The sequence below is a fragment of the Ceratotherium simum genome, chromosome 13, assembly GCF_057802395.1.
Source record: "Ceratotherium simum simum isolate JZ-2026a chromosome 13, ASM5780239v1, whole genome shotgun sequence".
Classification (NCBI taxonomy): Eukaryota; Metazoa; Chordata; class Mammalia; order Perissodactyla; family Rhinocerotidae; genus Ceratotherium; species Ceratotherium simum.
This window is the reverse complement of record NC_141912.1, coordinates 7940793-8229150: the sequence shown is the minus strand read 5'-3', so window position 1 is coordinate 8229150 and position 288358 is coordinate 7940793. Positions and strand designations below refer to the sequence as shown.

Sequence of the window (288358 nt, the reverse complement as noted above, 5' to 3'; positions counted from 1 at the left end):
CTATTCCTAAAGATGGCTCCACTGCCCAGTCACTGGGTACAGCCAGCGACAGTGTCATATAGAAGTTTGAGTATGAAATTAAGTATGAAGACATTAGAATTATAGTTGATTATAAGCTACGTAAAATCCTTTTCAAGGTAGGTAGAGCAAAATCAATGTAATACATTAAGCTGGCGGAATCACACCTGGGGTGCTAGGCTCAGTTCCAGACACCATTCATTAGCATAGAAATAGGGAAAATGAATATGGCCAGAGACAAGCGACAAGTGTGAGGGAGTTAGAACTCTATACCAGAGAAATATTTCCCACGTATAGCTTTCTACAGTTTGCAGAGTGAAACTGTATACACTACGTCATTTAATCCCTATTTAAAATTGCAAACCCCCAATTTGGTATTCCCATCCCTACTTGTCTGCTTTGTTTTCCTTCACAGTACTTTCACCAACCAACATTCTCTAGGGTTTATTTGTTTTCTGCCCCCACCCCCACAGAATCTTTGCTCCAAGAGGCTAGGGGGTCCTGTCTGTTGTGTTCATTATTGTATTCCCAGCCTAGTGGGCACTCAATAAATTTTTATTGAATAAATGAATTCTAAAAATATTTCCCATGAAATTGGTGTTTTATTTAATCTTATGATAAATAGGTTCTCAGAGTAAGGAGACATGTCCATTTTCAGACAACTAGCAAATACAAGAGCTGGGACTCATCCAGGAGCATCCAGCCTTGCTGCTACTTCACAGCCGTGCTTCCTCTACACAGATGAAGTACTGCTAAGAAGACAAAGGTATTTTATCCTAAAAATAAGAACACTTTGTTAAGCACAACGGTAATCTTCAAATACAGAGTTGTCATCTAGAAGAGGGCCTATATTCCTTCTGTATGACTCCACAGGGCCTCATTGGAAATGACAGGTGGAAATTAAATGGAGGAACACTTAAGTTTAGTTAGGAAAATCGTGGTGACCCTGAGCTCACTTGCCCCATCCCAACTTGAATAGCCTGCCTGGAATGACCTGGGTGAGCTGAAGCTGTTCAGAAAGAGGCTCTGTGTTCACTTTTGGAGGATGTGGTAGAGAGGATTTACACATTGGACAGATCAGTTGGGAGGACAACTTTTAAAGGCCTTTTCCAAGTCTGAAATCTATTATTCTTGTTATGCAGGGTTTCCTGAACAGGGTGGCACAGTGTAAAAAATAGACAGAAGATCACAAAATATAAGTTGAAATGCCTTAGAGCCCAATTTTAGGTCACGTAAAGCATCTGTGATACCAGATAATGTGTAATGAAGATTCTGTGTGTCCACTTCATACAAAAGAGGAGAAGTAGGAACAGGATACAGACCTGTCCAGACTGTAACTTGAGAGTATTTTCTGATAACAAACATCTCATCAGGAAAGCCAATAACGATACCTATATCACGTCCATGATTCACTGTCTTTACTTGAAGCCCATATTGTGTATAAAGCACTAGCATTCATATGTCACACTTGTTGGTGCAAAGTTCCTTGTCCCTGGTCTCCAATAGAGCCAAGTCATGCATGCTTTGTTCTTACTCCACTTCAGACTTTCCACAAAACTCAATCTTTAATCAGGATTTTTCTTCCTCCCACCAAAGAAAATGCCTGAAAACTCTCTTAGGGAGAGGAGTAAACCAAAATTCCTACCTCAATTTTGACAACAGTCCCATTATTATATGTGCTACAGTTGTGGAAAAGCAATGTTGATTTTTTTCTTGAAATATCCAATACCCCAAAGAGTATTATAGAAAAAATTAGTTAGATATGATGCTTCTTAGTTATAAGGAAAACCAGGAGGGAAAAATATACGAGGATGGACTACAGAACTTATTTACATAGTATCCTGGAACATGAGCTCTACTGAAGGACTAATCTTTAATAGAAACTTCTTATTTTCTTAAGAAATTTTTTTTAATGACTTTTAAACTACCTGGTTTAAAGCATGTGGTATGTATCATCCCCTTTTACACAGAGTCCTCTTGAACTGAGTAGTTTTAAGAGCTTTGATGGGAGATTTTTTCATCTTAAATTTCAATACTGAATAACTGAATAAGTGTATTCAGGGTCTTTTTGTGCCAGGAAATAAGCTATGTGCTAAAGAATGAGAAATGAAAATAACCCAGGCCCTGCCCTCAGGAGCTCATTGTTTAGTGGGAGAGACAGAAACACAAATGGATAAATTCAATATAATGTCCTGAGTGCTGTGGGATAGAATATGGATTGTCTGCAATTAATTACAGAGCCGAGTCAGGGGAGATTGAAGGATTAGTCAGAGTTCTATAGATGAATACGGTTTGTAAGTGACATTCCAGGAAAAAGGAAGAGAAATACAAGGAACAGAGGGAGGGAATTATCTGGTTAGTTTAGGGAATCACACACAGTACAGTAAGAGGGTCTCACCTTGGACTTAAGATGGCATCAACCAAGGTGGGACGGTACAGATCCCTGAGAGCCACCATAAGGGAATAACCCATCATAATGGAAAAGTTGAGGAGGCCCAGAAATCTAGTTCAAAGACAATGAATTGGCTCATCTTCAGAGGGACAGGAGGCATTCTGAGAGGCACACAGCCACTCAGATTTTCCACTGGCCAACCCATGTAATCATGTCTGAGGTATATGCAGGGTGGACACAGTGGAAGAAGAATTAAAAGCTAAAAGGAACATTTCTCCACATCTCTGTGGGTCACTGGGCACCAGAGGCACCATTGGTGACCATAGGGGTGACAACCACAGTCAAAGCACTAGGAGGAGGCAGCAGTGACTAAGGCTGTGGTGATGTCGACAACAGAGCTTCTACTTTAGATACCAATATCCTTTCAAGACACGGCAGAGAACTTTAGAACATGGGGAAAAGGAAGCCCAATTTCCTTTGTAAAATCCAAAGATGAAGCCCCTATGACAGGAAACCAGCTCTCAGAGCACACATGAGACACCACTGGGGCTCTCCCGGGACCATGTGGGAGGAGCTTCTGCAGGGAAGATGAGGACGGAGTCAGAATGTTTTTAGTGACTGCTTTTGTCCTCCTATTTGCAAAATGCCTTTTCAAGACTTAAAATGTATGAGGTCTGGAATGGCAGTAGAAGAAATTGGAGAATGCGATATTTGAGGATACTTATGAGTTTTTATCAACACAATATCCATTTCCCCTTTTTAATAGCATCTCAATTTCTTTTTGAAAAATTCCTTTTTCCCCATTGTGTGGCATCATAATGGGACAGTAAATTCAGATGCTTGCCTCTCACTGTCGTTTGGGCAAATCCTTCCTCTCATACACTTCATACTGGGGGATGGCTAGACAGTAGATACTCTTTTTTAATGTTGACTCTTCAGAGAGTAAGGGCAAAAGGCAAATGAAACGGAAGTCACAGGGTACCCCTGGAGGCACCCACTGCAAGCTCAAGTTCTAGCTATAAGCCCAGCTCTATGGTTTCAGCTTCCTAACCCTCTGGAGTTGCCTTGCCCTTTCCATTGTCAGTCCTGTTTCTCCAGCTTCCCCATTATTATTGTAATCTTCTGACATCCTTCCAATATATGGCCTTTGCTTAAATTCCCCAGGGCCAAGTTCTGCTTTGTGCCCACAACAAATTCTATATGATGCAGTCTTAAACATCATGTTTGCCCTTGAGGGTAGTTTTTCCTATATAAAAATGATGGAAAACGGGAGCTCAATGGGAACATACACCCTATCTGAGAAGACCTTATGTACAATAGGTTGGTAGACAATGGGAAACCTCGTCACTGTGGCCAGATAAATTCCAAGCTCCTTGTCCTGGTGCAGCATCTCAGTAGACTGTGGCACTAAGCATGATGGGCAGGTGGGGAAGATAAGAAGCCAAGCTGAATGGAGATCTGCATTTTAGAGGAGCAGGTGGTCAAGAGAACGATAACTGAAAAGTCCACTGGTATGTGTAGGTCCAACATCTGAGGCCTGATATGTAGTTTTATTCCTAATTCTGTAAACGATCAATGTAAAACATCTAATCAGCAATTCAGCACAAAGCAGGTGAAAATTCAGCCAAGAAGCTACACAGGTGTGAGAGTAATTAGTCCATAGGTGGTAAGACCCAGTTTGGGGGGAGGAGAACCCTGGAGGAAGAGACTGTTAAGAACTATGCAGGATTCTAGGACCCAGCTTAAGCACGCTAGGATCCATCCCTACACCCTGTAGGTACCAGGCACAGAAACTGGGCAGATTAAGGAAGAGGGAGCGAGTAGAAGGTCAGTTTGATGAACATGGGAACTGGATAAAGTAGGGAGTTTTGTGATCTGGGAGCTGCTTGGGCACCAGAGGTACAGACGGGCTGTGGGCTCTGGGCTCTGGGCTCTCCATATGGCAGCAGAGGAGACTTGGGGGATCGAGAGCACAGCGATGTCAGAGTCCACCAGTGGGGCTAGACTTCTGGATTCTAACTATAGGGAACATGATGTACATCCAAACCCAGATGGATGAAGAAGGCTTTCACATATTCCCACCAGATTGGTTCTGGCCTGAAGCCCCAGGTGGAGGCCAGCAGTGGAATACCTTTGAGAAAGTGAGAACAAACGGAGAAACAAAGCCATGGGAGGCATCTAGGCTCTTCATGGATTGCCCTCAACCTACCATTATTACCTATTTCTTTCTACATCCATATCCTATCTCACTCTTTGACCAAACCAGACTATTAATATTCTGCAAGCACCCTCTCGTTTCCTAACCCCTCTTCCATGTTCTTTTTCTATTTCTACCTAGGCCCACAATATCAGCTTGACAAATCTTTCCAGTTCTACAAGGTTGATCTCAAATTCCATGTTTTCATGAAATCTTGAATAGAAATTTAATTCTCCCTTCTCTGAGTAATCTTATAATTTTATCTGTGTCTCTCTGTTCTCACTTAATATTCTGCTTTATAATAGAGTTATTTTCATATGCCAAATTGAGAGTTTACATGAAGCTGACCCAAAACTTACTAGAAACATTGACAACACATCTGTATCCTACCACGTGATCACATCCTTCCCATCAGTGTGGATTGTTTGTTCTGCAGGGACTTAGAGACTAATGGGGTGACTTTGGACCCAGCTCACAATGTGAGCCAAGTCCATGTGAATCAATTCAGCATTCATTCTATTGCTATTTCTTTAATCCTCATCTCTAGCAGGTTTTCTTTGTTTAGGGAGTAGGGGGAGTTTCTCTGACTTTTTGGCCCTTACCCCTTCTTCTTGATCAGTATGCTGCATGACCATCCCTTCTAATAGGTGTTGGATTTGCCTTGCTGCCCCCCACAGTTCCCTCCCTTTCTTCACATTAACCTGCAATCTCTGGGTAATGGTGCAGTCACCAGCAGCATTAAAGCTCTCCAGTCTCTGCATCACTCCTCTCTTCTTGTCATGCTCCCAATGGGACTTCGCTGAGTCAGCCAAGTAGGAGCTCAGAGGTGAGGCTGTTTCTGCACAAGCAAAACCGAAAGGGAGAACTGTTCCATCAGACAGATCAGGCCCTCAATCTTCATGTCTAAGGAAAAGTCAATTAAGTGGGCCAGAATTGTAGCCTGCTTACAATTGAAACGCCCAAGCCTGTTGGACTACTGAAGAACTCTTTTATCTATGTATGAAGCCATTAGCACAAACCCACTTGGTTAACACTGTTTACTCATACTACATGCCAAGGTTAGGGAGGTACCTCAAATCAAAAAGAGCAGACTACTGACTTTATATATTTAAAATCTTAGGGAAAATATAGACAACGTTTTCATATAACCAGACATCAAACATCTGAAATAGAAATCTTTGTGCACGGGTACCTAGCTATACATAATAATGTTAATGATATAAAATGACTACTGGGTTATAGAAGTGGCTAGAGACAGAGGGGAGATGGTCTTGGAATATTAAGTAAAGGAGGTATGTTTTAAGTAAGTTTGAAAATTAAGCATCCTAGCATTTTAGAATCAGAAAAACTCCAAACTCTTAATTTTATACAATAAAAAACTGAGGCATAGAATGAATAGTTGTGGGTCACCCAGCAAATGGCAGAGCAAGGACTTGAACTAGAGTCTTACAATACTAAGATAGGTGTACTTTTACATGCAACCCATTGAAAAAGAGCTCAGAGGCAGAAACAACGGAATTCCTACTGGAATTATACAAGGTGCAATTCACTGATTAGGCTACTTGCCCACAGCCAAAATCAGGCTGCAGCAATGATTAATTAGATAATTCAGAACCAAAATTTTTCACCTCTTGCAGAGATTTTATCAGTGCAAATGGTATATTGCTCATCTGAAGTGACCAAATTTACTGGATGATTGAGCAAAGAGAGAAGCCATAAATAGATGTGCTTCTTTAGCAAAGCAGCCCAGTTGTAACTGAAGGTGGGGACAATTAAAAAGAAGAGAATCAACTGATAGAAGCCCCTATAATTTCCACCATTTTAGCACCCATTTCACTATGCTGTATTAGCCTATGTACTTGTCTGTATTCACCATTAGACTATAAGCTCCATGAGAGCAAGGAAGAGGTCTACTGTGTTTGTTACAGTTTGCATGGCCACTATAAACATTGGTTGAATGAATCCAATGAACTAAATGAACTAGGCTTGGCATTTGAGATGAGAATCTGGGAGTGAATATAGAGATGGCTCTGTATACATAGAGAACCACGTATTAGGTAGATGGAAAGAGGAGGTGCTGAAAGCTACCTCCCCACTGTAATTAATCCAGAGATGTGATATGAGCAGTTAAAGAATAATAAGGTAGATCAAGGGGTGTGTAAAGCAAAGAAATGATCAGTTAGGCTCAGAAAAAGACTTCTCTGTGGATCCTGTGCATGGGGCTAAAGCTAACCAAGGCAAAGGCTGGCCTTAACGATCATCAGGAAGTTGGGTCCTAAGGCTAAGCTCTACTTGGCAGAGTATTGGCTGGAGCAACTGTAACCAGTGTGGTCCAAACTGCGAGTACAAATGGTCATTAAGGATAAGTCCCAAGTGTCAAGCCTAAGATTTAAGTATGAGACTATAAGATAAGAAGCAAATCCCCACCTGAAAGAAAAAAGTGAACTTGGATCTATACATTGTACCACATACAAAATTAACTCAAAAAAAAAATCATAGACCTAAATGTAAAATCTAAAACTTCTAGAAGAAAACATACGAGAAAATCTCTGTGACCCTGACTTAGGCAAAAATTTTTAGACATGATACCAAATGCACAGTCCATAAAAGAACAAATTATTAAATTAGACTTTGTTAAAATTAAAAACATCTGCTCATCAAAAGACACTGTTAAAAGAATAAAAAGACAAGCCATAGACTAGATGAAAATCTTTGCAAAGCATATATCTTACAAAAGATTTGTTTCCAGGATATATAAAGAACTCTCAAAACTCAACAAGAAGAAAACAACTCAATTTAAAAAATGGGCAAAAGATTTTAACAGACACCCTACCAAAGAAAATATATAGCTGGCAAATGAGCACATGAAAAGATGCCAACATCATTAGTTATTAGGTAAATACAAATTAAAACCACAATAAGATACTACTATACACCTATTAGAAAAGCTAAAATTAAAAATATTGATCAGCAAGTATTGGTGAGAAGATAAAAGCACTGGGACTCTCATACTCTGCTGGTGGAGATGTAAAATGGCACACCAACTTTGGAAAACTGTTTGGCAGCTTCTCAAAAAGTTAAACGTACACCTACCATATGACCCAGACATTCCAGGCCTAGGCATTTACCAGAGAGAAAAGGAAATATACATCTATACAAAGATTTATAGAAGAATGTTCATAGCAGTTTTATTTTTAATAGCCAAAAACTGGAAACAATCTAAATTTCCATCAACAAGGAAAGTGATAAATTGCTCTATGTTCATACAATACAATACTACTCTGCAATAGAAAGGAATGCACTACTGAAAAAAGCACCAACATGGATGAATCTCAAAATAATTATGCTGAGAAGCCAGATAAAACAGAATACATTCTGTATGATTCCATTTATATAAAACTCTAAAAAATGCAAACTAATCTACAGTGACAAAAAGTGGTCGGTGGTTTGGTGGATTGGGAATATGGGGAGGAGAGGGGGAGAAATTAAAAAGGGACACGAGGAAACTTTTGGGGCTGACGGAAAAGCTGGACCGTGAAGAAGCTGAAAGGAAAAGAATGGATTCATTTGAAATATGGTGTTGAGGGGAGCTCTACAGATACCCAGGACCGCCAGAAAAGCGAACAAGTGGGTCCCAGAGCAAATTAAGCCTGAACTATCTTTGGAGGCAAAAATGAGAAAACTAGGAAGCCTTACCTGGGCACATCATGAGAAGGCAGGATTCTCTGGAAAAGACAATAATGCTGGGAAACGTAGAAGACAGCAGGAAAAGAGGAAGACCAAATATGAGATAGATTGACTCTGTAAAGGAAGCCATAGGCATGAGTCTACAGGGACTGAGTGGGGCTATTGAGGACAGGACATTGTGGACATCACTCATTCATAGGGTCGCCACGGGTCAGAGCCTACTTGGCAGTGCATAACGACAACTGATTTTGGTGTTGGTTTCACGGTGTAGATGTATATATGTCAGAACTCATCACATTATACACTTTAACTATGTGTAGTTTATTATTATGTCCATTATATCTCAATAAAGCTGTTATTTAAAAAAAAAAAAAAAAGGTAGGACCAGGACCAGGGCTCCAGAGCCCAAAATCTGAAAAAAGTGTCAAAATAGAAGGCAAAAATGTTGAGATGGAGGGTTCAGAACATGAGCTATAAGACAAGGGTGTTAGCAATGGTTTTTACTGTGTGCTTAGTTGGTGGATGGGCAGCCTGGCTTGTTAGCCAGGTCAGGACAGACAGAAAAGACAGAAGGACAGAAAAGAGTAGACTGTTGCCAAGCTTGTGGCCTAGGGATCAGGGAAACATGAAGGAGAGTTGGAAAAGAATATTAAATTTACATAAGGGAATATTTAGTTTTATTATATTACGTTTATATATTTGTTATATTAGTATTTAGATTTAGATCAAAATAAAGTTCTTAAGTCCATGCCAAATACCAAAAATATACTGCAAAGCATGAGAGATCCACGTTAGAAGTTAATTTTCTATAATGTGTATGTCAGGTGGTGGTTGATTTCAGTACGAAATGTAGTGTTAGCTAAATTCTGTAGACTGTGTTTAGAGGGAGAAAATAAAATTGCTACAAATTCTTAACTGAGTTATTGAAGAGAGGAGAGAAGAGAAATCAACAAAGAGACAAGAGATGTTCCAAACAGGCAACAAACTGCAGATAGAAGCTGGGGAGGGGGAGAGAGAGGCCACCAAGGAGAGAATATATTTAGGCCACTTAAACAAATTTCGTAAAGATGAGAGCAAAGAAGCCAAAAAACTTGACAAAGAACAGGTTTTTGATCAGCTTAGCAAGTGTAGTTTCCATGGAGAGGTGAGGACAAAATAAATATAATCTAAATGACTATTCTACCTAGAGGACACTTCAGAAGCACTCATGAACAGACAGTGTGGTCTCCAAGTTCCCCATCCCAGTCTTTCATTCAACAATATCGATGGAGCAGCTACACTGATTGTGTCAGTAAGTGCTAAGCTTCAGGGACCCTGTGGACCAAAAATGGACCCAGGCCTTGGTCTCATAACACTAACAGCCTAGTGAGGAGGATAAGTAAATGACTGCATATATAATCATAAACTGTGGCAACTACTACAGAGGAATGTCACCTGGAGAATCGTGGATATCAGTAAACTCTGTCAGTCAGTAGTAGAATATGGTAAAGAGGTGATTGAAGCATGGACAGCATCACCTAGGAAGAGAGCAGGGTGAAGACATCAGAGATCCTGGGACAGAGCTTTGAGGACTCCAACATTTGATGTCCAGCTTGAGGAAGGTAAGGTGCCAGGAGAGTGAAGAGCAGGTAGAAGTCAATACTGTTGAATGTTGCTCAGAGGTTAAATAAGAGGAGAGCTAAAATATTAGCTGACTTAGCTACATGGGAGTCACTAATGAAATCACCACAAGCTGTTTTGGTGGAATAGCTGAGGGTGAAAACCAGACAGCAGGCGAATGAGCTGGAAGTGAGAGGCGAGGAAATGAAGACAGCAAGAACAGCCAGTTCATCCCAGAAGTTGTATTGTGAAGAAGAGAGAGAGAGAGCAGAAATTAGAGGGAGGTATAGGGTTGAGAAAGGTGTTTTGGCTTTGTCGTCGTTTGTTTTATTTTGTTTTGAATGAAGAGTTATGTCAGATTTTAAATTTAGGAGGTAAGAATCAAAATTGAGAAGAGAATCAACAAACTTATTCTAAAGTTTATATGAAGAGGCAAAAGGTCCAGAATTGCCAACCCAATAAATTTGGAGGACTGATACTCCCAGACTTTATGGCTTACTATAAAGCTACAGTAATCAACTGGGTGATATTGGTGAAGGAACAGACACATAGATCAATGGAACAGAATAGACAGCCTAGAAATAGAACCACAAAAATGCAGTCAATTGATCTTAGACAAAGGAACAAAGCAATACAATGAAGCAAAGAAAGTCTTTTCAACAAATAGTGCTGGAACAACTGGACTTCCCCATTCAAAAAAATGAATCTAGACATACACCTTACATCCTTCCAAAAAATTAAATCAAAATGAATCATAGACCTAAATGTAAAACACAAACTATAAAACTCCCAGAAGAAAACACAGGAGAAAAGCTAGATGACCTTGGGTATGGCAATGACTTTTTAGATACAACACCAAAGGCATGATCCATGAAAGAAAAAATTGATAAGCTGGACTTCATTAAAATTAAAAACTTCTGCTCTACAAAAGACACCATCAAGAGTATGAGAAGATAAGCCACAAACTGGGAGAAAATATTTGCAAAAAAATACCCAGTAAAGGACTGTCATCCAAAATATACAAAGAACTCTTAAAACCCAATGATAAGAAAATGAACAACCCAATTAAAAAGAGGAGAAAGACCTTAATAGACACCTCAGCAAAGAAGATATACATAGGGCAAATAAGCATATGAAAAGATACTAAACATCATATATCATTAGGGAATTACAAATTAAAACAACAATGAGATACTACTACACATCTATTAGACTGGCAAAAATCCAGAACATCGGCAACATCAAATGCTGGTGAGGCTGTGGAGCAAAAGGAACTCTCATTCATTGCTAGTGGGAATGAAAAACAGTACAGCCACTTTGGAAGGCAGTTTGGCAATTTCTTACAAAACTAAACATACTCTTACCTCCAATCCAGCAATTATGCTCCTTGGTATTCACCTAAAGGAGATAAAAACCTATGTCCACACAAAAACCTGCATATGGACATTTAGAGCAGCTTTATTCATAATTGCCCAAACTTGAAAGCAACCAAGATGACCTTCAGTAGGTAAATGGATAAATAAACTGTGGCCATGCAAACAATGGAATATTATTCAGCACTAAAAAGAGATGAGCTATCAAGCCATGAAAAGACATGGAGGAATCTTAAACGCATATTGCTAAGTGAAAGAAGCCAATCTGAAAAGTCTACATACCGCATGATTCCAATTATATGACATTCTGGAAATGGCAAAACTATGGAGACAGTAAAAGGATCAATGGTTGCCCAGGGTTGGGGAGGAGGGAGGGATGAATAGGCTGAATACAGAGGACCTTTAAGGCAGTGAAACTGTTCTATATGATACTATAATGGTGGATACACGTCATTATACATTTGCCAAAACCCATAGAATGTACAACACCAAGAGTGAAACCAAATTTAAACTGTAGGCTTTGGGTGATTATGATGTGTCAGTGTAAGTTCATCAGTTGTAACAAATGTACCACTCTGGTGGGGGATGTCAATAGTTGGGGGAGGTTGTGTATGTTTGGGGTCAGGGGTGGATGGGAAATCTCCACACATTCTGTTCAATTTTGCTATGAACCTAAAAGTGCTCTGAAAATAAAGTCTATTTACAAAAAAAATTCAGAGGAGACATTGAATACAAAATAGAGAAAAGGGGTACTATCAAGTTCCCAGAAGGTGGGAGGGAACAGAATCCAAAGCACTTGTGAAGAAACTGGATTTGAAGAAAGGATAAAATTTCTATTTTAACAAGCAAGAAGGAAGATGTTATCAATAAAGATGTAGGTAGATTCACATGTTTGCGAGTGGGAAGTTGGCAAAATGTTCCTGGGTGAAATTGCAAGAAGTCTCTCTCATAATAGAGCCCTAAAGATAAGCTCACTGGCCTTCAATATTTAAGAGAAAAGACCACCCATGGGGTGTATGGAAACATCAATATCTGCTCTCTAGGGCCATACGAATGAAGTTCCAAACTAAATATAATATAAATTACTATGCTAACTAGAGACTTCATCTTTTCTAGGTAGTAAGTGAGACAAACGGGCAGGCCTCAAGAGTATGATTTTGTAAAATAGGGCATTTATGGCATCAGTAATTGGAAGTTATTGAAGGCTTGTGAAAAGGAAGTAAAGGTGGTTAAGTGGTTTAAGTCGGGGGTGAGGGGTATGCATGTGTGTATGTGTATTGCAACAAATAAATCTAAATAGCCTTTGCTGGCAAAAAAAAAAAAAAAAAAGGTATTTTAATTATCAGACATTACAGAGCTATCACTTTTACAACTACCACTTCAGAACACAAGAGTCAAACCCCCTTGATGGCATGTGAGATGCCAAGAGTGAGGGCTTCGCTCTTTTGGATCATGAGAGGACTATTTGATGCATTGTGCATTCCGTGGGCAGTCTTTAAACTGCTGCCTTTTTCCAAGGCTCATGTGCTCTCCTTAATACACACTCACATGCACATATAATCCAAAGATTAGCCACCTTTCTGCATAAATGAGTAGAAACTATTTAATAAATCTTTTACTTCCTTTTCTCCAGTCTCCAATAACCTACTATAATTATTTCTTAAATGGGCCAACTTTCCTCTTTACCATCTGCCTACTGAATATACATTTGAGGAAACCCATTTGCTCATTGAATTATTTTTATCCTCTTGGAGTTCAGCATTTCTTCTTCTAAGTGTTCCAGTAAATGTTTCTGATCTTTTTGTCACTTCTGATCTGTTTCATTTTCCTGAACTCTGGACTCACGTCTCTTTGAGGTGCTCTGATCTTCAGATTCTGAGATGCTCTGCAGACTGAAGGGTCAACATGAGAAAATATAATACATTGCAAGGCTGTTCTCTAAGAGAGTGATAAACTGAGTCCTTTCCAGTAGATATCATCCTTTTCCAAAAATACAGATTCTGAATCCTGAATGCACTTAAGAGTAAATAGTGGAATTGTTAAAAACGGCAATTCCTAGCCCCCATCCACAGAACTCATATGTACATCTAGAGAGGAACTGCTTTTTAACAAGTAGTCTAGGAGATTCTGATGCAAGTTGTTTATGGGCCACACTCAGAGAAATTCCTCAAAATAAATGCAAATGTTTGGCTGGCATTGCAGGAATCCCCAGGTTTCTACTTCAGAAAATTAGAAATAAGGTTCAAGAGAGCTTCAAGATTGGTATATTCTGCAGTTCCACAATGGCTTCAAGGACCTAGGTTTCTTCCATCTTTCCACTCTGCCGCGCTTGGCTGGCTGGCTTTGTCCTGAGCTGGCTCCCCTCACAGTTGCCAGATGGCTACACAGTGCCAGATATCACATCTCCCATCCAGAAATGACAACTCCAGAAGAAGCTATGTTTCCCTTTTGCTTCTTCTAAAAAGGCAAGGCATCCTTTTCCAGACACACAGACAGTAGATCAGTAGATCCACCCTCACTCATGTCACTGGCCTGAGCTGGGCCCGACACCCATCTCTAAGCCAATAGATGGCATGACAAATGGGACCACTCTGACTGCCTAAGACTGGTCAGGAGCTAGTCACATGGCGGGGCAGTGAACAACTAACTCAAATGGACAGGAAATGGGCTGGCCCCGTCGCTTAACGGTTAAGTGCATGCACTCCGCGACTGGCGGCCAGGATCCTGACCCGGGCGCACACTGACGCACCGCTTCTCCGGCCATGCTGAGGCGGTGTCCCACATACAGCAACTAGAAGGATGTGCAACTATGACATACAACTATCTATTGGAGCTCTGGGGAGAAAGAGGAGGGGGATTGGCAACAGACGTTAGCTCAGAGCCGGTCCTCCTCAGCAAAAAGAGGAGGATTGGCATGGATGTTAGCTCAGGGCTGATCTTCCTCACACAAAAAATAAAAAATAAAAAATGGACAGGAAGAAAGTTGAGAAGGTAGCCCTCAATGCTCACGAAATATTTTATTTATTTTCTATATAATTCCTCCAGAGTAGACCACTGTGGCTTCAATGATAGTAGAAGCCACTCTGAAGATGTAATGAAAGAACTATTTAACCTCTTGATTAGGGTATTACCATTGTCCAAAGGGCTCCTACTAAGTCCCAGCAGGCACTCCAGATGAAAATTATCTCCAGTGGATACTAGTGACAACTGAGTACTCAAGTTCGGCTGGTATAAAACGACATCACCACGTTAAATTTAATCCACAGAACTCCTTTAAACGCACGTTTCAGCCGTACAATCTCTAAACCAAGGAGAAAAGACTAAAAAGGAAACAGTTGACAGCTAGTTGTCACTGAAACTAAAAAAAAGCAAAAAAAACAAATACACGTGCAATGTCTCAGGAAAGATAAACATTCTAATTGTTTTTGAGGAAATGCTCGCGGACGGCCTGGGCGGTGGGGGGGGGTGGGGGGGCGTCCCGGACAACACGACCCCCCTCACCCACCTGCGCTCTGGGGAGCGGCCCGAAGACCACGGGCGAGGAGGACAGACGAGCAGGCTCTCCGGCATGGACCAGTGAGATCTTCCGTCTGATTCGCTCCATCGATGACCATCAATGACCCGGAGCATCACTGACGCTAGAGGAATGGAACCCAGCCGAGCAGGTCCAGGTTCAGGTGAGCGACCCGGGAGCACAGTGGCCGTGGCCATCACGCCCATCATTCCGCACTGCAGCACAGCCACCTTATTGGCCTGTCCATTAAGGTCAAGCTTCTGGCTCCCTTCCCCAGCGTTTCAAGATGGACGCGCGCACCACGCAGGCGTCCCATGCCTCGGAGCAGGCGGGGTCCGCGCAGCCCTGGAGACCACCCCTGCCGGACGTTGTGGAACAGTGCCTGTAGGCCGGCTGCTGAGCCCGGCTTTTGGCCCCCAGCCCGCCTACCCGTGTCCCGGCCCCAGCTGCTCCCAACGCCCCTTTGCGTTGTTTTCTTGAATCACTGACAATGAGAAACTAACAGTTTACATTTTATAATAAACCTTTCATTTAAATTCAAAAAGAAAAAGGAAGTCAAAATTTTATTACACTCTTTCCTGAATGTTTAAACTAGCCCTGTGAAAAAGAAATATAATAACCAAATTTCTTTTGGGACCCACAAATGGAACTTTTGGTGTTATAAAGATGAAGATGTATACAGTCATGTATAGCTTAATGATGTTTCAGTCAACAACCGAAATATGGGACAGCATATTTGACCGTGGTCCCATAAGATTAGTCCCATATGGCCTAGGTGTATAGTAGGCTATACCATCTAGGTTTGTGTAAGCACACTCTGATGTTCACACAAGGACGAAATAGCCTAACAACGCATTTCTTAGAACGTATCCTCATCGTTAAGCAACGCAGGACTGTACTATACTTAGTTTAAGATAAACCAAGTGACAAATAATCTCACACCAAAATTCATGAATGATCACCTGGGCCAGTCAAGAGTACAAGAGCTTTCTCATTTTGTTATGGAAGCACCCTCAGAACTGCTTGGTGTCAGTAACAGCAAGACAGGCCAGTAGGGTGACCAACTTGTCCCAGTTTGCCTAGGCCTGGCCCTGTTTTAAAGTCCCAAGGCCCAGGGCAAACGGGGACAGCAAGGCCAGACCATGCCCGTTAAAGTCAGAGAAATGCAAGGAAATTGAAACTGAAGAGCAGACACAAGACTCCAAGACAGACAAATGACTTTGACGCTGAAAGAAATTGACAGATAATTTACAAAACTTCTATAGATAATATGTGGGACAATTGCAATAAATGGAACAAATGCAAAAAGACTCAGAGACCAACAAAAGTACTATTTTTCTATCAAGGGAAATTATGTATTTCAGAAACCACGCTGGCTGGTAATTTTAACTTTATTCAAGTCCATTTAATTAAATTCAATAAATAATTTTAGGGGCACCTAATTTGTGTAAAACACTGTCTAACAGATGATCAGTCTTTGAAGCTAGTGATCATATACAAAAATAAACGTTATTAAAAACAAGTATGAGCTGCAACATGAATTAACCTTGAAGACATTGTGCTAAATGAAATAAGCCAGTCACAAAAGGACAAATACTATATGATTCTTCTTATATGAAGTTCCTAGAGTGGTCAAATTCATAGAGACTAAGAAGAATGGTGGTTGTAGAGGGTCGGGGGAGAGACGAATGGAGAGTCAGTGTTTAATAAGTACAGAGTTTCAGTTGGGGAAGATGAAAAAGTTCTGGAGATCATGATGGTGATGATTGCACAACATTGTGAATATACTCAATGCCTCAGAACTGTACACTTAAAAATGACTAAAATGGTAAATTTTCGGTTATGTATAACAATAAAAAACAAATATGAGTTCACTAAGATAAAGTCATGCCAAATAATCTTATTTTCTTTTTGATTGAGTTGGTGGACTGGGGATCAGAGGGAATTTCATAGACATTTATCTTGAATGCAGCAAAGCAGTTGGCAGTCTGTCCTTGTAGACAAGAAAGGAAGACTTGGTGATAGCACATCTTGGTGGATCAAAGCTAGTTAAACAGGTACAGGAAGGTCACTGTTCAGTCAGTTTGTTGTTTCTCAACCCTGGCTGCACATTAGAATCACTGAGTGATTTAAATTTTTTAAAAAATTGCCCAGACCCCAACTCATACCTAAAAATAAATCGCCAGGGGAGGGGTACAGGTCAGGGATTTTTAGAAAGTTTCTAGCTAATTTTCATGTGCAGCTAGGGACCACTGTTTAACAGGGGTCAATTTCAGAGAAGGTATTTGTGGCATGCCTCAAATGTTCTCTGCCTTGGAAGGTGGCATAGAAAATGTGAAATGAGTAAGGTTTAAAATTAATCAGACCTGGGTTGGAATTCTAGCTTCTCCATTTCCCCTGTACTAGCTCTAAAACCTTGGGCAAAGCACATGACATCTCTGAGCTTTAGCTTAGTTATATGGAAATAGGATTAACTCTACTTACCTTGTAGGTGAGTGTAAAAAAGAGAGGTCAGTGTAGACTGCAGTTATCACAGAGGGATTCTGGGAGGTAGGGATTGCAAAGGGCCTTGAATAAGTGGGTAAGATTCGAATAGGAGCGAATTTGGGAAGGTGACTTACTGGCAGGGGGCCCAGCTTCAGTACAACATGGAGGTGACAAGGAGCATGCCATGGTGTGGGTGGTATTACAAGGGATCGCAATGCCTTTCGGTACATCTTCAGGGCAGATTATGGAAAGCCATGAATGGCAGTGTGGAGAATTTAAAGGTGCCTTTAGCTTCCCTGTTTAAAATATTCCTGGACAAGCTAAAGGTAGAACCTAGAAAACCAACTAGAAGAGAATTACAGTTAATTCAATTTAACAAATTAGCACCTCCTCAGTTCCAACCACTTTGCTGGAAGCTGTAGCAAATATAACAAACAGTAAAACCTAGGAATACTCTGACAATATCAATGAACATTTTCTAGACAAATAAATGGGGAAAAATGAATCAATGAGTAAGAAATATTTAGGCAAGAGGAGAGAAGGTAGTCACAAAAAAAAGAACCATATTGGGGCAAAAGTTTCGAGAAGAAATAGATGGCTATTTATTTAATTATTAGTTAGATCTGAGCTAATGATGTGGGCAATATGTTCTTCTATAGTTAAAATGAAATAATATCTCTTAATGAAATAAAAGAACCATCTTAAAATTGGCCAAAATAATGCTCTGCTAAATATTTGACCTCTCTAAATTTCTAGATTCTGTTATATTGTCCAGATCATTACATTTAAAAAAAAATACTCACAATAAGCCTTATAAATTGAAGAAAAGTTAAATAAATACAAAGATCCTAGATATACTTTCTGGAAAAAAAAGGCAACAAATATTTTCTCATCATGATATGAATAATATGGACATTGTCAGTAAAATCAAGTGGTTTCTAGTCAAACGAGAAAGGAAAAAAGGAAAGGAAAATAAGAGGGGTAAGAGAGAAGAGGGGGTGGGCAGGGAGAGATTGATTCATTCATTCAATGTAAATAAGTTTTACTGAAACTAATAAAATCTGTAAAGTCATTTAAGCATGAGAAGGGAAGTTGAGAGTACATCCATTTAGATACAAAATCATGACTCATACCGTGCTGTCTTTTCTCAAGACCACAAGTAAGCCAAAACATTTTCGAAATTACATTTTCCACATCACCTGAGCTGAGATACTCAGCTAATAGTGAAATATTATAAATTTGACTTTCAAAGGGGGTGTTTCAACCTGCATTTTCCAGTGTGAAAAATTAAGCCAATCCTTCTGAATTGATTAACTGCAGAAAACAAATCTGTGGGGGAAAAGGATTTTCTGACTCTCTAGGCTACTCTTCAGGGGAATGTATTTTTGATGTTCTTCTGGAAAGCGATGATGCAAGGTTGTCATTAAAGAAATCAGATATCACATTTAGTTACATATGACAGTTGCCAGACTGTAACCCAGTTTTAATTGGGGCATCAGTGTTGCTCCTTTGTGGCTGTTCTAGAGGTGGGCGTGTGTGGCTTTTTGTTTATTTGTTTCATATTTGTTAGCTGGAGTAACAACACCGTGAACTGTGAGTGTCCCACACAAGACCCGGCATAAAGTGGACATGAAACAAATATTTGTTGAAGAAAAGGAAGGGGAGGAAGATACAGAGTAAAATTAAGGAAAGCATGACCACTTCGTTTATATTTTTATTGAGTTCCTCTGGATATTCACCGCATAGCTATCCCGTGACTATCTAGGCTAAGGGGCGCCTGGAATCTTGTTTTTATCCGTCAACATTTTAAACAAATGTCTGCAAACAGCATATCAAGGAATAAAAGAAACAGGTGAATGCCCTTATGAGAGATGAAAATGTGGATTATTTCCCAAGAAGCAAGACTGTTTAATGTGCTTTTAACAGAAGCAGAGAGTAAACAGACTCCGTAGCCCTTGCCCCGCCCATATGCAGGTTCTAGCCCGTGGACCACACAGACCTGAAGCCAGGAAGCAGTCCTTCCATGTGAAATGGAAAGACTTACCGTTTGGCTCTTTCTCCCTTCCCCACCCGTTACCCTTTTCCATTTCTTCCACCAGGCGTGGACATTATTTTAATCACTTTCAAAGAGGTTTTCAGCAAGAGAACTTTGAGGGAGAGGAGGGGACAATGCAATAATTGTTCTTAGACAAAGGCAGAGAAGGAAGAGGAACAGAGCAAACGGAACAACAGCCTCATTTGTAATGCAGGGCCCGCCGTCCCCAGATGTTACCAAAGCATCAGGATCTCTCCCTGCAAGAAAAATTGGATTAGTCACCGTCTTGTCTCCTAATGGACACACTCTGTGATCTTTAGAGCTTCATTTACTGGGTTAATAGTGCTTTGCCTGAGTTCCTTTGCTAGGGAAAGAAAAAAGACTGCAAGAAGAAATATTCTGGGTGCCGTCCGCAACCACTGACACGAGTAATATGGTATTCATCACAGACAGACCTCGTATCTCATTACTGCTGAAGAGTTGCCCTGGAGGCATCTGAGCTTGGCCAGGCCGGGCCTCTCATGTGGAACCGTTCAGGTATATTGTGAAATGATTTAATGCGATAATAATGTCCACTTTGCGAGATAGATTATGTTTTTCATAGTGGCTGATGGTTAATGAATGATACATTAGCAAACATCACTAAAACATTATTGGGAAATGCAGATGAAGAGAGGAAGTTCTTTTTCCTGCTTCTTGGCTTTCTCCCCACGCGGTCCTACAGCCACCCTTCCCCCACTTCAATGCATAAAGATGGAAAGCAGAAGAACTTCCAAGAATCAGAAAACTTAATTTACTTAAAAGACAAAAAATCCCAGCTGTGTGTCCCTGCCTCTCAGCCTCTCCTTACCAGAAGGGGGGATGAATACTAAAAACCTTCCAACATGAGCTGAAATATCTCTTCTTAAATCAAATGAGAATCAATGAAAGTGCGAACCTGAACAAATACATTATATGTTGACCCAGTTTATTAGATGAAGCCGTTTACCCTGATTTGATTTATCTGGCAATACACAGCTCAGCTGTGAAATGAGATAAGCTGAGCCCATTCACCTTATTTACTATATTATCGCCGCTCTTGCTAGCACTGCCATGGTTAAGGGTCTGTCAGCATTTCCATTACAAATCCCTATTTTCGGCAGCTGCAAGGATTCACTCCCAGCTGCTGTGTGGCTGGCAGACCCTAACCCGGAGCACAGCCTCTAAAAAGACGGATGTAATTCCATTTTATTATTCACAATCTCTGTTGCTGAGTAACCAGGAGGAATGTGAATGTCCCCATGTCCATGAGGCTTGTTCTCACCTGGTGAAGAGGTCAGGCACACTCCCATTTATATTTTATTTGCCTTCTTCTCTCGTTGACCTTTCCTAGATAGATATTTCCAAAATGTTCTCTTTTCATTTGCATTCATTTTGGAATGCAAAAGCCTGCAGATTTCCCAGCATCCCTCTCCACCATCAGCAGGTCTTCATCCAGAAGGCAATGAGGGGCTGAGATAATAGAAGACAGATGCACTGTAGGATTAACGGGTGGACCTGCCCAGGAGGCAGGAGGATAGACCCTGTTATTTTGAATTTTTCAATAAACATCTACAATCCAGATGCCCAGATTCAATGAAGTTATACACAGAGAGAAAGAGAAGTGGGGTGGGGGGATTTCTATGATTAAAGTTTTGTTTAAAGAGGTAATAAAAAAGTATTCTTATTATCTTGCAATCTCATTCCTCCTTCAGCTCCACAGAGCATGCAAACCCATGAAACCACGTATGGATAAGAAGCTTCTATGTGATCCTTCTTGAGACATCTCCAGACTTGTGGAGTGTGGCACAATAATGTACAGCAGAAATCAGGCGGGTAGAAAGTCCAAGGGAACTGGCATTTGGCATGAGAGCCATCCCCTACTTCCCTAGTGAGATCCCAGTGGTCTCAGGTCTGAATCACCATGGCCACTGGGCTGAGAGAATACTGAACATGAAGCCACAGGGGACTTCTGCGTAACGTGGCAGGCTGGCCCCCTGGGTCATCCCTGTTCCGTCCTTAAATGCCACTAAACTAAGAGAAATGGAATAAGCTAGGCATAAGCCCATAGGGACAAAGAAAACAGGAGAGGGTGCAGCACAGATGAGCAAGTTTAATCAACTTTTTGGAAGCTGGAAAGAGAATCGAAGGCTGGTAACTGTCAACTCTCGTGTTACCTTGACCTGCTCTCCTGAAGCCACTTAGGCTATAAGCAGCTGTGTCTATATTTTTTCTCTCTCCTCGTAATCCTAATGACTAGCACAGTAGTTGCCCATAGAAAGCACTCCAAAAGGTTCTGCATGATAGAATAAATGAATGAAGGAGCAAAAAGAAAACACAGAATAAGGAATGAATGAGGCTGAGAAGCTTGATACTCACAAATTGTGTAAATCCAAAGAGAACTTTCCTGTGGAAATTTATGCTTGTCCAGCCTTGAAGATCACATACGATGGCACTTAGAGTGAAAAAAAAAATTATTTCGTTGACTCTGTGGTTAAGAAATGCCCCTTGTGAACTCTTTTACACTATTGGCAGGGGTGTAAATTGGTATAGCCATGATGGAAAGCAGTATAGAGGTTCCTCAAAAAATTAAAAATAGAACTACTACATGGTCCAGCAATCTCATGTCTGGTGTACATCCAAAGGAAATGAAATCACTATCCCAAAGAGATATCTGCACTGTCATGTTTGTTGCAGCATTATTCAATGTAGCAAAGATATGGAAACAACATAAGTGTCCATCGATGGATGAATGGTATAAAAAATGTAGTATATATATACCATGCAATACTATTCAGCCTTTAAAAAGAAGGAAATCCTGCCATTTGTGACAACATGGATGAATCTGAAGGACATTATGCTAAGTGAAATAAGCCGGAAAGAGAAAGACAAATACTGTATCAACTTGCTTATACATGGAATCTAAAAAAAAAAAGTCAAACCCATAGAAGCAGAAAATAGAATGGTGGTTACCAGGGGCTGGGGGAGGGGGAACAAATGGAGAGTTGTTGGTCAAAGGGTACAAACTTTCAGTTATCAGATGAAGAAGTTCTGGAGACCTAATGTACAGCATGGTTACTGTGATGGTTAATTTTATGTGTCAACTTGATGGGGCTAAGGGATGCCCAGATAGCTAGTAAAACACTGTTTCTGGGTGTGTCTGTGGGAGTGTTTCTGGAAGAGATTAGCATTTGATTCAGTAGATCGAATAGAGTGATCTGCCCTCACCAATATGGGTCAGCATCACCCAATCCTTTGGGAGCCCAATTGGAACAAAAAGGCTAAGGAAGGGCAAATTCAGTCTCCCTTTTCTTGAGCTGGCACTTCTGCCCTTGGAGCTCCTGGTTCTCTGGCCTTCAGACTCCAGGACTTAAACCAACTGCTCCCCTAGTCTTAGGCCTTCAGACTTGGCCTGAATTACACCATTCGTTTTCCTTGTTCTCCGGCTTGCTGATGGCAGACTGTGGGACTTCTCGGCCTTCATAATCGTGTGAGCCAATTCCTATGATAAATCTCCATAGAGAGAGAGAGAGAGAAGGAAGGCAATTCACAGGTAGGTGAAAAGGAGCAACTGTTTGGAAAACAAGTGTTTGGCCACACAGAAACAGAAGAACACAGAGGGGACCCCAACAAACAAGCTTTTTTAGGTTCCTCCCATCTACCACCTAGTTCATGCTATGCTAAGGTGATAGCTTGCTTCCTACGACAGGTTTTTAATCTGAATTCTTTTAGGCAGTTAAGGAGGGTAACAAGAAAAACTTTGAGTCTTTTGTTTCTTATAAGTGTTGACACAGATAATCAATAATCAATCTGTAAATCAAAATTGGGGGGAGTTTATTATATGGGCCAATCTGAGGATGATAGCCTGGGGGAAGTGACCTCCTCCAGGGAGGAAGCACTCTGGAGAAGCAAAGTATACAGCATGATTATATACTATTTTGGAACAAGGAATATACATCAAATATGACAGGAATACCCTTTTTTTCTCCTTTTACTACAGTCATAAGACATTTTGCTACATACATACATACATTTGCTACATACAGCAGGTCAGTGGTCACAAGATCACAGCAGGTCAATTTGACCCTAGTTTCTGGGAAGAAATGTTTATCTTTAAAGAAATGCTGATATGGGAGGGAGGCATACATCCCTATCTGTAAAGGCAGCATTCTTTGCTTTGGGATGTTGTAAATGTTTAAAGCAGATGTACAATACATGCTTGATAGGACATTCTGGAAAAACAAGGTCAGGCCGAATTAGTTTTAAACCAAATGGCTTCCTCATATACCTCAATATATGTTAACTTTTCTTATTGCTTTTCATTTATTCCATCAAAAGTAATCAGCCTAAAATAATCCTCATGTTAAAGAGACATATTTTGGGGTGGCAAATTTTGTTGTCCTAGTACACTCTATGATGTTCGCACAACAACAAAGTCGTCTGACGACACATTTCTTAGAATGTATCCCCACTCTTAAGTGACATGTGACTATATATACAATTTTTTATTTGTCAACCAAGTTATATCTCAACAAAGCTGGAAAAAAAAAGAAATGCCCCTATACACTCAGTATCCTTCCTCAATGGCAAATCATAACAGCACTCCATCATTGCTCAAGAAACAGACAAGAAGCAGCGATAAATACTCAATGATTCCTTGACTGGTAGTAGTTTGGAAACTGGTATTTAAATCTATTTTAAAGGTAAACTCCATAATATGCAGGAGATATATTTTATATCCCCTGTGATTGTACCTGACAATAAGTCCCAAAGTATTAATGAGAACACGTCACCAATTTGGGGACAGATGATTTCTTTAGGACGTTATGGGATTCAGAGGTTAATATCACTCAATGTTCGGATTTCAATGGGACACTGATGGTTTACCAGTTTTCCAGCAATACACTCAAGTCCAACGGACTTCCTTCTCCTCTGGGGTAGGAGGTGGCATTGAATTTCACTATTCTTCTGCTCAAATCATAAAGTTCAAGACCTTGATATTTTAAACCACATCACAGTTTTCAGCTGAGACCTGGAACTAGTTTTGAAGACTCTATGTGAAAAGCTGGCTGTGGGCCAGAGTTATTCATATGTGTAGAGATAGTTCTGGAAGACCTAGCTGTCTGAGAGCCGATGGTCTATCAAATTGTATCAAAGCCAGATAGATGTGCTTCATTCAGAATTTCTTCTGTATTACTTGATCATACAGGAAAGGAACTGTGGGAAAACCTCTGACCTTATAAACAATGTATATATATATTTCTGTCATGACAATACTCAAATCTACTCTTGAGATGACATCTGGGAGCAAAATGCTGTTAGGCATCATCTCAATTTAAAGCTTAACCATTAGAATACCTGATTAAATTAGAACTGAGAAAGAATAGCACTTGTCTTCTAGGAGACATTGGGATTCCAACACTGTGCTTAACCATCTCTGGCTAATAACACTTTGTTATTCAAATTTCTTCAAGTATCATCTTTAAAAAATACATTCTTCTAACACCAAACCAAGCTATGTTTCTACTTGGGGATTTTTCCACCTTCAATTTACAACAGATATAAATGACCCAAGTTTATTTTTCACATCTGTTCTGCATTCAGAAATCTGCCATAGTATTTGGAAGCATGGAAATTCAGTTTGGATTGTTTACACCGGCTGCCCACCAGGCTATAAGACAAATTCAGCTGGGCCCTACTATGTAGCTCTTGAGAAAGCAATGACACGCTGCTGAAAGGACCTGGGAGCCCTGGTTACCACCCCTGTATAGTTCACAGAATCCTCTGACCAGGACAGCCTGGGCAACTACTTCCTTGTATTTTTTCATTTATTACAGTACCACCATCTTCCTCAGTTTTGAATTACCTCTGTCTACCACCAAGTAATGTTCTAGTACAGGAGAAAGTGGGAAAAGCCCCTCACATGAAGGTTATTTCTCTCCGGAAGTCCAAAGATTTGGGTACGTTTTTAGGAAGCATGAAATATTTTGAAACAGTGAGCACATGGGTTTTGAAGCCAGATACATCTGGATTTCAAATCTGGCTCTGAGCTTGAACAAGCTACCTAACCCTCTGAACCATGAGGATATTATCTACTTCATAGGTTTGAGGTAGTAAATTCAATATTTAACATCATTGCCTGAATATAAGAAATCAATGAACATAAGATACATCCCAGTTTTACCAAAAAAATTTAGAGAAAAGAAAAGTAGTTTCATGATACATGTATTGAAATTAATGTTAGTGTGGTTTTGCAAGGGGGGGCATGACTTGTTGACCTTAATGTGTTTGTATGGCATACAGAAATCCAATTGGAAATCAGGTTATTCTTTGTTCTGATCTCCATGTTTTTATCTCTTCTTACAGATGTGGCATTTGCTACAGCCGCCAACGTCTATCCACTAATGGTTTTCTCTGAGTTCCTTAGTAATGGAAACCCTGGTTTTTAGCCAGGCATGCATTCACCAGATTGAAGATTTGCTCCCTTGTAGTTCTTCTGCCAAAGACAAAAGTGGCAGTATGTGTAAGAGCTTCTAGGAAGCCCCTTAAAAGATAACTGGTTCATGTCCTCTGCTGCTTTTATCCTTCTTCCTTATCCTTCCTGGTGGATGAAATGCTGGAGCTCAGCTGGACATTGGCTGGAGTTTGGGAAGCCTTCCTATATCAGGGGACATCAGACCAAGGACAGTGGATCAATGAGAGCCAGCAAGCTGGATCCCTGACTATTATGGAGCTACCATGCCAGGTGTACTTCCACCCCAGAGATCTTTCTATGGAGAGAAAAACTAAACAACTATCTTGAATAAAACACCGTCATTTTGGGTTTTCTGTCTCATGGAACGGAACCAAATCCTACTTGATACATGGCCTTTTCCAGTTCCCTTCTGGGGACGGTGTTTGGAACATCTAGAAGGTTTCAACACATCTTTTTCTTTTCCATTTTCTTGGTTGGTGGCAAGACCAAAATACCACTCTACAGTCCATTTGCCATGTTTCTTTATATAGTCTATAACATTGAAGTTCGAACTTGAGTAATTCCCTAGTTGCTTCTGAATCTTAAGTTACAGTAATAAAATTGATTAAAATATTATGAGAATAACTCAAACTCCATCTCTTTTTACAAAACTTCTCTCGTTATTTTGTCTTCAGTGCTCAGCACTCTCTGTAATGTGAGTCACCAAACACAGGAGAATTTTGAGATACTTTCCTTGGAAGGAGTACTGGAGGAAATATATCTTTTATGCCAAAAGAAAAACTACAAATAAAGGGTTGAGTACAGTGTCTAGCTTATAGACAGCTCTTAATGGAAAGCAGTAGTGGCTACTGATAATAACAACCAACCAGGACCCTGGAAACCTTTCCCACCACAAAGTGAGCTTGAACTCAGCTAAGGGTCCTGGACGTCCAGCCATCATTCCCATACGAGAAAAGTAGTCTCACAAGTTTGTGACCACAAAATAATCCTTTGTCCCAGAGGTCTCTAGTTGTTGTATGAGGAGTTTCCTCTTTATTATTGCTCTTATTATTACGATTTCTCAAAAGACTCAAGATCACACAGAAAGGTGCTAATTGTAGCACTTTTCATGGGCTGCTGTACACACACAAACATACCCACCCTGGAGCAGCTGGAAAGCAACTGAGCTTCTACCAACACAGGGAGTCCACCCAGTTTGTCTTCATGACCAAAGTACATGTCCCTATTGTCCTGACTATATTATTCCCCACTGCAGCAGCAAATACAAAAGTGTCATCTAAAGAGCCTCAAGACATCAACTGGTGTGCACTGCAGGGAGCTGATGCAGAGACCCCATCTCAGATGCATCTCTACTCCAGATGCTCAAACACTTGAACACCTGTCAAGTTGGCCAGTTGTGTGAAATCAGCATGCTTTTGCAATGATGAGAAAATGGCATAATAAATGTATGGGGAACCCACTCTCTGTGCACTTGTATCATGTATCCATCCCCAGGAACCTTCTTTCAGCTGTGAGAAAGAGGAAGGCCAGCCCAGAGTCTTGGCTCGATCTTTACTTAGCTAGGTAGCTTTTCTCAGCCTCAGTTTCCTGACAATAAGTGGAGAGATAGGATGTTATGAGGATCAAAAGAAATAGTGTATGGGAAAGTGCTTGAAGCGTTCTGAACATCCATCCATACAACAGCTTGGGTCGGAAGTGGAGGTGACAGTAGTAGTTTCTAAGAAGCTGCACTATATTCTGTCTAATTCTTCATAGTCATTATGCTCAGGCTAAGGAAGAGAACAGTCCAAGCTCCCCTATTTGAAATCAGTTGTTCATTGAAAATTTGTCAGTTTTGCCACAGTGCCTTCTACATTGCTGGTCACAGTTCCTGATACAATGTCTGTCTATACACTGTAAATGAATGAATGAATGCCTATGAAAAGCCTGCCAGTTTTCTTGACCGCTTTCAAGATGACTTAAGCCAATGTGACTTGGGATTCCATAAGGTATACAAAAGAATCTCCATCACTCTGTTTTTGTGACAAACTGATAAATGATTTTATCTACCACAGAAGTAAGATTTTGATAGTCAGCAGACTGAATAAGCACACGAACATGATGCTGTAGATCCACATGAGTCTTCCAAGTATTCTTTCCTAAAGTAAAAAGACAGCCACTAAGTCTTTGACTCCTCCCATGAAGAAATGGGCGTATGCCTCCTCCCCTTGAATCTGGGCAGGCTCTGTGATAGTTTTGCACAAGTCTTAAGAAACTGGAGCTTCCACTCCTCTCTTTTGGAACACTGTCTCTGAGTGCCCTGAGCTGCCGTGTAAGAAGTCCCAGGACCAGCCACACTGCTGGACAGGACACAGCAGACATTCTGTTCAATAGTCTTGATTCAAGACTTGGAAGCAACCTAAGTGCCCATCAAGGGACGAATGGATAAAGATGTGGTATATACACATGATGGAATACTACTCAGCCATAAGAAATGATGCAATTCAGCCATTTGTGACAACATGGATGGACATTGAGGGTATTATGCTAAGTGAAATAAGTCAGAGGGAGAAGGTCAAATACCATATGATCTCACTCATAAGTAGAAGATAAAAACAACAAAAAACAAACACCTGGATTGGTGGTTACCAGAGGGGAAGGGGGGAGGGAAGAGGGCGAAAGGGGTGACTACGCACATGTGTGTGGCGAGGGATGGTAATTAGTCTTTGGGTGGTGAACATGATGTAATCTATGCAGGAATAGAAGTATAATGATGTACACCTGAAATTTATCTAATGTTATAAAACCAATGTTACCTCAATAAAAAAAAATAGTCTTGGTTCAGTTGAATCTTCCAACCATCCCTACTATATTAGTTTCCTATGGCTGCTGTACCAAACTTGGTGGCTTAAAGCAACACATTTATTTTCTTATAGTTCTGGAAGTCAGAAGTCCAAAATCAATTTCATGAGACTGAAATCAAGGTGTTGGCAGGGCCTCGCTCCCCCCGGAGCCTCTAGAGGAGGATTTGTTTCCTTGCCTTTTCCAGCTTTTAGAGCCACATGCTATGTATTTCTTAATTCATGGTCCCCTTCCTCCCCCTTCAAAACCAGCAATATAGGATCTTGCTTCATTCGTCACATACTCTTCTATAGTCCAATCTCCCTGCCTCTTATAAGGACACTTCTGATTATATTTAGGGGCCACATATCATCCAGGACAACTGCCCCATCTGATGATTCTTGATTTAATCACATCTGCAAAGGGCCCTTTACCATATAAGGTGACATTCACAGGTCCCAGGGATTAGGACCTGGATATCTTTGGGGGCCATTATTCAGCCCACTACACTGAACAAAGCACCAGACCTGTGAATAAAGTGTCTTGGATCTTCCAGACCAGCCCATCTGGCAACTGAATACATCATCAAGGAACCACAGTTGATGCCATGTGGGACAGAAGAATCATCTGACTGAACCCTGCCAGGATTTCTGACCCACAAAATCATGAAATATAATAAAATGGTTGTTGTTTCAAGCAACTAAAGTTTTAGGGTAATTTGTTACATACCAACAGGTAAACCAGAACAAGCATTGATGGATTTGGGTTGATCTATTCCACTGTCTGCCCGCAGGCTCATCATGTGGCAGAAGCACATATCGTTGAGATAGCTGTCAGGGTCAAGAATGCTTTGAGGATGACTCCAGTTTCCTCCATCATCGTTTGAGATGAGGCAAGTAAAGGGAAATGGTGCTCCAACTCTAAAGGAACTGGTTCTGAGCAGATGAAAAGCCATCTTGAGCATCTTTCCCCATTTCCTCTTCAGACTCTCTTTTCATCTTCTTCTTTTCTCCATCTTTCTTCCCAAATTCTGAAGTAGAGACATGCTTTGAGAGTAAAGTAGCAATCATCAGTCTGAGGAGAAGCATTTTCATTTCCTTTTTTCCTCACTTTAATCTCTGCCCTCATGAGCAGTAACAAGTTTATCAAATACCCGTCTGAGAACCGCCGCCGTACAGCTGTCCTTGCCACTCCAGACTCCGGTGCGTCCCTGTTCTTCTGACCTGAAGAAGCCTGTTAGGGTGTTTTTAATATTCTAGGAGATGAGTTGTCCTGATAGCCTTTGCACTTAGTCTCTCTCAGTGGAAACAAGACATGCTTTCTAATTTTCTTGTTTGGAAGACCAAAATCCTTGATGCTGGCTCCTAAACATGCTGTGTTAATAAATAGTCCTCAACAGTTGAAAGCAGACAAAAGTCTGTTTGAAATTACAAAAGACTTTACAGATGAATTACTGAGTGTGTTTATTCGAGTGTGACTCAGGACATTTTGTTCCTTGTAAGCCACTTCACTTCTTCAGGAGCACAGATCATGCATTTACTTAGAGAGACACTCATGTCCCCAGTGACTGTGGGTGAAGAGGGGACATCAAACAGAAACAGGATGTCATCACAGCCTAACCCAGGCCACCCTAGAAGTCCTGATATCTGCAGCTCTTTGTCCTGGAGCTCAATGTTAATCCCCCTTCCCCACTTCAGATATGTAGCTGACAGAGTTTAAGGTAATCCACCAAAGCATTTGCATTTCATTAGGTAATTTCTGAAAACTCCCTCAAGAAAGTGACTACAATTTGCTAGCGAATCTGGTGGAGAGGCATAGGCATAAAAAAGTACAGTTTGGGGGCCGGCCCCGTGGCTTAGCAGTTAAGTGTGCACGCTCCGCTACTGGCGGCCCAGGTTCGGATCCCGGGCTTGCACCGACCCACCGCTTCTCAGGCCATGCTGAGGCGCCATCCCACATACAGCAACTAGCAGGGTGTGCAACTGTAACATACAACTATCTACTGGGGCTTTGGGGAGAAAAAGGGAAAAAAAGGGATGAAGATTGGCAATAGATGTTAGCTCAGGGCCGGTCTTCCTCAGCGGAAAGAGGAGGATTGGCACGGATGTTAGCTCAGGGCTGATCTTCCTTACAAAAAAAAAAAAAGTACTGTTTGCTGAATGAATAAATGAATGAATGAATGGGGACCCTCATACTCAGCAGGCTAGCCTTACACAATGTCTTACTATATGTCTATAGTCTTAAATCCACCTACTGACTTTCAAGGTGAAAGATTGGAATCAGACCCGAAAAATCATTTTGAATAGTAATGTTTAGCCATCTCTTTTCCCTTCTCAAGTAATATTTGTTGAGGTCATAAGGATATTGAGAGTAAGGGATGATTCTCCTTTTACCTACTTTAAGCATTACTCAATTCTGTTTAATGCAAATATTTTGAACACATAATATGTGCCAGTCACAGTGCTAGAGCTGGGGGTATGGTGTGAGCAAGGCTAGGATGACCAACCATGGGTTTGCCCAGGGCTGAGGGGTTCCAAGGACACAGGACTTGGAGTTGTAAAACCAGGAAAGTCCTGGATCAACCCAAACAAGGGGGTGACCACTTTGCCATTCTAGAGTTATGGGTAAAAAATGGAAAGCTGACAGTAAACAAGGAATTACACCTGTGAGACATGTTGTGAAAGGAGGGGACAAATGTGCTCTAGTTGGATGCTTACGAAAGTTTTCCCTCAAAGAGACAGTTAAGTTGATATTAGAAGAATCAGTACAAGTCAGCAAATAAAGCAAGAGAAAAACATTCTAAGCAAACCCAAGAACACACGTGAAGGCCTTGATGCTAGAGAAAGCATGCTGCATGCAAGGAAATGGGATACATCTTTTGTGACAAAAGTCTAGAAAAGGAGGAAGAGATTGCCTCACGGAGAAGATGCTCCAGACCCAGATTGTGAAGAGCCTTGTACACAATATTACAGATTCTAGATTATCCCCTAAAGGCTGTGGGAAGTCATCAGAAGCCTTTAAGAAAGACTATAAATAAAGTTCTCTTACCATTAGGTTTCGCTAAAGGCCTCTGCTGCCAAACTGTTCCTTCTTTGTGAGGGTGCCAATTATACTCAGTACTGGATTGGAACCAAAACCCCTTTCAAGCACAGTGAAATAAGCTGCCCCTGGCATCAACAAAGTTAGATATGTACAGAAAGGAGCCAATTTTAAATAACTAGTGATGGATAAGTGTGAACTGCTGATACAGACTTTTATAGCTACTTGAAAACACTCTGGAATCCATCCAGCTTACTCCCAGCCACGTAAGAATGCCCAAAATCTCGCCCTGGAGCAGCTCACTGTAACAAAGTCTCCCCCAGCCCTGTTTACTCTGCCATCTGGAATCTTCTATAGTGGATGAGTTTCTTATGGGTGTTTATTTAACAGGAGCCTGGCTTTCTTAGGTCACTGACCCTCAAAGTGTGGTCCCAGCATCACCCAGAAGCTCTTCAGAGAAACAAACTCTGGGTCCCCTCCCAGACCCACTAAACCAGAATCTCTGGGGGTGGGTCCAGCACCCTGTGTTTTAACAGGCCCTCTAGGTGATTCTGACACAGGCTCCTATTTGACAACCACTGTCCTACCCAAAGCACTTGCTCCAGAGCTGGGTCCACTGGGGGACGCTGCTGTCTCAGCCCACAGACCTTGAAAAATGGGAGCTAGTCCAAATCTAGAATCCTCTCTACTTCCTCACTATTTCTGACCTTTTCCCTCACCTTTGTGGTGACCTCTAGCCCACTAGCCTAACTCACTTTCCGAGGTTTATCGATCTCCTCCTCAATTCACCTGCCTTCCTATTTTGCCAAAATCCTGCATTTTAACATGCTGTTACCAACAGCCAAAAGTTCCTCTACCCCTTGACTCTTCACTCTGCCTTTCTCTTTTCCAATTTCAGGTTAATTTAGTTTTATTTTCTCTGCTTTGTTTTCAGATTGCTGAGCTTTATTGCAGAAAGTCATACAACCAGCATTTAATCAGAAATGGGTCCTCTGAACCCAAAGCATCCCTGCCTCTCTCCTGCCTTCCTTCTTTCTGTCCCGCCTTTCTTCCTTCTCCCTTTCCCCGCCTCCTCTCCTTCCTCCTTCCTTACTTCCCTTCCTCCTTCCATCCCCTCCTCCCTTTTCCACCTTGGTTGGCTCCCTGCTGAATTCTTCCCAGCAGCTCTTTCATCCTTAAACACCCAAACGATTCTATAAAGGTCTGGATGAATCCTTCCCATAACCAGGAGTGCTCTAGCGACTCACTTCCCACAGTGAGGTCCACAGACTGTCAGCCTCAGAATCACCCGGGGAGTTTGCTGAACACGCAGGTTCCTAGTCCAAAATAGTGCATGTCTAATTCCTCCTCAAAAGAGTCCTTTAAATGTTTGAAGACAATTATCATGTCCTCTCCAAGACTTATCTTCATCAAGTCAAATATGCCAATCATTTCATTTTACTCACACGCTACATATCTCACGACTTACGTAATCCCTGTCGCGCTCCTCAATAGTTTCTGGTTTTTCATTCTCACTTTTAGAATGTGCTGGCCAAAATCATTGCAAGGTTGATATTTCAATTTTCCTTCTGGCTTTCCCTGTATAAAGTGTTAACCTGGGTGAAGGGCCTTTTTTTTTCCTAGGTTCTATCACATTTTGAAACTGTACTAATTTCTCGGTTAGCCGTAGTTACAAATGTGGCCAGTCACCCTAGTTGCTTGGGGAACTTTAGAAAAATATATATATTCAGGGGCCTCACTTCACTGACTCAGAAATTTCAGGGAGTGGGACCCAAGAGGCTAGGACTTTTTAAAGCTCTCTAGGCAGTTCTGTTAATCAGCCATCTTCGATTGCACCACTAGCCTAGACCTTCCAAAAAACTTTTGGCATTGAATTCTGTAAACTGCCTGTCTCAAATAATCAATTATCCATTCAAGGATAACAAGGGAAAAAGGGCACTAAATGAGAGTGTGAACTTTGATATATAACGCGAAACTGAAAACAGAGTATTTTTTTTTTTGTTTCATCTCTCCAGATCATAGAATTTCAAACACTGTGGTATTTTTGATGTATGACTTCGAATAGAAATATAATTAGACAAACATGAATTTATTAATACATCTTATCTCATTTAAATAGCATCACAAAAAAATTTCTAAAATAACTTTGGGGCCTTAACAAAAAACTTAAGTTTGAAATTAGTTTTAAAAACCTATCTCCAGGGTCCAGCCTGGTGGTGTGGTGGTGAAGTTTGTACACTCCACTTCGGCGGCCCGGGGATCACAGATTCGATCCCAGGTGTGGACTTACACACTGCTCATCATGCCATGCTGTGGTGGAGTCCCACATACAAAATAGAGGAAGATTGGCACAGATGTTAGCTCAGGGACCATCTTCCTCAACAAAAAAAAAAAAAAAGAGAGAGAGAGAAAGGTTGGCAACAGATGTTAGCTCAGGGCCAATCTTCCTCACCAAAAAAGAAAAAAAAAACTATCCTGGGGACTTTCCATTGAAAATTATTTTTTAAAGTCTATCCACGGCACAGACCCGTTTCTCCCTGCTCCTCCCAGCCAAGTACAACTCTAAATCCTGGAAATAACAATAGAGGTGCCCAAAGGAGAACTCTGAAATGTGGTGAAATGAAAGCCACCTAGTTTGGGGCCCCAGGGTTGGAGAAACAGCTTAGGGGCAGAGTGTCTTAGTCCCTCCACCAGCAGAGGAAGGTCTTGACTGAGGCCCAGCATTTCCTGACCCCAACCTAGTAAGAGAAAGCAGTGCAGTAGGCTCATTCTTCCCCTGGAATGAACAGGAGGCCCCTCTGACAACAGAAGGCAAACTGGCACCATCCGCCAGGAGAGTGGATCCAGAGCCCCAGTAACTACAGATCTTCTTTGACTTAGAATGGGGTTATGTCCTAATAAACCCATCATAAATTGAGAATATCGTAAGTTGAAAATGCATTTAATACCCCTAACTTACCAAACATCACAGCTTAGCCTAGCCTACCTTAAACATGCTCAGAACACTCACGTTAGCCTACAGTTGGGCAAAGTCATCTAACACAAAGTCTATTTTATAACAAAGTGTGGAATATCTCATGTAATTGATTGAATACTGTACTGAAAGTGGAAAACCAAGTGGTTGTCTGGGTGCAGACTGGCCGTAAGTGTATCAGTTTTTCACCCTCGAGAGAGTATCGTATGGCATGTCGCTAGCCCGAGAAGAGCAGAATTCAAAATACACAGTACAGTTTCTACTGAATGAGTATCGCTTTTGCACTATCATAGAGTCGAAAAATCTTCGGTCGAACCATGGTAAGTCGGGGACATCTGTGTAAGCCGCCAGGAGAAATGTTCTTCTCGGCAGGGGTAGAGACTCCTCACTCCACCCCTACCACCCCCATCCTGAGAAATACCAACAGGGAAGCCCCCTCCCCACCTTAATGGAGACTACCCTCCCCCACCAAGGTGGGCAGTGAAGGGCAGGCTTACCTGGGGAAACCCCTTCAGCCCCTCAGGCAGCACCAGCAGGGACCAGTGAGAGCCTCCCATGGCAAAAGATATACCAGGCAGACAAAAGAACACCACAAAGGCTTTAGAGAATTAAACTGCCATTGGAACCACAGCCCATCAAATTAGGCCAAGACCTGGGAACCAACCTGTACAGGATGACGCCCGCTACAGTAAAAGATTTAAATGAGACCCAGAGTCCCTTAAGATAATAGCCAAAATGTTCAGGATACAATAGGAAATTACCTATGAGACCAAGAAAATCACAACTTGAATAAGAAAAGACAACCAACCAATGCCAACATCATCAGACAAATCCAATGTTGGAATGATCTGACAAGGATTTTAAATCAACCATCATAAAGACACTTCAACAGTCAGTTAGAGATTCTCAACAAATACAAATTAGAAAATCTCAGCGAAGAGAAGGTTTTTAAAAACCAAATGGAAATTATAGACCTGAAAAACAGAATAACAGAAACAAAAATCTACCCAAGAGGAAATCCAAGAAAGTACAAAACAAATTTTTGGAAACATTATTTATTTTGTAGCTCCAACTCTAGGCATAACTTATAGGTAGTTATCAGGTGTTCCATAAGGTTTGTTGGGTGGATTAAACACAGAACATTGCAACTTCTCTCCAGAATTCTAAGGTCCAGAAATGTGCAACTTTCAACAAGTAGCACAAATAAAGATAAGGGAAATCTTGGAGAGTATGATGGTTAATTTTGTGTGTCAACTCAACTGGCCATGAGTGCCCAGATTAAACATTATTTCTGGGTGTGTCTGTGAAAGTGTTTCCAAATGAGCTTAGCGTTTGAATCAGTGGACTCAGTAAAGTAGATGGCTCTCCCCAAGGTGGGTGGGCATCCTCCAATCCTCTGAAGGCCTCAACAGAACAAAAGGTGGAGGAAGAAGAAGTTTATACCCCCTTTATTTTTCTTCATCACTGCTTGAGTTGGAAGATCTCATCTCATCTTCTCCTTCCCTTGGACTGAGACTTACACCATTGGCTCTCTTGTTCCTCAGGCCTTCAGACTTAGGCCTGGGTCTCCAGCTTGCAGAAGGCAGATAATGGGACTTCTCAGCTTCTATAATCACATGAGTCAATTCCTCATGATAAATAGATATATCTATGTAATACAGATATGATATATATCCTACTGGTTCTGTTTCTCTAGAGAACTCTGACTAATAGAGATGGTGAATAATTTCAAAAAACACCATTAAACTAAAATTCATTCTACAGGATTTTTGATAATTCTGAAATCTCACCGATGATCATTGTGTTTTGGGAAGGCTGGTAAAACAGCAGAAGCCCAGGCCTCCCCCCTAGAGATTCTGATTCAGTGTGTCAGCCCTGGGCCCTGCATTTATATTCTCAACAAGCTTCCCAGATGATATTGAGGCAGCCAGTCCGTGGCTTGATTTGGGAGAACCAAACTTTAGAGACCATCACTCTTGGGTATAAGTGCCTGCCCCACTTTTGGCCCCTTTAATGTGGCTGCCCACGTGAGTCCTAAAAGCCTTAGTAACGAAGGCCATGAAATCAAATACAGCAGTCTCCAAAATTCTGTAGCATATACTTTTTTTCTTGTTCTCCTGAGAGTTATCATCATCTATTCTCCTACCACCCCAACAAGGTACAATGGAACTGCGTTAGAGGATAGTTTCTTGCTACGTGGACCTCTCTGAATCATTTCCCCAAAAATAGGTGCTGATATAGCTGAAGCCTGATAATATGGTTATATGATGTTGCAGGCATTACTAGGTGGTTGGAAAATCATATTTCACAGCACATAAAAGAAATTATTTGCTATAGCTCTCCAGTGATACCCCTCTCCAAATTTAATCATAAGCCCCACATTTTAAAAACTTAAAGCTAAAGAATTTATGGCTAATCACTGAAAGTGTTGAAAAATATTAATTTGAGGAGAGTAGTTCTTCATGCAAGCTACTTTGGGGGTAATGGTGTTCCTGGACGGGGCCTTGATCTTGTCCTAAACTATTGCTTAGCTTTTTGGAAGGCTTTGCTTTGGATCCATCGATACCTCCTCAAAACCACAAACTTAGAGAGTTCTCCATTAGTACAACCCATTTTCATTTTCACTCATCAGTTTTAGTAACAACGTAAGTAAAGAAGTGCTACAGAACCATCTATGGACCCAAAATAGAGTCTTTCAGGTTCCCGTTTCTCACTTTACAAATTACCATTTCTTTTCCAAAAAACAGTGGGAGAAGGAGGGCTCAGGTTGGTAAGCCACTTCCTGGGCCTACACGGTGTCGGACAGAGGGACGCCCCAGAAAAGCATGTTCCCGGACTCCATCAGGCTTGTTTTGTCTGGCAAATGAATTATGTAAACCTTATCCACCAGAAACTGTTTCAAGTCAATTAATTGTTGTAATTACTTAAGATTTCTTTTTAATGAATATGGCTCTCCAGGGATTCGATGATATCCTGTCATCTGTAAGGCCTGATAAATGAAATGTGATTTGTGGCTCACTGCAAACTGAACCCTTGTACTTGAGCAACGTCTGCTTCCCGCGTGCTCGTTAAATGGAAGAAATGCCCTTGATGGAGACAGGGACATTCATCAGAAACAGTTCCCAGTTAGCTTGGAAGTGAGGGGCTGAATGGCTGCACTCCCTCTTCTCGCCGTCCTTCTTCCTTCCGTCCCTTTGGAAGGGAATTAAGCAAGCCCACGACCTCAGTGAAGCTACACATTATAATGATTATCACTCGCACCATTCCATCTCTTGTCTCCATTAGGTTCAATAAATTGAGGTCTCAAACAGGGGATGATATTGGAAGATAATGTAGAAAGTGCAGGATTATTTTTCTAGTCTCTACTCTCTCCCCACAATTATTTCTCTCATCTTTAAGGATTCATCTTTCCAAGAGTTGATAAAGTAGGTGGCGTCTCTCTCACATGGACACCTCATTTCCAAATGATTAGTAGACTGTATATAGCTACAGATAAGAGAATCTAAAATAGCATAACAAAGTACTGGAAACAAGTCCCAGTTTTCTGAAATATAGGCGCCATCTATACAAGCAAACAATACTCTGTAATGAAGCACAATTTTTAAACATGTAATAAAGCACAATTTTTAAATGTGTCTTCAGTGGTTTTATTTTTGCCCAGCAAATCATTTAGTCTACCCCAATAATGTTTTTCTGGGACATTTCTACTTAGTAACCACTATAATCTTAAAGCAGTTTCTAGCTAAAATTTTTAGAGAGGATTACTGTAAACGAACATAAGTTAATTCACAAAACTCTTATAAAACAGCATTGCTACCTTCATTGTCTCAACTCAAATATTTGATTCACAATTGAAAATGGTCATACTGGAAATACTGTAAGTAAAATATATGTTTGCTTTGAAATCCATCATTTTTGCTGCAATTTACAATTTCACTGGATTGCATAAAACTGGTTACAATGCGTATCTGTAATAAAACACATGAACCAGAATTGTGGAAAATAATCAGTTACTATGCCTAAACATTCAATCAATGTTTGTTGATTCAAATTTCCTTTATTTATTTCAGGCTGTTACCATTCCCTTACAAACTCATTAGTTCTAAACCAAATTTAAATAGGAAAGCTTGTGTAAAAGACTGATTTATGACTACAAGTCTTTTCACTGTGGAGTATCTTTCACTGCCTTAAAATCATAACTCTGGGGAAACTCAGGCATATTAAAGACTTTTGAAGATCAGAGATTTTATTACAGCATTCATTCAATCAATAAATATTTACTAAGTGGCTGATAAAGAGTTTGGCACTCTGCTGCACCATTTAGTTACAGTGATGAACCACCACACAAATAGCCCCATGCTTGTTGCATGTTTACCATATGCCAATCACTGTCCTAAGTGCTTTGCAAACAAGACAGTCCCTAACCTCAAAGACACACTGAGCCTTTAAACTACCCTTTGTTTAAATCAAGGTTGTACAATAAGACAGACCAGCTAGATCAAAATGTCCAACTTCTATTGATTCTCTCCATAATGTAGCACCCGTGTTCCTATTCATCTGTTCTGATCCAGATGCAACAGTTGTTTATTGAGTATCTACCCTGTGCCAAGAACACTGCTGGGCACTTACACAAATAGTAGTACCCGGATGGTGAAGAGCTGCCTGAGTTCTGGTCCTGATGTCAACATTGAATAGCTGTGTCACTTTTGGCAAGTTATAGAAATCTTTCTATTTCCTCATCTGAAAAATGCAAATTATAAGAATAGACGATGATGATGATGATGATGATGATGATGATGATGGTGATGAAGGTACCTATCTCTTAAGATTTGTGTGAAGAATTATTTAATATATTTAAGCACCTTGTGCCTGGGACAGAGGATATGATCAATAAATTGCTTATTATTATTATGTTATCATTATTATTATCTGAATTTTACTGATAAGAAAATAAAGGCACAAGAAAGTAAATAACATTCCCAATATTATGTAGCTAGAAATAGAGAGAACTAATATTCAGAGCAGCTTTCTTACCCCAAACTGACAACTGCTTCTCAGACAAACTGCTCTGTGGGATTCTGTAGCATATCAAGAGAAGGTCGTGCAACTTATCCGTTCTCCTCCTATGCAGCATCACCATCAGTAACCAGAGGCAATATGTGTTTCAATCCTGTACTATGTGTTGCATACCTATACTAGGAACATTGAATTTAATGTAATTTTAGTTAAATGAAGTCTTTTGCTCCAAGAATTCATAGAATGGTAGAGTAGTAGTACGGAACAAATTCTAATCCTTAATAAACTCCAGTAAGAGATGTATTACTAGCTTAGTTTTATGATAAAATTGGTGTTCAGATTGATTAAATCACTTGCCTAAGACCACACAGAAAGTGACTGAATTAGGACCTTCTGTTTCCCAAAATCTTATGACCTACAAAAGAGTTCAAAGGAGCAATGGGCTTGCCCTGTTCCAACTATACTCTCTCTCCTGAACCCCGCTTTGACTGATGGTGCCTACAATTAAATAACTGGTAAATCAAGTTCCCTCTCACTTCATTGATTGTCAAATATTTTTTTCTAAGAATTCTCTCCTATTTATTTTTCTGAATCATCATGCATTTCAGAATCATCTTGTCAAAGCCTCAGAGTTAATCTTGTTGGAATTTTTATTAGAATTGCATTAAACCTATCAATTAATCTGAGAAAACTGACATACATATTTTAAATATTCAGTCTTTCAATTTAGCAGTTTTATTCGTCTTTCCTTTAATTTGTCAAATTTCTTTTTCAATTTATATTTTCAAACTATCTTCAGGTAGATCCTGAACTTTTCTGGTTCAAAATTTTGTAGGTAGTTATTAGAGACATTTTGCTATTGTAAAACATCCATTTTCCATTATATTTTCTAATTAGCATTTACTGATATTCTGGAAAGTATTAATTTTTTAATTCTTATTTTAACCAGTAAGCCAAATTTGTAGTTGTCACGTGCAAATATATTCTTCCCTTTTTCTCGGTCACATGGCTACCCAGATTTCCCAACCTCCCTTGCAGCTGTGAATAGGCAGGTGACAATGTTTAGCCCATGAGATGTGAATGGGAGTGAATGTACAATTTCCAAGTTATCGCTAACAAAATCTTTGTGTTTTTCTCCTGAAATACAGACTTGAGATGAATCATCATTAACCATGAAGCAGTGAACAACATCATAGAGCAGGAGTTAGCAAACTCTGGCCTGTGAACCAAATTTGACCAGTGGCCTGGTTTTTTATGGCCCATGAGCTAAGAATGGTTTTAAATTTTTAAATGTGCATAAAAAAAAAAAAAAGAAGAAGAGAAAGAGGAAGAAGAGGGAGGAGGAAAAGGAGAAAGGGAGGGAGGGAGAGAGAGAGGGAGGAAGGAAAATGTGACCGAAACTGTATGTGCTCTCAAAGCTTAAAATATTTACTTTACTTTTATATTTACTTTGCTTCATGTTTACTTGTTTGCCAATCCATGTTCTAGAGGACTATTGGACAGCAGGATGAAAGGAATCTGGGTCTCTTAATCACCACATGGAACAGAGCAGTTCTACCATTCTTGACCACTGATCTCTGGACTGTGGTGAGAGATGAAAAGAAACTTCTATCTTATTTAATCTATTATATTTTGGGATCTTGGTTCCAAGAGCCATTAATCTCAACTAACTAACATTAGTGTTAATAATTTTTCAATTGATCTCTTGCAATTTCTAGAAAGACAACCATGCTATCCGCAAACAATAGTATTTTTCTCAGTAACAAACACATTACCTCTTCTATACTTTTTTTTGTCTTACTTTTAATAGCTGGAACTTTCAGGACAACATAAATTGATAGTGGCAATAGTATACATCCATGTTTTGTTCTTAATTTTAATGGCAATACCTCTAGCTCTTTACTGCCTAGAGAACTATTGCCTTTTGATTGTAGATATCTTTCATTATCCTAAGCATATTCAGAAGAAAAATTGTTCAGTCATTTTTCTCCTTTTTAATTTACATTTTTCAAGTTTTGGCATCAAATTTACACTATTTTTATGAAAGGAATTGGAAAGCTACCCATGTATGCTTAGAAATAGCTTGCGTAGCATAGAAATGGCTTATGATTTGAAAGTTTGAAAAAAGTTATGTCAAAATAATCCAGCCCTAGAGCATTTTTAAAGTAATTCTTCATCAAAAACATTTTTAATTTCTTTCATGATTATACTCAGTCATTTCTCAAGTTAATTATGATCATTCATATTTTCCTTAAAAGTCATTCATTTTGCCAAGATTTTCAAATTATTAGCATAAACATGCATAGCATTCTCTTTAAATTATTTTATTTCCTCAATAGTTGATGTAATAATCACTTTCTTATTTTGTTTCTTTGTTTTTTTCTTTTTTCCTTTTTTGTATTGTTGTTGTTTTTTATCAGAATTTCCAGACATTTGTTGGTTTTTAATTTTTTCCAAAGAACACACTCTTGGATTTATTAATTAATTTTATTTTTTATTTGCTTTCAAACAAATTTATTTTGCATGTGTGTTTATCTGTATAATTTTCTTATTTTTACTTTTCTTAGGTACATTTGTTAGTTATTTTCTAACTTTTTAATGAATTACTTAAGTCTTATGTTTTTTCTTTCTTTTTTAATAATGAAAATTTATAATACTACAAATTTTATTGAGTGTATTAGTTAAATCCGATAAGTTGTGAGACCTACTGGTCTTCTTTATATTATTTTGAGATAAAGTGTGCTGTAGTTTGGGTTTCCCTGAAAGCAGACCCTGAACAAGTACATGGGTATAGAAAGCTATCTGAGATGTGATTCTGGAAAGCATCAGTGAGGAAATGAGGATAGTAATATCGGACAGGAATAACCAATAAAGGGGGAGTTAATAAGTGGTTTAATGCTGTGGGAATCTGGAGCTCCATCTCTGAGAAAATGTTCATAACATGTCTTGGAAATGTCCTGTTGAGGAAAGAGGGAGCGGGAGTGTGTATCCATAGAAACTCCTAGGGCTATTAAACCCTCAGTAACTCCACAATGCCATGACTGTGAGCTGAGCTAAGCACGTTGGAGAAATCCTTCAAGAAGAAAAATGTAAAGCCATAGTAGTTCAAGGTAGGAAACTGTTCATGGGTACTGTTGACTTCAGCTGCAAGTGAACCTAGACAAGGTCTGAGGGGCCATGAGCATCAACAGCTTCTGCTACAGTGTGTAATTATAGATGAGCTTTCATTTTTAGTGAGGAATTTTTTCTTCAAGTGATTTGTTGGCTCTTAATCTTTTAAATGTGTATTCATATGCTTTTAGATGTTAATACACTCATTACACATTAAAATATGTATTTTCAATTGTAATATGTAAGATTTTCTTTAAATGAAAGTGTTACAGATTAATCTTTAGAAAACTTTACATTTCAGAAAAATAAACACCCTTTTTAGCATAGCTGTTTTATAGATTTCTTCTACCCATTCAATAAGTATTTATTCCAGTTTGTTATTGTCCAAATGATTTAACATTTTTATACTCTTATCTTTAATTTTTTATTTTGACGTAATTTCAGACTTAAAGAAAAGTTGAAAAAATACTACAAGGAACTTCTCTACAAACTTCATCCAGATGCAGGGGTCTGTTTCTGGACTCTATTCTGTTCCATTGATCTACTTGTCTATCCTTTTGCGAATATCACACTATCTTGATTATTTTAGATTTATGGTAAGTTTTAAAGTCAGAAAGTATAAGTCTTCCAATTTTGTTATTCTTTCAAAAAATTATTTTGGCTTTTAGTTCCTTTGATTTTCATAGAAATTTTAACATAAGCATTTAAAGCTGTAAATTTTCCTTTAAGCTGGCTTTAGTTGTATCCAGTGAATTTTGACATATTGTACTTTCTTTATTTTTCATTACAAAATATGATCTAATTTCCCTTGTGATTCTTCTTTGATCCTTGGATTATTTAGAAGTGAGTTAATTAACTTCCACATATTTAGTGTTTTCATAGATATCTAATTTTTTTTATTTTTAATGTGATTAGAATGTATTTTTAATGTAATCTTATTCTGTGATCAGAGAATATAATCTGTCTGATTTCAATTCTTTAAAATTTATTGAGAATTGTACTGCACAGCAATATGCTGACCTTTATGTTATATTGGTGAACATGCCAGGTACTCTTGAGAACAATATATGTTTTGCACTTGTTGGATGTGGTATTCTATAATATCTATTAGCTCAAGATGGTTGATAGTGTTGTTCTGATACTTTATGTCTCTATTGATGTTTTTTTGTCTAGTTGTTCTATCAATTTCTAAGAAAGACATGTTAAAATCTTAAGCTTTAATTGTGGAATTGACTCTCTCTCCTTTTAATTCTATCAATTTTTTTTTAATATTTAATTTTTTTTTCTGAGGAAGGTTGGCCCTGTGCTACACCTGTTGCCAATCTTCCTCTTTTTTTAACCTTTTTTCTTCCCAAACCCCCATACGTAGTTGTGTATCATAGTTGTAGAGTTATAGCTCTTCTATATGGGATGCCACCTCAGCATGACTTGATGAGCAGTGAGTAGGTCTGCGCCCAAGATCCAAACTGGCACACCCCAGGCCGCCAAAGTGGCACATGCAAACATAACCACTGTACCACCAGGCCAGCCCCTAATTCTATCAATTTCTAATGAATATATTTTGAAACTCTGTTATTAGGCTTATGCACATTTATGATTGTTATCACTTCCTAACAAACAGACTCTTTTATCATTATGAAATGTCTTTATCATTGATAATGTTCTTTGTCTTGAATTCCGTTTTATCCAATATTAATTCCAGTCCCCTCTTCTTATGGTTACTATATGCATTGTATATATTTTTCTATCCATTTACTTTTGATCTGTCTATGTCTTTTTTGTGTGTGTGAGGAAGATCAGCCCTGAGCTAACATCCATGCTAATCCTCCTCTTTTTGCTGAGGACGACTGGCTCTGAGCTAACATCTATTGCCAATCCTCCTCCTTTTTTTTTTTCCCCAAAGCCCCAGTAGAGAATTGTATGTCTTAGTTGCACATCCTTCTAGTTGCTGTATGTGGGACACGGCCTCAGCATGGCCGGACAAGCGGTGCGTCGGTGCGCGCCCAGGATCCGAACCTGGGCCGCCAGTAGCGGAGCGTGCACACTTAACCACTAAACCACGGGGCCGGCCCTGTCTATGTCTTTATATTTAGAGCACATTTCTTGCAGACAGCACATAGTTAGGTCTTGCTTATTATCCAGTCTGATCATCTCTGCCTTTTAATTAAAGTGTTTAGTCCATTAATACTTAGTGTACTTGTTGATATGATTGGTATTAGGTCTACCATTGTATTATTTATTTTTTATTTGTCTTCTTTCATTTTTGGTACCCATTTCCTCTTTTCTTGATTTATTTTTGATTCTTTGAATGTTTTAAAATTTCATTTTAATTTATCTACTGGCTTTTTAGACATTGCTTTGCATTATTTCTTAGTGAGTGATATAGGGATTACAATATACACCCTTAATTTTTCACAGTCTTTTTTACAATTAATATGATACCTCTTTCTATTTTCTATGCTACAGTTGGCATGTATATCACATCTACATACAATATATACCCCACAGGAGAATTTTATAATAATTATTTTAAACAGACCTACACAGTTTAAAAGAAAATAAGAGAGAAAAAATTCTTTTATGTTTACCCAGCTATTAACCATTTCTAGTGCTTTCCATTCCTTCCTGAAAATATGAGTTTCCATCTGATATTATTCCTTTCAGTTAGAAGAACTTCATTAGCATTTCTAGTGCAAGTCTGCTGTTGAAAAATTCCCTTGATTGTTTTTTATTTGAAAATGTTTTTCCTTTGCCTTCATTTCAAAAGATATTTTCACTGAGTATAGAATAAGGGGTTGATAGTTTTTGTTTTTCTTTCAGAACTTTAAAGATGTTATCCTATTCCCTCTGACCTCCAGAGTTTCTGATGAAAAATGAGTGACTATCCAGAACGATGTGCCCTTGTATGTAAAATGTCATTTTTCTCAGGCTGATTTAGATATTTTCATTTTATATTGTCTCAACTGCAAGTACTTTTTCTACCAATTCTCCCTCTCCTTTCCTTCTGGGACTCAAATTACATGTTCTATTGACATTTTGATATTTTCCACAGTTTCATGTGGTTCTTATTCATTTCTGTTTAAATTGTTATCTTTTTATCCTACAAATTGCATAATTTCTGTTGATCAGTCTTCAAGGCCGTGAACTCTTTCTTCTTTCATATCCAATATGCTGATAAGCACACACAGTAATTTTTTTAACTTTAGATCTTGTATTTTTCAGTTATAGAATCTCCGTTTGGTTATCTTTTTTATAGTTTGTAATTCTTTGCCAAGATTTCCCATATTTTCATTCATTTTGATCATATTTTCCTCTTCACCTTTAAGTATAATTATAATAGCTGCTTTGAAATCCTTCTCTGCTAATACCAATATCTGGATCATTTTGACATCATCCTTCATTTATTCCTTTCTTGCATGAGTATGAATTGCATTTTCACTTTTCTTCATGTATCTGGTAGTTTTAGATTATATCCTGAACATTAGGAATGCTATGTTATAGAAACTGTAGCTTCTGTTCATGTCTCTAAAATGTATTATTTTAAGCAGATAGTTAACCTAGCTAAACTCAAATGTCAAACTGAAACCTCAAGTTGCTTCTTTTAGCTTTGATTGGGCTGCTCAAAATCTACCCTTCAGATGTTCAGGAGCTATCCAAAGATTTGGGAGTTTTTTACACAGATTTTGGGGCTCCCCTTCTTCTCTGGCTCTGTCTTTTCTGAGATTTCCCACCTCAATTTCCAGGTACTGTGGACTTGGAATTCTGTCCTATGGTTCTTTAAGCCAGTAAGATGATGAATTTCTATCCATGTTTTAGCAACCCCACATGACATCAGCTGGGACTTGTCCCAAGCTAAAGCCTTAAAAATGTGAGACACACTCAGTTTCATCCCCTTGGTCTAGCTTTTAATTCTTCTCCAGTATCTGCCTGCTTTTACTTGTTCTCCACTGCCTTCAAGCAGTATATTTTGTCCCAAGGTTATAGTCATTATTTGTAGAAGGTCTAATCTGATACGAGCTACTTTGCCATTACCCAATTAATCACTTTTGTCCATTTTTGTGTGTGTGATTTTTATAAATTGGGGATATCATGCAACTCAATAGTCACAATGAAAGTGGGCATTTTACAAACTTAAGAAAAAGACCCAAATAATATGAAAATATATAACTCAAAGAAAACTGTATCCTTTTACATGAATATTAGCGAAGATGACCAACCAACTCTTGTAGAGCATATGCTGCTTTTAGTAATGCAGCAATTATCTAGAATGCAATAGGATTTCTGTAATTTTGAAAGTCTTTCAAATTTGAGTAATGTATATGAATAAAATAATTTCATTATTTTTTGCCTGAAACTGCCCTTTTGCCTGTAGACCTCTTGTAAACCACCAGGGACTATGAGAGGTCTGCAGAAGACACTTTGAGAAACTCATCTGTCTGTTTAATAGAGATACCTTTTTTTCTTTTCTTCTTCCTCACTTCATTGAACTCTTTGTTTTTCCTCTTTATAATTCCTCAGTCCCTGTTCACTCTTATCTCAACTAGACAGGTATTCCAACTTTTGTTCTCAAAAAAATAAAATAAATACTAGGTGTTAACTTTGAGCCACTTGATACTGACATTTACCACCCATAACCTCTACTCAAGCACAAAGCAAATGTTATCAACTTCTGCTGCTTCCTTCTTCAGAACAGTTCTTGCATTATTCTTTATTCCCAAAGCAAGACTAACAGATGCTGGACATATAAGATGTGTTTAATAAATACTCAGGTGAATGAAGGAATCTCATCCATCATTATGCCTCTATAAATTTATTTTCTTGGGCCACCACTTCAGCCACAAAACTCCTTTGCTAAGAGGTAAAACTGTCTTATTTAAACATTCTGCATTGTCTTGGGTTTAAATCTCAAACCCCAAATTAAGTTTCTTTAACTTTCCTGCTAGTAATATTTAAATCCCAAATACAGTTGATAAGAAAGTAAAAACAAAGAGGCTCGGGGCTTCTTCAGCAGGCATTTATTGTTCCTCCCTCTATTCTCCCCCAATTCTTTGCTCATTTAGTGTCAACCGAGGACGGCACACACACAAGTGATACAAGGTCTAACCAACTTCCTGGGCAAGTGAGTAGAGAGTAGGAGTGCTCCTCAGGAATTCAGAGGTGAAAGGTGTCTGAGATCTGATGCAACTTGGAGTTACTTATACTGTAACTTGTTTTGAATCCTCATTTGGGAGTGTTCTCTCCATTATATGCAGCCATTGTGCAGGAAGTAATCACTTTCCAGAAACCTGTTCTTTGGTGCAGTTGCTGAATTCTTTGCAGCGAGTAGAGGCTCTTTTCTTCGCATCTGCCTATGATGTACCCCATCCTAATAGAGGTCCGCCAGTAGCCAGGACCAATAATCAAGGCTTCTGCCTCTCATTTATTTGCACTCTGATTTGATGCATATATTTACTTTTTTATATGATTCATTTTTCTTTAGCTACTATCTCATCTCTCAATTCATAATTAATGGTTTTAGATTACCTTCTTCTATACCATCATCTTAGGTCATTTATAGTGTTCAATTACAGACAGATGATAGATAGATGATTGATAGATAGATAATTGGTAGACATTTATGTACTTGACTAAAGAAATATTTTTTACCTGTTCACCTCATACTCAGCAATCTGCTCATACACAGTATTTCTACAGCACTTTGAGCAGGAAATTGAATTGATACAAAGAGTTGTGAGAAGTGAAGCTTGTTCATAGAATGGAAGCTCCTGCCTCTGAAGATCATCCCGTAAAGCATCTCTACAACATGCATTAAATTCAAATTTACCCGCTCCAAGGCTCTCTAATGTCATACAGCTCTCCAGACCACTTTCCCTCCAATTCCTCCAAATGCCCATACAACTCCTCACCTCGCCTGCCCTCCTGAGGTTTCAATTCACAAATCCTTACACTACAGATTTTTCTTTTTCAAGTTTTCTAAGCTCCATTGCCTCTTCTTTCAAAAATTTTCCCTGCAATCTCCTTCCTCGAAGAGAGTGTGTGAAGTGATGAAACCAACCTCCATGCTCAGCATCATTTGGATGAACTATGAACTTTTCCATTTGTGCATTTTCTTCCTATTTTTTCACAGAATCCTCTTAATTTTCTTTTTGTATCTTTTTGGTGTTCTGTCGTACATGTGTATTGAAACAGTCACAAAATAACGAGTCAATTCAGGCACTTTTAAGTAAAGTCACATAAAAAAATGTACAGCAATGACAGATAAAGGAGGCAAATTGGATTTTCCCTGTTTAGCCAATTATTTGTAGGTGTAAATCCTCATTCCCTATTCACATATGAAGTCTTTGTTTATTTGCATTAAAGTTTCATGGCCATGTCTGTTAAAATTTGTATAGTGCCATATTTTATTATGATGATCATTGTAAAATAGATTGCTAATACCTTCCCCCAAAGATCCGTCGGAGATATATTAGGTATCACTGCACCACTAACTCAAGCTGTTCATTTAGAATGCAAGTCATCAGAATTGAGAGGAAAACTAGGAAAGAAAATAAGAACCATTTTCCAAAAGTGCAGGAGCACATGAAAACTTGTCTAGGCTAATCATCAGGGGTGTAAAATTTTTATTTCTCAGTTAATAAGCACCACCTGTGTTTATAAAAAGTCTCTGATGGCTTGTTTTGTCTCTCGCAAAGAATATAAAATATTCCTAGAATGGATTCCATAGAGAACACACATATTATTAATATACTTTAAAATGCTTCCAGATGACTGATGTAACTTTCATTATCCTCTTTCTACTCCCTACTACACACTTTCTTCTTTAATTTTTTTACTGAAATTATATAATATAAAAAAATCATTGACTACATATAAATCAACTTCTGTGACACGTTACAGGGGAAAAGAAAACATCAAGATTGCCAATAACAGGCACTCAGTCTCATAAAACTTGTAATCAACTTCCAAGCCAAGGCGTAAACTGTAATATATTGCTACAAACGTATAACAATAATAAACTATTTGAATTGCACCTTCACATTCTCTGTCGTTAATAACAAATAAGCATGAAAAAATTTAGACAGGCATTCATTTTAATGGGCGTCTGCTTGTTTCTCAGACGTGTCATCTGGCATCATGGAACACAACCTCATCCTTGAATGGCTGTGAGAAGAGAGGATACTAATTCCAGACAGTTAGAACTCCATCCACAGGGAAATCGAAGAGTAACATTTTTTTATCTCAGCTCAAACAAGGATTGTACCGAGTCTTTCTTTAGCCTTAAGTGAATATAAAAAAGCAAGTCCTCGATCTGATTAATTTTCGTTATTCAGACTCTTCCAGGCATCTATTGCTGCATAAAACCAATCAAAACAGTGGCTTAAAACAATAACAATCATTTATTTTGCTTATAAATCTGGGGGCTAACTGGGCTCAGCTAAGCAGTTCTCATTTGAGGTCTTTCAAACAGTTGTAATCAATCTGTGGCTGGAGCCGAGGTCATCTTGAAAGCTTCTGACTCCTGTTTAGTGCCCAGGCCGGAGAGGTTCCAACAGCTGGGTGCTGGAACAGCTGGGCTTCCTTGGGCATCTCTCCTTCCTCTTTCCTTCCCTCCCTTCCTCCTTCCCTCTCTTCCTCCCACTCGCCCTTCCTCCCCACCTCTCTGTCTCCCTCTCCTGTCCCCTTCTCCCTCTCCCTCTCAGCGCAGGTTGGCCTCAGGATAATCAGATTTCTCCTGTGGTAACTAAAGGCTCCAGAGCAAGTGTGCTGAGAGAGAGCAGGTGGAAAACGCATCACCTTTTATGAGCTCACAAGTCACACTCCTGTGTCTACTCGCTGAGACTGTCACACAGGCACAGGCCTGTTAGAGGGGAGGAAGCAGGGACTACACCTCGTGATGAGGACTGGACAAGGTTCTGAGAGGTTCCCAGGTAGGATGGGAAATAATGCAGATACTTGTGCAAACTACAATCTGCCACACAGACTTATGTGGCACACTTAACACACTCCCATGCATACACGCTCACACACCATAAATAGACTTCTTCATTGATAATGCAGTGAAATACCTTGAGGCTAATACCGTCATGCGCCACACAATAATGTTTCAGTCAACAACAGACCACATATATGACAGTGGTCCCATAAGATTAGTACCATACAGCCTAGGTGTGTAGTAGGCTGTACTGTCTAGGTGTGTATAAGTACACTCTATGATGTTCGCACCACGACAAAGTCACCTAACGATGCAGTTCTCAGAACGTTTCTCCGTCGTTAAGCGACGCATGACTGTAGTGTAGTGTTCCCTAAGCTGTACTCCAAAAGCTTTCATAGCTGTTCTGTAGCTGAATAGTTTTATAAATGACTGTGTTAGACAAATAAAACTGGGTGAGTTAGTGGAGGATTTCTTAGTTCCTTTAATAGACTAAGAGGCAGAAAGAATCTCCTAAGTTTTGTTACTCAAAATATGGCTCATGGACCAGCAGCATCACATCACTTGGGCACTGGTTAGAAAGGCAGACTCACAGGTCCCCTGGCCCCATGCAGGCCCACTGAGTCAGCATCTGCATTTTAACAGGATCCCCAGTTGATTTGTCTGCTCAGAAACTTTGAGAAGCATTGTCTTAAAGGATTGTGTAGTGTGCAGTGTTTTCCAAACAGATTCATCCAAAGAACGCTATTTTTAGCCTGAGTACTTCCTGGGATGACTGGGGAATCATTTGGGGATTGCTATAATGTGAGGGTCCTTAGGGCACTGCAGGAACCCCATACACACCACACCTAAAGGAGCAGGCCACTAGGCCCAACTCGCTCAGATTTCTCCCAAGGGAACTTGATGGTTCTACTGGACCCCAATCTCAGGCCTGAGGGTGGTGAAGGGAAGGGTCCTGGCCTCCAACCCATGCACTTTCCTTCCAACTCTCTCTTCTCCCTCTCCCCACAGGCTTGGAAAGGTGGGCTTTTTTCTTAGCTCTCCTTCCCAACTGGTTGCACTTTCCCCTTCATCCTAGTCTACTTCATACCTTTGCTTCATTCTCTGCTGTATCCCAGTGCCCACAACAGTGCCAGCCATACAGGAGGGAGTCAATCAAAATCCACAGAACCAAAGAATAAATGAGTGAACGTTAGCAGAAAGGGTGCAGAGAAAGAAACCAGATTGTGAATTACGGAAACAAGTCAGGAGGAGTAGCCACTAATCTGTTCTCTTTTCATGTGTATCTGTGCTGTCAGCCCTGAGAGACTGAAGCTTCCTGACGAAAAGCCCTGTCTTACTCAGAGGGGAATTCTCTATGGAGCCAGTCCGGTAGGAAACCAGTGGCAATTTGTTCATCAACATTGTCAAGGCTGTAATATCTGGCCACCTTTTTTACATCTCCATACCATTCCTCCTCCTCCTCCTCTCAGCCCGCAGTAGGCAAGGTTGCTTTGTTTATTGGGAAGGAGGAGGAGGAAGAAGAGAAGAGAAGAGAGGGGAGGAAGGGGAGGAGGAGGAGGTCAGAGGTTTGAAGAATTTGGGGCTGATAAAGGAAAAAGATATGACCACAGGAGGCAGTAACACACAAGTTGTATGATGTGGTGCTTGGACAGGGCTGCATGTGGGGGAAGTCCCTCACGGCAAGGGTCACTATCAGAAGGGGAGGTGAACACGGGAATTCCATGTCTAGGGAAAGCAGCCCAGAGGGGAGTCCTGGGACAGAGAGTTTGGAAGGGCATGAAATAGTATAACTGCAATAGCTAACAGTTTGGGTGAGGTTTCGCAGGGTACGCAAAGCAGGCAGTCTCTAAATGGCTAAAAATTTGCTTGTTTGGGATAAATTTTAAATGACTAGTATGTAAAAATTTGAGTTGGGCATTGGTGGGCTTTTGAGCTAACAGATCTTAGCCTGCAGTAAAGAAATTAACAACCTAGAAGCCGATACACAGAGGCCATCCATGGCTCATTCATGTACTGGGTAGGAGGCTGTCGACCTGCAGAGCATTCCACTGCCAAGTAGAGAAAACAGTCGAGGCTGAGGGGCTGAGAGGTTTTTCTCGGAAGCTAAGATTAGCTAATTACACAACAAGTAACCCAGTTGGACCCAGCCTGTACCATCCTGCAGTAGCGATTCAAAAATCATTGGAATCAATCCCACCATCAAAAAACACAAATTTGCTCTGATTTTTAAATTCTTTGGAAATGGTAGTAACATACCAAATTCTATCAAAACACCTACTCTGGTTGAGAAGATCTGATTATCCTGCTTTTGCTTTATCCTTGACTATAAAATCTGAAATGTCAGCCAGAATCTCTCTTGCTTATGAAAATAGTATACATATACATGGAAATGTGTGTGGTTATGATGACACTATTGACTGGATTTCAGTTATGCATTTTTTTTCAGTAAGGAAATCATTTTAGTGGAGTTTGTGCTTTATTAAAAAAAAAAAGGCAGTATCATTAGCCGAGCACTCAGACTGCATAACCGTTCTCACAACAGGCTCAGTCACCAGGAACCATGTAGATTGGAAAACGAAACACATTACTGCTCACCGTGAAAGGCGCCTTTGTAAAAGCATGGGGGGGGTTGCATCCAGACCAATCAGCCTCAAACCCAGGATTAGACGTTATCAAAAGCTATTTCATTCAAGTGAACAGCCATCAGCTCTCAAGCTCAACTGTTTCCCAGATACATTGAACTTTGCATTAAAAGGTAAATTCTTGGCAGCATTTGGGGGTGGTTATGGAAAATAATAATTTTAGAATGTTCATGTCTCCTTCCACAGAACAGAAGGAAGGGCCTTTCATACCCTAGTAATCCGTGCACTTCAAGAAAGATAAAGCTTTTCATGTCGGAATAAAAATAAACCAATTTTTGTACTCAAGAATACAATGGCTGTTTCTGTTGTCAACCTGGTGGTTTGTTTAAACTGTAGGGACCATTAGAGATCTCCTGCCAGATGGATGAAGTAGATTTGGGTTTTGCTCTTATGATCCATAAGAGCTGTACCACAAGAAATAGCAATTCCTCTCACACATCAAGTTCTGCTAAATGAGGAGATGACGTGAGGGAATTTACATGAACATGGGAATTATATAAATGAGTTGTTTAGGCAAAAGCCACTCCTAAGTTAAGATACCTATTTTTCAGTTCATGAGGGTTGACTATAGGAACAAACACGTTTACACATCTTAGGTGATTTGATCCAAGGTGACCCGCTACCATCTCTGCTCAGAAGTATGGATTTGTTACAAATAAAAAATTCTCCTGACTTTGAGAAAATTAGTCCTACCTAGTAACTCACAAAACCTATTTGGGAGGGGGGACAATGTAGAGTTTTTTGTTCCTTTGGGAAAACAAGTCACAATTCAGAAAGAAAAATGAGGAATGTTAATGCTAGTGGTTAAGACATGACAGTGTCATCAGCCCATTCCTAGACAGGTCCCTCAATTACTTAGCCAACCAAGAAGGAACTTAGCTGCCCTGTGCCCAGGATCCCTCTCAATGTCCCACAGATGTAAAAGTTAGGAGTATTTCTTCAACGTGATATCTTGATCCTTTAGGCCAAAGCTTTTATACCCAAGTGACTTTCCGAAGGTCAGAAATCTTTTCTTATGTCCTCATAACATAAATAACTACATCGCTAAAGGCTCAAGGAATTTCTTATTTTACATAAATACATACATAGACACAAAAATGCTTAACCCATTTAAAAGCAACACCATCATTTAATACCCATGTGAAAACTTCTCTGAAAAGCAAGGAGAAAGTGGGAGATGTAAGTCAGAGACGTCGACAGCTTCAGCTCCTCCGATTCCCCGCCCTGAGCGCTCACCTGTCACCCTCTCGCCTCTTTAAGTGCAAATCCCTGAGCCTGTGAAAGTTTGTCACGCAGGTGCATTTCCCATACCTGCCACAGTGTGAGGCCACCCTGTTTCTGGCCCCCGGGAGAAGTTCTCTTTCCTTGCAGCAAGATAATGTTTTAAAAAGCTGACTTTTAAACCTCTTACTGAATTTTTTAATGGATTAAATTCATCATGTCACCAGCTGCTGTGCAGCTAATAGAGCCATAAAACACTGTATTAAAGGATTACCCATGCAAAATTTCCTCTTGTGCTAATGTGAATTTTAATACTTTTAACATTTAGTTGAGATGGGAATGTCCAAGAACAGCTTGTTCAATAGGTTGTTCTATAAAATTAAGTTCCTCGTCTCATCAGAAATGCCAGGACTCCATTAAGTTAAAATTTTACAGAGAGGCTAAGATGATTCACTGTGCAGCATTTGTGAGGAGCGAGACAACATCTGCTTCTACATTAATGCTCTAAAAAAAAAAAAAAGGAGGAAAAGAAGAGAAAAGCAAAACAATCATGATCCCATAGGTTCCTGGAGACTGGCCTGAACAGAGGAAAATGCTAACTTCGGGTTTCTGGGAGGTCAATTTATACAACCCCAAAGTGATGCTAATAATTGGGGACACCTAAACTGAGGTCCTCTTGAACGCCATTTGTCAGAAGGTCAAAATGTCTTACAATATACAAAGTGGCAATTATGCAAAATCACATGTATATCATATTTTGCACAAAAAAATGTGATTATGTGCATCTAGATGGCAGAAGAGAGAATAGAGGGAAAATGTAGCTAATAGAGGATGAAAGAATCATAGGAAAGGACATAGGAATTACGTAGTTCAACTTCTTTGTTTTATATGGGTCAATGCTGAGACCTTGAGAGTTCCCAGCTTGTCCAAGGTCACACGGCTTATCAATGCAGAGTAGAGAATAAAACCCAGGTCTCCTGACACCCAGGCCAAGAGACCATACGCCTACCTCACATATCTATATATATGTACACATCGATTTCGTATATATGAAACAGCTTACATGTTAAACAACAATAAAGAATCAATAAGTAAACAGTGACAAGATCACTCGTCTTCCTGTGAAAGATTTATAAATAAGGTAACAAACTATATGTATTGCATATCTTTCCAAAATATTTCTAAATCAGAACACCTTCTGCATATTTAACTTGAAATTTTATATTCTTAGTTACGTCTTCCTAGTCTCTTTTCATGAATGACCCTTCAAAACCTGATTGTAACTGTTACCTGTGCATCTTAAATGTTACACCATGTCATTATTTACTAAAGAAATTGTATCTTAAATGAGGTTGCTAAAAACAACACAGACTTTTTCTTCAATGTTGTCCAATAATTGGTCTAAATTTAATCATCAGCAGAGGCTCCAAATTCTCATCACAATTAAAGTGAACATTAGAATGTGTGCTGTGCCTGATGTGAAAATACAAGCCAAGGATGTTCGGTTTTAATGGAAATTCTCCAAAGCCAATGTTCTTTACCCCAGCTGAATTTTGTCCGCAGCTCCATTTTGTTCTCTGTATGTATTACTGTTCTGAGAGCCTGTCATTTCTTATCAGAATGAGAAAGGCTAAAGAGATAATATTTCAATAACATACTGGCCTGATCATAAAATAACTCAATGGAAATGTGTAACTGCCTCAGGCAGCCCGGCAGGGTACTCAGCAGTCAGATGATTTCTATTCTGGGTTGTTTTTTTTTTTATGGTTACATTTTCTGTTATATCAGACATCCCCTCAAGTCTTAGTTATGCTTTTATTCAAAAGGGAGAACCATAGTATGAAGACCTACAAAATTTATTATGATACATTACTATAAAGAAATAAAAGTAGCGGCCACGGTGGCATATTGATAAGGACAGGCCTGCCACATTAATTGACCTTTTTTCATCTCACCCACCAAGGCCGAGGCCTGAGTTTCTCAGTTGCTAGGCAACAGGGGTCACAGTCTTCAGGCCTGAAATGCGCAACCTAGTCAAAAAGAAGACTACGATGTGATGTTCAGAGAGAAAGCAGAAGTTTGGCAATAGTAAGAATTTCAATAGGTTTGAAGGTTTTTAAAATTTTTTTTATCATGCTAAAGGCTGAAATGGAGAAACTTTAACTTGTCAAAAGATTGTGGGAACAGATTTTTAAGTTCCGGTGATTAGAATCTATTGCTGAAACAATATGAAGCGAAGATAGTCAAGCTCCTCTTTGATAAACACACTGACATATGATTTAGGATTTTGGCTGCCAGTAGAACAATGATCAAACCCTCACTTGAAACACACGAACACACACAGGTGTGTCAAGAACACGGAGTGATGGTGGGAGATAAATTTGGGGGCTGATTTGGAGGTGAGGGGTTTTTGTTTGTTTCTGGGTTTTTTTTAACATTTTTTGCAAACATTACTGCATCCTGCCACGCTTAACGACAGTGCTGCGGGCAGCCCAGCGGCTCCTAAAGGTCAGCGGCAAGAAAGCTCATTCCCACCCCCTTCTTACCGCCAAGTCAACACTTCCTTTAAACTTTCATAAAGGGCATCAGAGAGAACCTATTTCTCAACTGGAAAGAAACCCTCCGTCCCATGTAATTGCATTTGACTGTATTTTCCATTGATATGTATCTAACTTTAGTTGTATTACCCTAATAACATTTCCATAATGGCAACTTTTTAAACAAGAAATTTGGTAGATTTAAGTGTCAAGAATAAGTAAGAGATGGATTTTGAACTGCCCATTTCATATTTATTTGAATATCTTATCCTAGGCCAAATAAGCTATTTTTATTTTACTTTATTTCAATAACCACTCTGTAAATATAGTTACACTATGTGGAAGAGACATGGTAATTAACTCCTCAAGTTTTCTTTTGCTCAATGTGATGTTTTGGGCAAGAGAAGAATAAAATGTGTGTGCGTGTGTGTATTGGGAGAAGAGTAACTAATTATAAACTATAGGTGAATAATTTGGAATCCAGAATTTAAGGAGACAGATATAAGGGTTTGCTGGTTTATCTCACTCTGGGCCGTTCTCAGTTCCTATAGATCCCACCTGATTTCAGTCCCTGCCGCTAGATAGACGTCCTGGCTCACATAAATAGCAACGAGATAGCCAGGAGGCAGGTCACGTGTCCGGAGACTGAGGCTGTCAGACAACTCTAATGATTTCTTTGGCCCTTCAGGGTGAAAAATTTACTTCATACTTTTTTTGTCTAATATTTGCCATTTTCCTTTCCCTGAAGATAACTGTCATTTTTAGATAGGTTTGCTGCCTTTTTCAAGTTGTCGGCATTGAAAGAACATAAAATGAAGTCATTGGAAAAGATGTAGACCCCGTTCCACGGAGTCAGGATGCACACATTGGCCCTGAAAGCAGAGTGGAGGAGACTCTTCTCAGCTACTGCTAAACGCCCTCCTCAGAGCTGCTGTCTACTGGTATCTTGCTGATTCACAGATCCTACTTTTTGTTAAATCTTGGTCTGACTTCCAGAAACTCCCAGGTCAGAGGGCAGGAGTGGGAAAATAGGCTTCCTCCAGAGCAGCCTCCTGCAGTCATGAGGACAATCTCAGATGGTATGTTCTGAGCAAGTGTGGACAGTGGACAGCGACTGTTTGGCTGGTCTGCCACAAGCACAGAACAGAGAGGAAGAGTTTAGAAACTTTTAGCACAGCTGGATGGAGTAATTTTATGCCTGTGGAATCTAATAAAAAATATTTGAACCGGTGCTTTGTATGCCTTTTCTAATAAACTTTTTAAAAGGTATTATATTTTACAAGATTATGGGTCCACAATAGATTGGGGGAAAAGAAAAAACTGGTCCTTGAGAAGTCACTGAAGTCATTATAGCAACTCGCAACGGTCCTGGTAAAACTGTGACAATCAAACCTCCATGCAGAGCCCTTCACAGGAGTGAGGGCAGGAGCCATGGTGGGTCCCAGTAGGATCCTTTCCCCCAAAATCTGTTTGCTTTTGCCACGAGGCTTGAAATTTACTACTTTGAGCTAAGCATTGCTTCTTGGCGTATCTGAGGCCAATCAATGTGAACACATTGATGCCAATATGGATTCACTGTCAGAATGATCTCCTCTGAGAATAGAAGACAGACATTGAGCACTACTGCCAGAGGAGAAAGTTAACAAAAAAAAAAATGAGTTGAGGGTAGGGCTTTGTAGAGAATCCAAGAATCTTGGATCTGAAAGGGGTCTTGATGGAACTGAGCCCCCTGTACTGCCTTGACCCCCACATCTGGGCTGCTGTCTATAAGGCGCGTCTCTCCATGGTCCTCCTCCACCCCCAACAGGGAGTCATCCTGAGCTTCTCTAGAACTTTCTTCCTCTGATCCAGCTGATGAGAAATTCCTTCAGAGGTCAGCTGAGTTAGCCCGTCATTGGACTATTTGTTCTCAGATCCAGCCCCCACTTTCCCCTGCTCTGCTCTGCATCACAGGGATGGTGGTTTCCAGACTCCCTTGTCCTCTTGGCTTCTCTTTAGGTTTGTTCAGTGGAAGGCTCTGCCAGAAGCCTGGAGTGCACTTCTAGATGCTATTCCCAGCATGGAGACTATATCACCCTGTACAGCTCTCAGCAGAACCACAGTCAACACCTCCAGGGGACAGTTCATCATTACCCAGTCAAAACGCCCTGGAGAAGGAATATGGTCAGCATTCCTCAACCGCTCTCCAAGCACCAGAAACAGAGACAGGTGTGCAGCCTGAAAGGGAGCTCATGATATCTCTGAAGAGCTGAGTTGACAACTGGAAAACATCATAAATGTGTACGGGTCTACTGCAGGTACAGCCAGGAGAGAGGGTCCCACCAAGACCCAGGAGCAGCCTGACTGCAGAACCACCAGCAGTGAAGATGGGGCCTGTGGGGAGACCACTGAAGAGACCGAAAGAGAACCCGTGGCTTCTGGGAGCCACCACAGCCAAAGAGTCTCTCAGCAATAAATACCAAACATGGAAAAAGAAAATCCTAAAAGGATTACACAAGTAGTTATGGTCTAATATGTGACTTTTCTTTGAATTATTCCTAAAAAAGGGCAATTCCTCCAACCTTTACTCAAAGCCATCTAACATTTGAATTACTGCAATAGCCTCCTCCCAGGTCTTCCTGCATCTTCTCTTGCCGTACTTGTCCCCATCCCCTTCTACTCAACGGAGCCAAAGTGAACTTTAACCCGCTACCCAAGAGGGAAACCAGGTATTCTCTCATTCTCTCTCCACTTTAACAAGCACATCTAGCAGCAGCTGCATTTGTCCAAGATTCCAGCTCCTACCAGGACGTCCCCACTGTGATTCTAGAATCACCCAAAGGAGCCAGCTTCTGGAGTCTGATAACATCACCTTTCCCTGAGTCCCTCCAGCCTTTCCTCGTGTTGCTGATCTCCGAGTGCCTCAGTGTCCTGTCTGTCTCCTCAGCTCTTCTGTATTGCTCCCCTATGTAACCAATCTCCTTTATTAAATTCCCTCTATTTGACAAATCCAAAGGGATGGCTATTCTCTTGACTTGACAAATGTGCTTGATATTCTTATGGGTGAGTCTGTACGGGCAGCTATGCAACTAATATCCAGGCATAGCTTGAGCAGAAAAATTTCTGATGGAGAATATAGCACACATAGTACACACATGTTATTATGACTACAAGCTTCTCACTGGACTAAAAGCTCCTTGGGCATCAAGATGCTGTCTGGTTCATCACTGTCTCCCCAAGACCTAATACAATGCCAGCACATGATTGATACATAATGAACATTACTCGGATATTTTTAAATGAAGAGTAAGGAATATTTTACTTAAATATTTTTAAGTGCAGGAAGAATTAACTTATTCACTTTATATTGTGCAAAAGTAAGATTAGAGGGCTTCATTTAATATTTTCAAACCACAAGAATCCCTGGTCATACTGTTTTATTGACCAATAATTGGCCCATCCTTTTAGGGATGCAATGAGCCCAAAGGAACTTAATTTTTTAATTCAAAATAAAAAATCAATCAGATGTGCCTTCAGAAGGCAACAGAAATTGTTTCAGCAGATTCCTTTCTGAAACCCAAATTTAGCTAGTTAAATTCTGCTTTGGCAAAGTGTACTTACTTGTAAGAGGTAAATTATCACATCATAAAACTGTCTGGTGGGATTCTAGCTGTTTGAGGTGTTAAATACCTATGTCACCTTCAAAGAAATCTCCTTTTGACATTTACTTCTCAGAAGAAAGGCAAGAGCTAACATGGGCAAGGCTGACCTGAGGCAAAACTGGGAAATCCTAGAGACCCTTCTTGGTTACCTGCTTTCCTTCCTAACTCCACAGATCCCTTCACCTCTCCCGGCGTTCTCTGCTGCTGTCTCTCCCCAGCTCCAAGAGGCAGAGCATGCATTTAGGGTCTTCACTCATTCTAAGCTACACATGCCTGATAATAGCTGAGAAATCTGTCCGTCTCTGGAATATGTACATTCTTATAGTAATCAGTTAGACTGGTGTTTCTCAAATTTTAGCAAACATTAGAATCACCTGCAAGACTGTTGAAACACAGACTTCTAGGTACCACACGAGATTGTCATGAGGTAGCTCTGGATGGGGCCCTGGTATAGGCACCTTTTAGTAAGCTCCCAAGTGATGCTGATGCTGCCACTTGGGGATCACCCTCTGAGAACCACTGAATTAATGGTAGGTACCCACCGGCTTGCCTGAGGCAGGCTCAGATCCTTCTGAATATGAAGTCTGCCCATTTTCATATATCCCAAACAGGCCTGAGTATCAGAATTTAACAAATAAATAGCTAAACATGTTTTAAAAATACAAATTCCCCTGGATTTACCCCCAAGAGCCTAATTTTTTAGGGCCTTGATGGGACTTCTAAATCTGGACTTTTCTAAAGCTCTTAATTTGACCCTGAGGCTCAGGCCCTTGGAAACCCCTATCTTGGGAGGTCAGTGTTACAGGGAAAAGAAGTCAGGCAGGCCTGAGTTCGATCTTAGTCCCACTTCTCACCACCAATGGAACTTTGGATAAATTACTGAAACTCTAGAAGCCTCAGTGTGTTCATCCACAAAATGTGATCTTCAACAGCGTTGGAATTGCCTCTTGTCAATCTCCTGCCTGCCCACTTGGAAAACAATGCCCAACTCTGAATTCTGTAAGAAGGAAAGGTAATGCATCTGTCAATGACAGATGCATTAGGGCCCCAAAATGCCATTGGGGCATTTTGGTTGGGGCCCCCAACCAAAGTTTCAGGAGTGAGAGAGGAGGGAACACCCCTTTTAATCTTTTTTAGTTGCAAAAAACACTTGGCCAACAAATAAAGAATTGGCTCCCCGCAAAGTGGTGGCTGTCTGGGCCGTCAGCAAACACCGTCCTATAGATTCCTTAACTACAGTAATGATTATGTTTGTTGATTACTTTTAACAACAGTGTTTACTTGTGAAATCCCAGCGCCACCCCCCCGAACCCCTAGCTATTTTTTTTAAATTGGGGAAAAACCTATCATTAAAAAACTTAGAAAAAGAAATTGGATTCATCCTTTTAAATTTGTCAGATGGATTAATAGATTTTGCCTCTTGCCACAAGAAAATGACATATGACTTAGCACTTCACTTAATTTGTTCAATAAATAGTTTTTGGAGTGCTAGGCACTGGGGCTATGGAGATGAATAAGACCAAGCGCTCAAAGTGCCCACAGTCAATGAGAGTTATGGTCATTTCAGCAAAGCCCTCAAATATAACGCTGTCTGTGCCTGAATGGAAGCACGTAGAGTGCTCAGTGCCTCACTAAGGAGTGTACACGTTATATCCTGTGGGACGCGATGCTAAGTGTGTTTTAGAAAGTCACTGGCAGCTTTCTAAAGGAGAACTCGAACGATTCACGCCTGGATGCTGAGAGACCGGTTAAGACAGTGCTGTCTGCGCTGCAGACTGCGTAAGAATCACCTAGAAATCTTGGTGAAAACCACATTCCTGAGTCCCACCTCAGATTCAGAAAGTCTAGGAAAGGCCCCAAGAATGTGCTTTTCTATGTAGCTCCCAGGTGACGCTGATGCTGCTGGTCCTGGAACCACACTTTGCATGAGGAGGAGTTACCAGCGTGACAAGAGAGTGCTCGCCAAATGTGTCGAGAAGCTTGCCCTCCGGTGCTCAGAGCCTGGAGGGCAGGTTACCTGCTGGAAAACAGATCATTCACAGTGCCAGAAGCTTCCCGTTGAACAAGCCCTGAAGCACCTGATTCCACAGGCCACACAAAGATTAGAGGCAGCAGAGCACGATGGAGAAGCATGGACTCTACACTCAGCACCCTGACTTCAAATTTCAGCTTTGCCGCTTACAGGCTGTGTGATTTTAAGCAGGTTCCCCAACCTCTCAGACAATGTCTTCCTCTATAAGATGAGCAAAACAAAGCCAAACTCCCAGAGCTTTTCTAAGACCAAAGGAGATGGTGCATATAAGGGAACTGGGTACCACGGCCAGCACACACGAGGCCGCAAATGGCAGCAGTGAACGGCAGAGCCTCTGCTCTCTATCCACACGTGGTCTACAGGGGAAGCCTGACATTTACAAGACAAATTTCATACACAGATTATAATAAATGCCTCATCTATGATCAAAAAATAAAGTTCAGTGGAAGAACAGATTAGTAACAATAGCCACCTCCCTAGGCTACTTGGAGGATTAAATGAAGTAAGACATCTCAAGTCCCCAACATGTGCTTATTATTTAATAGGCACTCAGCAAATGGTCATTTGTTTCTCCCTCCCTCCTTTAATTCCAGTTGAGAAGATTTCTGGGAGAGTCTCGTGAAATGGATGTGGTTTGAGCAAAGGTTAAATCCTCCTAAACTGGGTGCTGCTTTTGTACTTTTCCCCAATGTTTTGAAGAGATAATATCCTATCAGATTGCCAGGCCACCCAAATAACATTCCCAAATGCTTCCAGACCTGATAACGTCAGCATCACAGACTGCAAAGCACTGTTAGTTCCCTAACCGTAAATCTACCCCGCCACCAAATCGCTCCGTGTCTGTGTGATGAAAGGTAAGTGGTAAAGCTGCCACAGTGTAACATTTAGGATCAGAAACTTAAAAATGCTGTTTAAAATTCTATCGGAAACATCATGAAAGCTGCTTTCATCAAATTCACTGTGCATGTAAAGGACTTTTTGAACTTTTTACCTTTTGGTGATGTTTTTGATCTGCAATGCACATGGTCTCGTTAAAAGCATATTATTTAGCTTAAACTTAGAACACTTACCATTTTTCCCAGTAGCCTGGGGCTCGGGGCAGTGTAATGCATTTCATGCAAGCTTTATGTCATGGCAACATGTCATAAAGGATCTGCCGGGATATTGCCGCAAAGGTATGCTGGGGAGGGCAGATTCTGGCTCACACACTTTAGAGAGCTTTGCAAGGTGAGATCTGTCCCCATCTGCCAATGAAGTGACTCCTAATTACTCAGGAATGCTCAGCCTGGGCTGGCTGGCATGCAGGGCAATAAATCTTAGTGGAAAAACCAGACACCTGGTTTTCAGATCAGGATGAATGTCCTAGGTCCAGTTAAATTAATTGTCTTGTTTCTCCGTCCCCACACAATCTTTGGAGAACAAGTACAACCTAAATTATGAGACCAGGCGTTGATTTGGGGTGTAGCTTTCCTTAGTGGACTAAAGGTGATTGCAGTCTTACAAAGCAAAGCAAGCTACCGTTAGTGAGAATACAATGCATACATATAATCACTTCTTATTTACAATTATATTTGATAGAGCTTACTGTACACGATTCTTATGTACTCCCACGTGGTGGGTAAAAGATGAACAGAAGACAAAACCTGCAGGGCACAGACCTGCTCCACTCTCATGAAGAAACACCTTAAGTCAAGGAGACACGGAACACCAGATGATGTTGACTTGTGTCCGGGGGTGATATGTTTCCCAGTTAATGTCACCTTCTCTCTGTAGGTAAGTCAGCCCCTTCCTGCTTCGATAATGGGATTCGCTGGGGAAGAATCAATAGTTCTTCTTAGAAGGCAGCCCAACATCAAAAACTGAGTAGGATCTGACACAACAAAACATCCAGAGGTCAGAGGCTAGGAGTAATTTGTGGGCCACTCAAGTGAAAGACACGGGCTCCGTCGATCTTTCCTTCTCGTCCTCTCTCTGACTTCCCACCTCATGCAGCTTCATCACATCCCAGTTAAAGGCAGGAAGACACAGGGAAGGGCACAATAGGGAGGGGCTGTCTATGCTGCTGACGTTTGCTTTTTCCACAGACTTCCCCTTGTCGTATTGGCCAGAATTAGGACACACGGCCACTCCCAGCTGCAAAGAAAGTTTGGAAATTGGAGGGTCAGATTATTATAAACACTTGGTCCAGTCATGATCCATCCCCAGGAACTGGGCACATTGCAGCCAACACAAAATCAGGATTCCATTAGGAAGAGAGAAGAGGGAAATTAGGTAAGTAACTAATGGGGTGTGCTCATGCTCTCCATTTTGGCGTAATTAAAAGTTCTTTATCAAATCATATGTGAAACAGGATAAATTAACTCACTTGGGGTAAGCAGAACCATCTAGATATCTTTATGACAAGGAAAAGGGTTTGTTGGGTTTGTGAGTGATTTGAGGTGTGATTCTTCTGGTTATTGGAAGAACAGCTTTATCTCAGTCATGCCAACAGCCTCCCTGTAGCCCTCATAAAAGAGACCCAAGGCTGGTCCTCTTCTCTGGGCCCATGTGCAAAGTCGTGGCATTCTGCCAAGCTCTCTATAAGAGCAAAGGGCTCCTCATAACTTTTTCGTAAGGATTATTTTCTTTCCTTTTCCTTCATTCTTGACCCTCACATTCCCTCCATCCCAACTTCCCACTGGATCTCCATATAAAATGCCCATTGGCTCTCAAAAAGGAAACTCGAGAACCATCTTTGAAAAATAGTGATCCAGTCTCTCTTTTAAGAACCACTGCAACTTTAACTCTTCGGTTTTCATAAACTGGTAGGTAAAATTACTTACATGTCTAAGAAGCAATGTGGAGGGAAGATGCAAAACTCCTAAGCTAACCCCAGTGTACTCTTTCTAATAGATTACCTAAAAATGAATTCAGGATTCTTTCACTATTAAGGCTTATGCAATAGTTGAATAAAGGCTCCAAGTTCAATGCCTCACCCAGTAGCACCATCGCTCAGAGCAACAGGAGTCTCTGAAAAAACTTCACAGTAAATTAAGTACAATTAGCAGAGCAAACATCAACACTACCAGCCCAGCAAAGAAGTAATCACTCAGCCTTCATTCTCAGTATCCATTAAGCCTTGAACCATTTCTCAAACCAGTGATCGTTTTAAGTGATCGTTATCATGAACGCCCTCCTAAATTAGGGACTCTTTATTAAGGGGTACCATAATAATATTAAACTTTAGCCTTTGCTAAGAAGTGGAGGTAATAAAGGCTTCCCAAGAAGCAACAGCTTATATTTTTGATCCAAACCATAAAAATAGCTAAGTACTTTCTAATGCTTTAATAAGCAGGGTTTTGTCAAACGTCCCTTTAAGAAGCATTTTCTAGAACGATAGACACTTAGAGCTGAAAGGGATCTTTGAAATGAGATCTACTCCCTCATTTAACAAATGAGAAGATGGAGACCCAGAGAGATCAAATGATTTGCACAATGTCTTACAGCTAGTTAGTTGCAGAAGTAGCTTAATGTATGTAAATATAGTCAGAAATAAACCTCTGTGTGTTGGAAGTCTGAAATCATCTGCACCTCTCTGCTTTTGCTTCCTCTGGTAGGCACCTGAGAGAATCTGCTCAGTCCAGGTAAATGAACATAACTATGACAAGGTGCTCCAGAAAGGCTCATCAGATTTAGCAAATAAAAATACAAGACATCCAGTCAAATTTTAATTTCAAAGAACAAAGAATAGCTTTTCAGTATCAGTATGTCTCATGCAATATTTGGAACATACTGATACCAAAAAGAATATTTGTTTTTATCCAAAATTGAAATGTAACTGAGCATTCTGTCTATTACCAGACAATCCTAACTCAAGCCCTCATAAAGATGATGAAAAGAAGTATTGGCAACCGCAAACGACATTATATCAGGGATGTGTTGGGGCTGCAGTAACAATGGGCCACAGACTGGGTACTGGAACAACAGAAATTTATTTTTTCACAGCCCTGGAGACGGGAAGGCTGAGAGGAAGGTGGGGCAGGGCTGGTGCCTTCTGCGGGCTGTGAGGGAGAATCTGTTCCTGGCACCTCCCCTAGATTCTGGTGGTTTCCTGGCTATCTTTGGCCTTCCTTGGCTTGTAGATACCTCATCCCAGTCTCTGCCTTCAGGTTCACAGGGTGTTTCCCTCTCTACGTGTCTGAGTCCAAAGTGTCCCTTTATGTAAGGACACCGGTGATACTGGATGAGAGCCCCCAGAATGACCTCATTTTAAATTAACTAATTATGTCTGCAATGACCTTGTCTCTGAATAAGGTCACATTCTGAAGTGCTGCAGGTTAGGACTTCGACATATGGATTTGAAGAGACATTATCCAACTCACAACAAATATTCATGAGAACTATATACGACTTGTAACACACTTTTAAGTACAATAGTCTATAAAAGGTACCCAAGATCGTTCTGAGAACAATCGCTGTTTCCTCCTCGCTCAGCACAAGTGATAACTCTCCACAACTAACCTGGATCCTCTTCTATCTCTTATGGTTTTTCTCTGAATGTGCCCTTCTTGCTACTTATTACCAAGCACAGCTCTGTTCTTACACTTGGCTTTTGGGCACCATCCTCAAGATCAGGACTTGATTTCTGTGGAGGAGTCCGATTCCCTCCAAAGGCTGCTGCTTGCTTCACTTGCTTAGCAAGACAACTGCCTGGGGCGGCTGCCTTCCGCCTCCTCCTCTCTGAGCCCTCGTCTTGTATCCGTACGCACCTGAGTGGCCTTGTTCCCTCTGACCCCATCAGCTTGATGAGCAGCGTTGGTAATGCGAGGGGTACTTGAAAGCCCTTTTGTCAAGAAGACTCACTTCCTGCTTCAAGTCTGAGTTGAAAGTGGACCACGGAATCGGGTGGTTGTAATTACTGTTTAATTACTTTATGCCCCAAATTACTTCATGCTCCCTATGAGGTCCAGATATGTCAAATGATTTGCTCAATGTCTTATAGATAGTTAGTTGCAGAACTAGCTTTATGTATAGGAAATCTATTCAGAAATAAACCTCTTTGAGAACAAAGTCTAAAAAATTTCTACTGGCAGAGCGAGACGCCAAGATAAATCTTTCCTCTCCACCGTGCGGCCTCCTACTATTTCCTGAAAAGTCAACAAAAGATGCAGGACTTACTTGACTATAACATACAGAAGACGGTTTCTCTGATCAATAATGACTTTAGACAGTGATTTCCATATCCTTTATTGAATTGTTATATTTGCTTCAAAGATTGCACCAAAAACTGTGGGTGCCACTCAGTAACAGTGTTTAATCATCTGACTTTGTACAAAAAAAGATGGAAGAAAAGGCTTATGATTATATAATAAGACATTTCACTAATGCCACGGTGTTAGAAATGGAGACAGATTAACAAGATACTGTCTCTTTGACTGAAGATGATGAAGTGATCTCAGAATAAAAAACATCAACGTTTCAAAACCGGAAATGAATCATATTTTCTGTTTTATGTTCCTACACTTCGGAGAATCATTATTCACATTTAATATTTTTAAGCAATCAGATTAATGCATTTTACTCTTTAACAGCGTGTTTTTGCTTCATTTTCTACTTAAATAGAATGCAAACGTATGCTGTAACTTCTGTGATTATAACCTATTCAAAAGCCTTCATAACCTCAAAGATCCTAAGGGGTAGGACAGAGTAAATAAGAGTACTATTGTTTCCAACTGAAAGACTGTGCAAAGCTAGAGCAAAAAAAGATACAACTTGACCTTCAAAAAGAGTTTAAAGGTTTCCAACAGAACAAAATTAGGATTTGATTGGGAGTAGAAAAATATGTGATTTCAAGTTCAATTTCATAAGGCGAACCTCAGAACACTACATCATCAGGTTAGTTTAGCCACACTGTCCGAAATTCTTTTGGCTCTGATTTTTTTTTTTTTATAATTTTTATTTATTTATTTATTTCCCCCAAAGCCCCAGTAGATAGTTGTATGTCATAGTTGCACATTCTTCTAGTTGCTGTATGTGGGACGCGGCCTCAGCATGGCCAGAGAAGCAGTGCGTTGGTGCGCGCCTGGGATCCGAACGCGGGCCACCAGCATTGGAGCACACGCACTTAACCGCTAAGCCACAGGGCCGGCCCTGGCTCTGATTTTAAAAGTGGTCTTTGCAAAAAAGCAAAGGACCAAAAGATACACCCAGGTCTGTGACAGTAAGTAAATTACCATTTCTGGAATTTTTTTTCAGTGATACTGATTAGAATACCCCCAAACCCCCAACCAAGGAGTCTTCAGCCAGGGCTTCAGATATACAAGGCACAATACAAGATAAAATGAAAATCTTAAAATCCTGTACTGAGCTCAAGGACAACATAACAACAGATTCCTTGGGTCTGCCATACACATATGATGGCCATAACCATAGTCTAGAATATGAAAAACTTATCCAGACTTGAGAAAGGTAAGGTCAACTATGGAGAGTAATATTGTGTGGTCACTGTTGATTGTACTCCACTAAAGAGGTAAAATGTATACTGACGAAGCTGAGCATTGGATTAAACATCAAGCTATAGGAATCAATGCGTATTTGAAAAGTGAACTGGGAGTCCACAGAGATGAAATAACTTCTGATATCTTAATATACAGCCCCTCACAATTACGTTGCTGGGGATGGCATCATTTTTAATATATAGTCCTTAGTGGTATTTGAATTTAACTAAATAGCATTCATTGGTATAACTCAAATGGCAAATGTCCATGGGTACACATGGTTCAAGAAGCACATTAGAGGTAATTACTTATTTTAATTTCAAAAATTATTTCTGATTTTCAAACAGAATAATAATACCTGACGAGTACTCTTTAGACTAAGAAAAATAAATATGTCCCAGGAGGAAAGAATCGGTAGTTAAGGAAACGTTGGCATGCTTTAAACTGGGTTAAAATAGGATTCAGGGAGTCTACCATGCCAATCCATTTTCAACCACCAGGTGGCACACTACTGCCTTCTTTCCACCATTCAACTGCAAAAAAAGAAAATACCATTGGAAGATGTTGGGGTTAGTTTACTGTTTCTTGTTTTCTTATGCTGAATACTCACTAAAGCCACTTTAACACCATAAATATATGAATCCACAAATGGTTCTTTCTCAGCCTTAAGATTTTTGGGGCCGGCCTGGTGGTGCAAGCGGTTAGGTGTGCGTGCTCTGCTGTGGCAGCCTGGGGTTCGCCGGTTCAATATGGCAGCCTGGGGTTTGCCGGTTCAAATCCAGGGTGCACACCAACGCACCACTTGTCGAGCCATGCCATGGCAGTGTCCCATATAACGTAGAGGAAGATGGGCATGGATGTTAACTCAGGGCCAGTCTTCCTCAGCAAAAAATGAAGAGGATCAGCAGATGTTAGCTCGGGGCTGATCTTCCTCACAAAAAAAATAATAATAATAAAATAAAATAAGATTTTTATTACTATCAGTGGAAGTTATTTTGCTTTGTTTTTTCTTTAAGCTTTGAGCCAACAAGATATAAACACACCGATGAGCAGAAATACCAATAAAAAATAAGCCCAGTGATTACTCTTTACATGGAAACAGAAACAATTGGGGAAATAATTTTACCTTTCAGGATGCTCAAGCAAGGAGCTGGCATTTAACATTAATATTAAGTGCAATTTAATATTATAGCAATTAATGGTGATTAACATTATTACTGGCATTTAATATTCTACACTTGCATTTCATATTTGCAAACTCTATTACTATAAATTTACAAGTAATTACTCACAAAAGTGAATATGATAGAATAAAAGAAATATGTACAATCTAGTTAGAATTCTGAACATCATAAAGATTTCTGTAGATTTTTCCAACATTTATTAAGTGACTTTATTTCCAAAATCACTAATCAAAGTCAACCCAATTTTTAAACTATTTTAACAGAATTTTCCATTTATACTGATTCAGATTCAGGGAGAGAGATTATCATAATGCCTTAGAAATAGTCCTCCCTGCCTAAAAGTAAATACGTCTTTAATTTCAATTTAGTGAAACGGGTGCCATTTTGTTTACTGGGGTATATCAAACACATTTTGGATTGATCCCAGCTGATTAAGAACTAGCCAGCAATAAGTTAAATAGGATTTAACATACAACTTTTCATGTCCATTGATCAAGTGGGTTGCACAAATGGGAATTTGCTTCCTTCTGTTTTAAAATAATCACAAAACAGAATGAGATGAATCTAGTCCCAGTTTTGCCACCAGCTAGCTGTGCCGCCTTGAGCAAATCACTTAAACTCTTTACACTTCCTTCTTCTCAAATGAAAAATTAAGTAAAGAAGAATATTTCTAAGGCTCCATTTCACTTGTAAAACTATGATTTTATTATCTATATTTGAATCTAATATCATGAAGCATGAGAAGGCATTTCAAGGTAATTGGGAAAACAGAAGAAGCTAGGAAAAAGACCCAGTACAATGACCAACCCTAATGAAGACCAGGGTGTGCAGATTGCCTCCCATCTCCTCCATCTTCTTTGATGAGTAGAACCAAGAGTTCCAAACACACAAAGGAGGGAGAAACCATTTGGTTTGTAATTTGTTTACTCACTCTGGTTAATTGATATTTCACCAGAATGAGCTCAGAATGAATTCATTGAGCTCTTTCTCCCGCTGCCTTGCACAGAAATCTTCAACAGTGTGGATCTGCTTCACAGATTCCAACTCCTGGAACCCACAACTTAAACATCCAGTAAGAATGATAGCCATGGCTTTAGAACTGTGTATTATGCCCATTTAAGATGATCCTAGAAGCACCAAACCCCTTTTCACATAATGCATTCCTGAATGACTCCCTTAACTTAGAACTGCATTATATCTTTACATTGAGTTTACAAAAGCAAATATCTCTGAATTCCTCAAATTTGAGAATGGTTCTATAGCATACATGTGCTATACACAAAATGTACATTGAGCAAACAACAAATTCATATTTTTGCTTACAAACTTATATCTGTATCTCTTCCATAATAAGCTAATTACTGCATGGATTTACAAATTTTCCCAAGAAACACATTTAATTGGCTAACCATGAGAGGTATGTTTCTTTTTTAGCATACAAGGGCTTCTTTCCCTCTTTATTGTGCACTTCTGATGGTATATTTAAAGGATTTTCATGAGATGGGTCTTTAATTAAGACTTTAAAATGAGGGCAATAAATATATTTTATTGGTTATAATACCTTTTTCTTTATTAGAAGGATAACAGACTGCTGGTTAACTGGTCATGAAATATTAATTAAAAAGAAAAATATATGATAGAAGCAATCTCGATTGGTGTTAACTCATTTTTTCACTGGGATTTTTTTTTTTTCTTTTTTGCATAAAGGTAAAGGCGCATGGACCCATCATGTCACCAGTAGGGAAACTCCAACTGGTCTTGCAGCTTTTGCACGGGAACTCACTCAGAGACACCAAGCCCCAGAGCTCCTCTGCACCTACATTCATTCAGGGCGCATAGAGAAAATCTCTTTTGGATATTAGCAGTCAGAAAACATGCTCAGAACTAAGCATTTGTGGCAGAGCTTCCCACAACAGTGTGCATGAACACAGCAGCTCTGCTGGAACAATTCTGTCCCCACCAAGCAGTGTGAGACAACAAGGGAACACTTTCTGCCCCAGAAAGCGCCTTCCATCACTTCCAGTTAAAAACCACATTTCTCCAAGATTCTACCCACTCCCATACACCTCAGCCTGGCTAAGGAGATGATTGGAAACTTAAATTTGGGAGAAAAAGCTGACATTTTAAGATAACAGGGGAAAGTTATCTTCAAATACTGCCTGTGATATTCAAAATGGAATTCAGATAAGCTTCTTTGGACAACTCGGATACACTCGTCTCATTTTGCTGGAAGAAATCCTGGGGAGTGTATCCTCACTCGCAACCTCAGGGAACAGAGGAGGCATGTGTGCTGGTAGTCACCTGCAGAGGCAGGATTTACTTGAGGCCTCAGTAGCAATCTCCATGGCAACCAGAAATCTCCAACCAGTGGTTCTCAAACTTTAATGTGCATAGGAGTCACCTGGAGCTAATTTGCTAAAAGGCGGCTTCTGATTCAGCAGGTCTGGAGTGGGCCAGAGGCTGGTGGTCCTCAGACCTCACTGGGAGTAGTGAGGACCTTCTCCTTCTCTCCACGAAGCTTGAGCCAGACTAGCCTTTGTCCAGTAAAGAGAAGGAATAGCAGAGCTTGACTGAAGCCTATAGGATTGTTTTTAGTGCAAATAGGTGATTTATTATAGTTAGAAAATTCTTGGCAACTTTTTAAAATCTCTGTCATTACAGTATCATTTGTATAATAAGTAAGAATAAAAAAAATTTTTAATATTTTAAACAACTTTCAAAATAATTTATAATCTCGAGGTATTCTTTCTCTTTCCTTTCCAGAATTTTCAATATTCATTCACTGGCTTCTTCATTTTCAAGCTTGAACAGGGCTGGGGGTTTTATTTTTCCCCTGATTAACAATTTATATTATTTTTAAAATTATAACACGGTAAAATTGGCTTTTTTCGTTTGGTGTACAAGTCCATGAATTTTAGTACTTGTACAGGTTTCTTTAAACACCACTATAATCAGGACATAGAATAGTTCAATTACCCAAAAAAAAAGACTTAGAGGATTTTGATTCCCGAATTTCTACAGCCATTTCTTTTTTCCCCCTTTCTCAGGTTCCTCTCTGCTCCCAGATTTGCAGACATTTTAAGAGTTTGGTTTTTTAATAAAAGTAGAATAAAATTAAGTATTGTTTCCAGAAATTTTCCAGAAAATTCACATTCTCCTTGAAGTAACAGGAGACAATAAAGGATTGAAACTCCAAAGTTCAGAACCACTGTGATAAAACGATGAAGGTCATTGAATCCGGACTAGAAGCAAACACATCCTCCTGGCTTGAGCTCCCAGACAGGGATGAGTTGGTCTCCGGAGTGTTGCCCGTGGACTCTGCTGAGGATGGGGAATTCTCTACAAGGTTCTCTTTGTTGTAGTGCCAGGGTCAACCCAGAAGAGGGTGCAGGCTGTCCCAGAGCTGAGCGACCTGTGAACTCTAATCCTCAAGGCTGGAGGGCCAAGCACCCCACTGCACAGGGACTGCATCAGAGAGCCCCAAAAGAGGTCCTGGCAGAAGGCAGGAACAAGCAAGGTAATTTATTCTGTTTCACCTTACAGGGCAATGGAAACTGTTGAATCTGTACCCAAAAAAAGTTTCAAATCACAGAAAACATCTCAGATTCTTCAATGATTCATATTAACAACTACAGGTAAAAGAATAAACCTTCAGGAGATGACAGAAATGCTTTAACTTGGGAGCTATTTCCAGCCCCTGTATACTTTTAACTCCATTCATGCCACATAACTAAAGGTCTTGTAATACTGCCTTTGATTTACGGAAGGAAAAAAGAGACGACATTACTGAAAAGACCCATTACTCCTGTGCCTCCTCATGTAGTTCAGTGTTAAGTACTCTACAAATCTGAATCCTTGGTGGAATGCAATTCTGTAATTCAATCGAGAGATCTTGCTAATGTCCCAGTCCGCAAGAACATTGCTTAAGGGTTTAGGTTTAGCAGGAAACCTTGCAAACCAGAGACGGAATTACAGCCTGCCTCTTCAGTCAGAGATGAGTGAGGGTTGCTGGCAATGTAATATTAAACATTTTCAAAGGAAGTGCATGAATTGCAGGGTTAAGTTTGTCTCAATCAGAGATTGAAGATTGGAAGGTAAAAGATGAAGACAAGACAAAACACCAGATGAACAAAATGTTGATAATTGTTGAAGTTGGATGACTAGTAAGTGGGGACCAAGTAACATTCTCTCTACTTTTGTGTATGTTTGAAAATGTCCGTAATAAAAAGTTTAAGAAAAAAGAAAAGATGCCATAAAAAGTACTCTGATGGGAAAATAAGACTTCTTGAAACTTATGAAATTGGTATTTTGAGAAATATTTATTTCTCATTTTGTATTAAATATAAATACAAATAAATATGTGATAACCTCTGTAAGATTATAAGTCAATTAATTGGTGCAAACGGAAACTTACCATAAATGCAGGAGTCAGATCCGTTCTCAATGCACTCAGGGAGCTTTCTCCTGTAATGAAGCTTGTGGCATTGTGTCATTCATATACTACTCATACACACACACACACACAATATTATATATATAGACAGACTTCCAAATGGAAAACTGGGATGGTTGGAAACACTGATTATTTGTGTCACAAAAGGGTCATTACAGTGTTTATACATCAGTGCATATCAATAATATGGCTCAAGAACTTCTATTTATGTAGCAAACTCTTTCTAAGCTCTAGCTACAATTATAATCAGTAGGGGAGCATTTGAAAAGTACTCACTACCTCACCCTAATCTAGACCAGTTAATCCAGTTCTCCAGATTTTTAAATGCACTAAGAACTGAGGGTGACTAGCTCTCCGGAACGCAGCTAAGACAAAGTAAGAAAAGTCTTCAAATATATTCAGGATAACTCATCAAGATTACCGTGTTGTTTGAATAACCTCAAATATCCATGCTAAGTAGGGAAGTGTCTGAAATTAAATTATGATGAAAGTCATGGTATGCTCACTGTTAGATAGAATAAAATGAAGTAGTGTCCTGGACTGTGGTGGTTGGCCAACAGTGGGTCAGTGACGGACTGGGGACCCACTGGTAAAACATGCAGCAGGAGGGAAATAAAGACATAGTAAGAAGATCTAGGACCGGACCACCCTAACAAACACAGGAAAATTCACCCAGTGGCTGACTGAGCAAACTGTACGTTTTCAACCACACTTTCCTGATCATGCTTTATGTTACCAACAACTCCAAGAAACTCCTTACCCAGGGCCCTTTCTAACTTTCTTCCAAGGAATCTTATGCCCTATACACCTGGGTTTACTGGGATTTGCATAGCTTGTGGGTTTTGTTGGTCTCTTTTCAGATAGGATAGTCTTTCTTTTTCTCTGTCCTCAGCATAAACTCTTATTTGGATGAAGGTTCTTCTTATGCTCAAGGCTGTCTTTTCTTGAATCTACAGTCTCACTTATCACACATCAGAAGAGAAGACGAGGGATCCTGGCTTTGGACCAGCCTGATTCCAGTTGCAACCAAGTCAAAACACAATGTTAATTCACCCCTATTCCATTAAGTCTTTCAAGGATCATTCTTTCCTTAGAATGGGAGTGCCTCAAGTTCAGAAACGATCATGGACAGAGAGTACCGTCACAACTAAATTCAAGAAGTAGTTGTAGGACACTTTAGCACGCAGTAATTTATCTGATCCTTACAAATCCAATTTATTTAATTCTGTTATACAGGTAAGACATGAATTATTGTCCATATTTTACATATAATCAAACTGAGGCTCAAAGAGATTATGGCTTACTTACTCTCATACTACCTGTCAGAGCACAGACAAACCTGATTTTCTGATTTCTAATCTAGCGCCCCTTCTATCAGATCACAGTTGCCCTCCCCTGTCATAATCAACATATACGTGTACTGAGCAAAGCAATACACTGGATGCTGTAGAAGAAACAAGAACAAAAGGTCCACCTTACACCATGTGATGACACAGCGAGAGCATGGCCATCTATGAACCAGGAACAGGACTCTCACCAGACACCAAATCTCTTGACGCCTTGATCTTGGACTTCCCAGATGCCAGGACTGTGAGAAATACATGTTTGTTGTTTACAAAAAACAAACAAACAAAAGCTACCTGTCCTGCAACAGCTTGAAATCTAATTTGGAGAAGAAGACATTTCATTTTGTGGACAAAATGAAAAAATAACTATAAAATACCAGGATTAAATTTTGGAAAATAGATAATGAAAGAGAGTACAGGCAATAACAGCTACAGGATCTAGTGATTCAAACTGAACAAAAGGGAAGATCCTTTCAACAAATATTTCTTCACAAATATTTATTGAACACCCACCATGTATAGACACTTTTCTCCAAGATCAAAGGCCCTGAACTTTTCTTACCCAGCCTCTCACAGCATTTGGAGAATCTGGGTGGGGGAGATACTAAAGGATACACCGAGATGACTTTTCAGGGCCCATGGAGTGCAGAGGTGATGGAGCCTTCCACAGAGAGCAAATGGTGCTGGGGACCCGGGATGCCACACTGTTACACACGGCCAGATGGCTCTCTCAGGCCCCTACATGATCCTGTCTTGTCAAGCAATCTGTACCTTGATAAATCACTGATAAAATATTCATGGGACCAGATTAGGTTTTAAAATTTACCTAATGTACCGTGAAATGTGTAGTGTCAGCTTCAGCAATCAAAGAGGCCATGTGGACCCGTTCTGCTTTGTAGCCTGTTGACCGACCTGTCAGGCTCTGGAGCCATATTCTTCAGGTTTTTATCCTTTCAAATCACTGAGGGGAAAGAAATCTCCATGCAGCTCCTTCTAGCTTATCTGTCTTCCCAGTTCACCTGCCCACACACCCTTTATTTTTCCGTTTCGCTGGAGCAGTTTCCTCTACGTCCCATTCTAAGCTTACACCCAACCATAATAGCTGGGGGGGGCCATCCTAGAAAGGATTTGGGGATATTCTTTTTAAGAGGCATTTTGTTTATTTTAATAAAATACATCTTATTTTATTTGTTTCTTAGTGATAATACTTGCTACAGAAAAGGTTGCATACTTAACACAGGGCCCTGAGCTGACCTTAAGAGGTTTTTAATTTAATTAAGCCAAATTAAAATAACTAATTAATTTAATGAAGCAAATGCTGTCTGCCTACTAAGTGCCAGGAATGCACAAAGAAAAAGAATTGATTTCTTTATTTCACAATGATTTTTCAAGGTAGTTATTATTAGGTCCATTTCAGTAAATTACAAAGATTGAAAGAGGTCACTATCTGCTTTGGGTATCATGACCCTATTTCATATTCACTTCCCACCGCCCCAGCACAGACTCTCTGTTCTGTCAGGGCAGTCTCCCCACACATGGCTCCTCCAGCCCTGGGGTCCATCCTGCTCTCTTGGAATGTCCTCACAAATGCTCATTCAGACCCCACTTATCCTTTATGGCCAAGTCACTTCCCAAATCCTATCAAAGTTCTCTTGGCCACTAAGTCCTCAAAGTTCTCTCTCCTCTGAACTCTTCTATATCAGTCGTAGGTAGGATCTATATCATTCCTTGAAAAGATTGTACTCGGAGCTTTGACAGCTAGTGCCACATGCTGTATTTGGTACCATTCACAGTGTTGTACACATGGTAGGTGAGGTACTCAATAAGTACCTGACCAAGTGACTGATTGACCATAAACCAATCAGTCTCCTGTATTGTTAGAGAACCTAGAAAGAAAAAGTGGATCCTATAAATGTTTATTTTTCAATAAATCTATTTTTATATTCTTATCTTAAAAGGTAGTAATTTAATCTATCTCCTTTTTTCATGCTATCTTTTGGCACACTTTCCCAAAAAGTCTCAGTTCTAAATTATACTCTTTTCTTTTCTCTGTCTCTCTTTACCCCATCAGTAAAAATTTAAACATGTGCATTTCTTGGACCAAATGCAAAACCTGAACTTGGTGATTCCAATTAATTATAGGGTGTTCCTACTAACCAAATCAGGGATTCTCTATCCAGGAAGAAAAACCTCATAAAAGCCTTAAAATCCACTGAACAGATCCACAGCTTCTTACACTGCCCAATTCCGACTCATATCTCAGCTTCAGTTGGAACCGAGTTGTCTTTGTTCCCTTAGAAATTGTCGGCTGACACCCCTCAGATCCATTCGTGTGAAGACGGGGTTGGGTAAACCAGGCCGTGGAAGATTGTTGCACGCCACTCTTTGTGTAGCATAACTATCCACGATTTTAAAGATCCTAACCCACCTCTCCTTCTCCCTGCCCCCCAGAACTAATCTATATGCTAATTTGCACTTGATAATGCCGCCCCACAATATGGTAATTGCTGTAATGTTTTCCAGGGAGAAAAAAAAGAAGTAGAAATTGAGCCGTGGCTCCATCGCTGAAGTCTGTGCGTTCATGAGAACCTACTCACAAAGAGCAAAGAGCACGTTATAAAGTCTGAGCCCACTCGGTGGTTTGCCACATTGAGGTCAGAGTGAAATCATTCTGGAAAAATGGGAACTATCTCCTAGGCTGCACTATTTTGAAATGAGCCCAGGCAGTGAGCTGTAGCCTATTGTAGACGAGTTATAAATGGCTGCGTTCCCCAACCTGAGAGGGCCTCTAGATTTGCGAGAAATCTGAAACCCCTGACTTAACAGCTCATCCTCTTAAGGATGGTCAAGTGTTCCAGCTTCCAGCTTCTCCACATCACCTTTATCTGCACCAGGGTTTTTTGCCCTCTTTCCCGCCATGTGCCCTCCGACGCTATTAAGATATCAAAGAATGACAACAAGAGAGCCCTAATTAAACAGCAGCAGCAGCGAAGGCCCTCGAAGGAACAGTCTGAACCCAAATAAGAGGAGCTTGGGACTGGAAAGGAGGAAAAAAGACAATGGGGGCTTTGAAATCTGCTGGGTTTAAAGCCAAGGGTTTGTTGTGTGTATTTAAAGGGCCAGATGACACAAATGGGTCCCGATGCTGTCAGGCCAGAGACTAAGCTTGGATTCACCAAGGCAGAAGGGGTAATACTCACTGAGTCCTGCGACCAGAATCAAATTGTAATTGGCCTCGGAGATCACTTATGGCAATCAGGGAAGTAATATGCTTCTGAATAATTATGAATAATTAGGCACATTTATGAATAATTACACTGATAATAACTATCTAACTCATTCCATTTTAAAATTGTAATTCAGTCATTATGCATTGGGTAGTCATTCCCTTCATCCTGCTTTCTGCATATTCATGCCTGCTCCATCTGCCAATCTTAGAGAGACGTGAGCCTCTCTCCAGGTCAGGACTGCTGCCGCAACAGCCAGGGCCTGGACTCACTTTGGGGACCAGGGAACATACTGGTGCTCAGAGTTGGAGCTTTATATTCTCCTTGATTGACTTGAGAGGACTCTGGACTGCAAAAGCGGCAGGAAGGACATGAGGAAATACTTTCCTAAAACATTGGAGCTTCGCCATCTTGTGACATTTATCAATATACAAACGACTTAAAAGTAATATCCAGGAATTCATTGCTGTTTTCAATACTAGTGGTAAAAAGAAGCTGTTGTTTCCACATGTCATTGCAAAGAGTACCAGTAAATTGTATAAGAGCTGTCTTTTTAGAGTGTCTTCTGGTCAGAGTACTAGGCTGCTTAGAAAATCAGAAGCCCCGCTTTGGAGATAGAGTCTTAAAATAATGTGTGCTTCCTCAGGCTTGCCAAAAAATGTGCCCTTGCCTTAATGCCATACTCTTTCTCCCACACATCCTGCCCTTCCTTTTTCTTCTGTATCTCTCTCCCTCTCTCACCATCTCTCTCTGTCTCACCTTTGCCAACTTCCATCTCACCTTCATGTCTGTTTCTGTTCCAGTCTTAACAATGACGATCATAAAAGTAACCTTATATTTTCCTGATTCCAAAAGTAACATCTGTTAACTCGGAAATTTGGAAAATATCGGGGGAGAAATAAAAATAGAATTTAAAATATCAATATACTCAGTACCTGAGAACACCAATATTAACTTAGTATTCTAAAGTTTTTCTATATATATTTTACACAACTGAGATTATATTACAGAAGCAATTTTGCATCTTGACATTTTCCTTAACATTTTCCATATTATTAAATAATAAGCATTTGCCATATTATTAAGACTCATGTTTTAAAAGTTTCCTGTTTGATATGGCCAAATTATATTATACGAGAGTGTACATGATAATCAATTCCCGAAATTTTGGGTACCCATGTTTGCCATTTTTGCTATTTTTTCATATTATCTTGTAAGGGAGTCTTCTTTGGTTTTATTTTTCACCCTATTATCTCCTATTATGTTCCCTTCTCTTCCTCTTAAATTAAGACTTGACAAGGGCATAAGGAGGTATGCTGCTCCAGATTTAAGACTGGGGAATAATTTAACGGGTTTAGTGCATGGGCAGGCTTACAATATACAGTCTTCTTAGGTATGAGAAACTTTAATATCCTTCAGTTTAACTCTAAACAAATTCTTATGCAGAATTAACCATAACAGGATTCCATCTTGGACCCAAATCAAGGGGGCTCAGTAACAGAAATACTTTATGATGCATCCTTTCCTGAAACTTGATTACAGAAAAATGGAAGCAAAAATGGCATCTTATTGTGCTTCTGGAATAGTAGTTTCCAAATGACTACCTACAATGCACCAGCATTGCCTGGAGAGCTTTTTAAAAGTATATCTTCCTGGAGTCTACCAATTAATATTCTGATTCAGTAGAATCAGGAGTAAGGATCAAGCTGGGAAGGGAAGCAGGCAGCAGATGATAAAGTACCACGTATGCCATGCCAAGAACCTGGACTTTACTATAGAAGTAATGTGGTTCATGAGCGGATGAATGACACGGTCAGATGGACATATGAGAAAGACGACTCCAATGTAAGTGAAGAGAATAAACTGAGTGGTTGTGAGATGGGGCACAATGAGGTGCAAAGAGAGGGACAGAAGTGCACTGGATTAGTTGGGCTATTGTGGTAACCCAGAAATATGATCAACCAGCAATGAGATCATGACGGAAGTAGTACAGCGTGGGTAGGGGAGTGGAGAGAGAGGTAGATATGAAAGCTATGTATGGTAAAAGTAATAGGATAGTGTGAATGTTGGATGTGAGAACTAAAAGACAAAGCTAAGACTCCTGATTATCTGGTTTGGATAAAAATATAGTGGGAGGGGAAGTAGCAGTTGGGCTTGACGAGGTGAGGGGGTAGGAGGAAGGGTGATGCCACAATGAATTCACTTGGAAATGAGGAGTTACCAAAGAAAAAGGAAAATGCTGTTCAAAAATTATCACTTTCTGAAATCGTTGTTTGGATTTTTAATAGTTAAAATAAGAATTTTGCTTTCTTCTCCCCACCCACCGCCCACATGAATATTTCTATTATGAATGCAGTGCAATAGCACCCCAGCGAATGTAAGACCTTCTTAGGTGGTTAGCCAACAAAGAGAGGAGCTCTCAGGATGCAGGCACTTTGCATCACCTGCTTACTCCACAATCTGGAGAGAAGTAATCAAATCATCCCGTGACTTTATCTCTACAGGTAACCTGGGCACAGAAAAAGCCACACATCTAATTCAACTGCACCCAGTTGTAGGTCTTTGCAAGTTCTCTTCCCTGGCACAGTCAGACACCTGTAGCTCCTTGCATTAGGCAGCTCTTCACAGATTTGATGTCCCCATCTCTGTGTCCCAGCAAGATTTCCTGGAGGCTTTAAGGAGGGTTGATATCCAGAGGAAGAATTCACCAGCAATCTGAGGAACAAAGCTCAAGGAATGTTCACTGGGATATATTAATCCACAAGTTGGAAGAATCAAATATGTTACCTAGAGTACATGGGCACACTAACTTTAAAAAAGAATCAAGCAGTTTCTTGGTTTTGTGTTTGTTTGTGCATTTTATCTCCGAGGCACTGGGCTAGTTTCCTCTTCTAAAAAAAGAAACCACTGATATGTCAAAGGACAGCTAACAGGAGGAAATCCAGGCGAAATTTTTCAGTGGAAAATCTATATCTCAATTCCAGTATCTTTTCTAGGTGGAATAAATAGAAGGAACTAAGAAATATGTCTCGATATTAAAAAAGCCATTAAAAATCACGATTATGAAGATAATTTAGAAACACGGGAAAATGCACAAAAGCAAGCTACAAAAATTGAATAGTCACTATGATTGCAACAAGTGTAAGAGAAAGAATGGGAAGAAATACTGCAAAATACTAACAAGGAATCTGTTACATTCATGATAATACAGTTTTTCTTTTGTCTAGTTTACAATTTTTTATACTATAGTAATGTCAAATAAATAACAGCAGCCACAACTAAATAAGTAAGTAAATAAACAAACAAATAAACTGTACTCTGGCCAGATGAGGAGAAACAGGAGAGGGAAAAAACCCAGAGAGGTCAAGAGTCTTACCCAAGGTCAGACTATAAATCAGTTGAAAGAGCTAAAACTAGAGCACATAATTAGCCATGAGAGTCACACCCTCCCTTGATCCAGCAACAAGGAAAACGCAAGGTAACAAGGCCAGAATCAGTGCTCCTAACTCAACCATTGCTTTGGACGGAGGCCCCTGCTTAGAAAAGCAGAAATGTGTGTCTTTTCAGCAGAAGCTCCAGAAACAGCCCCTGAACGGTGTGGAGGCTCCGCCAGGAGAACAGAGGCCTTTCTTTAGCAAAGGGGGCCCACACCCACTGTGTGAGCTGCCACCAAACACCATCCACACCTTGAAAGCAGCTTGGGTCTGATGTTTCAGCAAGCCCCCATCCTCCCTTCTCTCCTGCCTTCTCCCTCAGCACAAAGAGGCCATTATCTTTTCATGTTTTTTTGAACGAGGTATTTGGATAATGATTCTGCTGCCTATTCAACCCCTCATCCTTCACTTCCCTGCTGCCAGTTAAATCCCAATGATTGATGGGGCAATACTTTGAAATTTTGAGATGTGGAGGACTGGAAGGGAGAGGAAAGGGAAACAGGATAGACAAGGAAAGAGACAGGAGGGGGTGCTGCTGACGTGCTAAGGACATTAGAACAGTCAGGGCTGGTCAATGATTCATTGAGGTAATGAGGATAAACATTTGTCTCTGAGCATATATGTGCATTTTACCTAATGATCTCCAGCATCCATGAGCCCAGAAATCATAAGAACAGGCCCTAAATGGGAATCCCCTAGGAGTGGGATCTGAATTGTAAATGCCTGCCAGAATTTCACACATCAAATTACAATAAACGGAATGATGTTTTAAGCAGCTTGGTACTTAAAGGGTACTGTGTGGAGTGCTGAGGATTTCTTCTATTTTAAGATTTCTCTCAGTTGCTAGTTGGAGCTTTGACTATCTCTCATGCACTCGGGCACTTCCATTGTGGATTCTGAAACTAAAGAAGAGAGGTTTTCAACCTGTAATCTGCTTGGGTGACAAACTCACTCATAAGTGGCCCAGTCCTCCTGTTGCCCCAGCTTAGCTTCCCTTAGGTCAAGTGCCTTTGCTATCCAAGGATAATGCCCGAGACCTGTATTCCCAGAAAGCTGTATTGATAAAGAACCAATGAAACCAGTCTTTGACGAGTTGAGGACATACTGCAGACCTGAACCTTTAACTCCAAAGGCTTATTTGAATGACAGCACGCCCCGTGATGACCACCTTAGTCACTTATCGTTCTACTTCTGCATTTTTCACTTTGGCCATTACCTGAGCCTCAGACAAATATACACATGGAGACACTCTCAGGACAGTAGCCTTATAATGTCTCTTGAATTATTAGTTGAGATGAGCCAAGTCTGGCTCAACAAACACAATAAAATAATCAGATTGTTAGCTACAGTTCAGCTCTGATCTTTTTATTTAGTATGATAATCCTTTATCATCAGCATCAAGCACATTAAAGAGAATTCTGGTATGGAGAATAGTAATACTGACCTTACATATTGTGATTTTGGGGGCTGCTTTGAGCCCCAGATTTTCTCCTCCACTGGCCTGTCATTGTGCCTGAATTTTCCTCATGAGAGACAAATTTCTTTGGGTAAAGCACTCTTTAGGTTCTATACAACCAGTAGACTGGTGCTACATCAGAACAACTTGGAAAGCTTTCATAAATGATCGCTTCCCAACCCTACACTAGACCTATTTTCTCTCCCAGGATGTGGTCTGAGAAGCTCTACTTTTTGAATTTCCAAAGTGATTCCAAGCTGTAAAGAGGTTTGGAAACTAGACTTACCCAACCTGCAAGCCGTGGGTGTATATTATTTATTTTAGGATTCCCTATGACTAGTTAATGTGTCTAGCACATAGCAGGTTTTCAAGAAATGTTTTCAACTTAACTAAGAGAGGAAACATCAGTCAATAATATTTTCCTGTGAAATTGCATCATTTAATTGCTTTCTTGAGCAACAGAGGGAGCAGGGAGCAGTGTGAGTGTCCTGGGAGACAAGGAGAAACTGGAAAGAGGAGGCAGAAAAGGGAGAGCCAGAGTGGAGAGAACCAAAGGCCAATACTGCCTTACATGATAATTTTGTCCAGAGTTTCAATGGCCTTCATGACAACCATCACTTTGTAATCTAAAGTTTAAGACTGAAAATACAAGGATTGACCAGTTTTATGTCCGCAAAGACAACAAATAAGTATCCTCTCATTCATATACATTTTCAAACATAATGGTCCTGGATAGGGCTGGCCCCAGACACAATTGTGTTATGGGCAAATGCCTTAGGTTGGGTTCCCCCAGAAGTTGACTTTGAGAGCAAGCAATTTATTTGGAAGGGATGCTAGGAAATAATGGGAGAAGGAGAGGGAAGAAGAAAGAACTAGAAAGAAAGGAAGTCAATAAATGGCATGCTATGGAACAGCTTACTACTGGCGGCAGCTGAGGCTCTATCCCACTGGGAAACTCCAGAAGACAGTAGAGAGCCAGTGGTTCTCTAAGCGCCATCCCTGGACCAGCAGCATCAGCAACACCTGGTGTGATGGTGCATTTCATGTGTTAACTTGACTGGGCCACAGGGTGCCCAGACACTTGGTCAAACATTATTCTGGGTGTGTCTATAGGGATGTTTCTGGATGAGATAAACATTTGAGTCTGTAGACTGAGTAAAGCAGATCACCCTCCCTAACGTGGGTGAGCCTCATCCAGTCAGATGTAAGCCTGTACAGAATAAAAAGGCTAAGAGGGAATTGTCCCTCTCTGCCTGACTGTCTGTGAGCTGGGCCACTGGTCCTCTCCTGCCTTCAGACCTGGAGTCCTGGGTCTCCAGCTTGCCAGCAACAGATCTTGCTACCTATAGCTATATCTATCTATCTATAGCTATATCTATCTATCTCTATATCTATCTATATCTATCTATCTATCTCTCTGTATCTATATATCTCCTATTGGCTCTGTTTCTCTGGAGAACCTAGGTTAACATACCTGGGAACTTGTTCAAAATGCAAATGCTGAGACCCCACCTCATTCCTACTGAATCAAAAATTTAGGTGGTGGGTTTTAACACAGCCCCGAGGTAATTCTAGAGCATGCTAACGTTTGAGAACCTTGTGTAGAACATGCCTCAGAGTTGCGGGCTGCTCCTGGGGGTTAATCCCCTGGCACATCTGGCCTGCCCAGTTCCTGGGCTGAGAGAAAGCCTGTGTCCCCTCAGAAGGAAGCCCTGGAACAGTGAGTGCTGAAGGGCATCCTTGGACCTCCCCCAGTGATGGTTGGGACTGCTGTCTACCCTGTCCAAGTACCCTTCCTCCTTTCCTCAGTTATGCAGGTTTGGTTCCAACATAAAAGAAAAAAATGGAAGTAAGTGGTGATCATAATCATGGTTCACCAATTATTTCCAGTTTGTCTTCCAAACATATGATAGCAAAGTGCTTCTTGACAATTCTGAAGTTAGGAGTGGCCATGTGACTTGCTTAGGCAAACAGAATGTTAGTAAAAGTCACAAGTGGTATGTGTCACTCCCGCCACGGCAATCATTGTTGCATCTGTTGAGATGAAGTCTCAGACAGTCTGGGTCTCGGAACGACCACCGGAGCAGAGCCCCCTGCCCAGAGCCAACCTGGTGGGCATGTGACCTATGCAAGCCCCTGATAAGAAGGGCCCCGCACTGAGTTTAATGCTCTACCATTACCATCTCGAAATTCTTAGTAATTTTCACTTTTCACTGGGCAGCACAAATTACATAGCCCATCCTGTTCTTGCCAAATCATATTGCACACGTAGCATGATCAAGATATAAACTTTGTGTGTTAAGCCACTGAGATGTAGGCTCATAATGGCTTAACCTCACTAGTAAAACACTGTCCATATAACCCCCAAATAGCCTGTTCATAAGTAAATAATTTTATCATATTAATGATACAGCACTTTATAAATGCCAGCTCTCAAAGGTCAAGAAATAGTGCAGACAAAAGAAAATTTTGCAATAATCAGTTTGACCCTATCGTATGCTCTAATACTACCAATATTTATTAAAAATTATTTACTGCTATTGTTTGCAAGTTTCACTCACTACTCAGAATTAAATCATAACTTCTCTCCACTATTCGTTTGCCTAATGACACACAGAATATAGGAAACTTAAAATTATTCAGCCTATTCAGGTGTTTGATTAAATATTCCAGTATACCAAGGGTCATTGTTTATAACATAAACAATTTTTAAGAATTAGAATATATATAATATACATTTCACTCAAACTATACTGCCCAAAATGTAACTTTTCTTTGATAATTCAAGGCAATTCAGAATTTTTCAATGCTTTGTGATCATGATTTTGAATGTTATTTATTTTAGGGTATTTATCATTTTTCTGTGATAAATATTTACAGATGAAAAATGTTAAATAACAAAGTGCTGTATATAGCTGTAATAATAATAATGATAATGAACACAGTAAGAGTAGGTAGTAGTGTGAGCACCAACTACATGTCGAGCATAGAACTCATTTTCTCCCCACCATCATCCTGACCCAGAGACTTTTCAAGAGAGATTTCAAGAGAGCAGGAAGCCTGCCCAGGTCAGGCAGCTGTAAAAAGGGGAGACAGGAATTTGAACCCTGACCTATCTACCCCCAAGTTCTTTTGTTAAAGGCTAGTGAGCTTCCACAGCAAAGTTCAACATTCAAAGAACTCAGAAAAGAAACATTGTATTGATAAGCAAATAAAAAATATCCAATTTTACAAGAGGAAAATCACAAGGCTAAAACTTTATTTAAAAAAATTTAAAGAAAAAACAGCTAAAACTAAACCAGGTTATAATTGAAACAACGCTAAAAAAGTGTTTTATTATCCATAAAAGACCTTTCAAATATAATAGTCTATTACCTTTCAAAAATAATAGTCTATTTTAACTGATATGGAATTTATAACCTTATTTTTTGTTATAAAATTGGAGCTGAAATAGTGGTAAGCACTCTTCAAGTTTATATTTCTAATATAATGGCTAAATTTCATTTTACTGTAACTTTTATTGTCCTATATCCAGAGGCTGATGGAATAAGACGAATTAAATGTGATAGGATCAGTAGAACTTGAGTACTGTCAAATAAAACGCCTTATGTGTTGTTTCTATATTAATTGTATAGCGTCCTATAGACTTTAGTCTCTACCAGAATGATCAAGCTGTCACTTGAGTTATTTGACTATTGATTAATTTTCAGAAATGTGTTGACATAAGTCTTACTGTAAAAAGAAAATCAGCTCCCTTGTCTCCTGCCACCAAGATTCTGAGTCTCATGTCTTTGCCTTTTTGCATGATTAATGTTGTTCTGAAAAACCAAAAGAATCAATAAACATTTTCTGAAGCAGAGATATCTACATCCCCAAAGAGGGTTGCCTATTTAGTTTCCCACTCAATCTACAAAATGCATTACCCTTTGGATGAAAGGGTCAGGTTTGGCTGGTTGATGAGAATCAGGAATTCTGTTCAGATTTGTTCATCCTTTTCAGTGTGAAAGTGCTATGACAAGGAGTACACCAAGTAGTCTCCCTGGTGGCCTGGAAGGATAACTACACTTACACAGGTTTGTACACATTCGTGAATGACCTGATAGTGTCTTCTTAAAAGAACAAAACTGAGAGAAATGTCTCTCTCTCTCTCTCTCGCTCTCTCTCTCTTGCTCTCTGACGCACACACACACACTCCATATAGAATTCTCTGGAATAGACAGCATTATCCCCAAGTGCGTAGAAACCCACCTTGTTCCAGCAGACATCATTCACTTAGATTGAGAAAAACTCTCTTCTCTCCTGAGGCCGTATAGTTTGACCCTTCTGCCTCTCCATACACCTTGCTCTTGTACACCTTGCTGTATATAAACACAACTGTGTCCAACAGGCAAGAGCCCAGGAAAGAGAAGAGAGCTAACAGGGCAGTAGATGTGGAAGAGATGAGACAAGAGGATCTTTGCAATCCTTTCCTCTTCTCCATCATTACGTGGAATTGTCATCAAGGGTAAAGCCATAACTGCAATTCTTTTCAAGGTTAGGGCTCTTTTCTAAGTAAAACAAATGAAATAATTTGGAGCCACGGTTTAAAGATATAAAGGGAAAAAACAAATTCACCACAAATGTCAAGTACTCTTGGCTCTCCCTGCCCCCTGCCCTACACCTGCTCAGTCATACTGCCCCATGCCAAGGAGCATTACTAGAAGGTCCAATCTAGCGTATATATTTGACACAGAAACTGTGTCTCACGCCACGTCCCTCCAGACCCAGTGAAGGATGAGGAAAAATGAATGACCGAATGCTCAGCTGAGCACTTTGTCTGGTGGAAATGGGATTCTTGTGATTCTGGTCTCCTGAGTTGGGGCTGATTCAAAACATAAAGCAAGACAAGGGGAATGTGATCTGATAAGCTGGGAAATGACTCTGCCAGTTCGCTCTGCCTGAATGAGGTCCCTACCAGGACCTTGTCAACACATTGGATTTGAGCTCAAGAGTTGCAAGAAAAGTCTTTTCCTGTGTACTCTGTCCTGGGTCACCAGCTCAGAGAAAGGAAGAATGGGAAGACTAAAGTTCCTTAAAGAGGACGCCATGGCTCTGCCTTTCACACAGCAATGATTCCAAAATCAGCAAGCTTCTGAGGCTATTTGTGGCACATGTCCTCAGAGAGGATTCTCCCCATACCTGGAAAGAATAAAAATTAGCAGTCCAACCATGTCATAGAACCAACCTGGGACATTATTTAATACATCTAATTACATAAGAATAATTTCATTAGCACCAGCTTTCATTTGAATATGCCACAAATGGTCAAAAAAATTTATATTTCCTTACTGGAACGTATCCATAATGAGATTTTGTGGCTGAAAATTTCTCCATATGACGATTACAAGGTACAAGATTTCGAGCTAAATGAACATGTTAAGCAACTAAGCAGTACTTCTTGGGTTCCTAATAATCATTATTTACAAAGTATTCTTATAACCACCAGGCATATGTCATTAAAGTTATATGTGCAATGTTAGAGAGAGGATCTAAGTGATAGACACCTTTGCAGAGGCCAGGGATCACTGGGTTCCTGGTTCCTCATTAACCATCCATCTCTCCCAAAGTGGAAACTAGGATTAGGATGTAGGAGAGCCCCAGGCATCCTCCCCATGCCTCCCAAGGAAGCACTTGTTTTCTTATTAGGGGACAATGATCTGGGTTTCCTGCTCTGGCCATGCCTCCCAAGGAAGCACTTGTTTTCTTATTAGGGGACAATGATCTGGGTTTCCTGCTCTGGCCATGCCTCCCAAGGAAGCACTTGTTTTCTTATTAGGGGACAATGATCTGGGTTTCCTGCTCTGGACAGGCTTCGAGTGAAATGTGACCAAGGATGGAAAATAAGGCTTTCCTTTTTTCCTTCCCTCCTTTCTTCCTCCCTGTTCTCCTTTCTTCCTTTCTCCTTCTCTCCCTCCTTCCCTTCCCTCTCTCCTTCTTTCCCACCCTCCCTTTCTCCTACTCTGTCTTTTCCTCTCTCTCCTCCCTCTCTCCTTCCCTCCTGTCTTCTTTCCTTCTTTTCTCCCTCTTTCTATCTCTTCCTTTTCTTCTTTCCCTCACTCCTGCTATCCCTATGTGTTCTCCACTCTCAACACACCAGAAAGTAAACATTCAATAATGAATCTTAATGCCTAATAATGAAAGCATTCTGATTTTAATTTTAGCCCAGTCCAAAGTCTCAGGATAATTAGCTAAATGTTATTTGTAGATCATCCCAGGACTTTAAAGACTACCCAGTAAATATGTAAAAGTATAACTTATACAGCATCAAATTGCTAGCCTAGGAAGTTATTAACATCATTTTTCATTAACTTTCTATGACTTGGCCAAACTGCCACCTGCCTCTTCAGAACTCTTCTACTCCAGTGGCCCTCTGTGTTTCATTTTTCTTCTGCACCAACTTGAAGCGTGCATCTCTGTAAATTGCCAGCAAGTCTCCTAATTACTTAACCGTATCCAGTATCCAGTAGCACTGAAACGGCATTCTACTGGAATCAGCAGGAAGGGGACTGCTGTCACAGATGAAAGCAGGCCACCAACAAAACCTCATTAATACCTGCAGCTTTACAGAAAGAACACGAGCAATGGCCATGCTTCAAAAATGTCAAGAATACAAGGTTACAAAGGAAGCCTTCTCCCACCCCCCAGGTCTAATCCCCAAGAACAGATAATATTTTATGCAGATTGAGTGAGAGAGAAAAGGCATCCCCCAAAAAGAAACCCAAAGGGGGAAAAAATGCACTAAATTCAGTCCTTTTCCCCCGTAAGTCTTCTGCCACCATAAGCATGTTCATTCCGACAGAATCTCTAAGAGAGTAAAAGAAAGAGAGCTTCAGGTGAAAGGTTACCCACATGTATAATGTCAGGCACTGGGCAAAATGGGCAAAATGGGTAAAAGGTAAATGGTAATTTTATCATTAGCATGCCTGACCCCTCCGCCACACCGTATCTCACAGGAAACCATACGAACAGCTCACCTGTCAAGAGGCAAATGCTTAAACATCAGTGTGCACAGAAATCTTCCAGAGCTCACGACTGAATTGCCGACGGCTTTTATTATTGCCACTTAAATAAATGATTCAAGGGGCAAGACAAGGAAGGACTGGCTTAATGTCGAGATTGCCGTGAAGGATTCTTGGGGTTTTCATTTCAAAACTATAAAAAGTACTTTTCCTGTGTTTTGGTATCAAGAGCAAGAAAGGCCTTAAAAATTCATAAATATGCCTGGACTTGAAGGATTTTCAGTATTCCTCAAAAATACGCTTTCAGTTTTTTAATATAATTTTGCAAGGAATTTCCCTTCCTGTTTTGCTTTTGATTCTACATAAAGACAATTTCAACATTTTTTCCTCCTTTTTGTTAGGGTAGGAGGGCAGATGATGATGAAGCTTTTCACAGCATCATGTGAACATTACCCAATTCTAAACACAAGACAGATGAATAGAGATTTGAAAGATTTTTCCACTTATTATTTTTTCACAATTAAAATCATAGATAAAAATATGTTGCTTAAGGGGGGCCGGGCTAGTGGCATAGCGGTTAAGTGCACGCGCTCCGCTTCAGCGGCCTGGGGTTCACAGTTTTGGATCCCAGGCACGTAGGGATGCACCGCTTGTCAAGCTATGCTGTGGCAGTGTCCCATAAAAAGTAGAGGAAGCTGGGCATGGATGTTAGCCCAGGGCCAATCTTTCTAAGCAAAAAAAAAAAAAAGAGATGGATTGGCATCGGATGCTAGCTCAGCGCTAATCTTTGTCACCAAAAATATATATATATATATATGTTGCTTAAAAGTAAGCAGGGCAGTTCTTCAAATGGTTAAACATGGATTTACCACATGGCCCAGCAAGATATACCACTTCTGGGTACCTACCCAAGAGAGTTGAAAGCCAGGACTCAACAGATACTTACACACTCTTGTTCACAGCAGCATTATGCACAATAGCCAAGAGGTAGAAACAACCCAAGTGTCCATTGATGGGTGAATGGATAAACACAATGTGGTATATACACACAATAGAATATTATTCAGCCTTAAAAAGGGATGAAATTCTGATACATGCCACAACATAGTTGAACCTTGAAAACACTATGCAAAAAGTAAAAGTCAGACACAAAAGAACAAATATTGTATGATTCCACATATATGAAATGTCCAGAATAGGGAAATCTATTTCCTGACGGAAAGTAGATTAGTAGTTACTTAAGGCCAGCATGTGGGGAATTTGGGAAGTGATGGCTCCAGTGTACAGAGTACCTTCTTGGCCAATGAAAATGCTCTAAAATTGATTGTGGCAATGGATGCACAACCCTTAAATATAACAAAACCTATGAAATTGTGCACTTTAAATGGGTATGTGAATCACATCTCAAAACTGTTTTTAAAAAGTAAGCACGATATATTTGAATAGAAATGCTAGTATTGCTAATGAGATAAACGAGAATTGCCAGATAAAATACTGGTCTTTTTATTTGCTAAATCTCCCAACCCTAGATAAAACAAGCTCTGACAAGTGTTAAAAAAAAAATACTTTGAAATTATTATTCATGTTATGCCTGTTTGATTCATTCTCCACATGGATCAGCATTTTCTTCCCTGAACTTTTAAATTTCTCCACTTACTGTTACTGGAGAACTGAGAATCCCTCTGAATTTATGTCTACATAACAATCATCAACAGTAATGCTCGGATGGGCGCACCCTGGCAATCACAGGCCACAGAAGCAAGATCAGAGTGATAGATGTTTCCAGCTCTCCCCAGTGCTGCCCAGTTGCAGGCTCTGGTTAGGTGTTATCCACCAGCAAGTGTTTCTGCTCAGCCAGAAAAAGTTGGGCCTTCCAGCCTTCTAGAAGTATTTGGGAAGGTCAGCTGCCTTTCCCTACCTCCCCACCAACGGAGGAGTGACCTCTCTGAATGGTGAGCTGGAGAAGGGGGTCCAGAGCATTTTAACTTCGCCCCTTCTGGGCTCTCTTTCTCAGTCTAGCTTGCCTACAGCACACGCGCATTCTTCCCCAGGTAGGAAGCAGCCTGCACCCGCCAGGAGGCCTAATGGTCCCCAGCTGTTCAGCATGTGACTGGCTAGTTAAGCCAATCCAATTCAAAGAAGAGAAGTGGGCTGTTTCTTGCTTGAACACTATCCTATATCCTCAATCCAGCTTTACCGGCAATAAAGGAATACAGTGGTCCTTATCAGACTCCCGTGTCTCAATTGGTTCAGAACTCACACAGGAAAGGGCAGTAACGACTTATCACCTCCAAAACCAGCTGAACTTCAGGAAAACTGATCATCATCACACTTGGAGTAGTCCCCCACCTTGTATTTAAATAAAACCTTAACCTCTTTTGAGCTACTTTATCACGGCCACACTGTTGGAGCCCGAGGCCATGCTAAGAAAAAGATCACCAGAATGCCAAGCAAAAGATGGGGTATGTCATTCAGAGGTTTATTTTTTAAGCTTCAAAGGGCCATAAAAATGGGCTTAGAGAAAGAAAATATGCAGAAGGGAAATCTACAAATTACCTTAAATATATAGTTATTAAAAATTGATTTTTAAGGATGTCAGAATTTTATCTTTTATCTTGAAAAACCAACTTAAAGCAAAAGGAAATACCAGCTGTAAACCTCCCGTCTGAGTACCTTTTTCCTATTACCAAGGAAACAACCAGCTTCCAAGACAATCTGTTTGTAGCTTCTACCTTCACAAACATCAGTGGCCATTTCATAATGCGTTACCTAGATGCATTATAGTCTAGATGACTGGCGGAAGGACAATATGTATGTTTTTGAGGGGACAAGTGATCCCATAAAAAGGCATCAGCCTAAGTCTTCTCAGGGATTTTTCCCCAAGAGGCCCCAAAGAAGTAGTTCTTTGCCCTAATAGTTTCACCCTCATCCATCAGAGCATCCCTTGGGTCATATAGCTTCCTCTGGACCATCCCATTGGTTGTGCTTTCTGTCTCCACTCTTCGCTCACGTCATTTTCAAAACTAAACTGAAGCCTCTTACCATCCCCATGATTACAGGATCCAGAGAGAGATTCTCTCTGCTGTGATGGAAGTTGATATTCTAGGCCAGCCTCATCCTATCCCTTCTCCTCTTCCTCCCTTTCTTCCCCACTTTCTCTATCTTTCCCCCCCTTTCTCTCTCTGTTTCCTCCCTACCCCACTAACCCATACACCCAAATTCCTGCACAACTTGTGTTGCTCACTGAGAACCATTTGTAAAGAATTTACTGGATGAAGTTGGCAGTTAGGGTAAGATACTCCAACGACTAGCATTCTACCAAAAATTCTTGCCGCTGTCAGGAGTAGCAATAGCCTGTGAATAAAACAAATTTTCTATGAACGCTCTCAAGGTTTTCTTTGGTTTGTTAGCTGTGTAATTGACCATCATGCACAGAGAAATAGGAGGCACAATTTGTAAACAATACTTGAAAGTTTGGGCTCTGGTAAAGCTCTGCACAGTATCCACAGCTGATCTAAAATCACCACCAAGGGATGGACTTTCGTTCAAGCTTGTCTTTCTCTCCCACATATCCCCATTTTCTAGGATCAGAAGGAAGACAGGGTTAAGACTTCACTGAGCTGGTGTATGAGGAGATCAGTTTGGATATTTTAAAACGTTATGTGATCTTAAAGAAGTGGACAAATAAGCTATTGACTCTCTAGTAAGCTCAGAGTTACCAGTGGAATCAATATGAAGAATAACAAGCCACTGATAAGACACAACTGAATCTGAGTATCCTTAATCCTGAGCAGGGAAGACTCCATTGTCACCTGTCTAAAGAGTAGGATATAGCCCAGCTGAATTTTGGGTGTATTCCCCCCCAGTCTGCAAGGGTATCAGAACAACTTATTTAGGTAATTCCTAGAGAATGTAGATACTATCAATAAATTCAGTCAAATTCTGAACAATGCATCAGCTAGCAATAAGGCAGCGCGTAGATCAGGGAAGAAAACGAGCTCTTCTCTTTTTAATTACCAGAGTTAGCAATGACTATAGATAGTTTGAGCATTATTTTATTTATTCTGTTTGAGCAAGTGAAATAAAAGTTGCTGAAGATTATTCTATGATGGATGGCCTGAGAATAAATTTCCTAGTTCAAATTCTAAGATCAGATCGAGTCATACGATGTCCTATGTCCCTGTAATCTATCTCTATATAACCCAAGGATCAAAATCCCCTAAATTTGTATATGTTATATTACATATGTTTGTATATAATTATTTGAGCATGGAGAAAAATAAAGACACCGTCTAGGTTGTAAACAACAGTTGGGGTATGATATGGGGAAAAAAGACACAGAGAGAAGAATTTGTGAGTCAAGCAAAAAGGCAAAAGAAAAAAATGAGATCATGAAACATTAATATATATGATATCATTCATATAATTTTTGTTTTTTTAACTTAAACTTTTAAAAAGTTGTATAATTTTAAAATTACACAATAATACAAAGCAAATTTTTAAGGAGAGAGACAATGGCCCTCTGTATCTGGGTAAAATTCCTGTGTTCCCTGCACCCTCTATTCCTATCATAGAATTTGTAGCACTGAATCATGATTGCTTCTGTGCTTACTTCTAGAACTTCTCAGTGTGTCAGCAACACGAGGGCAAGAGTTGTATTATATTGTTCCCCCACTAACGTGCACAGTTCCTGGCATACACTAATGGATGCTCCGTAGATTTTTGACTGAATGAATGACTGACAAGGCACTTGCTTGCAATGAATCTTTTATAAACCAGGGAGGAGACAGGTGGATTGATCCCATTTAACTGAAAAAAGAGAAGAGAATGGTGTCACAGGAAGAACGTGAATTCTAAGACTGCACTGAAAATCAGTAACATCACATACCAATTTGAAAATTTTTTTTAATATTTTTCCCTTTTCTAATTTCAGATCTGATGGAGACGTTATTGTCCTGTCTTAAGAAACAAAGTGACTTGATAATGCAAAATGAGCAAAAATTAAATGTCACTTACCTATGGGCCAGTTAAGCTTTCTGATTCATCTTTTCTTCTCGTACTATTTCCATTGTTTGGTGTCATAAGAAAGCTCAGATGTGAACTTTCAGGAATACTTTTCCTCTGAACACAGAATAAGGAGTTGAATTTTCCATTTCAATGCACCATTTGTACCTTCATCATTCAGGACTTGTGCACTAACCTTAACATAGATTAGAAAAAATATCGTTGTAGCTATACGTCACAGTTGCTTTTAAAAGAACTTCTGCCAAATTGTAATCATCTCTCAATATTGATCATGGGTGTCTATTTAATGAGAACCTCTTTATAATTTTCTAGCACATTGTTAATTCACAAGAATTTATATCATTAAGCTCATTAAACTATGTTATTTGCTATGGGCTATTAAAGAGAATGCTCACAATTTAAACTTACTCCCTGCTCCTGCAAAAAATGTTGATGTTGTGTCCCATTTCATTATATCTTCATTCTTGCCTTTTAAAAACTGAACATCCTTACCATCAATTTTTTCAATTGTTAAATTTTTCTGTGTAAAAAGATAGAATTTGGTTGGAAAAAAACCCTTCAACTTAAATGAAAAAGTTTCCCAAAACATTAGTAATATTGTTTTATTTCACTCCACTAATTACTTAAAAGGTAACGTTTACACTTTCATTCCCCTGGCCATCTTCCCTCTGTCAGTAGCTGTGCACAGACTCATAAACACAGTTCACAGAAGCATATGTTTAGCTGTGTCCAATTCCATTGCTTTCCAGAGAATTTCAGACAAGGAACACAAAAAAGGTCAACAGTTTCAGAAGCCACTAAAATTTTATACCTGGCTTTGTGACTAGGATTAAAGCATTTTAGCAAAACCCTGTAAGAAATGCTGGCTGTCCTGCTGTGCGTCTGTCACAGCCATCAAAACACCCAACATGCTGGCCTTCCTCATAAACAGTAAGTACATGGTAAAACTGTTTATAGCCACTGTAAAAATATTTTGACTATTTTACCCAACTACCTGAGGAGGACACCTGATACTAGTTAAAGAGAAAAAAAAAAAAAAAGATTCCCCTTTCCAGTCAAGCCTTCCAGAATTTGGAGGGGAGTGGAGAGGAGGAAAGTCACTCTTCTATTAAAGTAGTATGCAGCTATGCCTAGGAAGCACATCTGTTATAATGTCTCATCAAAACAAAGTCTCTTTTCTTCCATGGCTTATTTCCAATAGCAACTATAAGGGATCCGGCTCCTGGCTTCCATGTGACAGAAGCCAAGCATTTTATTGGGTTGGAGTCCAAACTACTGTCTATCAAAAGGAATCCATATAGGACATTTCCAGGGATGTCCTAACCATATCCATAGCCTCAGCCCTCACACCACCCTTGAAACCCAGCTATCCTGGTCCTACTGTGTCCCACATGTAAAAAGCATGGTCATCTCTCCCAGAATGGGAGTAAATGTTTACCCAACCTTCAATGCCAGATGAAATATCACTTCCACTCTTTATCTGTTCCTAACTACCCCAAGCAAAACGACTTGGCCCCTCGTCTGTATTTGCAGAACAGTATATAAAACTCTCCAGCAGAACTTGCACAGGACATCATAGCAATTTGCTTATAGGGCCATCTCCTCAGATGGACTGAAACTCCTCAGGGGCGGGAACTGTATCATTGGCTGCCATATCCCTAAATGGAGTGAAAGATAGAAAGGAAGGAAGGGAGAGCAGCAGGAAAAAAAGAGAAAAAGAAAGAAGGGAAGGAAAGAAGGAAGAAAGAGAGAGACAAAGGAAAGGAGGGAAGGAAGGAAGGAAAAATAGCAAAAAAGAGGAAAGAGAGAGAGAGGGAGGGAGCGAAGGATGAAGGGAGGGAGGAAGGAAGGAAGAAGGAAGGAAGAAAGAGAGGAAAAGGAAGGAAGGAAAGGAGAGAGGGAGGAAGGAAGGTAAACGAAGAATTGCTTAGCACATCCAACCTTTATCACATGCTCCAGTTTTCAGTATAAACCCTTCTCTCTTTCCAGCTGCCATTTCTGTTCAGGCATACCTAATAACGTTGCAGTCAGATTACAGTGTGTATAAATTGCTCATACTAAAACAAAATGTATATTCCTCCCCAAAGTCAGTAAGACACCAACCCTCTTTCTTAGCAGAGGAGACGGTCAGATGGGTTTAGTTTGAATCCTGATTCCGCCCTCCACTGGCTCTGTGGTCTACTTCCTAAACTCCCAGAACCCTCACTCTGGCATCCGTAACATGAGAACAATGACACCAACTCAAAGGACCATCATTGTATGATTAAATGAGGCAAGTAGGTAACATTTCTGGCACATAAAAAGCAGTCAACGTATGTTCATTTCTTTCTCTACTTTGATTTTCTCCTTTTTATTCAGGCATCCACGATCAGAATTCAGTATCCTTGGTTGCTTAAGTCCTGGATTTCTTCAGGCACCCAGTCACACAAATTAATAATTTTCTTCTAAAGGATCCCAGATTTTAAAGGCTTTAATATCTTTGATCAACACCTCCAAAACAGGAAGTTATATTTGCAAAGCAGATCAGTCTCCAGGGATGAAGTAGGGTCACAGATCTCAGAGATGAGAAAGCCTGCTCAGTGCTATGGTCCAGAATCCCATTTCTCCCTCTGGAGTCCATTTATCCACCCTTCCCTCCCTGCCCCTGCGCCTCTCTCCACATCAAGAGAAAGGCTACCCAGATACGGTTCGACAGACACAAGCCTCTGAAAGGCCTCCGCATTCCAGGGAGCTGAACAACAGTGAAAACAAAAATATTGCCTGAGGTGAGGATAACAATGAAGGGATGTTGGGGCATGAAATAGGCTGTCCATTTGAGGTTAAGAGAGCCCAGCGGCACTCTCAAAGGGCAGCTTCTGTGACCTCACCTCTCTCCTGGAATACCTGCTGCCTCTCTGGTTTTGTTTATAGTGGTTGCCGTCAAAGCAAAGGGTGAAAAATGGTTTAGGCAGTTTGGAGGGGGTGGGGGTGGGTTGTGGAGTAGGAGGAAGAGTAACAGCAGACAGAAAAGGAACTAAAATTGCATTAAATCAGAGAGGGGGAAATTCTACCAGGAAACAATTTAAGTGAAGGCAATGAAGGGCTCCAAAGAGTAGCTTGAAGTTCGAGTCTGAACAGGCAAGGTTCATCCTGGTGCCCTTTTCCAAACTCTCTGTTTCGGGTTATTGTCCATGGAACTAGCTCAGCAAGGCAGAAAGATGGAGGGCTCTGAGGATACATGATCACAGGTCACTAAATGCTGGCATCAATCTCTCTGACATTTGCACACCTGTGAGCAGAGCCACAGCGTTTTTTAAACACTGAGAGAGCACATTGTGAAATCTATAGGCTTCCATCCTAACAATTGCCTCTCTTCCCCTAACTAGGAAGGGAGCGTGAACTCAAGCTCAGAGCGCATCTGGTTCATGTTAAGTTGGCTTCATTTTCAGATTTGCCCTAGGAAGCAATGCAAGGAAACTCAGCAGGCTGGGAGCAACAAGCTGTTTGACTTCAGTTCTGAACCGTATTTGTCTTTTCAGTAGACCCTGCGGGAAAAGTGTTGAGTGACCCTGAAGTTGCCAATGAAACACAGAGTGAAGCCTGGATACTCACTAACATCCAGAAAACCCTGGACAGGACGCTGCATCACCTTCTGAAGTCTGTCTGACCCCAGCAGAGCTAAATTTTCCCTCCTCTGTGTTCCCACAACATGTAATCCATACCCCAATTATATCATAGATCACATTTGTTATAAGCTATAGATTTGCCTGTCTGTCTACCCAATAGACTGTGAGCCTTTCAAAGGCAAGGAGTACGCCCCATCCAACTTTTTACCTCTAGTGCTTAACACGGTGCCTGGTATACTGTAGATATTCAATAAATGTTTGGTGTATAAATGGATTAAATCAAACAAATTCTAAAAGAGAGAGAGCCTTTTTTTCAATCGGTTCCCATTGACACCAAAAGTTATAGTGGAGTGAAGTCAATAATTAATCCACTTTTATATTTCTACCTTACAACTTTTGTTGTACTTATTAAGGGCTGTCAATATAATTTTAAAAAGTAAACTACAAATATCAACAACTTTTGCAAAAGAGATAGTAAATATTGTGACATATTATGTGTGCTGCTCCCCCAAACAGCTGGGATTCCTAAAACTTTAATCAAGAATTCCAAAGATAAAGTTCAAATAAGAGAGTCTCTGCTAATTCTCTAAGGCTGGTGTTTAAACTGCAGACTCCCGGGTCCCTCCCCAGCCTCACTGCATTAGAATTGACAGGAGAAGGATTTAAGAATCTACACGTTTTTGACAAGATCTCTGGATCCTGTGAGTTTAGGCAGTGCTGTGTCAGAGAGTAGCAGCACCAGAAAAGGCAAGACATCAGGAATCAAGACTTGAGTGCTGACACCTGTCATTTGCTAGACATATAACTTTACGCAGTCATTTAACTGTGTTGAGTTTATTTCCTTATCTGTAAAGTAAGGAAAATACTGCCTGTCCCACCAGCCTGCAGGGTTGTTGTTAGGGTTGAATGCAATGCTGCAAGGAAATGACGATGTGCTGGAAAAGTGCCATTAGTAGAATGAACTCTGCCTCAACCATAATTATCCAACTTATTCAGAAATCCACCTTCTTCTGGCTTCAAGACAGCATAATGTCCCCAAGTTGAGAATAAATGGGCATTTCAGTGCTTAGCAGTATATTCAGGAATCCCTGAAAAACTTGCAAATGGAATGGTTTCCCAGCAGCACGAGTGACAACCCGGAAGCAAAACTACTGATGCCTGGAGTTCTGAATGTCATTATCACAGAACAAAGACAACATAAGCAGGCAAATGAGAAGTCCTTCCCTTGTAGAACCTTCCAGGGAACTCGAGAGCAACACCTGCCAAGCTGAGAGGTGAAGAACAAACTGTGTAGTGATGGTGGAAAATGAAGCATCTGTGCACACAGGGACATGGGAGAAAAGGGAGAGATTCTGTCTGTTTTCACAAACTGGTCATTTTTTACACAGTTCTAACTATGAATCATCCAATTAATTATTTCACTTCGTCTGGTTGGGAGAAAAGAAGATACTCATCCTTCTCTCTTTTGGTTTTAATTGCACCCTGTATAAATTGTTGACATTGTGAAATTAATCTCTCAATCTTTCCTTTCCCGTGTAGCTCTCCAAAGGATGTTTCACTCACTCGTTCCTAAATTTGCCCTCTTCTGTCTGAAACCCCACTAAGATAAGTGGGTGTTTTGTAATGGCACCAGCGGTTCCAGCTCTGAGAATGTTGTTTCATGGGCCAGTCAGAGCTGCACAGGAAGCTGAAGGGACAAAGAGATCAGCACAGCAAGGGCCACATTGCACGGCACCAGGCTGTCACAGGGAGGGATAAGCATCATTTGAAGATAGTGGTTCTAACAAGGTTAGCATGTGAGGGATAATTTTATAATAACTAGGGTTGCCAGATCCAGCAAATAAAAATACAGAACACCCAGTTAATTTTGAATTTCAGATAAATGTGTAATTATTTAGCATAAGTATGCTCCAAACAATATTTGGGACAGACTTATACTAAAAATTTATTTGTTGGCTATCTGAAATTCAGATTTAACTGGGAGTCCTGTATTTTATCTGACAACCATGATGGTAACAGTGTGCTCTATTTCTTCTCCTAGTGATTCTCAGCCCTGGCTGCCCATTAGAATCACCAGGAGAAATTTGAATAATCTTGATGCCTACCCCAAATCCCAGACCAATTAAATAGAATCCACAGGGATGGGACCCAGGCTTCTGTATTTTTAAAACTTCCCATGCAATCCCAAACTTCAGCTGATGTTAAGAACCCCTGTCAGACTTTTATTTTTTAGCTAAAAAAACTGTAAGAGGGATAGATAGATCATTGACAGTTGTTTTTTCCAAGCTTTCTTTAATCGAGATAAAGTTTGAGCTTCTCACCTAACTCTGTCTTACCATGAAAGTATGAGCTACAGACTCTTCAATAAATAAACATTGCTTGAGCACTGTGCTGGGCACAGGAGAACCAGAAATGGACAAGACACAGTTCCTGCTCTCAAAGAGCTCATGCTGTAGTGTGCTTTTATCAAAAAGCTTTCTGGGTAAAGCTCTTTCTTTCCAAGGAAGAACTGAGTAAGCAAGTTTACAATGGAGTCTGAAGAATGATGCCCCCATGTATTTATGGATACTTGATTTATGACAGAGATGACACTGAAGACCAGGGAGGAAAGGATTTGAAAGAAGGAAGGAAGGAAGGAAGGAAGGAAGGAAGGAAGGAAGGAAGGAAGGAAGGAAGGAAGGAAGGAAGGAAGGAAGGAAGGAAGGAAGGAAGGAAAAGAAACTCTCTCTGCCTCATATCAAGGACAAAAATCCAAAAATCAATCCAGGAGTATTGTAGATTAAATGTGAAAGGCAAAAATGGAAAGATTTTATACGATAATATAGGAGGTAGGGCAAGACTTTTTTAAGAACTGACTAAAAAGCACAAATCATAAAGGAAAAGATTGATAAATAAGACCACATTAAAATTAAGAACATCTGATCTTCAAAAGACATCAGTGAGACAATGAAAAGGTAAGCCAGAGAGTGAAACAAAATATTTGCAATTTATGTCTTGCTCATATCTTGAATATATTTTTTAAAAAAGAACCTCCTAAAATGGATAAGAAAAAGAACACCCAATAAGAAAATGAGCAGGAGACTTGAACAAAGACTTCACAGGTGGCTGTACAAATGGCAATAAACATATGAAAATGTGCTCCATTCATTTGTAACAAGGGAAATGCAAATTAAAACCACTTTGAGATGTCATTATATACCCATCAGAACAGCTAAAGTAAAATTCAAAAAAGCAGCATGACCAAGTGTAGATAAGAAGACGGACAAATAGTAAACACTATACCCTGCTGAAAAGAGTGGAAATCAATACAATCATTCTCAAAGGTAGTTGGACATAATCTGCTAAAGATGAACATGCATATATCCTATAACCCTGCAGTTCTCATCCTAGTATATGCCCAACACACACGGCTGTACATGGACACCAGGAGACCGGAACAAGGGTATTGGTAGCAGGCAATAATCTAAACGTCCATCAACAGTAGAATGGATAAAAAATTGAGCAATATTCATTCAATGGAATCGTCATCGTAGCTCTCCAGGTCCTTCTTACCACATCAGATGCTCTCTGGCTTAGATTAACATGTGATGTCTCTAAGTGATATGTATAGTTCACATCACTTATAAAAGAATTTCATCTCCTCTACAACACATCCATTTTTACTCATATAGTTTATGTGGTATTTTCCAGGGAGCTATATTCCATAAATGTATTCATTCCATGTCAGTTTATGATAGGCCATCCTAGGCAACCAGATACATCCTACTAAAAACATTCCATAGATAAGGAGTCTCCTGCTAGCAAACACTATTAGGTTGTTTGCCAGGGGGTCTGTCATTATCAGGTTTACAAGGAAACTAGTCCGAGTTATCTGACTTTTCTTTTTCCTAGTGATATTCCCCTCCCCCATACCCGCCATGGTAAAGGGAGAGAATGGATTGAAGATCTACTGCTTAATGCTTTTCTTCACAGGTGTAAAAGGAACACAGGGTCAGAGTCACTATGAAGCCAGGTTATTTGAAGTGAGAACAAAATAGTAGGAAAAACAGCAACTAGAACAAGCTAATTATGTCACATGGGTTTCTGGTCTACTCTGGATCCAGCTAAATGTGCTATCTCGCATCCCCCATCCCTGCCTGCTGCCTCCTGTGGCCTTACTGTTAAGAGTATACAGGGATGAGGGTCATTGCTCCAAATAATTATGTCCAAGAGATGGCTCTGGATTTCTGATTCAGGCCTTAGGCCACAGAGCCGTGTTGAATTCTCAGGCTGTGAGCTCAGGGTAGACTAGCTCTACCATTTTCATTCATGCCACAACACAGAGAACCTCAAATACTCATATGAAGCACCTCTCACTATGTGGGGAGGGTCCCTCTGAGAAGCCCAGAGAGGAGAATTGGCTAGTGGGTCATCTAGTCAAGAGTATAGGCCAGAGCAAGTGACAGTCTCGCTGGAGCACTTGCCCCATGCAATCCTCTGGATGTATCCGCCCAGGAATGAAAGCCTTTATTCTTCCCTTTGAAACCTTGTGCAATCTGGGCAAGGTGTCCCAGCATTCCTCTTTTCAATCTGGCCTGGAATGGCCTCAAAGGAAAAGGGAAGCAGGGATTGGTATAAGGAAGAGAGAAGAGAAAGAAATGTCTTTCTCTGTCTCTATGTTCAAAGAGACACATGCAGCTAGTCCCTGCGCACGTCAAAAAGGAATGAAAAAGAAACACTCCCATATGTAGGTTACTCCTCAGTGATGAAGCAGCCATTTCTAGAAATGGCCCTCACTCTTTCGGACCCTGGAGTAACCCTTCATGAATGACTGCTTCTCTGGGCTAATGGTGCCCGAGTGGCCCGGAAAAGCGCGGCTTCTGAAAGCGCTCCTTGAACCAGGGGCTCTGATGTGAAGTAGGCCCCAACTCAAGTTACATTATGATATGTTTAGGGCCAGTCTTGGGTTTTTGGGTAGCAGCCACTCACATGATATGATCTCAGAAGTTCTAGTCAAACAAACACAAGCCCCCAAATACTTCCCTGTGTCCCAGCAGATGCCTCAAGTCAGGCTTCTTTTCTCCAGCTTAAGGCTTTGCCAGATCTGCTCCAGTTTAAATGCCGTATTTGAGGGTAACATTTTTAGCCTAATATTTTAGTCTAAAATTAGCCTGATGTTTAGGCTGTCTTTTTGACTTAGAATCATAGAGATGAAAGTGTTCCTAGAAATTACACTCCCTAGTTCAACCCTTTTATTGTATAAATGAGGACGTTGGAGCCCAAGAGCTGATGTGGTTTACCTGACATCTACCACAGGACAAATGGGTAACAAGCCAGCACCGGGCCTGTGGTCCTGATTCCCTCTCCAAGGCTCTTTCTACTGTGAATGTCTTGGCTTCAGTGTAAATAAATTTAATGAGGTATTTCCTAAGAGCTGAGTGAGGGAGATAGCAAGTAAGCGGGTATTGGATTCCTGAAGTAGGTAGGGAGGCACAGAGAGAAAATGAGCAGACCCAATTCACAAATTTTGCCTAGGGCCAGACCTTTATACATTTAATATATGATAATAATAATAATAGATCCACTCAGTCGTTCTTTTCTTCCAAGGGACTAAATTCACCAGTCCTTTTCGATGGTCAGATAGGAATGCTATTTGAGGGCAATGACATTCCATATACGTTATGCCCTTGACGTCCCAGGGTGCATCTTCCTTGAGGGTTATAATTCTTTAGCTGACTTCTAGTCTACTCCTGGTTCTCACACCAATGACTTACACCCAAGAGTGTATATCTATTATAATTGCTACCTAAAGAGAATAAGAATTACAGATAAGTAATTTTCTTTTTCTAATCTAACCCCCTGGAGGCATTTTAGCTGCTAATACGGGTGATGACAGGCATTTCTGCTATAATTTATACAATTTCATTTTTCTTAATCATGGATTTTAGTTCTCTTACGTCACCTGCTTGAAATGGAAACAGAATTTTTCTTTGCTTTTACATTTGTAATGTCTCTTGCAAAGTGCTGAAAATGTTCACATAATTAAGAGAAATTTAGATTAGCATCTTCTCTGAAATAGCTTTCCTCTAATTGCATGCAAATCCTCTTAAAACAATTTATAGAGCATGAATTTAGGTGCTTCAGTGGGACATCACATTTTGAGTATTTAAGAAAATATGTGAAAAGTTACTAAGTGGACCTTTACAGCCATTTGCCTTGGAAAAGAAATTGGTGATTAAGTCTGTATATTTAAAATAATTTGTGAGGTACAACATAGAAGAGAATTTAGGGAATACCTGGGAGGCGAGTTTGTATAATTCATTTTTGTGGTTCTCATATCTAACGCAATGCCTGATGCATGGAAAGATGTCAGTAAATATTGATAATTTGCATTTAATGTAATTAAGAGGTCATCAAATAATGCAGTATTCTGACCTTGCACTTAACCTCCCCACCCACTCCTTCAAAGCCAATTCAGTTCGGCCAGCCCTGGGGAATCCAAGACAAACTAGTGTTCCTCAGTCAAGAGGGTCCAGATGTTCTGATACTGCCCAAGATCACCTGAGATCTAGAACTGTGGGTAGCAACACCATTAATGGGTCATGAGATCAACTTAATAGATCAGCAGATAGGATTTTGTTGGAATGGAATGCAGTGCATCTTACATAGTCAGAGAAAGTATTGAATGGAATGGAACAGAGTACATCTTACATACAGAAATTATTGTTTTGTAAAATTCTTTATTTCTCTGTGTACAATGGGGCTAGGTTATGTTGCAAAATGTATTTCTCCTTGTGGTTCAAAACAAGTTTGAAAGCCACTGTAGTAGGTTGAATGCAGACTCCCAAAAAGGAATGTCCACATCCTAATCCCTAGAACCTGTGAATGTTACCTTATTTGGAAAAAAGATCTTTGCAGATGTAATTAAAGTAAGGATCTCAAGATGAGGAGATCATCTTGGATTATACAGGTGGGCCGTAATCCAATGACGTGTCCTCATAAGAGAAAGGCAAAGGGAGATCTAGAGAGAATGAAGAGGAGGAGGCAACGTGACTGTGGAGGCAGGGGTTGGAGTGATGTGGCCACAAGTCAGTGGACACCTGGAGCCACCAGAAGAGGAAGGAATGGATTCTCCCTCAAGCCTCTGGAGAGAGAGTGGTCCGGCCAGCACACTGATTTCAGACATCTGGCCTCCAGAACTGTGATGGAATAAATTTCTGCATTTCAAGCTACCCAGTTAGTGGTCATTTGTTACAGCAGCCACAGGAAACTAATATAGCCATTGATCGAAAAGATCCAAAATCCCGGGAGTTTTCAACAACTCCAAAACCAGCCTTGTCCTATTCCCTTCTACAGGAATAGCTACTGAAACCCCAAAGCTAACTAAAGACTGAATTCATTCTTTGGTTACCCAAAGTTCACCACTGTTTTTTAAAAGCCATGGCCTTTTATGAGAAACATAAATATTCAAGGCCCCACCACCTGATACAGCCCTAGGGAGGGAAAAGAAACCAAATAAAGACAATCCTCAGCCTATCCCTTTCTGACAAGGAAATTTTATTAAGCTTAATTTTCTGTGCAGTAGGTATTTTAATTTTCCTAATATAAATTTATAATAATAGCTATGCTTTTTCAAACTTAAAGAATGGATTAGAAAATTACTATTTTAGACTTCTCCCTAGTCACTAGAGCCAGCCAAAAAAGGAACTTGGCAAGAATGAGAAAAGAGGGCTCATTTTATAACAATATAATTCTCAATTCTCCCTATATTTTTTCCCAGATTGGCCAGAATAAGTGTTGTTTCTAGAAATGTCCACATATCAATCACCATAGGGCATGCCACCCATTGCTGGTCTCACCCATGGACCTTCAGCATCTGTAAGATATCCAAACTATATGGCATGTACTTTCATTGGAGCATGATAAAATAGAATAATAAGTGCTTATAATAATCCATTGTACTATTTGTATTAGCAGTAATTACTGCTGTGTACTGCCAAGTACCTACCACAGCTTTAAGCTACTGGTTTTCCTTGGCTCTTCTCTGGCTTTCCATGAGGACTGCAGTGCGTGTCATTTCAAGTAACCAACTTGTAACCAATAACCTATGTGAAAAACACAGCAGGCAAGACGTCCTAAATTTCATTCATTTGCTTAGTCATCATCATCTTTCCATCTTAATGTTAATAACTTTTGGCACTAGTTTTAGAACACCTAGTATCATGCTTTCACATAGTAGTCCCTCAATAAATACATCAAACCTAATTGAATTATATCTTTTGAGAGAGTAGTAAAAACTAGATGTTAGGGATAATTATCAAGTCGGGGGAAATAGAAGGGGATGTAAAACTAATTATGGCAAAAACCAACAACTGGCTCATTGCATTTCTGACTAGCATGCCCTTTTTCCCTTACATCTAAAAAAAAAAATTTAAGATAAACAAAGTTTTTCAAACTGGCATAGGCCTCCCCTAATAATATGTTGGTTGAACTTCAAAGCCTCCCACCAACCACAATCCCTCCATCTCCAGCAAGCCACGGCAAACTGAAATTCACCCAAGATTCTCAGTTCTTGCAAAGACAAACCACCCTTCATCAAGGAAACGTCGGCATTGATGAATTGCTCTCTTCATACTCACAACACCGTCTGTAAAAGTGATTTGCGTGCATTAGGATGGCTGTAAAGATGACACGAGAAGCCCCTAGGAGTGAACTGAGACAAAGAAGAGATGGCTGGTAACAGTCAGGGCGCTGGCACAGAGTTGGTGGGGGACAGGGACGTTCTTTGTGGTTCAGGAGGAAATCACCTCCCAGGTGGCAGACTTGACTGGGCCCATTTCTAAATTAATATTCTTTTGGCTTTTTAGGCAAATAGCAGGAGGTAGACAGTGCAAAGTTATGGAAACAGTGCTGGATTTGAAGATCGCCTGCCCCTGATTAACTCTAACCTTGAACAGGTGAATTAACTTCTTCTCTAAGCCTCAGTTTTCCTTTCTGTGAATTTAAGATAACCCCAAGTTATCACTGGGCTAATGTCTATAATGTGTTTAACACAGTAATTGACACCACACTCAATATAGTTTACCTTTTTTAAATGCAGTCCAGTTCTTAGCTACCCCGGGTTCACTGTAGCCTAGTAGCATCTAGGAAAATGTATAGTACTAAATTTTCTTCAGACGCAAGTTAGCACATTTCTTCAGTGAGGATAAAACTGATAAACCGTGTTTTCTCCAGCCCAGCTTACTGCCACCAGCTTCCTGAGCAAAGATGTCTAATGTTGTTGCCTCTCTTCTGCTCGAAACATCCTCAGAGGCTCCTTACACACAAACACACACACACACACCCCATTGCATTAGCGTTTCATTCAAGACAGCACGGCAGACTGGAGAAAGTGTGCGCATAAGGGTCTGTCAGACCTGGGCTTTAAAGGCTAGTCCTGCCACTTATTAAGAGGTGACTTCTGGCAAATTCCTTAATTTCTCTATGCTTCAGTTTATATCCATAGAAAAAGAACAATAACACTTTACAAAAAGGGAAAATAACTCTTATTTGGGGACAGCTGTTTTAGGAACTAAAAACTATGACATCCTTAAAAGGAGCTATCAATGCCTGGTACAAAGTAGGCACTAAATAAATTTCAATGTTTTAATTCTTTTCCAGCTTTATTCCACATCTCCTGTCCTTTCATTCCATATCACACTCAAACTGAGGGCTCCCCTCAATGCCCTCATCGACTCTTCTTGGTGTTGCTTGTGTGTATTCTGCCTTGAGGGCCATTTTCTATCACTAAATATCCAAATCTTGCCTATTCATAAGAAATTAAGTTAAACCCCATCATTCCCCCAAAGCCTTGCCTCTGCGCAGCAGAGATAATCGCCTCCTCTCTGAGCTTCCTGGACCCTGGTCTTTGGCCTTCTTGTAACCCTTCATATGATGTTTACAGTCATTGCTCTAAGTGCTATCTCCCAAAAAAGTAAACTCACTAAGGATATAGTCTCCATCTGCTTCTTCTTCCTTACAGACCTGGCACACTTCAAATGCTGGACAAGTGTTTGTTGAATGAATGAATCAATAACAAATTATGTGCATTTAAAGAAAAATTTGTATGAAATATCTATGCTCAATTAACAAATAAGAAATTAAATGAACAACTAATTGCACTAAAGCAAAGATTTTGCCTTCCATTTTACTTGATATGTGTAAATAAAGGAATCTGCATGTGTTCACAAGCAAGTTTAAGAAGGTTTCCAACGCCTGCCTTCAATATTCCAACATTTTATGGCCTCTCCTTTCCTGTAAAAAGCAAATGAATTTAATTGTGCTGCTTCCTAGCACTTGACAGCTTTGGGGCTTAGTGTAAGAGAAATCAAAGCAATCCATTATTTCATTAATTCAATGGTGATAAATGTCAAAATATCACCATTCTTTGCATACACTAGTGAATTGACTAAATTTTTCTCTTTTAATTTGTTTATGGGTCATATAAACAACACTTCAAACACAATGAAAATATCCAGTTTCCTGAAAATTTATCTCTATGAATTCTCTAAATTTTGTTTTATTTAAATTTTTAAAAGTCTTTGGCACTTAAAAAAACTAATGTGTGAATTTTTTTTAAGTTGCGAATGGAAAACAATACTTCTCCTTTAGGACACTCAAAGATCAAGAAACTGAACCCATCTTCTAATTTCAACTGTTAACAGTAGAAAGGCACTATATCTTGTGTATTTGGAACCAAACTTTTTCGCCCCATTCTATTGTCCTGAGTATGAAAGGTAAACTCCCTGCTAAGTCTAGTTAGATGTAAGGCCAATACTGCCTCATACTTTCACCCTGCCTTATACAGTTTATCTTTGGTGTGCTCTGAGGCCTTGGCACACAGAAACTAATCCTAGTGCATTATTATTTGGTTGCCACTTTGTTCGGGATTTAGAGACAACCCATTGACAGGGAATCACAAAACTGTGAGGTTCTTGACAGATATGTTTTCATTCATGCATCCTGCTTACAGGAAGGCTGTCACAATCCAGTGATGGAGATACTACTCGCCTGAAATCTAACCCTGTTTGTTCCACAACCTCCAACAAATCCTTGTACTTGACACGCCTCCCTTTTAAAATGCAGAGCACAATATTTTCTCCATTTTATAAGAACATTATGAAAGCTGATTTTTTTTAATATACAGCATTTTGAAAGAAAGTGCTATTTTTTACTGATAAACTTCTGAGAGAATTAATGACCTATATCAATTTATCATTATTGTTCTCCAGGATGTTAGAATGCACCAAAATCTCCTTCAATCATAAAAGTATTTTCTGCTAAACCTATTTAATGACAAGGTAGTAGATTACCTGATGTGATAGACTACAGGACTAGACTACACATGTATATTGAGTCCAATTTTGTCACCTGGACCTTATCATTCACTATCATTAAATTCTGAAAGAAGAGAGTGATGTCAGCAATATGGCAGACAAGGAAACTCCAGACCCATGTTTAGCCATAGAAAATATTTAGGAAAAAAAAAAAAAAAACTAGAGACTGGCTAAAATAACTTTATAGGATCCCTGAAAACAAGTCAAAGATCTACAGCAACTAAATGAATACTCAATCAAGAAAAAGCCACATTCAAAATAGTAGGATATTTAGTGGCATTTTTACTCTCCTTTGTCCTACCACCTCCCCAGCATGGCACAATCAGGAAGAAGCTGCCCAATTCCTGGATCCTCCCTCAGGCTGGAAGAAGCAGCATAGAACTTACATGCAACATTCTAATCTGTCTGTGGGCCTCCTGAGGGATTGGCTTCTGTCTGGCCTGAATCAGAGCATAGACAGGTAACAGCAGGAGAGCTCAGATCTCAGTCCGGCAGAAGTAATAGAAGGCAGTGGCGGGTACCTCAATGTGTGAAAACTGCAGGAGGACTGCAGACCTGCAGATGCGTGGAGGAGGAGAATTTGGGCAGAGGAATACAATGGGATATCTAAGTTCCTGAGAGGAAGCTGCAGTGAGACTCTTTGAGAAATTAAGACATTTAAAAGCAGCCATGCATATGGGGAAATTAAAACTCACACACACACAAACCCAGGTACGACGCATGCCTAGAGAAAAACCTGAGAAGACTGTAAACCTTCACCCCTGTCTGACCCCAAGGCTCAGGAAATGCCATGCTAATTAGTGAGTCTTCCATGCCAGTCTACAAAGACTAGGAGAAGGGGCTGTTTTTTTCAAAAGCCCAACTTTCAACAAAAGATCACAAAGCATACAAAAAAAAAAAGGAAAACATCGCCCATTAAAAGGAACAAAATAAATCTTCACAAGCTGTCCTTAAAGAAACACAGACATTAGACTTACTAAATAAAGACTTTAAAACAACTTTCTTAAATATGCTCAAAGAGCTAATGGAAAACATGGGCAAAGAACTAAAAGAAATCAAGAGAATGATATATGAGAAAACTGAAAATATCAACAAAGACACAGAAATTACTTTTAAAAAATCAAACATAAGTCCTGAAGCTGAAAAACACAACAAATGAATTGAAAAAAATCACTAGAAATGTTCAAGAACAGACTCACAGATGCAGAAGAAAGAATTAGGGAACTTGAAGACAGGCCATTTTAAATTATTGAGTTTGAGGAGAAAAAAGAAAAAAAAATAAAGAAAAGGGAACAGAGCCCAAGGAACTTATGGGATATCGCCAAACAGGCTGATATACACAGTATGGGAGTCCCAGAAGGAGAAGGGCAAGAGAAAGAGACAGGGAAATTATTTATTTGAAGAAGTAATGATTGAAAATTTCCCGAATTTGAGGAAAGACATGGATCTACAAATCCAAGAAGCTCAACAAATTCCAAGTAGGATAAATCAAAGACACTCACACTGAGACACATTATAATCAAACTATCAACACTCAAAGACAGAGAGAGAATCTTGAAAGCAGCAAGAGAAAAGCAAATTGTCATGTGTAAGGGGTCCCTAATAAGATTATTTGTGGATTTCTCAGCAGAAACTTTGCAGGCCAGAAAGCAATGGGATGATATATTTAAAGTGCTGAAAGAAAAATCTGTCAACCAAGAATTCTGTATCTGGTAAAACTGTCCTTCAAAAAAGGAGGAGGGCCGGCCCCGTGGCTTAGCGGTTAAGTGCGCGAGCTCTGCTGCTGGTGGCCTGGGTTCAGATCCCGGGTGCATACGGACGCACCACTTCTCTGGCCATGCTGAGGCTGCATCCCACATACAGCAACTAGAAGGATGTGCAACTATGACATACAACTATCTACTGGGGCTTTGGGGGGAAAAATAAATAAATAAATGAAAAAAAATTAAAAAAAAAAAAAAAGGAGGAAATTAAGGCACTCACTGACAAACAAAAACTGGGAGAGTTCTTTACCAGTAGACTTGCCCCATAAGAAAAGCTGAAGGTATTCCTTCAAGTTAAAATGAAATGACACTAGACAGTAAATTGAAACCATATGGAAATATAAACTTCTCCAGTAAAGGTAAATATGTGGACAAATATAAACAGCATTATTGTAGTTTTGATTTGTAATTGCTCTTTTTATTTTCTACAGGATTTAAAAGACAAATGTGTAAAAAATAATTATAAACCCAAAGATATATTAGGAAGTAAATAATAAATATTAGAGCAGAGATCAATAATATAAAGGATAGGAAAACAATAGAGATAATCAACAAAACCAAGAGTTGAGTCTTCAAAAAGATCAACAAAATTGACAAACCTTTAGCTAGATTGATTAAAACAAAGAGAGAAGACACAAATAACTAAAATCAGAAATGAAAGAAGAGACATTTCTATCAATTTTACAGAAATAAAAAGGATTATGAGAGCACTATGAGCAATTTATACTAATAAATTGGACAACCTAGATTAAATGGATAAATTCCTAGAAAAACACAACACACAAAGACTGAATCATGAAGAAATAAAAAATCTGAACAGATTTGTAACTAGTAAAAAGATTGAATCAGTAATCAAAAAGCTCTCAACCAAGAAAAACCCAGAAACAGATGGCTTCACTGGTGAATTCTACCGAACATTTAAAGAAGAATTAACATCAATCCTTCTCAAACTCTTCTTTAAAAAATTGAAGAACAGAGAACACTTCAAAATGCATTCTACGAGGCCAGCATTACCCTGATACCAAAGGCAGACAAAGACTCTACAAGAAAAGAAAACTACAGACTAATATCCCTGATGAATAGTGACACAAAAATCTTCAACAAAATACTAGCAAATAGAATTCAAGAGCACATTGAAAGAATTATACACCATGAACAGATGAGATATATTCCTGAAATTCAAGGATGGTTTAACATATGAAAATCAATAAATGTAATACACCACATTAACAAAATGAAGGGAAAAAACCACATGATCATCTTACTCAATGCATAAAAAGCATTTAACAAAACTCAACACAACTTTATGATAAAAACACTCAACAAACTAGGAACAAAGGGAAACTACCTAACGTAATAAAGTCATGTATGAAAAACTCACAGCTAACATCATATGTAGTGGTGAAATACTGAAAGCTTTTTCTCTAATAACAGAAACAAGACAAGGATGCCCATTTTTGTCACTTCTATTCAAAAAAAGTACTCAAAGTCCTAACCAGAGCAATTAGGCAAGGAAAAGAAATAAAAGTCATCCAAGTTGGAAACGAGGAAGTAAAATTATTTCTGTTCACAGACAATATGTTCTTATGTGTAGAAAATCCCAAAGAGTCCATAAAAAAAATCATTAGTACTAATAAATGAATTCAGCAAAGTTGCAAGTTACAAAATCAACAACAAAAGTCAGTTGTTTCTATACATGGACAATGAAGAACCAAAAAAGGAAATTAGGAAAACAATTTCATTCACAATAACACTGAAAATAATAAAATATTTAGGAATAAACTTAACCTAGGAAGACAAAGACTCATGCACTGAAAACTACAAAACATTGTTAAAAGAAATTAAAGAAGATACAAATAAATGGGAAAACAATCTGTGTTTATGGACTAGAAGTCTTAATATTGTTAAGATGTCTATACTACCCAAAGTGATCTACAGAGTCAATGCAATTCCTATCAAAATCCCAATCATGTTTTTTGCAGAAATAGAAAATTTCAGCCTAAAACTCATATGGAATCTCAAGGGAGCCTGAAGAGCCAAAGCAATCTTGAAAAAGAAGAACAAAGCTGGAGGTCTCACACTTCCTGATTTCAAACTTTACTACAAAATTACACTAATCAAAACAGTGCGGTACCAGTATAAAGACAGATACATAGACCAGTGAAATGAAATAGAGAGCCCAGAAATAAACCCTCACATATATGGTCAAATGATTTTCACCAGGGGAGTCAAGACTATTCAATGGGAAAAGGACAGTTTTTTCAACAAATGTGGTGCTGGGAAAACTGGATATCTACATGCAAAAGAATTAAGTTGGACTCTCAACTTACACCACATATAAAAATTAACTTAAAATGGATTGAAGACCTAAACATAAGACCTACAACTATAAAACTCTTAAAAGAAAACATAAGGGAAAATCTTCATGACATTGGATATGGCAACAATTTCTAGGATATGACACCAAAAGCACAAGCAACAAAACTGAAAATACGTTGGGCTTCATCAAAATTAAAAATTTTTGTATATTAAAGGACGTAATCAACACAGTGAAAAGGCAACCCATGGAATGGGAGAAAATATTTTCAAATCATGTATCTGATAAGGGGTTAATATCCAGAATATATAAGGAATTCCTACAACTCAACAATAACAAAAAAAAAACTTAATTGAAAAATGGGCAAAGGGCTTGAATGGACATTTCTCTAAGGAAGATATACAAATGGCCAATAAGCACATGAAAAGATGCTCAACATCACTAATAACTAAGGAAACGCAAATCAAAACCACAAAGAGATACCACTTAACATCCATTAGAATGGTTATTATCAAAAACAAAAAACTGAAAATAACAAGTGTTGGTGATGATGTGGAAAAAATGGAACTCTTGTGCATTGCTGGTGGGAATGTAAAATGGTGCAACTGCTGTAGAAAACGATATGGTAGTTCCTCAAAAAATTAAACATAGAATTACCATATGATCCAGCAATTCCACTTCTGAGTATATACCCAAAAGAATTGAAAGCAAGTACTCGAACAGATATTTATACAACTATGTTTATAGCAGCATTATTCACAGTAGCCAAGAGTTTGACATAACCCAAGTGTCTATCTACAGAGGAATGGATAAACAAAATGTGGTACGTACATACAATGGGATATTATTCAGCCTTAAAAAGGAAAGAAATTTTGACACATGCTACAACATGGATGAACCTTAAGACATCACGCTTAGTGAAACAAGCCAGTCACAAAATGACAAATGTTGTATGATTCCCTTATTTGAGAAACATAGAGTAATCAACCTCATAGAGACAGAAAGTAGAAAGGTGATTGCTGGAGGCTGGGGACAGCAGGAATGAGGAGTTAATGTTTAATGGGTACAGAGTTTCAGTTTGAGAAGATGAAAACATTCTGTGGATGGATGGTGGTGATGGTAGCACCACAATGTGAATATACTTAATGCCACTGAACTGTACACTAAAAAAATGGCTAAAATGAAAGAAAAATAATAAAAAAGATCTGAATCTTTTTCACACTATCAAAAATATTGAATGTAAAAGAGTCTACTGAAAGAAATTTTGTGTTATAAACATTAAAGATTCCTTAAAAGATGAATGGATGTACCATCTCTTACACAAAATGATTTATACTGTTGCTGGCTGGTCGTGATTCAGTATCTCATTTTTCAAACAATGGTCATACCTCCATTTTTCATATCTCCATGCTTACCTCCTTTTTTTCAAACATCTTTCATTAAACCATCACCCTGGAGTAAAAGACTTTAAAACGTAAGAGCTAGATAGCTTCGAATTATTAAAATCAGAATGAATTTGCAGAATTTTTAGTAAGTGGAATCATGTTTAAGGCATGGGAATTGAGGAAAGTCAGACCTAAATCAAAATTAACAGACCATTCTACAAAGAAAAGACAGAATCAAGTTTTAAAGAATGTGACAATAGGGCAGTACATGGGAGTTTGGGGGGTTGTGGAAACATTTTTCATATGATTGTGGTGGTGGTTACATGAGTCTATACATACGTTAAAATTAGTAGAACTATATACCAAACACGAGTCAATAAAAATTTCTTTCAGCAGCACAGATTCTCAAGTTTCATTTAATCATTACTTTCTTTGTTCATTTTCTCTCAGTCATAAAATCCACATCCTAGGACTCTCCATGGGCCACTAGAGTGATACTTGTACTTTTAGAGGATGAGAGAGAATAGCTAATAACCGTCTTCAGGGGTTAAACGCTCAACAGCATCTTTAAGCTTTTGAAGGAAGGTAAACTGAACTCACCATGTGATATGACATTCCACTCTTGGTCTCTCCTGGTTCCACTATTGATCTCTCCCCAGCTTTAGGAGAAGTTTGCACCCACCCAATAAAGATTAACCACCAGACATAGGCCAGCATCTCCCTGTTCCAGAATAAGCCTCTTGTCTGCTCTCCTGGGATACAATCAGACCTACATTTAATGTACTTGTAACAATAGCAAAGTGCCCCCGGGAAACAATGTGAAAAGTATAAGTCAGAAATCATTTTTCCTTTATTTATTATGCTGTCATTTACTGTCATGTGGTAAAGGCCAAGGAATCTAATTCCCTTCGCTACTGGGATTACAGCAGCTTGTCTTTTTTTATGCAGATTTCGTATTTGAAAGATGCTTAACTGGGCTCTCGCATTGTTACTTGATGTTGCTGAAATGGCCTACTCTCTGTCTGAGGTCCCACATGGAGAAGAGTGAATTCAACCCAAGTCATCTGGCTGTTACCTTGTCATCTCTTTTGGTGTCTGCCTGAGATACTATTGCAATATAGTGGTTTTTATGTGATTATGTTTACATCTATGTCCTTCATTATATGCATTTTTGAACTTACTTGTGTTATTCAGATGTTGACAGCAGTGCCATACTAGACCATATTGAGGCACAAGGAAAAATCAATAATACTGATCCTGTATTTAAAATTTTGATATTTTGCTCCTTATGGATTGTTTGGGTTAATTTTACTTTTTTTCTAAATATTGTCTTGGAATGTTATTTATCTTAACTGTTGAGTTTTTTAGAAGCCCCTTCAATTTTGCAGCTGAGGAAAATGCCTTGCTCCACTCACCCTGGTCCCAGATGACAGAACAAAAAATTTAAATGGAAAGTAATAGAATTACCTTAAGAAAAAATTCGAAAAACTAAGAAATATAACATTGGTTCTTCCATTCAGAATTATGTTTTATCAGCTGTATTCATTTCCTAGGGCTGCCATAACAGAGTACCACAAACTGTGTGTTAGAACAACAGAAATTTATTGTCTCACAGTTCTGGAGGCTGGAAGTTTAAATCAAGATGTCAGCAGGGCCATGTGCTCTCTGAAGGCTTTGTAGGCAGACTCCTTCCTTGTCTCTTCCTAGTTTCTAGTGGTGGCTGGCAATCTGGCACTTCTTGGCTTGTAACCGTGTCACTCCAGTTTCTGCCTCCGTCATCACATGGTCTTCTCCTGGTGTATCTTCCCATCATCTTCTCATAAGGACACCAGACATATTGGATTAAGCTCCCACCCTACTCCAGTATAACCTCGTCTTAACTAATTACATCTGCAATGACCTTATTTCCAAATAAGGTCACATTCTGAGGTACTAGGAGTTTAGGACTTCAACATATCTTTTTGGAGAACACAATTCAAGCCATAACATCAACCACAACAGTTGATAATTCCTTTTTGTTTGTTTGTTTTGGTTAGAAAGATTGCCCTGAGCTAACATCTGTTGCCAATCTTCCTATATTTTGTATGTGGGCTGCCGCCACAGCATGGCTGACAAATCATGTAGGTCCGCAACAGTTGCTAATTCTCATTAAAGTTCTTGGGCTGCCAGCAAATCAAGTTGCTTGTGTGGGATTTGTGTGGGACGTGGCAGTGTGTTGGTGACAAACGAAGATCTCACTGGCCACCTGATGGCCCCACTCTGCTTTCTCAATCGCCCAATACCCTCCCTTCACTTATTTCTCTTCTTCTCTGCTCCTACTTGCTGCCTATTACTTACCGCCTGTCCTCTCTCACTCTATTCTTACCCAGAGCACAGTTACCTAATCTCCTATCTCTTCCCACCTCTGCTCCATATCCAATTGTCCCACGGGTGAAGAGCCTGTGACTTAAATACTCCATCTTTCTTTGACCAGCTCTTTCCTGTCCTCATTCAATTGATCTGAGTCTCCTACTCAACTTGTCTGCCTAAACTTTGCTAAACCTGGGTCGTGGAGACCTCGTGTGAGGTGATTCTCAGGCATCATGTCCATTCTCTAATGGCTTATTTTCTTTGTTGCATTGGGAAAGGCTCCAAAACTCCAAATGTGACCTATCATCAGACCCAAGGTTCCATGGGTCTTGAGGGGAACAGGAAAAGAGAGGGCTAAGACTGAGAAAACGCGTGATTTGCCTCTCAACCCCACACACTGGTTTTCTATTCTTCTTGGGCAGCTACCACCTTAGTAGCAGTAAACCATGTGTTTAATCACTTTGCTTTTTCCTGACTGCTAGTAATGAAATGCTGCACTCTCTAAAATAATTTCCTGACTATTTGCTAAGATTCGTCTCTGACATTTCATTAAATATGATCATTTAACTGTACAAGTACAAATGCATTTTTAATTTAGCTTACTGCAGATATTACAGATGTGGGGAAATGAATTGTATTGCTCTAGGACAAATATATCATTCACATATGCATGCGACAAAAGAACCAATTATTAAAAATTACTGAAACTTCTATGAAGATTTATACTTAACTTTTCCATTTTCAATATCCATGTCATTGTGAAAACATATAGCATGTCACTTTGTCACCCACGATTCTATGAAGAACGTGTGGGTGATTTCATAAGGATCTTGATCAATAGCCTTCGTCTCTATCATTGACACACAGTGGCACTAAAAGAACTGGAGACTGAGTTTCAAGTGTGAGGTTACAAGGTTAGCAGTCTTATCACTAAAGAAGTAGGTATTGGCCTTCTCCACAAAAGAAAACAGCAACAGAAAGTGTGTCTTCTATTCCGTGTACTGTAAATCCACACGATACATGCTAAAGTTTTGTAAACTGACATTCTTGAGTGTCTTCTTGGTATTTATTGTCATTTGATTCAAAAATGACCAGTGAAAGAACAAGCTTGATTTTAGGCCTTAAGCAATGAAATCTAGAATTTACAAGTCACGAGCTAACAATTATTATCTCATAGGGTGTCAAGGGTTTCCACAGAACGTACTTTTATTATTGTGGAAAGAAAAAAGCTTATTTTCAAAAATCTTTATGGTATATTTTAGAGAGAGGACATAGGCAAAATAATAGAGGTTTGAGGCAGTTACCTAGAAGTAAACTTATTCCAAAAGTGGAAGTCAGAAGCTTGTCATTTCCAGATATCAAAAACCTAAAAGAACTCAAATATCCTTCACATTTAAGATCAATTAAATAAAAATAATTGTTTCTAAGTCATTTACTAATGAGTTTCCAAGTCATCTACTGATTATAAGATTTGAGGTTTAGAAGGGACCTTTGAGATCATGTGGATTACACTTAATTTGATTATTTAACAAATGAAAACAAAGCTCAAATCATTTGCATGGACACACAAAACTTGGTGGCCAAACCCAAACTGAAATCCAGAGCATCCAATTGCTTCTCAGCACGTGATCCTCAAGGGGTTCCTAAAGGCCACATATGCAGGGATGTAAGCTTCACTGTGCATGTGACGGTGTTAAACTCTACAACGAAAGGGCTGGTATGCAGCTGAGCAATTGGCCGTCAACTGAGTGACCTGTGGCTCACCTGCCCACCAGGACAGGGATAAGAAGGAGTAGTGATAATAGGGCATTAAAGGAATTTGCCTTATCAGCCTTGTGGAAAAAACCTAACCTCACAGACCCCTTGCCTCCCAGTTTAGTACTTTGGTAGGTGATGTCTGTGATGGTTAATCTTATGTGTCAATTTGACTTTGTGTGTCAACTATGCCAAGGGGTGCCGAGATATTTGGTCAAACATTATTCTGGGTATGTCTTTAAGGAAGTTTCTGGATGAGATTAACATTTAAATCAGCAGACTGAGTACAGCAGATCGCTCTCCCTAATGTGGGTGGGCCTCATGCAATCAGTTGAAGGCCTGAACAGAACGAAAAAGCTGACCCTCCCTGAGTAAGAGGGAATTCCTCCTGCCTGACTGCCTTCCAACTAGGACATTGGCTTTTTCTTGCCTTTGGACTCCAAGTGAAACATTGGCTCAGCCCGGAAATACAGCATCAGCTCTCCTGGGATTCCAGCTGCCCTACTGCAGATCTTAGGACTCATCAGCCTCTATAATCACATGAGCCAATTCCTTATAATAAATCTCCTTCTCTGTATATATGCGTCCTATTGGTTCTGTTTCTCTGGAGAACCCTAATGCAATGTCCCTCGTGTATTTAATTTTCAGACCAATTATAATTGCTTTTTTAAATTTTCAACCCTCCATTCATGAGAAACTTTAGCTCAGGCAAACACTGTAAATACCCGAAAGAGTTTGCAGACATACAAAAGCCTGAATGCAGAGCTATTGGATTCTAGTTCTAAGATTGACGCACATAAATATCACACATAAAAATTCTCCGTGTTACAGTGAAAAGGCTGTCATTCTCCAGGCCTCAGTTTAGTGTGAAACTGGCGAACCCCATCATCTTGCTTTTCCTGATGGAGGACGTTTTGAAAGACCACAGAGCAATCACACCACTTGCAAGATTCCTGGCACCGCTCAGTCACTCACATTTCCTTTGGATTTTCTCTCTTCTCGTGAAGATAATGTCTTTCTCCCTCACCAAGCTGTGAAGGGGGCTGTTTCCAGACACAGTGTGTTAAAATACAATTGGAGAGAGGCGGTTGCCCCCAAGTCCTCTTACTTTTGAGTGGTAACAGAGGATCACATTGCTACTTGATGAAGCAATTAGGCAGCCAGTAAGAGCTATAATTCATGCGCTCCAGGCTTGTACACTATCACCATTTGCAAGTGTTATTATTCTGTTTCTGTTACAAGCGATGGCGTTGAATGAGGCTGTGTGCCTGTGAGGACTTTGCTCACCAGTGTGAGGGGGTCCGAGGGGTGTATAAGCATCCCAAAGTGAGAAGGTTGAAGTGAGATCACCATGGACAAAGATTTTTTTTTTTTAACCACAGGAGCAAATGTGTCGTTTTTCAGAAACTGAACCATAATCCTCTAATTCAAATAGATTCTGAATGCAGTGTGTCAAAACATTAAGAGAATAATTCTGTCTCCTCAAGACTTAGCAAACAGCTGGACCCAGGATAGCCATGAACAGCTCTCCTACCATGTTTGTTTTCAAATATTTTTAGTACGCAAGTCTACCACGGAGTACAGCATTCAAACGCGTAATGATGAGGTTTTGCATCACACCTTTAATTTAAGAAGTCTAGTGGCAGTCTCTTCTCTTCATGAGAACAGCAGCATTGCTTCCGTTACTTCTAGTGTACAGAAGGAAACTGAATCCTCTGCTCGTTTATCATGAGTGGTAAAGAAGGAACCGCTGTATTCTGACAGAGGTGGCAATAATAGAGATGATACACTCGCCTGAAATGAGACACAGCTTTAGCCTCCTACAGCGATGCCCCAAGGAGAAGTACTGGTAGACTTATCTTAACTGCATTTCCATGCTCTCCTCCTAGGAATTTTGAGTGCTGAGTAAAGCTTTATATGGGATGTCTAGCTTGACCCCTTCACCAGCCCCATTCAGCAATGAAGAAGGCTCGTGTGAAAGGAATGCCTGCAGTTTCCCAGCCTGTGCACAATTTGGTCCAGAACTGCCACATTTACTCAGTTGCATCCCACTCCATATCTTGACTGGTACAGATCTCCTCTCATTTGCCAACAACCCCTCTGGTGCTCATCCCTCTGCCCGAGCTTGGTGTTCAAAATGCCCCCCTCCCAGCCCTTTGAATTCTGATCTCCTCTCTCCCACTCATGAACTAAGACTGATAGAGACCTCAGTGTTTGGAATCTACTCCCTCACCTGAGTACTACGCTCGCAGGTAGCTCCTTCTAGAAATGAGTCACCCTTTGGACAGTAGGCATGAGTCGTCACACAGTGGAAGGCAGTGGACTATCGGAAGGAGGAAAATAAGCTTCCCATCCAAGCATAAATCCACATAAGGTTGCCCCACCCATTTAAGCTAGCCATACCAACCTGGAAAATGGACAACGTTGGCAAAGTTCATCTCCATCGGTGCAGCCTCCCCTCTATGTTCCTGTTCGTCCCCCGAAGCCCTGCCTCTCCCCAACCCTCTTGCGGGCACCAGGTTGTCATTGCCTTTCTGCTGAGCCTTCAAGTTTCTATCAGCTTCCATTTTCAAGAAAGGATGTACTATCTGTTCTTCACACCCCAGAACTCAGTTGTGTCGCCTCTAATGACCAATTATTCGGTGCCCAGTAAGTGCATGGACTCCCCTAATGAGAGAAGCAGCGGGGTGGAGAGCAAAGTGCACCTGGCTCAGAGTCCACACACCTGAGCACAGGCTCAGCCACGTGAACCGGCTCTGTGACTTTCCCTTCAAGAGCTTCAGTTTCCTCACCTCTAAACAGTAGCCCTGGCCTAGGCGATGTCTAAGCGAGCTGTCATTCTATGTACCTGTGGACTTAAATTTGCACAGTATTTTATACTCGTCAACATATTTTCATTCATTCATTCAACATATATTATCTCAGCTTCAGAACAGCCTGTGGGGTGGATGGGGAAGATATTATTACTATTCCCCCATATTATAGATGTGGACACTAAGGCTCAGTGAGATTAAATTACTTCCACCAGGTCGTGTCTCTCTGAAAAGACTTAATATGTAGTTAAATAGGCAGAATTCACGCAAAAAAGAAAAATAATAATAAAAGGTAACATCAGTTTTGTAAGCAGTAAATACTATGGGAATTCAGAAGAACCAGCCCACACTCCCAACCCCCAAAAATAACATTTGGGACTTTATGTGGCAAAAATACCTTTCTATGGAGGGGCAACTTGGGCCAGACCAGAAAGGGAAAGCAGGTTCTAGTAAATGGTGGTGATCCAAAAAAGCATTTGTTGCAAGGAAAGCAGCAGCAGCAAAGGTCTAGTAAGTAATGAACATTTTCCTAGACCTACACTTGGTGGAGGATCTTGCTTTCAGTTCTACTGAGAAACATGCTGATTTCAGAAAGACAAGAAGTAACTACTAAGTGCTGTTTCTGGACCATAAGTAAGAGAAATGCCCACTGAGTTCTATAGTGAAATGGTACTTACGATAAATAGAAATCAGGAGGAGAAAAAATTTTCACTGACCCAGATCAAGTCAAATACCTTGTCACATATCAAAGGCTACTTTTGTTCACCAAGGAAATGACTATCCCAATCCTGCCATTACTGTTGTCCAGGATCAGCCAAGGAAACTAATCCTACTGTCATAAAAATTACTAAGATAATTTTAATAAAGGTGTTAGTACAGCTGAAATACCCTATCAAGCAACACATCTGTTTCCCTTTTCTAAAGTAATTCCTAAAATAACGTCCCAACTCTTCTCTAATTCTCGCTCTGACAAATTAGAGGAGGGAGTGAAAACACTCTCCTGTGCTCTGGATGAAGTACACAGCATTCGCAGTTTTCCTTCACTTCTTACACTTTAAAAAAAATCGTTACATGTAAAGGCAATGTTTCAATTATTTTTGAAACCCAAGCTCTTGTTTATTTTTTACCCAAAATTTAATATTTATTGTTAGCACGTGTTGGAATCTTAGTTTCCTTAAATTGCAGGCTGAGACAGGCAGCACTGTATACATTTAATTCCATTTTTATGGCATTCCTAGTGCTACTTCACATACACACAAGTACCTAATGGTAGTGAAAAGAAGAATAATGCTGGTAAAGTTGATGCTGGTAAAGATGATGTTGATGAAGATGATGATGATGATGACGACGACAATGATGACGACAAGGCTCACAGTGATTAGTGATACATTCTTCCTCTTCAATAATTTCTGTATCAGATATAAGCCATTTCTCTATGGCTTTCAAATTTCTTTCCTCCTCAGTGACACCAGGTTTCACTAAAAGGCTTTTACCTGATCTTCAGGATGATTTGATGGGATGAAAGAAAATGAGAAGTTTTCCATAACTAAGAACTTTTGCTTTATCACAGGGAACTCAGCAATAAAACATGTCAAGTGGGATAAACAAGAAATCGCAGGAGAAAAATAAATTATAACAAGCTTCAGATGACGTCCTCAGAGCAGGAGGACTATTAAAATAGATCAGAAAAATAAATGCAAGAAAATTAAGTTTTGCCAATAAATCTTTGAAGCCTGAGTGTATCTAAGGAGATGCTGGAGGCAACGATGCCATCCAATAACAGTACTTGGTCTGAGGAGAGAGGGCTAGGCCACCTCCCCCCATCAGGCAGGCCAGAGCTGATGAGCCACGACAGGTAGCTCTGAATAATTGCTCTAATCACTCCAGTGAGCCCTCTACTTTGTCCTATCAAAGAAGTGATGCCTCACCCAGGCCAGACAACCCTAAACCTGACATCTCTAACAAAGATGCATTTATTGTAATGGAAGCATTATTTGATGTTGTTCATCGGGAAGGGACGGGAGAGAGTTTAATAGAGACCTCAAAGTTGGCCGTAGATAAGGGCCTCATTAAATGGCTCAGGAGTTTGTATTTGCAGGTTGACTTGATGTGATGACCGGTCAGTGGAGACTGATAATAGCAAGAAAGGCAAAAATATGTCACCCAGAATTGGGTTGTAGATTCAGCCCTTCCGGAGAGTAGGGGATAATTAGGGTAGTGTGTCATCAAAACTTTTCATGTCAACTAAGGAACACACTCTCTCTAAATAAGAAACTGTCAGATCTGCTTAACGCTATGAGCAGCAGTGACTTCTTTCCAGCCTGTACCTTCTCACTAGAGATGCCAACTTACTTTAGAGGGTTAAGGGGTGAGATGCTTCACTTGAGTCTTGGTCTCTTGTGCATTCGTTTGTTTTGCTACAAAATAAAACGTAAATGATAAAACTCATTAACCCTTGAGGAAATTGAGTGTCTATGGCTCTTCCTAATACTCAAGCATTTTTCCCTTACTACTCAGATAATTTTTACAGAAGCCAAAATAACTTATTCTGAGTCTGAGCAACAAATTACCCTAACTATCCATCCAATGGCAAGAAATTTTCATGGGAGAAAAGCATTGCATAAGAATCTCTGGAATGTGCTAGAGATTATTGGAGCTCATGGAGCTTAATCTAAGTAATCCTTTCAGTGTAAAACATTACCCATCCATTCACCAACGTGCAGACTTTTCTTTGTTACTGAACTTAGCATATATTATTAGAGAGAATTATTTTTGTGTCTGTTTCCCCACATGAAATTGAGCTCCCAGAAGGCTGGAACCAGTCTGCTCACCTTTTAATCCCAAGTGCCTATCCTAGGACCTGGCAATTTGTAGGTGCTGAATAAATGTTGCACAACCAATTTTTTTTTAAAGCCTGACTTAATTACTTTGGTTAGTACAAAACCAAATGGTCATTTTAATTAAAGTTGTGCTTCTGAACTAATTTTTCCATTCCTTTACTCTTTTTTCTTCTCTTTTTTCCTCTGGTTTCTTTCTCCCTGCCTTTTTCCATCCTTCATTCTATCTCATTCGCTATGAAGCTAACGTAAGATTTTCCTTAAGGAAAGAGTATGTCGGAGAAAAAAGTGAAAGACAATGGGTATTTAATGAGTGGCTACTGTATGTTTGATGGGATGCTAATTTTTTTCGCTCATCATCTCATTAAACCCTCACAAAAATACTGAGAGGCAGCCAATAGTATCTCCATTGAGGAACTGGGGCTCAAAAAAGTAGGTAATTTGCCCTTTTCTATTCTAACTCCAAATTGCATAAGCTTTTACCTGTACCAAACTGCAAGGAAAAAAAATAGAATAGTTGCTAACTGGAGTAATGTAGATGTGTTCTAAAAAGGGCTCAAAGTCCCAGTGGATTCTTTTATTATTCAAGTAATAGAACCAGCCAAATTTTCCGTACCTCTCTTCTAAAGAAACTAAATTTTGGATCAACCAAAGCTCGACACATCTGCCTTAAGCCTTATGGCCTATATAAACATGGAAGCTCACAGAGACTGCTATGTAAAAGAACGTTCTGAAAAATATACACATACCCACACAGCGCCTCTGCCCTTCTTTCCAGGAAACATATAAAGATTCTATTTGCTTTTATAGAGGGAAGAAGAGAAAGATGATGAAGGAAAGGGTGCAGTACATCTGCAAATTAGTTAACATAGCACTTTTAATTGTAGAAATGACTTATATTAGAGCATAACCCTAAAATTTTGTTAAAGCTGCTTTGACGAGTGTAACACTCAGTAGAAAAGTGGATACTGTTTCATTAATGAAGAAAAACAAGTCATTTTCAAAAGGAAACATGATGGAACAATCAGAACTTGAGAGGGAGAATCGGAAGGCCTCTGATACCACGTCAGCTCACACAGGGACTATGTGCACACTGAGGCCAGTGTGACAAGATTGCTTCCCCAGGTGATTGCAGCCAGGCCTCAAATCCCATTGGAGTGTTTTAATCTGACAGTTATCTCAAGAAAAAGACATTAACAATCATGAGCTTGAGTGAAGTAACTGCATTTTCTGTTCAGCAAAGAAAGAATGCCTGAAGGCCCCCACAGCCAGGAGGCACAAATGTCACACATCTTTGTGCTTATACATAGAGCAAAACCTCTTCGTGGGGATTTTACTCCAGTCAGGGCCCAGCTCTCTGACTGACGCTACATCACAAAGAGAAGCCACAAAGTCGTAAGTCCCTCCAACCGGGATTCTGATGAATTGATTGCAAGACACCTGCCTTTTGAAGGTAGCAGTTGGCTTTATTGATCTGTGGATGAGAACCCTAGACAAATTCCATTAATATTAAAAAGATATTAATGTATCTTCTGTACACACATTGAGTGGCTAAAGCAGAGCAAGTTACACAAGAATCTGGAAAGTTAGGACCCTCACTTAAACAATCCTTATGCCGTGACCACGTAGGTGTTTTTTTTACTCTATAAGTCAAATATTCATGAACTGCCTCAAATAGTTGGGGGATGATAAATAAGTAGATAAATAAACAAATAATCTAAAAATTTGGAAAATGGAAAGAAAGCAAGATCTCTAGGACAAAACACTTCTCTGTGATCTGGGAAAGATGATTCCTTCCGGGCCGTGTTTCCATTTCATAAACTTAACTGTAGATATCCCTCTAAAGAACTTAAGGAAACCATCCAATCTCCCTTATAAATCTACGTAATTATATGTGACATGCAGCAGTAAACCTCATTCCTCTAATTTCCTATTTTACTTACAGTGACTAGTGACATTTGCTAAAAAGACCACTAAGCTTCCTCCTCAGCTTAAAGACTCATCCCAAAAGAGACCCTAAATCCTCTTTTCTGATTCTTTCGGCAACAAATGTTTTGACTTTTTTTATGCCGCCTTTACTGTTTTTCTGATCAAAGTGCCAGTGTGCAGACCTTGCTTTATGAGCTTACAAACTGCTGCTGTTGCAGGACCTAGACGCACACTGCAGGATCAGAGCCCATCTCTTTATCTGCTGCTTCCTTCAATCACTAGTCCATTAGCTTTCCTGAGATATCCATTCACAGCACAGGGATACATGGGAAGGAATGCAAGAGCACAAAATAAGGACAAAGCAAGTTATAATCACTACTGAGAACGAACTCACATAAGATAGTATAGAATAGCATGCAGAGAATTATAGCAAATAGGCCTCCAAAGCACACTGATACAATTAGATACGAGAATTTAAATGTTCCACCTCCTTAGATAGGACAAGATATTGACACATTACTATCCAAACAAAAAGGATACATTTCATTTGTTTGAGTTTTGCAGACTTTCACTGAAATTTCCATTCACAATGGTTGTCATTTGAGTAACCATAAACCGGATTCAGATATCCCGCCTGCATATTGCACAGAGCTTGTAAGCCAATCAGCTCAAGCCGATAAGCATCTTAAAGCAAACTGCCCAGGTGCTAAATTCATGTCAATCCATTTTATTGTAAAGTAGCAAGCTAATGCATCTGTATGGAGAATTCGTCCAACATGTCTCGCACTGAGCTTAATGAGGATTGAGATAGGGAGCTGGAGAAGGGAGATGGATGGACTGACAGGGGCCAAAAACAGGAAGACATCTGAGAGGGAAGTTCCCTGGGCCCGATCTTGGTCTGGAGAAAGTCATCTCTCCTCTAACTCCCTGGCTTCCTCCTCATCCTCAGTTTTCTTATCACAGCATACATAAAAACCTGAGAAGCATCAATTTTCACCCAGAAATCACAGGTGCCAGCAAAACCAAATTAATTATTGTTTTCAGATTTTCTGTTTCCATAGGAAATTGAGATATTTTTAAATCCCATGTTTGGTATAATATTCTTTTATGTTGGCATCAATGAGAATGGGGGCTCAAGAGCAACACATGTTCAAGTTAAAGACAATAAGGAAAACTCTAACTGTTTTCACAGATTACGTTATAGCATGTTAAATCTGACCCTGCTTTATCAATGGCAAGTTATTGACAACACCTCTGAGCAAATTATTATCCATGGACATTATCGATGTGTGAATATTCATTAAACAACACTTTTAAGAAATACTCGTCATCCTTAACAGATAATTCCTTCATTGTGATCAATTCATGTAATACATTTAGAATTATACAAAGGATAACATTTGCCTAATGCCTACTATTTCTCAGAACAAGCACTTTCATGTTATAAATGTAGAACTTAGATGGGGAGAGGGATAAGTACATCACACAAGATCACACAATAACACCTGGACGTTAAGCCCAGTTATGTTCAACTACAAAGCCAAGCATGTTCCACTTTTTTCCAAAACTTTGTAGCAGGAGTTTCTGTCTTTAAGGCATGGAGTAAAAAAAAAAAACTATAACTTTTAATACAAGATTTAAATTTCTATAAATATAGAGTATCATCTATATAAATAAACAGCATGGTTTTCTAAAAAAAATTAAAGTTATGACTTCAAGAATCAAAAGCTTAGCTCTTCTATTGATATCTATGTGACACCTTGGACAAGAGGTTTAACCATTTTGAGCCCTTGTTCCCTTGGTGGTAAGATGAGAGGAATGATACTGACATCAGAGGAAGTGCTTGAGATACAATAAACACTAAATGCATCTGCCATTTAACTCTTCCTTTCCCGATAGGAGTCTAGAGGAAAGAGAAATTTCTTTGAAGAGAATGGAGGTGGATCATAATCTGTTAAAGGCTTCTTCCATCCCATTGCACTGCATTCCTGAGGTTGTAGAAAATGGTTGGTGTTTCCACAGGAAGGGAGGTTATTGATTCCCTTCTCCCCTCTCTAATCTCTCTTCAGCTGCAGAATCAACAAAGATGGGCTATTTCTCCCCACCACTGGTCTTCACTTAAGCCCATAGAGTAAGGGCAGGACTTGGCTGCATGTCCCTAGAATTAGAACTACTAAAGAAGCTCTTGTCTAGGTGCCTTTAAGTCTTCCAGAGCAAAACCTGCTGCTGTTCACAGTAACAGAATGCAGGACCAGAAAGAGAACAACCACATGACAACACAGGAGAGTGAAGTAAATTTAATACTGACATCTTGATTGATTAAACCTCAGTTAACAGTCAAGTGACTTTATTTGATCCTTGTTGTCTGTTGAGAACATATTTTCCCAAATTAGGCTGACCTGGTGACAAAACCCTGGTTGCCCAGATGTTATTAACCAAGCCTGGGCTGCAAGAAATATATGTCACTGTTCTTCAGGATGGCAGGCACTGCCTGTTGGCTAGAATGCTGTCTGCTGATGTTAATAGCAAAGAAAGAGAGAGAGATTCTTTTAAATTTAAAAAGAAAAGTTGCTCTTGTGTTTAAATCAAGAAATCACAATTCTTTTCTCTAAATGAAATGAATCCTCAGACATGAGAATAAGAAGGAATGTAAGTGAAATGTTATTTTACTTCTATTGTTTTCAGGGTTTTTTTTTTTTTAATGCAAGTGGTGGTCCAACACAGAGATATCATCATGCCATCTAATACATGTTTTAAACTAAAAATTAGAAGCAGTTCAAAGAAATTAAGTATAAAATTTTATAACTCTCTGGAGTTAGAATCACAGCCTTTGTGATTCTAAGGAACAGGGCCGGCCCCATGGCTTAGCGGTTAAGTGCGCGCGCTCCGCTGCTGGCGGCCCAGGTTCGGATCCCTGGCACGCACCGACGCACCGCTTCTCCGGCCATGCTGAGGCCGCGTCCCACATACAGTAACTAGAAGGATGTGCGGCTATGACATACAACTATCTACTGGGGCTTTGGGGGGAAAAATAAATAAATAAATAAAATTATTAAAAAAGAAAAAAAGAACTAAGGAGCAGGTTTTCCCTGAAAATGTATTTGAGTTTGAGAGATGTTTGATAAATAATGTATTTATTTACAAAAGAAAATAAATAGAATAACAACAACAAGAAAATTTCCTCATAAGTAGAACCAACCTTCCTGAAAAGCCAAGTAAGAGATTGTAACTGTGATAAATTGAAGTTTTCCTACGCGGAATCTGAGAGACGAGGAGGGTGGGAGTGGTGGAGACCAAGTTTTTTATTTAATGATTATGACCTGAAATCCATTGTAAAAAAAATCATTTATTTGCCTCCAAGCGCTGATCCCACTTAAAATCAAAGCATTTAGGAAGGGTTATACTTTAAACTTTTATCAGTCATTTACCACTTAGTATAATCTCCTAAAAGCAGGTTTTGAAAGCACAAATCTGTAGGGAAAATAACACAGGTAGAAAGACGGAGTGGGAACTCAGAGGCACTAGGTCCTTAGAAGGCTGAGGTCTAGAACACTAATGAAAAAGGAAATTTACCCAAAATGATGTCTGACCTCCTGAAGGCCACCTTCTCTTGTTTCACTTTTTTGCCAAGGCCCAATCCAGATGTTGACAGAACTAAATAATTCCCAAGTAACTTTAGTGAGAAGCATCTAAAATCCATTTAATAATGTCCATTTATTTCTTTTTTTTTTTTTCAATTTTTATTTATTTATTTTTCCCCCAAAGCCCCAGTAGATAGTTGTATGTCATAGCTGCACATCCTTCTAGTTGCTGTATGTGGGATGCGGCCTTACCATGGCTGGAGAAGCGGTGCGTCGGTGCGCGCCCGGGATCCGAACCCGGGCCGCCAGTAGCGGAGCGCGTGCACTTAACCGCTAAGCCACGGGGCCGGCCCCCATTTATTTCTTTTAAACATGTTTATGGCTTAAACAGAGGATGAAAAATAGTCACATCCTGTCTGACACACTGTATATTATTTTTCACTAGTTGGGCAGAGGAAGAAGAAGGAACCTAGAAAGGTCCCCCTGGATAGGTGGGGAGAAACTAGATCAGTATTCCATCAAATGTCACCCTCTGAAGGAGAGTGCCATCTCTTCTTCGATACTGTACTCCCAGCACCACGCACAGATCTGAGGGCCTGGTCTTTGGTGACCATTGTTAAATGACTGACTTTATGAATAAATATCATATGACCATCATTAAGTTCCTATGACATATGCAGGGAAGGTATCATTTGGCCAATGAGGAAACTGAGGCTGAGAGAAGTTGACACATTTCCCCGAAGTCACACAGGACAAAAATACAGGTGCTCCTGGTTCCACCTACAAACCAGTTCCATCCAACTGGGTGCCTCTCTCAACAGACCGAATGTTTGTATCCTCCCAAAATTCATATGTTGAAGCACAAACCCCCAGTGTGATGGTATTTGGAGGTGAGGCCTTTAGGAGATAATTAGGTTTAGATGAGGTCATGAGAGTGGAGCTCCCAGGATGGATGGAATTAATGACCAGAACTCTCTCTCTCTCTCTCTGCCTTGTGAGGAGACAGCAAGGAGGCAGCCTTTTGCAAGCCAGGAAGAGGGCCCTCCTAACCTGGAATCAAATCTGCAGGCATCTTGATCTAGAATTCCCAGCCTCCAGAACTGTCTGGAATGTCTGAACTGAACAGAAATGTCTGTTGTTCAAGCCACCCAGTCTGTGGTATCTTGTTATAGCAGCCTGAGCTGACCAATACTGCCTCCAAGTTTACCTTGAATTTGTTTGAGTCGTTTATCACTACCTGATAAAGCACTATATTTCATAGAATCTAGCATACTATCTACTGGGACATGCACCAGTATTTTACGTGTACCACAAGAGAAAAACTACCTCCAATTCCACTAGGACACAATACTTCCTTATTACATAGAAAACCATTTTATGCTCGTTAAGACAGCTTTTCTAGACCTAATTGGGCATGCATTTTGTCATGTATCCCCCTTGCACATAATTTTTTAAAAGTGAAATAAATCAGTTAAGATATTCCTAAAACTTTTTCACAGAGTCCAACTCTTTTGAATCATTTTTTGACCCAGAGCCATCCCATGTTTATGTTTCGCCACACAACATCATCTTTGGTGCCTTGAGATCATTGGTCAAGCAGCATTTCTTAAAATAAATTCATAAGAGACCTTAAACGCAAGAGAGCTGGGTTCCTGCTCAGCTTTGCATCGTGTGGCGTGGGCCTTTTCAGACTCCATCTTCCAGGAGGCTGCTACACTCCTCTGATTTGTCACTGCTCCACCTCCCACCCCTGACCATTTGTTAATAGAGGTTAAAAGAGCAACACACATTGTCTCTAGAATTTTCTTCCAAGCTTTTGACACCCATTGTGAAGTCTTTGATGTCACACATTTCAGACAGCGACCACTACAGACCAACAGTGACCCCAAGAACATCTCAATATCAGAGATGTTACAAAAAACTATATGTATTTGGAATCAATGAAATGCAGCTTTATGGATTTGCTATTTGCTCCACTATAATGTGAGATCAGAGATTTTGCCTGTTTGTTTACAGCTATGTCTCCAGCCCTAGAATAGTCCTTGCATGCTCGGTGTTCAATAAACGTTTACTGAAGACGTGATTGAATTAATTCATTCATAAATTCCATTAAGTTACCAATTTAAGAGAGGTTTATTCTTTTCAGTTAAAATTTGTTCTTTTTGTTGAAAAGCAGTATTTATAGTATTAAGTTTTCAGAGAGAAATAAAGAAAAGATAAATAACCCATTGTTGAGTTATACCTAACTTTTTATTTTCTTCCCTTTATTTATCTATACTATCCAAAATTTCCAACATGACATTGTTATGTTATTAATTTTATAATAAAAGCATAATGTCTGCATGTTATTTTAATCCATGTTGCTTTATTTTTATGTAGTAAAAGGCTAAAGACATCTATACTACATAGTGAAAGCACAATCTCAATTCAATTATTTTTGCATTAACTCTATTTTCAATAATTTAACTTTTAGAGCATCTTGGTATAGAGTTTCTTAAAAATGCATATCTACAGTCTCCTCAGGATAAATGAGGATAAATGAGGACAAATGGAAGGAGACCAAGATAAGGTACTTTGGAATCAATCAAAATCTCTTTATGAAGCCCCGGCGTGGGCCCTGGCTCCGGTGGGCTTGAGCAGATTCCTCTGTTCTTCCAGGGTCTGTGGTCTTCAGGGAGGCTCCCGGACATCCAGAAGTTCTCTATGATCTCCTGGTCTGAAGAGGAGAATTGCAGTCTATTGGTGAGTCTATATACCATGCTCCTCAAAAGGGCATAAAGAAGCTGAGGAAATTGGGGAACATGTATCAGTCAAAAAATCAGCATCCCAGACTGGTCAACTTCAGTCTAGATCAGTGAGGGGGGTGAAAGGGGTGTTATCAACTGAATTGTCTCCCCCACATTCATATGTTGAAGCCCTTAGCCCCAGTACCTCAGAATGTGACTGCATTTGGAGATAGGGCCTTTAAAGGGTGATTAAATGAAAATGAGGCCCTTAGGCTGGGTCCTAATCCAATCTGACTAGTGTCCTTATAAGAAGAGGAAATTTGGACATAACGAGAGAGACACGAGGGATGAACACTGGCACAGAGGGATGGCCGTGTGAGGACACAGGGAGAAGGCAGCCATCTACAAGCAGAAGAGAAAAGCCTCACAAGGAACCAATGTTGCCTACTTCTTGATTTTAGACTTCCAGCCTCCAGAACTGTGAGAAAATAAACTTTTCTGTTGCTTAAGCCCCCCAGTCTGTAATATTTTGTTACAGCAGCCCTAGCAGACTAATGCAGGTTTTCCTAATGCAGTTACTGACTCTGAGTCAGCATAACTCTTCCTTTAACACAACTTTAAACTAAGAAATGTTTATCTGATCCCCTGTGGCCTCAGAGAGCCTGTACATGATTTATGGTGAGGATAGGAAGTGAGGGCATAAATGCCTTCTACCTATAGATAATTCCAAAACTCTTATTAGCTCTGCTCTCAACCTTCACCCATACCAAACCTCCACGATTTGCTAAAACTTTGTGACCAAGAGACTGATTTGAAATCCCAAGTGCAGCTGGGACTCTGCGATTAAATAGATCAAATAGATCAAAGGTAGGAACAGAACAAATATAGGAAATAAGAAGTCTAGAAAATACATCACCAGGTTGATCAGCCCCATTATAGATAGTTCTAAGCTAGTTGTACCTAACAGCATGGAAATGAAAGCTTACAGGGGAGGAAAAAGAACCTGATGGGTTATTAGCCTGACACTCTCCATTTGCTAAATGTAGATAATAGATTCATTACCTCAGCCCCCTTTTTCTTAACAGTATGGGTTTGATTGTCCTCTTGCCTACAGGTAATTCTCCATCAAAATTAAATCCATTACTGGTTCTCAATTTCATAAACTATGCAGGCAGGGGAGAGAGGAGTGCGGGCAGAGGCTGGCGCTGGGTGGGAGGGAGGTTATCGTTCCCAGGGTGCTAGGACGCCAATCCAAAATTTCTCTGAACCGAGGGCCTTGAACTATGCCTGCATTCATGGTCCCATAGTGACATCAGCTGGTCAGTTCCCAAACAACAGCCTAGCTAGGTAGGAAACAGCTTGGGAAAACGTTTAAAAGTCAACTGTAGCCAAGAATCACTGGGTAAATGCATTTTTTCAACACCTGCACGTAAGCTAGATTTTCCAAGTATCTTTTATAATGATTCTTCCAAATGTGTAATATTCATAGTGGTGGTAAGTACAAATTTAGAAGTAAGCTTTTACAAATGGGAATTTAAAACCTTCCAGTGGCAACAAGCATGATAATAAGCCCAAATAAAGTACATGAATTTTATAGATCATGAATGGATTTTAATTTTAAAATAGACAGTGGATGCCGACCACAATGTGAGGTGGATTCTCAGACAACTTTCGGAGAGTTACACAGCTATGCCAATTAGCCCAGGCCCAGTGTGAAATACAAAAAAAATGACCATGCAGGGATGTGGTGATAGGAAAATATAGTGGAGTCTGTCTTAGACCTCTTTTATGGGGTTACCAGATGAAGGCCTTTTGGAGGGAATTTTGGCACGGTGCTGATAGTTTCTTAACCCTGTGGTTTGTACTTTTTTTTAACAGTACAGGAGATTATGTGGTTGAAGCAGAACAAGAATGCAGGAGTAGAGGGTTGAGAGGAGGATGGAAGAAAAATCTAAGACCTATAATTCACAGTGTGGAGCAGAGGGGAGATTAAGAAATATTCTTGGGATCCACAGAGCACAGTTTGAAAACAACTATCTGAAAACTAATAGTCTTCTGAAGGGAGGAAATCAGATGACCAGGTATTAAATGAGATAACCTAAGCATTCAGAAAATGATTTATTTAATTCAAGTTAAACTCATTTTAAACAGAAAGAAACTATATTGGTAAGGAAAAAATAAGGAGATTCATTAAAACTGAAAAAGTCTGAAAAATTTAGACATTGGAATATTGTATTATAAAAACACAAACAATTATTCAATAATTTGAGTTGATTTTCTCATGTGTAGAGTAACTAAGCTCTTATTTGTAACTACTGCCTATAATAGAGATTTCTTGCACGCTATCCATATCAGCCACAGGTCAGCAGTTGTTCTGTTCTATGTGCCGTCTTCACTCAGATTTAGGCTGAAGAAGTGCCCCTCGTCTGGGGCACAGTAAGCTTGTGGCAGAGAAAAGACCTAAGGTCAAGCCACTCAATGGCTCTTCAAGCTTCTGCTCACATTTCAACAACCAAAATAAGTCAAACGTCCACCCCCGACATCAGTGGGGCAGGGAAGTATAATCCTCACACAGGGAGACACTGCAAGCTACATGGTTACAGACAGGGATGTACAATGCTCTTATAGAGAGGGCAGAAAATAATTAGGAACAACAATTCAATGTACCATTCCACTAAACGCCCAATATCTTGTACAAAGCAGATGCTCAATAAATGCTGTGAATTAGTATGTGAACAACTTAATGTTGACTATGACCTCATGCTAAAGGTAGATCAATTCATCTTTTCTGGTGCAGAGTTTTATCCCTTGGTATGTTGCATAGTAACTTCCCATTTTCTACAACAAATGTCCTACTAGGAATGATCTCTCAAACATAATGTTGAGCAAAAGAAGCCAGATGGCAAAAAGTACTTATTAACAGGTGAACAGATAAAGAAATTGTGGTGCATTCATACAATGGAATACTACTCAGCAGTTAAAATGAATGACGTATTGATACCCACAACAAAATGAATGAGTCTCAAAATAATTATGGGGGGTGGAAGATTAAAGAAAAGAGTACATTCTGCATAATTCCATTTATATAAAATTCTAGAAAATGCAAACTAATCTATGGTGACAGAAAGTGGTGGCCTGGGGAGAGGAGAGGTAAAAGTGGGAGAGAGGGTAGACAAGGAAACTTTAGGCATGATGGATATGTTCATTATCTTGATTGCAGTGATGGTTTCATGGGTGTATTCACATGTCAAAATCCATCAAATTGTACACTCCAAATACATGCCATTTATTGTGTGTCAGTTGTGCCTCAAATAAAGCTTTTAAAATGCTCTTAAAAGAGTACTGACCATATGATTATGCTTATATGACTTTCAACAACAGGCAAAACTAATCTATGGTAGTTACTCTTGGGACATGTCATGACTGGAAGGATTACAGAGGGATGCAGGAGATGTTGCTTCTTGATCTGGATGCAAGCCACAGTTACACAGGTGTGTTCTATTGGTGAAATTCCCTTGAGCCGGATGTTTATAATTGGTGCACTTTTCTGTAGGCAAGTTATGCTGCAATAAAAAGTTTTGAAATGTGCTATTTTTAAAAACAAATATCAACCATCTTAAAAATATCAAATAAAGCCATCCTTATAAATAATTTATTTATAACAGAAAAATAATAGTTATATGATTGCAGTCAATTATCATCTACTTTTGAAATTCGAGGGCTGTGAGTGGATTTTTTCCTGCAGGTCACCACGACTGAGAGCACAGCACAGAGACTAGCAGGCTGCAGACATGGGGAGTGAGTGGCCACAGGCACTAGAGGAGGGATGTATCAACCTGCTGACCGTGGTGCCAGTGTCTGTCCCCAAAAATGTGCAAATGCTGATGCTTCTGCCTCTTTTGTGTCCTGTACTTGAATTACTGTTACCTGCACTCTCTTCTTATGCACGGGCACAGAGGGAGCCACATATACACACAAATGGGGCACATGCACAGAAAACAATTCAAAAAGCAAGCCAGCTATGTCATACCCCCACAGAAGGGATAATGCTATTGCCAACAGCTGAGCTAGGATAAGAAATGGAAATCCCCAGACATTTTTATGAACTCATCATTTTCACCATTTAATATATTAAAAAAAGAAAACCTTATTCCCACTGATTGATTACTTTAATGAATAAATATAATGTACAGTCAGTGGTTTGATGTTTGAAGTGGATTAAATTTCCCTTGCTGGCAAGAATTGTCTTAAATAAAAATGAATTGAAGGCTTATTATTTTCAATAACTCACATCCCCAAAAAAAGATAGAAAATCAGTGTGAATTTCAAATGACTTTGATCTTTGTGTTTATTCTATAAACTTTGTGTTTATTTTCTTTACCTAGTCTCCATGAAATGCTCCTATGGAGTAAAAACAAATTACAGTGTTTCAAATTGTGTGCTAAAGTAATTTTAAAAGTAAACTTTTCAAAATGCCATTGATCTATTGCAAAAACTACTACTCTCTTCCCATGCCTCAAACTTTAAGATTCCCCACTACGCTCCATCTAATAAAAGAAAAATGAAAATAACCATAACCACTTATGATTACCATTTAAAATATGAAAAAGACAAAAATAACTGAAAATCCAATTTCACATCAAATATCCACTACTTACCAGGCGCTGTGCTATGGACTACACAGACCAATAAAAACTAGATTTTGGTACCTGGAAGTGGGGTGCTGCCCTAACAAAATCCTAGAAGATACGCCAGTTTTCAGGACCGAGTGGCTAGTAGAAGTCCCGAGAGCCTTCAAGAGACTGTTAGCAGAATCTCGATGATGGCCCCAAAACGGCTTTTGGTGAGAGCTCAGAGGAAAATGAAGAAAACGCTACACGAAGCTAGAGGAAAGGACCCTCATGATGTTGCAGAAGAAAATTTAGTAACTGTTGCTGTGGGAACGTGGGAATAGAAAATGTACTTCTGAAAGGGATAATCCAGCCAAGGAGATTTCCAAACAGAGTATTGAAGGTGTCACCTGCCTCTATTTGCTGCTTATAATAGCTAAAAAAACTAAAGAACTGCTAACTATAAAGGAACCAGGACTTGCTAGGTTCGAAAATAAAACTCTTTCTCATTCCCAGCCTTTTCGGATAGGAAACAATGCTAAGACTAAGAAATACCTTCTGGACAAAGATCAAATCCAAGGCATGATGAGGAAAACACGATCTAAAAATGAAGCCGCGGATGTAACTAGAAAACCTTTTGTTAAGATCTCAGAAGACAGTACCCCTTTCAAACAGAAAAAAAATCTCTCTAAGGGTCTTACAGTCATTGTCCCTCAGCTGCCTTACAGGAATCTAAGCCACAGAAGGATTTCTTCAAGAGATTACGGGGCCGGCCTGGTGGCTTATCGGTTAAGTGCTCGCGCTCTGCTACTGCCGGCCCGGGTTCGGATACCGGGCGCGCACCGACGCACCGCTTCTCCGGCCATGCTGAGGCCACGTCCCACATACAGCAGCTAGAAGGATGTGCAACTATGACACACAACTATCTACTGGGGCTTTGGGGGGAAAAAAAAAGGAGGAGGATTGGCAATAGATGTTAGCTCAGAGCCGGTCTTCCTCAGCAAAAAAAGAGGAGGATTAGCATGGATGTTAGCTCAGGGCTGATCTCCCTCACACAACAAAAAGAGATTACGGTGTTGCTTTTGTCTAATAGAATGGATTAGATGAATTTTTTAAGAGAATTATACTAGCTTGAATTGAGAGGGATAGACAGTAAAAAATAAAACAATGCCCTTGAATGCTAAAATTTCTATGGTTTAGGAAGTAGACTGAGACATTACTCAGCTTCAAACAAGGGCCACACTTTACGGAAAAGGAAGGCTATATCAGAGGATGGAGCCAAGAGCCACAGTGAATCATTCCCAGGCATCAGGACTGACCCTAATCATGTAACTGGCAACACATGCCCAGTTGGATTTCAGAACTGTCATGAGCCTGTAATTGCTGTGTACTTTCACCTTTTTTGAACAGGAATGTCTGTAATGGTTATTCCATGCCTATCCCATCATTGTATGTTGGGTAAGTGAGGTCCAGATAATTCACCACTTTAGTTCACAGGTCTTTCAGTCAAAAGGAACAGTTCTCAAGGAGTTGTTCCAAAGGAATAATGTTCAAAAAGCTTCATCCTCCCCTGGACCAGATTTAAATGATGACATACTGGACGTTGAGTTGCATCCTGGGGTCATAACGGGATGAGGCTTTTGGGCAGTATAGTTTCCCTGTAGGAGGGACTTGCATTATTGTGGCCAAAAGGAAAACTCTGGCAGACTGCGTTTTCCAGAAATAGCTGCAACAATAGCTTAAGTCCCACATGCTCTTGCAGAACCTTGCAACTACTCTTCAGGAGGTAGAATCTATTTCTTCTTCCCTTGAATCAGGACAGCCTTGATCAATAGAATGTGATGGAAGTGATACTATGAGACTTCCGAGGCTTGGTAATTTTAGAAGTAAATTTTTCAAAATGTCATTGATCTGTATGAAAGCTGAAACTCTCTTCTCATGCATAAAGCTTTAAGATTCCTCACCAGACCCCACCAGAAAAGAGAAAAAATTAAAACAACCATAATAACTCATGACTGTCACTTAAAATGTGAAAAAGACAAAAATAAAGAACCAAAGTGCAATTGAGAAATCTATATCCACCATTTACCTGGCACTGTCATATGACTGCATGTGCACAGAAAAATAAGAAGCAATCTCTAGTCTCATGTAGTTCTCTGACAGAGGGGATAGAATACAAGCCAATAATATAACACAGTGTAAGAAGAGCTATAAAAGATGGCTGCACACAATGCTTTAGATACGAAATAGCAAATAACACTTTTTTAATAATAATAATAATACAGGAAATAATACTTTTTTGGAGAAGACAAAAAAAATAGTTTCAGAGACATTATATTTGAATTAAGTGTTGAAAGATGAATAGGAATTTTCCAAGTAGGCAAAAGTCATTCAAATAAAGGCCCTGAAATAATTAGGTCTAGGTTTCACTATGTGTATGACAGAAAAACACACACATGAACAAAAATAACTGGTTTATCAAAACAAAATTTTATTTCTCTATCACACAGAGGTGTCTGGAGCTGGTATGGCAACTCTATAATCATCAGTGAGTCAGGCTTCTTCTATCTTGTTTATCTGCCTCATCCATGTGTGGCTTCCTCGTATAGTTCAAGATGGTTGTCCCAAAACAAGCGATCATATCATAGCATTCCAGCTAGCAGAAGGAAGAAGTTCAGAGAAGGGAGAGCTCCCTCATATGACGCTTTAGCTTAAATCCTACTAACAGAACTCGGCCTCACCTACATGCAGGAGAGACTGGGAAATGTAGTCTTTATTCTGGACAGTCATGAGTCCATGACTATGAGTCCTATTACTAAGGAAGAAGTGGAGAACAAACATTGGAAGATAATAAGGGTCTCTACCACAGTTGTGGAGGAATTAAAGCATGTGGCCCATGGAAGGAGCTGGGAGAAAATCACATCTTAAGAACATAGAGAGCATTAAGTGGTGAGAAAGCGAAAAAGGAATCTGGAAGATAGGTGGGGACCACTAGATGCTGAGCCCCTGGTCCAGGGAGGGAATTTTAGAATGGTTCTCTAAACATTAAGGAGTCATGTGGAGATGTTTAAGCAGATAAATGACATGATTACAGCATTGTTTCTAGAAAGTAACTCTGATGTCAATGAGATGATGGCTCTCAAAGTGAAAGACAAAGAATAGAGGTAGTCCAGCTGTAGCAGATATTCACCACATGTGGCTGACTAGCATCTCTGAATGCCCTCCCTACATTTTGGTAATTTCCCTACTTATGAGGTCTACCTTCTCCAGGTAGAAGCTGGAAACTCTCAACCCTAGACTCCCTTGGATCTATATGACCCATATTCCACTTATCAGCTACATAAGACGGGTTCAGAAGCAAGCAACATGAGGAGGCAGCTGTGCTCGGCGCTGAGTCTTCTGGCAAGTTCAGCAGTAGAGGTTCTGGATCTTCCAGGAGCAGAGGTGACAGAGCTTCAGCATCTGATCCTGAGCATCATAAAAGCCAAGAGGCATGCAGTGGAATTGCCAAAGTGAATTCTGCTTTTGACAAATAATCCTGACCAGTATAATAGTCTCCTGATAAAAGGGATAGACTCAGCTGGCATATGCTTTTTCCTTTTTGCCCTTCTTCCTACCTGGACTGCAAATGCAATGGAGATACGGCAGCCATCTTTCAACTATGAAGACAAGAGGAACATGTTGGAATGACAGAGCAGGAAAACAGAAAGAGGCTGGGCTTTTGAAGACATGGTAGAGTGTCCATGGACTTCCATGGACTGCCCACCAACAGATACTTATGTGAGAAACTGAAACCCCTTTGCTGAAGCCAGTGTGATCAGATTTCTAAAGTAACCACCCAACACAATTCTAAACAATAGACCAAGCTGCCGTAATCCACACCTGAACCACGAAGGTAGTTTTCAAATTTATTTCCCCACTGCCACTCTTTCTGCCCTACTATCCTTTCTTCACATGGCTGCCGGAGTGATCTTTAAAAGTGTAGATCAGGGGCCGCCCCAGTGGCCTAGTGGTTAAGTTCACGTGCTCCATTTCAGTGGCCCGGGGTTCACGAGTTTGGATCCCGGGCACAGACCTACACCACTCGTCAAGCCATGCTGTGGTGGCGAAGCACATAAAAAAATAGAGGAAGATTGGCACAGATGTTAGGTCAGGGATAGTCTTCCTCACCAAAAAAATAAATAAATAAAACCCAAAGGCCCTGTCATGGCCTCTACCCCACTGGTCCTTACATACCACTCTGACCTCATCTCCTATCTCTCTCCTATCTAAATTCAGTTCAACCTCTATTCAATCAAGATCTATTGCACTTCAGGATGTTGCACTTGCTGTGCCTAGAAACCTTCTCAGCTGGCTCTTTCATACCATCAGGTCTCATTTCGATGTCACCTCCTCAGAGAGGCCTTTCCTGAGCCCACTTCCTGAGATAAATCTCTATTTTATTTTCTTAACAGCACTTATCACTATTGAAATCATTTAAATTATTTATTGTTTGCTTATTTTTGCCTCTATCCAGAGGATGCTCCACATGGACCAACTCACCTTTCAAGAGTGAAATTAAATGAAAACATTAGTTGGCTCGATTTCAGAGACCCAATTCATGGATAAAGTAATATAATTGTAATCAAGGTATTGAGTTATATGTTGCTGAAGAATGAAATCACTCCTTTTTTACTACTCCTTCCTCCCCAGATTGTAGGGTGGAGAAGATACTTTAGCTGAGAAACACAAGTCATTTCAAAGCTTGTCATTTGTTTGGGGATTTACAGAAGTGGGTCATAAAGAGATATTTGTTCAGTAGTGAGCCTTTTGAAAGAATTCCTGCAGGACTGGGGGAGACACAATTTGGATGCAGGGGGAGGGGTATAAAAAATGGACCAACACTTCTCTGCCTAATAAACAGAACTACATTGGAGTGTTAACAGGGCAGTCAGGGGCCGGCCCTGTGGCTTGGTGGTTAAGTGCGCGCGCTGCAATGCTGGTGGCCCGGGTTCGGATCCCGGGTGCACATCGAGGCACCACTTCTCCGTCCATCCTGAGGCCGAGTCCCACATACAGCAACTAGAAGGATGTGCAGCTATGACATACAACTATCTACTGGGGCTTTGGGGGGAAAAAATTAAATAAATAAAATCTTTAAAAAAAAAAAAAACAGGGCAGTCAGGAAAATATTGATCTTCTTTCTGGGTTTAAATCAGGGGTCACAAATTCAATTGCCTCCAAGGGCCAGGTAAGAAAGAGAAATGGGCTGGGAACAAGATGATAAATAGTAACTACTTCACTGCCTTAGTTTTAGGGGATATTGAGAGAGGATGAGGTCCATGTGGAACCAGAGAGAGCATGCCCTCCCTTCAAAGGGAGCAGGCGCTACTCAACTCTAGACACTCATCCCAAAGCCAGAAAGAATGCTGAGTGCTGCCAGATTTTTCTATTCCTCGGGGAAAGCCCAAAATCTGGGTTTTTGTGTAAAATCTCCTGATTTTAATTGTTGGCAACTAATTCAAATTTTTTAAATTGTATAGACCAACTTCATGCTGAATAAACAAAACACAACTGTAGACTGAGGCATACGTGCTGGCTGCAAGTTTGTGACCCTTTAGTTTCAAGTAGACAGCTTAAACTAGGAATTAAAGTTTTACCATAAGAAATGGATAGGTATATTTGCCTTAATAGTGACTCATTGAATGAAATGGAGAATAAAGAGGTATAGTGGCCCCACAGGTGTGTATTGGATTTGGAACGTTCATATCTTCCTTGAACTACTCCGTGGAATTAGCAATGCAAGGCCCACATCTACGGTCCTCCTGGAGCCCTTCCCCCTGGAATGCAGTTCTAGACTAAGGAGCTCAGATGTGGGGTAATGTGCTGGTTGGAAGAGAGGGACCAATCTCAGTGAATATAGGATAGGATTTTCTGGAAGATCAATGGACAGCCACATCACGAAAGTTAGAAAAAAGGGGCACCTTTGTGAAAATGTATAAATCTGTGGACAGAAGAAATGATATTATGATCTGGGAATACCCATGAGGGTATCCTGGGTATCCTCCTCGAGAAGAGTATACAGTAGCTTCTGTATAGGGACCAGCTCTTGAACTAAAGGGACAGGCAAATTTGGAACATAATTTTAGGCTTCTTCCTTTTGTTGTAATTCTCTGTAGTTGCTTTGATCCTTCAGTAAAACAGGTGGTGTGTGAGAAAACGAAGGATGAGAGTGGAAACAGATGTGGGGCCTGCCCATTTTCACCCCTCCACAGGCACAGCAAGAGGGAGCAATATTTATCAAGGAATTGTATCCAGCAGAGAAATGAGTAATTGTCCACAGCAAAGCTGGGAGCAGAGATGAAGAGGACCGTGGCCAAGAGGACAGCTCAAGAGGGGCACAAATCAAAATCTCTTTCAATTCATATGAGAAAATGGCCCTTCAAGACAGGAAAGCTTATGTTGCCTGCAAAATGGAATCGGGGGGACTTCAGATGTCATCCAATCCAGTAGTTTCTAAGTTCGTTTTTAGCAGTAGCACCTCTCTTCAAAAGAAATTTTATAATAGTTGAAACTGGGTGATTGGTAACAGAGATTCATTATATTATTCTCTCCACTTTTGTGTATGTTTGAAAATTTTCCATAATAAATACTTTTAAAGAAATATTGCATTGAAATTTAATATACAAAACAGATTGAATGCATGCATTTTAAATGCTGCTGAATTATTCTTCCAATATACTGCATACTTACTTAGAATCATTTCCAAGGAAGTATTGGCAGATGATCTGCCATTGCTTAAATAACTATAATGACAAGGAGCACATAATTTTGAGGCAGTCAGAGTTGGATGGCTCTGCTTGTGAGAAAATAATGTTGATATTTACCCAAAATATGACCCCTTATAACCTCAAATGAGAATCAGACAATTCCTCCACCAAGAAAGTATATTTATCCTCTTTATTTTATTCAGTGCATTTTCAAATAATCCCAAATAACTGGCAAAGTTTGGTATTCTGTATCACACTAATACATGCTACAAAGTCTGCTAGAGAGATGCTAAGGGCTATGTTTCCATCCTCTGAGTTAAAAAGACATGAGCAAAATATTTAAGTAAAATTAAGATACCTACAGGCAAAACCTGACGCAGTGTTGCACGTCGTGCTACATGATAGATCGAGGTTTTTCTTAATATCGTGGCACTGTCTGTCTTCACCTACCTGTCAGCTCCTCATCATTTGTTATTAATTTAACACCGGAGAGGCTGGAAAGAGCTGCAAGCGAGCGAGAGCACACAGATCAGGAGCAAAGACACTAAAACGTCCTTGGAGTTCACAGACTCTAAGGAAATTTGAAAAATGCCCCTCAATGTAGAGGATGCTTGTCATGAAATCAAATAAAGTATAAAAACACAAGTTTCAGTTGCCCAGTTAAAATGCAGAAACAGAGAATAAGATATGAGCAGCAGGTCATCTACAGAATTCCAAGCAGCACCGTGGGAACACATAGCTCTCTCCCTGATTTTCTTTAGCATCTCCTCCCTTAATTACATGGGCCTGTTCCCAGCGTCAGCTGATTCTAAGGCAGGACATCTGTACCTAAGCAAGATGAGTTGGAGGAAAAAATGTGTCTAGTTTGCACACGGATTTTTACAGTAGTCTCCCTCACTAAGAATCACATATGACAGTCCCCTGAAGCATTATGTAAGACATGCTTGTCCCGTACTAGCCAAAGTCCAGTCTCAGGTGAGTGGTCTTCATTCCAATACATGTCCAAATGCCATGCTACTCTCAAAAATGTTTTAAAGCAAAATAACACTTTAGTGTCGACTACATGAAAAAGACCATCCTCTCCTAAATTTCCTAGTCAAATCCTGTCTACTTAAGCTGGTATGCATATAGATCCATATCTGGTGCAAGCCAAGGATAAAATCTAATGGTTGGCACTGACCATATTGTGACAGCAACTGACTAAATGCTCACCAAACCTGCTTCCTCCTCTTCCAGTATCAGTCAGGATTCTTGTAGGAAACAGAATCCAATTCTGATGATTCAAAAAGCTTTAATGAAAGAACTATCTACAGAATTATTTACAGAAGCGTGATTAAGAAAATCAATAAAAGATGTTGAGGCACCCAGGCACTAGCAAGAAGAGAAAGCTATTACTACCCCTCAGTTACCAACTGCTCTCAGATAACACAGCCTGTCTTGTCATCCCACATATGCGAGATGGACTCCCTCTCCATTAATAGGTTGGATATCTCCACTGATGACACTTCTTCCTGGACCAAGAGAGTTTAAAAAAAAGTCTATCACTCACACACAAGGGAATTTGGGAGGGAGAAGGGTAGGTGCAAGCTCGTCTGGAATGACAACAGCAAAGGGCACAGAGTGGGTTTGGCCTTCATCATGCCTGGGGGGTCAGGCTGGAGAAGGGTTCCCAGACCCAGGCTAGAACTGCAAGGTTCAAACTTCCCAGTGGGGTCAAGAACTCAAGAGCTATATTGGGTTTCCTTATGTAAAGCATCAGATATGTGGTGGTGGGGAGGGGGATGGTGGAAGCCTAAATGCTGTCAATCATCAAACATCAAAAACAGAATCAGATTCTACTACACAGCCAATGCAGGAAGGGAGCAGGGTATAAAAACTCCAAACTCTAGCCCTTCAATCTCCTGACTATGCATCCCACACTGAACATATCTGGAAACCAGAGGGTAAGATATTCTGGGTGATGTCACCCATAGGGTGATGTCAGTGTCTTAGGGCCCAGAGCAGGGCCAAAGAGAATGGGTCCAGGGGCAAGTACAGAATAACCAGCAGACAGACAGAGTTACATTACCCAGCCTCCCTTCGGTCAGGTGGCTTCATGACTGAGTTCTAACAAACAGCACATGGATGGAATTGATGTGCCACATTTTCAGACCTAGCCCAAAACATTTGGCATAGCTCTCAATGTTCGCCCTCTCCTTACATCTACAGTTCGGATTAAAAGGGTCCAGAGGAAGACTTTGTGGCCTCATGAGATGATGGAGCCACTAGACAATATGAGCCTGGGTTCCTAAATAACTGTTTCTATCAGAAACCCACAATGAACTGTGACATGAGTAAGAAATCAGTTTTGATGTGCTAAGCTTCTGAGACTGTAGAATTACTTGTTGTGTACACAACTGTACCCAATACACACATGAATATTGTTGGGAAAGAAAAAGTCTAAAATGAGCTGAAGTTTACAAAAGATTCTAAGAATAATTTTTTAAATGCCATTAAAAAAATTATTAGCAGAGAAAGACCATGAAATAATAGGTTACCTACTTGGGACCAAAGTTATCAAAGCTTTGCTTCACAAGCTTTGCCACTGTACACTCTGGCAGTACTATGGAAGGTGTGCTCTATTGTATGGAAGAAAGGGGAGGATGATAGATTTTGGGTAGGAACCTAACAGTATCTGCCTGACGGGACAGGTGGGGCCCTTCAACCCCAGTGTGTAGTTTGCTCATCCTTGTGCTTGCATATAGCTTGGACCGCTCGCTATAAAGCCCATCCTCTTTCTTCAATGCTATTCTGTGTCCCTAATATTTCACTCCTACAATTACTATTCCTTAATCTTCATTCACTCATTCTAGAAACATTTCTCAAATGGCTTAAATTTCTCAAATTTCTCAAAGTGACTTAGAGTTTACTTGGAAGAACCCCAAATGTGAAGAAATAAGTGCAATGAAGTGTGGCAGGTGCTCTGTTGGAAGTATGTATGGGGCTCAGCGGGACTGAAAAGGGGGAGTGGCCAGCGCTGCCTGGGTTGGAGGCAGCGGTAAGAATGGATCAGAAAAGTCTTCAGAGAGAAGGTGACCCTGAGCAGAGTCTGAAAGGTTGTAGTATATGCGCATGTGTCCCTCCAACAGCCTGTTCTCCTCTCCAACAGAAAGAATTCACCTGTCCCGAGGGTTGGATCTGTGAGTGTGTGCTGGCCACAGGCTAACTTTTCACATTAAGGGTAGCACAGAGGACATGCTTCACCTTTGGGCCTTCCTCCGGAGAGGTTGGGAAGATATGCTGCTGCTAAAATCCTGTGATTATCTGCCATTCATCACCCTCAGGGCTGTGGTTAAAGCCGCGCCAACAGCATTTCCCTAACACATCCTCAGCTCAGCAGCAATCTTGGTACCAGCAGCAGCTGCTGGCGGGTGAGTCACCACTGTGCAGCTGTGACCCCTGGATGGCTCTCAGGCCAAGCTCTACTCAGGCTCTGATGAACTGGTGTCCCCAAGAAGAGCCTGGAGCTTCCAACTGAATTGCTGCTGAATGTGAGAGTTATAAGGCTGCCGAGAACATGTCAGGTAGGACTGGGTCCAACCTGGGGGAAATTGGATTATTTCATTCTTCTAAGGTACTTCACAAAATCTAAAATGCTCTGAAAATTCAGTTCCTTACCCTTCTTTGAGCCTCAATTTCCCCATCTTTAAAATGGGGATAGTAATAGTATTTGCTTCAAAAGTTGGGAGGATCCATGAGGTAATACAAGTAAAGAGCTTAGAACAGAGTCTAGCAGAGCAATGACAGATAAATGTTTGATAGTCTATTGATGAGGATGAGGATGAAGATGATGATGGTGATGAGATGATAAACAGTCACTTCTTGAGCCCGAAGAAGGTGGTACAGGAAATCAATGAATGAGTGATTAGGGGACTGGTGAAAGGAAATGACTTTTCTTTTAGTCAACTGGCTGTCAACTCCTGATTTGTGGTTTTCTGAGTCATTTTCATTTGCACTGGCTTACCCACCAGATATGGGTTTTCTGATTTGGGGTTTTAATATTTACTTCAATGTAGAATTCTACAATATCCTCGCAATGTGCATGTTAGTTGTTTTGACCCATTGGTCTAACTTTCAACATCATTCTGTATCTTTGCATGTTCATTTATTCATTCAATAAGTGAATTGATCGAGTGCCCATCCTGTTCCAAGCCTCATGCAGGTGCTGATGTCTCATTAATAAACAGGACACAGTCTGTGTCCTCAGCGAGCTTGCCAGTGGGGGACGGAGACACAAGAAGGCAGTTTCAATACAGTGGGGTACCGCTTGTGCAGGGAGCATTCCCAAGGCTGCCACGAGAGCTCAGAGTCTCAGCCCTAAGAGAGGGCTGGGGTGGGAGAGTGGGGGCATTCCTGGTGTGGAGAACCACAGATGCAAAGGTCCGAAGGTAAGAGAGCACATGGGACTCCCTGGGAGCTGTGAGGAGACAGGCAGGGCTGGGGCATAGAACACCAGGCAGGAAGTGTTAGAAGGTGAGTTTGAAGAAGTCAGATCAGGTTATAAAGGACTTTAGTTACCAGGCTAAGGAGTCTGGACCAAATTCTACGTCCTATGAGAAACCATGGGTATGTTTTCAGCAGCGGAGTGACAAAATAGATTGGCAGTTTAAAGGGATCTCTAGAGTTGCAGGGCGAAGGAAAGATGGGTAGCGGGAAAAGCAGATATGGGGACCCGGGAAGGAGACGGCTGAGGAATTTCAGATAGCCAATGATGGTGCTTGTGCTGAGGCATGAGCAACGAGGACAGGGAGGACTGGACAAGAAGGGCAGCTTTCAAGGGGTCAACAGTGACCAGAAGGCAGTCTGGGCCCAAATACAATCCAGTGTAAAGACTTTTAGCCAGTCCTCCCATGCTGGGGTGGCAGGAGAAGGAAGATTGTTTTGCCGTGGGGCTTGAATCCACTCTCTGCTGTCTGCATGTGGGACATGAAGGAGAGGGAAGCGTCAAGGATGGCACCTAGACTTGTCACTTGGACAAATGTCTGAATGTCATTCAGTGAGACGGGGACTAGGAGAGAGGCGGCAGATCTGGAGAAGAGGCATAGTGAGTTCAGTTCAGACAGGCAGAGTTTGAGGTGCCCAAGAGACTTTAGAGCGAAGTCTTCTTAATGCAGCTTAAGGCCCCCTCTGATCAGCATCTGCTTACCTGTCCAGCCTCACTGCTCACCTGTTCACCCTGAGCAGTTCCTGCAAAGAATCATGTTCTCTTCGCTTTACAGCCTCTGCACATGCAATTCCCACCACTTGGAACTCTCCAACACCACTTCATCTCACCTCTCACCCACCAACGCCTTTCATCCTGCAAGTCTCAACCTGGACACCATGGCCCCCTGGAAACCTTTCCTCACCTCCTCCACTTCCAGATTCAGCGCCCCTCCGTGTGTTCTTGGTCTACTTCCTGATCATTGCCTGTCACACGATTCTAATTTCTGTTTTCAAGTCTCTTCCCTCAAGACACCCTAAGCTTGTATCAATGTGGTTGATCATCAATGTGTCCCTATGTCCCTAGGAGCATAGCGATGGCTTAACAGAGACATGGGATAAATGCAGGACACACATAGATGTGAGAGGAATCTGTGACAAAGAAGAGCACCTGTAGCACCTGCGTCACCTTAGTACCATGGGGTTGATGTCACTCAGATATGGGTTTAAAACCCCAACATATTCTGAAATAGAAAGCTATGCTCTCCTAAAACTGGAAATTTTCAGATAGGCACTGCTAAGAGCAATTGGATACAGTTAACAGGTTCTGGCATACGCGGCTCATTTCAACAGACGCCAACGTGACGTACAGAAAGCTGTCAGGCCTGCTCCAGAAAGGAAAGTCAGCCAGTTCGTGTTCCACTTGCCAAATTAATCTCATTTGACGTTTAATTTGTATCCTAAGGTAGTGTGGACTTAAAGCTTGACTATGATAGCAGCAGATTAGAGACATGTTCCAGTTGACAAAATCAAATCATCAAGTTATTTTTATTGTGAGTAAGGCTGTCTTGATATGGCTATCTCCAAATTAAATATGGGGGGCCGGCCCCGTGGCGTAGCAGTTAAGTGTGCGCACTCCGCTGCTGGCAGCCCGGGTTTGGATCCCGGGCGCGCACTGATGCACCGCTTGTCAGGCCATGCTGTGGCGGCCTCCCACATAAAGTGGAGGAAGATGGGCATGGATGTTAGCTCGGGGCCAGTCTTCCTCAGCCAAAAGAGGAGGATTGGCATGGATGTTAGCTCAGGGCTGATCTTCCTCACACACACACAAAAAAATACATTTATGGATTATTTTAAATAACATACTTTTCTCCTCTTTTATATGCCTTGTCTTGAGTGAAGGAGAGTGTGCATCAACTCACCATAAAAACAGAGAAAGGAGACAGGAGGAAGTTAGAACCGTGTGGGCTTGAGAACCAGAAAGCTGAGTAGAAATTCCAGGTCTTCCGTCTACTAAAGGGGGTCTCAACCCTGGCTGCACATTAGAATCATCTGTGGGTATTTTTTTAATACCAATGCCTGGTCCCACTCCAGACAAAATAAATGAGAATCTCTAGGAGTATGGTATGACATAGCATTTTTAAAAACCTGCAGGTGATTCATGCATAAATCCACTAGCTATGTGAATTTGGGCAAGTAATTTAATATCCCTGGTATATAAAATGGGTTGTAGTAGACATCTTCCACTGTCATGGCTGAACATCAGCTTTTTTCTTATTTAACACTTTTTGTTGTTGCTAGAATTAGGCTTGAAAAAAGATCTGTACATTGCAATTGATTGATGTGTCCTTATAATTCTTTAAAGTTATAGGTTCTACCTTCCTCTGTCTTTTCTTTTTTCTCGGCAAGCTATTTCTTGAGACAATCAGATCTTTTTCCCCATGGAGCTTTCTGTGGTCTAGAATTTGCTGGTTGCCTCTCCATGGCGTCACTTAACGTGTTCCTCTTTCCCGCTTTATTTCCTGTAAATTGGTTGTTAGATCAAAAGCCTTGATCAGATTCAACTGGCAATTCTACTTCATACATGATGATGTGTACCTCTCTCAGAAGCGCATTATGTCTGTTTGTCTCTGTGTGGTCTAAACAGTTATTGATAATCATTATCGAGGTCCATTACTACATTGGGGGATGCAAAACAACGATATTCTATGTTTTATCTTCATTTATTAGCTGGAGCACTTCCCCTCATTAGTATTTGATTTCCCTAAGATACAGTATCTATAGAATAATCAAGAAAAAAATGTACCTTTATTTATTTATTTTGCTGGGAAAGATTCACTCTGAGCTAATATCTGTTGCCAATCTTCCTCTCTTTTTTCCTCTCCAAAGCCTCAGCACACAGTTGTATATTTTAGTTGTAAGTCCTTCTCATTCTTCTATGTGAGCCGCCACCACAGCATGGCTACTGACAGATGGGTGATGTGGTTCCATGCCCAGGAACTGGGCCCAGGGGCAGCCGAAGCAGAGCGTGCCAAACTTGAACCACTAGGACATCAGGTTGGCTCAAAATGATTTGTTCCCTTTATTTATCACTTTTCAAAATAATGAATTGGTTCTCTAGAATCCTCCCAGTGAGGGTTGTTTTGATTTTGTTCTTTTGTTTTTTAGTATCATCATGAACTCATAGATTCAAACATATTTAAAGTGTTTTAATCCATTGCAATTATTCTTATTGACACTCAAATGATCCTAGCCTATTCTTTCACATTCATCACTACTCTTTGATAACTTCTTTGCTTTCTGCTGTGACAAGATGATCCAGGCTCATCTTATACATGTCCTGTCCCAGATCTGGAATCAGGCAGTTGTCCAAGGAACCCTCATTCCTTTTTGTGGCAAATAGTTTTTGAAACCAGCATCTGGGTGCTAGAGGCTCTCAGTGTGATGAAGTTGTCCTTATTTCTAAGCTGTTTAAGTGAACAGAGCTAGATAGGAAATACTTTTTATTTTCTTTAAGATAAAATCATCATGGGTTCATATTAATATTTCAATTCAAATTCAGAACTGAGGAGTTTTGATTTAACCTCCTCTCTCTTACCTCCGCTTTTCTTTTCTGCTATACCCAAACCCCCAGTTTCCAGCAACACCACATAATTACTCCTTTGTTTTGTCCCACAGTATGCATGCCTTAGTACATAGTACAAAGTACACATGCCTTAGAATAACAATACCAACACTAACACTGCCAATATGCTAACTGAAGCAAAAAAAAATACATTTTTTCATGTATTTTCATCCTTAGAATAAATCTCACCAAGAATGTACAATTAAATTATTGTTATAAAGTCACTTAAAAGAGTTCCACACTATGTGATCATGTCACCAACTTGATGTACAGTTTGTTTTATCTTAATTTCAGTTTTTTAGGGATTTTTTTTAATTTAATTTTTTATAATTACGTCAAAATATGCATCTGGTTCCAAAGTCAAATCTATAAGAAAAAGTTTAGTTACAAAAGTCTAATTTCTATTTCTGTCCTTTCCACACCATCTCCTCCTTCATAGGTAATCTTTTTTTAAAGTTTCTGGTTTATAATTCCATTCTTTAAATAAAAGCAAAAATGTGTGTATATTTGCACCACTCCCAACTTTATTAGATGAATGGTAACATGCCACAAACACCTCCTCCTCCTTGCTTTTTTCCCTGAATGATATATCCTGGAGATCACTTTATACCATTACATAGAGATGGTCCTCATTCCTTTTCAGAGCTGCATAGTACTCCATAGTACTTTGTGGATGTACCAAGATTTCTTCAACCACATGCCTTTAAAGATTTTATTTATTTTATTTTTTTTTAAAGATTTTATTTATTTTATTTTTTGCCCCCAAAGCCCCAGTAGATAGTTGTATGTCACTGCTGCACACCCTTCTAGTTGCTGTATGTGGGACTCGGCCCCAGGATGGACAGAGAAGTGGTGCCTCGATGCGCACCCGGGATCCGAACCCGGGCCGCCAGCATCGCAGCGTGCGCACTTAACCACCAAGCCACAGGGCCGGCCCCCACATGCCTTTAAAGACATTTGGGTGTTTACGGTTTTTGCTATCATAAACAGGATAGCATTCAATAGCATCATACATACATTTTTTTTTTTTTTTGCCTGTATTCCATGGAACAGATTCTTGGAAGTAGAATTTCTGGGCCAAAGGGTAAACGTGTATGTAATTTTGCTAAACATCATCCAATTCCCCTCATAGGGATTGTATCATTTTGCTCTCACCTGAAATGTATGCGAGTACCTGTTTCTTCACAGCAGCCTACCATGGAGTGTATTGTCCCACCTTTGGCAAGTTGCCAATCTGATAGATGGGAAATGGTGTCAATGTGGCTATAATTTGCATTCCTCTTATTATGAGTACATTTGAGCATCTTTTTATAGCTTTAAGGGACATTTGTATAATTTTTTGTGAAATGTCTGTCCATATTTCTACCTCTTTTTCCATATAGTTAGTTTGGTCTGTTTTTTCTCTCTCTTTAGGAGTTCTTTTATTACATTAAAGATGTTAAACATTTACAATGATATAAGTTGCAAATGTTTCCCAGTTTTTCATATGTTATTTTTACTTTGTGTATGACTGTTTTTTTGCCATTCAAAAGTTTTCTTATCCTTACGTAGTCAAATGTATGGATCATCTCCCTTATTGCATTTGGATTTGGAGTAATGATTAGGAAAGTTCCTCCATTCCCAGGGTATAGAGGAATTTACCTATGGTACTTGTACTCTTGTACTTGTACTCATTCTCCTGGTACTTGTAAGCTTTTATTTTTTACATTTAAATCTCTAATACATTCGGAATTTATCTGTGTGTCTGGTGGAGGCTATTGAACACCATTTATTAAAAAGTCCATCTTTTGCCCCATTGATTTGAGATGCTGCCTTTATTGTATATTAACAAATGTAACTGGGTTTATATCTGGATTTTCTATTCTGTTTCATTGATCTGTCTATTCATATGTCAATACACCGTGTTTTGATTACAGAAGATTTATAATGATGTTTTAATATCTTGAAGGGCCCTTCCCAGCCCCCACCCTCCATTGCTCTTTTTTAATCCACAGAGTTTTTATGGTATTTCTTGCTTGTCTGTTCTCCCAAATGAACTTTTTACTATATCCAGCTCCAGATTAAAACAACAACAACAAAAAACAACTACCTGTTGCTTTTTATTGGAATTTACTAATTCATAAATTAACTTAGAGAAGATTGACATCCATATGGCATGTCTGTTCATTTGTTCAAATATACTTTTGCAGCCTTGTGTTTTATACTGTTATTCATGCAACTAACACTTCTTATTATGTTTACATCTAGATTTTTTAATATTTAATATAAATGAGATCTTTTTAATTGTAACTTCTAACTATTGATTTTTGAATGTTGATATTATAATCTGCTATTTTGATAAATTTTCTTATTGTTTGTAGTTTTTCCATGGATTCTCTTGAGTTTTCAAGATATAAAATCATATTATCTACAAACAGAGATAGTTGATCTCTCATTTCCATTCGTATGCCTATAGTTACTTTCTCTTATCTCAGTGGATTGGCTAAAACCCTCTAACACAATGTTACAAAATAGTGGAGGTAGTGAGCATTCTTGTCTTTTTCCTGACTTTACAGTAAAGCCTCCAATGTTTTTCCATTAAATAAAAAATAAACTGCTACCTTTGGGACCTCAGGACACACACACCCACGTATATATTAATTGCTATTTTATTGAATGTTCTTAATGTGAATGAGTATTAAATAATATCAAACTTTTCTGAGCCTGTAGAGATGATTATGTGATTTTTCTCCTTATCTGTATTAATATGATGGATTATATTCATTGATTTCCTAATGCTGGACCACCCTAGCATTCTTGGAATAAATTCTACTTATTCATGACGTATTATTTTTTAACATGCTATTGGATTCTATTTGCTAATATTTTATTGATGATTTTTACATTTATATTTATAACTGAGATTGTTCTGTAGTTTTCTTGTTTGGGAAAATCTTTGACAGGTTTGGGGACCAATGTTTTACTCTCTTCTTACTCTCTTCGTAAAACAAATTTCTAAGTTTTTCTTCTTCTTCTATGCTCTAGAATAGTTTTACCAGCATTGAGATGATTTGATCTTTAAGTTTGATAGACTCCTCCTGTGAACACATTTTGACTTGGTATTTTTTTGTGGGGAAGCTCTTTTACTACTTCTTCTATTTCTTCCATAGTAATTATTAGTCTGCTTAGAATTTCTGTCCCACTGGTGTCAATTTTATGTTGCATTTTTCTAGAAAATTATCCTGAAAATTTTTTCTAGAAAATGTCATCTGTTTACACATTTATTTTCATAGACTTGTACAAAATAAATCTCTTAAGATTTTTAAAATTTTCTCTGTTATGATAGTTATTTTCCTCTCGTCACTTCTAATTTTGTGTATTTATGCTTTCTCCCTTTTTTATTCACTATAGTAGCTAGTGGTTTGTTAATATTTCAACTTTTGTAATTTGACTTTATAAGTTCTACTCTTTTTTTGTTATTGTTGTTTTCTTACACATTTCTTTTATCTTTATTATTTCTTTCCTTCTGCTCTCTTTTGGCTTATTTTTAAATTCTTTATCTAGATTTAAATTTTATTTTATTTTTATTAATATAAATATTTCCTACTATAAATTTTCATCCTGTAACTGTTATCTCATAGATTCAAGATATTCTGCAATTTCACCCTGTTTCCCCTTTCACCTAAGAGTTGTTTATTAGACTGTTTTTATGCTTCTAAAAAAAGCCTTTTAAATTTTTTATTTTATTATTAGTTTCTGATTTTATTGTATTGTGGTCAAAGAATCATGTTTTTGTTATTTTTATTCTTTAGAATGCATTTACTCTTTAAATGTGTTTTCTTTGTGACCTAAGTACAATCAATTTTCATAAATGTTCATGTGCACTTGAAAAGAAGGTATGGTTCACTGACAGTCACCCCCCAAATATATCAGGTCCTAATGCTTAGAACCTGGAAATATTGCTTTATAAGGAAAAAGGGTCTTCAAAGATATGATGGAGTTAAGGATTTGTAGATGGGTAGATTATCCTGGATTATCTGATTGGGCCCTAAATGCAACCACAAGTGTCTTTACAAGAGAGAGGCAGAGGGACATGTGACACACACAAAGGAGAAGGCTGTGCAAAGATGGAACAGAAATAGATTTGAAGATGCTGGCCTTGAATATCAGAAGGCTGCAGCCCTGCAAACACCTTGATTTCAGCCCAATGAAACTGATTTTAGGCTTGTAGCCTCCAGAATGTGAGAGAATAAATTTCTGCTGTTTTAAGCCACCAAGATTATAGAAATGTGTCACAGCAGCCATAGGAAACTAATACAGAAGGAGTTTATTTATCAGGTTTCAGAGATTTGTATATGGTATATATTCTATATTATTGATTATCTTGTCTAGATTTTCTGTATTCTTCCTGATTTTTTGTCTACTTGCTCTGTCTCAGATTGAAAGAGATATATTAAAGCCTCCTATTAGTACTGGGTTTCTATTTCTCCTAACATCTCCTGTTGTATCTGCTTTAGTGAAAATTTTGTCATGTTATTGGCTACATAACATTAATCACTATTTTATCTTTATTCCGTACTGTAGCCTTAACATTATAAAGTGCCCTTCATATTGTTTTAGGTGTGTTCTTGTAAACAACATAATGTGAATTTTGCTTTGTTAGCCAATTCGAAAATCCTTTTCTTTTTCCAGGTGAGTTAAACCTATATATATTTAGTAATATAATCTATATACTTGGCCTCGGTTCTGTAATATTTATCTATGCTATATAAATTATATACACTCATACAGACAGACATAGAGTCATCCACTTATGTGGTCTGTTTTATTTGCTTGCCTTCTCTTTTTCTTTCAGCATTTAGGAAAGTTGGTATTTTTGTTCTAAGGTTACCTTTAGAATAATACCTTTATATGAGAACCTCAATCCCCTCTTCTTTTGGATACTGCCTATCAGTTACCTACTATGAACAATATTGGAATTAGCTAGTAATCTTTTCTTTCTCCTTCCCTCCTACTCCTTCAGCATCTAATTTGAAATAATAGCTTTTTTCTTCTAATTAATATCAAGAAGGCAATCAGCAAGCTGTTCTATTTCCATATGCTCTTCATCTTCTCATTTTTGGGTAGTTATACAAATAGTAATAGTTTTTGATAGTTACATATTTTTGGTAGTTATATTGTTTCTACAATGCAGAGTAGATAAGCATTTCATAATGAACATCTCCTTTATTTTGATCATTTAGTCACAGTACTAGAGATAAATATATAATCAATGCCCTTCGAATATAGAAGTCAAACTCAATTTCCTGGATTACCTTACAGCCAGGACACAAGCAAGTGACTAAATTCTGCCAATCACAGATTTTGATTCAGAAGTGACTACTGTCAGGAAGCACGCTGTGTAGGGAGCTGCCATTTGTACTGGAAAAGCTGATAACCTGGGGCATCCAACTTTCAAAAGCAACGGTGGGGGAAGAGCAGTTTCCTAGTGATTTTAAGGTCATGTTCCTGATGTGGAAGTGGCATTCGTGCTGGTAGCAGTAGTAGCTGCAGTAAAATCTAATTTCTGGTGTTTGTCTTTTGTAGCCATGACATCAGTGGCCAGTTCTCCAGCTTGGTTTTGGAACCCTAGCTTTGAGATTGTTTCTTCAGCCTTCTTGACATTATTGTGAACTTCCTAAAATCCTTTAACATATCCCTCCTCTGCTTAAATTAATCAGAGTAGATACTGTTGTTTGCATCCAAAAGACCAGACTGCTAGCTGGAGGCCACACAACTCCCATTATTGTTGTGAAGACTGAATGATATAACTTACGCTAAAGCACCTAACACACAATAGTGCTTAGCAAGTATTTGTTTCCTTCTGGGTTCCCAGAGGAGGCAAATAATGGATACAGAGGCAGCCACACTAGATCATCTTGAAGTTTCTGAAATAGATTGCATTCATTAAAGATATATTCAGTTCCCTTTGTCTGGGCACTGAATGTCAAAACTCAAAGCTTCTTGGGATCTTTTTAGTCTATTAAACTCAGAAAGCGAAGGTAATAAGCTTTATGTGCAGGACCGGATGTAAAAGTCAGGAGGCTTGGTATTAACAGTAGAGAGTAGGACAGGGAAACCGAGACCCCTCTCTCTATGGCCACCCCTAAATTCTGTTCAAAACAAGCAAGCCACTATATTTATACGCCACAGTTGGCCACAGCAAAAGGCTCTTCCAGCCACCAAAATTGCACTAGTAGTGTGGTCTCCACTACAAACGTACAATTACAAAATTACATTAGTAGTACAAAAATACATGTTCACTTTAAGGCAAAAAGTGAAACACAGGTTGACTTTAAATGTTGAAAGAAAGCATGTCAACGCCAAAAGGAACCAGAGAGATTATCTAATCCAAGCCCATTGGGTTATACTTGGGGAAACTGAGTCCCAATGGGGTTAACTGCCTGCCTAGAGTGACACAACTAGTTAGTGCTGAATAGAGACTAGAACCTCTGGCTCCTGAAATCCAGTTTAAATCTGCTTCTTCTTATGTGGCATCACCTCCCTCCCTTTTCATCTCAGAAGCGCTGCCGTGGTCAACCAATTTTCTTCCCTAGTCATAAACATCCACAACAAAAGTAAGAATACCAGAAAAGAAAAGGAAATTCAAGGTTAAAAACCTTCAGGACTTGAAGGGAAGAAAGAAGCTTATAACTACATTAAAACAGACAAACTTTCTTTTTAATTACAAAATCTATCTGCAATAATTCAAATCAAAGTTCATAGATTAAAAAGTAATATTTCACCCATTTATCCAATCTTACTTCCCCGAAGTTATCACTTTTATCATTTGGGTGAATATCCATTCAGATACTTTATACTGGAGCTCATATCTCAGGTTAGGTCATTTAGGTCAAGCCTATTTTAAATATACCACTCACTGGAATTAGATAACTGTGAAATTTTTTAAAAAATAATTATTATAAGCAAAAAGTGTACCTCATCACTGAAAATAGATATGTAAATTCTCTCAGAGGACTGGCCTTTTTGGAAGTAGTGAAACAGTGTTTCAATTCCCTATATGGAAAACAAACAGATAATTAATGCACAGCAATCCACTTATACTGGAACTTCCTTTGTATTTTGTTTATGTTGATTTGGCCAAATTCTCTTTTCCTTACGTTTACTTCTGCTGCCAGTGTTAACTCATTAAGTATTTTGAGGTAAAGAAGGCATCAACAGTGACAGCATTCCCCACTAAACTTCTATATTTCTGATTTAGTGATTAAGTACCTTCTAGTTTTTCCATTTCTCTCAGACTAATACACATTTTGGTTATTCATTCTTCAATGTGGAAATTTTTTTTTATTTTCAGAAATCTTTTGGGAATATTCAAGGCTTCAACATACACTATCCATTTTCTACTTTGAAGATATAAGAATACAGCAACTTAGGGGGAAAACGCTATGTGCATTGTTTGTTTACATACCAAAAGCTACATAAATTATATCACTACTTTATCTTTCTGGTATTGCAAATAAAAGATCATTTAAACTATCAATGGCTGATTTTCTTAGGCTATAGGAATTACTTGATACTATCTAAGATACCCAGTGCTCTATGAATAATCTTTAAATTTATAATTCTCCTGCTACTATTGAGCTGCAGATTGGCAGAAGAGAAATTAGTTTTTCCAATTCACCATTACAATACAATTAAAATCCCCATGAACAACGCTAAATGTTAGAAATGCCTAATAAATTGTGAACTCTTTGCTATTCAATTCGATTGTTCAAATTCACAGATTCCTGAGTCAAACTAAGGTAAATTTCGGTTCCAATTATGGAAAAAAAGTCTCTTAGCATGCCAAATGAGTTAACCAGTTAACTCTAGCAGCCAGGCCAAGAGCCGGCGGTTTAGAGGTTGGCAGGTACCCGCCCAGCTCTGAGAGTAAGTCTTCCAGGGCTCCAAAAGCTCAGAGCATTAAGCTTTGCCGTCGCTCTCCACCTGTCTCACACCGATTAGTCGGCCCCGCCCCTTCCTTTAGCCCCGCCTCCTACGCACAGCCGCGCCTTCCACGCCCCCTTCCGTTTAGCCAATAGCCGCTGACGTTCGTGGCAGCAGGACTTCCCTCCCCGCCAATGCCGGAGATCCTTGCTGTCCCGGTCCCGCCCCTGCCAGGAGCTCGGCCGGAAGATGGCGGCGGCCGCAGAGTTGACACTGCTGGAGAAGTCTCTGGGGCTGAGTAAAGGGAACAAATACAGCGCCCAGGGCGAACGCCAGGTGAGAAACGGAGGCGGCGCGGAGGTGGAGGTGGATAGGAGCGGGGCCTGCTGAGCCCGGGTAGGGCTGGGCCGGCCGGCAAAGGCGGGCGGAGCGAGGATGCGGCTCCCGGGCTCCCCACGTGTCCGCGCCGTGGCTGGGCTGGAGAGAGGAAGGGAACCTGCTCTGGTGGGCCTGGCCTGAACTTTTCCTCTTGGAAATTGTATCATCCCATTCTGGGAAAGCGAGGAGGGTCCTCAGAGAGCCTTTAGATAGACCAACCTGGAGACCCCGCGTTCGCGTTCAGTGACGACAGCATTTACTGGAACAGTACGTTTCATTCAGCTTTACGCAACTACTGCAGAGAGCTGACAGGGTGCCAAGGAGAACTGTGCGAGACCTAGGGCATACAGCGGTGGTTAAGGCAGACTCTCCCTCCCCTCAGAAAGCTTGCTTTACAGCTGGGTGGACAAACATTGCAGCTATTCTAATTACAGTACTGAAAAGTGCTACGTTGAATCGTAGACGTTTGAGAGAGCCCATCTTGGGTGTTGGCCCAGTCTGGGAGATTCGGGGAAGGCTTTTCTGAGGCCTTGTGATATCAAGTTCATTGTGCAACGTGCAGAGAATAAGAGGGAAAGTTGCACGGCATGAGATTGACTGATGAGGTGTAAGGACCCGGATTTCTCAGGGCATTGAAGGACATTTGTGTTTTATAAAGATCGGTGTTTGCCGTGGAGGGAATGTGTTAGAGGAGAATGATTGTAGGAAGACAACTTTGAATGTATACACTTTTTTATCCTTTTGAGATTTTTCCCCGATGACGTTTTAATTTTGGTTCGTACTTTTTCTGTTATTCATTTTGGTCCATGTTAAACTCATGTTTCGAAAACTGCCCTATTGTAGTTTTTTACAGTAAGTTAGACTGAAATCTAGAAAGGATATATGACTTGCCTAAGATCAGCCCTCTCATTGGTGGCAGAGTAGGCATTGGAGCCAGAGCTTCCTGCTTTTGCTTTTTCTTCTGGCCTCATGCGGATTCCTTCCCTTCAGCCACTGCTCCCTAGTTTGGTTTCTGTTTTTTAAGGAACATTGCCAAAAGGTGAGTCTTGCCTTCAGGGAGCTTATTATCTAGTATGAGAAACAGCCTTCAGCAACTAATTTAAAGCAGAACAGAATATTTACAAAATGGAGAGAAACATTGTGGAGGAGAAAGTTAATTCGGACCATAAGAATAGGTTTGTACATTTCAGTTAAAAGCTGGTGTTTAAAGTGTGTAAGACCAATAAATTATGAAAGATTGGGAAATTTGGGGCAACAGGTAGAGCAATATGATGAGTGAGGTAATGCAGTGTAAACCCAAAACTATGGTTTGAGGCCCAATTTTGAGGGCTTGGGAGTTCAGAGTGTCATTTCTTATTTTATTTTAATTAATTTTTTTTTTTTTTAGTGGATGACAGCTATTGAAAGTTTCTGTTTATGTGTTTGGAGAAAAGGTTGAGAATATGTGATAAGATTCAGTCATTTTTGGGGAAGACAACTGACAGCAGTAAGACATTCTCGAACGTTACCAGTAATAATTAAAAATTGAAAACAATCCAGAGATCCAGCTCTAGGAGAATGGTTCATTCAATTATGGTACATCAGCACATTGGAATATTGCTTATATAGCCATTGAAAGTGATTACTTTGAAGACCATGGAACCTTAAGATGAATGTGAAAATAGTATGTGTCCCATGATTGCAACTGCATAAGATTTGTATACTTTAGATTGTGTAAAGGAAAGAGAGTGGATTTTGGAGCCAATTACGCTTTTGTCACACCCTGACTGTGCCATTACAAACTTGGTGAGCTTGGTTCTTTACCTATAAAAAGAGGATGAGTTTACTTACCTATCTTAAAAGATGTAATGATTAGATGAGAAAGTAATTGGGAATTTTTTGAGTAACTGTGATGGGGTTGTGGATAATTTATTTTTATAAATAATTCTCTTTAAAATTGTCATTTTCCCCCCACACTCAACAATTGCAAGTTTCTTTCTTTCTTTTTTAGTATAAGATACATTCAGAAAAGCACACAAATCTCAACGAGTTACCACAAAGTGAACACACCCAGGTAACTACACAGTCAAAGATAGAACATTACCAGCACCCCTAGAGGGTTCCATATTGTTTTCTTTTAATGCATTTTTTGGTTTTTTTTGTGAGGAAGATCAGCCCTGAGCTAACATCCATGCTAATCTTCCTCTTTTTGCTGAGGAAGACCGGCTCTGAGCTAACATCTATTACCAATCCTCCTCCTTTTTTTCCCCAAAGCCCCCGTAGATAGTTGTATGTCATAGTTGCACATCCTTCTAGTTGCTGTATGTGGGCTGCGGCCTCAGGATGGCTGGAGAAGCGGTGCGTCAGTGCGCCCGGGATCCGAACCCGGGCCGCCGGTAGAGGAGCGCGCGCACTTAACCACTAAGCCAGGGGGCCGGCCCTAATGCACTTCTTTTTTTTTTTTTTTTTGTGAGCAAGATCAGCCCTAAGCTAATATCCGTGCTAATCCTCCTCTTTTTGCTGAGGAAGACCGGCTCTGAGCTAACATCTATTGCCAACCCTCCTCCTTTTTTTTCCCCAAAGCCCCAGTAGATAGTTGTATGTCATAGCTGCACATCCTTCTAGTTGCTGTATGTGGGACGCAGCCTCAGCATGGCTGGAGAAGCAGTGCGTCGGTGCGCACCCGGGATCCGAACCCCGGGCCACCAGTAGCGGAGTGCGCGCACTTAACGGCTAAGCCACAGGGCCAGCCCCACTAATGCATTTTTTAAAGAAAATTATTGGTGATCTTACAGGTAGTGGTTTCATTTGAGTGTGAAGGCAAAAGTGAGAATTCAAGGAGCTAAGTAGTGAATGGGAAGTAGTAGGTGAAGTGGAAAGTGGGGAGTACCTGTAGTTACTTCCTTTAACTTCTGGAGGAAACCTTTCAATCTGTATCCGTAAAATGTTAATCTCTCCATGTACATCACAGAATCCTGTTGACCTAGGACTAGATATGAGTATGAAAGTGTCCTCGGAAGTGTAAATCATTATATGAGATACTATTTCATGGCTGAAAAGAGCAGCAGTCTTCCCAAGAAAATATTCTCTTTTGGTTTGCTTAGGTTGGTTAGATCGTACACTTGTCATTTATAGTTGGTAGGTCTCCCCACTGGATGATACTTTCCATTTTCTTTTAAATTCTCCCAATGCTTCACTTAGCCTTACATCAAGAACATTTAAATTAATTAGCAATTTCTTATAATCTGACCCTTTGTATTGCTGTTATAATAGGGGAAACATAAAAAGTAGGATTATTTTTCAGAGGATTACCTGGAGCCTAGACTTTATTACATTAGTCTCAATTATATTTTGGAACTTTTTTAAAACATGAAATATTGGCCGCCATTTAAAGTGACCTCACTTTAAATGACTCCAAAATTGATGAATATGCAATCCATGGCAACCAAGTCACCATCACAGTCCATACCTAGTTAATGAGATAGCTAATTATATTAAATCACATATCAATAAAGCCAGCCTAGATCCCATTTGGTGGTTCTAACAAATCAACATGAACTCAGTGTTACTATAATTGTTTCTTATTTTTGTTATTACAGAAGTCAGGTTTATTTAAGTATGTTCACCTTGCTAAAACAGGGTATGGATAAACTTGATCGAAATTAATGCAGTATTATTAGGATTTCTACCTTCTCTTTTTGTACATACACAGTTACAAATTATGTAGAAACATTATGATTTTTGCAGTGTTATTACCAGTTTCATCATCAAGCATCTGTTATCAAGTGTAAATTATCTAACTGCTAGTTTTCTGACTTTCATTTGTACATAATTTAGTATCTTAGAGTATTTGAAAAAACACTTGAGGGATTTCGCAATTACTTAAAACTTACAGTTGTGATGGTAAATGTTTTTTAAATTTATGTGAAGAATTTTTTTTTTCTTTTTAAGATTCCAGTTCTTCAAACAAACAATGGCCCAAGTCTAACAGGATTGACTACTATAGCTGCTCATCTAGTCAAGCAAGCCAACAAAGAACATTTGCTTGGGAGCACAGCAGAAGAAAAAGCAATAGTTCAACAGTGGTTAGAGTACAGGGTAACTCGGGTAGACGGACACTCCAGCAAAGATGACATCCGCACTCTGTTGAAGGTATCTAGACTTCTTTACAGGCTGAAATGCATGACTATTAACAGCAGGAGTCTCTCTCCCCTGAGAGTCAATAGCTGAAGCTGTTGGCCTTCTTTACTTGTTTCCGTCTGCCTCAGGGCAGTTTGTACCTGTTACTACCTTTGCCTAGAGCATAGTCTGCCAGCCTTCTCCCTTCAGATCTCAGCTTAGATACCCCTTCCTCAGAAACGTCCTTGACTACCTCTCGCTTAGACAGGTGCTGTTCCTTGTTCTATATGCTTTTCCTTCATCACACAGCACCCTATGCTTTTCCTTCATAATACTCATCATTGTCAATAATTATGGTTTGTCAAAAATGTCAAAAATGCTTTTTTTTTATGTGATGGCTTAATATTTTTGCCCCCACTCAGCAGCCCTGATTCCTGAAGCAATAAAGTACTGTCTCAAAGGCAAGGGGGCATCAGAATCTTTGAAGGTTGTAGTTGGAAAAAAATTGTCTGATTGATCTGACTTATTGCTTTAGGATTTATATTTTCTTTCCAAAGAAGTCAGATTAGAATAAAAGAATCTATTGATATAAAATACAAACTGCAAATGGCTCCAGAGTCACCAGGAATGAAGAACATTCCAAATGAGATTTTTTTTTTAATTATTTTAATAAAAATGAAGCAGTTATTTTTGTTTTTGTTTTTCATTTTGGTGAGGAATATTGGCCCTGAGCTAACGTCTGTTGCCCATCTTCCTCTTTTTGCTGAGGAAGATTGTCGCTGAGCTAATATCTGTGCCCATCCTCCTCTATTTTTGTATGTGGGTTGCTGCCACAGCATGGCTTGATGAGCGGTGTGTAGGTCCGCGCCCAGGATCCAAACCTGTGAACCCTGGGCCACTGAAGCAGGGCATGTGAACTTAACCACTACGCCACCAGGCTGCCTCCTGCTGTTTTTTTTTTAAGCTTAAAATTTGAGGAAACCTTAGAGATCATCCAGACAACCACATATCATTGCAGGAATCCCCTCTGTTACCTAATTTTATTCCCATTAACATATAAATTGGTAATATAAGTTGTTCAAGAACATCTTATAGTATTGAAAGTTTTTCATTTGTCATTCTAGGGAAAATGGTTTAAACTATATTCTTGATGATACTATCAAGAGAACTGGTAGAAAATAAATTTCAGGCCTTGTTCCTTTATAGGTCTGTCGTGATCAACTGTTCATCCTTAATGTCCATGCTGACCCTTCCCTCTGCCACCTGCCATGCTTGGCAACATTACCAGAGGGAGCAAGCATGTCTTCCTTCTAATGGAATGTGAGATTTCAGGCAAATAAAAAGTAAATATAACTATCTCTTATCATTTTCCAAAAGAAAGGATAGTAATCAAATACTTAATTCTGAAACATATGAACAGGATTTCATTGAATTGGGTTTATAAGTCCAAAAGTTGTGTTCATAGGTATGGTATTAGGAGCATAGAAGGAATTCCACCAAAATGTTGTAGCTGGGGTATGTAAATATTATTATCTGAAATTTCAAGCAGGAGAATCTGACTGGAGATATTGCCATTTTTGAAACGTACGAGGCACTGGGTGCCTTGGATTGTGGTCATTGTTCTGCCACAGTTTGCTCATCTGTACCTACAACGATGTGCCGGATACATGTAGTTCCAGGGGCTAGTGAATCAGTGCCCATCAGGCACAGTCCCTGCCCTTACAGAACTCGGACCAGTGGGGGAAACAAATATATGGGTAATGGACTGCAGTGTGATTTTTGGCTACATAAGCACACATGAGAAAGGGTTATTTTCTGTTTTGCTTTGCTTTTTGCTATTTCATGATAGTATTTTTATTTTAAAGGCAGTAAATATTTATTATAGAAATGTAGGAAATATAACTAAAGAAGTAAAAGAATTTCAAACATTTGTAGTCCCACTGTCAAGAGAGAACTGTTAATAACACTTATGTTCAGTCATCAAATATTTATTGAACCCCTTTTGTATTTCCATGCTTTTTCTTTTCATATGCACGTGTGTTTGTGTTTTATTTTACAATTGAGTAACTATTGGACACTGTAACTTGTTTTTTTGTTCACTGACAATTTGTTGTGAACATCTTTCCATGTCCATAGATATTTACTTACACTATCTTTTTGATAACCTGTTAGTATTCCATCATTTAGTTATAACAGAATTTAAATAGTTTATCCCTGTGTAGTGACTAGATTGTTGCTAAATATTTTCACACATTCCCATTTGTTTCCTTGGGCTAAATTCCTACAGGAGAAATTGCTGGGCCAAAGCTATATACATTTTTAAGGCTTATTTTGCTCATTTGCCTTCCAGAAAAGTATATTATAGTGTGGTGGTATTTGAGAGTGGCCTCTTCCACAAAACCCTTGCTGATATGTATATTACCCTTTTTCTCCTTCCCTACCCAAATTTCATTACCAAAACAAACCAAAAAGTGATTTCTTTGTTCACTTTGTATTTTTCCCTTAAAATTATTAATGCTGTGACATTTTTTCATAATGCTTATGATCATTGTTTTTAAAAATTTGCTTATATGTATTCTTTGCCCATTTTTATACTGGGCTCTCTCTATTGGTTATTTTTAAAATTCTTGCTATTAGGATATTATGAAAGGATTTAATTCTTATCTCTAAAGTTCCATTTCAGTGCTAAAAACCACGATTCTAAGTTTAAATGGCTCATAGTTAAGGTAATATGGAATTTCAAAAACCAGACATTATGAAACACTAACATTTGTTGAATCTAGATCAAGTATATATAATTGTTTATTATACTGCTTTTTCAATATTATTAGAATGCTTAATAATAGATAGGTAGGAGGAAAAAGAAAAATCAGGTGGAATTCTATAGGGGAAAATATTTTTAAAAGTTTGGTAATGGCATCAGAAAGACTTGTAAAACAAAAAAGGAAAGGAACATCAGACATTAGTTCTGTTCTGTGAATATTTTGAATGTGTGAAATTCTGTGGTTTGGTAGGAAAAATTTGATTTGTGTCACTAATCAGAAAAATATTACCTAATCATAATCTTTTTAAACTCCATTTTTTTAGAGTTTATAACTAAAGAATACAACACAAAGGTCTTCATGACTAGAACATAGATATGGATTCTATTTTAAGAATATATATGCTTTACAAAGCAGTGTTAAATTATTATTTCAGACCTTTTAAAATGCTTCTTAAAATTAAATGAAGATGTATTTATTTTATTTTTATACTTTATCAAAGTTGTTTCATTTGAAGAGAAACTATCTCCAATTCAATGGATTACTATAGAATTTAAGTGGTAGCCCCTAATATACCAACATATTTTACCCTCCCTACCCAAATTTTATTTTGATTCTTCTGCCTTTTTCTCCTCATTTCTGTCCACATCCCTTTATGTCCTCATTGTACCACCCCAGCAATTTCATATTCATATACCGCTTTGAAAATGACTGTCTTTAAATAGAGACATGGGCAAACTCAAAGAGATTAAATACAATTCAGCAAGTATTTACTAAGTACTGAACCACTATGTACCAGGCATTTGAGATGTGATTTGAAAATTAAAACAAAATGCTCTCTCTACAGCTTGAATTTTTCCAGAATAAATGCTGGGCAGTGTTTAATAACTAGTATTTAGAGCAGCCTGTGAGAATATCTGATATTACTTCATGTAACCTATTTATAAACCTTTTACTGAAGGTTATGTGAATCTTTTGTCTCATTTAATTTGAATGTAATTTAACATCAATTCCTGTGCTGTTAAATTACATGTTAATTTTGAGAGCGACCAAAAGTATTCATATAATACTTTTTATCTAGATTTTTTTTCTTTTCTCAGGAAACTCATTGACTTGTTCATGCTGGTCTGTCAGACAATACTTCTTTTTCTTTTTGGAAGGTTCACCCAGAACTAACATCAGCTGCCAACCCTCCTCTTTCTTTTTTTTTTGTACATGAGCCACCACCACAGCATGGGCACTGACAGACCAGTGGTGTAGGTCCACCCCTGGGAACGGAACCTGGGCCGCTGAAGTGGAACGTGCCGAAATTAACCACTAGGCCACTGGGGCCGACCTCAAACAATACTTCTAATTTAGATTAAGATCTTCTAAGATTTTTATTTCATTTTTTAACATGTACTTTAAAATTTTTTTTCCTTCAGGAGTGCCTTTTGGATAGTTAGGGAGCTCAGTGCTTATTGGTATTTTTTTGGTAATGATTTTAAATGAATTCTTTTTTGTATATACTTAAATTAACATAACCTTTTAAAAATTGATCATCATTGTCTGGAGAACAAATGACAGAGAGCTCTCTGTAGCTGTTAATGGTACTGTATTTAAAACTGGAGTCTTTAAGGTATTAGAAAAACTAGATATCCAGTTGCAAAAGAAAACTCTTAGAAGAAAACATAGGGAAAAAGCTTCACATCATTTGGTTTGGCAATGATTTCTTGGATATGATACCAAAAGCACAGGCAACTGTTGTAAGAGGTTCGATGGATTCGATCAGAGACGTAAAAGAAACTTTCCACCACAAACAAATGGACTGAATGTACTCTTTATTATATAGGAAGGGGTAAAGGTGAGAGCTAGCAAATAGATCCGAATAGGTCAATAAAAAGAGGAAACAACATCAGATCAACCGAAAAGAAGAAACATCAGATCGACCGAAGGGAAACAACATCAGATCATTCGAAAAGAGAAACATCAGATTGATCGAGAGAGAAACATCAGATTGGATACTTACAACATCCATGCCCTAACACTGGGGAGAGTCCCTGTACTTGACATGGCTAGGTGGGAGTGCAGGTCGAAAGAGGTCCTGGGCAAGGCGTACCCCCCACAGGCGAGACTCTCATCAGGCCCCAGTTTCTAGCAGCTTATATAGTATGGGAAAGTTTCAGAGTGAGGTTTTGCAGAGTAAGCATTTGGTGTTGTCGTGCACAAATGGTTATCAGTGGTGTACATGCATTGAGCCCTCTGGCTATCATCCCAGCCCGGCAGGTGTGTATGTGTGTTGAGCCCCCTGGCTATCGTCCCAGCCTGGCACAGATGGCCAGCCTGTCCCGAGCTACGATGCCCAAAGGGTCTTGTAATCTTACAAATTGCAACTATCTCTGTGGGAGAAGGGCCGGTTCCCACCACATAGAAGGCCGCTTTATATTCCTTTGTGTGCTGCTAGCTGTAGGTCCATGGAATGGCCAAACTTGGCTGTTCTCATGTCAAGACAGCAACAAAAGTAAAAAGAGATAAATTGGACTACATCAAAATTTAAAACTTTGTGCATCAACAGAGACAATCAACTGAGTGAAAAGGCAACCAATGGAATGGGAAAACATATTTGCAAATCATGTATCTGATAAGGGGTTAATATCCAAAATATATAAAGAACTCCTACAACTCAACAACAAAAAAACTAAGAACCCAGTTAAAAAATGAACAAAGACTTGAGTAGACATTTCTCCATAGAAGATAGACAAAGCTAACAAGCATATGAAAAGATGCTCACCATCACTAATCATTAGGGAAATGTAAATCAAAACCCCAATGAGATATCACCTCAAGTCCATTAGGTTGGCTACTACCAAAAAAACAGAATATAACAAATGTTGGCGGGGATGTGCAGAAATTGGAAACCTTATGCACTGTTGGTGGGAATGTAAAATGGTGCAACTGCTGTGAAAAACAGTATGGCGATTCCTCAAAAGATTAAAAATAGAATTACCATATGATCCAAGAATTCCACTTGAGGATATATACTCAAAAGAATTCAAACTGGGTCTCAAAGAGATATTTGTACACTCATGTTCATAGCAAAAGTATTCACAATAGCTGAAAGGTGGAAACAACCTAAATGTCTATAATGTCCATTGATGGATGAATGGATAAACCAAATGTATATTTGGAGTATTATTAGAATGGAATGGAATATTATTCATCCTTAAAAAGGAAAGAAATTCTGATGCATGCTACAGCATGGATGAACCTTGACAATATGCTAAGTGAAATGAGCGAGTCACAAAAAGATAAATACTCTATGATTCCACTTATATGCAGTATCTAAAGTAGTCAAATTCATAGTAAACAAAGCAGAATGATTGTTGCCAGGGCCTGAGGGGAGGGGGAAATGGAGAAATTGTTTAATAAGTATAGAGTTTTAGATTTGCAAGATGAAAAAATTCTGAAGATTGGTTACACAACAATGTGAATATGCTTAACACTCACTGAACTACACACTTAAAAATGGTTAAGATGGTAAATTTTTATATTACATGTATTCTGTTGCAATTAAAAATTTTAAAATATACATATACAAAAAATGCAACAAACCAATAAATTATAATTCTCTTAAGAGAAGTTATTGAGGAGCTTTTTATATTTTAATGGAAAAAATAAATCTAATGTGAGCATGATTTACAAAATGTTTCCCTCCAAAAAAATAAAAATTGGAGTCTTCAAGATAATCATAAATGACATTTTGAATATCATTTTCTAATATTTTCTTATTTCTTTAAAATAAAATAAGACTAATAATGTTTACTCTATTTTTTAAAAATGAAGTGATTTGGTATATGATTTGTGATTTTGAATGAATCTGAATCTTAATGTCAAAGATTAAATTTGTTAAATTAAGTGTATTTTGTTTTCTAACAGCCTTCTAAAGTTTTGTCAAATGATGTGATAGTTAACTTCATTATTATCTTTTTTATGTTAATATTTTATTATTTGTTTTTTCTAGGATCTTAATTCATATCTTGAAGATAAAGTCTACCTTACAGGATATAACTTTACCTTAGCAGATATCCTATTATACTATGGACTTCATCGCTTTATAGTGAGTATTTGAATAGTTATTGGCTTTTTTTCTGTAATGTTCAGAATGATTTTTATTTGTCTTGAATTTAAATCAAATTTGCATTTTCAACTTATCAAATGAAAATGAAAGCAATTATTTTTATACAAGGTACCTTATGTAAATATTCCTTCCATGTGTGCATCGAACATGGTAGCTTCCTGTTCTTGATGCTTGGTTCCTGTTCCTCTGCTCTTCTTCAAGACGACTTCTCTTGCCACCCTTTGGACTCAATTGTCATCATTACCTGGACCCCATTGTTGTCACTCTGCCCCACCTCTACATCTTAATTCCAGTACCCCATCTTCTGTGCAACTTCTTATTCTGTCTTTTAATCGCCTGCTCCCTAATCCCATCATTATCTGAAGTAACTCGATTCCTTCCCTTTTTCCAAATCTAGACACTTTCTTCCCCATCCAACTTAGATCTCTTGTGTAACTTCAACTACATTCCCTTGTTAGCATCTTTAGTTTCTCTGCTGTGCTGTATATTTACCACCATTTCCCTGTAAATCTCCAACTCTTGTTCAGTCCAAATAAATGCCTTCAATCCCGTATCCAGGCTGAGCTCTGTTGGAGAAATCACAAAGCTACCGATTGGTGCCACTATAAATTTATACTATCCATTTTCAGCTGGGCTTTCTTACTGATCAGCTCTTTCCTTCCTCTCAGGCATACTTCCAGACTTTTACCACTTTCCTCGAGTCCCACCCCTCATCCTTCCCCTTTATCTAATCGTCTTTACAGAGCCTTCCTCCCTCATTCAGCTAGAAAATGGAGGCTATGGTTTGAATCCCCTCATCTTCCAGCCCACCTACGTGTACTTCCTCATACATCTTGTCCCCTTTTTCTGGCCTCAGAAAGGCTCTTGCTTTTTTCCTAGACTAATCCAGTCATCTAGTCATCTAGCCTCTTAACCTCAACTCCCCCTCCTCCTCCTGCCCCCTTTTTGGATCTTCTCCCAAATTTAATATTTTTTCTTTCTTGTATCTTCAGTTTTTCCCTCTGTCTGCTCAATCTCTTTATTTTCAATTGTTTCCCATCTTAAATTTATTTGCAAACAATTATATAGCACTCACTGTGTTCTAGGCACTGTTCTTGATGCTTTATAAATGATACTTATTTAATCCTGATAACAGCCCTATGAGGTGGGTGCTATTATTATCATCCCCTTTTTACAGATGAAGTAACTGAGGCCTAGAGAGGTCAGATGCCTTCTTTGAGGTCACCCAAGTAAGTGGCAAAACCAGGTCTGGAAACCAGGCAGTTTGGCTCCAGAGTCTGTGTTTTCTTAACATCTATCTCTTCATCTAAAACCTTCCCTCAGCCCCTCATCACCCCAACCTCCATATTCTCCCTGTGGAAAAAGAGCCCATACATTTTTCTGTATGCTGTACCTCATGCATCCAGTCAATCAGGTCGTGTTGTTTCCACCTCCTGGATGCCTCTCACATGTGTCTGTTCCTGTGATACTGCATGACATTGCCCTAGTTCCGAAATTCATTATCTTGTCTGGGCTGTTGAAATGGCCTTCTGGCACCAGTCTCATCTCTTACAGTCCGTCTTTATTCCCACTGGAGTGATTCTTCTCATGAATGTGTCCTTTTTTTCTCAAAATAATTAAGTAGCTCCTCACTCCCTAGGATAGGAGACCCCTTTTCACGTTACCCTGCCTCCCTCATCACCATCAGTCTCCCCACACACCTCTCTCTCAGCCACGACCTACTCCCTGGAGTCTCCTCAGCCTGTGCTCTCTGCTCAGTGTCCTTGTACTGCTCTTCTCTTTTGTTCCTTGGTCCCAGCCCTTGTCTTCCTCCCCAATTCATTTGTATTTCTTCAGGTGTCACTCAGTTCCAGCACTGATTCCCTGGTGAAGGAAGGCCTCTTCAGGCTCCTAAAGCATATTGAAGTGCTCTTTCCTCTGTTTCTTTTTGTACCTCACAGACTACCTCAGCTCTGGCTCAATTTGCTTTGTACTGCAATTCTTCTTGGGAAATTTCTCTCTCTTTTAAATGATAAACTGCTTGAGTCAGAGATTGTAGCAATTCATTTTTGTAACACCGCTGTTGGACATAATTCCTGGCACATGGGTGTAGTCTGCCCTCCCCTCCATAAACATTGAAGAACATATTTAACATATTTCTTTATATCTTTCAAGAGTTTAATATATATTTTCTCATTGTACCTCATAACTATGAAAAAGATAGGACTAGTGGTGTCCTCTTGCTACAGAGAAGGAAACTAATGCTTAGGAACATCGAGGGCTTCATGCAAAGACACAGAGCTCAGGTTTTGGAAGGGCCCAGACAAACTAGGTCTTTTGGCTCAAGTGTCATGATGTGTGAGGAAGCTCTTCGAGAACGAAAATACCATAATAACGTATGATAGTTATTCTTCGTCCCCCACTCAAGCTATAATTCCTCAATTTGGATTTATTTGACTTATTAAGCATTATTTCTCTAAGATCCCTAAGTGATTGTGTTAAGTTCTAAAACGTTATTATAGTAATGGCCTAGTATGATCCTTAATTTGGCATAATATTCTCTATTATTACAAGTTTACTTATTGAGAGCTTATCATATGTGCCTGTTATACTATACTTGAGGGGCATAAAAGAAGTATAAAACTCTATTTTCAAGCAACTATTGATCTCATTGAAGAGATAAGACTGTTTTATATGGGAACAATTGGTGAGTAAGAGAAAATGGAATCCAGTGCTGATTTCTGATCAGAATATTATGTGATCTGGGCTGGCCCCGTGGCTTAGCGGTTAAGTGCGCACGCTCCGCTTCTCGTGGCCCGGGTTCAGATCCCGGGCGCGCACTGACGTACCGCTTCTCCGACCATGCTGAGGCCACGTGCCACATACAGCAACTAGAAGGATGTGCAGCTATGAATACAACTATCTACTGGGGCTTTGGGGGAAAAATAAATAAATAAAATTATAAAAAAAAAAAAGAATATTATGTGATCAGTTAAAGAGGCAGATAGAGAAAAGTAGGATGTAGAATCATGAAATTGTCAGAAAAATATCTGCAGAATTTGGTTGGCTTTGGCTGTCCATGGGAATTGTCATTGTTGTAGAAAGCTTATGATAGTTTGACTATAAATATTGCTCCTAAGTAGGATGACCATATGATTTCTCATCCAAAACAACACTTTGACAGTGAAAGAAGGGCTTTCTTTCACAACAGAAATAAAGTGGAGTGAATGTTCCCCATACTTAGAAGGAATATGACTCAATTTTAAGCAAAATAACGAGAGTGAGGAGGATCATGTCATACTTCTCTTTGTACCCCTCCCAGGTCTTGGTACAATGCCTTGTGCAACTAAATGCTTGGTGAGATTAGCAATATTTAGCGATCTCTACCTCTTTATATTTCCTATTTTAAGTTGCATATCTTTATAGTGAAAGTGTAATCTTTAGTTATATACTTCAATATAATTAAATCTAAACTAATCTTATTTAAATGTGAAGACAGTTTAAGTAGAGCTGCAATACTTTGCTCATACCAGCTTCTTTTTATTCCATTTTAGATTCAATATATTTTAGTAGCTTTTTGAATGTCAAATGGTGACGTGGCACAACTTACCTTATTTCAAAATGCAGAAAGCCTCCACAGTACAAAGGGTTTGTTGTTAAGGTAGCCGAGGATCCTTCTCTTGGTGGTAAACCCACATACATACAGTCTTACAACCTGGAGGAGCCCATAACTTGATTTGAGTGAGACTGTGCTGCTAAGAGCATAGCTACCTTTTAGAGGGGAACAAGAACAATTTATGTCTAAAAACAACAACAACACGCTTGTTGACATTTTTAAAACGTATTTAAATATGGCCTTACTTAATTTTAAAACGTCACATGAAGAGAAATGTCATCTCTAATCCTTTGTGTGATGTCTCTTGGCAGACTAGTGAAGGCCTGTCAGGACCAGTGCAAGGTCTGGCTTCATGTAGCATCAAGCTGTCATTAAGAAGGAGAGCATTTCTCCCATCTAATTGAAAGAAAAAAAAGACAATAATGAAGTGTAACTCTTACAAACCAAGAATCTATTTACATTTTTCTCTCTTCTGGCTTATGCAGGTCCTGCAGTAGGGAAAGGAATACTCTGAGAAGGAGGGAGCTTATATGGAGTTTTTTTTTGCCAGGAGAATGAACATGGTCATAATTTCATAATGCAAAATATTCATGGCACCAGCTGCAAAGTTATTTAATTATGAGTCTAGGTGCCCTTGAGGGCATTTGGTTTTCAAGCAGGTTAGAAGTGTTTCGTTCAATGCTGCACGTTAAAACTAGGGTTACATTAACAATATTTAATGACCTGCACCAATTTAGATTTCCTATTTTGGAATGTATATCCTTTTTATATGTAGTGACCAAGATATTATGATTAAGAATATTATGCTTATATTTTTCAAAAAAAAAATTGAGTGGAATAATATGTAAATCACTCTGTTAACCATCGCTTTGTGTTCATAAAATTAGTCCATAACCAAAGCATCTCTCCCTGCCATCCAAGTGCAGACAGAGTACATCGGAGAAGTAACACCTTCTCAATGAACAGGTCTCACAGACTAAAACCTGTACTGGGACAGAACTGCACTGTGCTGTTAAATAACATCCCTGTTGAGTTAGGTGTAAATATACCCAGGTGAGAAAAAAATGATTACTAGGTATCAAATTCAGGCAGAGTAGATGTGAAGTCGGATTGGCTACGTGCTCATAGTCATCAGACAGTTTCTCGTGCTTTGTTTGCTTTAGCAGTATGTTTATTTTTGCCCTCGTGCATTCCTTCATTTATTTGTTCATGTTATTAAGTACTTAATCTGTAATCAGCGCAGTGTACAAAACAGCAGTCAGGGAACCCTCAAGTCATCTACTAACCCCACTGTATTTTGTTTCAGTGTGAGCCCAGTGTTAGTTGTGGCTGTTACTCTATTTATAAGATCTAGTCTATCTTAATTCCCTTTGAGGACTATTACGTTGTTCTTCCTTTGTAAAACTGCCCGTTAGTGTGGCTGTTTATTATCACACCAGTGACTCACTGCTTTCTTAAAGTGATTTCACTAGGAGATAGCAGTCCCTATGAACAGACTGTTACTCAAGATTATTGAAATCCTTTGTGACGTTATGTGCTGCTTGACTATAAGATTGTTATCAACTGAAAGACATTTGTTTTGAAGTTTGGAGCCGTTGGAGGTATGCCGTTCTCTTAGAAAGAAAGGAAAAGTAAAAGAAATGGCTGCAGAGCAGTCCAGGAACCCTGACCATAAAGAATGTCCCAAGGCAGCGTGGTGCCAGCTGGAAAGGTAGCAACCCAGCATTTCAGCCTGATCTGGAATGGGTCCCTTGAAGTGCTTCTCACATGTCTTCATGGAAAATGAGTGACTAAGAATATTATCTGTTTGGCTTTCAAGTTCAAACTAGTATCGAGTGCCAGTATAAATAAGTGAAATGGTGAAGTAGAGAGAGCCACGCGTCACTGGAGACACACTGGCGTGTAGACCAATAAGCAGCAGGAAATGGTAACTAGAACAGTTGTGTTGTGTTTCCTGTGGTGAAAAAGGAAAAGAAACCTAGTCGACTAGAAAGGGATGATAGAAAACCATTTTTATAAGTGAAATAGTCGATGGGATCTCATCCACAAAGTTCAAAAAAATTCTAAGTTTGGTGGTGGTAGGGAACCTGGTTTCTGTTTGTTTGTTTACAGTAAGTTCAGAACTAGAATGTCTACCAAAAAAGTAGCCAAGGTAACAAATCGAAGTCAGTCATCATTTTCTCAGACTCAAAGGACAGGCTTCAAAGTTTAAACTGACAGAAAGTTAAGTAGTAACCTGATCCTTTTGGAAAAGCTCTGTGTATTTTGACTAAATTTTCTGAGGGGAAAGGAACATTCTCTAAAATAGATCATCTAGTTAGAAAATATTGGAATAAATTAGGAAATGTTAGAAGAAGCTTTAGAAGCTCTTGGAATAAAAATTAATTTGTACTATTGGTCTGTTCATAATCCTTACACTAAAGACTCTAAATGTGAAATTTTTAAGTTGGAGAATATTGATTTTTGCTGTGGTGTATTTTGTTGTTGTTGTTGAAGTAACAGGCCTGGTAGCAGCATCTGCTAGTCCTGTGTGACAGCAAATGCTGTCCGGAAATGTGAAGAATAAACATGCCGCCTTTACCCTGCGTGAACAGCTTGAGTATAGATCAAACAGGCATTACTACTTTATTGTTTGCAGATGCTTTCCTCTCAGTGTATTTTAATTCATTCTGAAAAACAGCATCTCACAGAAGGGCTAAGTGGAGACTTTTTAAAATGAAAGAGTTCTGAAACAACTAAATTGTAAAAAAAAAAAAAGTCAGATTTGAATCATCATATATTTCAGCAGCTGACATGAAATCAAGTTGGAGTAAATCTTGTTACTTCTGTTTGCTTTAACTATCAGTAAAGAGGTTCGCTGAAGTTGATTTTGAATTTTGTTTATTTATTTGTTTGTTTGTTTATTTGTGAAGACTCACCCCCATTGCCTGTTAGGGTTGCAGCTATGTGTACTAGTGGTTGAGCTTTTTAAAAATCTTATCTTTTCTTTTGAAATCAGTGACGAAGTTCACATACAGTAAAGATTTAGAAAAAGAACAAAGGTAGCTCTTTTACAAAATGTGTTTTATCTTTTGAAATATAAAGTGATATTCAGTTTATTCCACAATGGTGTGTCAGTGCCTTCTATATACAGCGCACCAGACAGTTAGGGGTAACCTAAGTACCTGTGAAACCAAGAATTCTCTTTTAATAAAAAGTAATTTGTGCATAAAAGAAGACATTCCTGACCAATTTTCTTGACAAATGTGTTAATTTTTATCTCCATGCCATGGACAAATTATATTGTAGGTGAAACAGTTATAGTACCATATTTCTGATAACTAGCTGCAACCTTACACCCCCTTAAACAAGATGAGTATATTTTTATAATTTGCTGTAGCAGCTTGTACGTAGGACTTAAACCTGAAACTTAAATTTGTATGTAACAGATGCAGTGAGACTCTGACTGCTAATAATTTAGGTAAATTAGGCCAACAGAGATTAACACTGAGACCACCAAAAGGTCAGATATCAATACAATAGTATCCTAATGTCATAAAGGCAAAAAGGAAGGCAGGATGACTTATGTCAATTTTTCTTTTTAAATTTCCTTATAGTAAATATAAAATGGAAATATGAGTTAAAGTAAACATTTATTGAGAAAGTACTATGTGTCTACCTTTTAATTGTATCGTTAATACTATTTTATATTCTGTAATAATTATTGCATACTAGAGTGATTTGTCCTTAGTTTTGTTGACCCGGTAATTTAGCAGAATATTTGCTTGTAGGCACAAGTATATGCTAAATTCTGAACAGCCACAGGACATCTGTCTCACTAAGTGCCTTCCAACAAGCACACTGTTCATGGGTTTGAACCACATGAGGGTGACTGAGGTTTTTTTCTGTGTGAACATTCCTGTCAGTTTTATGGAAACTTGCAATATCTGTTAAATAAATGTTGAATTAACAACAGGATAAGGATCTATACTGCTCTTACACGGTCATGGCTGAATTACTGCCCTACTGGATTTCTCTTTACCTGACAACTCTTTGTGGTTCCAATCCAAGATTTGTCTTAGAGAAAAATCTGAGTCACCTACTTTGGAGTCCGAGCCCAGTGAAATGATAGGCACCAAGTGTTTTTATTGCATCTTTCTCTAAGCAAATCCCTGGCATTCTTGAAGCTTGATGGTAAATTCTGTGAACTGCTACATCCACTAAAGATAGAGTTCAGCTTTGTTGCAAACAGTTATGAGGGTCTCATGTTCATCTGAGGCATATACCACTGGAAATAGCCCTTCCTTCTTGTATTAAGCAATAATCACTTAAAATTAAGTGGGTCATTGTCTTCTTGAGTAAAGTTTTTCCCCAGAGTTTAGTAGAAAGGAAACAGCGGTCTACATATATATATATATATCAGCCATCTATAAATATATAATATTTGTGTTTACATAGTATTCTTTTGTTAAGTATCTTAGATGCCAATAAACTTTTCTTTTTTGGGGTTTGCTAAAAATATTGGAGAAAGGACCATATCTTAGTCTTTTGGAAGCTATTTTCTTCTTTTCTCCTGTTTTCCTTTTCAGTAAAGTAAAAAACTCTTTGGGCTTCCAAATCCTGGTTTAATGTAAATTTTTCATTTGTTGAAAACTTGAGATTTCCCTAGAAAGCACATCTGGTTTTGAACTGAACGTAAAAGCATTAAACAAATGGATAGCTCTTCCAAGTGGCAGAAATTTTTACTCCTATCTGAATATGTTGGCTTCGAGAACTGTTTTTTTTTTTCCAATTTCTATCTCCTACTCAAATGATATTAATAGTTGTGCTTATGTAATGTCTGTGTCGTGTGTGTTTTTAATCTCTACTTAGGTTGACCTGACAGTTCAAGAAAAGGAGAAATATCTTAATGTGTCTCGCTGGTTTTGTCACATTCAGCATTATCCAGGCATCAGGCAACATCTGTCTAGTGTTGTCTTCATCAAGAACAGACTATATACTAATTCCCACTAGAGGCTCTCCATGCTGTACAGAAGAGTGATTAAAATATTTAAATGGAAAATGTATTCGGGACCAGAGGAGTAAAGTAAATTGATGTGCAGTCATTCTTTATTTGTTGAGGTTGATAGAATTTTTAAAGTATAAACTTGTGTCCAAATGTTTCATTTGTTTAGTTGAAATTTTGCAATTTTTTCTGTAAAAATTCAACTGCTGTCAAACTTGAGTTGAGATCAAGTAATAAATTACCTTGTTTTTATAGATGAAATTTATTTTAGTAAAAGTTGCAAATCAGTGCTTAATCTTAAAAAAAATAGTCCTTTCAATGGTTGACATATTTGGCTATTTATTGACCTCTCTTTTCATATTTTAAAATTCATTTTCCCCTTATGGATATTTACAGTAGTTTGTTTATTAAGAACTTTAATAAACTGTGCCAAGGATACAGAAAGGGAAGACAGATGGATTTGTTTTAAATATTTATGTGAGCCAGTAAATGTGGTTGAAAAAGCCTTTTTTGTTTGCTTCTTTCTTTCCTGTAGTCAGTATTCATTGAGGTGAAACTAACTGCTGAACTGCCCTAGAGGGAACTGGAATAAGATACAGTCCCTTGTGTTAATGGTTTTTTTGTTGTTGGGTTTAGTAGCTAAAAAGAGATGGGAAATTCCCACTATCCCACTAATTTTGCACTTGATAACTACTAGATTTTTCTAAACTAAAAGCCAACTCTCATAGAAAGGCTGCTGTTGGAGTACTGTGTAAAGAACAAAGAGATAATTTATTATTTATAAGCTTATACTTACAAATAATAAGAAAAATAGTCTTTGAGCACTGTACTGTTTAATGCTATTTAATATGTTGGTGCTGATGCTGGATCTAAGTAGGTATACAATTCAAAGTTCAAGTGGAAAGAGCAGAAACTTGGGAAATATACAGCCCTTTGGTTGAGTCCTGCTTTTATCACTTACTAGCTGTCTGACCCTAAACAAATCAGTTAACCATATTTTCCTAATCTGTAAAAATAAAAATAAAATGTAAAATTAAAGATAACTCTCAGTTATGAGGATTAAAGGATAACATCTAGCCTGTGGCTCTCAGCTCTCAGTACAGGTTTTTCCTTCTTTTTGTAAGAGCCCCCCATTTTTGTCCTTCACGTTACTGAGTCAAGAGATTTCATAGGCCAAGTGTGTGAGTATATTGTAATAGAGCAAAACAGTTTTTACAGGATTCGATTTTACAGTTCATTGCCCTTGGGAGCATTTTTAATTTTATAAAATGGCCTTTAAATTAGAAACTGTAAACTTGTATTTGCATATTCAGAGACTAGAAGACTCAAGTTAATCTTGGGAGTTAGTATGTGTGCCACAGAGGTAGGCCCAGTCTCTGGCTTTTCATGCAAATCGCTGCCCCAGCTGGGTCTGCTATAAGCATTCCACATTTTCTTTCACTGTTGCAAATTACTCCTTCCCCTAACCACTTCTCTCTTCTCCCCCTGGACTCCAGGAGGAGGTAAGCAGGACAGACAAGAGATGGGCTACAGCCTTTCCATCCCAACCATTTGATTCTTTTCCTTCAGTTTAGGTCAGCTGTGAGGAAAGGGTAGGAGGACACCTCTCTACCTCTTTGCTGAATGTCCTCTCTTCACACTTCTGCCATGTGAGTCTTAACCCTCTGAATCCTTACTAGTCAATTCTTTATTGAAGTGCACAACATTGCTTCAACAGACATTACCTGGAACAACAGACATTACCTGGAACTACTGTGTGCCAGGACTTCCCACCACTAACTTAGATCTTAGAGGATGAGGAGATGGCTCCTGTAGGCAAAGGTTAGATAATGTTCTCAGTATCTCAATTGAAACAATTCATCTCCTCATAGAAATGCCACTGTGCATCACGGGTTGTTTCTGTCAGGTACTTTTCTGCTTGAAATGCCCTTTCCTTCTCCCTTAATAACCTTCAATATTCAACTTTGTCATGTCCTCTTGAAAGTCAAGTCTATCCTGACCAACCCACCCCCGCCCATGCCCAATTCTGGCACTAATGTTATTGTACTATTTTTGATTTTCTGTCTCTTCCACCAGATTGTTAATTCCTTGAGAGCAGAGACTATCTTTTCCCTTGCATATCCAGCCCTCAAAACGATGACTGGCACACAACAGTAGATGCTCAGTAAGTGTTTGTTGAAAGAATATAGTATTCTTTAAAGTCCATTTTGAGCTGACTAAGAAAAGTGTAAGTGTGAATTGCAATTAGGTACAGCTGTAAATAGCAGAAAAGCCAAATAACATTAAAGTGGGTTGTTTTTCTCTCATGTAAAAGGAGCTAGATAGACTATGGTTGGTATTAGGCATCCAGCTCCTATCTTTCTGCTTCTCCATACTGAATAAGTAGTTTCCTTTCTCCAGTTCAACTTATGGTCCAAGACAGCTATTGGAGCTCCAGACGTCAAGTCCATGATCAAGACCCCAAGAAAGAGAAGAGGAAGGCAGAAAGACTCCTCCCCCACCAAAGCCAGTCCACTTGAAGGACCTTTCCTGGAAGCCCTGTTCAGCAATATCTATTTACATATCTTTGGCCATCCCAACTGGGAGTGAGGGCAGAAATATAGTTCCTTTAGACCACACATGCCATCCAGAATAAAACCTGTGCTCTGTCAATGAGAAAGAAGGAAAAAAGGGATACTAGGTAGGCAGCTAGCAGCCTCTGTCACAATAGGTAGTATTTAAATGGGAAAATACCTTCTGAATGCCAAATAATCAAGTTGTAAAAGAATTTTCATTAGTAAATTGTTGACATTCCATGGGTCATCAATTTGGAAAGAATTAGAATACAATAAAATAAATACTTTTCACTGGCCACAATTTTCATGATTCAGAAGCTATTTCAAGATCCTGCAGTATTTAGAGTTATGTGGATCTGTTAATACACTTTTACTAACAACAACAATAATAGCTAACATTTATTGAGCAGTTACATATCAGGCACCATTCTAAGAGCTTTAAGTGAATTCACTCCTTATTATCCCCTTTTTGCAGATCGTGAAACTGAGGCACAGATTGATTAAGGAACTTGCCCAGGGTCACACAACCAGTATCAGGGGGCTGGGATTCAGACTACCATCTGGCTCAAACTTAACCTCTAAGCCATTTTACTGGTGTGCCAGTAAAGTTCTACTTAATCAACTTGTGAAATTAGTTATTACCAACCTTAGAAAAAGCTGTCCTGGGCATTGGATAAAGCAAATGTGTACATAACTTCAAGAATAAATGAGATGGTTACACAATTCTGAGTATAACTAAAACCCCCTGACTTGTACACTTTAAATGGGTGATTTTGTGATATGTGAATTATAGCCCACTAAAGCAGTTTTTTAAAAAAAGGAGTGAAATCAAATACATCAGCCTCACCATAGATTAATTGTTAGACCTTGGATAAGTCACTGCACATGAAATTCTCCTTATGAAGTAGAGATAAGATCACTGATCTCACTGTTGAACTTGCAGTGAGAATGTATAAAAATTACCTAGCAACAGTGCCTAGCACACAGAAAGTGATCAGAAAAGGACAAACTGCCATGGAAGACTGTAAAATCAAAACCTAGAGTTTTATAAAGTCAAATTCTCACGTCTTTCCCCCACTTCTGTCCCTGAGGCATCTGTTCAACATGAGCCCATCTGAGATAAGTTGGCAGAGCATCTGGTGATTTTGGTAAAACACGAATTCATTATATGACTTTCCAGTTTAAAAATCTCTGGTCCTCACATCTCTCAAGCTGTTGGAAAAAGGGACCATACTATTTTTTTTCTCTAAAGACAATGAAACTCCTCTAAAAGAAAGTGGGGCCATCTTTGTGCATGCTATTCCTTCTGAAAAGTGAATGCCCCTTTCCAACCATTGTTTTTCTGTAATTCCCAGAAGCCTGCAGCACTGATCATTCAATAATCCCTCAAATATTTACTTAGCACTGACTATGTATCAGGCACTCTGCTGGGCTCTGAGGATAGCACAATTACATCATTGCCCTCATAGAGTTTGCAATCCAATGGTCTGTGAACAAATCCCTGAAACCGCAAAATTCTTTGGAAACCCACCAGCCACTCAGCATTCTTTGAAAGTAAATAAAAATAATCAGATACCACTTACTGAGTGTCTACTATGTTCTGGGCTCTGTACCAGGCACTTGATAACATTCTCATCATCTCATTTTAACCTAGGAGCTAAAGTGGAGGCAGAGACTAACCCACACACTGACCAACATCTCAATTACAGCATGGCTGGAGTCCATGAGAATTGTATAATTTCAGAGTTAGAGGATGTAATCTGTCACCATACTAGGCACTGGGGTTGATTTGGCTGCCCTGACTAGATCCATGGCACTGTCTCTATCCACGTGCAACTTTTCAAGAACAGATAAAAAATTCCAAATAGGGAAGGATCATTCTTCAGTCAAGGATCTATGAATTTTTAATTAATTAAAATAAATACTGATTTTAAAACAAATAGAAATAATAGAACCGGAGGCAATATCAAAAGGCCATTTGTCTTTCTACACAGTTATACCCAAAGCATCCAAGACGTCATGAAGTATTTTGGTGAAGTTCTGTGGTAGTAAATCTCCTTCAAGTAGTTACTGTCACAGTATGGTAGAAAAAGTGACATAACTTCAAGAAACACAAAATTATCCATCTGTGACCTGACTACCCAGTTAAATTGTACCCCATCCCCATCCAGATTCAGCAATAGATTATTGCACTGAGGTTTATAACAGACACGTGGGCATTCTCATTTTTACTCCCTGTTAAAGGTAGGTCCTCCACTGGCTCCACCCAATTAAACCTGAAGCCATAGTTAACCACAGTCAGTGATAGGCACATTAGGTTTCCTGCAGGGATGAAGGCAGGAAGGATGAGTGGAATGAATGGGAACATCACCCACTGGCAGTGCTGACTTTTGCTAGATTAGGTAGCAAAACTCACCCACTGGCTTTAGAGCCCTGCTGAAAATCCTTCCAGAATAGCTTTAAGATGTGTTGATAAAAATTTAAGCAGATATATTGTTAGGAAAGAATAGAACTCTATTATAATCAGATACATGTACATCACATCAAAAGATTAAATACACAACTATTTGACATGTAGTCAAATTAGAATTATTGTGAAGTATAGCTTTTTCATTTATATATTTTTTCTAACATTTGACTTCATTCCTTTAAAAAAAAGTCAGATGTTACACAAACTTTAATATTAATCTAGATTTGGCAGAGATGTGGTGGTTTAATGGATTACAGCATTTAGCTTTTTACCCCAGAGAGCAATATTTCTTCTTTCTCTCCATAATTAGATAATCTGCTCCTACCCATTACCAGGGCACTAAATTTCAAATTCTCCATACACCTGAGCAGGCTGCTACATATCTGGCCATCTTAATTTTTAGTCTTGATTTATTGAAGCTGAATTACATTCCCAACTCTTCCTGGAGCTCTGGGTGAATTTTATTGCAAAAGCAATGGGGAGAAAGTTACCATCATATCTCTCTCTCTTGCTGGGCAGAGCTTTTAGATACACAAGGGGCTCTATATCCCACTGCTCCGTGACTTGTATGTTGGATTTATAACAGTGTGAAGCCCAGCTCCAGGGTTACATACAGGCATATCAGAGATGAGATGGGGAATTTGATTTTGCAATAATGATTACTTGTTGCTGGAGCCCACATTCCTGCAGGCTCTGCCTTTATTCCCCATACTGCTGGTGAATAAAACTAATTCCAACTGCTACCTAATCTAACAAAACTCATCTTTCACTTACAAGAGAGGCCAAAAGAAGGTAGACAGGAAGTCAGGAGAATTTGAGATGTTGGCCATTTTTGCTATTACGTCTCATGGATTTCTGCTTCTATTATCGTGATTCCTTTAGGAATATTTTCATCTTTTAAACTTCCGTTTCTTTGTAGGGAGAATGAAAGCTTTGCATCTTTTCCAGCCTGGTGAGTTAATTTGATGGCTCATTCGTGCTGTCTCTTCCACTTCAAAGAGGCTGGGTCCCTAGGGCTGGCCAATTGTATTATGGATCCTGCAGATTTGGCTTGCCATTCCTGCTGAGTGTCATCTGTCCTCGAAGTCTTGCAGTGGATAATTTTTGTCCTTCCTAACATCATCTGCTTGAGAAATTTGTGCCTGGCAGGCCTGTCTGTCCAAGTTAAGCTTGAAGTACGGTAGCCACACAACTAATTTGACAAGGCATAGCTCTAAACAATAATGCCACAGGCTTACTTTGACCAAGACCACAAACTTCCAGCCATCTGATTACAAATTCCAAAGTTTGTTTGGTGCAGTCCATGAACTAGTCTGTTCACGCAACGTAGGTTATCCTTCTTCCACTGCCCCACTTTTCCTGACCTTCTGCAGTGTGTGTATGCATACACCACCTGCCCCCCTTGTCTTAAAGGCCCTTAGAGATTTTTAACCCTCTGGTTGGCCTCACCAGTTGTAAGCTTCCTGACTGTTTTCAGCATTGACTTAAGCTCTGTCACTTGGATAAAAGAACTCGAGAGTTGACTACCGTTGTCAGAAGGTTGAGGCATGGGTAATAGACATTGCACTAAAACAGTGGTTCTCAGACTTTAGTGCGCATGCTAATCACCTGAGGCTTCTCAAAACCCAGACTGCTGGGCCCTAATTTGAGTTTCTGACTCAAAGAGGTCTGGTGCAGTGACCACACTGTGAGAACCACTACACTACAACCTGTCTGAAGCTTAGGTGACAGACACAAAGCAGCTGCATTCATCCAAAAACTCGTGCTTTTGTCTTTGTGCAAAGCCAGTCAAATTTTCTGAATGTGTGACCAGTGTGGTGATGGAGCACCCTGTGTTCCGATTGGTTGGCCCTGTCACATGATCATGGTTTCTCTCCGTAGTAGCTCTTAGAGTAAAGCATCACATGTTCTCCAGGTGATATAGTTACACCTGAAGCATCTCTAGGGGGAACAAGTAGGATTCAGTACAGGAAGCTTCAGTACAGGACATAAAGTCGCTGCCTCCTAGAAGCCCACTCATGCCAGTACACAGTGTGCTACTTTACACCTGATGGCCTCTCAGGCCCAATGGGCCAGATGCATTTCCAAAACTTAATGAAATTAATACACAGTAAGATTTAGTATCTTACCCTAAAAGACCCTCTAATTTTTCCCCCTCTTTTGTTTTTATCAGTTTCTTCCATTTTTTATTTTTTTAACCTGCTTCAAAAATAGGTTAGACAAAAGTGGATAAACAATAATGCCAACAGAAAATGTGCCAGAGGAAATCTCATGAAGTGGATTTGATAGAAAGCAAAATAGATTCAGGAGTATAAATTCATAATTCCTCCAATTATGCTTATCCTTGGGCTTATACTAACAAATGAATTTCAGTTTTGTTCTCAATATGCACATAAGTGCCCATTTTATTTTTATTTTCTAATTTTCATTAGATTCAATATGAAGTTAGCAAATAATTTACCCTGAAGTTAGAACTTTACTTCCACTAACTGAACATTATTTCCGTGATTTATATATCTTAATTCTCACAAAGTACAGTATTGGAAAAATCCCTTTACAATTCAGTGCTTTAAAAGGTTCTGGGTACTTCACCGCAAGCATCTTCGCTGTAGACATCTTTGCCTAAAGCATTTTCACCACATAACTAATCGGCCTTAAGGCAATTTTGCTGTTAAAGATAAAATCACAAAGAATAAAAGAGGGACATTAATTTAAAAGGACATAATGAACCATGAAAAAAGGAATAACAAAGTTAAAAAGACCTTATTGCAAAATACAAAATATTTGAATATATGTAAAATGTGTGTTTGTAGATTCATGGCATACTACACAGAGAACTGATTTTATTTTCTTTTTTGTGGATTGTACCTAACTAAGCACTTGTGTTTGTTCTATGGGAAATGTGGGTTCAACTCTGCACCCTCCAAGAAGAAGCCCTCAGCCCTCTTCCTCCTCCAATGTAGTGTGTTTCAAAATAAGAAACCAACTCTTGGGGCAGATCATCGTCATCATCTGTCAGCCCGATAAAGCCATCAATAAACATTGTTAGCTGGAAGAAATGCTAACTATTTTAAGACCACCACCACCGTGTCTACTCATCATTGTACAGACCATTATGAGGGTTAGCTAAGATTTATCATATAAAATTGGGATAACTGTGAGAACTTCATCAATGGAGAAGCGAAATGACAAACAAACAAACCTGTCAACCAGTTATTTTATCTTTTATGGCAGAATTGCCTTACCGCCAATAAGTTATGCAGCGAAAATGTCTGCAGCAAAATATGTCTATGGCAAAGATGTTTACAGCAAAAATACCAGTCACAGGTTTAAAAGTGTTTGACATTCAGTCTCTGAAAAATGATCTTGTATAGAGTGCTATGAAGGTGAAAACAGCTATTATTAAAAACACAGGAGAAATATTTAATGTATGATTCCATGGGTGTAATATTTTTGAAATGACAAAGTTTTAGAAATGGAGGATACATTATAGGTTGCCAGGGGTTGGGACATGGACAGCAAGAAAGGTAGGTATGGTTACAGAAAGGCACTGTGGGGGATCCTTATGGCTTTGGAACCGTTCAATATCGTGACTGCAATGATGGATACGTAAACCTACACATGTGATAAAATTATATTGAATTAAATACACACACACACACAATGAGTGCAAGTAAAACTGGGGAAATCTGAGTAGAATTGGTGGATGGTATCAACGTCAATATCCCAGTTGTGATATTAACATTTGCAAAATGTCACCATTGGAGGGAAACTAGGCAAAGTGTAGAAGGAATCTCTCTGTATTACGTTTTACAACTGGGTGAGAATCTACAATTATCTCAATAAATTAAAAAAATACACAAAAATCTCATCAATCCAGATACAACGAGAGATAACACAAGGCCTTCAAGGAAATGATATAAGAGTCATTTTTAGCCTCAAACTCTGAGATTCTATGGGTCAAAGACCAAAGACACACACATAGCAGCCCCAGCCCCCAGCCGAAGGTGTAGAGCAGAACAGCACTGCCAGTGTGGCTCTTCTCTTACTCTCTCCTCACTGTCTGAGCTGCAGTTTCAAGATTTCTGCAAAAGAGGAGAAAGAAACAGAGGCATACACTGGACCTGAGCATCCCAGAGAACAACACAACTCAATAGTGTGCAGTGCAACATAATCAAACAGGTAGAACATGTATCTACAGGCGGTAAAGAAAAGTAATTGTGGGCCGGCCCTGTGGCTTGGTGGTTAAGTGCGCGCGCTGCAATGCTGGTGGCCCAGGTTCGGATCCCGGGTGCGCATCGAGGCACCACTTCTCCCTCCATCCTGAGGCCGAGTCCCACATACAGCAACTAGAAGGATGTGCAGCTATGACATACAACTATCTACTGGGGCTTTGGGGGGAAAAAATTAAATAAATAAAATCTTTAAAAAAAAAAAAAAAAGAAAAGTAATTGTATAGTGATTTAATATTGTCCCCTCTGGTAGACTGTACCCTCATGAGGGAAGGAAAAGGTGGGGTCAGTCTTGCTCACCATTGTATCCCAGCTCCTAGCACTGCACTTGGCCCGTAGAAAGTGCTCAATATTTCCTTGTTAAATGTGTTTGAGTGAGAAAATGAAAAGCCCTTATGGCCTGTTAGAGTCAGTATGGCTTCTCTTCAAATCTCCCTTCCCCACTCTCTCTTCACCCACCACCAACTTAAATACATACATGGGAACCAAGGTTGTTTCTGCCCCATGCAAGTTGGGGAGTCATTTAACCTCTCTATGCCTCAGCCTCCTCATCTGTAAAATGAGGATAATAATAATACTTGCTTCAAAGGACTGCCATGAGGATTAAATGCGTTAATATATGTAGAGCGTTTACAACGTTATCTGGCATGTTGTAAGTACCATGTGTTTGTTCAATTAAAACACAATCCTGACTCACTACTGGAGTTAGCCCAGATGTCACAGGTGAAGGGCACCATCCTCCACAAGATTGTCCTCACTTCAGACACCAGCCACAAGCTCAGGGGTTCCCAAGCCACCCATGCTTCTGTCCAGCTGTCTACAGATTTCGGAAGTTCCCACTTTACCCTCTCAGGTCCAATAATTCACTAGAACAACTTATACAACTCAGGAAAGTGCTGTACTTACGATTACAGTTTTATTGTAAAGGGTACAAATCAAGACCAGCCAAATGAATAGATGCATAGGGTGAGGTCTGGGAGGGTCCCAAACTCAAAGCTTCTGTGTCCTCAGTATGCTTCTACACCCTCTTGGCACATCAATATATGACTACCAACCAGGAAGCTCACCTGAGTTTCAGTGTCCAGAAGGTTTTTATTGGGGTTTCATTACATGCAATTACATGATTGATTGAACCACAGGCCATGTGACTGAACTCAATCTCCAGCCCCCCGTCCTCTCCAGAGGCAAGGTTGGGGCTCAAAGCCCCAACCCTTTAATCACGCATTGGTCTTTCAGGCCTGGCCAGCCCCAACCCTGAAACCATCTAGGGGCCTACATGAGTGACCTGGTTAGCATAAACTCAGGCCCACCATGAATAACAAAGACACTCCTATCAGTGGGGAAATTCCAAGGATTTAGAGGTTATCTCCCAGGAACCAGGGACAAAGATCAGCCAAGTTCTTTATTATTCAATATGAATAAAGTTTACTCAGTTGAATAGACAGAGGGGGCAAGGAAAGCATTCCAGGAAGGGGATGTCAAAAAAGAAAGAGGCAGAAATAATGTCTGGCACAGTAGAAAGACCTCCCTAGCTGACTGGGCTTTGCTATATGGGAATGCACCAGCCTTGAAGTCCACAGACCAGTGCTCTGACCATCGTTCTGCTATTTGATAACTACAGTGCTGTCTTGTAGGACTACATAGATCATTGCAAGTCATCTTAAATCCTTTCTATGAGAGATGGGTATAATTTAAACACACACACACACAACTTAGTGGATTAAAACAACAAAAATTTATTATTTCTCACAATACTTGATTAGGCAGTCTGGAAACTGGTGGCCAGATAGCCATTAATGATTATTCTTAAAAGTCATGTAGATAAGCAATATATTATGAGACTCCCACTAGGTACCTTACAGATAACATCTCTGATGCTTGGGTCACCCTGGTAACAGGTGCTTAAGTTGTTTTTCAGGAACTGAGAGTCCATTCCTTGTCCAGTTCAGGCTGGTTGAAACCACTGACCCATCAACTGGGCCTGCGAGAATGTCCGATAGGTGACCCTTTGACGTCAGGGGGGCTGAAAACTCCACCCTCAGATCATGATAATGCTGCCATTTTGTGAAGAGCCATGAAGCTTGACTACGCTTGTGCAAATCATCAATTACCTCACTTTTCCTTCCCTCTAATCATCTCTCCCCATACTTCAGACCACCCTGCCCCTCTATCCCATAAATATCCCTAATCCCCATTTTTGGGGAGGCAGATTTGAGATTTGTTCTTCTGTCTCCTCACTTGGCTGCCTTATGAATAAACCCTTTCTCTGCTGCAAAACTTGTCTGAGTGATTGGCATACTGTGTGGTGGGCCTACTGTGGCATACTGTGAGCCTGGTCAGTAACAGTTTTCTGGCTCCATGTGGTGCTATCAGCTCCACTGCAGTTCCTGTGACTGCATTCAGCTGGCTGATGGCTGGGCTGAAAGATCCAAGAAAGCCCCCATCACACGTCTGGGGCCTTGGTGCTGCCTGCCAGGGTGCCTCAGTTTTCACCCACACAGCCTCTCTCTACATGTGACATCTCATCTTCCCGTGCTTCTCCACACGCTGGCCTCTCTCCAGCAGGATAGCCTAGACTTCTTGACAAGAGAGCGAAAGCAGAAAGTGCCAGGTGTCTTAAGGCCCAGAACTGGCACAGCATTTTTTCCACCATGTTCTATTAGTCGAAGCAGATCACAAGGCTAGTCCAGATTCAAAGGGAGGGGAAACAAACTCCATCCCTTGATGGGAGAGGCAGCATGTTGCCTGTGCATACAAGGAAAGGAGGAATCATTGCAGCCATCTTTGGAAACTCTACCACATTCTCTGACTCTTCATTTACTTATCTGAAAATGGGTATTTTAATATCTACCTCAACTAGATTAATGAGAGGATTAAGACATATGGTATGTGACGTGTGATAGCATTTTATAAATTGTAAAGTGCAAAACAAGTACAAGATATCATAGTGGTGGGTGATAAAGTCTGGAGATAAAGATTGGAGAATGAGCAGATTATACAAGGCTTTAAAAGATTTATGATGTTATTGTCATAATAATAACAGTTATTGAGCATTTGCTATGTGCCAGGCACTGTACTAATTACAGGTATTATCTTCTTTAATCATCACAACAACCTTAGAAAATGGATATTTTCGTGCCATTTTACAGAAAAAAAAAACTGCAAGCACGTGGTACAGCCAGAATTTGAACCCAATTTTGTCTGGTTCCAAAGTCTTAACTACTGCACACAGAGTTCTTTTTATCACTTAAATCATAATCAATTGGCAATTGGGTAAGGGGAGATAGCAGCTAGCCTAGAACTCCTGAAACAGCATTTTGGGAGGCAGAACCCAGAATCTGCATTTTTAACAGCCACATTAATGTGGGAGAAGCATTCAACTTCATTGTACTATAGTGAGCCTTCTCAGGTTTTTCATTTCAGTAGTTTAAAGACACTCAGAAGACAAGCTTAGAGGAAATTTAGTCTTGCAGATGCAGAAGAAAACTTGAATACGAAAAGTGCCTATAAGTGGGGAGAATAACGAAAAATTAAAATAATATTTAAAAATAATTATGTTTTCTAGAGCTTGATGCTAAGCTAGGGAAATGAAAGTAAGACTAGAAAGGTTAGAAGCCAGACCCAACAACTTGCAATTAACCAAGTTTATATGTTATTTATTAATTCATCTATTTTATGCCTCATTGCCTTTGGGCATGTGTGACCAGGGAACCAGGCAAGGAAAGGGTTACTGAGAATCTGATCAATAACTAACATGGTCTGTCAAATGTTTTCCAGACAAGGAGAAACTAAAAGTTCTGTTTTTCAGAAGCTGATGTCCCAGTTTTGCAGATGTTGCCATCTTGCAGAGAAACTTGCACTTGCAGCAAAACCCCTGCAAAAGGCTCCAGCCCCAAGCTCCAAAAGATACCTTGAACTCGTTATGTAATGGTACGTTCCTTGAACTAATCATGTGATGGCATGTTACCTGGAACTCATTATGTAATGGTCTGCTTACCTGCTACGTATGCCCCCTGATTACACACAGTTGTAACAAATAACACTGTTATCCTCTGCACTCTTGTGTATAAAGTCTCCACCGCACTGAGCTTGGGGAGAGACTGCTTTGAGAAAATATCCCAAGTGTTCTCCATGGCTTGTGCAAGCAATAAACCTTTTCTTCATCTACTTCAGCCTTGGTTGTGCTTTTCCGCTCTGCACTCACCAAGAGACAAACCCATTGGATTCAATTACACTTATTTCCTCTGCTAAAAAACCCCAAGTTCCATCTTCACTCCCCCCACCCCCAACCCCCAACGTCTCTTCATTTCAGGTCTGAGGACAAATATGTGCCTCTTCCGAGAAATCTGTCCTGGTCACCTCCCACACCCAGGGGTCCCACACGTGCGCTGCACCTTCCAATCCATCCTATCATTTATAGGCCCTGTATTGTAAATGTTGGTTTATGTTCCTTCTTCAGCACTAGACTGTGAGACCCTTGAGGGTAAGGACTGTGCAGGAAGAGAGGAGGGAAAAAGGAGAGACTAAGAGATGATTCTTAGAAAGAACCACTGGATAAACATAGGAGGTGAAGGGGCCACTGCAAAGTTGCACATTGTCTGAACAGGCATGAAGACTCCTTGAGAAAACAAGATGAACTTGATGGAGGCTACCACAAAGCAGCAGTTAGATATATGGCAGCCTCGTAGTTGTCTCTTCATGACTACAAGTCAAAGCAGCCTAGCAAACCGGTCCCCAGCATAATTGCATATATTTTAATCTTAGCCCATATAACAACTGGTTGAAATTTTATATATACAAATGCCAAGAACCAATTGTTTTTTTCTCCACATGGGCACGATTGAGTCTGATAAGCAATTTGAGCAAATTACTTAATTTCTAACCATTTTTCTTCACTTGTTGAAAAGAAATGATAAAACTATTCCCCCGAGTTGCTATGATGATGAAATGTGGCAAGGCACGTCAAAATGCATTATAAAATATTGGTGGCAGGTAATAATATAGATAATATATTTATACTATTATTAATATTGTTCCGCGACAGTATCCCTTCCCCCGCAACCTCTCTAAAACACAAGTCCAGCAGGTTTAGGGAGGAATAACAGAGTTCGGCTCTAACTTTCAGGCACCTTCCCATTCCGGCAGCATCTACCCTAATCCAGCATGGCGGTATCGGCCTCTTCAAGTTCACATCCCCGGCTACACTACAAGAGCCTTACCGCACCACCCGCGGGGTAGTCTCAGCTGCCCCGGCGCCCTTTGACGACGTCAAAAATCCTCGCCTGGAGAGCGGGCGGCGCAGGTTTGCGCAGGCGCAATACGCCCGCGGGTGGGCGGAGCTGGTCGGAATGAGTGGCGGAGGGACGGAGACCCCTGTGGGTTGTGAAGCCTCCCCGGGTGGCGGCGACAAGAAGAGGGACTCCTTAGGGACTGCAGGCTCGCCAGCGCACCTCATTATCAAGGGTACGGAGTGATAGGGCTATCGCCCTGGTGGATCCCAGCGCAGCCCCGCCTCCCAGGCGGCGCCCTCTGACCGGGGGCCGCGCCCCAGGTCGCCCCCCAGCTCCCGGGCGGCCTCGCGTTTGTGGCGGTTGGGGGAGTCGTGGCTGGTGCCCACCTAGTTCCCCGCGCCAGATGCCTCCCAGTAACAACAGATCAACTCAGTCCCTCTTACTTCCTCAAAAGAGCCGCGGACGGGAGCCGTCGGGCCGCCTCCTCTCTCCCTCCCCTAGCCCGGGACCCCGGGGCGCAGAGCAGCTCTGGACGCGGCCTCACGACCGACCTGTAACGCAAAGAGCACCGAGAGTGGGAGTCGGGGAGGGCCTGCGCCCCCAGGCAGGTCGCGTAGGAGTTGTGTGGCTTTGGGTCGCTCGCTTTACCCGCTCTCTGACCCTGTCTGCTCCTGGGTCGTTCAAGGGTTGTAAATGGGATAACAGATGAAAGCGTCTTGAAAATACTAAAGCGCCATATACATGTACAGATGTCCATTTGTCCTGTCTGCTTTGAGCTGGGAGAAGTTTACAACCTAGTTAAAACCTGGATTCTCGCAGAACCTGAGTGAGATTTCATTCCCAAAACTCACAACAGCCCTGTTTCCTGCAGCAAGATCTTTGCGTTAGGTACTGCACTGTCTCATCATCATCTCTGAACCCCATGCTTATCCTGTCAGTCCCGCCATCGTGCATTATTGGAGCCCTTTTAGGATTCCAGAGTCCTTCAGCACCACCCAGGGAATGGCATCTTTCAGTTGCTGCCTGTTGCATTTTAACCTTTCCGGTCAGGATTCTAGGCAGCACCAGCACAGCTGGCTGTGGCTATTTCTAGACTTCAGGTTGACTCTTGAATCTAATTAGGAGTTTGGGAGTGGTGCATGGGTGCTAGGGCTAAATTATAGTTGTTTATGTGTGCAATCTTAGTGAACTAACTACCAAAATTTTTTTTTAATTGTGGTAAAATACATGTAACATAAAATTTATCTTAACCATTTTTAAATGTCCAGTTCATTGGTATTAGTACATTCACATTGTTGTGCAACCATTAGCACCATCCATCTCCATAATTTTCTCATCTTCCCAAACTGAAACTCTTACCAATTAAATACTAACTCCCCATCCTCTCCTTCTCCTCCAGCCTCTAGCAACCACCCTTCTACTTCTCTCTGAATGTGGCTACTCTAGGTACTTCATATAAATAAAATTACACAGTATTTGTCCTTTTATGATTGGCTTATTTCACTTAGCATAATGTCCTCAAGGTGCATCCATGTTGTAGCATGTGTCAGAATTTCCTTTTTAAAGCTAAATGATGTTCTGTTGTGTGTATATACCACATTTTGTGTATCCATTCATCTGTGGATGAACACTTGAGTTGCTTCCACCTTTTGGTTATTGTGGATAATGCTGCTATGAGCGTGGATATGCAAATATCTGCTTTGAGTTCCTGCTTTCAATTCTTTTGAGTATATACCCAGAACTAGAATTGCTGGATCAAATGGTAGTTCTATTTTTAATTTTTTGAGCAATCGCCATACTGTTTTCCATAGTGGCTGTGCTATTTTACATTCTCACTAACAGTGCACAAGGGTTCCAATTTCTCCACATCCTCACCAACACTTGCTATTTTCTGTTTCTTTGGTAGTGGCCCTCCTAATGGGTATAAGGTAGTATTTTGTAGTTTTGATTTGCATTTCTCTAGTGATGAGTGATGTGGAGCATCTTTTTATGTACTTATTGGCCATTTGTATATCATCTTTGGAGAAATGTATATTCAAGTCCTTTGCCAATTTTTTAATCAGGTAGTTTGTTTTTTGATGTTGTTGAGTTGTAGGAGTTCTTTATATGTTCTTGATATTAACCCCTTTTCACATGCATGATTTGCTTATGTTTTCACCCATTCCGTAGGTTGCCTTTTCACTCTGTTGATTGTATCCTTTGATGCACAGAAGTTTTTGATTTTGATGTAGTACTTTCTTTAAAAAAGATAATTCATGGGAAGTTTTTCAAGTTAATCCAAAATTGAGTTGTAATTGAAAATATGTCTAGAACTTCCTTGGCTTTTTTTATGGAACCATTCACTCATCATTCTGAAAATCCATTTTTAGTTCGTCTTATTTGAAGACCATCAGTTGTAAACAGATATTTGTTGAATTTTATTGCCAGAGTCTAGTGAAAGGGAAACATACAAGTAAATGATTTCAATACTTATGCCCTGGGTCTTTGAGGGTTTCTGACCCATGGGTGGGTGTTAGGAGGTAGGGACTGGGAGACAGGAGGTACTTCCTGGAGGATGGAGTGTCTGATCTGGGTCTTGAAGAATAAAGTGTTAGCAGTTAAGAAAAGAGGGCAAGAGTACTTTGGACTTAGTTTGGACCAGCATGAGCCTAGGCGTGGAGGCCTGAAACAGCATGGTATTTTTGGGAAACTACACGTATTGCCACAGTGTGACTCTGAGAGAGGTAGAGTTTGGTGGAAATCAGACCATAGAAGACTTCTTGCCTTTTTAAGGAGATTGGACTTTCTCTTGAATGGCAGGAAAATATCCCACAATTATAAGTACGAGAGTCACGTGGTTAGATTTGTATTTTAAATGGAGCATTCAGGCAGTTAATAGTCGATCCTCATCTTGTGGATTGTGTATTTGTGAATTTGCCTACTTGCTCAAATGAATTTGTAATTCCACAATCAACATTGGTGGTGATTTCAAGGTCATTCTGACATGCACAGAGATTTGAGTCTCCCTGTGCACACATTCCTAGCTGAGATTGAACAAGACAACATTCTGCTTTTTGTTTTAGCTCTCATACTGGAAACAAGTGTCGTTTTTGCTTTCTATTTGGTGCCACATATTTTGCATTTTTGTGCTTTTTATTGGTGATTTCACTGTTTAAAATGGTCCCCAAGTGTAGTGCTGAAGTGTTCCTAAGCGCAGGAAGGCTGTGTTATGCCTTACGGAGAAAATACCTGTATTAGAAGTTTCTTTCAGGCATGAGTTACAGTGCTGTCTGCTTCATAGTTCATGTTCAATGTTAAACAACAATCCAGAAAAAGGAAGGAAATTAATTGATCTGTATGTGAGGCCACTCCGGAAAGTATCAAAGTGACATTTATAGTGTGTGATGAAGCAATGGAAAAGCAGTTAAATTTGTGGATTCATGAGATGATGACCAGTAAAGAAAGTATAGTGGACAGCATTGTTGTGAAGCTGAAAGCCAAAGTTTGTGATCAGTTACCAAGGGTCAGGAGAATGTTAAACCCTCTGGGCTAGTGCTGGCTGGCACTTTCGAAGGTAGTACAGTGTGAAAAATGTTAAACTTGCATGTAAAGCAGGTTCTGCAGATCAGGAGGCTGTGGAAGAGCTTTAAAAATACCTACTAAGTGTTCTACAGGAAACAGTGTTATTGGAAGAGCAGATTTCCAACACTTAGACTGGCATTTTTTACCAGGATGTTGGTAAAGAAACCTTTGTGACACAAAGGGTGTTTTGATTAACAAAAATGTGACCAGAGGCTTGCAGGAACCTAACCCTCTATTTCCTCTAGGAGCAACAGTTCAGTATTTGCTAGTTCAATGTTGGAGGCAACTTTATAAACATAACTACTGCAAATAACGAGAACTGACTCCATATGGAGTGGGTTATAGAGAGGTGTGACTAGCTCTGTTGGAATAGTTCACATGAGACAAGCCAGGATGGAAAAGGGGATGGATCTGAGAAGTAGTGAGGAAAAATAACATCTGTATGGTGATGCTATGGGTGTTACCAAGAAAAATTGCTGATGCAGTAAGTTGTTCCCTATGATATGCAAAGATCACATGTTACATCCTCCAAATTCAAGGCCAGGGAAAAAAATTTTCCTTTTCTTAGAGCTTGAGAGATCTGCGATTTACTGTGTTTCTCCTTGTTCCATAGTCCCATAGCATATTGACCTTCTATTAAAGTGCTTATCTCTATTTTTTGTGTGAGGGGACATTTGTCCAACTCCCACATTAGAGAATGAACTTTTGGAGAACAAAATTTGGCATCTTTTATCTTGTATATCAGACAACAAAAGAAGGCTTTGCATGTAGCAGGGCTAGAGTGGGACTTATGTGAAAATCTGTAGCTTACATTTACATTATTAAACTTAGAGGGGCCGGCCCCATGGCTTAGCAGTTAAGTGTGCACGCTCCGCTGCTGGCGGCCCGGGGTTCGGATCCCGGGCGCACACCGACGCACCGCTTGTCCGGCCATGCTGAGGCGGCATCCCACATACAGCAACTAGCAGGATGTGCAGCTATGACGTACAACTATCTACCGGGGCTTTGGGGAGAAAAAGGGGAAAAAAAAAAAAGAGGAGGAGGATTGGCAATAGATGTTAGCTCAGGGCCGGTCTTCCTCAGCAAAAAGAGGAGGATTGGCATGGATGTTAGCTCAGGGCTGATCTTCCTCACACAAAAAAAATAAAATCAAATCAAAAAATAAACTTAGAAATTTATTTGTAATCCTTGGAACTCCTACAAATTCTGAATTATTTTAATGTGCTTGTTTTGTTGTTGTGATGTTATAAAAAACTAGTTAGTGGCTTAATTTCTATGGTAATATCTATTTCAGAATCTTTTTTTCCTTAAATCTTTACACTTAAATTTTGGAGCATAGTCGGGGGTTTAGAAGTGATCATTATCTGCTTCTAAACAGAATTGAATTATCTCTCCAAAGGCTAAGTAAATTTCCATTATATCATGCCACAGAAGCAGATCTCCCCAAATCAACAAAGCTTAATGGCTTCTCAGTCATATAGAAACATACATCTTAACTCGTATATCCTCTGTGGATAATATAAATAATTTGGTCTCTTGGATACTCATTGGAGGAGAGATATAATTTCAGGACAGTGGTTTGATAGAAGTATATGCCTGAGGTGCTTTGGGAGCATAAAGTAGGGGCACTTCTTGAGACCTAGGAGGAAGCTAGATAAAATAAATGAAAATTTCGGGGAAGTTTGGTGTCTGAGCAGTTTTGAAGGAAGAGCAGGGTAGGTAGTTGGGGAAGGGTTCCAGGTGGTGACCGTAGCAGGAACTGCGGTCAGGATGCATGAGGCAGCCTGGTGTGTTTGGAAAACTGCAGGTAGTTCAGAATTGCTGCCATGTGGGGAGATGAGACTGAAGCCAGACGATGGAGGACCTTATGTGGCTTCTAGAAGGCTCAGACTTTAGCCTGTTAGCCAGTTACATTTCAAAGACACTGGTATTCCTTGAGATGTGAATAGATATTCTTTGCAAAGTAAGTTCTCTTGTCAAATAAGGTCTATAAATTTCTGCATATTGTAGCCCTCACTTGGGCATTCATAGTTTGTGTTAATATACTATAGGCTCCCAGAAGATCTGAGGTAAAGGAACCTGTCTGTCTAACCAGATTTTATCCGTTTCCCAAACTTAGCTAAGCATAGCTCTTTTTTTTCTTTTTAAATAAACTCCTATTATCTTCTTATAGAAATGTTCTGGGTAATGAACCATTGAAGGATTTAAGCAAAAGTAATACTTCTATTTTTTTTACTTGGCATACTTCCCAAGGTGTATCCTAATAAAACTCATGAAAATAGAGAATTGAAATGTGCCCCATTGCATGTCTGCAAAAATAAAAAATTTGAGGAACAGATTATACCAATGAATGAACATGAATGGTACATGTTCTTATTTGGAGATTTAATTTCTCCAGGAATTTTGAGGTTAACTTCTTCAACTATATAGTTATTACTAAGTAGAATGAAGAGAGTGACTCACAAAAAACAGTTAAAATTCAGAACTTTTTTCCCTTAATTATGACTTTTTCAGACTTATCAAAAAGCATAGGGGCCGGCCCCGTGGCATAGCGGTTAAGTGCACGCGCTCTGCTGCTGGCAGCCCAGGTTCGGATCCCAGGTGCGCACCGATGTACCACTTGTCAGGCCATGTTATGATGGCATCCCATATAAAGTGGAGGAAGATGGGCACAGATGTTAGCCCAGGGCCGGTCTTCCTCAGCAAGAAGAGGAGGATTGGCATGGATGTTAGCTCAGGGCTGATCTTCCTCACAAAAAAAAAAAAAAAAAAAAAAGCATAGAAACTTAGAATGAACATTAAAAGCCCACTGTGTACTTTGCTCTAATTGCATTGCTCTCCCTCCTCTCTACAGGTAACTACTGTCTTGAATTTGGTGTTTATTGTTCTCATGCATTTCTTTATAGTTTTCTTGCTTCTGTATGTGCCTCAAAGGAAGTGTCATTTTGTACTTTTTTGCTGAGTAAGATTCGCCCTGAGCTAACATCTGTTGGCAATCTTCCTCCTTTTGCTTGGAGAAGATTGGCCCTGAGCTAACATTTGTGCCAGTCTTCCTCTGTTTTGTATGTGGGTCGCCACCACAGCATGGTTTAATGAGTGGTGTAGGTCTGCGCCTAGGATCTGAACCTGCGAACCTGGGCTGCTGAAGCAGAGCACGCTGAACTTAACCACTATGCCAGCCCCATTTTGCATATTTTTAAAGTTTATATAAATGGCTTTATCCTTCTGAAACTTGCTTTTTTGTTCAACATTATATTTATGGAATTTATCCATGTTAATAAATCTAACTCTAGTGTGTTCATTTTTACGTTCTGATTTATGGTATTCCATCGTATGAGTTTGTTGAGGTTGTTTCTTTTTTTTTTTTTTTTTCTAATTTTTTAATTTGTTTATTTATTTTTCCCCCAAAGCCCCAGTAGATAGTTGTAGGTCATAGCTGCACATCCTTCTAGTTGCTATATGTGGGACACGGCCTCAGCATGGCTGGAGAAGTGGTGCATCGGTGCGCGCCCGGGATCCGAACCCCGGGCCGCCAGCAGCGGAGCACGCGCACTTAACCACTAAGCCACGGGGCCAGCCCTAGGTTGTTTCTTTTTGACATTACTCTCATGCTGTAGTAAACAATTATAAATGTCTCTTTCATTTGCATGAGAGTTTTTCTAGGGTACCTACCTAGGTTTGAAATTGCTAGGTATATATGTCTTTAACTTTATTAGATATTGCCCAATTGCTCTCAAAAGTACTTGGATTAATTTACTGCTGATGGGTGAGATTTTTGTCTTTATCCATAGTCTAAACTAGATTTTTTGTGTGTGTGTGAGGAAGATTAGCTCTGAGCTAACATCTGTTGCCAATCCTCCTCTTTTTGCTGAGGAAAATTGGCCCTGGGCTAACATCCGTGCCCATCTTCCTCTACTTTATATGTGGGACGCCTGCCACAGCATGGCTTGTAAACGGTGAGTAGGTCCGTGCCAGACATCTGAACGTGTGAACCCTGGGCTGCTGAAGCAGAGCAAGCAAACTTAACCACTACGCCACCGAGCCGGCCCATAAACTAGATTTTAACCTTCAAATATTCATGGGAAATGGGAAGAATAAAACAAGCTAGAGATTGTGTCATTTAGCCTGGATTAATGTTGAATTTCATTTTGTCTTTACAGATCTTGGAGAAATTCATTCAAGGCTTTTAGATCACAGACCAGTTATTCAAGGTGAAACTCGTTATTTTGTGAAAGAATTTGAAGTGAGTATTTAAAACTTGTTTTGTAAAAATACTGCCCTAATTGTTAGCATGTTAATATGTGGAAGAGAAGTTCTCTAGTTTTAAAATCTCTGATGTCCATTCATGTGTTCATAAAATATACAAAGTAAAACTTATTAAAAGGCATTACCATTAATGGAAGGAGCATAAGACTAGGCAGCAGGAGACTTGGGCTCAAGTTCTGGTGCCTACTCGGGTGTATTTAGTGTCTGTCGACTTCAGTTTTTTTATTTATAAAATCAGATATAGTGAAAAAGCTTTTAAAGATTAGTGGGTCGAGATTTTCCAGATCCATTTTCTATGTTTTTTTCTCAGTGGGAGCATCAGCACTCACCTACAGCACTCACGTTAAAACATGAGAATCATCTTTGGCAATTAGGGCCCACATTCAGTGACCGATTCTTCTAGATGTTACCTCATAAATCTCTATCCCTTCTGACTTGTGTGCCTGCTTTATCAACTCAGTCAAATCTAGTCTTTACCCTGCTGCCAGAATGCTCTGACATTATTACATTTTTTGAAACCCTTTGATAATATTTGCTATCTACAGGATCAAGTCCAAGCATCTGTCTGTGACCTGGCCCCTAGCTTTCTGGCTTTACCATCTGCCACCCCACCTTGCATGCTATGTTCCAGCAGTTCTGATGCACCAGCCTGCCATCCTGTTTCATATTACTGTTGTTTTGCACATGTATTGGCTCATTGTGCATTAAACAGTAACATCCCAAGCTACTGTGGGATAAATGGTAAATGGTGTTACACAAACAATTTTGTGATTCTGTGGAAGTTGGGGTTCTATTTTCTTTTTTGTGTGTGTGAGGAAATCAGCCCTGTGCTAACATCTGCCAATCCTCCTCTTTTTTTTTTTTTTTTTTTTTTTTGCTGAGGAAGACTGGCCCTGGGCTAACATCCATGCCCATCTTCCTCCACTTTATATGGAACGCTGCCACAGCATGGCTTGCCAAGCAGTGCGTCTGTACGCACCCAGGATCCGAACCGGCGAACCCCGGGCCGCCGCAGCGGAGTGCATGCACTTAACTGCTTGCGCCACCGGGCCGGCCCTGGGGTTCTATTTTCAAATGAGACTCCAACCAAGCAGGAAGTCTAAATCTGTCAAATTGTTTTCATAAACACTTTAAAACTACAGAAAGCCTGGTACATACAGAGTGCTCAAGATAGAGGGACAGAGCTGCAACATTAGATACTATTTCTGGGTTCAACAGATGCTGTTACTCAAAATCTGCGTAATACCTACCTCATAGTGTTGTTGTGAAGATTAAAGGTGTTGGGGGAGCTGGCTGGGTGTTGTAGTGGTTAAGTTCACACACTCCGCTTCGGCAGCCTGGGGTTCGGATCCTGGGCGCAGACCTACACACTGCTCATCAAGCCATGCTGTGGTGGCGTCCCACGTACAAAATAGAGGAAGACTGGCACAGATGTTAGCTCAGTGACAATCTTGCTCAATCAAAAAGAGGAAGATTGGCAACAGATGTTAGCTCAGGGCCAATCTTCCTCACCAAAAATAAAAAAATAAAGGTGTGTGTGTGCATGTACACCCGCACGTGTGTCTGTCTGTGTGTATCTTAGAGTAGGAGCTCATTCCTAGGAATAACTAACTGTTAGCTGTCTTCATCATGATTACTGTTGTTGTGGGATAAGAGTAGTGGAACACACAGAAAATCATCCAGAGACCATTCCTTTATCATGCTATATAAAGATTATTACCAATCCCTTAGTGAGAATGAAGTCTGGACGTGGCATGACTGTGTTCTCTGCTCCGTCTCTCAAGCCTAACACCTCAAGGTGTTGGCCAGACTTTGTTCTTACTTGGGGCTCGGAGTCCTCTTCCTCATTCACATGATGGTGGCAGGACTCAGTTCCTTGCCGCAGTAGAACGACGTTCCCATTTCTTTGTTTGCTATCAGCCAGGGCCCCTCTCAGCTCCTAGAGGCTACTCGCATTCCTTGCCACCTGGCCCCTTCCATCTTCAAAATCATAAACCGAGTCTCCTTCATGTAGAATTCCTCTCATGCTTGCCAAGAAGAGCCCAGTCCTGTTAAGGACTCACTTGATTAAGTCAGGCCCACTAAGGATAATCTCCCTTTCTTAAAGTCAGTTGATTTGGGACCTTAATGTATCTGCAGAATATCTAAACAGCAGCACCTAAATTAGAGTTTGATTGAATAACTGAGGAAAGGTGTGTGTACACTAGGGGTGGAGATCTCGGAGGCCACATTAGAATTCTACCTAACATAAACTCTTGTAACTACCTGATATTTTTCTTATCATTTACTTGTTTATGACCTGAATTCCTTTGTTAGAATATAGGCACCGTGAGAGTAGGGACTTATCTTTCTTATTCTCTGTTGTCTTCAAAATGCCTAAACCAATGTCTGATGCATTGTAGGTGCTTAATATGATTCAAAAGAACAAGTAACAGAGCTTCAACTAAAACTTAGGTTTTGTGACCTCCAGTGATGTCATAAGTCATCTTTTTCATAAGTCGTCCTTTTTTTGCCGGTCTGGTTAATTTGAAATACTGAATAGTTTTTATTAAAAAAAATTGTAAATATACTTTTAAAGATCTACTTTATATTAAAAGAAGCATAGAATTTTAGAATTAAGATGGATTCTCTAATCCAACCCCCTCACTTCATAGAAACTGAGCCCAGAGATGGAACGCAATGTGTGAAAAATCATACAGCTAGTTAGTGGCTGAATTATCCCTGGAATACAAGTGTCCTTTTATGTATATCGGTATATCTTTAAATAACGTGAATGGTTTCTGTGAAAGGACTATACAAGTGAAACTGAGTCTTGAATGGAAGATGAAAGAAGTGTTACATAAATGTTGGCTCTCTTCCTCTTGAAGCCTACACCTCTTTTAACTGGGATAGAAGATAGTTGCCAAGAGAAGATGGGCATTTGTCTGAGAGGAGAGGAATTACCTGCAGTCCGCATTGTTAAACCCTCCAAGATCTTTGTGGAGAGGAGGCTGTATTGGAGAGTAGATAGAACGTGGGCCTTGGAGCTTGACATATCTGGGTTCAAATCCTGGCACCCCTCTTACTAGCTATGATTACTTGCTTTACTAAGGCTTAGTTTCCTCATTTTAAAAATGGGAACAATAATATATGCTGTAGAGTTTTTGTGAGTATTAAATGACATATCATTTTAAAAAATCCTTGGTGTATAGGTGTTAGACAAGTGTCGGTAACTTATTATTAAGAGAGAGATGGTAGCAAGTACAATCAAATAAAATGTATTAATTGAGAATTTGCAATAATTTGAATCTGGGTTCAATTTTTAATATTTTTAGGGAAGATAGGGATTTGCTAAGCAAATGACATTATCTTAGGAAAATGTTTACTAAAGAATAAAATTTTTTTTTTTAATTTTTTGTTTATTGCAGTAACATTGGTTTATAACATTGGAAAAATTTCAGGTGTACATCATTATACTTCTATTTCTGCATAGATTACATCATGTTCACCACCAAAATACTAATTACAACCCATCACCACACACATGTACCGAATTATCCCTTTCACCCTCCTCCCTCCCCCCTTCCCCTCTGGTAACCACCAATCCAATCTCTGTCCCTATGTGTTTGTTTATTGTTGTTATTATCTACTGCTTAATGAAGGAAATCATACGATATTTGACCTTCTCCCTCTGACTTAGTTCACTTTGCATTATACCCTCAATGTCCATCCATGTTGTCACAAATGGCTGGATTTCATCGTTTCTTATGGCTGAGTAGTATTCCATTGTGTATATATACCACATCTTCTTTATCCATTCGTCCCTTGATGGGCACTTAGGTTGCTTCCAAGTCTTGGCTATTGTGAATAACGCTGCAATGAACACAGGCGTGCATGTACCTTTACAAATTGGTGTTTTCAAGTTCTTTGGATAAATACCCAGCAGTGGAATAGTTGGATCATGTTAGTTCTATCCTTGATTTTTTGAGGAATCTCCATACTGTTTTCCATAGTGGCTGCACCAGTTTGCATTCCCACCAGCAGTGTATGAGAGTTCCCTTCTCTCCACATCCTCTCCAACACATGTTGTTTCCTGTCTTGTTAATTATAGCCATTCTGACGGGCGTGAAGTGATATCTCATTGTAGTTTTGATTTGCATTTCCCTGATAGTGATTTTGAACATCTTTTCATGTGTCTGTTGGCCATCTGTATATCTTCTTTGGAGAAATGTCTGTTCAGGTCTTTTGCCCATTTTTTAATTGGGTTGTTAGTTTTTTTGTTGTTGAGATGCATGAGTTCTTTATATATTTTGGAGATTAAGCCCTTATCAGATGTATGGTTTGCAAATATCCTCTCCCAGTTGTTAGGTTGTCTTTTCGTTTTGTTGATGGTTTCCTTTGCTGTGCAGAAGCTTTTTAGTTTGATTAGTCCCATTTGTTTATTTTTTCTATTGTTTCTCTTGCCCAGTCAGACATGGTGTTTGAAAAGATGTTGCTAAGACCAATGTCGAAGAGCTTACTGCCTATGTTTTCTTCTAGAAGTTTCACAGTTTCAGTTCTTACATTCAAGTCTTTAATCCATTTGCAGCTAATTTTTGTGTATGGTGTAAGGTAAGGGTCTACTTTCATTTTTTTGCATGTGGCTATCCAGTTTTCCCAACACCATTTGTTGAAGAGACTTTCTTTTCCCCATTGTATGTTCTTGGCTCCTTTGTCAAAGATTAGCTGTCCATAGTTGTGTGGGTTTATTTCTGGGCTTTCGATTCTATTCCATTGATCTGTGTGTCTGTTTTTGTGCCAGTACCATGCAGTTTTGGTTACTATAGCTTTGTAGTATAGGGAAATCAGGGAGTGTGATACCTCCAGCTTTGTTCTTTTTTCTCAGGATTCCTTTAGCTATTCGGGGTCTTTTGTTGTTCCATATAAATTTTAGGATTCTTTGTTCTATTTCTGTGAAAAATGTTGTTGGAACTTTGATAGGGATTGCATTGAATCTATAGATGGCTTTAGGAAGTATGGACATCTTAACTATGTTAATTCTTCCAGTCCAAGAGCACGGAATATCTTTCCATTTCTTTGTGTCTTCTTCAATTTCTTTCAGAAATGTTTTATAGTTTTCAGTATACAGATCTTTCACCTCTTTTGTTAAGTTTATTCCTAGGTATTTTATTCTTTTTGTTGCAATTGTAAATGGGATGGTATTCTTAATTTAAAGAATAAAATTTTCACACCGAGTATGATAGATACAAGCTTATATAAATGTCTTGAGCAGGACAAGAGCTCGAGCTTATTATATAATGTCAGGAACCAATGCTATATTGGTGACTAAGACAGACACAGACCTGCCCTTCGTGAAGCAAGGCATTCTCATATTGTGGTTGAAGAATAGTCTCTGAAGGGCTCGAAAATATTTTGTCAGCTAAGTTTGAATTATCTTCAACTAAATGTTATATAACTCCTTTTCTTGAAAAGTACTTGATCCTGTCTTTTGACACAATGGCCTCCCCAGTTGGTGTTCCTGAGGGTTTAGTGTAGCATGGAAACTTTCCTGTACATCAGGCTCAACTTCCTTTTCTGTGTATTATATTCTAACATTTCCCCTCAAATTAGAAGAGAAAAGCTGAAAGCGTATTAGAGACTTTAGATTTGAATCTAAATAGGTAGATATCTGCATTATTTACAATTCTTTTCTATCTTGGTCCAAATAATAACATTCTCCAATTAATAAAAGTGGTCTTCATTCCTAAATTGCATGGTTGGACAGAAAAGAATGGTGAGGCAATGCAATCAGTATTTCCTACAAGTTTTATCTTCTCTATACCATTTAAATATAGTTCACTCTATTTACTGGCTAGTATTTAAAACTAAAGTTGTTTATATATTTTAAAAAGTTAATGCACATGGCAACAATAATCTTTTTCTTTATAAAATTTTATTTCTAAAAGAAGTGAGTAAGTGCCACATGGTGGCAGCATTACTTAAATTATCGAAGTTCTGTTATAATATTTTAAGCTCTCTTTTTGTGTTTCTTAGTATTTCTGGACGGTGACTGTCTTTCTCCCGACTTTATACAAATCTTTTATTCCCTTGATCTCAGTGAACATTATGAACAGAGATCCAGTGGGCCCTTTCAGTGAGCGTCAATCTGGTAGTGTCAGCAGGTAGAGGCCTTGTCTTCTGCGCCGTTGTCTTTCTCTCCTTAGAGGAGATGCCATGGCCTCTCTCGTGTGCAACAGAGGAGAGACCCACGCTAGTCAGCATTTATGAAGTGCTTGTGGGATGTACAGTCCGTACAAGTTCCTTATTTCATTTTCAGCAAGTTCCTTATTTCATTCACTCTTTGAATGCTTTATTGAATAGTTATTGAGTACCTAGGTATATCAGTACAGAATGTGGTTAGTTACTAGTAACAGATACCTGAAAAATAGCGGCTTTAACAAGTGTATGTTTCTCTCACAATACCCAGAGCCTAGGATAGTATGGTAGCTCTGTGGTGTCAGCTTTTTCTTCCAACTCTTCCTTCTCCCACCCTGGGGTGTTGCTCTCATCCTTGTCACAAGGTGGCTTTGGGAGCTCCAACCGTGACATCTGCATTTCGTGTAGCACAATGGAAGGCAGGTGGGAAACAGCTAGCAGTCTCCGTTACAGGCACATTGACCACTCCAAATAATATTTGGGTGTTGATAGGAAGAAAGACAAGGAGAATGGGTCCAGAACTATCTGTCATACTAGATATGTAAAAATAAATAAGTAACAGTCTCTATCTTCAGGAAGCTTACAGTCTAGGGAGAAGAAAGACATATAAACAAAGAATTTTAATGGTGGAATTATTATGATAAAATAAGCACAAAGTACTTGAGATCTCAGAGGAGGAAGCAACTCCCACCAGAGCTGGGAGGGACATTTTCATAAAGGGAATGATGTTTGAGCTGAGAAAGAAAAATAGATGTTAGCAAGGTAGGAAAAAAATGGAGGAAATGATTATTAAAATTAGAGGCAAAAAAAACCCTGTTCAAATAAGTACAGTAATTAGAGGAGTTGAGAGGGATTGTGTTGATGAGTTTGAATGTGGGTTGAATTGATCCATAGAAAAATCCTTTAAAAGGCAGGACAAACTAGAATTTCACTTGACATCCTGATCTCTCATTTTTAGTTAGATTATTAGAGGAACTGTCAGATTATTAAATATTAGGGTAAAGTCTGTTCCATATAATGTAATAAATGTATGTATATGCAGTATGGTTTTAAATCCTTTGGGACTGACCAGTTGTGTGTGAAAGAAAATTTTAAATAATTTTTCATTAGCACTGAGCTTTGTTCTGAGAATTTTCACCTCAGAAATAATATGCGTGCACAAACAGATGTTAGGTTATTGTGTTCCTTTTGTAATGGGGGTAACAGTACACCTGAGTCAAAAATATCAACATAAAAACAAGCACATACCAGATGGTAAGTTTAAGGGCAGTGACTATTTCTAACATCCTCTCTTGTGTAACACTGTCATTGGGCCTATTTGTTATTATCGGCCATTATTGTCATTAATGGGCTGTTAGAGAGGTGAGGCTACAAATTCACTTACTACAATGTGTGACTACCAGTTTGCCTGCTACAAACTTTAAATAAGTGGTTTTTAACTTTAGTAGGTCATGGACTCCTTGGAGAATTTTTTCCCCCAATAAAAATGCATAGAGGACATATATATTCATTTTGAGTACAATTTCAAGAGGATTCTGGAACTCCAGAGCCCATCCATGGACCTCAGAGTAAGACCTGTACTCTGAATGGAGCTGCAGAACTCCCCTCTCTCTTCTTTGTTGTCTTTGTATTTGAATTGAGAGACCATTCTTTGCATCCTAATAAAGAAATTACCAGAAGGAATGAAATACTCTCCCCATTCTTGATTCTTCCAAATTCCAATGCCATCTGGAGAAGATGGCAGCATCTGTGGCATAGTTTTTTTTTTCTCTTTGAATCTGTCTATAAAAACAGAGCAACTAGGATAGTAAAACAAAGCAACATCCATTTAATAAAATTGGGGGACAAGATATCCCCAAAGTACCAAATGACCAAATCACCAACAGCTAAAAGGCTTTGTGGTGTCAGAAACTGCAGGAGGAAGAGGAGGGAAGGCAGAGGGTGCTGTGAAGCCTCGAGTGCTAGAAAAACCTCAAAATTACCATCAGTGTCTTTGGAAAGCTTGATGGGCCGTTCTGAGAGCAGCAGCAGAAATTGGGAGGCGACTTCACAGGCCCCAACTTATGAATTGGAAAGACTAATGGAGCTGGAGCAGTTTGTGAAACTCACAGACCAAAACGCCCTTCCAGAACAAGGCCCTGCACTGTGGAGAAACTATAGGAAATTGAATACTTTGTGAAACAGCAAACAAGGGAGTACTAGAACTTTGAAGTTAGAAAGGCTATCCTGACCGCCCCTCCTTTCTAAAAATAGAGGAAAAGTAATTTCAGTTAAAACTAAGCAGGAGTCAAATCCCGGACAAATTTATTAGCGGATGAAGTGCAGAATAAGTTTCTTTAAGGCAATGAAAGTAAGAAAGATATGACCACAAAAAAGATAAAAACTATAGCCTAATATTTTTAAATGAGCTTAGGGAGCCTAAGAAAATTATACAAGTGAGGAAAGAATGGTCTAAGTCAGAATTAGAAAAACTCAGAAATGACTGAATAAAATAGAAATAGAAAAAATAAAAGGTAAGGTGAAAAAATTCGGGAAAAAAATTTTAAAAATTATTTCAGAGATGAAAACTAAGCTAAAAGGAACACAAAAGTGAATAAACACAATGGATAGTCCAGTGAAACTGAAAATAGAAAAGTTTAAAATTTAAAAGACATGGCTAAAGAAATAAAAAGAATTCAAAAGAAAGGAGTAGTTATTGATGATAAATACAGAAGATCCAATATATGCATGATAATGAGCTTCTGGAGAAGAAAGTCAAAGCAATGTAATAGAACAAATGTAAAAACTAGAATTCAAGAACACTTTCCTGAAATAAAAATACTACTGAAATTTTATTGAAGTTCACACTGCATTCAGGGAAATTAACCCAGAACAGCCAACACTGAGACATTTTTTAATAAATCTGTTGGACTTTATAGAAAAAAAAATTCTTTGGGCATCCCAACAAAATGGCTAAGTCCTTTATTAAGGGAAGAAAATCCGATTGTTAATAGATTTATCTGTCTTATGCCAGAAGACAATGGAGTAACAGTCAGGGATTTTATATCTAGCCAAACTGACTCCCAGGTGTAGGGGCCACAGATACACTGTTAGGGTCATGCACAGACTTGGGGAATATTTTTCACATGAGCCTTTCCTGAGGAATCTATTATATAATCAACAGAATGAGTTTCAGACAGCCAAAATGATGGGAGAGACTTATACCTAACGACAGTTGGTAAGCATTAAATATACATTTACTTACAGAAGTAAGACTAAACGGTGGTTATAAGGGAGACAGTATAACATGCTGTGGCTCTGTGTTCTGACAGTGTAAATACAATCTATCAGAAAATGGAAGGAGGGGGGAGGGTATATGAAAAGTAGAATATCCTCACTTGTTGCCTTCTAAATATTAACTGGGAGTAAATTCAGATTGCTACCTGAGGGAGAGGGAAAAGCTAGAGAAAGCTTTATTAATTAATTAAGCTAATATTAATGTTGCTTATTATAGGGAACAAATAGGCAATAGCCAAAAAGTGGAGAACAAGGATATTATGTAAAGTATTAGTATAAACATAACCATGAGAGCAAAAACACCCACTTTTCTAAATTCTGAGAGATACACCAAAAAGAGAACAAATACACCACATGACCACAGAGAGAAGGATTACATACGTAGTGTGTGTGTGCTTATGAATTTGACTTAGAGAAATTTGAAAAGTCCATATATTGTGTTTCTGTTTAAGAAGGAATATATATATATACACACTTACACATACATATATATATATACATGTTATATATGCATGTGTGTATACATAGATGAATATATATGGAGGTATGTGGATGTATATCCTCATACTTAAAATAATGGCAGGATAAAAATTTTTAAATAATTACCTAAAGAGAGAGTGATAGAGGGAATAGGATACAAAGGATGGGGATAGAAGCTAGTCTTTTTAGAATATATATATTTTTTTAGAGATGTAGTTTTGGAGCCATGTAAATATTTTACATAATTTAAAAAAAAATTAAATTTTAAGAAGCAATCCCTAAAAATCAAGTAAAATATAAAAAAGCAAATGTATGTTTCCAGATGGTGCCATTGCCAATGCAGAGAGAAATTGTTCCAGGTAACTTTAAAACACAGTAATTTGTACATTGCTAGTGGAATATCCCTTCAGAACAAAGAGTTTAAAAAAAACAGAAAACCTTCCAGTGTTTTCAGTAATCATTTTGTTGATGCTAGTATTAGTATTGTTACTTGACTGAATTAGTGATAAAGCAACTGAATGATTATGTTGGTGCTTTGAGAACTGGAAAGAAACAGGTAAGACAGAGGAGGGTAATTAAAAACCCTATAGTAGGGCCGGCCCGGTGGCTTAGCGGTTAAGTGCGCACGCTCCGCTGCTGGCGGCCCGGGTTCAGAACCCCGGGCGTGCACCGACGCACCGCTTCTCCAGCCATGTTGAGGCCGTGTCCCACATACAGCAACTAGAAGGATGTGCAGCTATGACATACAACTATCTACTGGGACTTTGGGGGAAAAAATAAATGAATAAATAAAATTAAAAAAAAAAAACCTATAGTACTGAATTTAAGTTTGACTATGAGTATGAACTTAAAATGTATGTTTTCTTTTAAAAAAAAATACGTCTTTCCTATCCTTGTCCACTGAAAGGCCTAGAATTAATGACCAGCCCAGTAGCAGTGAGCACCCCTAGTGCTCAGTCTCTAAGTACCATTTCTAGATAACCACTGGTATTTAGGGACCTGCCGATTCCAAATCTGGGTCAGGAAATGTATGAGATTAGCCTTGAGCATCAGGCCGTATCAGAAAGTAAAGAAGCTCCTAAGGAACGCTAGAGTTTTGTCTAAAGCATTCCAGAGCCAACCTGAGTAGGCTCCCACTGGACAAAGATAGGACAATTTAAGCACCAGTAAGGAGAAATACTGTAATGGATTGAAAAACTTCAAATATTTTTGAATCTATGAGTCATAGGAATATGTAAAAATAAACAAAAACCTTTAGAGAATACTGGGGAATCAAATCATTGTTTTTAAAACTGGTAAATAATCATTTTATTGTGACTTTCATATATGAGCATTCCTCAGAGTAACCAAATAGTTGATGAGGGGAAATTTCTCTTCATAAAAGTAGGGATTCCTGCTAATCCAACATCCTTTTGAAAGTATACAACCCACCTCTGAAATATTCTTACAAACAAAAAACCAAACAAACCTTGAATCTGATCACGCCTCCAATTCTAACTACTAATTTATAGGAAAGAGGAGACAAAGGAATATGTTAAGCAAGGGGAAAAAAAGTGATGGAGGGGAAATCTATAGATTAAAAAAGATTTAAGAAACTTATTAACCAATTGCAATGTATGAATCTTATTTAGATTTTGTTTTAAACTGGGGGATAAAAAACATTTATGGAACATTTGAGGGAATGCAAATACTACCTTGATATTTAATGATATTAAAGAATTATTGTTGAGTCTGTGTGTGAGAGAGAGAAGAGAGAAGAGAGGTGGTCGTATTGTATCACTACCTTGATATTTAATGATATTAAAGAATTATTGTTGAGTCTGTGTGTGAGAGAGAGAAGAGAGAAGAGAGGTGGTCGTATTGTATCTTTTTTGAAAGGAGTCTTTGTCTTTTAAAGATAGACGTTGACATATTTATAGTAGAAATGATACACTGCCTGGGATTTGCTTCAAAAGAATCTAGGATTATGGGCAGGGGGATGTATGGAGTGTTCTAGAGGTAACAAAACCAGCCATGAGTTGAGAATTGTTGAAGCTTGGTGATGAATACATGGGGGTTCATTATTGTGTTCTCTCTCAACGTATTTGTATGAGTTTTTAATATTTTATTATGGAAAAATTAGAAAGAATAAAAATCCAGCCACAGCTGCTCCATTAGAATGTCTCAAAACAAAACAAAAACCCCAGTAACAACTAATATTATTTTCTTACAATCAAGTTTACCACCCATCTTTTTTATATAAACTTTTTGTTGTGTATTAATTTTAGATTTACAGTGCAGTTGTTAGGATAGTACAGAGAGTTCTCGTATACCCCTCACCCAATTTCTCCCATTATTAATGTCTTATATTACCATACTACATTGGTAAAAACTAAGCAACCCACATTGGTACATTATTATTAATGAAACACCAGACTTTATTTGGATTTCACCAGTTTTTCCATTACAGTCCTCTTTCTGTTCCGGGATCTAATCCAGGGTACCACATTGCAGCTAACTGTTATGTCTCTCTTTGGTCTGTGACAGTTTCTCAGTCTTTCCTTATTTTTCGTGATCTTGACAGTCTTGAGTACTGGCCAGTATCCTGTAGAATGTCCCCCAATCTGAATTTGTCTGATGTTTTTCTTAAGATTAGACTGGGGTTATGAGTTTTTGGGAAGAGTACCACAGAGCTACTGTTGTCACATTACATCAGGGGGTGCTATCACCATGACATCACTGATATGTCAACCTTCATTGTCTCCACTGTGAAGTTAATATTTTTCCCTTTCCCTCCTCTGTTCTTTGGAAGCAAGTCACTAAGTTTAGCTCACCCTCGGGGGGTGGGGGGATGAAGTGTTAAGACTACCTTCAAGTTCAGTGATTCACTAGAAAAACTCAAGGACTCAGCATATGGTTGTACTGGTGGCTAAATTTTATTATGGCAAAAGGATACAAAACAGAATCATCAAAGGGAACAGGTGCATGGGGAGAAGTCTGGAGGAAACCAGGCAGAAGCTTCCAAGAGTCCTCTTCCAGTGGAGTCTCACAGGATGCACTTCATTCCCCAGCAGTGAGTTGTGAAGTGTCGTCTACTAGGGAAGTTCGCCTGAGCTTGGGAGCAGGCTTTTTATTGGGGATTGGTCAAGTAGGCCGTCTCTGCCTAGCATGTATCAAAATTCCAGACTCCCAGAAGGAAAGAGGTGTCTGATCATTTACAGGAAGTTTTGTACAGTCATGCACTGCATAACCACATTTTGGTCGACAATTGACCGCATATTTGATAGTGGTCCCATAAGATTAGTCCCATATAGTCTAGGTGTGTAGTAGGCTGTACCATCTAGGTTTGTGTATGTACTCTGTGATGTTCACACAGTGACCAAATCGCCTAAGGATGCGTTTCTCAGAGTGTGTCCCCGTTGTTAAGCGATGCATGACTATACCAGGGTGCGGAACCGTTTGCTGTCAAGTTCCCAGCCCACAGGCAAAGGCCAGCCTTGCAAGCAGGCTTTCCTAAGGATAGTAGTCTCAGGCCTTTGATGTTGACTCTTTTCTGCACAGGGAGGTATCTACATATTATTACCTTTAGCTCACATTTTTATTTGAGAAAAATGGAATCAGATTAAAAATATAGAGCGTAATAATAGAGGCTATATGGTAAGAATGAAAATAATGAAATTTAAAATCAAATCAAGGGTATCTGATTCCTTTCTTTGCCCTTACTGAATAAAATATTTAGCAATCTAGGCCTCTTTTATTGTTCTTTTAGTGTTTCTCATGCCCATTTTTAAACATTGCTATAAAAATATTACTCATTGCAACTTTTGAAGCATTTCATAATAAAAAAAATGCCTCCAGGTTGTGACCTCATTTATTGCCAAATAATTAGAAGAAGGCTGTGTAAATTTCAGTAATAAGTAATAACATAACAACCAAACCTGGGTGGAAATCCCAGAAAGTAATTACTAAGATTTAAGACACAATATGTACTAGTCACTTATTTTCTTTTAATAGGAAAAACGTGGTCTTCGAGAAATGCGAGTTCTTGAAAATTTGAAGAATATGATCCATGAAACAAATGAACATACACTTCCCAAATGTAGAGAAACAATGCAAGAAAACTTAAACCAAGTTCTCAAGAGATGTAAGCCATTGATTATTTTTATACTGCTTTATTTCAAATGAATGCTGTGCCAAAATGTGTTTCCTTAAGTGTTTTGGTGGGATGTGGAGAAGGGAATTCTTAACCAGAACATGTAAGAGGGAAGCCCTGTCACAGAGAAGGTGGTTATGTAGTGGTTAATGAGTGTTGCCATTGATGTTAAGAGCATTAATTTCCAAAGTGAGATGTGTGTTTCTGGGGTGTGCCAGGTAATCCTTTTAGAATGTGAGAAAATCAAAACAGTTTTTGCCTTTAAAAAAAAAAATTATCTATAAAGAAAAGTTTGATGACCTTCTGTTTCAAACAGGATACTAGTTTTTTAACTTTTTTCAAGAAATAATCCTGTTATAAATGTTTGTATCTTATCATTTTTTTCATGAAGCAAAATATTTTAATGTGAAGAGATAGTTGGTCGAAAAGAATAGTTATGAAAGATATCAAATCACAACATAAAATAAAAGTTTTATTAGTAACTGATTTTAAAACTAGAAGTATATTAGAAATTCATGGCTTCTCCTTGGATCTATATTGACACTATTCACCTTGTCCAAGGATAATGCTGGTAAATAATGATGGATTACTGAAGTGCAGAATAAAAAAATTTCTTTCTGGGGGAAAAAAAAATAAAACAAAACTGGCAAGTAATATATGGCCTGTGAAGGAAAGCAGCAGAGAGACTTTGATGAATGATTGAGTTAAATAAGTCTTTGTGTATAAGTCCAAGTTAGTTTTTTGTAGGCTAATGCTAAAAGGCAGTTGGAGAGGATAAATCCCCCAGGATCACATTTGGTTTCTTTGGGTGGCATAGCAAAAAGTCTAAAATTGACTTGAGGCTTTTGCATTTTACTACAAACCTGCCCTGTTCATGCTGCCAATTCCTTACCCTTGACAAACATTCTAGATATTATGCTAAAAGTAAAATCAAATTATTATTAATAAGAATACTTATGTATGCATTTGAGATATGCCTATAAATTTCCTTTTCTACACTTGGAGTATATAAAAATAAATTGGGTAAAACTTGGTAAAAATCTATGAATGGTTATTTTGACTTATTTCGTTCTTGAGCTAATGTTATTTCTGATGCGAGGACTAGCCTCTTAAACGTAGAGACTTCACAATGAAATAGAAAAGTATTCCTGGTAATATGGAATCCAGACTGTAAATGTATTCTCCTGAAAGAAAGAATTAAAACACATAAAATTTGAAGTTAATTAAGGTTTTAACACCTGTGGGCTACTTTGAGTCTTATTGTTAGCTTTAGAAACCAAGCAATGGCTTTTCGAGGTGTTTTCCTGCTTGAAGCAAGAAAGACTTCCTCAGTAGGCTCCAACATAAGTATTTTTTTTTAATTATTATCAGGAGTGTCACAGGTATAATGGAGATAATTATCTGCTTTTGTAAAGCCCGTGTAGTTTTAAGAATTCGCCTGGGCCTAGCTGTTGTTCCTGGGGAATTTCATGTTTAAAAACTTGACATTTTAAGTCATAGTGCTGGCTTGTTTATTTCCACTACTAGTTGATCAGGGAGTTGTGCAAAAGCATGCAAGCCAGTTTATATATAGAATATATTCTGATCTAAGTAATACTTTACAAAACTAGTGACTAGGTGAGTTTTGTTTTGTGCCTGTTATAGAACTGCCGCGGTTCTCTCTTGTGTGCGTGTTTGAGAGCTGTGCTGGTGGCGCAGTCAGCTGTGCACCTTCAGAGCTCTGCAGGTGTGGATCTTAAGCTATTGGTCTAACATGGAGCACAAAACTAAGTAACTGTGGAACAGGAGGTGGGGACATCTCGAGTTATTCAAATGGGGACTTATTACAGAATCCTCAGCTCCAAACTGTTTCTGCTTTTGGCTGTGTAGCCACCCACCTTGAAAGTGTCTTTGGATTGGGGGATCAGAGGCTTTAGAACTAAAACTTACCTGCGATTCCTTAAAAACCACAAAAAGTAAATGAGAGCTTTAGGAATGCACCTAAAAGGAACCCATCAAGACAGAGCCTTTACTTTTTTCTCATCCTGAAGATACTAGTAGTGTCTATGTTCTACTTATTAACTATTTAATAGACTTGTAGATTTCATCAAGTTTGTTGTCTGGAGATCTTGCCTTAGTATTGAGGACCCAATCAGTGATTTTAGAGAGTAAGGACAGAAAGCCTCTAAGTTATTTCTCCTTCAGAACGGCCACAATAAAGAATTTTTCTCTTCCTTCCTGCCTCCCTCTCTTTTTAAGAGCAGTGACTTTATTTTTTTGTTATTTAAACAAAGGACGTACGTTTAAATAATAAGAAAAAAGAAATGAAGGAAATAAGAAAGAGAGAAAAAGAAAGGGGTAAATCACTTTAGTAACCACCTAAAGAGAACCATTGCTTTTTCACTTTGGTGAACATCATTTCAGAGATCTTGTGTATATCCGAACAGAAGGATGGATGGAGGGATGATAGCTGAATGGTAGATGGGAAGGTGGGAGGGAGAGAAAGAACATTTGACAAGAAGATCATACAATTTTTAAGTTGAGACATTAATTTTAAATTTTATTTGAATTTAACAAAACAAAAACTTAAGTAAAGCTGAAAGAAATACCTTGTGTTTCTTACTATAAAAGATAGTAGTTACTAAAACATCATTCAAAGAAAAATAATTATAAAAGAAACACCCTGAAGTCAGAGTCACGTTGCTGTTGTTTCTGCATTGATTAATGCCATGAAAGATGGACCTGTTACACCTTCCCTCTTGTATCTCTTCCCCAAGCCCTCACTTTTGAATTTGCACTTTGTCAGGGTTTATATCTGTTCTTCAGATATAATGCTGCCACTTGTTAATTTAGTCTGAGGCTATTCAATTCCTTTCTGTTTCTGATTTATTTATTGGATCTGGAATGATGTTATAGTTCTCAGTTTGTTTCCTTAGTTCTGCAATCTCATTTTTCATTGTATGCTGTTTGTTTGATCTCTTTTCATAAATTCTCATTGTTATTTTGTATTATAAAATATCTATGGAGAATTTTATTATGGATGCTTTGTCTGTCTTACCTGTCTCTCACATATTATGTTCCTTTCTCCCCACCCCACCAAATCTGTTTCTCTACAAATTAAAGCATATTAGAGTTCTAAGAATTTTGTCAGCTCATTTTCTTTTTCTGACTTTTGGAGATGGAGTAGTTATGGTGGGGTTAGGAGTCTCAGTTCTTTACTAGAATCTGTGTTCCTATTCTTAGGAACTTTTCAAAGTTTATAGTTTACAATTATAATTCTTACTTGTTCAGTAAATGATGGAATTGTTTTACCTTTTTATATGTTTTGTGAGACATTTAGGGGATTAAGTTTGTCTGATTTTGCTTCATTCTATCTCTTTACCTAGAGATCTTTACGAACTCTTTATGATTTAAAATACTAATGTTTTATAGCACTTCAGTAGTTAGAATTTTTACCTGTATTTTCTTCATTGACTGTCATAATTACAAAATAAATATTTACTATCCTCCCTGTTTTATAGTTGAGGAAACTGAAATTTATAGTGGTTTGGCATCCATGGTTCTCCAATAATAATTGCAGGAACTATCATGCAAACCCAGTTTTCAGACTCCAAAGCTCAAGTTCTTTCAGCTTCAGGATGTTGTTTCTGTGCATCTTTGAAAAGGTCACCTTTTCTTCTGGGACGTCAGTTTCTCTTGGATTTTCTCCCACAACATCGGCTCCTCCTTCTCAGTCTACTTTGTTAGTTTCCACTTCTCTCCTTGGCTTTTAACATTGGGGTGCCCTAAGGCTTGGTTCTGGGATATCTTTTCTGTCGATGCTCACTCCTTGGTGATCTCGTAGAGAATCACAGCTTTAAACATCATCTGTATGCCAGTCATTAGTTCCACATTTATATTTTCACCCTGGACCTCTCCCGGGAATTCCAGACTTTTACATCCAACTGCCTAGTCCACTTAGATGTCTAATAAGCATCTCAGTGTAACATGTCCAGAACCAAGCTTGAATTCTTCCTTCAGTTCTGCTTTTATCTCGTTCTGTCCCATTTCAGTAATGGCATCACCATTCACCTGGCTGCTCAGGCTGAAAAATCTGATTTCCTATCTCTCTCTCCCCCAACATCTGTCTTTCTCTGGAATGCTCTCTCTCCATCTCCTCCACCTCCTTCCTTCCCTCTTTTACGCTTCCCTCTCTCTCCCCCTCTCTTCCCTTCCTTCCCTTCCCTTTCTCATTCTCTCCCTCTTCCTCCACTCACATGTATTATATTAGGAAATCCTTTGGACTCAACTTTGAGAATGTAACCAGAATCTGATCACTTTTCGCACTTCACTAACTGCTCCCACCCTGGTCTGAGCCACTGTCATCTCTCACCTGGATTGTTCTGTAGCACCATAATGTATCTTTAAAATTCTCTCTTTCCTTCCTGTAGTGTGTTCTCCACGTTGGAACCTGAATGATCCTCATAAGATGTAACTTGGCCTTTGTCATTACTATATCAGAATCTCCTCATCTTGCTTAGAGTAGAAGCCAAAATCCTTAGAGTGGCCTGGACGTTTCTACGTGATGGCCCCCACTCTGATTTTTATTTCCTACAATTTTCCTTTTCCTTCACTTAGTTCTAGCTACACTGGCTTCCTTATTCTTCCTCCTGTGTGCTAAGTACATTCCCACCTCAGGGCCTTTGCACTTGCTGCTCCCTCTGGAATACTCTTTTCTCAGATTTCTGCACATTCTCCTTTCCTGTAGGTCTCTGCTCAAATGTCAACAGTGAGACCTTCCTTGGCCAATCTGTAACATTCTTCTTGCCTCATTTTGGCATTCTCTGGTCTCCCTGCCTTGCTTTGTTTTTTTCCATAGCATCCATCACCACCTAGACATGCTAAATATTTATCTCTGTGTTGTTTGTCTCCCAACTAAAATATAAGTTCCTTGAGCTCAGGGACTCTGGTTGTTCTCTGCAGTACCTCGACACCTACAACAGTGCCTGGCACATCGTAACCACTAAGTAATTATTTATTCATTGAAATGAATGAATGAGAATTCAGCCAACATTTGCTTCTAATACCAAACCAAAATTATTTTCTTATGTATGTGAAATTTATATATACATACCATGACAGAATGGATTTGTTTCTCTTTTATGTGAGGACAGTGGGGACATTGTTAACTGTTGTATGTGACACAATTACTGTATGTGGTACTAATCTCCTCAAATAATCTTTTGGTTGAGAGAAAATAATTTGATAAATTTTTAGCTGTTTAAAGTCAGCATGGTCTCCTAAAACACTGAGACAACAGGGAAAACTGCTTCCTACTGAATTAGTTGTAACCAGTGAGTGATGTGAAAGTGAGAGGATGGTCGGGATAAATGGGTCCTTTCCTCTTGAAGGCTCTCATTGTGAAGAAAAGGAATGTTTGGTATAGTCAAGTGATTTTCTTAGGCTTTAGAAAAGCAGATTTCATTAAATTTGGAAAGTAAACCTTTTTTATTGTGTGGCTAAAGAATTAAAAAGTAAATTACTTCAAAGGGACTGAAATTTCTAAAAATGGATATTCTGTCAAAGCACAGAGACAATCTTGATAAGGAACAAAAGTGTGCCTTTGTCAGATGTGTTCTAATTAAATTTTTAAAGGATATAACAAATGGCAAAATAAATGTCATAGTCCTATAACTCTTCTTTTAGATTAGGATCTGAAATGATCCCAGAATGATCTGAAAATGATGAAGCACCCAAAGACCACAAAATGGATTTTTTTTTTTAAGTTATGTTCAGAGCCAGAAAATAAAAAAAAAAAAAAACAGGAAATGATAGAACCAATGCTCAGGAAAGATGATGTAATATTAATGTGCCACATAAAGAAGGCAGATCTAATCAAATCCTATTTTGTTTTGTTTTCATCTTTTATGTTAGAACAAACAATGATTGGGAACCTATTTTTTAGTACTAAAATATTATCTTTGATATAACTAAAATGAATGGTACTGATAAAAACATGACTTTTTACAAGCAGAAACCTCCCCTTTACCATATTCTCACAGGGAGGGGCCTAACATTTTTCTGAAAGTGAATCACAGTCCCTGCCCTGTTGTGGAACTTCTGGCCTAGCTGGGGCCGGGTTGGGCAGGAGAGGGGGCATCACTGTACAACAGCTGGGGGACCTCTGCTCCAGCAGGTACAGGAGTGTGTAGTGGGATATGCACATTCCTGATGAAGGGCTTGGGAAAAGAGGATCCTTACAGGGAAAGGATTCGTCTGGGGAGGCTTTATGAAGGCAGTAAACTTTGAACTTGGCTTTTAAAACCAGTAAAACATCTTCTTTAGAGGAAAGGGATAAGAAAAGCACTTTCAGTAGGGATAGTGCAGTAAACAGAATAATAGTAACAGTAACATTTCTTGACTGCTTACTATGTGTGAAGAACTGCTCTAAGTGGCTTTTATTATTAATATTTAGATTATTTTTAAGCATAGTATCTATTGTGTCATCTCATCTAATTCTGTGTCAATTCTGAAGTCGTCTTACACTAAGGTGCTGAGAGATTCGGAGCAGCAACAGTAACAGCCCCTGGCACGTAGCAAATGCTCAGTAAATATATGACGAATGAATGAGTGAGTGAGTGAGCAAGCAAACACGCCCAGGATCACTTACGCAACTCCTCGATGCTCAGCTCTAGATCGGACTGACTAGGGCTGACTCTGCATGCTAGACAGTGAAGTAAGTGAAAACGTTTGTGTACAGAAATAAAATGGATCCAGTAAAGGAAGAAGTTTGAATAACTGATGGATTAAAACCAGTTTCATTGATGAAATCATAAGAGAGTAGTGTGTTGAGGGTAAGAGACAAGTCTTTAGAGTCAGAGATCTGATTTTAAATCCTGCTTTCTGTACTTATTAGTCGTATTACCTCCTTGAGTAACACGTCGCCTCTTTATGCCTCAATTTTTTACAGATGCCAAAAATCTAAGTGGGATAGTGATCCTCTCCTAAGTAGGAGAGCGGGAGTAAGAGGAGTAAGACGTGGAAAGTACTTAGCACAGGTCCTGGCACATAGAATACTCAATAAATAACTATAGTAATTATTACTAGCAGTTTTGATTCATTAGGAAGGGAAATGGCTCAGTGAAAACAGTCCAGAGAAATTTGAATCTGTAGGCAGCCAGGACGAATTGGAAGACGAGAGAGCAGAGGTGAGAAGAGTGGAAAGTTGTTGAAGCATCTAGATATCAAGTTCTGCCTGCAAGAGAGTCGTAGTAGGAATGAGGAAAAAAGGGGTAGGGGCTAGTGAGTCAGAGAGACACTCTAAGGGCATGGCCAGTCAGAATGTAATGATAAATTTATCGGGTGTTTTATATCTTTTTAGAGAATTCTGAGGTCATTTTTGACAACTTATTGGAATTAGTATTTAAATGCCCTTGGCTTGCAGCTCAAAGCTCAAGAATTCTAATGGTTCTAACTGTGACATCCTGAATATATTGGCAAAACTTCTTTTTTTCCCTTCTAGCCAACCACCATGACCAAAATAATATCAGGTTTTTTTGTATAGTTTTTTGAAATCTCAAACAATTCAAGTATTTTTTTTTCCCCAGGTAAGTCTCTCCTTGAACAAGGGCTGCTGATTGAAACCCATTGTCTGTTTTATTTCAGTGCAAGCAGCTACTGACTCAGTCTGTAGACTCCAACAGAGGGAGCAGGAACGAAAAAAGGTAAAAGTGGATCATTTGGATAATGGGGCCTATAACTCCAGGGCTTTTATTGTCATCATGTTATTAGCAGTTGCTTGTGATCAAAAAATTCTCTGAATTTGTTTTCTATGATAACAGTGATTTAAAAAGATTTAAAAATGGCTAATTCATTGAAGATGTGTTGAGGAGGTATGAGCACATGATTACACCATCCATATTTTTATAATGCAAATTGCAGGCCTCTTTTTTTCCTTTTCAACATTTCCATCTTTTCCCTGAAAGTGGTGTTTGTCTCATGGAGGAGAGAGAATAGGACTTTTACATGGAACAAAAAATACCCACCAGATTGGAGATATAAACCTTTCCTTTGAACCTGAAGCATTGAGTATATTATGTATATTTCTTCTAGAAAAGGAAGCATTCATGCCTGTGGATGGATTATTTAATGAATAGTCATAAGAGTATGTGAATCACTTGCTGGGTAGTGCTTTGCTTATTTGAATTATATCTTAACTAAATTCAGATGTGGAAAAACAGCGCAAGAATTTAAGTTCCAGTGATAATTTGGTGTATTCACTTAAAATTTTCGTGAAGTATTTTTATAACTTATTCATTGCTCTAAATTAATAAAGATACACTTATTTAGAAATATTGAAAATACTAAGTCACTCTTAAAATAATGCCTTTTTGCATGTGTGTATATCAACAAATATTACTATCTCCATTTCTCTGGAATGTGTTGTGGTTAATCCACGATAATAATTCAGATCTGCACTGTATAAAAATAGAATGGAATCAACCTTGCTAGAGTTAAAGTTTCTGTACCCTCTGCTCAACTCTAAATGTTGATATAAAGTTTAAAAATTCAGCAGTTTGGTGAATCAAGCCTACTGAAAGGACTTGACATTTAAGCCAGATGAGAAGGCTGCCCAAGAGGAGCAGGATCCCAGCAGGCCAGATCAGGAAGCAGGGCCATTGCTGAGCACATTGATAAAATGGCAAGGCACAGCCAGGGGCAGGAGAATCTGTGTCAGGGTGTAGTGCTTGCACAGTGTCCAGAGAGCACTGTGAAGGCAGGCGCAGGGGCTTAAGTGAGCCATACCAGGCTGCACAGCAGGTACTGTTTTAGTTCTCTACTTTGCTAGGTGCCACTGGGATGAAAGATTTTAGTTTGTTAAGTTTAAGGCAATTTGTACACTCAGAAACTAAAAGTCTAGAAGAGGAGTCCCAAGCCACTAGCACTAACATAACGTAGGTAAAGTAAGAGCTGTGGTCAAGATACAAAGAACTTTGTAGGAGTGTGGCAAAAGGAGTCACGTATTAGGGAGATGGTGGCATTCAAGCCCAACCTTGATCTGTGAGCAGAAATTCAATTAATAGAAAATGGGAAGAAAGATATTGTAGGGTGAAGGATACAGTGTAAGCAAGGGCAAAAGATGTGAGAATAGTCTGATGGAGCTGCTGTGTAGCGTGTCTGAATGGGTAAGTCTGGAGAGGATCCTGGAGAATCTTGAATGCTGCATGAAACAATTTGTTGTTTTTTTTTTTTTTATAATTTTATTTATTTATTCCCCCCCCCCAAAGCCCCAGTAGATAGTTGTACGTCATAGCTGCACATCCTTCTAGTTGCTGTTATGTGGGACGCAGCCTCAGCATGGCCGGAGAAGCGGTGCGTCGGTGCGCGCCCAGGATCCGAACCTGGGCCGCCAGCAGCGGAGCGTGTGCACTTAACCGCTAAGCCACGGGGCTGGCCCGAAACAATTTGTTGTTGAGGGCACCAGGAGCGTTTCTGTTTTTGAGCAGCGGAAAGACTATTTGATAGAACACTGGGTGTAACATATGCAATTCTCTTGGCTTTCAAAATAAAAATTAAAAAGAGATGTTCCATGCAGCATGTTGCCTTTCTAACACATTGCTGTGTGATTTAAGCTGATTCACGTCAATATACACTCACATTATTGGTTGGTCTTTCTAAGGACATTGTCAGAGCAGTTATGATTCTGATAAATGGCAATTCTTGTCATTCTTGAGCAGAACTAACCTAAAGTTAAGTTATAATTGGAATACTTCCTCTTGTCACTTGGAACTTTTTTCACATTTGGTGTGTTAACCGTATCTAAGTAGGAAAAGGACCAGATTAGGTCAAAAAATACCTAGTGTTTTCTATTGCTGATGGGTCCCTTTATTAGCTAGCTGTGTGCCCTTGGACAAGTCCTTGAGCTTCTAGCTCCTCATCTGCAAAATCAGTACCTGTTCTGCTTACCTGATAGATTGATGTTCTGCTTGTCTGATAAATAATATTATCTAATGTATGTGAAATGGCTTTGTAATTGTATAGCGCTCTCCAAATATAAGGCAGCATTTTTCCCTGCCAGCTTGGACTTTTGTTTAAGACACAGGTAATCACCCTGTGGCTAAGAGCCCTGCTGTGGTCTATTAGAGTTGGGGAAACACCTGAGAATCCTGCCCATTCATGGGTTTTTAAATTAAATGATACTGTTCCATGGTTTTAAAAGAAAATGGCCTCAAGAAATAATAAAGCCCTTAGAATATTTTAGTCTTAAATATTTTTCTTTTTTTTTTTTTTGTGAGGAAGATCAGCCCTGTGCTAACATCTGCCAATCCTCCTCTTTTTTTGCTGAGGAAGACTGGCCCTGGGCTAACATCCGTGCCCATCTTCCTCCACTTTTTATATGGGATGCCGCCACAGCATGGCTTGCCAAGCGGTGCGTCAGTGCGCGCCCAGGATCCGAACCAGCGAACCCCAGGCCGCCACAGCGGAGCACTCGCACTTAACCACTTGCGCCACCGGGCCGGTCCCTTAAATATTTTTCTTATAGGTATTATGTCAGAAAATATTACTAAAGTATTTTTTTATGAAATACACATTAAAAATTAGTATTTTAGAATATACTGAAATGTTGTATGGAGTCTGTGAAACCTACATGCATAAGCAGCACCCTGGTTATTTTCTTTTCTCAAGATAATTTAATAAAATGAACCAAGTGAAAGTTATACAAAGATGTGTTTTCCAGACAGAGCTCAGAGAAAAGTAAAAATTCTTTATATTCTTCCAGGACAATAACCTTTAATCTTTATTTCTTTTTTAGTGCTTCTCTAGGTAGCAGAACATTTGAAATATGTATCTTTAAGGACTTTTTTTTTTTATTGCCCTATCTGGCTTTTTTCCGAAACGTTGATGAGTTTTCAGACTACATATACATAAAAGACATAGAGATAAAGTTTAATTTATCATCTAGCAAATATGTACAAAGCAAAATTGACCTCTAGCTGCATTTTACAATCTAATGTTAATTGTTGCCCCTGGTTATACTGTTGGCTACATTTTATGTATTTGAATCACTCTCAGAACAAAGAAAGATGGGAGTAGTAATAGAATAAAATAGACTATTGCTATTAATCATTAATTCTTTTATGTCAAGACAATTTGTGGAATTCTGTGGGAAGTAAATTATGATAAACATCATTCATTCAAATCACATTTCCCACAGTTGATATCTACAAGTACATTCAGAAGAACAATAAATGCACATTCCCCAGTTATTTGATATATGTCTTGAAAACTACCTGTTAATACAAAGTTGCATTTTGGGCACTAGCAATAAGAGTAGTGAAATGAAAACACAACTAGCTTATAAAATTCACTGGTTCTTAAAAATATGCCATCAAGGAAGATGAGCTGGTTAATATCTGTCAGTAGTTTAAACTTAGGTTTATGCACAAGGTCAACTTGTGAAGCCCCATTCAACCAGTCTAAAGATAATAATAAAGTAAACATGAATCCTTTGATTCATCTTGTCTGTAAATATTTATTAGATTTGTGTGATATGTTTTTCTTGAGAGCAGTGAGATAGCCTGGCTTATACATTGTTCTTCATAGAGTTTGAAAATGCAGAGTAATAGATCAGTACATACTCTTCTATGTGAAATCATTATTGATGGTTGTTATTCTGACACTTCTTACCAAAGTAAATACTTTTTCATTTGTCTGTGTTAGGCATATGTAAAATTAATGGCATGTGTATTACTGACAGATGTTCCAAAGGGCCTTTAAGACCTTAGTTGGCTTATTCAGTGTTTTCCCTTGGACCAGGGTTTCTCAACCTCTGCACTGTTGATATTTTGGACCAGATAATTCTTTGTTGGGGAGGCTGTGCTGTACTTTGTAGGATGTTGAGCAGCATCCTTGGCCTCTTACCCAGATGCTAGTAGCACCTTCCCCTAACCTGTGTTGTGATAAACAAAAATCTGGGGGACAGGAGCGTCCAAATCACCCCCTTGTTGAGAATCACTGACTTAAACTAATACATGTGAAAATGTTTTTTATTGTGTATCCCAGAGTTCATTTATAGACGTAGTCCTAGACATGGTTTGACTTCAGGACTGGCTTCTCTTTAAATTTATCTCTAATGGGATATATGTAAGTCAGTGTATTGTTACTATTTCTCTCTCTGTTGTAGAAAGAGACAAAACCATTACAACTAATTACTTTTGGCCCACAGTTACAGCTTGTTAATGAACTTTCTCTTCATGTTCTTCATATTCAAGTGTGTAGGTCTGTGGCATTAAGTACATTCACATTGTTCTGCAGCCATCCCCACCATCCATCTCTAGAACTTTTTTCCCAGTTGAGACTCTGTACCCATTAAACACTAACTCCCCATACCCTCCTCCCCTCACTCCTGGCAACCACCATTAAACTTTCTGTTTTTATAATTAGACTACTCTAGGTACCTCTTCCAAGTGAAATCATATAATATTTATCTTTCTGTGACTGGCTTATTTCTTTAATACAGTGTCTTTAAGATTCATCAACATTGTAGCGTGCGTCGGAGTTTTATTCTTTTTTAAGGTTGAATAATATTCCATTGTATGTATATTCTACATTTTGTGTATCCATTTATCTGTTGATGGATACTTGGGTTGCTTCCACCTTTAGGCTATTGTGAATACACTGCTATTAACTTGGGTGTACAAATATTTGTTCAGATTCTTGCTTTCAGTTCTTTTGGTTATATACCCCAAAGTGGTATTCCTGGATCATATAGTAATTCTGTTTTTAATTTTTTGAGGAACTACCATACTGTTTTTCACCACAGTTGCACCATTTTGTATTCTTACCGGCAGTGCACAAGGGTTCCATTTTTTCCACATTCTCACTAACACTTGTTATTTTCTTTTTTATTTATTTATTTATTTATTCGTTTTTCCCCCAAAGCCCCAGTAAATAGTTGTATGTCATAGTTGCACATCCTTCTAGTTGCTGTATGTGGGACATGGCCTCAGCACAGCCGGAGAAACAGTGCGTCTGTGCGCGCCCGGGATCTGAACCCCGGGCCGCCAGCAGCGGAGCGCGCGCACTTAACCGCTAAGCCACCGGGCCGGCCCACACTTGTTCTTTTCTTTTTCTTTAATAGTAGCCATCCTAATGGATGTGAGATGGTATCTCATTGTGGTTTTGATTTGCATTTCCTTAATGATTAGTGATGTTGAGCATCTTTTCCTGTGCTTATTGGCCATCTGTATATCTTCTTTGGAGAAATGTCCATTCAAGCTTTTTGCTCATTGATTTTTTTGTGAGGAAGATTGGCCCTGAGCTGACATCTGTTGCCAATCTTCCTCTTTTTGCTTGAGGAAGATTCACCCTGAGCTAACATCTATGCCAATCTTCCTCTATTTTGTATGTGGGACACTGCCACAGCACGGCTTGGTGAGCAGTGTGTAGGTCTGTACCTGGGATCTGAACCTGCAAACCCCAGGCTGCTGAAGCAGAGCACGCGAACTTAACCACTATGCCACTGGGCCGGCCTGTGCCCATTTTTTAACCAGGTTTTTTTGTTGTTGTTGAGTTGTAGGAGTGTTTTTATATATTTTGGATATGAACCCCGTATCAGATATATGATTTGGAAATATTATCTTCCATTCTGTGAATTGCTTTTCACTCTGTTGATAGTATCCTTTGATGCACAAAAGTTTTTAATTTTGATGAAGTCCAAGTTATCTATTTTTACTTTTGTTGTCTGTGTTTTTGGTGTCATACCCAAGAAATCATTGCCAAATCCAATATCATGAAGCTTTCCGTCTATGTTTTCTTCTAAGGATTTTATAGTTTTAGGTCTTACGTTTAGATGTTTGATCCATTTTGAGTTAATTCTTATATATGTTGCAAGGTAAGGGTCCAATTTCATTTTTTTGCATGTGGATACCCAGTACCATTTGTTGAAAAGATTGTCCTTTCCCAACTGAATGGTCTTGCACCCTTATCGAAATCATCTGAGCATATATGTGAGGGTCTATTTCTGAACTCTCTGTTCTATTCCATTGGTCTATATGTCTGTCTTTATACCAATACCACCCTATTTTGATTATAGTAGCTTTATGGTAAGTTTTGAAATCAGGAAATGTAAATGTAGGTTTTATTATTATTCAGATATGGTGAGGCCAACAGATCAGGAAGACAGTTTGTTAGTCACAGTTCCCAAAAGGATGGGTCCTGCCATGCCACACAGGGCCACATGGGGAAGCACCAGGTTGGTCAGGAGATAGAGTGAGAGAAGGGAAAACATGGGCAAGAGCTTTTATTATTGTTTCCTCAGGAAGGACACGTGAGGCTGGATAAGCAGGCTTAGAATTGTCTAGTTTGAATAATTTCAGCAGGCTCGGGGACATAAGGGCTGTCCCTAGTTGTCTGGTACCTGGCCCTGGTGATTAAGGTAGATGGATGGTGGCCCACAGTATGAGAGCCCAGTAAAGAAGGTGTTTGGGGTGTGGGTTCTGAATTGCTTGGCCTGCATATAAAAGGCACATTCTCAGGGGAGTCGCTTACTATCTCTAGGAATAGGCTAGCTCTGGGAGGGACAGTCTCTTCAAATCAGCAAGACCCCAGATGTCAAAGCATTAGGTGCACATGGTTAATACAGTGTGAGACCTCCAACTTTGTTCTTTTTCAAGGTTGTTTTGGCTATTTGGCATTGTTTGAGGTTTCATGTGAATTTTAGGATGGAGTCTTCTATTTCTGCAAAAAACATCATTGAGATTTTAATAGAGATTCCATTGAATCTGTGCATCACTTTGGGTGATTGACATCTTAACAGTGTTAAATCTTCCAATGATGTCTTTTCATTGATTTGTGTCTAATTTCTTTCAGCAATGTTTTATAGTTTTTAGTGTATAAGTCTTTTGCCTCCTTGGTTAAATTTATTCCTAAGTATTTTATTCTTTTCAATGCTATTGTAAATGGAATTGTTTTCTGAATTTCCTTTTCAGATTGTTCATTGTTAGTGTGTAGAAAGGCAACTGATTTTTTTTTTTTATAATTTTATTTATTTATTTTTTTCCCCAACTATCTTTTGCCCAGTAGATAGTTGTATGTCATAGCTGCACATCCTTCTAGTTGCTGTATGTGGGACGTGGCCTCAGCACGGCCGGAGAAGCGGTGTGTTGGTGTGCGCCCGGGATCCGAACCCGGGCCGCCAGCAGCAGAGCGCGCGCACTTAACTGCTAAGCCACAGGACCAGCCCTAAAGGCAACTGATTTTTGAGTTTTGATTTTATATCCTACAAATTTGCTGAATTTGGAATTTGTTTATTAGTTCTAGCAGGGTTTCTTGTGGAATCTTACAGTTTTCTACATATAAGATCGTGTTGTCTGTGAACACAGATAATTTTACTTCTTTCTTTGCAGTTTGGATGCCTTTTATTTGCTTGCCTAATTGCCCTGGCTAGGACTTCCAATATTATGTGGAACAGAAGTGGCAAAAGCAGAATCTTTATCTTGTTCCTGATATTAGAGAGAATGCTTTCAGTTTTTCACCACCAGATATGATGTTAGCTATGAGTTTTTCACACATGGCATTTGTTATGTTGAGATAGTTTCCGTCCATTACTAGTTTATGAAATGTTTTAATCATGTACAGGTGTTGAATTTTGTCAAATGTGTTTTCTGCATCAATTGAGATGATTATGTGTTTTTTTTGCTTCATTCTGTTGATATGGTATATTTCGTTGATTGATTTTCATATATTGAACCATCCTTGCACTCTAGGAATAAATTCCACTTGATTATGGTGTATGATCCTTTTAATATCCTGTTGAATTCAATTTTCTTTTATTTTTTTGAGGATTTTTGTATCAGTATTCATCAAGAATATTGGTCTGCAGTTCTCTTTTCTGATAGTGTCTGTCTGGCTCTTGTATCAGGATGGTGCTGGTCTCATAGAATAAGTTGGAAAGTCTCCCATCTCTTCAGTTTTTGGAAGAGTTTGGGAAGGATTAGTGTTAATTCTTTTTTAAATGTTTAGTAGAATTCACCAGTAAAGGCATCTGGTCCTGGTGTTACTTGATTTTTAATACCACATGCTTTTATATGATCTCTTGTCAGAAGAAACAAAGAAAAACTAGCTCAAAGTCAGTTACACTTTTGTTTTTAAAATTAACATGAGCCCCACATATAAATCCCTAAGTGGTTCACAATGTGTGCTTCTAATGCTAGATTTTCTTCCTGCCTATTCAAGCAAATTCAGTCAGGTTTTTTTTAAGCTCTTAATTACTTTTGAAATTAGAATGTGAAATACTGGTTAATTTTTGTCATTTTTAGAAACACTGCCAATCCTGAGAGACTAATAATTTAATATACTTAGTTTAAACAACATTATATAGCCAAAAAGATTAGAAAACTGGATTTTTACTCTTGATTCAACCCCTTTCTCACTGTGTGACTTGGAAAGATGTCCATAGGGATGGTGTACCTACCATATATGACATTTAGAATAGATCACTTCTTTTTTTTTTTAATATTTATTTATTTATTGTGTGTGTGTGTGTGTGTGTGTGCATGTGTGTGAGGAAGATCAGCCCTGAGCTAACATCCATGTCAATCCTCCTCTTTTTGCTGAGGAAGACTGGCCATGGGCTAACATTCGTACCCATCTTCCTCCACTTTATATGGGACGCCACCACAGCATGGTTTGACAAGTGGTGTGTTGGTGCACGCCCAGGATCCGAACCCCGGCTGCCAGCAGCGGAGTGTGTGCACTTAACCGCTACGCCACGGGGCCGGCCCCTGGAATAGATCACTTCTTAACAACTCCCATAGGACAAAATTATTTTTAGTAGTAATCCTAATTTTAAAGAATAATGGTGAGAAAAAAATAGTGGTTTTTTAAATTTTATGCACATAATCATACCCGTAAAAAAAACTAAAAAATTAAAAAGTATTATAGCACCAAAGGAACAAAGTAAGAGATTAATAATTTTAAGTACATTAATATATTTTTTGAAAAAAGGAAGAAAAAACTTTTATCTACGTAGTGGTCTGTCACAGTAATGAATAGTAATATAGTTTGCTTTCAATTCTTAACTTATGCAGATTTGTTAAGGACTTCATCAAATTTGATCTTTGCATATTCAAATTAAATAAATAGTATAGACAGATTTATCAACTTATCTTGACTCATAGTTGATTAAAAATAATTTTTATTAATTATAATTTTGAAAAATTTCTTTTACATGAAACAACAGATATGTAGTTTGGAAAAGTTTTAAACATAAGAGTAAGTCTGGAAGAGATTCATAAAAATCACATTTCACAGTAAATTCCAGAAATTGCAATACTGTCTTTGTTTCTTTGGAAACCATTCTAGTGGATCCCAGTGTCTCCACAGTATAAAAATTTTAAGTCCGAATAAAAACATATACAAATTGAAGTACAAAAAAATGGTAATGTAGAATGATGGATTTGAACTAATTCAAGTATTGCACTGCTATCATTGTTTAAATGCAAGAATATTTAATAACCAAGGGGTTGGAGGGGCTGCACATCCAGAGAAAGCTGAATGATTCTGAACTATTAGGAGTTAAATGAACACGTGTAGCTAACTTCACCTTAGTCCAGGACTGGCTGTGTAACTGGGAGTACTCTAACTTCAGTGTAGAATACAAAGTTTATTAAAGGGTAAGCAATAAAAATGTGTTAATTTGAAACATACATTATTAAAATTCAGCAATAACCTCAACAATTGTTTAGAACTTAGACCAAAGAAAGATTTTTGGTTTAGGAGTGTTTTATCACTGACATTGTTCACTATTGCCAGCGCCTGGTGATAATAAAAAACGGCTTTCAGTTGTTTGTGTCGTTGATTTAAATTCTGTACAGACAATGCACGTCCTTATTGCTTGCACCCAGGGCAGAGCTCTCCCACCCTCCTGCTGTTGCTATGCCACTGGTACATATTGTTATCATTTTGATAAAAGAAAGCTGCAGACCATCATATGTAATATGACTTCATTTTGTTGTAATTAAAGAAATATGTTTATATAAACATAGGAAAAAAATTTGTTAGGGTACCCATCAAACTATTAATGATACCAGGAAAAAGGATACTAGGGAAAGGATTTGGTGTGTATGTGGGGGGGGAACTATCTCTTTCTATTAGACTTGTATGAATCTGTGTGAATATAACTACGATGAGATATGATCATTGTTTTTCAAATGTGTTTTCATTAGAGGAATCCTTATTTCAAACTAAACCTTATGAAGAACCTCATTTATTGAACATAAAAGTGGAATTACTGTGTTTGAAGTGGTGATGTGTGCAGGTGATTATGATCTACAGTTAGCTCAGTATTTATAAAAGATTTTTCCTTATTTCTGAGAGTTCTTTTTAGTTGTAAACAAATTCATTGGCATGTTAGGCTAAGTCTTTGGATTTTATAACTTTCTCATGTATGAACTGGGATGTATCTAATGTTAGTATTGTTTCAGTGGAATTGAGGAAGTATTGTGGCACTCCTATAAGAGGTGGGACCTTTGCTGCTTCAGAGTAAGCAACAGTCCAGCTGCTTGTCATTCTATTCTAGTAAAGTTATGGTTGGCCAGACTACATTTCCTCACATTTTGGATAGATACACCCTAAGATAACCTTCGTTCCTGTTGGCTTAGAATACTTTTTAACTTTCTCCTAGGTGATATGTAAAATATAGCTAACTTGGGATTTTTCTGCTATTTTATACAATCAAACCTCATGTGTCTAGAAATCTTAGAAAATGAATTGTTCTATATAGCCAGGTTTACCACAAAGCTGAGATTTTTATCTTCTTTAAGCACAACACAGATCTTCCTTGAGTTACGATGGGGGTTACGTCCCATTAAATCCATCGTAAATTAAAAATATCCTAAGTCAAAAATGCATTTAATACACCTAACCTATGGGACATCATAGCTTAGCCTAACCTACCTTAAATGTTCTCAGAACACCTACATTAGCCTGCAGATGGGCAAAATCGTCTAACACAAACCCTATTTTATAATAAAGTGTTGAATATCTCATGTAGTTTATTGAATACTGTACTAAAAGTGAAAAATGGAATGGTTGTCTGGGTGCAGAATGGTAGTAAGTGTATCGGTTGTTTGCCCTAGTGATCGCGGGGCTGACTGGGGGCTGTGCGGCTCACTGTGCTGCCCAGCATCACGAGAGAGGATCGTACTGCATATCGCTAGTCTGGGAAAAGAGCAAAATTCAAAATTCGAAGTATGGTTTCTACTGAATGTGTATCATTTTTGCACCATCGTAAAGTGGAAAAATCCTAAGTCCAACCATCGTAAGTTGGGGACCGTCTGTACAACTTGAACCCTTTTGGATGGAAATCTTTAAAAATGTATTTCTTACTATTCTGGTTTTTACAAAAAAATTATTGAATGTTACAGATTAATTTTCTTTATGAATTAGGAATTATGAAAAATATACAATTTTACATTACAGTGAATATAGTGATATCCTCAGAGAATTAGAAAGAAAGAGAGTGTTTCTCTATTTCAAATGTGTGTTTTAAGGTTTCGTATTTGTCTTCTCCTTTACTCTAATGCTGATGCCTATCATTTCTTCCCCTCTCATTTATCAGCATTTCTTTTTCTAATTTGTGACTTTTAATGTGGTCTAGTTTTGGAAACCAGTTAACTAACCTGGTTAGAGTTGTATGTAAAGTAGATTCAGAATCAGAAGAGCTTTTCATGAATACTTCAATATTTGTAAATGGACTTTGTGGCATTAATTTTTTGATGACTTAAAGGTTAAGACCATATAGTTCTCAACTAGCTTTCAGATGGATGTTATTTCCAGGTAGATGAGTTTTATTTATATGTGAAGACTATAGTATTGTCAATAAATGAATGTGTAAGCTTCCCTTCCTTTTTTTCTTTACTAATTGTTGGCAAGAATGCAAGATTGCATCGCAGTTATTGTTATTAAAGGTGGGAGCCTAAGACAAGATAGATAAAGTGACTTCAAGAACTTCTTGATAAGAAAGCAAGACTAGGTTTTCAATTGGGATAGGGAGTAGTCAGCATTCAACTTCTTATCACCTGGACTGTGAGGCCAGGAAGTGACATGCCTAATGTGAAATACTACTTGGATGTTTATATCTTTAGTCATAATATTCTAAAACTACAAAATAGAGATACTGGTATTTGGCAACATCTTAATTAAAGTCTTTTCTTATAGCCAGGTGGTAAATAGTAGCATCATTAAGGAGGACTGAATTGAATAGGGGACTAGGAGAGGGAAGCTACTACTTTTGAGTTGCCTTTATTGTTTGAATTATTATAAGATTCTGTTGCTAAAATGATATTATTAAAATTAAAGAACAAAAAACTTATATTGAGGAGGATAAAAAGTGGTTTGATCTGCCTTCTAGATGCTTTGTTTACAATTTGTATAATACTGTTTACCTGTTATTAAGCACCATAGGCACTGAGCTAGGAACTTGACATGTGTTACCTTTGCTCTTCTTAAATATTATTTATGAATATAAAGTATTACTTTCCTCATTTTAAAGTCAAAGAAACTTTAACTTGCTCGGAGTTGTGCAACTGGTAACAAGTGAACCACAATTTGAAGCAAGGTTTATATGCCTCCCAAATCTTCATTTTTCTGCACTGAGCTGCACTGGGTAAAGTGCTGCCTGGTGGGAAATGGAATGAGGCTGTTGCCTTGTGGTACGAATCACAGGGTCAGCTGAGCCGATTATGCTGTTTCAATTAAGAAGAAAAGAATAATCTATTAAATAACATCTGAGTATGCATTTTAGTATTCTCTGTATTTATTAGAAATTAATATACAGCTAAAGCAAGATACCATTTTGAGGAACTTTATTTGCATTTTTCTTTTTTTTAAGTCTGACTATGGCTTTTCCTTTAGAATATAATAGTTTTTGCAAAAGTTCCATGAAAAAGAGTTTCATGAACTCTTCATGTTCTGTTCATCTTTTGGAGAATTACAATCTGTGAGCCTGCAAAGTTAAAAAGTATTTGTTTTGAGTTTTGTTTAACCTGCTTCACAAATTTATTGAATCAGCAAACCATGCCCCCCGCCCAACCCTCTTTCCCCACCACTGTAATGCCTGTTCAGATCCCAGGGGTCTGCGGGACATATCTTAGGGGAATGTTTGACTTTAACTCAAACTTCAGACTTACTTCAATCTCTTTTCACTTGAATAACCTCCATTCTTAGAAACTTCAGATCAGATTGGCAGAAAAAGCTCTTAGAATAGCCTTTTTTTTGTCTTGTGAAAGCGACTTTTAGCTACCTATGTAAAGCTTCCTCTGGAAAGATCTGGTTTGTACTTTGTGATAGAAAAGGCATAGGTTTGGGTGTCAGAAAGACCTGTTTGGATCCACAACTTAATAGCTGAGTGACCGTGGAGAAGTAAATTTTGTCCTTAAGCCTTCATTTCTTCATCTGTAAAATGAGAAGAATGTAATCTTATAAGAAGGATTTTTAGAAGTAGATGAGATATGCAAAACAACTAGCAGAAATATGCATTTCATAGAGACTTAGAGCATGGTGGCTTATCCAGCGCTTCATCCTGCTTCTCATCATGACTCAGATGAGAGAGAAAATAGAGCAGCAAGGACATTATGGGCGGCATAAAAGCCTGGTTTCCACCTTTTTCCTATTAGCTGTCTTTCTGGTGGCCAGCATCTGAGTTACCAGTATCTGAGTACACCAGGTGTCCCGTTTACATTAGAGCACTGGAATTAGTAATGACTTTAGGTGCTTTTCAGGTTTTTATGGTTTGTATCCGTCATGGTTTTTGCTTGTTTGTTTAATAGGACTTAGTTTGTATTAAAACTTAACTTCTAAAGACATGTATGTAGAATCTTTGAGGCAGGGATATAAAGTTATTTTTCATACTCTCTTTTTCTATTTAGCTCTTTGTTGTACATATTCAATGATAATTGAAATTATACTAAATTTATGCCTTTTTGCTTATATATTGTTTCATCTTTATTGTTGTTGTACTCAAATTTTTTCATCCTTAAATAGAAATATTAAGGAACATGTCAAGAAGAACTCAGATATTTGACATAGATGCTTTTGGTGTTTATTTGCTTTAAGGAATGGAACTGAACCAGAAGAGATTTCTTGAGTTCTTTGCCAGTGATTAATAATCTATGATTCTTTTTAATGCATCTAAAAAATATTATGTAAGGCATAATATTTAATAATGTAAAATTATGTAAGGCATGGGTTTTAATTTCTTATAGTGATGATTCTTTTGGCATATATTCTGTAAACTTGATTTAAGAATTATATGTAGTTAAATGCAATTTGAGGAGAAATAGATGAAAATTACTTTGTATTTGATATTGTCATTTAAAGATACTAGACATTTTTAAAATTTCAGAAATGTGAATATTCACGTTCAATCATAGTAAGAGAAGCCTTCACCTTAGACGTTTCTAATATGTCATGTTCTTGTTGGACATTAAAACTATAATGCAATTTTCTCATTATGACTTGCAAGCTGATTGCTATAGTAACGAAACATCAAGAGGTAAAGTTATGTGTCTCTTCTGCACAGAAAAGTAATTGTCTGGAAAATGTCATGTGACTTTCAAATTTTCTTTTCTCAGATTCATAATGACCATTTAATAGCTAGTGAAAAACAGCATATAATCCAGTGGGAGGATTTCATGAAAGAACAACACAACAGACAGTCTGAAGTGGATGAAGAGCACAGAAAAGCCATGGAGAGGCTTAAAGAACAATATGCTGAGATGGAGAAGGAACTAGCAAAATTTTCAACCTTTTAAGAACTTGAACCCCAACAATGACAAACTAATCAGAAAATATTTACTATCCCCCAAAAACTATCCCCATCAAACCATTTAGCCTCTGCTTCAAGCTTAGCAATATATTCAACGGCACTCTTATATCAGAAGAAAGAAACTTCTACTGGAGTCTTAATTAAATGTTTAATAAAAGAAGAGTGCTACATCTTTCCAGTTTTAAGTGCCTATATATGATTCTTTGAATGGGGAGGAGTAGGAGGGAAAATGGGATAAATGTACTCCTGTGTTAATCAGAATTGGTCTTCTTTTCCATTGATTATCTCAGAGAACTGTTAAGTATAGACTTCTTAAAGAGAAAAATAATTTAATTGATGTTATACAGGGTTAATATTAGTTTATTATTGTGGCTTAGAAGGCAGATATAATAGCTGCCTGTAATAGCCTCCTCAGCTATTGGAAGAATGTATAAAGTGTTATTCCATGAGTAATGTAGACAAAAACAACTGTCCTGGGAACAAAGATCACGTTTAAGAGAGGGGAGAGTCAAAACCTCGTCTTTGCTATGGCAAAGATGGCCGTGTTGGTCGTTGAACTGTGCATTGGGAAAGGTTACAGGTTTTGCAGTGCAGCATAATGCCCTGTGTTTCACTGGATGACAAGACACACTTGTTAAATTCTGTGGCCTTCTAGCACTTAATATTTTCAGCTTTTAAAACATGCTTAGAAGGAAAAGCTTACCAAAAATATAGTTGACTTTTAGCCTTTCCAAGAACCATAATCTTGCCCATAGTATTTACCTCATTTTTGTGTCTGTTTTGCTGTGGGTAAGCTTTGTAAGATAAATAATGTCTATATATGTTTCAAGTGTTTAATGAGTAATCAGCAAAATCTGCCAAGGAGTCCCTCTGGAACCATATAAAGATTCTGGCTCTGAATAAACCAGAAGTATTTGCCCACATGGCAAATGATCCATGTTAAATGTAAATCCTTTTTAGTGTTTGATGTCTGTTCTCATGAGCAGGTGTATTATGATGAAACATGTACCAATTCTGTCATCACTGTGATCTTTAAAAATCTGCGTTTAACAGTCTAATTGAGGAACTAAGTTGATTTTTTATTTGCCATAAACCAAGAAAATTAAATGCGATAATTTCAAGAGATTTATGGCAATTGAATTTGAGGTATGGATAAATCTTTCAAGTATTTTTTACTGCTCTTCAGTAAAGAAAGGCACAAGAAAGAAAATACCCAGCTCTCTCATGTTATCTCAGTGTTGCCAGTGCAGAAAAGTGACAATGCTTGCTTGTATAAATTTATGGCTTACTGTCAAAGCTTCATTCTTGGCTGCATGTTGAAAATGTGATTAAAGTTAATAGAGGAGATGAAATAAGTATTTGAGATTTCTTTCAATAACACTGAACTTCTGCCAACTTTCTCTGTCCGCTACTGTAGGCTTGACAGGTTCATCAATCATCCTCTGGTACCTGAACTAAAAAGAGCACTTGCTGACACTAAGGCATGTTGGAATTTTCTTAATTCTCTTTTAGTGGATGGAAAAAAAAACATACTTCCAAAAATATCCCACACATGAAAAGGGAGGGGAACCTTAAATGAAAATTCCCTTTGTACTGGAGGCAGTTTTTGGAATGCTGTTAATTGCCAGTGCACCATTGAACAGATGCTGTAACCAAGAAATCAGGACTGTGTGTGTGAGCGGGAATGTCTCTTAACTATGGTTACTCAGCTTGTGCAGCAAGATTTCTGATCATGTTTGTTCATCTCATATGAATAATAAATACTTTACCATATGAGCTTGTATATATTGCATAAGGATCTAAGGGACTTCTTAAACCAAAATGAATTGATGGGCTTTTTGAGCTTTAAACATTAAGATAATAAATTATTTCTTTGTAACTTTGTTAGCTGTTCAATATAACTTCTAAAAGAGATAGTTGGTTTGCCTTTTAATATTTTTAGTAGTGAACACTTTCATTTATATTTCCCAGTTTCCAAATCACTTTTGATATGTATTTTACTTATATATAAAAATTAACTATAGTAATTACATAATTTACACCATTTTTGCTGTTGTATCTCTGCTGTTGAGCAGACGTAATATGGGTTCTTTATAGCTCAGAGGATTATTTGTGATGAAATAAAATAATATTTTGTCATTTTAAAGTGCTGTATAAATATTTGTTTTTAAGTTCTAAGTATTTTCTATTTTTCATTATGATTTCTTTTTTGACTCACATGTGGGGTTTTTTTCATTTCCTACATGTAGATTTTTAAATTCTTATTGTTCTTATTTTTGATTTCTGCTTTAATTGGATTGTGGTCAGAGAATAAGTCCATATAAACTGATATGCTGAAATTTGTTGAGATTTGTCTTATGACCTAAAATATGGTCAGTTTTTGTAAATGTTTCATTAGTCTTTGAAAGTATGCATAATTTTCAGTTGTTGAGTGTCCATTAAACCAAACTTGTTAATTATTTTGTTCAAATTGTCTCTGTTTTACTGTTGTTTTTTATTCTACTTGATCTCTCAGATTCTGAGATGTGTTGAAATTTCCTGCTCTAGTGGATTTTCTAATTTCTCTCTGTAATTCTAACAATTTTTGTTTTATATATTTTGAAGCTTTGTTATTAGGTACATACAAATTTAGAATTGTTTAATCTTGCAAGTTTAGAATTGAATCTTATGTTTATAGTTATAGCCTCTATTTCTAAAAATGTGTTTATTTCATTTTATGTTGCTTTAAAATCTATGTTTTTAAAAAAAATATTTATATAGGCCGTACCAGCCGGTTAGTATTTGTATGGTATATATTTCTTTATCCTTCTGTTGGACCTTTCAGTTGTGTTTTAGATATGCCTCTTAAAAACTGTAACTAGATTTTTTTTCCTTTCTGTCTAATTATCTTTTAACTGGAGAGTTTAATTCATTTACATTTGTTGAAATTACAAACATAATCGAATTTATTTATACCATCTTATTGTGCTTTTTGTACCACTTTTTTCTGTTTCCTCACTGCCCTTGTTTTTTTTGCCTTCTTTCAGATTGATTGATTTAGTTGTGTTTTTTAATTTACTTTTCCTCTACTGGTTTAGAAGGTAAAAACTCATTTTTTATCTTTCAGTGCTTACCAAGAAATTTAATTTGCATAATTAACAAAATCTAAAGTTAATATCTTTACTCTCTTCCTAAACATTAGAGACTTTTGAACAAAGTCTGATTTCCTCCCCTCAACTTATAAATTGATGTCTAGAATTTTAGTTTTATGTTGGTCTAACTCCAAAAATAGTTATTTTATGCAGTCAATATTTGTTTAGATTTACCTACAAGTTTGCCATTTTATTATCTTTGAGAATTAGCTGGGTATGTAACTCTAGATTGACAGCTATTTTCTTTCAGTATTTAATGACATTATTCCACTATTTTCTTGCTTCCAGTGTTGCTTCTGAAATGACAGTTGTCAGTCTGATCAGGACTCCTTTGTAGCTACTGTCTTCTCTCTCTCTTTGGTGTTCTACAGTCAGTCATTGTTATACAGTGTGTCTAGCTGTGGATTTCTTTTCATTATCCTACTCAGATTCATTGAGTTTCTTGGATCTGAGAATTAGCGCCTTTCATAAATTCTGGAAAATTCTCAACTTTTATTTTTTTGAATATTTACCTCCCCCATTTTCTATTCTCTCCTTTAGGAAACCAAAGGACTTATGTTTTACATTGTACTCTGTTCTTAATATCTCTTTATCTCTGTTTCATATTTTCTATCTCTGTCTTGAATTCTGGATAAGTTCTTTAAGTCTTTTGTCCAGTTCACTAATTCTGTCTTCTCACTGTCTCTAACTTATTTAAGCTATCAAGTTGTTAATTAAGGTTATATTTTCTTCATTTTCAGAAGTATAGTTTGGTTCTTTCTCAAACTTTCCTGATCATTTGGGATAGTTCCATTATTCCCTCTTTTTCTTTTCCTTTTTTTTTTTTTTTTTCGGTGAGGAAGATTAGCCCTGATCTAACATCTGTTGCTGATCCTCCTCTTTTTGCTGAGGAAGATTGGCCCTGGGCTAACATCTGTGCCCATCTTCCTCCACCTTATATGTGGGACGCCTGCCTCAGCATGGCTTGATGAGCAGTGCATAGGTCCATGCCTGGGATCTGAACTGGTGTACCCTCGGCCGCCAAAGCGGAGTGCGTGAACCCAACCACTACACCACCAGGCCAGCCCCTCTTTTTCTTTTTTTAAACATATTAAATGTACTTATTTTATGTTCTATATATGATAATTTCAATATTTTTCTCTTTTTTGTGGATCTGAATCTACAGTTTGTTGTTTTGTCTGAAACAACAAGTTTATGGTGACTTGTTTTCTAATATGGTCAGTGATTTTTGATTGTGAGTTCATATTCCTCTGAACTTTATTTTGGGGAATTTTTTGTTGAAAGTATGTACCTACAGAGAAAATTTCTTTTTCTAGCACCACCACTTTGTTTCTTGTGGCACTACTAACCCTGGACCACTTCAAAGTCAATTTTCATCTTGGGTTTCCTGCTTCTCCCTCCCCTGTTCTTCTGTGCACGCGTGTGCACGCTCACACACACTTACAAGTAGGTGAGAATTTCATCCTCAAACATATGTGAATGTTGGGCTGTGATAAAGCGTTCCTAGAGGAGACCTTTTCCCCCTTCACAGCTCTGCCTTGAGTAAAGACGAAGAGAAATTTTAACTGTTTTCCTGGTTTGCTCACTAAGAGTGGTGCCCTTTGGGGGTTCACCAGCCCTGCTGCTCCTCCAGATCAGTCCTTGTTATCAACGGAATTGTGTCCCCCTCACATTCATACGTTGAAGCCCTGACTCCCAATGTGACTGCATTTAGAGATAGAGCCTTTACGAAGGTAATTAAGGTTAAATGAGGTCATGAGGATGGGACCCTAATCTGATAGCACTGGTGTCCTTATTCACAAGAAGAGGCAGAGATGACAGAACACTCTCCCCACACGCACACAGGGAAAAGGTCATGCGAGGACACAGCAAAATGATGGCCATCTGCAAACCAGGGAGAGAGGCCTCACCAGAGAGGGAATTTTCTGGCACCTTGACCTCGGACTTCTTGCCTCCAGAACTGTGAGAAAATAAATATTTTTGTTGTTTAAGCTACCCCATCTGTGGTATTTTGTAATGGCAGCCGTAGCACACTAATCCAGTCCCAGGCCATGATTCCTGTCCCCCATGCAGGCATGGCCCCTTAAAACTGGGGTCCTTCTAGGCTGTAGGGATGGGGAGATGCCTTTAGCACAATTAACAGTTCCAGAGTTAAATTACCCTATAGAATTGCACTTTTTCCTGATCTACCTTCAGTTGTTTTTGTTAATTTGCCATGAACTTAGCCATGAATGAAAAATGTAGTTAAATTTTTTTTCTGGCATTTCTGGTGTTCAGTAGCTAGTGAGGTTTCTCTTTACAGAAATGGCATGTTAGACAAGGATATGCTGTTTTTATTATATTAAAATTTCTCCCCAAAAGAACACGACCATATTCTAGTATAAAAGATGCCTTTTCTTTCAGTTATTGTGCCAAATATTTTCTATCCGATTGTTTCTTATTACTATCTGTGAGCTAATTTGTTTCTATTACTTCTATTGGATTCTTTCTTTTTACTATTTGTGAGCTAATGAAAGCAGGTAAAAGTACAGAAGTCTTGTTCTGAACCTGTGTAACTCTTATCTGAAGACTTCATTTTAGATTCCTGTTTTTTCTTTTTAGAACATTATTGTGGTTTGCGAAGATGTCCCAGGGCCCTATTATGGATATGTAGACAGAAGTACTAGATCTGTGGTATTAAACCCAAAATACTATGAAAATCAGGAGGAGTCACAAAAGCCTCTAAGATACATGGTGAATTCTCTTCTTTGCTCCTGTAACACATAGGCTGTCTATCTGAACACTTCCATTTACTTTCTGAACTGTTTCGTAATGTACATGTGTTTCAATATATTGGGTTCTGGTTGCCATTGCAAATTAAAAGGTGGAGAGTTTTATTGCTTTGGAATTTAGCATAATGACTGCCTTTCCTGAAATTCTACCCTAGGGGCTCTTTTTTGCCATTTGGGGCTATAAGTCTATATCTCAGGATGGAAAATACCAGAAAAATATTTTAAACATTATTCAGTCAAAATATTTGAAGCTACCATTATAGGAAATATATTTTCTAGTAGTTTGTTCTTAATCCTACAGAAAGGTTTTATAATTACTTCGTTAATTTTCAACTCCAATAAAATGTGAATATCAATAATTTATTGACTTAGTGCAACTCAAGGTCATACAATGAATGGAGGATCGAAATCAGTCGTATCGCTTACTGCCTGCTCTTCCTTGTTCTTCCCATTTTTTAATTTTAACTGCTAAAAACAGTGCTTTCTTGTGACTTCTGTCTGGCAACGTTAGCAAAGCAGTGTTTTCATATTTATGTTTCATAAGCAAGAGATAAGAAACTTAGATTTTCAAATGTGATGCACTCCACAGAGCAATACATTAATAAGTACACTAACATTTGATCCTCGCAAAAATTCAAGATTCAAATGATCTCTGAAGAAATAGTCAAAATCAGTTTAAGGTAAGTAAATACTCACACAATACTTATATTTGTATAACACAGCTTACAGTTTACAGTGTACTTCTATGTGCCTTAAATGTAATTTAATCTTACTTCATCCTTGTAACCAAGAGGTGCTCACTCTGTTCTTTTAGAGAAAGAGTAAATAGAAATACAGGGAATATCACATTTTGCTCACCTAATGTTGAGCTAGCCCAACACATCAGATAGAGTAACCAATACTTTTATGGTTTAAAAAAAAAAATTCCACAAATGATATCATGAAAATCCATAGTACAGTTGTATCCCCAAGTTTTTCTTGACAATCAGATAGTTTTTTTTAAAAAGAATGCTTCATGTACTACAAACATTAATGTCAATGTGTGAAATTTCAGTCTTCTAAAATGTTCTGAATTATTAAAGGTATATACTACTGTTTCGTGATTTATTGGGTGGTTAGGCTGTGCCACAGGATAAAATATAACATGAGTGCCACCCAGGGAAGAGACCAGTGGATGGTTCGAGATTGCTGAGAACAGTCAACGTGCACTGGGTTCAAGTGGTCCAGCGTTTACTTAAAGCAAGAGGAGAGAGAGATTGCACAGGATCCAGCCCCTTGCAATGCGTCCAGCCCCCATGGCCAGTAGATCCACTCTGTAGCCAACACAGGCAGTACTATACTTTTTAAAAATTGAAATGAATACAGAATATATGGTTTCCACCATTCCTTTGGAGTAATTGTCTTCCCCCCCTTAAACTTAAGAAGGAAAATCAAGTTTGTTTGAGACCAGGTGGGCATGGAAAAGTTAGCCTCCATAGAAATATTATCACCATTTATCAGTGAAAAATTTGACTGTGACAGAAGTCAATTGTCATCCTCAAATAGAGACAGTTTTACTTCTTCTCTAATATATATACAAAACCCTAAAGACTCCACCAAAAAACTGTTAGAAGTAATAAATTCAGTAAAGTTGCAGGATACAAAATCAACATAGAAGAATCTATTGGGTTTCTATACACAAACAGTGAACTATTAAGAAATTAAGAAAACAATCTCATTTTTTTTTTTTAAGTTTTATTTATTTATTTTTTCCCCCAAAGTCCCAGTAGATAGTTGTATGTCATAGTTGCACATCCTTCTAGCTGCTGTATGTGGGACACGGCCTCAGCATGGCCGGAGAAGCGGTGCGTCGGTTCGCGCCAGGGATCCGAACCCAGGCCGCCAGCAGCGGAGCGCATGCACTTAACCGCTAAGCCACGGGGCCGGCCCACAATCTCATTTCAATTGCATCTAAAAGAATAAAATAGCCAGGAATAAATTTAACCAAGGAGGTGCAAGATTTATACACTGAAGACTACAAGACATTGTTGAAAGAAACTGAAGACGAAACAAATAAATGGAAGATATTCTGTGTCCATGGATTGGAAGAATTAATGTTAAAATGTCCATAATACCCAATGGCATTTTTCACAGAAATAGAACAAACAATTCTAAAATTTGTATGGAACCACAAAAGACCCCAAATAGCCAAAGCAATCTTGAGAAAGAACAAAGCTGGAGGCATCACACTTCCTGATTTCAAACTATATTACATAGCTATAGAAATCAAAACAGAGGAGGGAGTCAAGATGGCGGCGTAGGCAGACCCTGAGCTCACCTCCTCCCGTGGACACAGCCAATTTACAACTACTCGTGGAAAAATTACCCCTGAGACAGAACTGAAAACTGGATAAGAGGAACTCCTGCAGCAGCAGACAGTCCTAGCTGCGGTAGAAGAGGCAGAGACTCCCTTCTGGAGAGGAAAAACGCCGCCGTCACAAGACGCCAGCTTCACGGCCGCCGGGAGCAGCGCACAGGTACGCAGCCTCCCTGGAGGCGCGGGGTCCTGAGCCGGGGAGCGCCCCCGCTGTGGGCATTTTGTGGACCCAGCACAATCGACACCAGCGGCATAATATCTGACTTTGCCTGCTACTAAAGCATTGGGGAGCACCCCCAGAAAACCCGGTTCACAAAGAAACTAAAACTGGCTCTTAAAGGGCCCGCGCACAAACTCACCTGTTCCAGAAAGCATCCTAAAATCACCAGAAAGAAAGGTGCACAGTGCTTTGGTGACAAGAGACTCACCTAATAGGCCCTGAGTGCATCTCGGTGAGGGGTGAGACCTCTCCAGGGACTGGGACATTGGCGGCGGCCATTGTTGTGGCCTGGTGTGAGCGTGCTGACACAGACGCCATTGGAGTTCTCCCTGAGGCCTGCTAGCCCAGGGTCTGCTCCACCCGCTAGAGCACCGATTTAATCCAGCTCAGCCAGGGCAGGCAGCCCACCCTAGAGACTGGCCCCACCCAACAACAAGCCCTCGGGCAACATGTGGGCCTGCATAGATTGGTGACTGGATTCTCTGCAGCCTGGCCATTGAGCCAACTTGAGCGGGCAGGGTGTGCACAAGGAGCGGTTGGAGAGTGTGGGGCAGTGGCGGAGTGTGTGGGGCTCCCGCCGTGGAGAGACTGGGTCCGCTTGGGGAGGTCGGGGCGCTCACACGGGGCAGGACTGTGTTGACTGTGTGTGTGGACCTGTGGGCAACAGGGCTTGTCAGCTGCAGAAGACTTGTGCTTCTCAAAGACCCACATAGGAGGTTTGCCCCACCTTCCAAAGCCTGAAACAATTGGGTGCTCCTGTGCCTGAGGCCAGCTCCACCCAGCTGCAATCCTCAGAGAGCTGACAAGAGACCTAATAGGCTAGAGGCTTGCAGCAATTGTAAGGCCCTGAGCCTAACAACCTGCCACACTGGGGGCCTACTCAGTTAAAAGAAATACTGCAACACAAATGTGGTATTAGAACTTACAGCCAACTGTGCTGGGGCTCCCCACACCTGGTAAAGAGACTGAAGGGCCCACAACAACTACAAGCAGCTGAGTATTACAACAGCTGGCCAGGAGCATAACTCAGCCTCCCTGGGCACCTATAGGGAGAGCTAACAGGCCACAATAGAGGGACACATGTAGCCCACATAGGGGCCACCCCTGGAACATTGAGAACTGAGGGAAGCACACTGGAAGCCTCCTAAGGCATCACATACATAAGGTCACCTATCCAAGAGCAGGAGACGTAGCTGACCTACCTAATACATAGACACAAGCACAGGGAAAGAGGCAAAATGAGGAGGCAAAAGAATACATTCCAAGTAAGGGAACAGGACAAAACCCCAGAAAAGGAACTAAGTGAAACAGAAATGAGCAACCTACCTGACAGAGAGTTCAAACAAAGAGTGTTAAGGATGCTCACTGATCTGGGGAGAAGAATAGATGAACTCAGTGAGAATGTCAACAAAGAAATGGAAGATATAAAAAAGAACCAATCAGAAATGAAGAATACAATACTGGAAATGAAAAATTCGTTAGAGGGACTCAAAAACAGAGTAGAGGATACAGAAGAACGGATCTGTGAGCTGGAAGAAAGACTAGAAGAAATTACCCAAGGTGAACAGGTAAAAGAGAAAAGAATTAAAAAGAGTGAGGACAGTCTAAGGGACCTCTGGGACAACATCAAGCGCACTAACACCCGTGTTATAGGTGTCCCAGAAGGAGAAGAGCGAGACAAGGGGGCAGAGAATCTATTTCAAGAAATAATAGATGAAAACTTCCCTAACCTAAGGAAGGAAACAGACATCCAGGTACAGGAAGCACAGAGAGCCCCAAACAAGATAAACCCAAAGAGGCCCACACCAAGACACATCATAATCAAAATGTCCAGAATCAAGGATAAAGAGAGAATCCTAAAAGCTGCAAGAGAATGTCAAGTTACATACAAAGGAAACCCCATAAGGCTATCAGCTGACTTCTCAGCAGAAACCTTACAGGCTAGAAGAGAATGGCACGATATATTTAAAGTGCTAAAAGGAAAAAACTTACAGCCAAGAATACTCTACCCAGCAAGGTTATCATTCAAAATGGAAGGAGAGATCAAAATTTTCCCAGATAAGCAAAAATTAAAGGAGTTTGTCACCAAGAAACCAGTGCTACAAGAAATGTTAAAGGGACTGATTTAAGGGGAAAAGAGAAGACCACAAATAGGAAAAATTATCTTTTTCCATGATTAGAACATAATGGATACAAATGCACAAAAAAGAGGTTAGATATGATATCAAAAACATAAAAGGAGGGAGGAGGGGAGTTAAAGAGTACAGCTTTCAGACAGAGGTCAAACTAAAGTGACCATCAATTCTGTATAGAAGAAGTAAGGAACAGAGAAGGACTACTAAAACACTGAGGGAAAAAAAAAAAAAAAGTTAAAAAATGGCAGTAAGTACATACTTATCAATAGCTACTTTAAACGTCAATGGATGGGCCGGCCCGGTGGCGCAAGCGGTTAAGTGCACGCGCTCTGCTGCGGCGGCCCGGGGTTCACTGGTTCGGGTCCCGGGCATGCACCGATGCACTGCTTGGCAAGCCATGCTGTGGCGGCGTCCCATATAAAGTGGAGGAAGATGGGCACAGATGTTAGCCCAGGGCCGTCTTCCTCAGCAAAAAAAAGAGGAGGGTTGGCGGATGTTAGCACAGGGCTGATCTCCTCACACAAAAAAATAAATAAATAAATAAAAAAAACGTCAATGGACTAAATGCTCCAATTAAAAGGCATAGGGTGGCTGACTGGATAAAAAAACAAGACCCATATATATGCTGCATACAAGAGACACGCTTCAGACCTAAAGACACTCACAAACTGAAAGTGAAGGGATGGAAAAAGATACTCCACGCAAATGGCAATGAAAAGAAAGCTGGGGTAGCAGTACTCATATCAGACAAAATAGACTTTAAAACAAAAACTGTAAAAAGAGACAAAGAAGGGCATTACATAATGATCAAGAGAACAATCCAAGAAGAGGATATAACACTTGTAAATATCTATGCACCCAATGTAGGTGCACCTAAATATATAAAGCAATTATTAACAGACATAAAAAGAGAAATAGACAGTAACACAATAATAGTAGGGGACTTTAACACTCCACTTACACCAACGGATAGATCATCCAAACAGAAGATCAATAAGGAAACATTGGCCTTAAACGACACATTAGAACAGATGGACCTGGTAGATATATACAGAGCATTCCATCCAAAAACCGAAGAATACATGTTCTTTTCAAATGCACATGGAACATTCTCCAGGATTGATCACATATTAGGCCACAAAACAAGTCTCCATGAATTTAAGAAGATTGAAATAATACCAAGCATCTTTTCTGACCACAACGGTATGAAACTAGAAATCAACCATGGAAAGAAAATCAGAAAAGCCACAAATACATGGAGATTAAACAAAATGCTACTGAACAATGACTGGGTTAACAAAGAAATCAAAGAAGAAATCAAGAAATACCTAGAGACAAATGAAAATGAAAATACGACATGCCAGAATTTATGGGATACAGCAAAAGCGGTTCTAAGAGGGAAGTATATAGCGATACAGGCCTATCTCAACAAACAAGAAAAATCTCAAATAAACAATTTAACAATGCACCTAAAGGAACTGGAAAAAGAAGAACAAACAAAGCCCAAAATCAGTAGAAGAAGGGAAATAATAAAAATCAGAGCAGAAATAAATGAAATAGAGACCAAAAACAATAGAAAAAATTAATAAAACCAAGAGCTGGTTCTTTGAAAAGATCAACAAAATAGACAAACCTTTAGCTAGACTCACCAAGAATAAAAGAGAGAAGGCACAAATAAGTAAAATCAGAAATGAAAGAGGAGAGGTTACAACAGACACCTCAGAAATACAAAAGATTATAAGAGAATACTATGAAAAGCTATATGCCAACCAATTCGACAATATGGAAGAAATGGATAAATTCTTAGAATCATACAACCTTCCAAAACTGGATCAAGAAGAAGTAGAGAATTTGAATAGACCAATCACCAGTAAGGAGATAGAAACAGTAATCACAAACCTGCCCAAAAATAAAAGTCCAGGACCAGACGGCTTCCCTGGTGAATTCTACCAAACATTCAAAGAAGACTTAATACCTATCCTTCTCAAACTCTTCCAAAAAATTGAGGAGGGGAAGCTCCTAACTCATTCTCTGAAGCTGACATTCCCCTGATACCAAAACCAGACAAGGACAACACAAAAAAAGAAAATTACAGGCCCATATCACTGATGAACATCGATGCGAAAATCCTCAACAAAATACTAGCAAATCGCATACAACAATACGTTAAAAAGATTATACACCATGATCAAGTGGGATTTATTCCAGGTATGCAGGGATGGTTTAACATTCGCAAATCAATCAACGTAATACACCACATTAATAAAATGAAGAACAAAAATCACATGATCATCTCAATAGATGCAGAGAAAGCATTTGACAAGATACAGCATCCATTTATGATAAAAACTCTGAATAAAATGGGTATAGAAGGAAAGTACCTCAACATAATAAAGACCATATATGAGAAACCCACAGCTAATGTCATCCTCAATGGTGAAAAACTGAAAGCTATCCCTCTAAGAACAGGAACCAGACAAGGATGCCCACTGTCACCACTCCTATTTAACATAGTATTGGAAGTCCTAGCCAGAGCAATCAGGCAAGAGAAAGAAATAAAAGGGATCCAAATTGGAAAGGAAGAAGTGAAACTGTCACTATTTGCAGATGACATGATTTTGTATATAGAAAACCCTAAAGAATCCACCAGAAAGTTTTTAGAAGTAATAAAAGAATATGGTAAAGTTGCAGGATACAAAATCAACATACAAAAATCAGTTGCATTTCTGTACACTAACAACGAAGTAGCAGAAAGAGAAATTAAGAATACCATCCCATTTACAATTGCAACAAAAAGAATAAAATACCTAGGAATAAACTTAACAAAAGAGGTGAAAGATCTGTACACGAAAACTATAAAACATTTCTGAAAGAAATTGAAGAAGACACAAAGAAATGGAAAGATATTCCGTGCTCTTGGATTGGAAGAATTAACATAGTTAAGATGTCCATACTTCCTAAAGCCATCTATAGATTCAATGCAATCCCTATCAAAGTTCCAACAACATTTTTCACAGAAATAGAACAAAGAATCCTAAAATTTATATGGAACAACAAAAGACCCCGAATAGCTAAAGGAATCCTGAGAAAAAAGAACAAAGCTGGAGGTATCACACTCCCTGATTTCAAAATATACTACAAAGCTATAGTAACCAAAACAGCATGGTACTGGCACAAAAACAGACACACAGATCAATGGAATAGAATCGAAAGCCCAGAAATAAACCCACACATCTATGGACAGCTAATCTTTGACAAAGGAGCCAAGAACATACAATGGGGAAAAGAAAGTCTCTTCAACAAATGGTGTTGGGAAAACTGGATAGCCACATGCAAAAAAATGAAAGTAGACCCTTACCTTACACCATGCACAAAAATTAACGCCAAATGGATTAAAGACTTGAATGTAAGACCTGAAACTATGAAACTTCTAGAAGAAAACATAGGCAGTACGCTCTTCCACATCAGTCTTAGCAACATCTTTTCAAACACCACATCTGACCGGGCAAGAGAAACAATAGAAAAAATAAACAAATGGGACTACATCAAACTAAAAAGCTTCTGCACAGCAAAGGAAACCATCAACAAAACGAAAAGACAACCTAACAATTGGGAGAAGATATTTGCAAACCATACATCTGATAAGGGCTTAATCTCCAAAATATATAAAGAACTCATGCATCTCAACAACAAAAAAACTACCAACCCAATTAAAAAATGGGCAAAAGACCTGAACAGACATTTCTCCAAAGAAGATATACAGATGGCCAACAGACACATGAAAAGATGTTCAAAATCACTAACTATCAGGGAAATGCAAATCAAAACTACAATGAGATATCACTTCACGCCCGTCAGAATGGCTATAATTAACAAGACAGGAAACAACATGTGTTGGAGAGGATGTGGAGAGAAGGGAACTCTCATACACTGCTGGTGGGAGTGCAAACTGGTGCAGCCACTATGGAAAACAGTATGGAGATTCCTCAAAAAAGCAAGGATAGAACTACCATATGATCCAGCTATTCCACTGTTGGGTATTTATCCAAAGAACTTGAAAACACCAATTTGCAAAGGTACATGCACCCCTGTGTTCATTGCAGCATTATTCACAATAGCCAAGACTTGGAAGCAACCTAAGTGCCCATCAAGGGACGAATGGATAAAGAAGATGTGGTATATATACACAATGGAATACTACTCAGCCATAAGAAACAATGAAATCCAGCCATTTGTGACAACATGGATGGACATTGAGGGTATTATGCAAAGTGAAATAAGTCAGAGGGAGAAGGTCAAATACCGTATGATTTCCTTCATTAAGTAGTAGATAATAACAACAATAAACAAACACATAGGGACAGAGATTGGATTGGTGGTTACCAGAGGGGAAGGGGGGAGGGAGGAGGGTGAAGGGGATGATTCGGTACATGTGTGTGGTGATGGGTTGTAATTGGTATTTTGGTGGTGAACATCATGTGGTCCATGCAGAAGTAGAAGTATAATGATGTACACCTGAAATTTTTACAATGTTATAAACCAATGTTACTGCAATAAACAAAAAATTAAAAATAAAATAAATAAATAAATAAAGAAAGAAATCAAAACAGTATGGTACTGGCATAAAAACAGACACATAGACCAACGGAACAGGTTAGAGAGTCAAGAAATAAACCCACAAATATATGGTCTGTTAACTTATGACAAAAGAGCCAAGAATATGTAATGGGGAAAGGACAGTTTCTTCAATAAATGGTGTTGGGAACGCTGGACCCCTATCTTACACCATGCACAAAAACCAACTCAAAATGGATTAAAAACTTGAAGGTAAGCACTGAAACCATAAAACTCCTAGAAGAGAACATAGAGGGTAAGCTCCTTGACAACGATTTTTTGAATCTGACACCAAAAGTAAAAGCAACCAAAGCAAAACTAAACAAGTTGGGACTACATCCAACTAAAAAGCTGCTGCACAGCCAAGGAAACCATCAACAGAATGAAAAGCCAACCTACAGAATGGGAGGAAATGTTTGCAAATCATATATATCCGATAAGGTGTTAATATTCAAAAAATTCAAAGAACTTGTATAACTCAATCGTAAAAAACCAGTCTGATTAAAAAATGGGCAAAGGAACTGAATAGACATTCTTCCAAAGAAGACATAGAGATGGCTGAAGGGTACATGAAAAGGTGCTCAACATCACTAATCATCAGAGAACTGCAAATCAAAACCACAGTGAGACACCACCTCACACCTGTTAGAATGGCTGTCATCAAAGGGCAAGAGATAACAAGTGTCGGCATGTAGAGAAACGGGAACCCTTGTGCACTGTTGGTGGGAATATAAATTTGTGCAACCACTGTGGAAAACAGTATGGAGATTCCTCAAAAAATTAAAAATGAGACTACCATATGATCCAGCAATTCCACTTTTGAGTATATATCCATAGGAAACGAAATCACTATCTGGAAGAGATATCTGCCCCCCCATGTTTATTACAGCATTAGTTACAATAGCCAAGACATGGAAACAACCTAAGTGTCTTATGGATGGATGAATGGATAAAGAAAATGTGATATAGATATATATGCAATGGAATATTATTCAGCCATAGAAAAGAAGGAAATCCTGCCATTCGTGACAACATGGATGGAACTTGAGGGCATTATACTAAGTGAAATAAGATGGATGCTGTGTGATCTCACTTGTATGTAGAATCGAAAACAACAACAACAAAAAACCAAACTCATAGAAACAGAGAACAGATTGGTGGTTGCCAAAGGTGGCGAGGGTGGGGAGGGTGGATGAAATGAGTGAAGGTGGTTCAAAAGGTACAAACTCCAGTTAAAAGATATAATGACTTCCAGGAAGGTAATGTGCAGCATGGTGACTATAGTTAACAATACTGTATTGTGTATTTGAAAGTTGCTAAGACAATTCATCTTAAAAGTTCTCATCACAAGAAAAAAATTTGTAACTATGTGAGGTGTTGGATATTAACTGAACTTACTGTGGTAATCATTTCACAGTATATACATATATCAAATCACCATGTTGTACACCTTTAACTAGTACAATGTTATATGTCAATTTTATCTCAATAAAACTGGGGGAAAAGTGTAGGAAGTCAGCTTGATTGTGTTTTAAAGTTTCTCTGTTACTACATAGATCTAATTCTTGACTTTTATGAAATTGCCCATATTGCTAAAATTACAGTTCTGCAAAGAAATAATTCTGTAAATGTTTTTAAGTTTGAATATAATGCGTTCCCTACAAATAAAATTTGTAGAGAATTTGAAAAGAAAGCCACAAGTTAAATCATTTTTTTAAAAACTTCATATACTCAGAAATGCTTCAGCAACTTTTTTGTAAATATATCTTTTTTTATTGATGTTTTAATAGTTTATAACATTGTGAAATTTTGGGTTGTACATTTTTGTTTGTCCATCACCATATATATGTCTCCCTTCACCCCTTGTGCCCACCCCCTACCCCCATTGCCCCTGGTAACCACAATACAGTTTTCTCTGTCCATGTGTTGGTTTATATTCCACATATGAGTGAGATCGTACAATGTTTGTCTTTCTCTTTATGGCTTATTTTGCTTAACATAATACCCTCCAGGCCCATCCATGTTGTTGCAAATGGGACGATTTTGTCTTTTTTTATGGCTGAGTAGTATTCCATTGTATATATATACCACATCTTCTTGATCCAATCATCAGTCGAGGGACATTTAGGTTGCTTCCACTTCTTGGCTATAGTGAATAATGCTGCAGTGAACATAGGGGTGCATAAGCCTCTTTGGATTGTTGATTTCAGGTTCGTTGGATAGATTCCCAGTAATGGGATAGCTGGATCGTAGGGTATTTCTATTTTTAATTCTTTGAGGAATCTCCATACCATTTTCCATAGAGGCTGTACCAGTTTGCATTCCCACCAGCTGTGTATGAGGGTTCCCGTTTCTCCACGTCCTCTCCAACATTTGTTGTTTTTTGTCTTGGTGATTATAGCCGTTCTAACAGGCGTGAGGTGATATCTTAGTGTTGTTTTGATTTGCATTTCCTTGATGATTAGTGATGTGGAACATCTTTTCATGTGCCTATTGGCCATCTGTATATCTTCTTTGGAGAAGTGTCTGTTCATTTCCTCTGCCCATTTTTTGATCGGGTTGTTTGTTTTTTTGTTGTTCAGTTGTGTGAGTTCTTTATATATAATGGAGATTAACCCCTTGTCAGATATATGTTTTGCAAATATTCTCCCAGCTCGTGGGTTGTAAATATATCTTTTTAAACAAAATAGTTCATAAAATTACAGTGAGATCATTGTCACACAAAAAAAGAAAAATCTTATGTAGTTAATTATATATTAAACAAATTTGTTTTAAAAATAATTATACATCAAATAAATAATTTCTTATAATGAAAAACAATATTTAATTTTACTAAGAAATTTTGATGCTAAAGAATCTGTTCTTCATTTGAAATCTAAAATATATAGCTAAAAACCAGCAGGTGTCACTGTGATAACAGATTTTTTTTCCCCTCTGTCTAAGCAGTTCTGTGTAGATGGGTGCATACCATCTATGAACAAAGATGTGTAAGAGATAAGGATTTAAGTTATATCAATGAACAAAAGTACCAAAATGTAGGAAAACATGTACAGTATCCCTGGAGAGTTAGGAGTACTTTTGAGAATTGTATTTTTTCCTAATTTTCTTCATGTCTCAAACATACAGATTCTTTCACTATGTAATTGATGTGAGAATTTTATTAACAGCAAAAGTACAGTAAAAACCCCCTGGTGATGTTTTGGACTTTATATTGAAGTATAGAAAATATATAGTTCATTAGGTTGCAACTTGTATAACCAAATCAAATCAAGAAACAGAGCATTCCCAGTAATGTTTTTAAATGGATTTTGAAAAACCCTTGGTCCTTTCCTCCAAATTAAGGTAGAGTTAACAATTTATAAATTAATTTTTAGAGACAAAAATATGTAATTGGTGGAAAATAATAAGAATTAAAAAGCTACTTGTCAGGGTGTTTTTTTCCCACCTAGTATGGAAGCCAAAGTAGAATCTAATAAATATTTATTCATTGGAGTGTTGTGCTGTGTCTGGATTCTATTCTGAGAGAAATATTGTCAATAATAGCGCTCCGTCTTAATGGAATTTATAATTGAGTTGTGCACATGTAATAATAAAATAGGAAAACCAAGACCATAATATTACGTAGTATCATATCAAAGGCTATGATATACCAAGCAAGCAGTTTATGATTAAAATAAGTGAATTCCAAGTAGGAGCTATGTTTGTGAATTGTGATGAGAATCATTAGTAATAAAGATAAAACTTGAATTCAGTAGGATTTAGAGAATGAAAAGGGTGGCAAAATATCTGGTTCAGTTCAGTTCAGTAGGCATATATGAAGCACCTGTATTCCAGCCACTTTGTATTTCTAGATAGATACTAGGGATAAGAAAGTGAATAAAGCTTGGTTTCTGCCCTCATTTATCAAAAACACAGATGGAAATACTGGCAAATTCAAATGATAATTAATAGACTTCTTTGGTGTGAAAACGGTGGTAGATAAGACTGGAAATTGGAAAGTGCACTGGTTTGAAAGTCAGAAGACCTACGTTTTAGTCATGCTTCTGTCACTAAATTTACACAGGGACTTAAACACATCACTTAGGCGATTTTCACATCAGTTCCAACTTTAGTAATTTGTGCTTATCCTGCAGGTAAAGAGATTATTCAGGTAAGTGGCACCATGCAAGTGTTACAGGAAGGTTGCTCTATAGACTCAGATGTATGACTGATAGAGGAAATTACTACCCTGCATGTGGATTTTTGAGAATGTAGCTGAAAATAGCAATTCCTAGTCTAGACAGGGCAGGATGGAGATGAAGAGCTTGGTTTGGAATTTACGATCGTGGGAAGTTTTAACATCCATATACAGATAAGTCTATGTACTGTTTACATTACTCATGACAATTACTAGCACAGCTTCAGATTTAGATAATCGGCCCTATTGCCTTTTTGTATCTATTCATAATTGTTAGCCCAAGTGACTGAATTTTTGCTTTTGAGAACACCAATCACTATAAATTAGGAAAATCAAAAAGATATTAAGATATCAAAAAGATATCTTTGTCTTTCAGATAAATATTTTGCTTTTATATAATTACTGAGAAAATACCATGGGGTTTTATTAAGCAGCTACCCCTATTTAAGGATTTCCCATTTCCTTTCCTAGAAGACTAAATTGTTCAAGGACAAAGAATGTGTTTTATATCCCATGCTTAGCACATGTGCTGATTATGTATTAAAAAAGGAAAGTTCTGACCACATTATAAGGCTAGTTGTGAGTTTGATTAAGGAAGATTTGAATTATCCTTGCTATTTACGTTACATTTGTGTTTTACAGTGATTGCAGATGAAGATAAAGACCAGATGAATGTGTTCCATTATTTTTAGTCTACATCATCAGGTTTCTAGTCTATCATTACCTAATTTAAAATATTTGCCATTTCTCTCAAGAAAGCTTTTAAGGTAAACTATATACTGTGAAAATATAAACTTGAAATCTTATCTCTTTGAAAAGAACAATTACTCCCAATTAACAAATATGTATATTTTTTCTAAAAATTTAGGTCATCTATTTAGAACTTGGAATGAATCTTCAGATAGAAACAATGATGTACGTAGGAATTTGGCTCTAAGCTAGCCCACAAAGACTATCATCCCTCAGAATATTACAGGACTAGTAGTATATGCTGTAAGCTAGTAATCAGCCACTGTATTTGATGATTTTTTTTTTTTTTTTTTTTTTGAGAAATGTATCCAGAGTTTCAACTTGTGGGACATGGAATGTACCCTTCTTGCTGTAGCTCTGAAAGTAGGAACAGGGGAAGCAGAATCTCTTAGTTCCTGAAGGGAGGCTTCTACAGTTTAGGCCAAATCCTTCCAGTCTCACACCAGTCTACTTCCCTTTCTATTGTTACACTTACAGTCTCAAAACAGAAAGTTCTCCATCTCATTTCCAGATGAAGCCTCACAGTTTCTCTCTTATCTGGTGCTGAAGAGATTTTTGAAGTTTTTAATAGGACCTGTTGAGAATAAGAAGTAGACAAGACAAGAGAAGCACCACCACCACCACCAGCGCGCACACCGACACATCTTTATATGTACTTAGGTGACAATGATAGTTCTTTAAACCCGCCACTGGATAAAGGTCTCTCCATTTGCAGATTCAATGAGCTTCCATAACACTTTGACTTTGGTTTTCTAAGTGTGGGATGTTCTGTGAGGTGACTAAGTCGGCCGTGAGGTTGCTGCCTATGGGCTCACACTGGGGCTGGAGTAATGACAAGTGGGGGTGGAGAGCAGCCTCCAAGGGTTTATTTTCATTTCTTTCCTTCTTTCTTGCCCAAACTAGTCCTGCAATCACAGACCTGGGTTACCATGAAGTGAGTTAGGGTGGTGTTGGACATCCCAGGTCCCAGTGGTGTCTACAATCAAAGGAGTAAAACAAAACACCTTCCTTTCTTCTGTATCTGATATGTATATGTGTATCTCTTGTATCGATCTTGGGTTTATTGTCTTAGAATCTCATGTAGGTGTCTTATTAAGGACACAGAGTAAGACCATGCTTGAGCCCTGGAACATGTGAACATCACTACTGTTAATCACCTGAGAAAGTGGTGATTCTTAGGACCAGGTGGATGTGAGACCCTCTCCCTCCTCTTCCCACCCATCCTCCCCTTTCTCAACTGGACTTTCAGAAGTTTAGGCACACTTGATAGCATTCCTAGTGGGTAGGGGTTACGGATAACTTTTGCCACATGGAGGTAATCAGGGAGTCATCTTTGTAAGAGTGCCTGACCCAAAGATGAGTGAGTTATGCTTTATAAACCATATTATCTAGTTATATTTTATTTTTAGCTCTTTCCATTCTGTAACTCCCAAATCCTAAGTGAAACCTTGTTTAAATGTTCCCGCGTGATTGCAGCTGTGTAGAGGTACTTAAGGAAGGAGCTGTCCCTTAGCATCAAATACGTTTGGTGGTGATAGCAGGGAGAGATCTCCAAGGAGAATGTGGGTGTTGTACCTGTGAAGTCTGGGTACCCCTCTCCAGGTGGAGATTTCATCTCCATTGCCCACCTAGGGACACCTAGATTTGATTTTAGTAAAGAAAAGGGCAAGTTCACATTAAGCATTAGAGAAAGGAAAACTCAAGGCTATAGCAACTGAAAAGTAAGAGGCAATATTCATAGTTGCTGTGGCCAACTGACAGCTGAACCAAGTCCAGATGCCCATTTGTGTGCCATCTCATACCAAACAAAATAAAATCTTGATTAAATGTGTTCAGAAGAAAAATGCATGTTTCAAACATTAGTTATCATCAAACTAATTTTATTTTATTTCCATTTTTCAGAAGATGAAAAGATAAAAATTTAGAGATTATGCAAAATCATTAATTTAACATATTGCAAATGTCTTAGAACTGCCACCTAAACGCCCTCCCTAGGCTCCACATTTTACCCTATAGCTACTGCTCCAATTATCTGCTCACCTTTATAGCAAAATGCCTGGAAAGAGCTGTGGATGTTTGCTGCTGTCTCCACTTACCTTACCTTGAGCCCTTTCCAGCCCACCTTTCAATACCACTCCTCCACCAAAACCCCTCTTGTCAAGGTCACCAGCCACCTCCATCATGTTGAATCCAGTGATTGGCCCTGAGTTCGTATTATTCTACCTCAGCAGTTGACACAATTAGAAAGATTCCTTCTGGGCCGGCCCCGTGGCTTAGTGCTTAAGTGTGCGTGCTCCACTACCGGTGGCCGGGGTTCGGATCCCGGGCGCACACCGATGCACCACTTGTCCGGCCATGCTGAGACCACGTCCCACATACAGCAACTAGGATGTGCAACTATGACATACAACTATCTACTGGGGCTTTGGGGAGAAAAAGGGGAAAAAAAAAAAAAGGAGGAGGATTGGCAACAGATGTGAGCTCAGAGCCGGTCTTCCTCAGCAAAAAGAGGAGGATTAGCACGGATGTTAGCTCAGGGCTGATCTTCCTCACAAAAAAAGAGAAAGACTCCTTCCTTCTAGAAACACTTTCTTTTTTTTTTCTTTTTTTTGTGAGGAAGATCAGCCCTGAGCTAACATCCGTGCTAATCCTCCTCTTTTTGCTGAGGAAGACCGGCTCTGAGCTCACATCTGTTGCCAATCCTCCTCCTTTTTTTTCCCCAAAGCCCCAGTAGGTAGTTGTATGTCGTAGTTGCACATCCTTCTAGTTGCTGCATGTGGGACACAGCCTCAGCATGGCCGGACAAGCGGTGCGTCGGTGAACGCCCGGGATCCGAACCTGGGCCGCCAGCAGTGGAGCGCGCGCACTTACCTGCTAAGCCACGGGGCGGCCCTAGAAACACTTTCTTCACATGGCTTCTGATTGCCATATGTTCCTGGTTTGCCTTCTCTCTCTCTGGGTATTCCTCTTCTTTCCAGCCTCTAGTTATTGATATGCCTCACAGTTAGACCTCCAACCTGTTCTCTTCCCTACAGCCAGTCCCATGACTTTAACTGTCAACTCGCCCATCTCCAGCCCTGACTTTTCCCCTCACATATTCAACTGCCTGATTAGCATCTCCACTTAGATATCTAAAAGGTATCTCAAACTTTAATGTCTAAACAACTCTTGATGCCCCTCCCTCCCAAATCTGCTCCTCTAGTCTTCCCCATCTCAGTATAGAGCACCATTATTTATTCAGTTGCTTGGATCAAAATCTAGGCATCCTGCTTGGTTCTTCCCTCACACCCCACGTCCAATCCATCAGTTAGCCGAGTTGGCACTGCCTTCATAATGTATCCCAAATCTAACCACCAATTCTTACCAACTCCACTGCTACAATTCTAGTCTAAGCCAGCATTGTTTTTCACCTCGACTACTGCTTTTTAACCAGTCTCCTTGCTTTCACTCTTGCTCCTCCCCAATCCATTTTCCACACAGCAGCCACGTATCATTTAGAAAGCACGAACCAGATCATGTTATTCACCTACTTACAACCCTCTAATGACATCCTTTCTCATTCAATAACATACAAACTCCTTGCCATGGCCTGTGAGGAGGTCCTGTCTATGTCCCATTTCTTCCCCTATCCCTGTGCACCCTGCTTAGTTTCATCTAGCTGCCCTGGCTTTTTTGCTGATCTTCAAACATATCCTGGCTCATTTCCACCCGGGAACCTCTGCCTGACGTGCTCTTCCCCCAGATCCTACCAAGACTCCCTCCTTCACTTTCTTTAGCTCTCTGTTCGAACGTCCCCTCCTCAGAGAGGCTTCCCTGACCACAGTGGAAAATAGTGCCCTCACATTTGTGTTTAATGTCTCCCTGGCTAGCACATAAGTTCCATGAGGGCAGGAAGCTTGTCTGTCTTAACCATTCTGTATTCTCAGTGCCGGGCTTATGGGACTTACTGATTGAATGGATGGGTAGATATGCTGTAGTTTAGCACTCTTTTCACCTGGATTTCTTCACACCTGATTTTTTTAAAAGTGTAATATGAAAGAACTGAGGTGTTTCTTAATAGCCTAATTCTGCATTTGGTAATGGATTTTCAAAAGCATTTAAAGATAATACATCCTTAAACTTTTGGATGACAATGCTAGGCATAGATATTCCCTAGAAATAGTTTCCTCTTTATTGAAGTGTCATATTAAATAGCAATGCAGCACCTGTTTAAGGGAAAAATAAAACATTTCTACAGCAACTATTGGAAGCTAATGTTGAATCATAATAGAACTATAGTGTTTCTATTAAAAATATTTAGACTCTAACTAGAAAATGTTCAGTACTTCTCACTTCATTAACAAACCATCCAAATAATAACCTCTATTAAGAGGAACCATGACCATTGTATCATAATTGAATCAGACAGAAGTGTCTGAGAACCATGAGGGAAGGGAAAGCTGAGAGGATAAGAGTGTTCACTATTAGTTCAAATCCCATCTCTGCTACTTATTAACTAGGTGACCCTGGGCAAGTTACTTAACTTCTCTGTGCCTCAGTTTCTCATCTGTAAAATAGGGGTAGTAAAAAGTACCAAAACTTAACTCATAATTTTGTTTTGAGGATTAAATGAGTTAACATATATTTAAAACAGCCTGATGTATAAGTGCTATATTTAATTTTGCTTTTATAATAACTTTATTATTATCATCATCATTGATTCTCTATGTCCATTTGGGAATTTACTCTTTGTAATCCGTCCATAAAAAGGTTGATAGATCATGATCATAAGTAGTTTAAGCTTCTTAAAGTGAGGTCCATAGCAGTTCTCCTTGGAGCACTTAGCCAAATTAAACTGCTTTCTATGATCTTAAAATACATATTAAACCCAAAGAAATACTAGTTTTGTAAATCTTTAGATGGCACACCCATACAGCTGGTACCACAAACGACGTCACATTTCAGGAAGATCAGCTCATATATTCCATGGAATCAAAGGTACTTCTCAGGATAAAATGTGTTTTACTTCTTGTTCCCAGGCTGGTCTTTGATTCAGACCCAAATTAGAGAAAAATCTAGCCCTTCAAATAGGTCTCTGCTGCACCCGTTTTGATAGCACTTAATTTACTGAAGTTATTTATTACCACATTTAGTAATTTGGTGAAATTTCTCATTTCTCAAAACAAGTTTTACTGACGCCCTTTCAAAAGAATGTTATTGGTATGTGGGTAGGTTGTCTGGGGCCAGTCTCTTATCTAGAGACCAGATTCAAAAAGTCTGAGTTCAGCGAAGTGACTTAGACTGCATGCTTTTGTTTTGTTTTGTTTAATAAGCATGTATGGGTCTTGCTAAAACACAGAGCTACCCCCATCTAGGAACAATGCAACACACATCATTTCCTGAAATAATGGAATTGGAAGGCAATTATCTACTCACAAAACAGGCTGAAACAACAGTTCCTGAGATTCTTCTCAAATACTTTAACTTCCCAAGGAATCCGGAAAAAATAATTCCATGAGACGGTGTTGTGAATGAAGGTATGACATTTCAGTTTCCTTCGCTGGAATCCAATGACCAGCAGTAATGAATTACTACCCACTCGGCGTTACTGAGAGGGGCTCTGGCTTGGTGAGTTGTCTTTGCTTTGGGAACATGGTACTGCCTTATAGCCTCTTGTGAGTTGATGGCCTGGATGCCTTTTGGTCCACTTTTGGGAACCGTCCCAGAGATTACCTGCAGCTTCTGAAACTATACTTAGTTTATAAAGTTGTTTTCCTTTTACTTCTAAAGAGAATTTGGGACTTCTGTTTCAGACTTTCCAGATAAGAAATGTATACTTTCTAGAAAGAATGAATATCTGTTTCTTCAAAACATGTTTTAAAGTAGTGTGAGATCTTTTTGAACCCTGTGGCTCCTTTATCTTGCGAGTGAGTTGGTAGATATTCATGATAAGAGCTGTCTTCTCTGTGATCTTTAACAATCTAGACTTCATCAAGGTGGCCTAATGATGTTCATGGCAAAAACTAACAATTAAGAAGATTCATATTTAAACATTGTCTTCTGGAATTCTCATCTGAAGGGACACTTATACAATAAATTATTTCATCAGAGACACACACACAGGTTTTCTTCTTCATGTCCTGAGAAAAAAATTGGGCACAGTCATCTGGATGTTGAGCCTATCTGATGCCAATTATAATGCTATTTGGAAGCTTCCAGAAGATTGCCTGTTTCGAATTTTTTCTGAATATTTGACTTTGTATTGACATATTCTCCCTACTAAATAAAAGGTATAATATATTGTGTGTAAGTGAAACAAGAAGTGACATTTAGCAGAATGAAGAGAAACTTGAGACACTGTAACATTACTTAGGGAGCTTGTATAAGCTGTCTCCGGAAGTTTTTCACAGAAAAGCAGACTATTTTCAGTCTGGCTTGTTTGGGTATTCATAAATCTCCTCTCTGTCTGGAAGCGTAGTGTCTTTTCAGTCAGATACATCAGAATCAAGTTGTGGACATTTTCTCTAATGAAATATATAACTTTTAAAAGTGTAGTGTGAAATTTGTTATTTAAAATTATTTGTTTCTGATTGTATCAGAAATTTACCAGTTCTTCGGAAATAATGGAAATTACTAAATTGAGGTTTTCTTCCTTTAAGATGTCTTTCCATGTAGCCTGGCCCTTCCATGGCTGAACAGTGTGGTTGGCAGCCTTCCTCTGGCTCCTAATGGCCACATGTCCATGTTAGAGGATTCCTCGCCACTCGACATTGTCTCCTTTGACTCTCACAGACTCTTTTCAAGCCAAGAGATTCAAATTGAGAAACTATAGATAGAAATGAGCTAATTTGTTTCATTAAAAAAGTAATAGGTAAAATTAAGAACGTCTAGAGAAGAGTCCATGGCAGAAGCAAAAGGCAAAGGTAGGGCTTGAGCCACTAGGCAGCAGTGGAGAGAAAGGACACCATGTGCCGTTCTGGGAGCTGCGGTTAGAGCCGTCTTTCTGGGTGGAAGAGGACCAGGCATAAGGTCTTGGCACTTTGTTCCTTGTGTGGAGCATGCTGGAGCCAGGTTTCAGTGCTCTTAGGCCTAGTTGACGAATTTAGGGAGAATGAACTGTGTCTGGAGCCTTAAATCAGTTGTCTTTGTTGTTTTGGCTCTAGTTTGTATCAGTGGAATCATTTTTGGCTTCTTATCTTGGCTCACTCCCAAGATTGGCTTAACACAATAGTTAGCCAATTCTATAAATTCCAGTTACCTTAATAGTCTTTCTAACTACCTCAGCGGGAAATCACCAGCTATGAATAATCAACACATCTATGAAGCACTTAAATCTTAATGGCTGCCATATATATTTAAGGATGGGTTATCTATTAATGTTTTCTAGTATCAGCATTATTTCCTTGGTAATATAGCAGTTCAGCTAGATATATTATACCTTTCTAAATACCAAGAGTTTGTTATTCAATAACCAGGTACATCACAGGTACTAGGTACCTAAACAAACCAGGTACGTAAAGTAGGAAAGTTAAAAATTAGAGTTTGTTGCTCATTTTCAATTCATTGCTACCCATGCTGGAAAAATTATAGATTATGAATCTGTATTTACCATAATACCTTTTTATAAGCATTTTAAAATATAGAATGAAATTTTTCTTTTTTTTTTTTTCTCTTTTTATGAGGAAGATCAGCCCTGAGCTAACATCCATGCTAATCCTCCTCTTTTTGCTGAGGAAGACCGGCTCTGAGCTAACATCTATTGCTAATCCTCCTCCTTTCCCCCCCTCGCCAAAGCCCCAGTAGACAGTTGTATGTCATAGTTGTATGTCATAGTTGCACACCCTTCTAGTTGCTGTATGTGGGACGCGGCCTCAGCATGGCCGGAGAAGCGGTGCGTCGGTGAGCGCCTGGGATCCGAACCCGGGCCGCCAGTAGCAGAGCGCGCGCACTTAACCACTAAGCCATGAGGCCGGCCGTGAAATTTTTCTAAAGTAAGATCTACCTTAGACCGTATCCAGGGGGCTGCATTGCTAATCCAGTCAACATTTATCTAGTTCTCATGATGTACTTTGCAAAGTACAGGGAATGTAAACAAAGTATAACAATGTGGCTACTGCCTGTAAAAACTTTAGGTGAGGAAGCAAAGGCTAACTTAAATGAAATAGTTGGAAAAAAAATTAAACCTAAATTTTAGATCTCTTGGATTGTACAGGAGGAAGAAATCACTGTAGGCTGAAATAGTTCATGCCATCTCCCATGGAGGCTTCATGGAAGAGGCAGGATGTAAAAGATGAGTGGAATGTAATTGGACAGAAAAGAGGAACATTTATGGAGCCTTTTTTGAAAGCCAAACTCTTTGATGGTAGCTTCATATACAAAATCTCATTAATCCTGCAGAGTAGACACTTATATCCCTGTTGATACACGAGACTATGAAGGATTGGAGAGATTATGTAGTTTACTCAAGCTTACACAACTAGTGAGTTGCTAATAAATAATAGTTAAGATTATTGACTCTGAATTCCAGGCAGTTTTGGATTTGAATCCCGTCTCCTCTACTGACTTGGCTGTGCTTAGTTTCTTTATGCTTCCCTTTTTTTCACCTGTAAACTGGGGGAGATGATAATAGCTACCTCGTAGGTTTATTGTGATGAATAACCTATGTAATGAGACAAGAACTTAGCATAGTTTCTGACGTAGTGTAACCACTCAATAAATGTTTAAAAAATATTTATATAGAGAGAATTTGATTGAGATTCACACCTACATCTTATGTGACTCCAAAGTCTATACACTTTGTATCATATTACCCTGCAGAAGGAGCAGGTAGAAAATTCCAGACAGGAGAATAAGAACAAGCATTTTGTCTGCTAAGGAAAAGTGAAGTCCCCTTCATGCCTGAAGTAGGCCTGGGTTGGTGAAGTAATGAAAAAGTGATTGGACAAATCAGATGGAAGCTAATTATATGAGGCCTTAGAAGCCAGGCAGAGAACTTGAGACCACATGCCATAGGGACCTGGAAAGCCAGCTAGTCCATGGACGGGGGAATGGAATGAGGGAAGTGTTGCTCTAAGCAGTGTATGGGGTGAGGGTGGGGGTGCTGGAAGTCTACTTGGGAAGCTGCCAAGTAAAGCGTGAGGTAATGTGGTTCTGCACTGGGGGAAATAACAGAAAGTCAAAAGAAGGGACACGTGGGAGGATGCTGGTCCTGGTGGCACCACCTCTCACAGTTGACAGCACAACTGCCCTCGCTGCTAGTAGACCCTGCCCCGTTCCTGATGCCACACTGCCTTGCTGTCTCCACTGTAGACCTTCAAGTACCAAAGCTGCAGTCAACTTGAACTAAAAATGATTGTCTTGTTTAAAAGAAAAGTAAATAATGTTTTATTCTAGATAAATCACAAAATAAAATGAATGAGAAAAATATAATATACCAGAGAGTCTCTTAAGATATAATTTAGCAAGACTCACATACTGTTTTAATGCCTACCTATAATTTACTAAGGATTTAGTAAATTGACTACATTTCTCAAAAGACTTGACATTTCTAATTTTGTATCCCCCCTTTTTCCCCATTTTTAAGGTCTTCTCCTGATAACATATATCCAGTTTGAATACAATAATGCCCAGTCTTCTTTCTTATTAATATAGACCTGTGGTTATACCTAATAGGTCTTATAATTATCTACAAAGGTTAATATCTGAAGACAGAAAAAACCAAGTGGCGTGTATTAGCTGAATGGTTCCTGAGCAGATCCTTTGTTTATTAAACTAAAAGCTACCATCTAAAGGTATTGCTAACATATCAAAGGAGCCTGAGTCTGACAAATTATTAATAATTATTGTATGTTCAACCAGAAGCTGGAATTAAAACATATAAGAATTGTAATAGTAATAACTGCATCGTAAGTTAGGGAGGAGTAAATCGTGATGATTAAGAATGTGGAATTGGAATCAGACAGCTGTGGGGCTGAGTCCCGACCTTGCTCCTCACAGCTGAACGAACAGGTTCCTCTACCCTCTCCAACCCTCAGCTTCCTCATTTGGTTGCTACGAGGGCTAAATGGGATCCTATTCATGTAAAACAGGATCTGGCACTTTGAGAATGCTCAGGAAATGTTAGTGAGTACTTAAAGTTGTGTCATACATTAGTAGTTTACAAAAAAATTTGCTCACATATTTGTTTTAGTTGAATCTGTCAGTCCTGTGAAGTAGGCCGGGACAGTATTATTATTCTCATCTGACGTTAAGAACTGAAGTTCACAGAGACATGAAGTAACTTAACTAAAGTTAATTAGTGGCAAATCCAGCACTCAAAATCTGGTGCTCTTTCCTCTAGATTTTTCAGTGGCAAATATCAGAAACAAGACGGTGGCAAGCAGCCCTGACTTCCATGGGTTTAAGAGCAAGTCGCTGATGGCAGTGGTTTGCAAGTGCCAGTCCCAGACAGTGATAATACATGACAGAGTTTTCCGTTGTCATTCAGATTCTCGGGCTAGACGGTGAAATGAGAGAATGGGGGTCAGTGTAGGGGGTTTTAAATAGAGTTAAATTTATTCAACTTAAAGGACTGCCTTTTACTCTAAGGTTATATCTTTTGTACTTTTTGGTGTTAAATTATTCTTCCAAAATGATGACAGAACGTAGTAAGTTATTTTTTGTTAACATCTCTACTTGAGGTAATAGAGCCTTGGCAAAACCTCATTGGGCCACAAATTTTGTTTTAGAAAGTTTTCTAGTCCAAAGTTTGAGAATCACTGCTCTAGTGTGATTTCATTATTTTATGTATGAATGGTTCAAGTTTACAGCATTATTAAGCCATAAAATCAGGCACTTGGATTTTTATACAACTTTAATTTTCTCTCTCTCTTTTTTATTACCAAGGTCACTGATTCTTAGCTTTTTTGGCAGAAGTCACAGACCATTTTTAGAATCTGATGAAAACTATGGATTCCTCTCACCACCTCCACCCCCGAAAAGCACACACACCAACAACTACTGGTACAAACTGAGTAGGTCCGACTGGTGGTACCGAAGCCCCCGGAACCCCTAGGTGCCTCCAGTTGGTTTGTCCATGTAACCCATTTTGTTTGTTTTTTCATCTAGTTTGTTTTGTTCTGTTAGGTATAAGAGCTTACACGGGTCAGATTGGTTTTACAAAAGGCTGGTGGAAGGCTCAGTGTCACGACCCAAAGTTTATTTGGAGGTTGCTATACCTTGTGTGGTTTTTCAAGTAGAACAGTCGTTTGATGGAAGATGGTGAAATATTATTAGAATATACTGTGTTGGCAAGGAAGTGGGATCAAGGACTCGTATAGTTGGTAAGAGTATAAATTGATGTAACCTCTTTGGAGGGCAATCTGAAAATATCTATCAACCTTTTAAATGCACATACTTGTATGTTAAGACATGTATACGAAGATCTTTGTTGGAGCTTGTCATATACGAGCAAAGTGCTGGAAACATGTAAATATCCATCAATATGGAACTGGTTAAATAAATTGTGATATATTCAAACTAGAATACCATGCCACCATAAAAAAGGATGAAGCAGCACTATTTATGATAAAATAGAATGATCTCCAAGATATATTGTTAGGTGGAAATGCATTTTAAAAGGAGGAAACATACATAGGTGGGTTTGGATGGTCCTGGAGTATACACCAGCAGCTGGTAATGATGACTGCCTTGGAGGTAGGGACTAGGGAGACAAGGGTGTGCAGTGAGAGAGAGACTTACCTTTTCTATTTATTGTAGTGCCTAAAGAATTGTAATCAGGTCCTTGTGTTACTTATTCAATTTTTTAAAAAGCTAGTTTAAAAAAAGGAATTAATTTTTAAAATTACTATGCAATGTGAGAAAAAGAGGTTAGAGGGTATTTAGACTAAACTGCACAAATGAAAGGGGATGATGCAAATGAACAGACTTTTCTTTTTCCTCATTCTCTAATGTGAGAACAAGGGGGCACCTGATGGAGTTAAGAACTGGCACATGAATAAATCAAAGGGAAGGGCTTTTCACACAGCATGTGGCCAGTCTAAGGAATTTACCGCCACAGGCAGTCATAGAGTCAAATATTGTGGCTGGATTTTTGGGGGGGACGTCTGGTCGTTTATGTGCAGTCATAACATTTGTAGTTATGCAAGAAAAGATAAGGGTAATCAAATCTGATGGTGCAGGATGTAAGCTGATCACTGCAAAGGAAGGAATTTCTCCCCAACTTCGCTTCTTTTTTGGCTTCTTCCAATGCCTCAGAACAACATTACACAATTAGCTAGGTCCGCTTTGAAGAGTTGACAGCACTTCCTCTGAATCATTAGGTATTATCCACTGCCAAGGGAAGGATTCCAGACCTGCCAGGGCAGCAAAGCTCATAAGTCTTTTTCTGCCCCCAGAGTGATGGCCCCTTCGGTTCAGAGTTAAGCATTTTGGCAGGGCAGCCCTCCCGCTGCTGCTCTGCTCCTGCCATTCCCAGGAAAGAACACGTTCAAAGGGAATAATGGGTTTCAGTTCTTCTCCTGTGGAGCTGGCAATCTTGTATAAACAACAAACCCGAGATTATTGAGGGAGGGACTGAATAGATATTCAGGAAATAATTCATGCTTTTTTCTCTTTCTCTTTTCTTCTTTGGCTTCAGCTAGTAATGAATCCTTCCACCAGGGGGTAGACAGAAGACATAAACTAGCGTTTCCCAATCTCATTTAGCCCAGTACCAGGTTTGACATTGTTATTGGCTTTGTTTATCCACATGATTCAAGAAATACTGCACCCATGTACCTCTGTCTTATGTTTTAAGATCAAGAGTAGAATGTATCAAATTGACTTGGATTTGAGCAAGTAAATGGAGTGTAGAATAGCATACTATGTCAATGTGAGCAAGATAGGTTGCACTTAACAAAATCCACTGCGGAATGACTCCATTCTATCCCTCCCACGTGATCAAGGCAAGGGCGAACCTCTAAGTGCCCAATCACATGAATAAGAGGATCCTATTGTTAAAAGGGATTTCTCCATTTTATAGAATCCAGTAGCAGGCAGACGGGGTATTTAAGTGTATAGGGTGAATGTGCTTCCCTTTTTCAGTGTTTTGCTTTGCAGGGCCTTCTCTGTCAGCCAGCAGCTGGATGACATGGAGACAACACAGTTAGTGATCCCAGGCCGATCTGGTGGCTGGACGCAGGGGCATGGCATCTTCCATGTCCCTACAGATGAGTTTCAAAACAACCGGTCATCCCAACACCCAAAGCCAGGAGAAAGTTTGTTTCCATCATTATTGTTTAGCTCAATTACATGCTAAAAGTTCCAACTGGACTTTTAAAAAAAACTCTCATTAGATTTAATTATAATTCCTTTTTTTGCTACCCAAACCCATTGGCACCATGTGCAATCCCACTTTCAACTTTTTAGGAGACCCATTACATTTCCAGTGTTGTCCAATAGAACGTTCTGTGGTGATGGAAGTGTTCTCTATCTGTGCTGTCCAGTGTGGTAGCCATTAGCCACATGTGACTATTGAGCCCTTAGGATGTGGCTAGTGTGACTGAGGAACTGAATTTTTAATGTGGTTTGATTTTAATTAACCCGTAAACAACAATGCCATCTGATCTTTAACATTCCTATATCCCCAGCCCATTTTGACATTACCATGCCAGCGAATATGCAAGAGTGACATAGCCATTTTCTTCCTTCCTGGGCAGAGCATTGGCTCTCTTTTTTGTCATTAAGATTTAAAAGCAATACTAAGATATCATTTTGTTGTTTTTGCACAGTTTTAGGAAAAGTGATACCGTCTTGTCATTATGCAAAGGCTATAATTGTTACTCAGATCCTGTCATGGGGCCTGCATTTATACCTAATACCTGAATGGCAACCTCAACAAACAACAGTAGTGAGCCCTCTTTTTCTAAATGGAATAACCTTGCATACAAATCTAAAAAATCTAATTTTTGCACAGCCAAGAGCAACATGGGGTACTGGGAAATTCCATCAGTAAGCCAACCAACTTCTTGGCAGCAGGGACCATGTCTTTTATCTGTTTCCTTAGTTCCTGGCATAAATTTTAATAAGTGCTTCTCAAATGAGTGAATTAGTATGTGAATAGACAAATTAATATGGCTCCGAAGTGATGCTAGGAACATAACATCGAAGTCTTTCATTAAAGGACCTAGCACCCTAGCAGGTATCTTTATTAGCAGATATGTTATGGAAACACACAATACAAGTAATAGTGTTTTGTACTTATGGAACAACTAATCTAAAAAACACTGCAAACTCATTGCAAACTCATCTATGACTAGTTTGAGTACTGTACAGAATAAATGGTATTCTACATTTATAAAATCTACGAGCCCAGAAAAAATTTCCATTTTCCACAAAATGTTACTTCTATTTGAATTTATCTTTTATGGTGGCCTTCATCCCTTCCTGGCCCTTCCTTGTCATCTTAACCTGCTTTTTACCACTGCACTGATAGACGTGGCATGGTCAGCTATCTCCCTTCCATTACTCCTGCCCAATTTGACCATTATTATGGTCAGTTTAGAAATTACTTTGTAAACTAAAGCACAGGGTCGTTGTTTTACAGATAACAAAAAAAGAGCCTCACTTTTCTGCTTTAAGATGCTTCCACAGGATAACCTTAACTTTTCCTGGTCCCTTGTCTGCTTTCTTCATTGTTCTCGTCAAAACAATCTATCAGTTTCTTCACCTAATCCGCCCATTCCCGCTTTTGAGCCTTCTTTTTCGAGTTGTACCTAATGATTTGAATGTCCTATCATCTCAAACCTCATTTCCTTCTTAATATCAAAATGTACTTGAAATCCCAACTCATATGTAGAAGTTTTCTCAAACAGCAAAACCAGTGTGTTATGGAAGAAAGAACACAGAGCTCTCAGAAGTGTGATAACTGATTTAAAAATCTACTTCTGCCGCTAGCTAGTTGTGTGATCTTAGATAAATTATCCAACCTGCCTGGATTCACTTACTACCTCTGTAAAATGGGAAAGGAGGAGGCTTGGTGACCCAAATGATCCCTCCACACTCTAAAGACTGTGGGATTAAGTATACCGTTTACTCCCTACCATCCTGTCAAAGCCCATGATAATCACATGCTTTCTGACTATCAAATAATCCTGCAAATATATTCTGTAATGAATTAAAAATAATTATACACTTGATTTATATGAAATGTATTATGTATTTATATGAAATGTATTATGCTTTCAGCATACTACCATGAATGGATGAGTATTTAATATGTGAGGTAATAAAACATTTATGGTGGAGATTAGTTTCTGTTAATGGCAGACTAGTCAATTCAGATCAACCCTCCTCAAAGAAAAAAAATTTTTTTTTTAAATTGATTGAATACATGGAGTGCTATCAAGTTAGTGAATATTTATAGTGCCAAGATCTGGGAAAAGAAAGAATTATAGAGAAGTGAGCATTTGGGCTCACTTTTTTGTTAGGGACCTCTGCCTGTTCCAAAAGTGGTAGCTGAAAGACTGAAAAGATGAGAAAAGTCTTTGACAAACTCATGGGAGTAGGGTACCAAAAAGTGAGTTTGGGGTCTGTCATAGTAGCAGTCTGGTATACCTCAAAAGCTTTCGATTGGAAAGGCTACACCATAGGAGTAAGTGTGGAGAGAAATAGACTATACCTCACAGATACTGCAGTTCATCTGTGAATCACCTCAATCCCTGCGTGGATGACAATAATTAAGATTGCTAGTATCCCTAGATGTCTGTTAAGAGCAAACTTATATTCCTTTTTGGAGGAATATAGCATTATCCAAGGCCTTAAATTCCCTCTAAAATTTTTCATATAAAATAGCTATAACTCAATCAAATATAATCATGCCCTCAGGAGTTAAGACAATGTGATTAGATACCAAGAGAAACAATAAACAATAGAAATGGACTCATGGGGAATCTAGATAATGGTATTATCTTACACAGTTTTTTTTATTACTAAAATAACTGATTAGTATGTTTAAGGAAATAAGGTAGGATTTACAGCAGATTACATACAGCTGAAGCGAGAACTAGTGGAGTGAAAGAAAAACCTTAAGAAAATATACCAAATGAAGCATGGAAAAATAAAAGTTTAGAAAATACAGAAAAGCGCAAAAAGAAAGGGATATAATGAAAAATATAACATATGTGTATTTGGAGTTCCAGAAGGAAAAGAAAGAGAAAAGGAGACAGAGGCAATATTTGAAGAGAGAATGACTGAGAATTTTTCAAAATTGATAAAAGACATAAAGCCATAGATTCAAAAATCACTATAAACCTCAAGCAAGACAAATATAAAGGAAACAAAAGTTATAATAAAACTTTACTGAAAATCAAAGACAGAGAAAAATCTAAAGCAACCAAAAGGAGAGGGAGCAGATTATCCTCAAAGGATCAACAATAAGACTGATGACTAACTTCTTTACAGAAATACTAAAAGACAGAAGAATAGAATCTTAAAGTTTGGAATTCCAACCCCCACAAAAACAACCTTCAAAATGACGAGGAAATAAAGACATTTTCAGATAAACAACAACTGAGAGAATTCATCACAAGCAGACCAGAAATGAAAGAAGCACTAAAGAGTGTTCTTCAGGTAAAAGAAAAATGATTCCAATTGCTTAGAGATGGAGGAAGAAATGAAGAGCAAATAAATGGGGTAAATAAATGAGTAAATCAAAATAAATGTTGTTCTTTATAAAATTATATTAATGCTATATTTGGGGATTTAAAAATATATAGAAAGATTCTTTTAAATCTCAACAATAATTGGGAGGGGTTTAAATGAAATTATTCCAAGGTCTCTTCCACTTAGAAGTAAAAGTGTTAATGATGTTAGTTTTTGATATTTAACAACACATGTAATCTCTGCTACTAAAAAAATACTAAAAGACTGGAAACTTTCAAGTTAACGAGAGAAAATTATTTTAAAATATTGAGTCAATTCTAAAAGAAGGCAAAGAAGGAGAGGGGAAAAAAGGAGGACCTAGAACAGGCAAGACAAGCATAAAGCTGGTAGGAAGATAGTAGATTTTAAAACAATATATATATTAAGAAATATATTAAATATATAGTGACAAAATGCTTTAATTAAAATATAAATATTGATAACTGAATTTATTTAAAATCTTTACACTTTTATGAGAGATACATTAAATTATGAGAACACAGAAAGAATGAAAGCAAATGAATGGAAAAGATATATTGTGGAAAGACTAGCCAAAAGAAAACTGGTAACTAAATTAATATCAAAGAAAGGACACTGAGCAAAAGATATTCCAAGAGATAAAGAAGATACTTCATAATGATAAAATATTTAATTTATCAATAAAGTGTAAGAATTCTAAATGTGCAGCGAATAACATAGCTTCCTCAATTATTGACAGAAGGCATTTAATTGGTAAAACTATAGAAGATTTGAGCAAGACAGTTAACAGGCTTGATCAAATTGGCGTATATAGAACAGGGTACCTACTGTTACACAATATGCAGAATACACATTGTTAAGTACACAAGAATACTTATGAAAAGTGACTATATGCTGGACCATAAAGCAAGTCTCAACAAATTTCAAAATATTCAGATCATACAGATTATGTTCTGACAACTTAGACTTAAGCTAGAAATTAATAACAAAAATATTACTAGAAATAACTCAAATATATCTCTAAATGAGTCCTGGGTCAAAGAAGAAATCACAATGAAAATTAGAAAATATTGTAAACTGAAAGACAAGTAAGTATGACATTGAAACTTTTGGGATGAGACTAAATCCGTACTTAAAGGAAAATTTATACTTTAAAATTTTTAAACTATAAATTTACAAAAAAATTAAATTTACAAAACAATTTAAATTTACAGAAAAATCACATACATTGAGAAAGGAAATGCTAAAAGTCAGTTTCCTAAGCACTACTCTCTAGAAGTTAGAGAAAAACAACCAATTGAACCTAAAGAAAGCAGATGGAATAAATAATTAGAGGAATTAATAAAATAGAAAGCAAATATAGAGAGGACCTACAAAGCCAAAAGTTGATTCTTTGAGAAGACTAATAAAATTGATAAACCCCTGGTGAGATTGATTGAGAAAAAAAATGATGGCCCAAATAACCAATATCAGGAATGTGGAAGAGAACATCACTTCAGATCCTACAGACATCATAAATAGGATATTATGTACAACCGTATGCCAATAAATGAAAATGTAGAGAAATGGACAAATTCCTAGAAAAATACAACTTAAAACTAGCCTAAGAAGAAACAGAAAATCTAAATAGTTCTGTAACTATTAAAGAATTTGAATCCATAATTAAGGATTATCTATAAAGAAAACTCCAGGGTTAAATGCTTTACCAGTGAATTCTTCAAACATTTAAGAAAGGACATAATGGTAGTTATATTGGTTATCTATTGCTGCATAACTTGTTACTCCAAAACTTAGTATGTTAAAACATTTACTATCTCACAGTGTATGTGTGTCAGGAATTCAGATGTGGCTTACCTAATAGCCTCTGGTTCAGGATCTCTCCACAGTCAGGCACTTGGCTGGGGCTGCAGTCTCATTTGAATGTTTGACTGGTGGAGTATTCACTTCCAAGCTCACTCATGTGGTTGTTGACAGGTCTCAGTTCCTCACAAGCTATTTAAGAGAGGGCCTTTGTTCCTCGTTGGCTGTTGGCCAGAGGCCTCACCAGTTCCTTGCCATTTGGGCCTCTCCATAGGGCAGTTCACAACATGGCAGCTGGCTTTCCTCAGAGTGAGTAAGTGAAAGTAAGCACCCAAGACTGAAGCCACGGTCCTTTTGTTAACCTAATCTTGGAAGTGACATCCCATCACCTCTGCTGTACTCTATCCTTAGAAGTGAGTCACTGGGCCGGCCCTGTGACTTAGCGGTTAAGTGCACGCACTCTGCTACTGGCGGCCCGGGTTCGGATCCTGGGCGCGCACCAATGCACCACTTGTCCAGCCATGCTGAGGTGGCGTCCCACATACAGCAACTAGAAGGATGTGCTACTATGACGTACAACTATCTACTGGGGCTTTGGGGAGAAAAAGGGGAAAAGAAAAGGAGGAGGATTGGCAATAGATGTTAGCTCAAGGCTGATCTTCCTCACAAAAAAAAAAGAAGTGAGTCACTAAATTTGGCCCACATAAAGAGGAGAGAATTACACAAGGGCATAAATACCAGGATGACAGGACCTTTGGGGACCATCTTAGAGGCTGCCTACCACGGTAATCTTACATGAATTCTTCCAGAGATTAATGAAAGAGGGCTAACATCCCAATGCGTTTTAGGGACCAGCATAAGTTTGACATCAAATTCTGACAAACAATGTTACTAGAAAGGAAAATTATAGGCAAAGTTATCATGAATATAGATGCAAAAACTAAACAAAATATTAACAGACTGAATGTAGCAATATATAAAGAGAATAATACATCACAACCAAGTTGGGTTTATCTCAGGAATTCAAGGTTGGATTAACATTTGAAAATCAATTAGATAACTGTAACAGGATAGAGATTCCAAGAATAGATACATGTATATATGGGCAATGGATTAATGAACAAGGTATCACAAGGATATCACAGGGATATCACAGAGCAATGGGAAAAGTACAGTCTTTTCAATTATTGGTTCTGCACGAATTGAGTATCCACATGGAAAAGTAAAATTTGGCCCCTACCTCCATACCAGGCAAAAAATTAATCCCAGGTGGACTGCAGATTTAAATGTGAAAGGTAAAATTATAAAGCTTCTAGAAGATAATATAGGAGAGTATCTTCATGAGCTTGGAAGGATTTGTTACACAGGACACTAAAGCTTTAACCATCAATGACAAGACTGATATTTTGGTCTTCTTTAAAATTTGGAACTGTGTTATCAAATAATAACATTGAAAGTGAAAAGACAAGCCACAGAGTAGAACATATTCATAACATCTATAACAAAGAATGTATAGCCAAATAAATGAATAAGAAAAAGTCAGAGAGCCCAATAGAAAAGATGGGCAATAAACTTGAACAGTCAGCTCATAAAAGAGAATATCCAAATGGCCAGCAAGCGTGTGAAAAGGTGCTCAATCACGTTGGTCATGGGGAAATGCAGATCAAACCACAATGCAATACTATTACACATACACCAGAGTGGCTGTAATTTAAAAGATTGACAATTTCAAGTGTTGCTCAAGGCCTGAAGAAATGGAAACTTATATAGTGCAGGTGGAAGTATAAACTGGCATATTTTGGAAAAAGTTTGACGTTATCTACTAAAGCTGAACATGGGTCTGCCCAAAGACCTAGCAATTCTGTTCCCAACAGAAGTGTGTGCCCATGCTTGCCATAAGACACATACAAGACTATCTATAAGAACATGCTTTGCAAGAGCCCCAAATTGGAAAGAACTCAAATATCCACCAGCAGCAGAATGGATTAATAAATTGTGGTATGTTCACACAGTGGAATACTATGCAGCCCCCCAAAATGAACTAACTCAGCTACATACAATAGTAGTGATGAATCTCACAAACATAATGTTGCATGAAAGAAGCTATATATACTATATGGTTCCATTTATATAGTGTTCAAAACAGTAAAACTAATATCTAGTGGTGACAGAAGTCAAAATAGTGGTTACCGGGCCGGCCCCGTGGCTTAGCGGTTAAGTGCATGCGCTCCGCTGCTGGCGGCCCAGGTTCAGATCCTGGGCGCGCACCGATGCACCGCTTCTCTGGCCATGCTGAGGCGGCGTCCCACATACAGAAACTAGAAGGATGTGCAGCTATGACATACAACTATCTACTGGGACTTTGGGGAAAAAAAAAAATAGTGGTTACCTTTGGGAAGGTGGGAGAGTAGTGATTAGGAGGGGGCTCAAGGTGGGTCTTCAGGGGTGCTGGTCATTTCCTAATTCTTGACTTAGGTGATGGTTACACAGGAATGTTCTCTCTGGATGATTCGTTGAGTTGTACACTTTTTTTTAAAGATGAAAACCTAGGATTATGTTTATTTAAACGAGGATTTATCATTTACTGAACTCTGGGCTAAATGCTAGAATTGGAAAGGGGAATCAGAGACAGTATCTGGCTTCCAGGATTTCAGAGTCTGGCTGTGGACAATGACCTAGAGACAAATTGCTGTGGCATAAGAATGTGCTAAGTGTCATCAAGGATCAATATACAGAATAAGATTAGGACCAGTCTTGCCTCATAAGATCAGGATTGGTTCCCCTTAAGGAGTCGACATGGGAATTGGGTCTTAAAGTGTGATCATTTCAACGAATGAATACGACGGCTAGGGATGTTCTAGGTAGAAAGTGCACGAACATGAGCAAAGCTTGAAAGTGCAGGCACGTTCACTCAGCCACTAAAAAGATAATGAGAATAACCAATACTTATTAAATTTTGCATTAGTGCTGAAGACTGATAATAAGACTGCCGGGATAATGGTCTCCTGCCAGCAGGCATGAGTAAAATTAGAATTGAGGGAGAAGTTTTGTTAATCTTAAACTCCATGCCTGGACCTTAGCTTCTTTAGAGTGGATTTATTTTATATATTTGGTGGTAGCCAAGCACTAATAGAAGTAAATGTTGAGGGGCCGGGCCTGGTGGCGCAAGCAGTTAAGCGCATGCGCTCCGCTGCAGCAGCCCGTGGTACGCCAGTTCGGATCCCGGGCGCGCACCAACACACTGCTTGTCAAGCCATGCTGTGGCGGCGTCCCATATAAGGTGGAGGAAGATGGGCATGGATGTTAGCCCAGGGCCAGTCTTCCTCAGCAAAAAGAGGAGGATTGACAGATGTTAGCTCAGGGCTGATCTTCCTCACAAAAAAACAAAAACAAAAAACCAAACAAACAAAAAAAGAAGTAAATGTTGAAATTAAAAATTGTGCATATCTTTGGGGAGAAATGTGAGTGCTTCTGTGCTCCTTTTCACACTCTGCTCCCCAGATGCTGATAATGCCTCCTGAAGTACAGCAAGAAACACGTCTACTCTGTGGTTTTATGGTTTTCTGTCTGTTCACACTGCTCACCCCACCACTACCATCCCCACTTGCAAGTCAGCATGTACCCTAGATAATTCTTCAAGTGGGCGAGCAACTCTTCACTGACATTTCGAAGAAGCACCAAGGTCCTATTTTGTGTGTGCCCCTGCTGTGCATTTAACACAGGACCCTGTAGTCATCTATTGATGAGTCTGTCTCTCATATCCGTGTTGTCCCCTTTGTCTAGCACAGGGGCTGGCACCCTTTGGGTGCTGAGCAAATGTTTGTTGAAACCACATTAAATGAAAGCCCAGGTTGTAAGTGGCCCTAACAGGGCAGCTGTGGAGTCAGAGAACTTATCTTTCCCCCCATTAGGGTGTGGACTGATAAGGGGACCATTTATCATCCAAATGAAGATACTTTTGAGCATGAAAAAATGTGTTATTCATACATATGCTAGGGTAAACCCAGGGGATTTTCTGGAGGAAACTGAGAGATAGGGTCACGCTCTTATGACTGTCACCACAAGATTATTACAAGATATTCGATCACCCTAAGAAGTCTCATCTCTCCTGGGATCCCAGGCCAGGGTGACCTTGGACAGGATGGGACACACAGCACCACTCTTGTCCTTTCCAGATCTCTGAGAGGAAGGTGGTCCTGGGACCAGAGCAGGCTTCCTCCCCCTGCATTTCCTCCAGAATCCCAGTTGTGACACTCCACATTTTCAAGGTTGAGCTCTCATCTCATGTGGGCCCTCTGGGTTCTGCTAAATCACCGAGGCCGGGTATTTGGCCCACGTGTGACCCATGCAGATGCTGAGAGGTACTTGGTTCCTGTGGCCAGTGTTTTGTTTCTAGCATTGTGCTTTGTCTGCAGGGGACGCATGATGTGCGAGGTACCGTGTGCTCTTACTGTGCCCTGTGCTCCTGCTTCAGAGACAGAACCTGCCCCAGAGCAAGGTTTCTGTACTGCTCCTCCCTCTACTGTAGGAGAAAGTTCACCATTGTTATCTCGCCGCAGGCACTTCCGAGGCCACGGGATGGTTTCCCTGATGGCATGGGGGTAAGTTCAGGAGACAGTGAATGTCTCCGTAGACTGGGGACTTCCTAGAATATGGAGTCTGACAAAAGGGGAGATGAATGACAAAGATATAAATTTGCAATTAAAGAAAACAGTACCCCCAGCACCAAAAAATACTTTCCATGCTATGTAAGTAATACAGAAACATTACAGCCGATTAACATTTGATAAACTATTAACTTCCCCATTTCTTTGATAGGAAGGCTGTGAAGTGAGATAAAGCAGGGGCACTCTGTGGAGGACAAACATCTCGGCATCCAATAAACCTCTAATTGTTTCTTTTTTTGTTTTCAAGACTGGTTGCTATTTCCTCCGTGACTCTTGTTTATTAATGCGTTGACTCATCTAGAGTCGAGCGCCGTGTTTCCACACCAGAGAGATGGACTTGCACATCTGCCAAGTGGAGTCGGAGCGAGAGATAACAGCCAGCGACAACAATAGTCTTCCTCAGTCCGTCGGCCAAAAAAACTTTTGGCAGAGTGGCTGAGAATAACTTATCATCAGTGCCCTGGAAGCTCTGAAGTTCTGGAAGCACAGAGTGGTTGTTTGCCAGACAGAGATAACAGGCAGGATGCGACAGCGAGCCAGACGCGTTCTGGAAGTCAGGGCTACACCTGGCAGACGCTGCAAAGGAAAAAGGGATGAAGCAGCCAATTAGCACATGGTTTCCTGGTTGCCCAGTCCTTGCTGTCAACACAAGCCAGTGTTCTTAAGTTAGCCAAGAGGTTTGAGTTTATTCCTGGGTCGTGTCGAGAATACTTAATGGTTTATGGTGCAGGGAAGAATTTCCATAGGTGTGATTTTTTTAAAAAAAATTAGTGCCAGCAACTTATCTTGAAGAGAGAATCTTTTCATTTTCAGGTGCTCGTGTTAAAAAGCACATGATTGTGTGATGAGGTGAGGGTTTGATTGTCTTATAAATCATCCTCTCAATAGTTGACGCATGCTTCATTCTCAAAGGATGGCTTTGATAACCTAGATAGGCAGGTGAAGATATCTCAGAGATTGGACCTGCTCATTCTGAGCTGCCTAAAGAGCATCTGAAACTCGTATTAACTGTTCTGCTCACCAAACTTGCCTTTAGATGTAGGGAGGGTACACATTGCTCTGCAGGCTTCTTCAACTCGAGTCATTAGATGCACCAGCTGGCATCACCCTTGATAGTTTCCATTGTCAATTTGTGATGAAAATTTTCTTCATTGTCTCGTTGAAGTTTTTAGAGTAATAACTAAAACAGCAATAAAGGAATGATTGTTTTAGTCATAAGTTCAATACTATCCTATAAATCACAAACTACACAAGTCCTGTCCCACATGTTAGTGCTAATAACCATTATTGATTTGAGAGCAAGGAATCTGAGTTCTATTTCATCAGTTTTCAAAGTCACAGAGCTTGTTCTTCAACAATGACTCAAAGGAAATGTCCTAGCCTGCTAAGTTATTGGAATTTGATACAGAATTTATATTTACATAGTGATTTAAGATTCCAACATGGAAGCTTTCATGTCAATGCTAAGTAACTTAATTACACTGTGTGTGAATACAATATACTCTTTCTCCTCACCTAACACTTGTTTCCACGATGACAGTTACGATAAACTAATCAGCATCATCTCCAGAAGTGTTGATCAGGCAGCCATCATGTGTTAGGTCACCTAAAAAAGTCCCTCCGGATTTTATCGCACTCCTTTTTCTTAATATGTGGGTAGGTTTGTTTTTATATGTTGGTCATTTAAATCCCCTGAAGAGGGGGCTCTTATCAGAGTGAGAGTCTCACCTCAGTGAAAGCCATGTTTACTGGCTATCACACACCGTATTTTCAGTAAGGTTTTGGCAGGTGGAGGTGAGGCTCAGCTGTAGATTACTCAGGCTCAGGTAAGGACCACACACTGTGGTCGAAGCATTTTTGTCATTAGTGTCTTGGTCTAATTAAGATTGTGATTAGCCATCTGATCTCAATAGTAGCCAGTTTCTTACACTGGGCAGTTCACTAGTTTAATATAGAGAACTCAAAGAAATTTCAAGGTCAGAAAGCCACAAAAATGACTTACTTGTTATGAGGGGATTTTAATGCACAGAGCCCTACAAATAGAATTCTGAACATTGTGGATTTGCCTCCCTTGGGCATCTGGAGGGCAGGTGGGAAATGGTATAGCGATCCAGAAGCCCAAGGGTTGTCTCCTGAGTCATCTTCTCCATAGAGAAGAACAGGACCTCGTGGAGGAATAACGCCTGCTTGCTCCACGGAAGGCCTGCAGCTTATATGTGTACAGGAGACAGAGCTGATTTCTGTCAGTATAGAATGTATTAATGTGTGATTAGTGGAGTTATTTCTCAAAATTCGGTTAAGATGGAAAATTAAGTAGTTTTTGATTTTCAGAATGCTTATTATGGAATGAAATAGGCCCTTGTTTTATCTCAGCCGCTTTACCCCCAATCTAGATGTTTTATTATAAACTGTTATACATTTAGACAGTAATATTTTATTTTATTTTTTTAAAGATTTTATTTATTTATTTTTTCCCCCCAAAGCCACAGTAGATAGTTGTATGCCATAGCTGCACATCCTTCTAGTTGCTGTATGTGGGACGCGGCCTCAACATGGCCGGAGAAGCGGTACGTTGGTGCGCACCCAGGATCCGAACCCAGGCCGCCCCCAGTGGAGCGCGCGCACTCAACCACTAAGCCACGGGGCCAGCCCAGACAGTAATATTTTAGAACAGAAAATTGATTAAGGAAAAAGTGATTATATTGAACACATTTAGGACAAATCACCTGAAAGTTAAGGAGAAGCAAAGATAATCTTAATTACTACTATATTACCATATTTTCTCAAATCTAAGATGTGCTTTATTATTTTTTTTTACATTACCATTTCTGAAGTGGATAATGTTATACAATGGATACCTATATTCAATGTGGTAGTGTTATTTTCCTTTCCTGCCTCCGCCAAAAGCCTGTTATTAACTCATCATCTCAAAAATCAGTGATGTCTTAAAACTAAAGAAATAAAGAGGCCAAGAATTAAGCAGAGATGAATTTTTCTACATTTCCTCAGAGGCTTTAATTTTACCTATTAAAGTTTGAAGATTAAGTTTTTTCCTCCTTGATTAAATGGTTGTCCTTAAAGGAGTGTCCCATACAAGGATGGCCATCCCACTCTATATTTCTTAGATAAAGTGTAAGGAAAATCATTACCCGTTTTGATATTTAGAATTTCTTCATTATTGTCAGTTAACGACTCAGAATGGTGAGAAATAAAATAAAATATAAAATCCAATGATGTTTCCATTTGGAGCTAGCCCTCTAAAAATTCCTGTATACCTTAGCAACTGTCGTGTAATACATGTGTGCATACTACGAGCAACATATAAATGCTCCCTTCCCACCCTGAGTGGGCGTCCTGCAACACAGTTCTGACACCAGCTGCCTGGAGTTAGCATCACACTCCACAGGTTTAAGGCTCAGTTTCACAAAGCTGCCCTCACTTCAGACACCATCAAAAGTCTCAGGGCCACACGCGCTTCTGACTGAATAAATGTAAGCATTCCCATGATCCCCTTAGGTTCAATAATTCAGTAGAATAACTCATAGGACTCAGGAAAGTGCTATATTTACAATTTAAGATTTATTATAATGGATACAAATCACGACCAGCCAAATGGAAGAGACATCCAGGGCAAGGTCTGGATGGTCCTGGACACAGAGCTTCCATGGCTCTCCTTGTGGAACCTGTGTGTGCCACCATCCTGGCACATCAATGTGTTCACCAACCGGGAAGCTCCCCTGAACCTCAGAGTCCAGGTTTTTACTGGTGTTTCATTAAGCAGGCATGATTGATTAAGTCATTGGCCACATGATTGAACTCAAGCTCCAGTTCCCCTTCCTGGAGGTTGGGCTGGTCAAAATTCCAACTCTCTAATCACA

The 288358-nt window shown here is 39.1% G+C and overlaps 2 protein-coding genes across 10 annotated transcripts; both read left to right on the top strand.

The window, feature by feature from the left end:
- Nucleotides 1-162304: 162304 nt before the first annotated feature.
- EEF1E1 (eukaryotic translation elongation factor 1 epsilon 1) lies at nt 162305-195482 on the top strand. Of its 6 annotated transcripts, none has more exons than XM_087437976.1 (6): nt 162305-162460; nt 166433-166633; nt 173363-173458; nt 184135-184222; nt 188003-188035; nt 195127-195482. In XM_087437976.1, exons 1-4 carry the CDS (start codon nt 162374-162376, stop codon nt 184213-184215), a joined length of 465 nt encoding a protein of 154 aa, XP_087294102.1. In that variant the 5' UTR covers nt 162305-162373; the 3' UTR covers nt 184216-184222; nt 188003-188035; nt 195127-195482. The 6 variants fall into 6 exon arrangements, with proteins under 6 accessions (XP_087294102.1, XP_087294100.1, XP_087294103.1 ...); XM_087437974.1 differs by having other exon boundaries at nt 195124-195482; XM_087437977.1 differs by lacking the exon at nt 188003-188035.
- A 1163-nt stretch (nt 195483-196645) lies between these two features.
- BLOC1S5 (biogenesis of lysosomal organelles complex 1 subunit 5) lies at nt 196646-286608 on the top strand. 4 transcript variants are annotated; one of them, XM_087437969.1, is made up of 6 exons: nt 196646-196778; nt 204268-204350; nt 218297-218426; nt 226059-226117; nt 284229-284414; nt 284728-284867. In XM_087437969.1, the coding sequence occupies exons 1-6, from the start codon at nt 196664-196666 to the stop codon at nt 284770-284772; spliced, it is 618 nt and encodes a 205-aa protein (XP_087294095.1). In that variant the 5' UTR covers nt 196646-196663; the 3' UTR covers nt 284773-284867. The 4 variants fall into 4 exon arrangements, with proteins under 4 accessions (XP_087294095.1, XP_087294097.1, XP_087294094.1 ...); XM_087437971.1 differs by lacking the exon at nt 218297-218426 and having other exon boundaries at nt 284728-286608; XM_087437968.1 differs by lacking the exon at nt 284728-284867 and having other exon boundaries at nt 284229-284465.
- Nucleotides 286609-288358: the final 1750 nt, after the last annotated feature.

What these genes read in the sequence shown, in the direction of transcription:
- BLOC1S5 (XM_087437968.1), top strand. Translation starts at nt 196,664, where the DNA reads ATGAGTGGCGGAGGGACGGAGACCCCTGTGGGTTGTGAAGCCTCCCCG. An exon ending in AGCGCACCTCATTATCAAGG is followed by an intron (nt 196,779 to 204,267) that starts GTACGGAGTGAT and finishes TTGTCTTTACAG; the next exon opens with ATCTTGGAGAAATTCATTCA. An exon ending in GGGAGCAGGAACGAAAAAAG is followed by an intron (nt 226,118 to 284,228) that starts GTAAAAGTGGAT and finishes CTTTGTCTGCAG; the next exon opens with GGGACGCATGATGTGCGAGG.
- EEF1E1 (XM_004432135.2), top strand. Translation starts at nt 162,374, where the DNA reads ATGGCGGCGGCCGCAGAGTTGACACTGCTGGAGAAGTCTCTGGGGCTG. An exon ending in GCGCCCAGGGCGAACGCCAG is followed by an intron (nt 162,461 to 166,432) that starts GTGAGAAACGGA and finishes TTTCTTTTTAAG; the next exon opens with ATTCCAGTTCTTCAAACAAA. An exon ending in ATGGACTTCATCGCTTTATA is followed by an intron (nt 173,459 to 181,925) that starts GTGAGTATTTGA and finishes ATCTCTACTTAG; the next exon opens with GTTGACCTGACAGTTCAAGA.